Below are 288,358 nucleotides of genomic sequence, written 5' to 3' on the forward strand. Positions count from 1 at the left end.
TAAATGGCATTTTTCATGTGAAGGTGCCCACAAGTTAGATGATGATGTATGGGCAGACTGACCAAGAGACAGATCTCTCTTTGATCGAATCTGATCCAAGATAGATCTGTGGCTGCCCATACACCACAGACTGATTCCTGAGAGAGATTTTAGTATGAAATCTATTGGGAATCAGCCTTGTGATGCCGCCTCCATTGCTGCCCCAATAATGTGAATGTGCCCCCCCATGCAATTAATACTGTACCTGTCCGCTGTGTCCCGCTAGTGGTCCCCATTCATCTTCTGCATTGCGGACGGGCTTCCGGCGTTCAGCACGTGGGGTGTGTGACGTCACGCTGCATAATCTACAGAAGCCAGCGGCAATGCGGACGATGCACAGAGACCAAGGCAGGAGTGTGTGCCACGCATTCCCAATATCCCACATTGCTACTGCCGTGCACCCCAGCAACTGTGTCATCTAGTGTCTTGCAGCATGTCCGATTGATACATTTGACTAATTTCGGGCTGAAATTGGTCAAATCGGGCATGCTTGTGGTGGCTCCAATTTGCATCTGATTCGATAATTATCAAAGCGGATGCTTGATCGCTCACCAAGTCGAGTGATTCCCTGAGTCTCCCCCTGAAATGCCTATATGTTGTTTAATGTACAGATGTTTGCTTTATGTGCATGATTAGTGAATGTGTTTATTAGTAGGCTAGCTTTTACACTTATACAATATTCCATTAAAAAATATTTTTTTCCAAACCTGGCATGCTTTTGAATTGTACCTGAGACTACTGGTACACAAGCATTTAAAATTCAATAAAATGTAAACTTATTTGGGGCTTCCTCCAGCCCCCCGATAGTCCATGGGTTTCCTCTGTGTCTGGTCCCATCCATACTCCCCCTGTCCACCCAGCACATGCGCAGCCCCTCCTGCACACATGCTTGGTTGTACTCCCGTAGCTGGGAGTGTGCTGCGCATGCGCAGTTAGGAGCCCGAACACTGATGGTCATAGGAAGGCGACCAAGCACATACGTGAGCATGCGCAGTAGACCCCAATTACTGGGCTGGAAAGCAGGGGAACAGATGGGACTGGGCACACATTGAGGGAGCCCATGGTCTACAGGGGGCTGGAGGAAGCCCCAGGTCAGTAGAAATGTTTGTGTACTACTTGCTTTATGTATCAGTGCATGATTGACTATTGTATATCGAGAACAGGGTAAGGGGTTTTGCTGGGATTGTGAATTAGTTTGTCTGTCTCACACCTTGTGGAAATAGGTAGTGCAGTTTTTTTTAATTATCTGCATTTGTCTATTGGGGCACGCAAGGCCTGCATTTGTCTATTGGGGACAAATGTTGGATGCATTTATCTATTAAAAGCACATGGTGGCTGCATTTGTTGATTGGCACACACAGTGGCTCACAGTGGCTGCATTTGTTGATTGGTGGCATACAGTGTGTGTGGGGAGGGCCCAAATCTGGTACTTTGCTTAGGGCCCCATTTGGACTTAATCCGGCAGACTATTTTCTTAGGCCGCGGGACTCTAACATGCCCTCCCAAGATGGCTGCGCCTCTCCTACGCCATCGCAAGACTCTTTGTCTGAAGCGGGTGCAGATTGGACTACAGCTAAACCTGAGCGTCCACGCACTGTAACGAAGCAGGACCTCAAGGAGAGCTTGGAGCAGATGTATCGCAGGCAAGTTCCAGTCTGAGCTTAGACAGGTGAAGGCCTCTCTCACTCAAGAGATCGCGTCACTGGGCTCCCGGACGGATCTCCTAGAAACCAAGCCTGACGAGCTACTGGCCTCACACAAAGCTCTTCAGGTGGAGCACCGCACCTTGCACGAATCGGTGCAAGTGTTGCAAGCGCAATCGGAAGACCTGGACAACAGAAATAGGCGAAACAATCTCCGCATACGGGGCCTACCAGAATCCTATCAAGAACTCACGCCTCATGTTACCGCCATCTTCCAGAAGCTCCTTCCAGACGCCGAATCTGAGGCCTTTACCTGTGACAGGATCCACAGGGCCCTGAGAGCACAACCTCCACCTGAAAAGCCACCCAGGGACATTGTCCTATGCTTGAAGGATTTCCTTATAAAAGAACAACTACTTAAAGTGGCTAGATCTACAGAGGATCTGTAGTGAGTGAACCCATTCTTTCAGGGGAAGAGGAAAGGCGGGGGATCTGCTTCTATGTCAGCTCAACATGGTGCCCAAGCACAGGGGCGCCGCCAGGCACCAAGCAGACCAAGCGGCTGCTTGGGGCCTCATGTTTTTAGGGGCCTCGGAGTCTCCGTGACGTCGTTATGACGTCACACCGTCACCGTCCTGCCGCAGCGACTGCTTGGTACTCGGGCTCAGGGGGCGGGCAGACTCCGGCGAGGGGAAGGCTCTGTTCCTGCCCACCCACCAATAGAGCGGCTGCTTGGCCGCTTTAGTTCCGCCCCGCCCACTGCTCTGCCCACCCTCCCTGAAGCCGGGTGTATGCGCCGCATACTTCCGGTTCTGCGTTCCACATGGACTGCAGGAACCGGAAGTACAAATGGTGCATGACTCCCGGCAAAGCCACCACTCTCCTTGCCCGCCTGTCTGCATTCTACCTCTGCTCCCTGCCCGCTCGCTATCTATGGGGGGGGACCTACTTATGCCTAGCTATCTACTTATGGGGGCACCTAGCTACCTATAGGGGCACCTAGCTATGCCTAGCTACCTATGGGGCACCTACCTACACCTAGCTACCTATGGGGCACCTACCTACGCCTAGCTACCTATAGAGGCACCTAGCTACCTATACTGGGACTCCTACCTACCTATGGAGCACCTACCTACACCTAGCTACCTACTGGGGGCACCTACCTGTGCCTAGCTACCTATGGGGCACCTACCTACCTATGGGGGAATCTACCTACGCCTAGCTACCTATGGGGCACCTCCCTACGCCTAGCTACCTACAGGGGGCACCTACCGACGCCTAGCTACCTATGGGGCACCTACCTATGCCTAGCTGCCTATGGAGCACCTACTTATGGGCACCTACCTACCTATGGGGGAACCTACCTATGCCTAGCTACCTATAGGGGCACCTAGCTACACCTAGCTACCTATGGGGGCACCTAGCTACACCTAGCTACCTATGGGGGGCACCTACCTATGCCTAGCTACCTACAGGGGGCACCTACTGACGCCTAGCTACCTATGGGGGCACCTACCTACGCCTAGCTGCCTATGGGGGCACCTACCTATGCCTAGCTACCTATAGGGGCACCTAGCTATGCCTAGCTACCTATGGGGCACCTACCCACGCCTAGCTACCTATGGGGCACCTACCTACACCTAGCTACCTATGGGGCACCTACGTACGCCTAGCTACCTATGGGGCACCTACCTACACCTAGCTACCTATAGTGGCACCTAGCTACCTATACTGGGACTCCTACCTACCTATGGAGCACCTACCTACGCCTAGCTACCTACAGGGGGCACCTACCTATGCCTAGCTACCTATGGGGCACCTACCTACCTATGGGGGAACCTACCTACGCCTAGCTACCTATGGGGCACCTCCCTACGCCTAGCTACCTACAGGGGGCACCTACCGACGCCTAGCTACCTATGGGGCACCTACCTACGCCTAGCTGCCTATGGAGCACCTACCTATGGTGTACCTACCTACCTATGGGGGAACCTACCTATGCCTAGCTACCTATAGGGGCACCTAGCTACACCTAGCTTCCTATAGGGGCACCTAGCTACCTATGGGGGCACCTACCTATGCCTAGCTACCTACAGGGACCACCTACCTACGCCTAGCTACCTATGGGGCACCTACCTACGCCTAGCTACCTATAGGGGCACCTACCTACGCCTAGCTACCTACGGGGGCGCCTATTTACGCCTAGCTACCTTTACTGGGACATCTACCTATTACACTCCTCCCCACTTAGTGTCTGTCACCCTCCTCCACACCCCATTAGTATCACCCACCTCCCAACCCAGTCAGTGTCACCCTCTCCCCACCCAGTGTTATCCTCCTCCCCACCTAGTGTCATCCTCCTCCCCAACTAGTGTCATCCTCCTCCCCTTCCAGGCAATGTCACCCTCCTTCCGCCCAGTGTCGCCCTCTCAGCCGCATCCAGTTTCATTATCCCACCCTACTCAGCAGCTCCATCCCGCCAGCACCCAGTGGGCCAGAACATTTAATTAAATTATGTCTAAGGTAACATTTGCTGCATTTTTATATGTGTATTTTTCATGTGTGGGTGGATAATGCTTACTGAATTTTAACGTGTGGGAGGTAATATTTGCCTAATTTCCGATTTGATGCATTTCATATGTCAAAAGTAAAGTTTGCTGTATTCCATGTTTTAGGGAAATCATTTGCTGCATTCATTTGTCGGAAGTTGGGGTTGTTGCATATCATGTTTCAGATGTAATGGTTCTTGCATTTCATGTATTGGAGGTAATAGTTGTTGCTTATCATGTGTCGGAAGTAAGGTTTTTGCATATCATGTGTGAGAAGTAGGGGTTGTTGCCAGGGCTATGGAGTCGGAGTCGAGGAGTCGGGGCAATTGTGGGCACCTGGAGTTGGAGTCGTTGATTTCATAAACTGAGGAGTCGGAGTCAGGAGTCGGATGATTTTTGCACAAAATCCACAGCCCTGTTAAGTATTAGACTAAGGAGTCGGAGTCGAGGAGTCAGAGCCATTTTGGGTACCCGGAGTCAGAGTTGGAGTCGGGAGTCGTGGTTTCATAAACTGAGGAGTCTGAATCGGAAGATTTTTGTACCGACTCCACAGCCCTGGTTGTTGCATATCATGTGTCAGAGGTAATGGTTCTTGCATTTGATGTGTCGGAGGTAACGGTTGTTGCAGTTTATATGTCAGAGGTAATGGTTGCTGCATTTATTACTTGATGGTCATAGTTGGCTACATTTGCTGCTTTGGGATCATTGTTGCAGCATTTGACATTCTTTTGTCATCTCATGATTACTAAATGGTATGCTAATAAATAGCAGTTTCTGCTGATTTATCATCTGCGCATCCATGATGCAAATCTTCTTTCTCACCACATCATGGCAGAAACACTGCTTCCTTATAGTTTGTGGAATGTCTAATTACTCTTAGGCTCCCTGCACACTGCATGTGATTCCGATTTTTAATCGTTACTGCATGCTGTTTTTTCTGCGTTATTCTGTTGCTAGCATTCAGGGAAAATTGGAATCGCAAATCGGATTTGCAATGTGCAGGGAGCCTTATGCTGGGTACACACTATGAGATTTTCTGGTCGATTTACTGTCAGATGGATTATTTCCAACATGTCCGATTTGCTTTTCGATTGTTTTCCGAGCATTTTCCGATCGATTTCCGTGCACTTTAATATGAAATCGATCGGAAAATGCTCGGAAAACGATCGGAAAGCAAATCGAACTTGTTGGAAATAATCCATCTGACAGTAAATCGACCAGAAAATCTCAGTGTGTACCCAGCATTAGAGTAACTGTTGTGGGAGGAAACTCTGGCCTGCCGCCTCACTGTTATGCGTTACATTAGTTAGCCCCGCTCACATGATGTCATGACCATTCCCATTTTTTTGCAGTGGCGCGCTACGCGCGCCGCACTGACGTACCTTGGCACCTATACTGTTGGCTGTGATCAGGCTTGGGGCTGGTGTACCGGGCTGGCTGTGTGCTCTGTTGTGCATGCTTGGCCGTGTTTGCTCCTGCATATCACAGCGTTCTGTGCTAGTGCATTACTACCGCCGTGACCTCTTGTGCAGCACTTTACAAAGTACATAGCCATGTCACTGACTGCTCTCAGAGGAGCTCCCCATCTAATCCCTACCATAGTCTAATGTCCTACTTATGTATTTTTTGTTTATGTATTTTTTTTCTTTTTGGGGGGGGGGGTAAAGTCTACCGCTTTCTACATTGAAATGTTTGTTTTGTTTTTTTGGTCCATATTGACATGTAAGCATCATGCAGTTGGCTCCACCCACATGTCATGGCCACACCCACATGTCATGTCACGCCCACTTTCCCGCGCAATGAACACACCCATTTTTCAGCGCGGCGCGCTACGCGCGCCGCAGGTTGTGGGCCTCGGCCTGCAGTCCGCTTGGGGCCACAAAAACCTTAGCTGCACCCCTGCCCAAGCACATCGCTACAAGCCAAGAAGTACACCCCTGAACTCGAACTTCTACTCATAAACTGCAGGCCTGCATACTCGCCCAGAGAGTTCACCTCTCATGTCCTTGCAGGTGTGTACATCCCCCCTGATGCTGACGTTAAGGTTGCCCAGCGTGAACTTAGTGACACCATCGCGCAATGGGAGATGCCCTTTCCCGACTCCCTGTTCATAGTACTGAGTGACTTTAAGAAAGCAAACCTCTGCCAAGAGCTGCCACGATACCACCAGCATGTGACCTGTCCCACCAGGAATGGAAGCACACTTGACCACTGTTACACACCCTTAAAGGATGCCTACAATGCTGTCTCCTGGGCAGCACTGGGTTCCTCCGATCACTGTCTCATCCACCTGGTTCCCACCTACAGAAGGCTCTTGGAATCAGCGAAACCAGTCCTGAGGTCCACTAGGGTGTGGTCAAGCGAGGCCAAGCTCCAGCTCCAGGCATGTTTTGACTGAACAGACTGGAAAGCCCTGGAAGCATCTGACTTAGATGAGTGGGCAATTGTTGTCTCATCCTATATCAGCTTCTGCGAGGACTCATGCGTACCCACAAAGTCATTTAAGATCTATCCCAATGACAATCCGTGGTTCACCAGCAAGCTGCGTCATCTGCGAATGGGCAAGGAGACCGCGCACAAGTCTGGCTCTGTGGAGGACTTCAGGATGGCAAGAAACTCCCTCAACCGAGAGCTGCGAGTAGCAAAGCGGTCGTACGCTGAAAGGATACAGCGCAACCTCAGCTCAAATGACCCTCGGGCTGTCTGGAAGGGTCTTAAAGAGACACTGAAGCGAAAAAAAATATATGATATAATGAATTGGTTGTGTACTATGAATAATTACTAGAAGATTAACAGCAAAGAAAATATTCTCATATTTTTATTTTCAGGTATATAGTGTTGTTTTCTAACATTGTATCATTCTCTATTATGTGCAGATTACACAACACTCAGCATTCAAAATGATTCTTTCAGAGCAGTCTGTGAACTAATGACCTCTCCTCTGGCAGAGAAAAAGAAAACAGTTGAGATAATAAAAGTCAGATAACAGCCCTCTCCACGACTTTGAAAGTTGTAGAGCTTAATGGCTTTTTTGCATAGAGATAACAACTGGAGTTTCTTAACTCTTCCTGTACTAAAAACAATTAGACTGATGTGTCTGATCTTAATGTTTTATTTCTTAGCTGTACTACATGTACAATTCATAATATCATATTTTTTTTTTTTTTTGCTTCAGTGTCTCTTTAACCACTTGCCGACCGCACACTCATAACGTGCGTCGGCAAAGTGGCAGCTGCAGGACCAGCGACGCAGTACTGCGTCGCCAGCTGCAGCCTAATTAATCAGGAAGCAGCCGCTCGTACGAGCGGCTGCTTCCTGTCAAATCACGGCGGGGGGCTCCGTGAATAGCCTGCGGGCCGCCGATGGCGGCTCGCAGGCTAGATGTAAACACAAGCGGAAATAATCCGCTTTGTTTACATTTGTACGGCGCTGCTGCGCAGCAGTGCCGTAAGGCAGATCGGCGATCCCCGGCCAATCAGCGGCCGGGGATCGCCGCCATGTGACAGGGGACGTCCTGTCACTGGCTGCACAGGACGGATAGCGTCCTGTGCAGCCCGGATCTCAGGGGGGGGAGCAGGTAGGAGAGGGAGGGGGGAATTTCGCCGCGGAGGGGGGCTTTGAGGTGCCCCCCCCGCCACCCACAGCAGGCAGGAGAGATCAGACCCCCCCAGCACATCATCCCCATAGGGGGGAAAAAAGGGGGGCAATCTGATCTCCCTGCCTGCACCCTGATCTGTGCTGGGGGCTGCAGAGCCCACCCAGCACAGATCAATCAAACCAGCGCTGGTCCTTAAGGGGGGGTAAAGGGTGGGTCCTCAAGTGGTTAAGTCCACCACCAACTACAAGGCCCCCCACCCCAACATGCAACGCCAAGCTCTAAACTAGCCAAGAAACTCAGTGACTTTTACTGCAGGTTTGAGGACCTGGCAGCCTTGGGAAGGCACCCAACGTCTTCCACCCCCCCCCCCCCCCTCCACTTCCCCTGTGAGTGCTGTTGAACTTAGCCCGAGCACATGCCCCCTGGCAGTAAAGTAGGCTAATGTTCTTCACCTCCTGTCTACTCTAAATGCAAGGAAAGCCTCTGGCCCTGATGGTGTGTCACCAGGATGCTTAAAGACCTGCTCTCGTCAGCTAGCCCCCATCCTCACCTCTGTCTTTGCCAAGTCCCTGAGTGAGGGGAAGGTCCCTGCATGCTTCAAAAATCCACCATCATCCCTGTACCAAAAAAGCAAGGGGTTCCTGACCTAAACAACTTCAGGCCTGTGGCCCTAACATCTGTGGTCATGAAGACCCTCGAAAAAGTGGTCTTGTCCCACCTCAAGCACACCACACTGGGCCAACTGTATCCACTCCAGTTTGCGTACAGAGCAAACAGGTCCACAGACGATGCCATTAACATCTGCCTGGAGTTTATCACTGAGCACCTGGACAGGCCAGACTCATACGCCAAAATCCTTCTCCTGGACTTCAGTTTGGCCTTTAATACCATCTGCCCCTGCATTCTACAGGACAATCTCACGGAGCTCAATGTCCACCCAACTCTCCGCCTCTGGATCTCGAACTTTCTCTCGAACAGGTCCCAGGTTGTCAAGCTGGGGGACATCTCCTCAAGACCTAGAGTGACCAACACTGGAGCCCCTCAGGGCTGCGTCTTGTCACCATTACTGTTTTCTCTATACACGAACAATTGCACATCTGCAGCGGACTCTGTCAAAATTATCAAATTTGCAGACGATACCACAATTGTAGACCTTGTCAGTGGGAGCGACGAGCGGGCATACCGCCAGGAGGTGGACAGAGTCTGCAATTGGTTCAGAGAGAACAAGTTAGTCCTAAACACAAGAAAAACCACTGAGATGGTCATCGATTTCAGAAAGAATGCTACTAACCCACCCCCAATTTATATTGATGGCACCGAGGTCGCAAGAATACCCAGTGTCTGCCTCCTGAGAACAACCATCTCGGATGACCTGACCTGGAGGGCCAATACCATCTCAACACAGAAGAAGGCACAGCAAAGACTCTTCTTCCTTCGCCAACTAAAGAAGTTTGGTATGGCCCAGGAACTTTTTAAGTCCTTCTACTCCTCCACCATCTAGTCAGTTCTTTGCTCATCCATCCTGGTCTGGTATGCTGGCTCATCCGCCAGCGACAGATACAGAATTCAGAGGATCATCAACTCAGTGGAGAGAATTATTGGAAGACCGCTTCCCCTCAAGACCTCATCTACAACACCAGACTGCAGTCTAGAGCAATGAAAATTGCTGGCGATCACTCCCACCCAGGCCATAGCCTCTTCAGACGGCTCAAATCAGGTCGGAGGTTCCGGGCCATCCCCGCCAGGACCACAAGGCATATGAACATTTTTTTCCCTGCAGCTGCCAGACTCTTAAACTCTATCTGATCCACTTTCCTCCCTGCGGCCAAGTCACTCAACCTTAGGCCACAGCCACCTGCTGTCTGTCACCTGTCTACGAGTGCTGCTGCTCTGTTCACCGTTACTGTCTTGCTAGCGGTTGTACCACGACCACTGTCTCATCTTTTTGATACGTTGCTGTTTCTGAATATCAATGACATTTCTTCTTTCTTTCTTTTTTTTTCCAATGTTGTATTACTTTCACTGTGTCTAACCATTGTGCCAAACCCATTTCTGAGCATGGCCAGCTGTCCTTGGCGAAATAAATCGATCCTGATTCTGATTCTGATATGAAGAGCACTCAATTCAGATCTTCCAGGATCTGTCACCGATTACACTTGAGAAACGCAAAGGGATGAAACACATAACATCAGTACTCTCTAAAGCCCAGATTCGCTATCGGTGGGGTTTCCCATTTCAGTTGATCTTTATGGAAAACGGTAAAACTCATATCATTCAATCGCCTAAGGATGGTAATAAGCTGTTGCAGAAATTGAATCTCAGCGATCCCCCCCATCACCAAAGGGAACTGTTCAGAAACCACTTTCTCCTATCTGGTCTCAGCGCTCTCAAAAATCAAGCAAGTTGCCTGCATCTCCAACCTCTTCTCCAGAACCTCCATGATGGATCGGTGATATAACTTGTACGTTCATTATATTTTGCACTAGCACCCCCTGATTTCATATTTTTCTTATGTTTTCTGCTTAGTCTTCGCAGTGACTTGCTACACACTTTTGTTTAAGCATGATCAGCGGCATTCCCAAGCCAGGCTCTGTGCTTTTTGTGTCTACCCCCTCAGCCCACTCATTTTTGGGAGGCTGTTGATTCTCCTACTAATAAGTGGAGACTCAGCCTGCAGATTGGAAAATTTGTTGTGTTTATGCTTATTGATGCACCTTGTTCAAATTAATATGTTTTCTCTGTTTGAATTAGTTATGATGTTCATTTACATACGATATGCACAGTTACAGACACCTCCTTCTCGTAACTCATTATATTCTTATGCTTGGTTTTTAGGACAACCAAAGGATGACATAGCCTCTTGTATTCTGGTAATCTGCTTTTTATATCCCCTAGACTGAATTGCACTAAGAATTATAAGCCATAATGTACAAGGCTTCAACTCCCCCAACAAACGCAGAACTGCTTTTCGTCAGTATCTATCAACAATTGAAAGCAGATATAATATTTTTACAGGAGACCCATTTCTCACAATCAAACTTTTCTTCTTTTCTTGGCAAAAATTTCAGCAGAAATTACTATACTACTGTAACGATCGGTGTAACACAGAGAGGATCTGATTACCGGTGATCTGCAGTATCACCGAGAATGCAGATATATACCAGATTATTGATGATCTGCAGTATCACCGATAATCAGATATATCTCTAACCTCTGGACACCTGAGTGATAAGAGTGTTTTGGTACAACAGTAATACTTTGAGGATTGCACCTGGAAGACAGGTGCAAGAGCAGGTAGGAATTCTGCTCGGCAACTGGTTCCTTCCGTAGTCTGGACTCTCCACGAGGAGGAGTCAGACTGACAGTGGGAAGGACAGAACGTGAGTAACACCAAAGGAGAAGTGTCACTGACAGATCTGCGAGCTATCTCCTAACAGGAGAGATAGCTCTCGAGGTCGGACAAGCCAGGTCGTAAACACACGGACAGATAAGGTACAGAGACAGGAGGCAGGTGCAGAATCCAGAGACTAGCCGAGGTTTGGCAACAGAGTATCAGAATGATAAGGTACAAAATCAGAGATCAGAAGACTGGTCAGGAAAGCAGAAGGTCATAACAAATAATCAATAATGCCTAAGCTAAGGTGTGAGTTCCTTGGCCGTCAACACCTTGGAAACTGATCTAGAATATAATACAGATAATAACAGACTTCCTAGACTAAGGTGTGAGATCCTTGGCCATCAACACCTTGGAAACTGTCTAATAACACAGATACTGACAAGGTCTGAGTGCTACCACGTAGTGATCGCAACGCCAGACACCAGAGAAATGACCAGCACCCAGTATATATACACCAGCGCTCACTAGCGCCTCCCCTAAGTGCTGGACCAATGAAAGTTGCTGAAATTGTCAGCTGACCGGCTTGGTCAGCTGACTCCCTTCTGACTGTCATAAAGGCCAGGGCCTCTCTGCGCGCGCGCGCGTCCTCCTGAGCCAGTGTGGACTATCAGTCCCAGCCACACCAGATACGTGTTGTAATGTGTCAGCCTGTTCGAGCGCGGGGGCAGCCGCACCACCAACCGAGCATGCGGCGGTTTCCCTGCGCTCAGCCACTGTGTCAGTAGTAGGCCTATGCGTACCGACTGCCGCGTCGGACGCGGACTCCGCCGCCCTGACCGCTGGGCATGCGGCGGTTTCTCCACGTTCCGTCCCGCTAGTGGATGCGTGCCTAAACACTCCAGATGCCATGCTAGACGCGGAATCAGCCGCCTCACTCTGAGTATTTGCGGCGGCTCTTCCGCGTTTTCTCACAACTACATATACGAATAAGACAAGAGGTGTTGCCATCCTAATTAGAAATGGAATTCACTTTGAATCAATTAAGGTATATAGGGACCCTGGAAGTAGGTTTCTTATTATTAAATGTATTATTTAAAGAAAGGAGGTCACTTTGTGTAACGTATATGCTCCACACTCGATGCAAGCCCAATTTTTTAGAGAACTGTTTACCAAGCTGGAGTGTTTTCAGTCTAATCACTTAATCTTAGCAGGGGACTTAAACTGTGTCTCAAACCCATTTGTAGATCGTAGCTCTACCACAGAAGGCAGTAGAACATTTCCCAAATCTCTCTGATTGGCTATAAACTCATCTCAGCTTACTGACCTTTGGAGGGCATTCAATATGGGCGACAGAAGTTACACATATTATTCACACCCACAACACTCATATGCCAGATTGGACCATATATTTCTGTTGCCCATCTTGATGATTAACGCTTAGTCTGCTGACATCGTTTCGTGCGCTTGGTCAGACCATCAAATAGTGTTGGGCTCCCTGAAAATATTGGTAGTTGAAAACTGGTGGTTAAATGACCTTCTACTGCAAGACCCGAAGGTGGTGAGTGAGGCTCAGTCCATCTTGGAGGAGAATTTTGTCTTAAATAATAATGGAGAGGTGTCAACATCCGCCCTATGGTCAGCTCACAAAGCTATAATTAGAGGAATGTTTATATAGGTAGAAAAAACAATGTTTTGTAAAGTTTACAAATGGCTTCTAAACGCAAAAAGGAAAAACAAGCGAACATTTTTAAAAGGGAAGATCCGCGCATGTTATAAAAAACAAACTGCACTTACCTGAGGCTTCTTCCAGCTCCTGGCAGTCGATCGTTGCCCTCGCCGCATCTCCTCTCCCTCCCGGCTTCCGGGTCGGCTTCATGTGCGCTCCATGGCGCGGGTCACGTGGTGTAAGTGACGTCGTCTGGTCTCTAATGCACAGGTGAAGTAGTTCTGCGCCTGCGCAGTAGAGACCCGATGACGTCCCTGCACCACGTGACCCCCCGCCGTGGAGCGCACAGAACCCGACCTGGCGAGGTCGGCTTCTTCACCGCTGGACGCCGGGAGGGAGAGGAGATGCGGTGAGGGCACTGATCGACTGTCAGGAGCTGGAAGAAGCCCAGGTAAGTGCAGTTTGTTTTTTATAACATGCGCGAACCTTCCCTTTAAACTCACAAGGGAGCTGGATATGCTGTATAGAAAACACAATGCAGACTTGGATCATACCACTTTATCCCTTATTAACCTCCTTGCCGGTTATCCCGAGCTGAGCTCGGGGTAACTCGCGCAGAAGGATTGCTCTGGCCCTGCTGGGCCGATTTTCGCATCTTTTTTCCTACAGCTAGCACTTTGCTAGCTGCGTTTGGTACGCGCTCGCCGCCGCTACCCGCCGATTCGCAGCTACCCGCCGAGCCACCCCCCCCCCTCCCCAGACCCCTGCGCAGCCTGGCCAATCAAGAGCTGCGCTGCCCCCTTGCCGCAAGAATTGGACCGGCAAGGGGGTTAAAGATAAGAGATATGCTCTGAATCAATTACTTTCTGAATCCACAGAAAAAGCTTTAACATTTTCTAGAGCAAAATTTCTACTTTATGGAAACTCAGCAAGCACTATGTTTGCAAGAAAACTATCCTCCTATTACAAACCCCCCCCCCCCCCATTTGTATAAACTTCAAAGTGGGCATGGATCAGTGGAATCACTACCTGCTAAGGTTATGGGAATCTTTGAAAAGTATTACAGTGCTTTATTTTCACCCCGTCACTCAAGCTGATCCGGGGGTAGACGACTGGCTAAACTCTCTCCCTATACCCTCCCTCTCTACTGATAAACTGGAAGCACTTAACTCATTAACTCTACATTTACCTCTGAGGAGATTTCTATAGCTATCTCTTCTTTAAAAAACTCTAAAGCTGGCCATACACTAGGCCGATTACCCACCGATCGACAGCAGAATCGATCACTGGGATCGAATCTGCTGTCACATCGTTCATGCTACACGCTAAATTTCGATCTATTTCGTCCCAAAATAGATCGATCCCGTCGATCACTCCGTGCGGGAAATTACCGCCGATCGCCCGTGGGTAGGGAGCGCGCCGCTATCGGCTTTCGAGTGCCCGACGACCGACGCAATAGAGTGGCAATACATTACCTGCTCCACCGGCGCAACTCACCCCGGTCACCGCTGCTCCGTCTCCGCTCTGGTCTGGTATGCTTCACTTCTTCTAGCCCGGCAGGAAGTTTTAACAGTAGAGGGCGCTCTACTGTTTAAACTTCCTGCCGGGCAGGAAGAAGTGAAGCATGCCGGACCCGGAGACCAGACCAGAGCGGAGACGACAGCGGAGACCTGGGGACTGGAGTCGCGCCGGCGGAGCAGGTAATGTATGCGGGCGGGGGGTGCGGTGGCAGCACCCCCACAGATTGTGAACGTTTCAGGCTGAAATCGGTTCACAATCTGTTTGCAGTAAAGGCAGCCATACGATCCTTCTCTGATCAGATTCGATCAGAGAGGGATCTATCTGTTGGTCGAATCTGATGGCAAATCGACCAGTGTATGGCTACCTTAAGGCACCAGGCCCAGATGGCTTTACTGGCCAATACTGTAAGCAATTCAAAGATATCTTAATCCCGCAGATGAAGGCGTTATACAAAGAAACCTTACAGGGTAATACATTTACCCCAGACCTAACCCAGGCTTTTGTGACCCTTATACCTAAGCCTAATCTAGACCACACCTTGCCACAAAATTATCGTCCTATTTCCTTAATAAACAATTACACTAATATTTTTTTCCAAAATTTTGGCCAGTCATCTATCCCTGGTCATATAAGACCTTATCTCTCTCCCACAGTCAAGCTTTATACCCCAACGCCAAACTACAGACAACACTAGGCTGGCATGTAATATTCTCCAAGATGCTAAACTATTCGATCAGAGATACTTAATGTTGAGTCTGGACCTACTTAAGGCCTTTGACTCAGTATTATGGATGTATCTTCACAAAGTACTCTTTAAAATGGGAATCACTGGCCCTTTCCTTAATGGAATATATGCACTATATAATGACCCTAAAGGCCCATACACACGTCGGATTTTAGCGAACGACCCGTCGTTTGAACGTTCCGTCGTTCGGACGTTTTCGCGTCAAATCCGACGTGTGTACAGACTATCGTTCGGGTGATAAGACTGTTACCGCTGGTAACCAGTCTTATCACCCGAACGATAGTCTGTACACACGTCGGATTTGACGCGAAAACGTCCGAACGACGGAACGTTCAAACGACGGGTCGTTCGCTAAAATCCGACGTGTGTATGGGCCTTAAAGCAAGAATAAAATTGTCTGGAATACTTTCTAATCCCTTACCTATCACAAGGGGAGCCAGGAAAGGCTGCCCCTATCGCCCTTATTGTTCTCGATTGCCATCGAAACCCTCTCGTTAGCTATATATAATAACCTTGATGTGAAACAGGGGAAAGAATACAAACTCATCTTTTATGCAGATGTTGCTTTATTGTTTCTATCACAACCACTTACCTCTATGCCTATGTTGCTACCTTTACTGGAACACTTTGGCAAGCTGTCTGGTTTAAGGGTGAACACCTCGAAATCACATACGTTAGCAGTTAATCTTCCCCCTCAGGTTGTTAAACTATATAAGGCAAATTTTGATTTTAGATGGGCTGGGTCTCACTTCCCTCACAAAATTTACCTCTTCCTTTGATTTATTGGCCACAACTAATTATGTGCCTTTGCTAAAATCCATTGAGCATACCCTACATGAATGGAGTCGTTACAAGATTTCCTGGCTGGGAAAGGTGACTGCTGTAAGAATGGTAATTCCGCCTTGCATATTATACCTTATGAGAGCTCTTCCTATAAACCCTTCGAGAACTATAGTACTTAAATTTCAAAAAGCTATCAACAAATTTGTCTGGAATGGCAAACGCACTCATTTTAAAAATGTACACTTATATAGACAACAGACAGATGGCAGAGTTGGGGTCCCCAATATTTTCTACTATTTTGTGGCAACTCGCTTTTCCCAACAGGTACAATGGTCTAGAACTCCTTTTCAAACTTTATGGGCACAATTTGAAGCTGACTCTGTCTTACCATACAATATCCATAATGTTCCCTATCTTTCATTTAAGCAAGCTAGAGGGCTTAGAGATCTAAACCTAATAGTACATGCAGACTTCGAGTTGTGGCATAAATATAGGGGAACCATGAAACTATGCTCGCCCAAACCTGCTCGCCTTTCGTTTATAGGTCATCCTGGGTTTCCCTCAGCTTTTCAGAGTAGTACCCCTTTCTCTAAATGGGTTTCTCAAGGATTCACGACCTCAAACAGGTTCTGGATATCGGATAAATGTTCTGCTTTCTCATTGTTTCAATATAATTATGATCTACCCAACAGTGAATATTTCCATTATCTTCAAATTCATAGTTACATAGTTACATAGTTATTTTGGTTGAAAAAAGACATACGTCCATCAAGTTCAACCAGTACAAAGTACAACTCCAGCCCGTCTCCCACATACCCCTGTTGATCCAGAGGAAGGCGAAAAAACCCCCACAAGGCATGGTCCAATTAGCCCCAAAAGGGAAAATTTCTTCCTGACTCCAGATGGCAATCAGATAAAATCCCTGGATCAACATCATTAGGCATAACCTAGTAATTGTAGCCATGGATGTCTCTCAACGCAAGGAAAGCATCCAAGCCCCCCTTAAACGCAGGTACAGAGTCTGCCATAACGACTTCCTGTGGCAATGCATTCCACATCTTAATCACTCTTACTGTAAAGAACCCTTTCCTAAATAAATGGCTAAAACGTTTTTCCTCCATGCGCAGCTCATGTCCTCTAGTCCTTTGAGAAGGCCTAGGGACAAAAAGCTCATCCACCAAGCTATTATATTGCCCTCTGATGTATTTATACATGTTAATTAGATCTCCTCTAAGGCGTCTTTTCTCTAGACTAAATAAACCCAGTTTATCTAACCTTTCTTGGTAAGCGAGACCTTCCATCCCACGTATCAATTTTGTAGCTCGTCTCTGCACCTGCTCTAAAACTGCAATATCTTTTTTGTAATGTGGTGCCCAGAACTGAATTCCATATTCCAGATGTGGCCTTACTAGAGAGTTAAACAGGGGCAATATTATGCTAGCATCTCGAGTTTTTATTTCCCTTTTAATGCATCCCAAAATTTTGTTCGCTTTAGCTGCAGCGGCTTGGCATTGAGTATGATTATTTAACTTGTTGTCGATGAGTACTCCTAAGTCCTTCTCCAAGTTTGATGTTCCCAACTGTATCCTATTTATTTTGTATGGTGCTAGACCATTGGTACGACCAAAATGCATGACTTTTACATTTGTCAACATTGAATTTCATCTGCCATGTATGTGCCCATATAGCCATCCTATCCAGATCCTGTTGCAATATGACACTATCTTCCTGAGAGTTGATGATTCTGCACAATTTTGTATCATCTGCAAAAATAGCAACATTGCTCACTACTGCATCTACTAGGTCATTAATAAATAAATTGAAGAGCACTGGACCCAGTACAGACCCCTGTAGGACCCCACTGCTAACAGTCTCCCATTTTGAGTACGATCCATTGACCACAACTCTTTATTTTCTGACCATTAGCCAGTTCCCTATCCATGCATACAAACTCTTCCCCAGTCCTTGCATCCTCAACTTTTGCACCAGACTTCTGTGGGGAACAGTGTCGAAGGCCTTTGCAAAGTCCAAGTATATCACATCTACAGCATTCCCAATATCCATATTAGCATTCACTACCTCATAAAAGCTGAGCATGTTAGTCAAACAGGACCTGTCTTTAGTAAACCCATGTTGATGCTGAGAAATAAGATTATTTTCTACTATGAAGTCATGTATAGTATCTCTTAGTAACCCCTCAAATAGTTTGCATACAACTGATGTTAAGCTTACAGGTCTATAATTTCCTGGATCAGATTTTTTGCCCTTCTTAAATAATGGGAAAACGTGGGCTGTACGCCAATCCACTGGGACTCTGCTAGTTGCAAGAGAGTCACAAAAGATAAGATAAAGGGGCTTAGCTATAACTGAACTTAATTCTCTTAGGACCCGAGGATGCATGCCATCCGGGCCAGGTGCCTTGTCTATTTTTAATTTATTTAGTCTTGCCTTTATTTAGTCTTCTTCCTGCGTTAAGTATTTAATATTACAGTTAGAAGATTGAGACTCTTCTGCCTCTGTAATTTGCAACAGTGCTGTTTCCTTTGTGAAGACAGAAGCAAAGAAAGCATTTAATAACTCTGCCTTACCTTGGTCATCCACCATTGAGTTCCCACCCTCATCCTTTAGGATTCCTATACAGTCAACCTTTCTTTTTTTAGAGTTAATGTACTTGTAAAACTTTTTTGGGTTAGATTTGATATCCCTAGCGATTTGATTTTCAGCTTCGATCTTTGCCAGCCTAATTTCTTTTTTACAATTTTTATTGCACTCCTTATAATTGCTTAGTGCAGCCTCAGTCCCCTCCTGTTTTAGGACCTTATAGGCATTCTTTTTCCTCTTCATTTTATCCCTAACCTTTCTATTCATCCATAGAGGCCTTTTTTTATTCCTAGACATTTTGTTTCCATATGGGATATACATACTACAATATTGATTGAGAATACGTTTAAAAGCTTGCCATTTCCCTTCAGTGTCCTTCCCTTGTAGTACATTATCCCAGTTCACCAAACTTAGTGCCTGCCTAATTTGATTGAACTTTGCTTTTCTAAAATTCATAGTTTTAGTGGTCCCGCTGCCCCGTGGCCTATCAGTCACCAGATCAAACGTTATCATGTTGTGATCACTATTTCCCAAATGTTCTTGAACCTGCACATTTGATACATTATCTGGTCTATTAGAAATGATCAGATCCAGTAACGCATTCCCCCTAGTTGGTTCCGTTACCATTTGAGTCAAGTAATTGTCCTGTAGTGCTGCCAGAAATCTGCTGCTTTTACCAGAATGGGTAGCCTCAATACCCCAGTCAATGTCGCCCATAATTATGACCTCATTTTTACTTGCAGCTTTTTCAATCTGCTGTAGTAATCGCAGTTCTGCAGCTTCATTAATAAGAGGTGGTCTGTAGCATACCCCAATAAGCAATTGGCAACTTTTATTTCCACCATGAATATTTACCGAAACGGACTCCACATCTTCGCAATCTTCCTCCATCTTATCGTTGAGGACAGCTGTAAAAGAATTCTTAACAAAGAGACAAACCCCTCCACCTTTTTTCCCTGTTCTATCCCTCTTAAACACATTGTATCCTTTCAAATTAGCTATCCAGTCATGGCTTTCATCCATCCATGTCTCGGTTATTCCCACAATGTCATAGCCTTTGTCATTCAGAATGAACTTTTATTTGCAAGGCTCCGAGCATTGGTTACCATGCACTTTATATTTTTACCAACACATTTACCAATTTTGTTTACACGAAATGGGCTACTTGAAGTTTAACCAACCTCCTTAATCTTTACACTGTCCCCACCCCCCTCTCCACCCCCATAATGTTAGGCTCCCACTGTCTTTTCACCTTATCTTGTCTACATATTGAGACTTTATCCTCCCGCCTCCCCCCAGATCCTAGTTTAAAATCTCCTCCAACCGTTTAGCCATCTTCTCCCCCAATGCAGCTGCACCCTCCCCATTAAGGTGCAGCCCATCCCTGCTGTAGAACCTGTAGCCGACTGCAAAGTCTGCCCAGTTCTCCAGGAACCCAAACCCTTCCTTCCTACACCAATTTCTCAGCCACTTATTTAACTCCCTAAGCTCCCTCTGTCTCTCAGATGTAGCGCGTGGCACTGGCAGTATTTCAGAGAACACCACCTTGGAGGTCCTTGCTTTAAGTTTATCTCCAAGTACCTGAAAATCATTTTTGAGGACCTTCCATCTCCCACTAACTTTGTCATTGGTGCCAATGTGTACCATGACAGCTGGGTCTTCCCCAGCCCCACCCAATAATCTGTCAATTCTTTCCGCTACATGCCGAACCCGAGCACCCGGGAGGCAACAGACTGTACAGCATTCACAGTTTCTTTGACAGATTACCCTATCTGTGCGCCTAATAATTGAATCCCCTACCACCAGTACCTGTCTAGCCTTAGCTGCACTCCTATTCCCTTTCTCGTTACAGCAGTCTGCCGCTTGGTTGCTAAGGAGCACATCCTGCTGCAGCATTGCTACTCCTGAATCATCCTCCCCAATATTACGCAAACAAGCATACTTATTAGTGAGGGACAACTCGGGACTAGCCTCCCTGTCACTTTTTCCCCTACCCCTTCTAACTGTGACCCAACTAGCGGCTACCTCTGCTTCTTGCTCCGGCTTTACTCCACCCACCTCATCTTCACCGATTCCATCCAGTGTCTGGATCGTGAGATCCAAGCTCATCTCCATGTTGTGTATGCGTCTCAGTGTTGCGAGATGCTTATTTAGCTCTGCGACTTCCGCCTCTAACTGAGCAACACGCACACACCCAGGGCAACAGTAAACACCCTCAATCCGCTGATCAAGGCATGCATACATGTCACAGGATGTACACTGTACAGCATAGTCCAACATGATGACTATTGTGTGGGGAAATTTTATTTAAAGTAAACTGTGGCGGTAAAAGTTGAAACGGGAGAGGGAGTGAAGTTCGGGAGTGAGTGCAGCTGGGGTGGAAGAGGGGGAGGGGTGGAGGGGGAGTGAGTGAAGTTGGAGTGGAGGAGGGGAAGTGAGTAAGGTTGGGGTGGAGGAGGGGGAGTGAGTAAAGTTGGGGTGGAGGAGGGGTAGTGGAGGAGGGGTAGTGAGTGAAGTTGGAGTGGAGGAGGGGGAGTGAGTAAGGTTGGGGTGGAGGAGGGGGAGTGAGTGAAGCTGGGGTGGAGTCCTCAAAACTTAAAGACTACACCACAACGTGTTAGCACATCCTAACCGATGCAAAGAACCGCAATATTGCTTAATTTTTTATTTTTTTTTTATTAACCGGCTTCCTCTCACCTCTCTGTTTGTGCCTGTGTTGTAACGCCTCTTTTTAACGCCTATGCCACTTGTGTCGAAGCCACTTAGTGAGCAAGCCACAGACTGAGCAAGCTCAGTACTGAGTCCTGAAGCTGACCAAATACCTCCTGTTACAGCTAATCCCTCCCCCTAGCTAATTACCTGCCTGTTCCAAGCACACTAGAGGAAAAAAAATGTACTTTTAAAAACTTTTAAAACTAACACTTGCGGCTAGATATCTGATGAACTGCAATGCACAAGCCTACCAGATATCAAAGCAGCAAAACACAAATTTACAAACAACAGCAATATAATATAATCAGATAATTCGAGAATTCATTCTTAAATCCACAGCCCCACTAGGCAGGTTTAACTGCACCTTTTATGAGAACTGGTATTTTAGCAATGAGCCATTATCAGGTTCCATTTCCAGACTATATCTACATCTGATTGGTTTGCAACAAGAGCAAAAAATTAACTAATGACAGACTGGGAAGAAAAGTTGCAGATTAATCTAGACCTCAATCAATGGCGTACTTTAGCACAAAATAAGATAGCAGCAACGCGAACACCAATGATAAAAGACACAACATTAAAATTGTTTACCAGGTGGTACAGGTCTCCCGTGAAAATACACAAGCGCTTCCCTACAGCTTCTCCACTATGCTTCAGGGGCTGACAGGAAGACGGCTCTTTTTCTCATATTTTCTGGTACTGCAATAAGATCCGTCCTATCTGGGATACTTGACAACTTAACTTGTCAACTGTTACTTCTACCCAGGTTAATTTGGAAGCTAAGAATGCCTTATTATTTACTCCCAACCCAACAGTCCCTAGAAAATTCAGGAGAATTTACTATGCTCTAATCTGTGCTGTTCTCTGGTCAGTTTAGTGATGTCAAGAATAGAGGAAATAAGGTTAATGGATTACTTGTATAACATGGTAAATTATACCAAAATCAAGTTTCAGACAGATTGGGAGGAGGGAAGTAGAATTATCATGGGCTTTAATGCATAATGGCTCATGATTTACATATACAGTAGTTGTCCTATGTTCCACTGTCTGATGATATTTTTTGAAGAGAAGGGTCTCGATTCAGTAAACGGTGCTAACCCAGTTAGCACGCCTAAAGGCTTTGGACGTGCTAACTAGGGTGCTAAGTAGTTAGCACATACAAACTACTTAGCACCATAGTTAGCACATGCAAACTTAGCACCGTAGTTAGGACATGCATACTACTACTTAGCACCGTGCTAACTAGGGTGCTAAGCTCCATGGTTAGATACCCCTGGTCTTGCTAATTATGATCTTGTAAAAGATAGAATATTTGGAAATTTAAATTCAATCTGAGCACTATATATTATGTGACGATCATTATATTATTGTTAACAATACCTCTCATCTTCCACAGTGATAATTGATGCTGAAGCTACTGTTGGAAAAGTTAGGAGTCGCACTGCTAAACTGCATATTCTGTCATATGTTCCTTTTCTTTGTTGAATAAACACTGATTTTTTTTAAAAAAACTAGGGTGCTAAGTAGTTTACATGTGCTAACTACGGTGCTAAGTAGTTTACATGTGCTAACTACAGTGCTAAGTAGTTTGCATGTGCTAACTACTTAGCACGTGCAAAGCATGTTAGCACATGCAAAGGGGCTTTTCACTGGCGTGCTAACACTTAGCACCCTTTTCTGAATCAAGCCCAAGGTATCGTAACTTTGTTCTATATCTTAGTCTGATGTTAATGTGTAGTTTATAGTTAAACTTTCATTGAATCTGAAGAATTTTTATCTTTATTCATTTATGCTTCTAATGTATGATTATCATCATCATATTGTATACGATGATTGCACTGTTTTTCTTCTGTACAATATCTTTTGCAATAAAAACTTAGTGAAAGAAATTAAGCAGAATTATTACATGGCATAATACAGGGTGGGCCATTTATATGGATACACCATAATAAAATGGTCTCCCGATCTGACCCCCTTAGACTTTTATCCTTGGGTGTTATCTGAAGGCAGTTGTCTATGCTGTGAAGATACGAGATGTGCAGCACCAGAAACTACGGATCCTGGAAGCTTGTGCTAGCATTTCTCCTGCGGTGTTGCTATCAGTGTGTGAAGAGTGGGAGAAGAGGGTTGCATTGACAATCCAACACAATGGGCAGCACATTGAACACATTTTATAATTGGTCAGAAAGTTGTGAACACATGACCCTTGTAACAGTTGGGTGTCGCAACTCAGATGTCTGATTATTTGGTGATCTGCAGAATCACCAATAATGCAGACGCTATACCTGATATTATGTGTGATCTGCAGAATCACCAATAATACCAGTATAGCAACACAAAGAGCTGAGTGTGTAGTGTTTGGTGCAACCGTAACTTTAATAGTTTTATGAGACCTCACCAGAGGGGCTGGTGAGGTACTATCGGTACACTGACCGTGTAATAGGGTTCAAGCTCCAGCAAGCTGGAGATACAATACTGAAGAGACCGAATCTCCCGAGGAGCGGGTGATTCAGAGTGTACTGCAGCCGAGTGATCACCCGAGAAGCGGGTGACTCAGACTGCACTGCAGCCTAATAGAAGGGGATACAAACAGTACTGCACTAATGATCACCTGAAAAGCAGGTGATTCAGACTGTACTGCAGCCTAGGAGCAGAAAACGCAAACAGTACTGCACTAAAGAATAACTTCACCAGAGGAGCTGGTGAAGCTAGCACTTCACCAGTGGCGAGGGCCCACTGGTGAGTAGAATGGTTTGACAGGCAAGGTTCGGCAACAGAGAGGTAAGTATTGGTACAGAATCGTGAGGCAAGAGAGTAATCGGTAATCAGGCAGAGGTTCAGCAACAGAGAGGTAAGTATCGGTACAGAATCGTGAGGCAAGAGAGTAATCGGTAATCAGGCAGAGGTTCAGCAACTAATAAGGCAGATAGGCAGAAGTACAGAATCAGAAAGGGAGATCAGAGTCAGAGATTAGCCAAGAGTCATACACAGGTAATCAGTACAATATAACAATATCCTATTCTAGGTGTGAAGTCCTTGATATCAACACCTGGGATCTAGTCTAAGGTCTGAGCGCTAACACGTGAGGTATTCACGACAACAGACAACCTCTGAATGAAGCCCGGAGGCTTAAGAAGCAGAGGAGACCTCACTAGCACGCCCCCCTGGGCACAGCCAATCCTGGGCGCCGTGGGTCTCCTCTGCGATCAGCTGACCGGCTTCCTTCCAGCATAAAGGTCCCGTCTGTGCGCGCCCGCGCGAGACGGTGACCCCCCTACAAAATGTACGTTCCGTCCTCGGCGTCCTAGACGCCGGGAGGACGGATGGCGGCATGGAGGCAGCTGCGGCGGCGCTGTTTGCCGCAGCTGCCCCATTCGTGACAGTACCCCCCCTCTAGGCGTGGACCCCGAACACGCACCACCCGGCCTATCTGGATGCAACCTATGAAACTCCTCCCTGAGTTCCTCCGCGTGCATGCGAGAGAGTGGTACCCAAGACCTCTCCTCTGGACCATACCCTCGCCAGTGGACCAGATACTGCAAAGAGTTACGCACTTGCCAGGAATCTAAGATCTTTTCTATCTCGTACTTGGGCTCTCCATTAACTACCACAGGGGGGGGGGGGGAGTGGAATCCACACACACGGCAGGTTTCAAAAGTGACACGTGAAATCTCCTACCACCCCTGAAACTGGGAGGAAGCGACACCATGTAGGTAACATTATTCACTTTATTAGAAACAGGATAGGGCCCTATAAATTTGGGACCCAATTTGACAGAGGGCTGTCTTAAGGACAGGTGCCGAGTGGAAATCCACACCAAATCTCCCGGTGTGAATCTCCATTCCACGGAACGTCTCTTGTCAGCTTGCCTTTTCTGGACCGAAAAAGCCTTTTTTAAATTTCCCTTCACCTTTTCCCAGATGTTTCTCATGGTCTGTGACCAGTGTTCCAGAGCTGGAAATGGTGACGTCACCACTGGCAGTGGTGAAAATTTAGGTGATCTCCCCGTAACAATCTGGAACGGAGAGAATCCTGATGACACAGACCTCAAGTCATTGTGGGCAAACTCAGCATAGGGTAAAAACTTAACCCAATCGTTCTGGGTATCAGCCACGTAACACCTGAGGAACTGCTCAAGGGCCTGATTTACCCTCTCGGTCTGACCGTTGGTCTGTGGGTGGTAGCCGGAGGAAACCGATAACTTCATCCCCAATTGACGACAGAAGGCTTTCCAGAAGCGGGAAGTGAACTGGACTCCCCTATCTGACACCACATCCTGGGGAATCCCATGCAGCCTGAAGATGTGGAGTACGAACAGCTCTGCCAATTCCTGTGCAGAGGGGAGTCCGTTCAAGGGGATAGAGTGTGCCATCTTACTAAACCTGTCGACCACCACCCATATGGCCGATTTACCCTCAGAGAGAGGCAGTTCGCCCACGAAATCCATGGACACATGGGTCCAAGGTTCCCTGGGCACTGGAAGAGCCTGTAAGGTGCCTGCAGGAGCTCGCCTAGAAGCCTTGCTCCTGGCACAAACGGCGCAGCTTCCCACAAATTCTTTACAATCAGAACTGATTGAGGGCCACCATACACTCCGACTTAATAATTCCTGGGTACGAGCCACCCTAGGGTGACCAGAACTTTTGTAGGCATGAAATGTCTGCAAGACCTTGAATCTAAGCTGAAGGGGAACAAAAAGAACCCCCTCTGGTTTGCCTTCAGGGATATCCTGTTGAAAAGGGGCCAACTCTGATGCCCAATTCAACTCAACCTCTTCCCCAGAGGATTCCACATCCTGTTCAACGGCTTCAACTACTTGGGCTTCAGTAGCTGCAAGGGGAATCTGTTCTAGACAGTGGACATGGCAGTATGGAGACCAGCTTATTAACTGTCTGGTACTCCAATCAATGTCCGGGGAGTGCTTCTTTAACCACGGCATCCCCAGGATGACCGTGGATGTGGACATCTCTAACACCAAAAACTGCATTTGTTCCCTGTGCAGGGCCCCAATCTGGCATAACAATACAGGAGTCTGAGTGATGGTGAGTGGCAGTAGAGAATCGTCCACAGCTGTAATCTTAATCTGATCCCCCACAGGAATCAAAGGAAATCCAAATTGATTAGCGAATTTTGTAGACATGACATTTACAGCAGAACCTGAATCTATAAAAGCCTGAGTAGTGTGAACCTGACCCTCCCAGGTGATAGTACATGGAAGCAACACACGTTTATTATTCAGAGGTAAATCTGGATCGCCTAGGGTAGTACCTCCCGCTACTCCTAGGCGATAGAGTTCTGCCTTCTTGGGACAGACGGAAACTATATGCCCTTTGTCAGCACAATACAAAATTAGTTTCTCTATGCGCCTTTTATTTTTATCGACCTCTGAGAGCTTGGCATGTCCAATCTGCATTGGCTCGTCAGCGGGTGGAGAGGAAGTCGTAGGAGCCGAGAAGGTACAAGAAGCGAACCTTCCTGGGGCTTTAGCCCGAGTTTGCTTTTGATGGCGAATTCGCCTATCAATTTTGATGGCCAAGGATATGGCCTCATCCAGGGTCTTGGGCTCTGGATGACCCAACATGAGATCAGCTATGGTATCAGACAATCCTGATAAAAAGCAGTCTAAGAGTGCATACTGCCCCCACCTAACTGACACTGCCCATCTCCTGAACTCTGTAGCATAAACCTCAACTGAATTGTGTCCCTGCCTGAGGGTCTTTAACTTCCTTTCAGAAGTTACTGCCAAATCGGGATCGTCGTAGATCACGGCCAGAGCCTTAAAAAACTCTTCTACTGAAACCAAGGCCTCATGCCCAATAGGGAGACTATAGGCCCAGGACTGCGAATCTCCAGACAACAATGTTTTAACAAAAGTGACCCTCTGACCTTCTGTACCAGAAGAGACGAATCGTAATTCAAAATACTCTCTGTACATTAAGGCAGACCGGGCACTGTCACTTGTGTGCTTTATTTCCATTAAAGCCATGCACATAGATTGTCTTCATATAGCAAGTACAATACATCTGTCATGCAAATTGGGTCAATCAAACCTGATGGATCTGGGAGGAAGATTACGTGAGGACCCTGGGTAATCCCTTTAGGGACAAGATTAAGACCTGGGCCCGTTATGTGGATGACGTTTTGGTGGTGTGGCGGGGAGGCACGGACGAATTTGGTGCCTTCGTGGATTTGCTCAACAGTAATCGGATAAATATGCGATTCACGTTCAAGATAAGCGATAAGTCTATCAGCTTTTTAGACCTGAGGATTAAACCCGAGGGTGCCAAATTGATATGTGAGGGCTTCAGGAAGGCCACGGCCGTGAACTCCCTGCTGCACCGAAACAGCTTCCACCCGGAACATGTCAAGACCTCGCTCCCGTACGGTCAGTATCTGCTAGTGTTGGGCGAACATCTAGATGTTCGGGTTCGGGCCGAACAGGCCGAACATGGCCGCGATGTTCGGGTGTTCGACCCGAACTCCGAACATAATGGAAGTCAATGGGGACCCGAACTTTCGTGCTTTGTAAAGCCTCCTTACATGCTACATACCCCAAATTTACAGGGTATGTGCACCTTGGGAGTGGGTACAAGAGGAAAAAAAATTTAGCAAAAAGAGCTTATAGTTTTTGAGAAAATTGATTTTAAAGTTTCAAAGGGAAAACTGTCTTTTAAATGCGGGAAATGTCTGTTTTCTTTGCACAGGTAACATGCTTTTTGTCGGCATGCAGTCATAAATGTAATACATATAAGAGGTTCCAGGAAAAGGGACCGGTAACGCTAACCCAGCAGCAGCACACGTGATGGAACAGGAGGAGGGTGGCGCAGGAGGAGAAGGCCACGCTTTGAGACACAACAACCCAGGCCTTGCATGAGGACAAGAAGCGTGCGGATAGCAATTTGCATTTTGTCGCCATGCAGTCATAAATGTAATACAGATGAGAGGTTCAATAAACAGGGACCGGAAACGCTAACCCATCACAGATGTTCATTGTTCATGTTACTTGGTTGGGGTCCGGGAGTGTTGCGTAGTCGTTTCCAATCCAGGATTGATTCATTTTAATTTGAGTCAGACGGTCTGCATTTTCTGTGGAGAGGCGGATACGCCGCCGATCTGTGACGATGCCTCCGGCAGCACTGAAACAGCGTTCCGACATAACGCTGGCTGCCGGGCAAGCCAGCACCTCTATTGCGTACATTGCCAGTTTGTGCCAGGTGTCTAGCTTCGATACCCAATAGTTGAAGGGTGCAGATGGATTGTTCAACACAGCTACGCCATCTGACATGTAGTCCTTGACCATCTTCTCCAGGCGATCGGTGTTGGAGGTGGATCTGCACGCTTGCTGTTCTGTGTGCTGCTGCATGGGTGTCAGAAAATTTTCCCACTCCAAGGACACTGCCGATACCATTCCCTTTTGGGCACTAGCTGCGGCTTGTGTTGTTTGCTGCCCTCCTGGTCGTCCTGGGTTTGCGGAAGTCAGTCTGTCGGCGTACAACTGGCTAGAGGAGGGGGAGGATGTCAATCTCCTCTCTAAAGTCTCCACAAGGGCCTGCTGGTATTCTTCCATTTTGACCTGTCTGGCTCTTTCTTCAAGCAGTTTTGGAACATTGTGTTTGTACCGTGGATCCAGAAGGGTATAAACCCAGTAATTGGTGTTGTCCAGAATGCGCACAATGCGTGGGTCGCGTTCAATGCAGTCCTAGGCCGAAGAGGTCATAGCCTAGGGTCACAAAACCTGTTTATTTGGGCAATTTCAATGGTGGCGAGTCTGACGTACATAAATCGCAGCAATGGCCGTTAGCAACGTCTGAATCTCACGAAATGTCTCATGCAGGTAGAAGACATATTGTTAGACTTGGGCTCCAAAGATGGGTTCCCTACATCTCTGCAAACCAGAGTTACAGGGCTCCAAATTTGGTAAAATCCCCCATAGGCTTTCATTGGGCCTCCTATTTACAGTTCCAAAATCTCACATCTTTTCAAAGGGCAATTACTCAGCAGTGGCAAATTTTCTAGCATTGTAGGGACCCTTAGGGGGAACATGACTGGTGAGTTTCGGGCTCCTAGGCCAAAGAGGTCATAGCCTAGGGTCACAAAAACCTGTTTATTTGGGCTATTTCAATGGTAGTGATGGTGACGTACATAAATCGCAGCAATGGCCGTTAGCAAAGTCTGAATCTCACGAAATGTCTCATGCAGGTAGAAGACATATTGTTAGACTTGGATTCCAAAGATGGGGTCCCTACATCTCTGCAAACCAGAGTTACAGGGGTCCAAAATTGGTAAAATCCCCCATAGGATTTCATTGCCTCCCTATTTCACTTTCCAAAATCTCACATCTTTTCAAAGGGCAATGGCTCAGCAGTACCAAATTTTCTAGCATTGTAGGGACCCTTAGGGGGATCATGACTGGTGAGTTTTGCCACTGCTGAGCCATTGCCCTTTGAAATGGTGTGAGATTTTGGAACGGTAAATAGGAGGCCCAATGAAAGCCTATGGGGGATTTTACCAATTTTGGACCCCTGTAACTCTGGTTTGCAGAGATGTAGGGACCCCATCTTTGGAATCCAAGTCTAACAATATGTCTTCTACCTGCATGAGACATTACGTGAGATTCAGACTTTGCTAACGGCCATTGCTGCGATTTATGTACGCCACCATCACTACCATTGAAATAGCCCAAATAAACAGGTTTTTGTGACCCTAGGCTATGACCTCTTTGGCCTAGAGGCCCGAAACTCACCAGTCATGTTCCCCCTAAGGGTCCCTACAATGCTAGAAAATTTGGTACTGCTGAGCCATTGCCCTTTGAAAAGATGTGAGATTTTGGAAAGTGAAATAGGGAGGCAATGAAATCCTATGGGGGATTTTACCAATTTTGGACCCCTGTAACTCTGGTTTGCAGAGATGTAGGGACCCCATCTTTGGAATCCAAGTCTAACAATATGTCTTCTATCTGCATGAGACATTTCGTGAGATTCAGACTTTGCTAACGGCCATTGCTGCGATTTATGTACGTCACCATCACTACCATTGAAATAGCCCAAATAAACAGGTTTTTGTGACCCTAGGCTATGACCTCTTTGGCCTAGGGGCCCGAAACTCACCAGTCATGTTCCCCCTAAGGGTCCCTACAATGCTAGAAAATTTGCTACTGCTGAGTAATTGCCCTTTGAAAAGATGTGAGATTTTGGAACTGTAAATAGGAGGCCCAATGAAAGCCTATGGGGGATTTTACCAAATTTGGAGCCCTGTAACTCTGGTTTGCAGAGATGTAGGGAACCCATCTTTGGAGCCCAAGTCTAACAATATGTCTTCTACCTGCATGAGACATTTCGTGAGATTCAGACGTTGCTAACGGCCATTGCTGCGATTTATGTACGTCAGACTCGCCACCATTGAAATTGCCCAAATAAACAGGTTTTGTGACCCTAGGCTATGACCTCTTCGGCCTAGGACTGCATTGAACGCGACCCACGCATTGTGCGCATTCTGGACAACACCAATTACTGGGTTTATACCCTTCTGGATCCACGGTACAAACACAATGTTCCAAAACTGCTTGAAGAAAGAGCCAGACAGGTCAAAATGGAAGAATACCAGCAGGCCCTTGTGGAGACTTTAGAGAGGAGATTGACATCCTCCCCCTCCTCTAGCCAGTTGTACGCCGACAGACTGACTTCCGCAAACCCAGGACGACCAGGAGGGCAGCAAACAACACAAGCCGCAGCTAGTGCCCAAAAGGGAATGGTATCGGCAGTGTCCTTGGAGTGGGAAAATTTTCTGACACCCATGCAGCAGCACACAGAACAGCAAGCGTGCAGATCCACCTCCAACACCGATCGCCTGGAGAAGATGGTCAAGGACTACATGTCAGATGGCGTAGCTGTGTTGAACAATCCATCTGCACCCTTCAACTATTGGGTATCGAAGCTAGACACCTGGCACAAACTGGCAATGTACGCAATAGAGGTGCTGGCTTGCCTGGCAGCCAGCGTTATGTCGGAACGCTGTTTCAGTGCTGCCGGAGGCATCGTCACAGATCGGCGGCGTATCCGCCTCTCCACAGAAAATGCAGACCGTCTGACTCAAATTAAAATGAATCAATCCTGGATTGGAAACGACTACGCAACACTCCCGGACCCCAACCAAGTAACATGAACAATGAACATCTGTGATGGGTTAGCGTTTCCGGTCCCTGTTTATTGAACCTCTCATCTGTATTACATTTATGACTGCATGGCGACAAAATGCAAATTGCTATCCGCACGCTTCTTGTCCTCATGCAAGGCCTGGGTTGTTGTGTCTCAAAGCGTGGCCTTCTCCTCCTGCGCCACCCTCCTCCTGTTCCATCACGTGTGCTGCTGCTGGGTTAGCGTTACCGGTCCCTTTTCCTGGAACCTCTTATATGTATTACATTTATGACTGCATGCCGACAAAAAGCATGTTACCTGTGCAAAGAAAACAGACATTTCCCGCATTTAAAAGACAGTTTTCCCTTTGAAACTTTAAAATCGATTTTCTCAAAAACTATAAGCTCTTTTTGCTAAATTTTTTTTCCTCTTGTACCCACTCCCAAGGTGCACATACCCTGTAAATTTGGGGTATGTAGCATATAAGGAGGCTTTACAAAGCACGAAAGTTCGGGTCCCCATTGACTTCCATTATGTTCGGAGTTCGGCCATGTTCGGCCCGAACCCGAACATCTAGATGTTCGCCCAACACTACACGTGACCCGTTCGGCCAATCACAGCGCTAGCCGAACGTTCGGGTAACGTTCGGCCATGCGCTCTTAGTTCGGCCATATGGCCGAACAGTTTGGCCGAACACCATCAGGTGTTCGGCCGAACCCGAACATCACCCGAACAGGGTGATGTTCTGCAGAACCCGAACAGTGGCGAACACTGTTCGCCCAACACTAGTATCTGCGCCTGAGACGGAACAATTCCTGTTTGGATTCATTGGAGGTACAGTCTCAGGAACTGACTGCACGTTTGGAGGCGCGAAGTTATGACAGACCCCTTTTGGAAAGATCCCGAGAAAGAGCTAGAAGTAAAGACAGGGCCTTATTGCTTGCTCTCCAGGAGTGCAAGGAGCAAGAATCAGAAAAATAACCCCTTCACTTTCACATTTGATTTTACCCCAATGTCCAAAAAATTGACAGAGATCATCAAAAGGAATTGGGTGGTGATCACGAGGGACCCCGGCCTCCAGAAAGTTTTCCCAGACCCCCCCAGAGTGGCGTTCAGAAGGGCCCCCACCTTGGGGGACACCCTAATTCGGAGCGAATATCGCTCACCTATGGCGCAGAATTGGCTTACACTTGCGTGCCCGAAAGGCAATCACAAATGCGGAAATTGCAAATACTGTCCCCGTATTCAGGAAGGTGTAAATTACCGATTAGGTGGCGTGCAGTGGGAGGTTGGAGCCTTCATCACATGTCAAACAAAGTTTGTCTCCTACGTGATTTTTTGCCCATGTGATTTCTTTTACGTAGGCAAAACCACTCGACCTTTGAAAGAGAGGGTAAAGGAGCACTTTAAGTCCATTAAGTCAGGCAAGGGATGTACTAGGCTCATCGAACACGTGAGGGAGTCTCATGATGGAAGCGCTCAATGTTTGAGATTTGTGGGTCTCTTGCATGTCTCTCCATCACGTAGGGGAGGTGACCGTGATCGCGAGTTGACCCGACGGGAGTCACGATTGATTTTACAAACCGAAGCTATGGGGCCGGTGGGCCTCAATGACAGGCTGGATTTGTCCTGTTTTTTGGACCCTTAGTCCAGTCCTCTCCGCTCCCCACAATACATTGAGGCTTCCCCACTTATCGATGAGCCTGGATTGATAATGTAGTTTTTCCCCCTTCTTCGGTTGTTTAGATCTATTGCAGTTTTGTTCCTTGATTCTCCTCCTTCCCTTTCTCAATTTCTCTTCCTCTCTTCCCTGTATCTGCGAGGGACTCCACTGAGTAATGTGTCCTTCTTTCCCTTCCTGTAGTCTAGAACCCCAATGGTATATCATAGTAAGATCACTGGGTTCCCTTTTCTATGGGCATCAACTTTTCTGCATCTTCAGGCTGGGTTGCTGAGGGACACAAGAATAGCTTTTTTATCTCCTTCATAGGAAGGTGTAATATACACCTGGGTTCACCAATAGGTGACCCATATAGGATACCTTTGTGGCCCACCTAGTGGGGAAATTAGGGCTCTGCACATACATATGGACAAGTATTTGTTCCTGAGAGTCCAAGCCCCTTTTATATGTCCCCTGGTGCTACAGGGACAGAGCAGGACTAACTTACTGTGCAATTCTCCCCTCCCACTTCTTCAACCATGGTGCCCATGACTTACATCTGGACTACCGTGTAGGAGGTAGCCATAATGGTCTAGACTAGAATAGGGCATAAAAAGGCCTGACCAATTAGCCAAATATGTATTAATTCGAACAAAAATTGTTCCCTCCCCCAGCACCCAGCTTGACTAAACACCTTTAGGTTCTTCCGTTCCCACTATCCTTATACACATCAAGGTCTATCGGGTGTGCCTTCTTCCCTTGCGCCGCATGGTCCTCTTTGTGACCATGTGGCCCTCCACGAGGCCCCCAGGCCCCTGTGGGGTTCTTATTCCTGCTGGCCCCTGCCTCCTTTTATTCCAATATGGATTCCTCTTCCACAATTAACGATGTGGGAGGGGTAGAGGGAAGTGATCGGTCCTCTGTGTCAGTATTTGGGGGAATATTCCCCCGCATGTCTCTTTAAGTACGCAGTCTAACTCCCAGTCTTTTTTAATGGGGTCATCATTGTTGAGGTTATACAGGGGCTTTCTCTCCCCCTGTTTTTAAATGAGGTATATTTATAAAGTTTAGATAAATAAATAAACGAACAATTTAGGTAACTAGCTTTCTATGTGCTCCCTGCAGGAGAGGGCACAAGATGGGAAAGAAATATGGTGTCTTCTATTAGTAAGTGCTTAGACAGGCCCATGCATACCCTTGCCCCTTTTTAAATGTTGAAACAATAATTATAGTTCCACTGTTGGTTTACCAAATAGCTTTTGCACGAATATATTCACATTAAGTTTGCACAAGGCAGTAAAAATGTATTGCAATATAATATGTTTATTAGAATAACACAATTGTATGTTGTATAATGCACAGAGAGAGGCACGTTTCAGCAGCACGATTTGCACTTACAAGGTTTCTGCAATTTAGCAGTCAGATTCACATAGGAGCCAATGCTCTTCTTTGTTTATAACTTTACGTGGCGAGGCCCCGCCCCTCCACCCCTGACCTCACTGATCCTATCTCCACCACCAATGACGCGCGCCGGAGGCGCGGCTTGCGTACATATATACGGAAGCCGCGCGGCGCCGCGTCACACAGGACACACACGTGAACAAGCGCCAGCCCGGCATGAAACGGCTGTTGTGCCGTCTATCTTTCTTCCCCGTGGTCACCACCATCCCCAGCACTCCAGCACCAGATCCATCAGGTTTGATTGACCCAATTTGCATGACAGATGTATTGTACTTGCTATATGAAGACAATCTATGTGCATGGCTTTAATGGAAATAAAGCACACGAATGACAGTGCCCGGTCTGCCTTAATGTACAGAGACTATTGCTGACTGCTTTTTCGTTTTCAGGTCCCGGCTGCACGTCACTTGGTTTATCCCGCTGAGCTTCCATGCAAGTGCTTTTTGGAGTGCAATCTACAGAACCACTACAGGTGTTGTCTGATTTCCCCTCTCCCTCTGAAGACACCTCCTGAGTGCCGAGTGTATTGCAACTCTCACTGTACAGACGTAATTCAAAATACGATAAGCATCTATGCTTAAAATTACGAAAATCCGAGCGATGCCCTGAGAACTTCTGAGGTGGGGGCACCCTCGGTTCGATCACAGGAGGGGGTGTGTTAGGGTCCAGTAAGCGGTTAACTGACTCAGTTAGTTGTTCAATCTGAGTCTTTTGCGCGTTAACTGTTTTAATAAGTTCATTAACAGTGGTGACTAATACATCGACCCGTGTGCAGAGTGTCTCCATACTTTTTCTGGTCTGTTGTTCTGTAACGGTTGGGTGTCGCAACTCAGATGTCTGATTATTTGGTGATCTGCAGAATCACCAATAATGCAGACGCTATCCCTGATTATGTGTGATCTGCAGAATCACCAATAATACCAGTATAGCAACACAAAGAGCTGAGTGTGTAGTATTTGGTACAACCGTAACTTTAATAGTTTTATGAGACCTCACCAGAGGGGCTGGTGAGGTACTATCGGTACACTGACCGTGTAATAGGGTTCAAGCTCCAGCAAGCTGGAGATACAATACTGAAGAGACCGAATCTCCCGAGGAGCGGGTGATTCAGAGTGTACTGCAGCCGAGTGATCACCCGAGGAGCGGGTGACTCAGACTGCACTGCAGCCTAGGAGCAGGGGATACAAACAGTAGTGCACTAATGATCGCCTGAGAAGCAGGTGATTCAGACTGTACTGCAGCCTAGGAGCAGAAAACGCAAACAGTACTGCACTAAAGAATAACTTCACCAGAGGAGCTGGTGAAGCTAGCACCTCACCAGTGGCGAGGGCCCACTGGTGAGTAGAATGGTCTGACAGGCAAGGTTCGGCAACAGAGAGGTAAGTATCGGTACAGAATCGTGAGGCAAGAGAGTAATCGGTAATCAGGCAGAGGTTTAGCAACAGAGAGGTAAGTATCGGTACAGAATCGTGAGGCAAGAGAGTAATCGGTAATCAGGCAGAGGTTCAGCAACTAATTAGGCAGATAGGCAGAAGTACAGAATCAGAAAGCGAGATCAGAGTCAGAGTTTAGCCAAGAGTCATACACAGGTAATCAGTACAATATAACAATATCCTAGTCTAGGTGTGAAGTCCTTGATATAACACCTGGGATCTAGTCTAAGGTCTGAGCGCTAACACGCGAGGTATTCATGACAACAGACAACCTCTGAATGAAGCCCGGAGGCTTAACCACTTGAGGACCTAGGGCTTTCTACCCCTTAAAGGACTTACGAGGCCAAAATGTCTAAAAAAGCAAACTACCTGTAAGCTGTTTAAATGCACGGAGGACGCCGTCCGCGCCCTTCGTGCAGTTCCGCCGGGTCCCCTTCCTGAGATCGCCCCCCGCGCCGACCCCGACCCCCCAGGCCGGGTCGGGCTCTCGTGCCGCTCTCAATATGGCCGCTTCCATTGGCCGCGGCTGCGCAGTCCGCCTGGCCGCGAGTGCGGCTGCGCAGCTCTAAGGCCAACCCCTCCGATCCACGCTACAGTGCGTGGTTCGGGGGGTTGGCCGTAGAGCTGCGCAGCCGCACTCGCGGCCAGGCGGACTGCGCAGCCGCGGCCAATGGAAGCGGCCATATTGAGAGCGGCACGAGAGCCCGACCCGGCCTGGGGGGTCGGGGTCGGCGCGGGGGGCGATCTCAGGAAGGGGACCCGGCGGAACTGCACGGAGGGCGCGGACGGAGTCCTCCGTGCATTTAAACAGCTTACAGGTACTTTGCTTTTTTTAGACATTTTGGCCTCGTAAGTCCTTTACGGACCGGCCACTTTTTTTCCATTCAGACCACTGCAGCTTTCACGGTTTATTGCTCGCTCATACAATCTACCACCTAAATGAATTTTGGCTCCTTTTCTTGTCACTAATAAAGCTTTCTTTTGGTGCTATTTGATTGCTCCTGCGATTTTTACTTTTTATTATATTCATCAAAAAAGACATGAATTTTGGCCCAAAAATGATTTTTTTTTAACTTTCTGTGCTGACATTTTTCAAATAAAGTAAAATTTCTGTATACATGCAGCGCGAAAAATGTGGACAAACCTGTTTTTGATTAAAAAAAAACCCATTCAGTGTATATGTATTGGTTTGGGTAAAAGTTATAGCGTTTACAAACTATGGTGCAAAAAGTGAATTTTCCCATTTTCAAGCATCTATGACTTTTCTGACCCCCTGTCATGTTTCATGAGGGGCTAGAATTCCAGGATAGTATAAATACCCCCCAAATGACCCCATTTTGGAAAGAAGACATCCCAAAGTATTCACTGAGAGGCATAGTGAGTTCATAGAAGATATTATTTTTTTGTCACAAGTAAGCGGAAAATGACACTTTGTGAAAAAAAAAAGTTTCCATTTCTTCTAACTTGCGACAAAAAAAAATGAAATCTGCCACGGACTCACCATGCCCCTCTCTGAATACCTTGAAGGGTCTACTTTCCAAAATGGGGTCATTTGTGGGGTGTGTTTACTGTCCTGACATTTTGGGGGGTGCAAAATTGTAAGCACCCCTGTAAAGCCTAAAGGTGCTCATTGGACTTTGGACCCCTTAGCGCAGTTAGGCTGCAAAAAAGTGCCACACATGTGGTATTGCCGTACTCAGGAGAAGTAGTATAATGTGTTTTGGGGTGTATTTTTACACATACCCATGCTGGGTGGGAGAAATATCTCTGTAAATGACAATTTGTTAATTTTTTTTACACACAATTGTCATTTACAGAGATCTTTCTCCCACTCAGCATGGGTATGTGTAAAAATACACCCCAAAACACATTATACTACTTCTCCTGAATACGGCGATACCACATGTGTGGCACTTTTTTGCACCCTAACTGCGCTAAAGGGCCCAAAGTCCAATGAGTACCTTTAGGATTTCACAGGTCATTTTGAGAAATTTCGTTTCAAGACTACTCCTCACGGTTTAGGGCCCCTAAAATGCCAGGGCAGTATAGTAACCCCACAAATGACCCCATTTTAGAAAGAAGACACCCCAAGGTATTCCGTTAGGAGTATGGTGAGTTCATAGAAGATTTTATTTTTTGTCACAAGTTAGCGGAAAATGACACTTTGTGAAAAAACACAATTAAAATCAATTTCCGCTAACTTGTGACAAAAAATAAAATCTTCTATGAACTCGCCATACTACTAACGGAATACCTTGGGGTGTCTTCTTTCTAAAATGGGGTCATTTGTGGGGTTCCTATACTGCCCTGGCATTTTAGGGGCCCTAAACCGTGAGGAGTAGTCTTGAAACGAAATTTCTCAAAATGACCTGTGAAATCCTAAAGGTACTCTTTGGACTTTGGGCCCTTTAGTGCAGTTAGGGTGCAAAAAAGTGCCACACATGTGGTATCGCCGTACTTGGGAGAAGTAGTACAATGTGTTTTGGGGTGTATTTTTACACATACCCATGCTGGGTGGGAGAAACACCTCTGTAAATGACAATCTTTTGATTTTTTTACACACAATTGTCCATTTACAGCGGTATTTCTCCCACCCAGCATGGGTATGTGTAAAAATACACCCCAAAACACATTGTACTACTTCTCCCGAGTACGGCGATACCACATGTGTGGCACTTTTTTGCACCCTAACTGCGCTAAGGGGCCCAAAGTCCAATGAGTACCTTTAGGATTTCACAGGTCATTTTTGTTTCAAGACTACTCCTCACGGTTTAGGGCCCCTAAAATGCCAGGGCAGTATAGGAACCCCACTAATGACCCCATTTTAGAAAGAAGACACCCCAAGGTATTCCGTTAGGAGTATGGTGAGTTCATAGAAGTTTTTATTTTTTTGTCACAAGTTAGCGGAAATTGATTTTAATTGTTTTTTTTCACAAAGTGTCATTTTCCACTAACTTGTGACAAAAAATAAAATCTTCTATGAACTCACCATACTCCTAACGGAATACATTTGGGTGTCTTCTTTCTAGAATGGGGTCATTTGTGGGGTTCCTATACTGCCCTGGCATTTTAGGGGCCCTAAACCGTGAGGAGTAGTCTTGAAACAAAAATGACCTGTGAAATCCTAAAGGTACTCATTGGACTTTGGGCCCCTTAGCGCAGTTAGGCTGCAAAAAAAGTGCCAATCATGTGGTATCGCCGTACTCGGGAGATGTAGTATAATGTGTTTTGGGGTGTATTTTTACACATACCCATGCTGGGTGGGAGAAATACCTCTGTAAATGACAATTGTTTGATTTTTTTTACACACAATTGTCCATTTACAGAGAGATTTCTCCCACCCAGCATGGGTATGTGTAAAAATACACCCCAAAACACATTATACTACTTCTCCTGAGTACGGCGATACCACATGTGTGACACTTTTTTGCAGCCTAGGTGCGCTAAGGGGCCCAACGTCCTAATCACAGGTCATTTTGAGGCATTTGTTTTCTAGACTACTCCTCACGGTTTAGGGCCCCTAAAATGCCAGGGCAGTATAGGAACCCCACAAGTGACCCCATTTTAGAAAGAAGACACCCCAAGGTATTCCGTTAGGTGTATGGTGAGTTCATAGAAGATTTTATTTTTTGTCACAAGTTAGTGAAAAATGACACTTTGTGAAAAAAAAAAAATCAATTTCCGCTAACTTTTGATAAAAAATAAAATCTTCTATGAACTCGTCATACACCTAACAGAATACATTGGGGTGTCTTTTTTCTAAAATGGGGTCCGTTTCTAGGGTTCCTATACCGCCCTGGCATTTTACGGGCCCAAAACCGTGAGTAGTCTGGAAACCAAATGTCTCAAAATGACTGTTCAGGGGTATAAGCATCTGCAAATTTTGATGACAGGTGGTCTATGAGGGGGCGAATTTTGTGGAACCGGTCATATGCAGGGTGGCCTTTTAGATGACAGGTTGTATTGGGCCTGATCTGATGGATAGGAGTGCTAGGGGGGTGACAGGAGGTGATTGATGGGTGTCTCAGGGGGTGGTTAGAGGGGAAAATAGATGCAATCAATGCACTGGGGAGGTGATCGGAAGGGGATCTGAGGGGGATCTGAGGGTTTGGCCGAGTGATCAGGAGCCCACACGGGGCAAATTAGGGCCTGATCTGATGGGTAGGTGTGCTAGGGGGTGAGAGGAGGTGATTGATGGGTGTCTCAAGGTGTGATTAGAGGGGGGAATAGATGCAAGCAATGCACTGGTGAGGTGATCAGGGCTGGGGCCTGAGGGCATTCTGAGGGTGTGGGCGGGTGATTGAGTGCCCTAGGGGCAGATAGGGGTCTAATCTGATAGGTAGCAGTGACAGGGGGTGATTGATGGGTAATTAGTGGGTGTTTAGGGTAGAGAACAGATATAAACACTGCCCTTGGGAGGTGATCTGACGTCGGATCTGCGGGCGAACTATTGGTGTGGGTGGGTGATCAGATTGCCCGCAAGGGGCAGGTTAGGGGCTGATTGATGGGTGGCAGTGACAGGGGGTGATTGATGGGTGGCAGTGCCAGGGGGTGATTGATGGGTGGCAGTGACGGGGTGATTGATGGGTGATTGACAGGTGATTGACAGGTGATCAGTGGGTTATTACAGGGAAGAACAGATGTAACTAATGCACTGGCGAATTGATAAGGGGGGGTCTGAGGGCAATCTGAGCGTGTAGGCGGGTGATTGGGTGCCCGTAAGGGGCAGATTAGGGTCTGATCTGATGGGTAACAGTGACAGGTGGTGATAGGGGGTGATTGATGGGTGATTGATGGGTAATTAGTGGGTGTTTAGAGGAGAGAATAGATGTAAACACTGCGTTTGGGTGGTGATCTGATGTCGGATCTGCGGGCGATCTATTGGTGTGGGTGGGTGATCAGATTGCCCGCAAGGGGCAGGTTAGGGGCTGATTGATGGGTGGCAGTGACAGGGGGTGATTGATGGGTGGCAGTGACAGGGGGTGATTGATGGGTGATTGACAGGTGATCAGTGGGTTATTACAGGGAAGGACAGATGTAAATATTGCACTGGCAAATTGATAAGGGGGGGGGGGTCTGAGGGCAATCTGAGCGTGTAGGCGGGTGATTGGGTGCCCGCAAGGGGCAGATTAGGGTCTGATCTGATGGGTAACAGTGACAGGTGGTGATAGGGGGTCATTGATGGGTGATTGATGGGTAATTAGTGGGTGTTTAGAGGAGAGAATAGATGTAAACACTGCGTTTGGGTGGTGATCTGATGTCGGATCTGCGGGCGATCTATTGGTGTGGGTGGGTGATCAGATTGCCCGCAAGGGGCAGATTAGGGGCTGATTGATGGGTGGCAGTGACAGGGGGTGATTGATGGGTGGCAGTGACAGGGGGTGATTGACGGGTGATTGACAGGTGATTGACAGGTGATCAGTGGGTTATTACAGGGAAGAACAGATGTAAATATTGCACTGGCGAATTGATAAGGGGGGGTCTGAGGGCAATCTGAGCGTGTAGGCGGGTGATTGGGTGCCCGCAAGGGGCAGATTAGGGTCTGATCTGATGGGTAACAGTGACAGGTGGTGATAGGGGGTGATTGATGGATGATTGATGGGTAATTAGTGGGTGTTTAGAGGAGAGAATAGATGTAAACACTGCGTTTGGGTGGTGATCTGATGTCGGATCTGCGGGCGATCTATTGGTGTGGGTGGGTGATCAGATTGCCCGCAAGGGGCAGGTTAGGGGCTGATTGATAGGTGGCAGTGACAGGGGGTGATTGATGGGTGATTGACAGGTGATTGACAGGTGATCAGGGGGGATAGATGCATACAGTACACAGGGGGGGGGGCCTGGGGGGGGGGGGTCTGGGGAGAATCTGAGGGGTGGGGGTGATCAGGAGGGGGCAGTGGGCAGGGGGGAGATAAAAAAAAAAATAGCGTTGACAGATAGTGACAGGGAGTGATTGATGGGTGATTAGGGGGGTGATTGGGTGCAAACAGGGGTCTGGGGGGTGGGCAGGGGGGGTCTGAGGGGTGCTGTGGGCGATCTGGGGCAGGGGGGGGGGAGAAATCAGTGTGCTTGGGTGCAGACTAGGGTGGCTGCAGCGTGCCCTGGTGGTCCCTCGGACACTGGGACCACCAGGGCAGGAGGCAGCCTGTATAATACACTTTGTAAACATTACAAAGTGTATTATACACTTTGTATGCGGCGATCGCGGGGTTAACATCCCGCCAGCGCTTCCGTATAGCCGGCGGGATGTTGCGGCGGGCGAGCGGTGACAGGCGCCGGCGGAGGATCGCGTCACGGATGACGCGATCGCTCCGCCCATGCCCTTAAATGGACCGCCGCCTCTGTGGGTGAGCCGGTCCTTAAGGGCTCCACTTCCCGGCCGCCTCTGTGCGTTAGGCGGTCGGGAAGTGGTTAAGAAGCAGAGGAGACCTCACTGGCACGCCCCCCCCTGCGCACAGCCAATCCTGAGCGCTGTGGGTCTCCTCTGCACTTAGCTGACCAGCAGGTCAGCTGACCGGCTTCCTCCCAGCATAAAGGTCCCGTCTGTGCGCGCCCGCGCGAGACGGTGACCCCCCTACAAAATGTACGTTCCGTCCTCTGAGTCCTAGACGCCGGGAGGACGGATGGCGGCGTGGAGGCAGCTGCGGCGGCGCTGTTCTCCACAGCTGCCCCATTCGTGACAACCCTATTGAGAAAACAAAAGTTGGATTCAAAATGGCCGACTTCAAAATGGCCACCATGGTCACCACCCATCTTCAAAAGTTTCCCCCCCCCCACATATACTAATGTGCCACAAACAGGAAGTTAATATCACCAACCATTCCCATTTTATTAAGGTGTATCCATATAAATGGTCGGGTGGACCAATTATATGGCAGCCGCCAGAGCCCCGAAATACCGCTACACACCCACACAGCATAGCATTGCTGCTATGGGGCACCCAGTTTCGGCGCTCGGCTCTCAGAGCCACACGCCGAAATCAGCTGATCCGCAAAAGTCGCACCTTAGCTACTGTATAACGTGCCATGCAAATTGTTGTCAGGTGCCGTGTGATCATTCTAAATTGGGAAGGGGCGCATCCTCACAAGCAGTGCTGCTCGGATACCCCTTTTCAAAATCCGGATCCGATTCGGATCCGGATACCCCGCTATCCGATCCGGGTCGGATATCCGAATTCAAATTTTTCCTATCCGAATCCGATTCGGATATCCGACCCTAGTATCCGACCGGATTCGGATATCCGGGTTTAATCCCGGAAGTGGCCTTTAAATTGCTTTAAAAAGGTTTTTTAGGGTATATGAGGCATGTAGCATCATAATTTTGAAAAGGGAAACACTGATGATGTGGGGACTTAAAATCCCCCCCCCCCCCCAAAAAAAAATGGCTGTCAATCAACATCAGAGTGGTATCAGGAAGCAGTCGTACTGCCGCAGTTGGGGCCTCCCCACAACTTGGACAGCAGACACGTAAAAAAAAAATTACACAGCTATTGTGTTTAGATAGTTGATCATGGTACTGTTGTAGGTACCACGGCACAGTAAAAAATTAGGAGAGGTTCCAGGAAGCGGTCGTACTGACGCAGTTGGGGCCTCCCCACAACTCGGACAGCAGACACCTCCAAAAAAAATTACACAGCTATTGTGTTTAGATAGTTGATCATGGCACTGTTGTAGGTACCACGGCACAGTAAAAAATTAGGAGAGGTTCCAGGAAGCGGTCATACTGACGCAGTTGGGGCCTCCCCACAACTCGGACAGCACAGACACCTCCAAAAAAATTACACAGCTATTGTGTTTAGATAGTTGATCATGGTACTGTTGTAGGTACCACGGCACAGTAAAAAATTAGGAGAGGTTCCAGGAAGCGGTCGTACTGACGCAGTTGGGGCCTCCCCACAACTCGGACAGCAGACACCTCCAAAAAAAATTACACAGCTATTGTGTTTAGATAGTTGATCATGGCACTGTTGTAGGTACCACGGCACAGTAAAAAATTAGGAGAGGTTCCAGGAAGCGGCCGTACTGACGCAGTTGGGGCCTCCCCACAACTCGGACAGCACAGACACCTCCAAAAAAATTACACAGCTATTGTGTTTAGATAGTTGATCATGGCACTGTTGTAGGTACCACGGCACAGTAAAAAATTAGGAGAGGTTCCAGGAAGCGGTCGTACTGACGCAGTTGGGGCCTCCCCCCACAACTTGGACAGCAGACACCTCCCAAAAAAATTACACAGCTATTGTGTTTAGATAGTTGATCATGGCAGTCCACAGACTGGCCTGACAGACAAGAGCGCTTCTCAGTGACCACGCCACCGGCCGCACTGAAGCACCTTTCTGACATAACGCTGGAAGGCTGGCAGGACAGCACTTCCAGGGCGTATTGCGCCAGCTCGCCCCAGATATCCAGGTGCTTCACCCAGTACTCCAAGGGGTCCACAGGGGTGTCGGTGTCAAGCCCGCTATAGGACCCCATATAGTCGGCCACCATCCGGGTCAGGTGCTGGTTCTGGCTTTGAGAGCCGGATGCTGCTGCAGGCACCTCCTCTGTAGGCAGCGGTACTGGTGTGGCATAGAGCGCCTTTGTCAGAGACAGCAGGTTTGTTGGGCGCCTGCTGATGCTGGATGCAGGCAACTCACTACCTAACCTGGGGGTCCCTGTCAATCACTACCTAACCTGGGGGTCCCTGTCACTCACTACCTAACCTGGGAGGCACCTTTCACTCACTACCTAACCTGGGGTCCCTGTCACTCACTACCTAACCTGGGGTCCCTGTCACTCACTACCTAACCTGGGGGGCGCCTGTCACTCACTACCTAACCTGGGGGGTCCCTGTCACTCACTACCTAACCTGGGGGTTCCTTTCACTTACTACCTAACCTGGGGGTCCTTGTCACTCACTACCTAACCTGGGGGGTGCCTGTAACTCACTACCTAACCTGGGGGTCCCTGTCACTCACTACCTAATCTGGGGGTCCCTGTCACTCACTACCTAACCTGGAGGGCACCTGTCACTCACTACCTAACCTGGGGGGTGCCTGTCACTCGCTAACTAACCTGGGGGTCCCTGTCTCTCACTACCTAACCTGGGGGTCCCTGTCACTCACTACCTAATCTGGAAGGTGCCTGTCACTCACTACCTAACCTGGGGGGCGCCTGTCACTTGCTACGTAACCTGGGGGTCCCTGTCACTCACTACCTAACCTGGGGGTCCCTGTCACTCACTACCTAACCTGGGTGGCACCTGTCACTACCTAAACTGTGGGACTCCTGTCTCTACCTAAACTGGGGGCTCCTGTCACTAAATACACTGGGGGGTCCCTGTCACTCACTACCTAACCTGGGGGTCCTTGTCACTCACTACCTAATCTGGAAGGTGCCTGTCACTCACTACCTAACCTGGGGGGCGCCTGTCACTTGCTACCTAACCTGGGGGTCCCTGTCACTCACTACCTAACCTGGGGGTTCCTGTCACTCACTACCTAACCTGGGGGGCACCTGTCACTACCTAAACTGGGGGCTCCTGTCACTACATACACTGGGGGGTCCCTGTCACTCACTACCTAACCTGGGGGGTGCCTGTCACTCACTACCTAACCTGGGGGTCCCTGTCACTCACTACCTAACCTGGGGGTCCCTGTCACTCACTACCTAATCTGGAAGGTGCCTGTCACTCACTACCTAACCTGGGGGGAGACTGTCACTTGCTACCTAACCTGGGGGTTCCTGTCACTCACTACCTTACCTGGGGGTCCCTGTCACTCACTACCTAACCTGGGGGGCGCCTGTCACTCACTACCTAACCTGGAGTCCCTGTTACTCACTACATAACCTGGGGTCCCTGTCACTCACTACCTAACCTGAGGGTCCCTGTCACTCACTACCTAAACTGGGAGGCACCTGTAACTCACTACCTAACCTGGGGGTCCCTGTCACTCACTACCTAACCTCACTGCATCTAACTACCTGTTGCATTGAGTGAACCCACCTCACTGCATCTAAGTACCTTTACTGTTCAGTGAACCCACCTCACTGCATCTAACTACTTGTGGTGTTGAGTGAACCCACCTCACTGCATCTAAGTACCTTAACTGTTCAGTGAACCCACCTCACCGCATCTAACTACCTGTTGTGTTGAGTCAACCCACCTCACTGCATCTAAGTACCTTTACTGTTCAGTGAATCCACCTCACTGGCTGCATCTAACTACCTGTTGTGTTTAGTGAACCCACCTCACTGCATCTAAGTACCTTTACTGTTCAGTGAACCCAGCTCACTGCATCTAACTACCTGTTGTGTTGAGTGAACCCACCTCTCTGCATCTAAGTACCTTTACTGTTCAGTGAACCCAGCTCACTGCATCTAACTACCTGTTATGTTGAGTGAACCCACCTCACTGCATCTAAAAACCTTTACTGTTCAGTGAACCCAGCTCACTGCATCTAACCACCTGTTGTGTTGAGTGAACCCACCTCACTGCATCTAAGTACCTTTACTGTTCAGTGAACCCAGCTCACTGCATCTAACTACCTGTTGTGTTCAGTGAACTCACCTCACTGCATCTAAGTACCTTTACTGTTCAGTGAACCCAGCTCACTGCATCTAACTACTTGTTGTGTTGCGTGAACCCACCTCACTGCATCTAAGTACCTTCACTGTTCAGTGAACCCAACTCACTGCATCTAACTACCTGTTGTGTTGAGTGAACCCACCTCACTGCATCTAACCTGGGGGGCGCCTGTAACTCACTACCTAACCTGGGGGTCCCTTTCACTCACTACCTAACCTGGGGGTCCCTGTCACTCACTACTTAACCTGGGGGGCACCTGTCACTCACTTCCTAACCTGGGGTCCCTGTCACTCACTACCTAACCTGGAGGGTGCCTGTCACTCACTACCTAATCTGGGGGGTGCCTGTCACTCACTACCTAACCTGGGGGTCCCTGTCACTCACTACCTAACCTGGGGGTCCCTGTCACTCACTACCTAATCTGGAAGGTGCCTGTCACTCACTACCTAACCTGGGGGGTGCCTGTCACTCGCTACCTAACCTGGGGGTCCCTGTCACTCACTACCTAACCTGGGGGTCCCTGTCACTCACTACCTAACCTGGGGGTCCCTGTCACTCACTACCTAACTTGGGGGCACCTGTCACTCACTACTTAACCTGGGGTCCCTGTCACTCACTACCTAACCTGGGGGGCACCTGTCACTTACTACCTAACCTGGGGGGTGCCTGTCACTCACTACCTAACCTGGGGGTTCCTGTCACTCACTACCTAACCTGGGGGTCCTTGTCACTCACTACCTAACCTGGGGGGCGCCTGTAACTCACTACCTAAGCTGGGGGTCCCTGTCACTCACTACCTAACCTGGGGGTCCCTGTCACTCACTACCTAACCTGGGGGGCACCTTTCACTCACTACCTAACCTGGGGTCCCTGTCACTCACTACCTAACCTGGAGGGTGCCTGTCACTCACTACCTAACCTGGGGGTGCCTGTCACTCACTACCTAACCTGGGGGTCCCTGTCACTCACTACCTAACCTGAGGGTCCCTGTCACTAACTACCTAATCTGGAAGGTGCCTGTCACTCACTACCTAACCTGGGGGGTGCCTGTCACTCGCTACCTAACCTGGGGGTCCCTGTCACTCACTACCTAACCTGGGGGTCCCTGTCACTCACTACCTAACCTGGGGGGCGCCTGTCACTCACTACCTAACCTGGAGTCCCTGTCACTCACTACATAACCTGGGGTCCCTGTCACTCACTACCTAACCTGGGGGTCCCTGTCACTCACTACCTAACCTGGGGGGGCACCTGTAACTCACTACCTAACCTGGGGGTCCCTGTCACTCACTACCTAACCTGGGGGTCCCTGTCACTCACTACCTAACCTGGGGGGCACCTTTCACTCACTACTTAACCTGGGGTCCCTGTCACACACTACCTAACCTGGGGTCCCTGTCACTCACTACCTAACCTGGGGGGCGCCTGTCACTCACTACCTAACCTGGGGGGTTCCTGTCACTCACTACCTAACCTGGGGGTTCCTTTCACTCACTACCTAACCTGGGGGTCCTTGTCACTCACTACCTAACCTGGGGGGTGCCTGTAACTCACTAACTAACCTGGGGGTCCCTGTCACTCACTACCTAATCTGGGGGTCCCTGTCACTCACTACCTAACCTGGGGGGCACCTGTAACTCACTACCTAACCTGGGGGTCCCTGTCACTCACTACCTAATCTGGGGGTCCCTGTCACTCACTACCTAACCTGGGGGGCGCCTGTCACTCACTACCTAACCTGGAGTCCCTGTCACTCACTACATAACCTGGGGTCCCTGTCACTCACTACCTAACCTGGGGGTCCCTGTCACTCACTACCTAACCTGGGGGGGCACCTGTAACTCACTACCTAACCTGGGGGTCCCTGTCACTCACTACCTAACCTGGGGGTCCCTGTCACTCACTACCTAACCTGGGGGGCACCTTTCACTCACTACTTAACCTGGGGTCCCTGTCACTCACTACCTAACCTGGGGTCCCTGTCACTCACTACCTAACCTGGGGGGCGCCTGTCACTCACTACCTAACCTGGGGGGTTCCTGTCACTCACTACCTAACCTGGGGGTTCCTTTCACTCACTACCTAACCTGGGGGTCCTTGTCACTCACTACCTAACCTGGGGGGTGCCTGTAACTCACTACCTAACCTGGGGGTCCCTGTCACTCACTACCTAATCTGGGGGTCCCTGTCACTCACTACCTAACCTGGGGGGCACCTGTCACTCACTACCTAACCTGGGGTCCTTGTCACTCACTACCTAACCTGGAGGGCACCTGTCACTCACTACCTAACCTGGGGGGTGCCTGTCACTCGCTAACTAACCTGGGGGTCCCTGTCACTCACTACCTAACCTGGGGGTCCCTGTCACTCACTACCTAATCTGGAAGGTGCCTGTCACTCACTACCTAACCTGGGGGGCGCCTGTCACTTGCTACCTAACCTGGGGGTCCCTGTCACTCACTACCTAACCTGGGGGTCCCTGTCACTCACTACCTAACCTGGGTGGCATCTGTCACTACCTAAACTGTGGTACTCCTGTCTCTACCTAAACTGGGGGCTCCTGTCACTACATACACTGGGAAGTCCCTGTCACTCACTACCTAACCTGGGGGGTGCCTGTCACTCACTACCTAACCTAGGGGTCCCTGTCACTCACTACCTAACCTGGGGGTCCCTGTCACTCACTACCTAATCTGGAAGGTGCCTGTCACTCACTACCAAACCTGGGGGGCGCCTGTCACTTGCTACCTAACCTGGGGGTTTCTGTCACTCACTACCTTACCTGGGGGTCCCTGTCACTCACTACCTAACCTGGGGGGCGCCTGTCACTCACTACCTAACCTGGAGTCCCTGTCACTCACTACATAACCTGCGGTCCCTGTCACTCACTACCTAACCTGAGGGTCCCTGTCACTCACTACCTAAACTGGGAGGCACCTGTAACTCACTACCTAACCTGGGGGTCCCTGTCACTCACTACCTAACCTGGGGGTCCCTGTCACTCACTACCTAACCTGGGGGGCACCTGTCACTCACTACCTAACCTGGGGTCCCTGTCACTCACTACCTAACCTGGGGGGCGCCTGTCACTCACTACCTAACCTGGGGGGTCCCTGTCACTCACTACCTAACCTGGGGGTTCCTGTCACTTACTACCTAACCTGGGGGTCCTTGTCACTCACTACCTAACCTGGGGGGTGCCTGTAACTCACTACCTAACCTGGGGGTCCCTGTCACTCACTACCTAATCTGGGGGCACCTGTCACTCACTACCTAATCTGGGGGCACCTGTCACTCACTACCTAACCTGGGGTCTCTGTCACTTACTACCTAACCTGGAGGGCACCTGTCACTCACTACCTAACCTGGGGGGTGCCTGTCACTCGCTACCTAACCTGGGGGTCCCTGTCACTCACTACCTAACCTGGGGGTCCCTGTCACTCACTACCTAATCTGGAAGGTGCCTGTCACTCACTACCTAACCTGGGGGGTGCCTGTCACTTGCTACCTAACCTGGGGGTCCCTGACACTCACTACCTAACCTGGGGGTCCCTGTCACTCACTACTTAACCTGGGCGGCACCTGTCACTACCTAAACTGGGGACTCCTGTCTCTACCTAAACTGGGGGCTCCTGTCACTAAATACACTGGGGGGTCCCTGTCACTCACTACCTAACCTGGGGGTCCCTGTCACTCACTACCTAATCTGGAAGGTGCCTGTCACTCACTACCTAACCTAGGGGCGCCTGTAACTCACTACCTAACCTGGGGGTCCGTGTCACTCACTACCTAATCTGGGGGTCCCTGTCACTCACTACCTAACCTGGGGGGCACCTGTCACTCACTACCTAACCTGGGGTCCCTGTCACTTACTACCTAACCTGGAGGGCACCTGTCACTCACTACCTAACCTGGGGGGTGCCTGTCACTCGCTAACTAACCTGGGGGTCCCTGTCACTCACTACCTAACCTGGGGGTCCCTGTCACTCACTACCTAATCTGGAAGGTGCCTGTCACTCACTACCTAACCTGGGGGGCGCCTGTCACTTGCTACCTAACCTGGGGGTCCCTGTCACTCACTACCTAACCTGGGGGTCCCAGTCACTCACTACCTAACCTGGGCGGCAACTGTCACTACCTAAACTGGGGGACTCCTGTCTCTACCTAAACTGGGGGCTCCTGTCAATAAATACACTGGGGAGTCCCTGTCACTCACTACCTAACCTGGGGGTCCCTGTCACTCACTACCTAATCTGGAAGGTGCCTGTCACTCACTACCTAACCTGGGGGGCGCCTGTCACTTGCTACCTAACCTGGGGGTCCCTGTCACTCACTACCTAACCTGGGGGTCCCCGTCACTCACTACCTAACCTGGGGGGCACCTGTCACTACCTAAACTGGGGGCTCCTGTCACTACATACACTGGGGGGTCCCTGTCACTCACTACCTAACCTGAGGGTCCCTTTCACTCACTACCTAACCTGGGGGGCACCTATCACTACCTAAACTGGGGGACTCCTGTCTCTACCTAAACTGGGGGCTCCTGTCACTACATACACTGGGGGGTCCCTGTCACTCACTACCTAACCTGGGGGTCCCTGTCACTCACTACCTAAACTGGGGGGCGCCTGTCACTACCTAAACTGGGGGGCTCCTGTCTCTACCTAAACTGGGGGCTCCTGTCACTACATACACTGGGGGTCTCTGTCACTACCTGAACCAGGGGGCACCTGTCACTACATAAACTGAGGGGCTCCTGGCACTAAATGAGCTGGGGGGCTCCTGTCACTACATACACTGGGGGGCACCTGTCACTAAATGAGCTGGGGAGCCCCTGTCACTACCTGAACTGGGGGGCTCCTGTCACTACCTAAACTGGGGGACTCCTGGCGCTACCTTAACTAGGGGGCACCTGTCACTAACTAAACTATCCAGGCTAGCCAGCCCAGCATCACCACCAGCCAACCAGCCCAGAATCACTGTCAAAAAGGCCACAGCATCACCACCAGTCAGGCCAGCATTTACTTCAACCAGCCAAGCACAGCCCAGCATTACCGCCAGCCAGGTCACAGCATCACCGCCAGCCAACCCAGCCACAGCATCGGCCACAGCATCACTGCCAGCCAACCCGGCCACAGAATCCCCGCCAGCCAGGCCACAGCATCACTGCCAGGCCTTTCAGCCCGCACATCATCCCCAATCCAGCCAAAAATAGTGTTGCCAGGCACAGCAGCCAGTAGAGGAGAATTCAGAAGCCAGGTGAGAGGTGTATACCATATTAAGGGGGCATTCTGCCTATTTATGTGAAATGCTGTCTATTTATGTGCCTCATGACTGCTAAATTTGTCTTGTTGGGGGCCTCATGATTGCTGAATTTGTCTTGTTGGGGGCCTCATGATTTGTTGGGGGCCTCATGATTGCTGAATTTGTCTTGTTGGGGGCCTCACGTTTGCTGAATAATTTGTCATGTTGGGGGCCTCATGATTGCTGAATTTGTCTTGTTGGGGGCCTCATGATTGCCGAATTTGTCTTGTTGGGGGTCACGTGATTGCTAACTGCGAGACTATGGGAAAAGCTGAATCATCATTATATGAGACAATAGCATTATACCTACTTTTTTAGCTTTTTAAAACAGAAAATAAAACTGGGAGGTTGTAAAAAAAAAGATTACATTTTTTCAGGAGTAGGATGGATGAAATTGTTTATCTTCACAGTTTATTTTCAACTTGGATTTTCCATAATGTTCATGTATGAGTTAAAACGTACAGTATTTAGTTTAAATTGCTGTTGCCACTTTGCGATAGATAAGTGACTTTTGGGTTGCAGTTTGGGCACTCGGCCTCCAAAAGGTTCGCCACCACCGTCCTAATCTAATGTCCCACCATTACTAAGTTCATGTAAATTTGTCTCTACCCGTGACCACACCCACATTCTGGTCCATGGCCACACCCATTTTTTGGCACGGCGCGTACAATGTAACCCTCATATTTTTCGGCGCGCTCAGTGGCGTAGCTAGGGTGTTTGACACCCGGTGCGGATAATTTACCGACACCCCCCCAAAAAAAAGCGACGCGTCACGGCAAAAAATGGGCATGGTTATGCAGCGAGTGGGCATGGCCATTGGTGGGGCCAAACGTACATGAACTTAGCAGCGGTGTAAGCTACAGATAGCGGGCCTGCCCATTGAAATACTGGATGGAGCCCCCTGTCCTTTATTTAGATAATTTACAATCAGTATAGGCATAGATCAATTTTGATTGGTCAATAACTGACCAATTTTACCACCCCCGTGCAGTAAGTGAGCCAACAGACAATGAATTTGATGAACAGAGGTAAAATTGGCTAATCAACATTGTATGTGTGTACCAGGCTTTACAGCTAATACTGTACATACTGAAAGTAGCAGGGATCAGCATACAATACAGCCGGTTTACAATCAGTAAAGGCACAGAGTAACACTTTATACATACTGTACACACTGGAGGTAGATCAGCACACACTGCATGCACTAGAGAACAGCTCATACTGTACATACTGTAGGCAGCAGAGATCAGCACACTGCAGCTAGCTTGCCAAAAAATATGAGGGATACGTTGTGTGGCGTGCGTAGCCGAAAAATAGGTGTGGCCACGGGTGGAGACAAATTTACATGAACCTAGCAATGGTGGGACATTAGACTAGGACAGTGGTGGCGAACTTTTTGGAGGCCGAGTGCCCAAACTGCAAACCACAAGTCACTTATCTATCACAAAGTGGCAACAGCAATTTAAACTAAATACAAATGTTTTAACTCATACATGAACATTATGGAAAATCCAAGTTGACAATAAACTGTGAAGATAAACAATTTCATCCATCCTACTCCTGAATAAATGAATTCATTTTTTTAGAACCTCTCAGTTTTATTTTCTGTTTTAAAAAGCTAAAAAAGTAGGTTTAATGCTATTGTCTCATACGATGATTCAGCTTTTCCCATAGTCTCGCAGTTAGCAATCATGTGACCCCCAACAAGACAAATTAAGCAATCATGAGGCCCCTATCAAGATAAATTCAGAAATCATGAGGCCCCCAACAAGACAAATTCAGCAATCATGAGGCCCCCAACATGACAAAGTCAGCAATCGTGAGGCCCCCAAAAAGACAAATTCAGCAATCATGAGGCCCCCAACAAATTATGAGGCCCCCAACAAAACAAATTCAGCAATCTTGAGGCCCCCAACAAGACAAATTCAGCAATCATGAGGCCCCCAACAAGACAAATTCAGCAGTCATTTTTTTTTTTTAATTATTATTTCGTATTTATATAGCGCCGACATATTACGCAGCGCTGTACAGAGTATATATATATCTTGTCTCTAACTGTCCCTCAAAGGAGCTCACAATCTAATCCCTACCATAGTCATATGTCTATATCGTGCAGTGTAAGTACTGTAGTCTAGGGTCAATTTTTTAGGGGGAGCCAATTAACTTATCCGTATGTTTTTGGAATGTGGGAGGAAACCAGAGTGCCCGGAGGAAACCCACGCAGACACGGAGAGAACATACAAACTCTTTGCAGATAGTGCCCTGGCTGGGATTCGAACCAGGGACCCAGCGCTGCAAGGCAAGTGAGCTAACCACTACACCACCGTGCTGCCCTATTCATGAGGCACATATATAGACAGCATTTCACATAAATAGGCAGAATGCCCCCTTAATATGGTAGACACCTCTCACCTGGCTTCTGAATTCTCCTCTACTGGCTGCTGTGCCTGGCAATACTCTTTTTGGCTGGAATGGTGGATGATGTGGCCTGGCAGTGATGCTGTGGCCTGGCTGGCGGTGATGCTGTGGCCGGGTTGGCTGGCAGTGATGCTGTGGCCGGTGCTGTGGCTGGGTTGGCTGGTGGTGATGCTGTGACCTGGCTGGCAGTAATGCTTGGCTGTGCTTGGCTGGTTAAAGTAAATGCTGGCCTGACTGGTGGTGATGCTGTGGCCTTTTTGACAGTGATTCTGAGCTGGTTGGCTGGTGGTGATGCTGGGCTGGCTAGCCTGCATAGTTTGGGTAATGACAGGTGCCCCCTAGTTAAGGTAGCGCCAGGAGTCCCCCAGTTTAGGTAGTGACAGGAGCCCCCCAGTTTAGATAGTGACAGGAGCCCCCCGGTGTATGTAGTGACAGGTGCCCCCCAGTTCAGGTAGGGACAGGGACCCCCCAGTGTATGTAGTGACAGGAGCCCCCAGTTTAGGTAGAGACAGGAGCCCCCAGTTTAGGTAGTGAGTGACTGGGACCCCTGTTTAGGTAGTGTACAATGAACAGAGGCGCCAAAAGTATAAGATTAGATTAAATGAGCTTAAAAACCAACTTAAATGGCAAAATTGAAGGAGGAAGTGGTGGTCTTACCTCCCTCAAGCAGACACGACAACGACTGCGATTCAGACAGTCGAACACATTTATTAGGAACTCCAAAAAGAAATGCAACGTGTTTCGCAGGTTCAACCCCGCTTCATCAGGCAATATAGGGAGGAGTATCAAACAATCTGCACAAGGATTCAAATTAAGCGCCTCTGACAGAGGCGCTTAATTTGAATCCTTGTGCAGATTGCGCCTCTGACAGAGGCGCTTAATTTGAATCCTTGTGCAGATTGTTTGATACTCCTCCCTATATTGCCTGATGAAGCGGGGTTGAACCTGCGAAACGCGTTGCATTTCTTTTTGGAGTTCCTAATAAATGTGTTTGACTGTCTGAATCGCAGTCGTTGTCGTGTCTGCTTGAGGGAGGTAAGACCACCACTTCCTCCTTCAATTTTGCCATTTAAGTTGGTTTTTAAGCTCATTTAATCTAATCTTATACTTTTGGCGCCTCTGTTCATTGTATACAATTTTGAGTCCACCCTTGGTGGAGGGTTGCTACCCTTTCTTCCTGTCTACTGAGAGCGACTTCTTAATCCTGAGTGGGGTCAGGACAATCTCCCCACCTGCCTTTACAGTGGTTGCCTGCTGGTGACCCTGACTTGTGAGTATTTAGCAATACAAACTTATTGCCACCTTGTCCAGTACGAATTACACTATTGGGGCTCTTGGTGTTCCCTGTTTTTACCTGTTTAGGTAGTGAGTGACTGGGACCCCCGTTTAGGTAGTGAGTGACAGGGACCCAGTTTAGGTAGTGAGTGACAGGGACTCCCGTTTAGGTAGTGAGAGACAGGGACCCCCGTTTAGGTAGTGAGAGACAGGGACCCCCGTTTAGGTATTGAGTGACAGGGACCCCCGTTTAGGTAGTGAGTGACAGGGACCCCCATTTAGGTAGTGAGAGACAGGGACCTCCGTTTAGGTAGTGACAGGGACCCCCGTTTAGGTAGTGATTGACAGGGACCCCCGTTTAGGTAGTGAGAGACAGGGACCCCCATTTAGGTAGTGAGCGACAGGGACCCCCGTTTAAGTAGTGAGAGACAGGGACCCCTGTTTTTAAGTAGTGAGAGACAGGGACCCCAGTTCAGGTAGTGAGAGACAGGGACCCCCGTTTTTAAGTAGTGAGAGACACGGACCCCTGTTTAGGTAGTGAGAGACAGGGACCCCCATTTAGGTAGTGAGAGACAGGGACCCCCATTTAGGTAGTGAGCGACAGGGACCCCCGTTTAGGTAGTGAGAGACAGGGACCCCCGTTTAGGTAGTGAGAAACAGGGACCCCTGTTTTTAAGTAGTGAGAGACAGGGACCCCCGTTTAGGTAGTGAGAGACAGGGACCCCCATTTTTAAGTAGTGAGAGACATGGACCCCCGTTTAGGTAGTGAGAGACAGGGACCCCAATTTAGGTAGTGAGAGACAGGGACCCCCGTTTAGGTAGTGAGAGACAGGGACCCCCGTTTAGGTAGTGAGTGACAGGGACCCCTGTTTTTAAGTAGTGAGAGACAGGGACCCCCGTTTAGGTAGTGAGAGACAGGGACCCCCATTTTTAAGTAGTGAGAGACACGGACCCCCGTTTAGGTAGTGAGAGACAGGGACCCCCATTTAGGTAGTGAGAGACAGGGACCACCATTTAGGTAGTGAGCGACAGGGACCCCCGTTTAGGTAGTGAGAGACAGGGACCCCAATTTAGATAGTGAGAGACCGGGACCCCCATTTTTAAGTAGTGAGAGACAGGGACCCCCGTTTAGGTAGTGAGAGACAGGGACCCCCATTTTTAAGTAGTGAGAGACAGGGACCCCCATTTAGGTAGTGAGTGACAGGGACCCCCGTTTAGGTAGTACCAGGTGATGCTGGGCTGGCTAGCCTGCATAGTTTGGGTAATGACAGGTGCCCCCTAGTTAAGGTAGCGCCAGGAGTCCCCCAGTTTAGGTAGTGACAGGAGCCCCCCAGTTTAGATAGTGACAGGAGCCCCCCAGTGTATGTAGTGACAGGTGCCCCCCAGTTCAGGTAGGGACAGGGACCCCCCAGTGTATGTAGTGACAGGAGCCCCCAGTTTAGGTAGAGACAGGAGCCCCCAGTTTAGGTAGTGAGTGACTGGGACCCCTGTTTAGGTAGTGAGTGACTGGGACCCCCGTTTAGGTAGTGAGTGACAGGGACCCAGTTTAGGTAGTGAGTGACAGGGACTCCCGTTTAGGTAGTGAGAGACAGGGACCCCCGTTTAGGTAGTGAGAGACAGGGACCCCCGTTTAGGTAGTGAGTGACAGGGACCCCCGTTTAGGTAGTGAGTGACAGGGACCCCCATTTAGGTAGTGAGAGACAGGGACCTCCGTTTAGGTAGTGACAGGGACTCCCGTTTAGGTAGTGATTGACAGGGACCCCCGTTTAGGTAGTGAGAGACAGGGACCCCCATTTAGGTAGTGAGCGACAGGGACCCCCGTTTAGGTAGTGAGTGACAGGGACCCCTGTTTTTAAGTAGTGAGAGACAGGGACCCCCGTTCAGGTAGTGAGAGACAGGGACCCCCGTTTTTAAGTAGTGAGAGACACGGACCCCTGTTTAGGTAGTGAGAGACAGGGACCCCTATTTAGGTAGTGAGAGACAGGGACCCCCATTTAGGTAGTGAGCGACAGGGACCCCCGTTTAGGTAGTGAGAGACAGGGACCCCCGTTTAGGTAGTGAGAAACAGGGACCCCTGTTTTTAAGTAGTGAGAGACAGGGACCCCCGTTTAGGTAGTGAGAGACAGGGACCCCCATTTTTAAGTAGTGAGAGACATGGACCCCCGTTTAGGTAGTGAGAGACAGGGACCCCAATTTAGGTAGTGAAAGACAGGGACCCCCGTTTAGGTAGAGAGAGACAGGGACCCCCGTTTAGGTAGTGAGTGACAGGGACCCCTGTTTTTAAGTAGTGAGAGACAGGGACCCCCGTTTAGGTAGTGAGAGACAGGGACCCCCGTTTTTAAGTAGTGAGAGACACGGACCCCCGTTTAGGTAGTGAGAGACAGGGACCCCCATTTAGGTAGTGAGAGACAGGGACCCCTGTTTTTAAGTAGTGAGAGACAGGGACCCCCGTTTAGGTAGTGAGAGACAGGGACCCCCATTATTAAGTAGTGAGAGACATGGACCCCCGTTTAGGTAGTGAGAGACAGGGACCCCAATTTAGGTAGTGAGAGACAGGGACCCCCGTTTAGGTAGTGAGAGACAGGGACCCCAATTTAGATAGTGAGAGACCGGGACCCCTGTTTTTAAGTAGTGAGAGACAGGGACCCCCGTTTAGGTAGTGAGAGACAGGGACCCCCATTTTTAAGTAGTGAGAGACAGGGACCCCCGTTTAGGTAGTGAGTGACAGGGACCCCCGTTTAGGTAGTACCAGGAGCCCCCCCTTTAGCCGTTGCCGCTCCCCCCTCACCTTGCAGCGTCACAGACCTCAATCAGCGGGCGACTTGACCAGTAAGAGCGGGCGCCGGGCGTACCACGCTCTATATGCGGAAGTGACGTCACTTCCGCATATCAGTGCGGTGTGCTGGGTCCTAGCGCCCGCACTATTGGTCACCGCCTGATCGAGGTCTGACGTGGCTAGAGGGGGGGGTGGCGGCTAGAGGGGGTGAGCAGCGGCCAGAGGGGGTGAGCGGCGGCCAGGGGGGGCAGCGGGGGGCCAGGGGGAGGCACATGCGGACGGCCATGCCCTGAGCGCACCCCCTCTAGGGCGGCTGGGGTCACCCCCGTCACGATGCTACTGGGCGCGCTAGCTGCAGTGTGCTGATCTCTGCTGCCTACAGTATGTACAGTATAAGCTGTTCTCTAGTGCCTGCACTGTGTGCTGATCTACCTCCAGTGTGTACTGTGCCTTTACTGATTGTAAACCAGCTGTATTGTATGCTGATCCCTGCTACTGTCAGTATGTACAGTATTAGCTGTAAAGCCTGGTGCACACATACAATTTTGATTAGCCAATTTTAGCTCTGTTCATCGAATTCATTGTCTGTTGGCCCACTTATTGCATGGGGGTGGTAAAATTGGTCAGTGATTGACCAATCAAAATTGTATGTGCGTATACATCTTTGATCTATGCCTATACTGAATAAAAGTAGCTAAATAAAGGACAGGGGGCTCCATTCAATATTTCGATGGGCAAGCCTGTTATATGTAGCTTACACCTCTGCTAAGTTCATGTACATTTGGACCCACCCATGGCCACGCCCACTCACTGTATGGCCACGTTCATTTTTTTTTATTTTTTTTGACACGGTGCATATACCCCCCACCTAGTGCTCACAGGTGCCCCCGATCTCCAAGGACCCTAGGAACGCGCCTGAAGAAAGGGGAAGGATGGATTGGGGTAGGGGTAGTAGAGACAGACAGCACAGAATGGAGAATATAGACCAACACTGAGAATGAGGGAGAAACAAGGAGGGCAGTTAGAGAGAATATAATGTAAGGAGAAAAAATGAGGAAAAGGTGAAAAGGGGAGAGTTGCTGATCCAACAGAACTTGAAAAGTTAACTAAAAAAAAGGCGAGGCATGGATAGAGAAATAGAAAAAGGATTAATAAGAGATAGAGATAAATAAAAATATGGAATAGAAGAATAAGTTGGTGACAGAAGTTGAATAATAGAGATCGAGATAATGCAGAAGATAAAACAAAGACGATATGAGAGGTGGATGGTTATGGATGGAGAGATGTGAATAGGAAGAGAAGAACTTGGCAGCGAAAAACACCAAGGGGAAATAAAGGTACTAAGAAAGAAAGCAAGATAATTAAAGAAGAGCATGAAATGAGGAACAAATAAAGCAAAAACAAGGTGTGGATGAGCGCAGCATTAAAATAAAGGAGAAATAATGGGTGTGGTTGATTAAGCTAAGTATTAATATGCAGCTCAATGACAGTGTAACAAAAATAAAGAAGTATAGCCCCTCTCTTGCAACAGGTCACCTCCACCAGTTGCTAGTAACCCTTCCCGTTCCCCCTACCTTTGAATTCGTGTAATGTAACTAGCCTGGCCAGGTAAGGGTTACTGGCAGCCTTTGCTGTGTGTCACTAAAACCGGGTAATTCTCTCTACTCAGCCAGGGACCCATTCACACACTTATCCTAAAAAAGCCATCTCCTGGCAACAGCAGCCAATCAGAGCTGCGGAGGTAGCAGGCCCCCCAGACCAGGCTGAGGGATGAGTGGGCAGGATGAGGGACCTCTCTGGGGCGTCACCATTTTCAAGCTGGTTGAGATAAATTGCGGATGTTCGGCGAAAGGGTTGCCATAGGGACAAGTTGGTGCTAACAACCAGAGCAACATCAGCATCCTCTGGGAAAAGAAGGAAAATGCGAGGTCTGGCTGCTGCGCCGGAGATCCAGATGGAGAAGCGAATCAGAAGACACCAGAGGAGAGCCCGGGAGAACCAGCAGTGATTGCTACAAGCCTACGGGCATGGGAATGTTCAAGATCTCCATCAACAGGTAAGTAGGACGCTGGGGTATAGCGCGGCTGCGTTCCCTGCGGTCTGCCAGGGATTACTGTCATTACTGACATGCAAGGGGCTTGTTAGTTACCAAGGCTGGCAATAAGCTAGCGGCATGGGAAGGAAACTCGCTGCATCTCAGTGCATTGATCACAGAAGCTGACTGAGAAGGAAGAGGGCTAAAAGAGCATGTAGGTTATTTTGCCATGAAATAGTTCGTTCCTTGCTTTCCTTTATTTTTCTTTTCTCTTTTTCCTTTCTTTCAAATTTTGCTGATGGTATTTAGGATTATGTTTTAGTGTCAAATGACGGTTTATATTGCTGCAGATCAGCTATTGACAGTTTTATGTTTATTTTTTTTATTTATGACAGCTAGATATAAGCAAAAGTGAGAGAGAGAAAGAGAGGGAGAGAGAGAGAGATTTTTTTGTTGTTGCACTTTTTGGATTGAAATATATTTCTCTAGTTGCAGTAGCTTATACCTAATGAAGAACTGCAAGGCCCAGCCAGCCTTTTAATATAGCTATTGGCTGTGTGCTAGTGCATTTGCATTAGCTTTGCTTTGTGCTGTGTGGCTGCATCTGAATGTGTGGGCATGTTCACATCTGTTTTGTAACAGAGCATATTATCCTAAAAAGCACTTTTTCCTGCAAATTTTTGGAGAACATTAAAAAAAATAACCTGCACGTAATGCATGTATGGGCATTACACACCTCACTTAGGCCCATATGCAATTCACTTTATCTCCTGAGTATTCTCCTGGATGATATTTTCAAACCTTGGGCTATATGCAGTTCACTTTTTCACCTAGGCTATCATTCATAAAGCAGTCCCGCATGCGGAAATGCTGAAAACAGCTCACTTTACCGACCACTTTGCAAAATGTGTATTCATAAAGGCTATTTGCGCATGAAAAGCTGGCAGAGCGATAAATTACCACCTTGTGCGGTGATTATCTAGAAAAAGTAACTAAATGTTAATTCATAAACATTAGATCAAGTGGTATGCGGACGGGGGATTACCGCTCCCTAGGAAGTAGCGAAAAGCATGCGAAATACATACAAGTGAATGGAGATAGACCTCCCATGCAGCAGCAGAGAGAGCAGCGCACGGAGGGACTCAGGCAGCTTCTCTGTTACCGACAGCCTTTTTCTGGAAATCTCCACACTTGTATCGCAACTGGCAACATTTTTATGAATAACCACCCAGAAGTCTAAACTACCGAAAGCGGTATTCTCCCACACGGATTTTTGTTACTGACCACACTTTTATGAATGATAGCCCTAATGTTTCTCCTAGGAGATAATTTTTCATTTTTGATTTAAAATAACTTTCCAGCACTAAAACAAAATACCAAAAAGTAGGTGAGCAAGTACTAACAAAATTATTTTGAGTATTTTCTTGATTTCTGCCGGCTTAACGAGTCTGAGGCTTAAAAAAATACCTCTTTCTACTAAGCAGTCCTGTTCAGCAATAAGGCCATAGCTGAAAAGCCGCATCCCCGCGGCAGAATGATCAATTAATACCCCCAAAATCTAAGAGCAAAATTCCATGACTTTCCAGGTCATGGATTTTGCTGCCCGGGTGAGGCAGAGCTTTGCGCTGTAGCTCTGCCTACAGTCGCGTCAATCTCCACCTCTCCCCGCCCCTCTAAGTGCAAGAAGACTGAGAGGGGCGGGAGGAGGCGGAGTGTCCGCAGAGATTGACGCGACAGAGGCAGAGCTACTGCACAAAGCTCTGCCTCTACCCAGAAGAAGCCCCAAATTTTCCCCCGGGGATTTCAGGGGTATTAATTGATTGTTCTGCAGCGGGAATGCGGCGTTTCAGCTATTGCCTTGTTGCTGAACAGGACTGCATAGTAAAAAGAGTTTTTTTTTAGGCTTCAGACTTTCTTTAACCACCTTAGCGGTATGGACGAGCTCAGCTCGTCCATTACCGCCAGAGGGTGCCGCTCAGGCCCTGCTGGGCCGATTTACATGAAATAAAGAGCAGCACACGCAGCCGGCACTTTGCCAGCCGCGTGTGCTGCCCGATCGCCGCCGCTCTGCGGCGATCCGCCGCGAGCAGCGGCGAAAGAGGGTCCCCCCAGCCGCCTGAGCCCTGCGCAGCCGGAACAAATAGTTCCGGCCAGCGCTAAGGGCTGGATCGGAGGCGGCAGACGTCAGGACGTCGGCTGACGTCCATGACGTCACTCCGCTCGTCGCTATGGCGACGATCTAAGCAAAACAAGGAAGGCCGCTCATTGCGGCCTTCCTTGTTTATTCTGGGCGCCGGAGGCGATCAGAAGAACGCCTCCGGAGCGCCATCTAGTGGGCTTTCATGCAGCCAACTTTCAGTTGGCTGCATGAAATATTTTTTTTTTTATTTAAAAAAAACCCTCATGCAGCTGCCCTGGCGATCTTAATAGAACGCCAGGGTGGTTAAAAGGCATTTTGTGTTGACAAGTAGAGATATTGAGAACATCAGATTTTGGGTTCGCGAACGTCCGTTAGAAGTTCGGCTTCGCGCGAACCGGCCGAACCTCCATAGACTTCAATGGGCAGGCGAATTTCACAAGCTACAAAGACTGTTTCTGGCCACAAAAGTGATTGAAAAATAGTTTCAAAGGCTCTAACACCTGGACAAAGGCATGGCGGAGAGGGATCCATGCCAAAAGTCCCACCAAAAATTATGGAGTTGACGCAGAGTCTGGTTTTAATCCCTAAGGTGAAGAAATCACATTCCCACATTTGAGGAAAAGGGCTGTTTTAAAATGTCCAGAGTGGTAATGTAAGGGTTATGTCCGCTTCACACTGAGACCAAATGCCACGTTTACCAAGATTGAGCGCTAATAGGTCTGTAAGGTCCTTAGGTGTGTGGGAGCTGCATACGCGCTCAACTGAGGCAGACTGGCTCAGTGTACAGCTGAATTTTTATTTTTTTGCAGAATTTTAATTTTTTTATTGGGCCTATTTGTAAAAGTTTTTGATAAAAAAAATTATTTTGAAAGCTATTTATGTATAGACAAGTTATTTATAACAAATTAAAAAATACTAATTTATTTATAAAAAATACAACATTTCAAAAAATGTTAAGTGAGCAGGTGTCAGGACGGGAGTCATTTGTGGTGGGGGTGATGTAGTGGTGTCACCAAAATCAATGCAGAGTCACACAGTGGAGGCTTGCCGCCAGTTGCCATCGGTGTTCAGTGGGTGGCAGGCTGGCAGCAGGTCTGCCTGCCATTCATGGTGGTGGTGACTCCAATTCCACTGCAGTACAGAGCCATGCAGTGGAGGCTTGCAAGCAATGAAATGCAGGCTACCTGAAACTCCATCATGGTGTCTGAAGAACAACAAATGAGAAGGGAGGGTGGTGGGTGGTATGCATGAACTGGTACCCCTTTTTTTTTATTTTATTTTTTTTTTAGTTTACCTTGTTTGACAAAATAATTTTTAAAAATGTAAAAATACATACATATATAACTTATTTGTGTTTGTGACATATTGAAAATTGAAAAAACTGACTTCTTATAATATTCTACAATGTTTTTTTTTTCCTGAAATGTTAAGACAGCCAATGTCAGCCAGGCTGGCAGCATTCCTTTTTTTCAAAAATTGAAAAATACATATAACATATTTGTGGTTTTGACATATTGAAAATTGAAAAAACCTGACTTCTACGGGGTTTTTTGTTTTGTTTGTTTTTTAAGACAGGAGGTGTCAGCCAGGCTGTCTGCAGGCCTGCCTGCCATTCCTGGTGGTGGTGCCATCAATTCCACTGCAGTGCAGAACCACGCAGTGGAGGCTTGCAAGCAATGAAATGCAGGCTACCTGAAACTCCATCATGGTGCCTGCAGAACGAAGAATGAGAAGGGAGGGTGGTGGTGGTGTGCGTGAACTGGCACTCTCCTTTTTTTTTTTTGTACCTTGTTTGTCAAAGTTAATTTTTAAAAATTTAAAAATACATACATATATAACTTATTTGTGTTTGTGACATGTTGAAAATTGAAAAAACTGACTTCTTATAATATTCTACAATGGTTTTTTTCTGAAATGTTAAGACAGCCAATGTCAGCCAGGCTGGCAGCAGACCTGCCTGCCATTCCTGGTGGTGGTGCCACCAATTCCAATGCAGAGCCACACAGTGGAGGCTTGCAAGCAATGGAATCGCTCAGGCCTTTATTTACATCACAGGAGCCTATAGGCACAGATGTCCCGACACATTAGACCTCGCCCTCCATGAACCTACAAAACCTCACTGAACCGCACTGCAAGTGTGCTTGCTGTCCAGCTGTCACTTCTCCCTTACTTCCCTTGCCTGTCATAGGTAGCTACAGGTGCCCCTTAGTATTAGGTAGCCATAGGTACCCTCAGTATTACGGTAAGTAGCTAGTGGTGCCCCCTGAAGGGAGATCTCGTTAGTGGAATTTAGAGAGAAGGGTGGGTAACGCTGATTTACGCTGTGCTCGGGACTCTGCATAAGTAAGTAGAGAGGGAGGCACTCGAGGAGGGGAGTGAGCCACCTTTCCAGCATCAGGCGCCTGTAGGCATGTGCCTACAGTGCCTTATGGTAAATCTGGCCTTGGAATCGCTTCTCGGCCTTTTGGCTAAGACCAAGTGTAGTATCTCTTTTTAGCAGTTTCAGGGGAAGTAAGTGATGAACCAGGGGGGGGGGGGGGGCACCTTAAATGAGTGATCGGGGAAGGGTCGCCCCAGATCCTCTAGTAGAGATGCCTGCACTGAAGACAAAGGGGGAGGAAAACCGGAAAGGGCTGCGCCATGTGGCATTCCCAATCAATACATATGTGTAATGAAAGCTGCAAATCCTGACCATCTACAAAGGTTGGCTTTCAAATTGTGCCACATGTACTGGAACTGGCCTGGGACCATCCAAGTGCCAGCACACTGCAAATATGCCCACAAGCTGGCTTTCCTCTCCGGACAGTTCCTTCACCATGAGCTTTCCATTCAGCTGTGTGATAAGCTCATTTTTCTTTAAGTGTTAGGAACAACAGGCATCGTTTTTTGCTCATTGTCCACAAAATTACCTTGCTTTAAATAGCCTTCCCTTTTGTTTTTATTGTCCTGCCCAGGGATCATGCTCTAGATCTCTTTCAAAATTAATTTAGCTTCAAATAATCTTTTATTTTAGATTTTTTTTCTTGGGGGTGTAAAACAAAATAAACCAAACAACAGTTAATGTGTTGAGTGGGAGTATCCCTCTCAACCGGCTTGGGCATTACAGTATGCTTACTAAGAGGGGCATACAAACATCAAGAGGAGCTAAGGGTTTACAGGTGATGAGACCTCCGTAACAGTTCTGCCACTTTGTGCTTATAGCGAGGGTCCAGTAGCATTGCTACTGTAACGATTGTGGAACTTTCTCCGTGATCAGCGCACAACGCGTGCGCTGATACGGCGGAAATCCTCCACAAGCGTATAATTGCAGGAACCCAGCAAAAGGTGCTACGCACTCGTAGAGGGAAATTCCTGTCGGCAGATGGCGCTGAGGAGTGCAGAGGAACCAATCCTCTGTACCTCCACAGATGCCAGACAGGAATTGTACGAAGCGCAGAACGCAATCGCAAGAGAAGCGATTGCGAATGAGAACGAGCAAAGGGACAGGTTGTATGTGTGTGCACCAATCCAGTCGCCACCCCGCGACAGTGCACACACAACAGCAGATACGAAACAGAAACGCAACCGCAAGAAAGGCGATTGCCAAAAGTGACACAAGGCAGATCAGAACAGAATACGAGGATAGCAAAGGCACAGCAAATCATACAATGAGGAGATACGGAAAATAACAAATGCTAACTGAACGCGAACACCGCACTCATTCGCAACAGTGCACGCGTTCATGCGCGGTCTCCACGTGATAAGCACAATAGAGACAAGCACGCCTAACTAACCATTGACAGACAAACATGTAACAGAGGACGCGAGCGCTTGCTTAACGGTTACCTCACCGAGCCTCCAGCAAGCGTTCGTAGCAGACAAGACAGACACACGAAAACAGGGACAAGCGAGAGATAGGATCCACAGCACTAGCGAAAGTGGCTAGTGCGATGCAGGAAGACAGAACAGAAGGATCCACAGTACTAGCATAGGATGCTAGTGCGATCCAGGTACAGAGTAGCAGAACAGAAGGATCCACAGCACTAGCGCTAGGCGAGTGTGATCCAAGGGGACAGAACAGAGTAGCAGAACAGAAGGATCCACAGCACTAGCGCAGGATGCTAGTGCGATCCAGGAAGGCAGAACAGAAGGATCCACAGCACTAGCGGAAAGTGGCTAGCACGATCCAAGGAGACAGAACAGAAGAATCCACAGCGCTAGCGCAAGATGCTAGTGCGATCCAAGTGAGACAGATCAGAAGAGATAGCTGGTAGCAACCGCTGCACCAGCTATACTCCAAGAACAGAGATCAGAACGATTTCCTGTCGACCACTGCTGGGACAGGACAATCGCAACAGAACAAACAAAACAGATAAGCAATCCTAACTGCACTAGGGGAACCTGCCTAGCGCAGTTTCAGAAATTACTCTAAGCTGAACTTCAAACAAAGAGTAAGGCTGACACTCCTCCAGTAGTGTTTCACAGGAAGGAATCCTTATGACCAGCCAAGCATTGTGGGAAACACATAGTACACGCCTCCAATGAATGTGGCCAGGCAATTTGCATGACAACGTCATGCAAATTCCTCAGCAAGCACAAGCTGCAAAACTGACAGAAGCTCTCCTTTCCAGAGTCCTGCAACATGCAAATCTAAACAATGGTCAAAAAGCTGCCTGCCTGCACAGGCAGCTGAGCAGATCATTACAGCTACCCAGTAAAGGTCGTTCTCCTTTAACCATTTTTATATGGGGGTCCCTTCCTCAACAGGCAGGACAGCATGAAAGTCCCCATTTGAACAAAGGTGGATGCTGAGATAGTCAGCTCCTCTTTCTCACTGAGGTTACAAAAGGTCTCCTTCTCCCCCAGCCCCTCATTGACAGTGTTCTGTCTGTGGAGTATCACACAGACACAGAGCTATGCAATAGTGCAAACACAACACAGTGGTAACAGAGGCCCTGCTGCAGTGGTAGTAGCCTGCTGCTTGTGTAATGTGGGCTGTGGCACACAATTATATTACACTAGAAAGGGTCACACTTGTGCGTCAGTGATAGTGTTCTGTCTGTGGAGTATCACACAGACACAGAGCTGTGCAATAGTGCAAACACAATACAGTGATGACAGAGGCCCTGAAGCTCCACCATGCTTACTAGTTATGCGACCATGCAGCCATGTGAGATTGGGCGGTAACAGGTCTGTAAGGCCCTTAGGTGTGCCGGTGCTGCATGCACGCTTAACTGAATGGACCAGCTTGGGTGTTGTTATTTATTAAAAAAAGTATTTGGTTTTTTGAAAAGATGTCAATGTCATTTATAAAAAAAAAATTCATTAAGGTAGTGTGGTATGCTCAGGTTAATGGACCAGCATGGCATCACGTTATGTCACATGTACCAGAGGCCTGGATGTGATGGGAAGTTATTATAGAACTTTATGATGGTAGCAAGCAGGCTGGCTCACTGTACAACCTATTATTTTCTTTTGTTTTTCTTAAAGCATGTTTGTCAAATTTATCAAAAATTATTTCTAACTTTATTATATTTGTGTGCTGCTTTTATTCATGTGTGCCTACCATTGGTGTTTGTGTTTTGTGATCAGGTGCCTTCACAAAACAGTTGTCCCTGGTTGGGTTTCCCACGACTTTCTTTTGGCAGAGGTTGCAGATGGCATTGCTGGTATCAGAGGCACACAAACAAAAAAAATGCCACACCATGTCATTTCGGCATTCGTGTGGTAGCAACAGCAGGTATTGAAGGGCATGTTGGTTGGCTGATCCCAAATGTATCACTAAATGCATCATGTGTGAATAACTCCTCTGACATATCAAGTGGAGCAGCTGTGTTGCTAGTGGTGGTGTTAAGTTTTTGTGTGATACCAGAAGCTGAGCAGGAGGGGGACGTTGCATCAAGGAGGTTCCATGCGGAAGCTGTAGAAGGTGTGGTGCGCTGTGTAAGCCAGTCAACCATGTCTGGCATTATTCCAGGGCTGGAGGAAATCACAGTAGCACGACCTCGAGGACACTTGCGGGGTGGCCTGCCTCTGACTGGCATTTTTTTTTATTCGGGTACTGTGCCTGCAACAAGTGAAAAGTAATGCAGTGAAGGTGCATGCAACTGAATATGGCAGCAACAATATCACAATACAATACAATAACATTTCTATAGTGCTTTTCTCCCATAGGACTCAAAGCGCTTAGGCTCTCTCAGATTCAGTAATTAGTAGGATGAAGTATTCACACAACAAAAGTTATATTTCTGCAAATGCCAAACTGAACAGGTGGGTTTTCAGTCTGGATTTAAACACGTCCAGGGATGGAGCTGTCCTGATCTGTTGAGGTAAGGAGTTCCAAAACATAGGGGCAGCATGACAGAAGTTCCAAAACATAGGGGCAGCATGACAGAAGGCTCTGGGACCAAACGTTTCCAAGTGGACTCTGGGTATGACTAGATTATTAGAACCTGTTGATCTGAGAATGCGGGGATTGCTACGTAGCTGCAACATATCTTTCATGTATCCAGGGCCTAGATTATTCAGGGATTTAAATGTCAGTAGGCCGATCTTGAATAGGACCCTCCATTCTATAGGTAGCCAGTGAAGGGAGTGCAGGACTGGCGTTATGTGGCAGTGACGGGGTTGGTTGGTTAGCAGTCTGGCAGCAGTATTCTGTATCAGCTGTAGACAGTACAAGGCCTTTTTTGGAAGGCCAGTGTAGAGAGCATTGCAGTAGTCCAGTCGGGATGTGATGAAGGCATGGACTAAGGTTGGCAGATCTTCTGGGGGTATGAGGTGCTTGATTTTTGCAATGTTCTTCAGGTGAAAATAGGATGATTTCACCACAGCAGAGATTTGAGTTCTGAAGTTTAAATCCCAATCAATTAGAACTCCCAGGCTATGCACATGATCAGAGCTGCGTAGATCCGTGCCTCCTATTCCCAGTGGTGAAGACTGCAAGTTAAGTTGTTTTGTTATCATGCTCTGCCCTCCAATCAGAAGGACTTCAGTTGTGTCTGCATTTAGTTTCAGCCAGTTGTCATTCATCCATTTCTGTAGTTCACGTAAACAGGCGTTTATAATTAGAGTTGGGTCTGTCACACCAGGCTTGAAGGAAAGATATAGTTGGATGTCGTCTGCATAGCAGTGGTATGTCAGGCCATGTTTTTGGATTAGTTTTCCCAGCGGTAACATGTAAATAGTGAAAAGCAGGGGAGAGAGGATTGAGCCCTGGGGCACCCCACACTTAAGTGATACAGGGGTGGACAGGAAGGGCCCAATAGACACTTTGTTGGTTCTGCCACTCAAGAAGGATTGGAACCACTGAAGAACTATGCCATCAATGCCGCAGTATTCCTGTAGCCTGTTTATCAAGATGTCATGGTCAACTGTATCAAAGGCTGCAGAAAGGTCTAGCAGTATGAGGATCGAGCACTCTCCTCTGTCTCTTGCCATGAGCAGGTGGTTGCATATTTGGATGAGGGCAGTTTCAGTGCTGTGGTGTTTCCTGAAGCCAGACTGGAATGGGTCATAAATGTTGTTTTGTAGGATTTTGGCTTCTAGCAGGAGGTAGACAGCTTTTTCAATTAGCTTGCCCAGAAAGGGGAGGTTAGAGACAGGTCTGTAGCTGGTCATTGCATCTGGGTCCAGGGAGGGTTTTTTGAGGAGAGGCCTGATGATTGCTTCCTTCAGTAAAGCAGGAAATATCCCTGATTTTAAGGAACAGTTAACAATTTTTAGGAATACCGGTACGAACAGGTTGGGGCAGTTCAACATGAACTGTGTTGGGCCAGGATCCAGGTCACAGGTAGTTAGGCGGACGTGAAGGAGGATGCTTGATGTGACTTCTTCATCAATTTCTTTGAAGTTTGACCAAGGTGTTACATTGTCTCTGCTAATGGTCTTCGGCGCTATATTAGGCTCAGATGCTGTTAAGTTTTTGTGTGGTACCAGAAGCTGAGCAGGAGGGGGACTAGAGTAAACGGCTCTGGTTGTCAGTGGGCTGTGTAGTGTCACACACCGAGATACGCAACAGTTCAAGCACAATACAGTCATAATAACAAAGGGCCCTTGAGCACTAGTGGTAAAACTTCAAACACAATTTAGCGGTAATAACAGAGGCCCTGCAGCAGTTGTGGAAAAAAAGGTGCTTTTATATGGCACACAATTTGATATCACTGTAAGTGGGAACATGTGTGGCTCTGTGCCAGTGTGCTCTGTCTGTGCACTATCAGACAGACACAGAGAATGTTGCAACACTTCAAACACAATACAGTGATAATAACAGAGGCCCTGGAGCACTATTGTGCTGGTAGTGGGGACTGGGCACAATGGTGGGTGCCTGTGGGCTGTGGAGTATTGCACACACAAAAATAAAAACAGCAGAAGGTTGAAGTAGCCCTCAGAAGGGCTGTTTGGGATGATCAAACAGCAATCAGCCAGGGAGTATCAAAATAAACACGGCTAGCTAACACTTTCCTTATCTCCAGCAAGCTCTGTCCCTTTATCTCTCTGTTCCAGCCGAAGACAGACTGGAACATGGCGGGCGCTGCAGCATTTTTATAGGGGTGGGTGGGTGTCTGTGAGGGAGTTCAGGCTGATTGGCTGCCATGTGCCTGCTGACTGCGATGTAAGGGGTCAAAGTTTAGCCCAATGGTAATGTATGGGGGCAGGTTGAATAGCGGCAAGTGCTCGCCGCTCGTGGTGTGCACGAAAACCTAATCTTCGTCGAATAATGCTGGCAAACTATTCCGGCCTTCTCTATAGACAAGTTTAACACTAGAATTACCGAGTTTTCTATTTTCTGTTGCAAGGCTAGAGGTGTTATTCACTCCTGCTGAGATGTTCACAGGTCTTCAGGGTTGATTATCTTCAATCTATTGTTGTGCAAACCACCCATTACCTAATGCTGGGAATTCACGTTTCGTTTTTGCCTTCGTTTTAGCCTTCATTTCGATTGTGCCTTTTGTCCTTTTCGTTCCCGAAATAATCGAACGTACGGTTAATATCACCACCCACGGTTTCGTTTTTTTTTTTCGATTCTGATGGTTTCGTTTTTCCAATAATCGAAGGCTGCAAAGAAACGAAACGAAAATCCCTTTTTACAGGGATGGAGTAACATAAACGAACATATAATCGATCTGAACAGCCATCAAGCCTACCAATGGCTCGATTAGATGGATAAAGAGAGAATATCAAACATGTTCGATCACTAGTCGTTCGTTTTTGGGGTCTATTAATCGAAACTATAATGAGATTATGACTATTTTCACATACGTTTTCAACACTCGATTCGTTTACTGAAGGAATCGAAGGCTAAAACGAAGGCAAAAACGAAACGTGTATTCCCAGCATAAGGCCTTGCCTTATTCCAAATTTCCATTTGTTTACACAAAGTAGCTGTGTGAGACTTGGATGGAAACCTTCAGACATGCCTGCCGTATCATATTACGTAGCACTGTACAGAGTATATTGTCTCATCACTAACTGTCCCTCAGAGTGGCTCAAAATCTAGTCCCTGTCATAATCATACAGTATGTCTATGTATGTATCATGTAGTGTATGTATCGTCATCTAGGGCCAATTTTATGGGGAAGCCAATTAACTTATCTGTATGTTTTTGGGATGTGGGAGGAAACCGGAGTGCCCGGAGGAAACCCACGCAGACACAGAACTCTGTTGCCGATTCATGCAGCAAAATGCAATCAGAGGGCAATTGTCACTTTTAGCAGTGTTCCATTGACATGACAAATGATGACAGACTGAGGCATTCCATTGCCATGGCATTGATGGCAGTATGGCAGATACTGTAATGCAATTAGGCTGGCTTTTCACAACATATGAATGCTGTAGAGGTGGCCAAAAGGTGTGATGCTGTCCTGTCGGAGGGAGAGAGGCTGGCAGAGAACGTAGTCATGAATCTGATGGAGCCATTTTTGGATGATGGGAGAACGTGAACTTCCTCAGCTTGCACCCACAGGTGCCCCGATCTCCAAGGACCCAAGGAACGCCCCTGCCAGTGCTACAATGTTTTCTGATGTGTACTATACAGGCCTATAGAAAAAAAGCACATATACTCATGTCTCTCTCTCTCTCTCTCTCTCTCTCTCTCTCTCTCTCTCTCTCTCTGCTGTTACAGTGTGGTGTAGACGTGTTGGACCAAATGGCACGGATGTATTCCGTAAGAGCAGCAACACGCAGGTGGCCAGTAGCAGTTTTTTACAATATGCTGGACCTGGCGGTGGTGAATGCCTACATTTTGTACAAGGCATGTACAGGGTGAGTCTTCTAGCTAAGGAACTCCGTTGCCGATTCATGCAGCACAAGGAAATATTGGCACAAAGGCGGGCTGCTGAAGCTGTTGCAGCTGCTGTGCCAGGGACTGTACAGACAACACAGTGCCAGGTGCAAGAGAGCTGCAACAGGAATCGCAGCAGGTTTACCTGTGCAACATGTAAAAAATTCACCTGTGCCAAATGCAGGGACGATGGACACTGGGTCTGCAAACGCTGTAAACTCTGTAAAGTTTGAAACACTGAAAAATAAAACAGAATTTTTGGTTTTGCGCGATCGTGAATTTTCACGTGAAACAATACCGTTTTTGCGCGGAAACGAGAATTTTCGCGCGAAACCAATATCTATAAACGTTATCGATACACACCAAGCCGCTCACTCCGCTCCTCCAATGAACTTTGCCTGACCGTCCCCCGCATCACCCAGTCCCATGCACACCTCCAGGACTTCTCAAGAGCCGCTCCAACACTATGGAACTCCCTACCTCCACCCATTAGGGCAGCCCCCTCCTTCAACACCTTCAGGAAGGCCCTCAAAACTCACCTTTTCACTCTGGCCTAGCACCACTCACAATTGCTCTAAACCCACAGCTGAACTCTGGTCCCCTACCTTTCGTGTCCCTACCTCTCCCTCTAGATTGTAAGCCTTTGGGCAGGGTCATCCTCCTTCTGTGTCCTACCTGATCATGCACTTCCATTACTGTGAACCCATGCTATGCATTTGAGTGAACCTAACTTGCCTAATCTCCATGCTCCCATCCAGTAAGGGCTGGTGCACACCAAAAACCGCAAGCAGATCCGCAAAATGCTAGCAGATTTTTAAACGCTTTTTTTTATTTTTATGAGGCGTTTTGCTAGCGTTTTGCGGATTGCTGCTGCGGTTTTCAGTATAGTAGATTTCATATATTGTTACAGTAAAGCTGTTACTGAACAGCTTCTGTAACAAAAACGCCTGCAAAACCGCTCTGAAGTGCCGTTTTTCAGAGCGGTTTGCGTTTTTCCTATACTTAACATTGAGGCAGAAACGCACCCGCAATCCAAAAAATGCCTCACCCAGGCATTTTTCGTTTCTGCAAAACGCCCCCCGCTCTGGTGTGCACCACCCCATTGAGATACATTGACCAAGCAGATCCGCAGCCGCAAGCGGATCTGAAAACGCCCAAAAAGCCGCTCGGTGTGCACCAGCCCTGACTAAGCATTACCTTGTACTCATACTGTGCTGCGTGATCTGGTTTGCATGTATTCCTGTATTGTCTTATTGCTGTATGTCACCCCTAAATATTGTCTGTAACCTAAATTAGTGTCCAGCGCTGCGTAATATGTTGGCGCTTTATAAATACAATAAATAATAATAATACCTCTCGCTGTGCAGTGTCTTTTGCAAGCGGAGGAAGTTCACACCGGACTTTATTCACCGTGCCCAATAGCATTGTTTTGCGCTGCAGCAGTCTGTGCGACAGTGACAGTGAAGTAAAGAAATTGTCCGTCGTGGGTTTATATAAATATCATATGTATTATGGCAATGACAAACCTTAGCAGACTCCCATCCAGTGACTGACTATGCATTACCTTGTACTCATAGGCCTGGTGCACACCAGAGGAGTTTTTCTGAGCGTTTTAAGTTTTTAAATCTGCTGCTAATGTTATCCTATGTGTCTGTGCACTGTGTCTGAGCAGTTACCAGACAGCAGCGAGCAGTTACCAGGCAGCAGCGAGCAGTTACCAGGCAGCAGCGAGCAGTTACCAGGCAGCAGTGAGCAGTTACCAGGCAGCAGTGAGCAGTTACCAGGCAGCAGTGAGCAGTTACCAGGCAGCAGAGAGCAGTTACCAGGCAGCAGAGAGCAGTTACCAGGCAGCAGAGAGCAGTTACCAGACAGCAGCGAGCAGTTACCAGGCAGCAGCGAGCAGTAACCAGGCAGCAGTGAGCAGTTACCAGGCAGCAGCGAGCAGTTACCAGGCAGCAGCGAGCAGTTACCAGGCAGCAGCGAGCAGTTACCAGGCAGCAGCGAGCAGATACCAGGCAGCAGCGAGCAGATACAAGGCAGCAGCGAGCAGATACCAGGCAGCAGCGAGCAGATACCAGGCAGCAGCGAGCAGATACCAGGCAGCAGCGAACAGATACCAGGCAGCAGTAAACAGATACCAGGCAGCAGTAAACAGATACCAGGCAGCAGCGAGCAGTTACCAGGCTGTAGAGAGCAGTCACCAGGCAGCAGCAAGCTGTTACCAGGCAGCAGCGAGCTGTTACCAGGCAGCAGCGAGCAGTTACCAGGCAGCAGCGAGCAGTTACCAGGCAGCAGCGAGCAGATACCAGGCAGCAGCGAGCAGATACCAGGCAGCAGCGAGCAGATACCAGGCAGCAGCGAGCAGATACCAGGCAGCAGCGAGCAGATACCAGGCAGCAGTAAACAGATACCAGGCAGCAGTAAACAGATACCAGGCAGCAGTAAACAGATACCAGGCAGCAGCGAGCAGTTACCAGGCTGTAGAGAGCAGTCACCAGGCAGCAGCAAGCTGTTACCAGGCAGCAGCGAGCTGTTACCAGGCAGCAGCGAGCAGTTACCAGGCAGCAGCGAGCAGTTACCAGACAGCAGCGAGCAGTTACCAGGCAGCAGCGAGCAGATACCAGGCAGCAGCGAGCAGATACCAGGCAGCAGCGAGCAGTTACCAGGCAGCAGCGAGCAGTTACCAGGCAGCAGTGAGCAGTTACCAGGCAGCAGTGAGCAGTTACCAGGCAGCAGTGAGCAGTTACCAGGCAGCAGTGAGCAGATACCAGGCAGCAGCGAGCAGATACCAGGCAGCAGCGAGCAGATACCAGGCAGCAGTGAGCAGATACCAGGCAGCAGTAAACAGATACCAGGCAGCAGCGAGCAGTTACCAGGCTGTAGAGAGCAGTCACCAGGCAGCAGCGAGCTGTTACCAGGCAGCAGCGAGCAGTTACCAGGCAGCAGCTAGCAGTTACCAGGCAGCAGCGAGCAGTTACCAGGCAGCAGCGAGCAGTTACCAGGCAGCAGCGAGCAGTTACCAGGCAGCAGCGAGCAGTTACCAGGCAGCAGTGAGCAGTTACCAGACAGCAGTTACCAGGCAGCAGTGAGCAGTTACCAGGCAGCAGTGATCAGTTATTAGGCAGCAACAAGCAGTTACCAGGCAGCAGTGATCAGTTATTAGGCAGCAACAAGCATTTACCAGGCTGCAGTGATCAGTTACCAGGCAGCAGCGAGCAGTTGCCAGGCATCAGCAAGCAGATACCAGGCAGCAGTGATCAGTTATTAGGCAGCAACAAGCATTTACCAGACAGCAGTGAGTGTCTGTGCACATTGGAGCAATGTGGTTTTGTAAAAAAAAAAAACCCATAGCATTACATTGGGAAGAGCTTTTAGAGGTTTCAAAAGCTCTTCCCAATGTAATGCTATGGGTTTTTTTACAAAACCTCATTGCTCCAGTGTGCACAGACACATAGGATAACATTAGCAGCAGATTTAAAAACTCAAAACGCTCACACAAAGGACAGAATTCTCTGGTTGTGGGGGATGGGAGGTGGGCAAATAGAGTAACTTAGACCCAAGGTGATTTAGTTCAAGCAAACAAATGGAAATGTGCTTGTTTTCAGAACAAAAGAAAGAGAACAATGGAGCTGATGGCATGTTAAAAAAAAACTCAGCAGGGGTGCTACTAGGTGTGAGCTCAAGGGAATTTACGCAGATCTGCGCAAGAATGGTAAATCTAGTGTTAAAAATATCATCTAGGAGGAAACTCAAGAGAAAAAGTGAATTGCATATGGGCCCTTGTCATAAAATGCTTTTTTTTAAACCACTAGCAAGCAAAAAAATACTCAAAATAATTTTGAAGTTCTTTTTCATCAACTTCTGGGTATTTTTCAATTGTAAAATGCTTAAAAGTTATTTTAAAGAGAATATGAAAATTATCTCCCAGAAAATAACTCAGGAGAAAAAGTTGATAGCATATGCAATTCACTTTTTTCATCTTGCATTTAAAATAACTTTACGGCATTTAGCAACTGAAAAAGTACCACAAAATAGTTGAAAACTACTATAAAAATTATTTTGACTATTTTCTTGCTTGCTGGTGATTTAAAATGCATTTATGTTATGAAAATATCACCTAGGAGAAAACGCAGGTTAAAACGTGAATTGCATATGGGCCATAGTGTGAAGTGAGGGATGGTGCAATGGATTTCAAAACTAGCATCTTCAGGTAAAATGCACATTGCAATTCATGGTTCTTCATCATCATTCACTTGTTGCTGACAGGGCCGGGCCGAGGCATAGGCTGGAGAGGCTCCAGCCTCAGGGCGCAGTGTAGGAGGGGGCGCAGAATTCATTCAGCTGTCATTCCTAATTGTGTTTGAAGCAGAAATAAAACGGAAAATTGACTGCAAGCCAGATAACTAGAGATTAAGGTGTTGGGGAGGTTGTGGGCCCTGTGGCGCCTCTTAGTCTAATAGCAATCAGTGTGTGATGGCTGGGGTGGCAGGGATGGAGGGGCGCACTTTGGTGTCTCAGCCTTGGGTGCTGGAGGACCTTGTCCCGGCTCTGGTTGCTGAGCTTACCGCATAAAGTGTGCAGTAATGCACAGCTTGGCTTATGTGCTTATGATGAAATGTGTCACCCCATGGCGGAAAAGTAAATGTGTGAATGCATCCACTGTCCGATCACTGCAGTACATTACATTGAGGAGATATAATAAGTTATACCGTATTGCATAGTATGAACACATCCTAAGGGTGCATTCACATTATGCAAGTTGTAGGGGTTGATTCACTTGACAGCCCTATTTCATAAACGCGCATATGGCGTAACGCTGTGTGCGATATCGGCATAACGCTACAAGCAATCACGCTATCAGCACGTACAGTATAGCGCACGCTCATTAGATAGTGGTTGGTAGTGAAACTTATAGAGCATTGATGTTTTTAATGTGCGTAATACTTTTTGCCGTTAAAGAATAACACGCATACAAAATTATGTGTTATTAATTAAAGTAGTGTGTAGTTTAATTGTGCATGCTTTAAAAACATAGCAAATTTAGCATTCATTACCTAACCTGGGCCCATATGCAATTAACTTTTTCTCCTGATTTTTCTCTATGGTGATATTTTTTAAATTTGTCAATAAAATAGATTTTAAGCCATCAGAAAGCAAGAAAATGCTCAAAATAATTTTGAAGGTCCTTTTTTATTTACTTTTTGGTACTTTTTTAGTTGAAAAGTGCTGGAAAGTTATTTTAATTTGAAGATAAAAAATTATCTCCTAGGAGAAATCTCAGTTGAAAAAGTGAATTGCATATGGCCCATGCACTCATCCAGCCAAACCTCAAAGGGTTCCATCACTGAAGGAAAATGTAAACAATATATATATATATATATATATATATATATATATATATATATATATATATACATTTGTCCAGGACTATTCATACGTTTTAAATGTCTTAAATACTAATTTATGTGATCAAGCACATTTGAGCAACTGTAAGGGGCCAACAACACCATGTAAATACATGTTCCCTATGGGGTAAACCTGGGGTGCAGTGTGTGTGTGTGTGGGGGGGGGGGGGCAACTTGCAGTCCAGCAGTGCAGGTGCCCCTGCAGAGCTCAAGGGCCCTGGGCCAATTGTCCTCTTTACCTCTATCTCCTTCTCCAACACACACTGTGTCCCAGCTTCACAGTGTCCCCAGCATTGTGCTGCAGCTTCACAGTGTCCCCAGCAGTGTGCTGCAGCTTCACAGTGTCCCCAGCAGTGTGCTGCAGCTTCTCAGTGTCCCCAGCAGTGTGCTGCAGCTTCACAGTGTCTTACATTAAACATTTACGTCAGTAATAACATTTGATTAACTATACCATCAATATTCACAGTATGCATTCATACCACACACATTACACAACACAAGTCACAATACACAGTATCCACATGCTACATTGCCTAAAGTGATATACAATCAATAAAAGTTATGGCTGCTTGGCATTGTACAAATGACCAACACAATTGCATTACTAAAAAAAACCAATGAAAAAATACACATATGCCAAAAACAGCTGAAAAATGTAAAGGACACATACAAACAAATAACACTAAGGGCCGGTTTCCACTGCAAAGTGATGTGAATGCGGCTACTTAGCCGCATCGCATCACTTCCGCCGCTGCCACCCGCATCACCTCCGCATCTCAAGATGGGGAAGTGTATTGAAGAGATGGGACGCGGCTGCGGGCGGATGCAGCCGTGCGAGAATCTGCAGCATGCTGCAGATTCTCGGATCGCTCCGCATAACATGCATGCAGTGGAAACTCTTCCATTGCTGTGCATGTGTTTCAGGACACCTGCGGTGCGATGCGGCTATGTAGCTGCATCGCACTGCTCCTAGTGGAAACGGGCCCTTTCTTGCCCAGTCTCAAACTATTCTGAAGCAGGTGCTGTTGAGTAAAGCTTATATAGGCAAACAACTGACAAATGTTAACATTACGCGCGTAAACTTCTATGCGTTTAATGAGCGCTATCTAGTTGTAGTGCACTGTGCATTTGTAATGCGCGCTGTGTATTCCTACCACGCTTTGTGTAGTTATACCGCGTGCTGTGTGATTTTACCTTGCGTAAAGTTTTACGCGCTCAATAACACATCTAATTCATGTAGTGCTATAGCGTTATTCACTAGCGCTGTTTAGTGTATCAGCCCCGTAGTGTGCTATAAAGTGAGTTATAATCATACAGCAGCATGCTGCAATGTACCCACAATGGTCCCATTCACACAGTTGCGTTGGCTCCATTATTTGTCAGGTTCCATCCTAGTAATGTGAGCCGAGCTGTGCATTGCCAGATAATGTGCATGTCAATGTTACAAATGACCGCAGACAAGGTACTGTGCATTGCATCAGGAGGCACCCATTTAGAAACCATAGTTACGTTTTGTCAGTGTGAAAGCACCTGTTGTGTTGCAGCACAGCCTGTTTAACCTCCTTAGCGGTTTGCCCGACACTGTGTCAGGCATACCGCTCTCTGGCCCCAGGAGTCCTCCATAATGAAATAATTTGCTCACATTGCTATAAAACCTATAGCTAGCACTAGGCTAGCTAGTAAAGGTGTTCGGCACCCCCCGATCGCCCCCGATCTCCCTGATTATACATTACCCAGCCTGGATCCAGCAATCGCGCAGCCTCCCTGCACAGCTCCAGTCTCCCTATGGGGAGGATCGGGTTTGCGCATGATGTCATAACGTCGGCGACGTCATGACGTCATGTGCGATCCTCCCCATAGTGAAGACCGGAGCTGTCCGGGAAGGCTGCGCCGATCACTGGATCCAAGCTGGGTAATGTATAAACGGGTGAGTGGCGGGTATCGGAGGGTGCCGGACACCTTTACTAACTAACCTAGTGCTAGCTATAGGTTTACAGCGATGTGAGCAAATTATTTTATTATGTGGGCAAAAACTAACTAAAATCTCCTGAGCAGCGTAACGCTCAGGAGGTTAAGGTACTGTAATGAGGTGTGATTTAAAGTCTATATACAGTTTATAACTTATCAGTCGCAGTGATTCTGTTGTTATAACAACAACGCAGAACATGCAGTGCATTGCTAGGAACAGACCATAACTTGCATGTTAACCACCTTAGCGGTAATGACGAGCTCAGCTTGTCCATTACCGCTGCGGTGGATTGCTCAGCCCCTGCAGGGTCTTTTCTGTGGGGTTGTAACGATTGGTGTCAGCACACAGAGAGAATCTGATTATTGGTGATCTGCAGTATCACCAAGAATACAGATGTATACCTGATTATTGATGATCTGCAGAATCACCAATTATACAAGTATGACTAACCTCTGGACACCTAATAATGTGTAAGTGTTTGGGTGCAACAGTAGAAGGCTATCTCCCGTGGAGCGGGAGATACAGACACTACTGCAGCCAGTGGACACCTGAGGAGCAGGTGACCTATGGCCGAGCAGGAGCTATCTCTAGAGATGAGATAGAGCAGCAGCCAGTGATTCCCTGATGGAATGGAATCAGACTGTACTGCAGCCAATGGACTCCTAATGGGAAGAGACCACTGACTGCACTGCAGGAAGGCCTCTCTGAGGTACAGGAGGTCCTCACAGCTAACTGACACCTGGTGGATTAGTGCCAAGGAAGTACAGACAGACTAATCACTCGGGGAACGAGTGACAGCCAGGAAGGTCAGACAGGCCAGGTCGGCAACACACGAGCATATGAGGTACAAAGACAGAAGACTGATTCGGTAACCGGATACAAGCAGGGTCAGTAACTGGTAGACAGATGGGCAGAGGTACCGAATCAGAAAGCAAGAGAGAGGTCAGCAAAGCAGCAGGTCATAACAGATATACATAAACACAATTCTAATCTGAGGTGTGAGGTCCTTGGTCTCGACACCCGGGAACTGGTCTAAAGTATAACAGAATAATGACAGAGCAATCCTAAGCTTGGGTGTGAGGTCCTTGGTCTCAACACCCTGGAACTGGTCTAGAGTATACCAGAGTAATGACACAGCAATCCTAACTTGGGTGTGAAGTCCTTGGTCTCAACACCCTGGAACTGGTCTAGAGTATAACAGAGTAATGATACAGCAATCCTAAGCTTGGGTGTGAGGTCCTTGGTCTCAACACCCTGGAACTGGTCTAGAGTATAACAGAGTAATGATACAGCAATCCTAAGCTTGGATGTGAGGCCCTTGGTCTCAACACCCTGGAACTGGTCTAGAGTATAACAGAGGATAAACAAAGGTAATCTGGATAAGTGTGAATTCCCAGCTCCTGCTGGTTCTAACACACTGTAAGATCTGACTGAGGTCTGAGTGCTCACACGTAAGTATTCGCAACGGCAGACAACCAGCAACTGAAAGGCAAGATCTATATATACTCCAGCGCTGCTCAGCGCCGCCCCCAGCCGCTCAGCCAATCAGGAGTTCCGCTGGGATCAGCTGATCATCCGGATCAGCTGATCCCTCTCCTGTTGGCATAAAGGTCCTGTCCTCTAGCACGCGCGCGCGCGTAACTCTCCCTCCGTGTGCACTAGAAGGCCCAGACAAACCAGACACATGTCGCTGTGCGGAAACCGCCGGTCTGAACGCGGAGACAGACCGCGGATTCCGGACACTTCCCCCCGGCTTCCCAGGATGTGAGTCATGAAATTCTTTCTTTAATTCTTCCGCATGCATGCGACAATCTGGCACCCAAGTTCCTTCCTCCACACCATATCCTTTCCAGTGGACCAGATACTGCACAGAATTTTCACTAAGCGAGAGTCCAGAATTTTTTCAATCTCATATTCAGGTTGGTCATCAACCATCACAGGGGGGGGGGGGGAGGAATCCACGTGTACTGCCGGCTTCAACAGAGACACATGGAATGATCTCACACCTCTCATGCTGGCTGGGAGATCAATCGCATAAGTGACATTATTCATCTTTCTGGTCACTGGAAATGGTCCTATGAATCTAGGACCCAACTTGGGTGACAGTTGCTTCAGGACCAAATGCCGAGTGGATACCCGCACCATGTCTCCTGGAGAAAACTTCCATTCTACAGACCGCCTTTTGTCTGCCTGTCTTTTCTGGGCCTGAAAAGCTTTCCCCAAATTCCTCTTAACCACTTGCCGACCGCACGCTTATACCGTGCGTCGGCAAAGTGGCAGCTGCAGGACCAGCGACGCAGTACTGCATCGCCAGCTGCGGCTGCTTCCTGTCAATTCATGGCGGGGGGCTCCGTGAATATTACATTGTACGGCGCTGCTGCGCAGCAGCGCCGTTAGGCAGATCGGCGATCCCCGGCCAATAAGCGGCCGGGGATCGCCGCCATGTGACAGGGGACGTCCTGTCACTGGCTGCACAGGACGGATAGCGTCCTGTGCAGCCCCGATCACCGGGGATGAGCAGGTAGGAGAGGGAGGGGGGAATTTCGCCGCGGAGGGGGGCTTTGAGGTGCCCCCCCCCCCGCAATTAGCCTGCCCACCAGAGCGATCAGACCCCCCTTGCACACCATCCCCATAGGGGGGAAAAAAGGGGGGCGATCTGATCGCTCTGCATGAAACCTGATCTGTGCTGGGGGCTGCAGAGCCCACCCAGCACAGATCACAAAAAATAACGCTGGTCCTTAAGGGGGGGTAAAGGGTGGGTCCTCAAGTGGTTAACCATTCCCAAATCTCCCTCAAAGCTCTCTGCCAATCCTCCAAGGCTGGGAATGGAGTAGACACCACAGGTAATGGGGCAAACTTGGGTGATCTTCCCGACACCACCTGAAACGGGGAAAATCCAGAAGAGGAACTCTTCAGGTTGTTGTGCGCAAATTCCGCAAAAGGCAAAAATTTTACCCAGTCTGACTGAGCATCTGCAACATAACATCTAAGAAATTGCTCCAGGGATTGGTTAACTCTCTCGGTCTGGCCATTGGTCTGTGGGTGGTAGCCTGATGAGAATGCAAGTTCCATATCCAAGTGATGGCAAAAGGCTTTCCAAAACTTTGATACAAATTGGACTCCCCGATCTGACACTACATTTTCCGGAATGCCATGCAGCCGGAAAACGTGCTGGATGAAGAGATCAGCCAATTCCTGGGCCGGGGGGAGTCCTTCTAATGGAACAAAATGAGCTATCTTACTGAATCTGTCCACTACCACCCAAATGACTGTCTTGCCCTCAGACTGAGGGAGTTCTCCTACAAAGTCCATGGACAGATGAGTCCATGGTTCACTCGGCACTGGTAAGGACTGCAAGGTACCCACAGGTGCCTGGCGAGAAGGTTTACTCCTAGCACAACTGCACATTCCCTTACGAACTCTTTACAATCTGTTGCCAATGTAGGCCACCAAGCACATCTGGCCAGTAAATCCTGAGTTCTGGTGGCCCCGGGACGACCTGCATTCTTGTGGGAATGAAACAGATGTAGGAGTTGTAGACGGAAAGGCAGTGGTACAAACATCACCCCATCGGGCTTCCCCTCGGGAACATCCTGTTGGTAGGGACTCAGAGTGACTGACCAATTCCTCCAGGTCTCAGTGGCTGCCAGGACTACCCTCTGGGGTAGAATGGTCTCAGGGGCTGAGGGCTGTACTGTCTCGGGCTCGAAACACCTGGACAACGCGTCAGCCTTGATGTTTTTACTACCGGGAGTATACGTTATTACAAATCTGAATCTTGAAAAGAACAAAGACCACCGAGCCTGACGAGGACTGAGTCTCTTAGCACCCTCTATGTATTCCAGGTTTTTATAGTCTGTATAAACTGTGATAGTATGTTCTGCACCTTCTAGCCAATGTCGCCACTCTTCAAAGGCTAATTTAATGGCCAAGAGCTCCCGATTACCTATATCGTAGTTTTTCTCAGCGGGAGAAAACCTACGGGAAAAATAGGCACATGGGTGAAGTTTACCCTGCAAACCGGAGCGTTGAAACAATACAGCCCCCACCCCAACCTCAGAGGCATCGACCTCTACGATAAAAGGGAAGGTGACATCCACATGTCTTAAAATAGGTGCCGAACAGAACAGTTTTTTCAGCGTAGAGAAAGCTGAATGTGCCTCTGCTGACCAGTGGTAAGTATCAGCACCCTTCTTGGTGAGACTGGTGAGAGGGGAGACCACTGTGGAGTACCCCTTGATAAATCTCCTGTAGTAGTTGGCAAAGCCCAGAAATCTTTGGAGTGCCTTCAATCCCACAGGCTGAGGCCACTCCAAAACAGCAGAGACTTTTCCTGGGTCCATGGAGAGACCAGATGTAGAAATAATGTACCCCAGGAAAGCAACAGAGGTTACCTCGAAGAGGCATTTTTCCAGTTTAGCATAAAGTGAATTTTGTCTTAATTTCCTTAAAACAAACTTGACATGCTTTCGATGTTCCAACAGATTGGAAGAAAAGATCAGTATGTCGTCCAGATAAACTAAAACAAACCTCCCCAACACTTCCCTGAACACCTCATTAATTAACTCCTGGAAGACGGCCGGAGCATTACACAACCCGAAGGGCATCACCAGGTACTCGTAGTGCCCGTCGGGTGTGTTGAAGGCCATCTTCCATTCGTCACCATCTCAAATCCGCACCAAGTTGTATGCACCTCTTAAATCTAGTTTAGAAAAGATTTTGCCGTTGGTAACCTGAGTGAACAAATCATCAATCAGAGGTAATGGATAACGATTTTTGACTGTAATCTTGTTCAACCCTCGATAATCAATGCAGGGACGAAGGCTTCCATCTTTTTTTTTAACAAAAAAGAACCCTGCCCCTGCTGGTGAACGAGAGGGACGAATGAAGCCCTTGGTCAAGTTCTCTTTGATGTATTCCTGCACAGCTACCTTCTCTGGCCCAGAAAGATTATAGAGGTGACCCCTTGGAGGCATACAACCAGATCTTAAGTCTATGGGACAGTCAAAGGTACAGTGAGGAGGAAGTTTATCTGCTGATTTAGGACAAAAAACATCCGCAAATTTTGCGTACTGAGTAGGCACTCCTTTAACCTCAATCTTGGTGTTTCCTACGGTTACTTTCACTAAACAGTGATGATGACAATGGGTAGACCAGCTCTTTAGCTGACCTGAAGCCCAGTCAATCTGAGGTGAGTGAAGTTGTAACCAAGGCATGCCAAGAATGATGGTGGAGGTTGTCATATGCAGGACCAGAAATTGTAAACTCTCTCTATGTAGCACCCCAACATGACATACCAACTCAGGGGTCTGGGAAAGGGGTTGTCTACTCTGCAGAGGAGAGTCATCAACAGCAGTGACCAAAAGCTGTTGGTCTAACGGAAGTAAGGGAATCCCCAATTTTTTCGCAAACTCATAATCTATAAAATTGTCTAGAAAAGCTTCAGTGGGTACTGTCTGACCCTCCCAAGTGATGGAACAGGGAAGGAGCAGACGGTTATCGCTTAGAGGTAATGACTGCGCGCCTAGGGTATTACCTCTGACTACACCTAGGCGGCAGCGTTTCCCGACTTTTTAGGACAATTCTGTACCTTATGACCTTCCTCTGCACAGTACAAACACAGTTGTTCTTTCTTCCTGCTATTCTTTTCCACCTGAGTTAATCTAGAGTGTCCAATTTGCATTGGCTCTGGTGGAGGTGACGCAGGTGGAGGAGAGGCGTAGGAGACATATCTGATCGTATTCTTACCCCGGGTCTGCTTTTGATAACGTAAAAGACGATTAACCCGTACTGCTAGAGAGATAGCCTCATCAATGGACTTAGGTTCAGGATGTCCCAACATCAAGTCAGAAACTGCATCTGATAAACCTTACAAAAAACAGTCTAACAATGCGAATGTCCCCCACCTAGCTGACACTGCCCATCTCCTGAATTCAGCTGCGTAGACTTCTACCGGCTCCTTACCCTGACGTAAAGTCTTAAGCTTCCATTCAGCAGTGGAGGCAATGTCCGGATCATCATATATTATGGCCATAGCCTTAAAAAATTCCTCCACTGATGATAAAGCTTCATGCCCGGCCTGAAGGCTATACGCCCATGTTTGTTAATCCCCTGACAAAAGGGTCTTTATATAAGCAACTCTCTGTGCCTCGGTTCCTGATAAAGTAGGTCTCAACTCAAAATAAGACAATACTCGATTTCTAAAGTTCTGAAGGTCAGATCTATGCCCTGAAAACCTTTCAGGGACAGACATTCGCAAGTCTGTAACAAGAGGAGATCGCACTGCATTTACAGCCGTTTGAAGGACTTGTATGGACTCAGACAAAGCGGAGATCTGGGTCTGTTGACCATCCAACGCTCTGATGAAATTCTCCACCGAGGTGGTTAGTCCATCATTACGGCTGTTGACTGCGTTCATTTTGTTTGGGTCTGCCGTTCTGTAACGATTGGTGTCAGCACACAGAGAGAATCTGATTATTGGTAATCTGCAGTATCACCAAGAATACAGATGTATACCTGATTATTGATGATCTGCAGAATCACCAATAATACAAGTATGACTAACCTCTGGACACCTAATAATGTGTAAGTGTTTGGGTGCAACAGTAGAAGGCTATCTCCCGTGGAGCGGGAGATACAGACACTACTGCAGCCAGTGGACACCTGAGGAGCAGGTGACCTATGGCCAAGCAGGAGCTATCTCTAGAGATGAGATAGAGCAGCAGCCAGTGATTCCCTGATGGAATGGAATCAGACTGTACTGCAGCCAATGGACTCCTAATGGGAAGAGACCACTGACTGCACTGCAGGAAGGCCTCTCTGAGGTACAGGAGGTCCTCGCAGCTAACTGACACCTGGTGGATTAGTGCCAAGGAAGTACAGACAGACTAACCACTCGGGGAACGAGTCACAGCCAGGAAGGTCAGACAGGCCAGGTCGGTAACACACGAGCATATGAGGTACAAAGACAGAAGACTGATTCGGTAACCGGATACAAGCAGGGTCAGTAACTGGTAGACAGATGGGCAGAGGTACCAAATCAGAAAGCAAGAGAGAGGTCAGCAAAGCAGAAGGTCATAACAGATATACATAAGCACAATTCTAATCTGAGGTGTGAGGTCCTTGGTCTCGACACCCGGGAACTGGTCTAAAGTATAACAGAATAATGACAGAGCAATTCTAAGCTTGGGTGTGAGGTCCTTGGTCTCAACACCCTGGAACTGGTCTAGAGTATAACAGAGTAATGACACAGCAATCCTAAGCTTGGGTGTGAGGTCCTTGGTCTTAACACCCTGGAACTGGTCTAGAGTATAACAGAGTAATGACACAGCAATCCTAAGCTTGGGTGTGAAGTCCTTGGTCTCAACACCCTGGAACTGGTCTAGAGTATAACAGAGTAATGATACAGAAATCCTAAGCTTGGGTGTGAGGTCCTTGGTCTCAACACTCTGGAACTGGTCTAGAGTATAACAGAGTAATGATACAGCAATCCTAAGCTTGGGTGTGAGGTCCTTGGTCTCAACACCCTGGAACTGGTCTAGAGTATAACAGAGCATAAACAAAGGTAATCTGGCTAAGTGTGAATTCCCAGCTCCTGCTGTTTCTAACACACTGTAAGATCTGACTGAGGTCTGAGTGCTCACACGTAAGTATTCACAACGGCAGACAACTAGCAACTGAAAGGCAAGATCTATGTATACTCCAGCGCTGCTCAGCGCCGCCCCCAGCCGCTCAGCCAATCAGGAGTTCCGCTGGGATCAGCTGATCGTCCGGATCAGCTGATCCCTCTCCTGTTGGCATAAAGGTCCTGTCCTCTAGCGCGCGCGCATAACTCTCCCTCCGTGTGCACTAGAAGGCCCAGACAAACCAGACACATGTCGCTGTGCGGAAACCGCCGGTCTGAACGCGGAGACAGACCGCGGATTCCGGACACTTCCCCCCGGCTTCCCAGGATGTGAGTCATGAAATTCTTTCTTTAATTCTTCCGCATGCATGCGACAATCTGGCACCCAAGTTCCTTCCTCCACACCATATCCTTTCCAGTGGACCAGATACTGCACAGAAATTTCACTAAGCGAGAGTCCAGAATTTTTTCAATCTCATATTCAGGTTGGTCATCAACCATCACAGGGGGGGGGGGGGAGGAATCCACGTGTACTGCCGGCTTCAACAGAGACACATGGAATGATCTCACACCTCTCATGCTGGCTGGGAGATCAATCGCATAAGTGACATTATTCATCTTTCTGGTCACTGGAAATGGTCCTATGAATCTAGGACCCAACTTGGGTGACAGTTGCTTCAGGGCCAAATGCCGAGTGGATACCCGCACCATGTCTCCTGGAGAAAACTTCCATTCTACAGACCGCCTTTTGTCTGCCTGTCTTTTCTGGGCCTGAAAAGCTTTCCCCAAATTCCTCTTAACCACTTGCCGACCGCACGCTTATACCGTGCGTCGGCAAAGTGGCAGCTGCAGGACCAGCGACGCAGTACTGCATCGCCAGCTGCAGGCTGATTAATCAGGAAGCAGCCGCTCGCGCGAGCGGCTGCTTCCTGTCAATTCACGGCGGGGGGCTCCGTGAATAGCCTGCGGGCCGCCGATGGCGGCTCGCAGGCTAAATGTAAACACAAGCGGAAATAATCCGCTTTGTTTACATTGTACGGCGCTGCTGCGCAGCAGCGCCGTTAGGCAGATTGGCGATCCCCGGCCAATCAGCGGCCGGGGATCGCCGCCATGTGACAGGGGACGTCCTGTCACTGGCTGCACAGGACGGATAGCTGGGATCAGCTGATCGTCCGGATCAGCTGATCCCTCTCCTGTTGGCATAAAGGGCCTGTCCTCTAGCGCGCGCGCATAACTCTCCCTCCGTGTGCACTAGAAGGCCCAGACAAACCAGACACATGTCGCTGTGCGAAAACTGCCGGTCTAAACGCTGAGACAGCCGCCCCGCCGCCAGACCACACGGAGGCATCTCCGCCATTCATTACAGGGGTGTAGCACTTGGCTAGCTACATCACACCCCCACCCCCCAATCGCCGCCGGCCTGCTCTGATACCCCCCGATCGATGCGGAATACCCATGCCGTGCAGGCACAGCCTCTCCATGACCTCCAGGGGTCGCTATGGCGGCGATCTGAACTGCGCATGATATCATGATGTCATGCCCGATCGTCGCCATAGCAACACCTGAAGCTATGGCGGAAGTCTCAGCCATCGCAGGATCGCGGCCAGGTAAATATTGCCGGCGGCGAACGGGGGGGGGGGGGGGGGGTTGGGGTGTTAACAGTGCCGGGGGACTCCACCCGCGGCCACATGGCCGCAATCAATAGAACGCCAGGGTGGTTAATGAAGCAATAATTTGATAAACGATATGGGAGTTTTAGGGTTAGGCACTACTAGGGGGGTCTTAGGGTCAGGCGTCACCTGGGGGGTCTTAGGGTTAGGCACCACCAGGGGGGTCTTAGGGGTAGGCACCACCAGGGGATCTTAGGGTTAGGCACCACCAGGGGGTATTTAGGGTTAGGCACCACCAGGAGGGATTTAGGGTTAGGCACCAACAGGGGGGTCTTAGGGTTAGGCACCACCAGGGGGTTCTTAGGGTTAAGCACCACCAGGGAGGTCTAAGGGTTAGGGTTAGGCACCACCTAGGGGGGTCTGAGGCTTAGGGATAGGTAGAGGGAGGGTTTTTGTGTGAGAGTAGGGTTAGGATATGTTATAGTAAAATATCAGTAACATTTATTGTTTTACTACAGTTATAACAGTTATAACAAGCATACTTATATTTTTTTTTCATTGTTATAAACGATCTTTCAAGATTTTATTACATGAAGAAACGATAAATGAAGGTTATACACAATATTATACAATTATAACGTTTATAACAATTATACAATTATAACGATTATAACAATTATAATGATTATACATATATTATCGTTTTCAGTGTTATAAACAATATTTTCAGATTTAATACATGAAGAAACGATAAAAGAAGGTTATACACAATATACAATTATTCACCTTATCTATGTTACATTTTGAAGCTTCCAAAGAGCAAACATCTAATATAATTAAGGTAAGAAAAGTAATATTGAAATTAAGTTAATCAGGAACAACTTACTTTGAGTGATTATTTTGCTTGATAATGTGCTGAAAGGTTATTTTTATCAATTAGGTGATAAATAAGTCATTTATGAGAAGTTTTGTGAATAGAGCCCAATGTGTAGGCAAGTTTGCATACGTGTAGTATGCAAACTTGCCTACACATTGGGCTTTATTCACGAAACGAAAGGAAAAATGGTAAAATTGACAAATCATTGGCCAATCAAAATTGGATGTGTGTATGCACCCTTATAGATGAAGGAGGACTATAAGTCCTAGCAAGTATTTACTCACCATCCCCCCCTTCTCCTGTTTGTGGTGTGTGTTTCTACAACTTACTCAAAAGTATTGTGGTCTACGCAGCACCCAAGTTCCCTAGCGATTTCCGGAAAACTTGGGTGCCCCATTGACCACGATACTAACTGTGGCTATAGCAGCAACCAGTGGACAATTTGGGCACTGGAGGCACTGGATAGAGCCGAAGTGCCAGAGTGAGTGAGCGGTGTGGTGAGTTACCAGATGTGTGTGTAGGTGCCGGAGATTAGTGTTAGGAGTAGGTAGGGGTAGGTTAGCATTGGGTTTAGATAGCTGTAGGTTAACATTGATGATGATGATCATAAATACCATCGTTACATAGTTACATAGTTATTATGGTTGAAAAAAGACATACGTCCATCGAGTTCAACCAGTACAAAGTACAACTCCAGCCTGCTCCCTCACATATCCCTGTTGATCCAGAGGAAGGCGAAAAAACCCTTACAAGGCATGGTCCAATTAGCCCCAAAAGGGAGAAATTCCTTCCCGACTCCAGATGGCAATCAGATAAAAATCCCTGGATCAACATCATTAGGCATTACCTAGTAATTGTAGCCATGGATGTCTTTCAACGCAAGGAAAGTATCTAAGCCCCCTTTAAATGCAGGTATAGAGTTTGCCATAACGACTTCCTGTGGCAATGCATTCCACATCTTAATCACTCTTACTGTAAAGAACCCTTCCTAAATAAATGGCTAAAACGTTTTTCCTCCATGCGCAGATCATGTCCTCTAGTCCTTTGAGAAGGCCTAGGGACAAAAAGCTCATCCACCAAGCTATTATATTGCCCTCTGATGTATTTATACATGTTAATTAGATCTCCTCTAAGGCGTCTTTTCTCTAGACTAAATTTACCCAGTTTATCTAACCTTTCTTGGTAAGCGAGACCTTCCATCCCACGTATCAATTTTGTTGCTCGTCTCTCCACCTGCTCTAAAACTGCAATATCTTTTTTGTAATGTGGTGCCCAGAACTGAATTCCATATTCCAGATGTGGCCTTACTAGAGAGTTAAAGAGAATCTGTATTGTTAAAATCGCTCAAAAGTAAATATACCAGTGCGTTAGGGGACATCTCCTATTACCCTCTGTCACAATTTCGCCGCTCCTCGCCGCATTAAAAGTGGTTAAAAACAGTTTTTAAAAGTTTGTTTGTAAACAAACAAAATGGCCACCAAAACAGGAAGTAGGTTGATGTACAGTATGTCCACACATAGAAAATACATCCATACACAAGCAGACTGTATACATCCTTCCTTTTGAATCTCAAGAGATCATTTGTGTGTTTATTTCCCCCATGCACTGAAGTTTCAGGCTGCTCTTTTCTTCCTGCAAACAGCATTGCCCTTGTTTGTAATTCCTCAGTATTTGAAAGCCCAGCCAGCTCAGAGGATGATTTATCCAGCTTGTAAAAAATAAGAGAGAAGAGAGAAGCTGCTCTAATCCTAAATAACACACAGGCAGTGTGCATAAAGGGGAGTTCATAGCAGAACCACAACACTGAAGAACTTGGCAGCCTTCCAGACACAGGCCGACAAGTCTGACAGGGGAAAGATACATTGATTTATTACAGAGACAGTGATGGTATCAAGTGCTGCAGTAAGCCAGAACACATTAGAATAGCTTTTGGAACTTGTAGGATGATAAAAAACAGGATGTGATTTTTGTTACGGAGCCTCTTTAAACGGGCAATATTATGCTAGCATTTCGAGTTTTTATTTCCCTTTTCTAGTGTTGGGCGAACACCTGGATGTTCGGGTTCGCGAACGTTCGCTGAACATGGCCGCGATGTTCGGGTGTTCGCGCCGAACTCCGAACATAATGGAAGTCAATGGGGACCCGAACTTTCGTGCTTTGTAAAGCCTCCTTACATGCTACATACCCCAAATTTACAGGGTATGTGCACCTTGGGAGTGGGTACAAGAGGGGAAAAAAATTAGCAAAAAGAGCTTATAGTTTTTGAGAAAATCGATTTTAAAGTTTCAAAGGGAAAACTGTCTTTAAAATGCGGGAAATTTCTGTTTTCTTTGCACAGGTAGCATGCATTTTGCTGCCATGCAGTCATAAATGTAATAAAGATTAGAGGTTCCATAAACAGGGACCGGCAACGCTAACCCAGCAGCAGCACACGTGATGGAACAGGAGGAGGCGCAGGAGGAGAAGGCCACGCTTTGAGACACAACAACCCAGGCCTTGCATGAGGACAAGAAGTGTGCGGATAGTATGCTTTTTGCCGCCATGCAGTCATAAATGTAATAAAGATAAGAGGTTCCATAAACAGGGACCAGAAATGCTAACCCAGCAGCAGCACACGTGATGGAACAGGAGGAGGCGCAGGAGGAGAAGGCCACGCTTTCAGACACAACAACCCAGGCCTTGCATGAGGACAAGAAGCGTGCAGATAGCATGCATTTTGCCGCCATGCAGTCATAAATGTAATAAAGATAAGAGGTTCCATAAACAGGGACCGGCAACGCTAACCCAGCAGCAGCACACGTGGTGGAACAGGAGGAGGCGCAGGAGGAGAAGGCCACGCTTTGATACACAACAACCCAGGCCTTGCATGAGGACAAGAAGCGTGCGGATAGCATGCTTTTTGCCGCCATGCAGTCATAAATGTAATAAAGATAAGAGGTTCCATAAACAGGGACCGGAAACGCTAACTCAGCAGCAGCACACGTGATGGAACAGGAGGAGGCGCAGGAGGAGAAGGCCACGCCTTCAGACACAACAACCCAGGCCTTTCATGAGGACAAGAAGCGTGCGGATAGCATGCATTTTGCCGCCATGCAGTCATAAATGTAATAAAGATAAGAGGTTCCATAAACAGGGACCGGCAACGCTAACCCAGCAGCAGCACACGTGGTGGAACAGGAGGAGGCGCAGGAGGAGAAGGCCACGCTTTGATACACAACAACCCAGGCCTTGCATGAGGACAAGAAGCGTGCGGATAGCATGCTTTTTGCCGCCATGCAGTCATAAATGTAATAAAGATAAGAGGTTCCATAAACAGGGACCGGCAACGCTAACCCAGCAGCAGCACACGTGATGGAACAGGAGGAGGCGCAAGGCCACGCTTTGAGACACAACAACCCAGGCCTTGCATGAGGACAAGAAGCGTGTGGATAGCATGCTTTTTGCCGCCATGCAGTCATAAATGTAATAAAGATAAGAGGTTCCATAAACAGGGATCGGAAACGCTAACCCAGCAGCAGCACACGTGATGGAACAGGAGGAGGCGCAGGAGGAGAAGGCCACGCTTTCAGACACAACAACCCAGGCCTTGCATGAGGACAAGAAGCGTGCGGATAGCATGCATTTTGCCGCCATGCAGTCATAAATGTAATAAAGATAAGAGGTTCCATAAACAGGGACCGGCAACGCTAACCCAGCAGCAGCACACGTGATGGAACAGGAGGAGGCGCAGGAGGAGAAGGCCACGCTTTCAGACACAACAACCCAGGCCTTGCATGAGGACAAAAAGCGTGCGGATAGCATGCTTTTTGCCGCCATGGAGTCATAAATGTAATAAAGATAAGAGGTTCCATAAACAGGGACCGGAAACGCTAACCGAGAAGCAGCACACGTGATGGAACAGGAGGAGGCGCAAGGCCACGCTTTGAGACACAACAACCCAGGCCTTGCATGAGGACAAGAAGCGTGCGGATAGCATGCTTTTTGCCGCCATGCAGTCATAAATGTAATAAAGATAAGAGGTTCCATAAACAGGGACCGGCAACGCTAACCCAGCAGCAGCACACGTGATGGAACAGAAGGAGGCGCAGGAGGAGAAGGCCACGCTTTCAGACACAACAACCCAAGCCTTGCATGAGGACAAGAAGCGTGCGGATAGCATGCTTTTTGCCGCCATGCAGTCATAAATGTAATAAAGATAAGAGGTTCCATAAACAGGGACCGGCAACGCTAACCCATCACAGATGGTCATTGTTCATGTTACTTGGTTGGGGTCCAGGAGTGTTGCATAGTCGTTTCCAATCCAGGATTGATTCATTTTAATTTGAGTCAGACGGTCTGCATTTTCTGTGGAGAGGCGGACACGCCGATCTGTGACGATGCCTCCGGCAGCACTGAAACAGCGTTCCGACATAACACTGGCTTCCGGGCAAGCCAGCACCTCTATTGCGTACATTGCCAGTTCGTGCCAGGTGTCTAGCTTCGATACCCAATAGTTGAAGGGTGCAGATGGATTGTTCAACACAGCTACGCCATCTGACATGTAGTCCTTGACCATCTTCTCCAGGCGATCGGTGTTGGAGGTGGATCTGCACGCTTGCTGTTCTGTGGGCTGCTGCATGGGTGTCAGAAAATTTTCCCACTCCAAGGACACTGCCGATACCATTCCCTTTTGAGCACTAGCTGCGGCTTGTGTTGTTTGCTGCCCTCCTGGTCGTCCTGGGTTTGCGGAAGTCAGTCTGTCGGCGTACAACTGGCTAGAGGAGGGGGAGGAGGTCAATCTCCTCTCTAAAGTCTCCACAAGGGCCTGCTGGTATTCTTCCATTTTGACCTGTCTGACTCTTTCTTCAAGCAGTTTTAGAACATTGTGTTTGTACCGTGGATCCAGAAGGGTATAAACCCAGTAATTGGTGTTGTCCAGAATGCGCACAATGCGTGGGTCACGTTCAATGCAGTCTAGCATGAATTGAGCCATGTGTGCCAGAGTCCTGACAGAATCCTCATCATCCTCTTGTGAGCGTTGTGATAGTTGTTGTGATGCATCATAGTCGTCACCTTCTTCCTGGTCTGCTTCTGCTGACCATTCGCGCTGAATTGTGGAAGTCCAACGTGCACCGCTCTGGCCCTCGTCAGTGGTGGCATGAAATTCCTGCTCCAACTCCAGCTGTTCCTCCTCCTCTTCTTCGTCATAGCTGCTGGGGCCAGCGTTTCCTGAGGCAGATGGCCTGATGTTGGTATCATCACGCTGATCGTTTTCTCCTTCAGATTCCCCCAGTTGCATCATGACAGCTGTTTCCTTGATTTTCAACATTGACTTCTTCAGTAAACACAGCAGTGGTATGGTAATGGTGACTGAAGAGTTGTCACTGCTCACAAGCAACGTGGAATGCTCAAAATTTTGGAGGACTTGGCAGAGGTCCAACATGTTGGCCCAATCGGATCCACAGAAGCTTGGCAGCTGTCCGGATGCGCCTCAGTACTGCGCCGTCATGTACTGGACCACTGCACTCTTCTGCTCGCAAAAGCGGGCTAGCATGTGCAGCGTAGAATTCCAGTGCGTAGGGACATCACACAGCAAGCGATGGTGGGGGAGATTGAAGCGCTCCTGCATCTTGGCGAGTGCCCCCAAGCAGTACTGGAATTTCTACAATGTTTGGCCACTCGTCGCACCTTCAACAGAAGATCGGCCACGCCTGGGTATGTCCTCAGGAACCGCTGAACTACTAGGTTCATCACGTGCGCCAGGCAAGGGATGTGTGTCAGCTTAGCCAACCTTAAAGCGCGAATGAGATTACTCCCATTATCACACACAACCATGCCCGGTTTCAGGTCCAGCGGTGCCAGCCACAAATCCGTCTGTTCCATTATTCCCCTCCAAATTTCCTCCCCTGTGTGCTGCTTATCCCCAAGGCAGATCAGCTTCAGCAACGCTTGCTGACGCATGCCAACAGCTGTGCTGCACTGCTTCCACGATCCTACTGCTGCTGGGTTAGCGTTTCCGGATGAGGTACAGCTTTGAGATGTGTTGGAGCAGAAGGAGTCAGAGAGGTAGGTGCTGCTGTTGTTATCCAGTGGGAGGGACGGCGGTGCAGCTGTTTGCGGCGTGGGCAACACCCGCGCCGTAGCAGGTGAGAAATTGCTGCCAGGCTCCACAAGGTTCACCCAGTGCGCGGTAAGGGAGATGTATCGACCCTGGCCGAACGCACTCGTCCAGGTGTCAGTGGTGAGGTGAACCTTGCAGGCAACGGCATTCTTCAAGCTTCAGGTTATTTTGCTGACCACGTGCTCATGCAACTCAGGCACTGCAGAGCGCGCAAAGTGGTACTGGGAACCACGTAACGTGGGATGGCCACTGACATCATGCCCTTGAAGCTGTTTGTCTCCACCACTCGATATGGCAGCATTTCGCAGCATTTCGCAGGCCAGAAGCTTGGCTATGCTGGCTGTTACTGCCACGGCCCGGGGGTCATTTGCTGGCAATTTCCTCTTGCGCTCAAGCATCTCCGAGACAGACAACTGAACCGTAGGGCTGCACACTGAACGGCTGTTGGTTGTTGTGTTTGATGACTGGGAGACCTCAAGAGCACTATTCCGGAAAGTGACAGTGTCAGCGTCGTCTGATGTTTGCGAATGTTGTTGTGAACCACGCAATGGCTGGGCTACTGCTGCTGCTGAGGAGGGTCTGGTGGTGAGTCTGGTGACCCCAAGGGAGGCAGTGTTGCTGCTGGTACCCTGTCCTGGCGGCCACAGAGTGGGATGTTTGGATACCATGTGGCGGGTCATGCTGGTGGTGGAGAGGTTGTTAATATGTTTCCCCCTGCTCAGGCGGGTCTTGCACACCTTGCAAATCACCATGGTACCATCCTCACTGCAGTCTTCAAAGAAAGGCCAGACTTTGGAGCACCTGCCTTTGCTGGCGATTTCTGTTTGCGCCTCTTTTTTGTCTCACTTGAACTTCCACGCTTGTGGTGCCTGAAATTTCGCGCCGCCTACCTTGTGGCACAAGTCGAACTCGTGCAGCAGTGGGTTCTTCAACAGACTCATCTGTGCTGCTGCTACGACGGCGATGTTCTCCTTCACATACAAAATCTGGGTCTCTGTCAACATTGTCCATACCCTCCTCCTCCTCTTCCATCTCCTCAAACTCGTCATATGTGATTGTGGGCCGCCGCCGTGGAGTAGAGCTCCCCACAACAACCTCTGCGCAGCACACTCCAACGTCGTCTTCAAGATCTTCTCGGCCGACCTCCTGCAATTGAAACCCCTCCTGCCCAACTTGCTCTGGGATTTGGGTTTCCGAGTCCTCCTCGGACTCGCCTTGCATTTCAGTGCGCGGTGCATATCCCACAGTCAATGGTTGTGAATCCGGGCACAAAATTTCTGGCAGTTCCATTGACCTTTGAAAGGTGGAAGTTTGTTGGGCTGGGAATAGCTCCTGCGAATACCCCATTGTGTCCTGAGGAAATTCTTTGGACTGGTTATTTGGCAGTTGTGTGCGTGGTGTCGCTGCCGGTTGTGTCTGCTTTGTGCCCACTGGCTCCTTGTAACTGGCTGAGGACTCGGACCTCGTGCGTGATGTGCTGGTGCTGCTTAACCCACTGCTGGACGCTTGAGAGGTCATCCAATTAATTATCTGGTCCTGTTCTTTTGGATTTGTGAGGGTTGATTTCCTGGACAACATGGGCGGTATTGAGTGGGTTTTCTTCGGTGCTCCACTGTGGCCTGTACGTGAACCGTCAGGGGGAACACCTCTTCCCTTGCCCCTCCCTCTTTCACAGGATTTCTTCTTCATTTCACTTATCCGTAAAAGTACACGCTGACTGGCAGCAGCACAGTGGCAGTACAGAAATGCTATACAGTGGTGGGTGAGCGGTGTACTACTATTCCCAGCAGTGACACAGAGCACAATGCTATACAGTGGTGGGTGAGCGGTGTACTACTATTCCCAGCAGCGACACAGAGCACAATGCTATACAGTGGTGGGTGAGCGGTGTACTACTATTCCCAGCAGCGACACAGAGCACAATGCTATACAGTGGTGGGTGAGCGGTGTACTACTATTCCCAGCAGCGACACAGAGCACAATGCTATACAGTGGTGGGTGAGCGATGTACTACTGTTCCCAGCAGAGACACAGAGTGGCAGTAAACACAATGCTATATAGTGTGGCTGAGCGGTGTACTACCATTCCCAGCAGCGACACAGAGCACAATGCTATACAGTGGTGGGTGAGCGGTGTACTACTGTTCCCAGCAGAGACACAGAGTGGCAGTAAACACAATGCTATACAGTGGTGGGTAAGCGATGTACTACTGTTTCCAGCAGCGACACAGAGTGGCAGTAAACACAATGCTATATAGTGTGGCTGAGCGGTGTACTACCATTCCCAGCAGCGACACAGAGCACAATGCTATACAGGGTGAGCGGTGTACTACTGTTCCCAGCAGAGACACAGAGTGGCAGTAAACACAATGCTATACAGTGGTGGGTGAGCGGTGTACTACTGTTCCCAGCAGCGACACAGAGTGGCAGTAAACACAATGTTATATAGTGTGGGTGAGCGGTATACTACTATTCCCAGCAGCGACACAGAGCACAATGCTATACAGGGTGAACGGTGTACTACTGTTCCCAGCAGAGACACAGAGTGGCAGTAAACACAATGCTATATAGTTTGGGTGAGTGGTGTACTACTATTCCCAGCAGCGACACAGAGCACAATGCTATACAGGGTGAGCGGTGTACTACTGTTCCCAGCAGAGACACAGAGTGGCAGTAAACACAATGCTATATAGTGTGGCTGAGCGGTGTACTACTATTCCCAGCAGCGACACAGAGCACAATGCTATACAGGGTGAGCGGTGTACTACTGTTCCCAGCAGACACACAGAGTGGCAGTAAACACAATGCTATATAGTGTGGCTGAGCGGTGTACTACTATTCCCAGCAGCGACACAGAGCACAATGCTATACAGGGTGAGCGGTGTACTACTGTTGCCAGCAGACACACAGAGTGGCAGTAAACACAATGCTATATAGTGTGGCTGAGCGGTGTACTACTATTCCCAGCAGCGACACAGAGCACAATGCTATACAGGGTGAGCGGTGTACTACTGTTCCCAGCAGACACACAGAGTGGCAGTAAACACAATGCTATATAGTGTGGCTGAGCGGTGTACTACTATTCCCAGCAGCGACACAATGACCGGGGGACCCTGGCTAGCCTGGCTGGAGAGAGAACTACCCTGCCTGCCTACCCAAAGCTAAACCCACAGACAAATGGCGGAGAAATGACGTGGATCGGGTATTTATTTACCCGAACCACGTGACCCGTTCGGCCAATCAGAGCGCATTCAGGTCCGAACCACGTGACCCGTTCGGCCAATCACAGCGCTAGCCGAACGTTCGGGTAACGTTCGGCCATGCGCTCTTAGTTCGGCCATATGGCCGAACAGTTTGGCCGAACACCATCAGGTGTTCGGCCGAACTCGAGCATCACCCGAACAGGGTGATGTTCTGCAGAACCCGAACAGTGGCGAACACTGTTCGCCCAACACTACCCTTTTCATGCATCCCAAAATTTTGTTAGCTTTAGCTGCAGCGGCTTGGCATTGAGTACGATTATTTAACTTGTTGTCGATGCATCGTACTCAATGCCAAGCAGCTGCAGCTAAAGCTAACAAAATTTTGGGATGCATTAAACGGGAAATAAAAACTCGAGATGCGAGCATAATATTGCCCCTGTTTAACTCTCTAGTAAGGCCACATCTGGAATATGGAATTCAGTTCTGGGCACCACATTACAAAAAAGATATTGCAGTTTTAGAGCAGGTGCAGAGACGAGCAACAAAATTGATACGTGGGATGGAAGGTCTCACTTATCAAGAAAGGTTAGATAAACTGGGTTTATTTAGTCTAGAGAAAAGACGCCTTAGAGGGGATCTAATTAACATGTATAAATACATCAGAGGGCAATATAATAGCTTGGCGGATGAGCTTTTTGTCCCTAGGCCTTCTCAAAGGACTAGAGGACATGATCTGCGCATGGAGGAAAAACGTTTTAGCCATTTATTTAGGAAAGGGTTCTTTGCAGTAAGAGTGATTAAGATGTGGAATGCATTGCCACAGGAAGTCGTTATGGCAAACTCTATACCTGCATTTAAAGGGGGCTTAGATGCTTTCCTTGCATTGAAAGACATCCATGGCTACAATTACTAGGTAATGCCTAATGATGTTGATCCAGGGATTTTATCTGATTGCCATCTGGAGTCGGGAAGGAATTTTTCCCTTTTGGGGCTAATTGGACCATGCCTTGTAAGGGTTTTTTCGCCTTCCTCTGGATCAACAGGGATATGTGAGGGAGCAGGCTGGTGTTGTACTTTATACTGGTTGAACTCGATGGACGTATGTCGTTTTTCAACCAAAATAACTATGTAACTATGATGAGTACTCCTAAGCCCTTCTCCAAGTTTGATGTCCCCAACTGTATCCCATTTATTTTGTATGGTGCTAAACCATTGGTACGACCAAAATGCATGATTTTACATTTTTCAACATTGAATTTCATCTGCCATTTATGTGCCCATATAGCCATCCTATCCAAATCCTGTTGCAATATGACACTATCTTCCTGAGAGTTGATCATTCTGCACAATTTTGTATCATCTGCAAAAATAGCAACATTGCTCACTACTGCATCTACTAGGTCATTAATAAATAAATTGAAGAGCACTGGACCCAGTACAGACCCCTGTGGGACCCCACTGCTAACAGTCTCCCATTTTGAGTATGATCCATTGACCACAACTCTTTGTTTTCTGTCCATTAGCCAGTTCCCTATCCATGCACACAGACTCTTCCCCAGTCCTTGCATCCTCATCTTTTGCACCAGACTTTTGTGGGAAACAGTGTCGAAGGCCTTTGCAAAGTCCAAGTATATCACATCTACAGCATTCCCAATATCCATATTAGCATTCACTACCTCATAAAAGCTGAGCATGTTAGTCAAACAGGACCTGTCTTTAGTAAACCCATGTTGATGCTGAGAAATAAGATTATTTTCCACTATGAAGTCATACCAAGGAAATCCCGCTACACCAGATAGTAGGGTGAAATGGCAAGTCTTTTATTCTTGATCCAACATCAGTGTTGCAATAAAAAGCTCACGCGTATCGGAGCAAGGAATGGCTCCTTAATCATAGCTTACAAAAGCATGTGTTACACAGATTAAATAGTGTGAGGCCACACCCAAGAGGGTGTGTACATTGGCCTTAAAGGTACATACATAGTATTTTAAAAATGGTGTAAACCACTATAATGCAAATACATAGAATCACTAAATAATTAGTTAGTTAAAAACATAAACATAGCATCAGATTGCAAACTACCCATAGATCATTACACATTTGGAAACAGACAGCATAAATCCTAAAGAGACCCACAAGTCAAATAACTAGCAAATGCTTGTAGAACCAAAGGGGGAGAGAAAGGAGAGGGGGAAGGAACAGGGGAAGGAAAAAGACCAATTGGATACAAAATTATTTCTCATCATAAAAAGTATTGAGATCCAATCTCGAATTGAGCCCCAAAGGGGCACGGGTTCCTAATTTCCATATCCAAAACGCTTCTCGTCTTAATAATCTGTTATGTAAATCCCCTCCTCTAAGTGGGTATGATAATCTTTCTATGCCCTGGAATTTAAATCCAGACATATTGCCTGAATGAACATAGAAAAAATGCTTGGAAACGCTAGAGGCATGACTGATATAAGCAGCGTTCCTGAGACACCTTCCGGCGCCATTATAGTGTTCTGAAATCCTTTGACGGAGGGGACGGGTAGTACACCCCACGTACTGTATCCCACATTTCATGCAAGCAACCAAATAGACAACATTTTGAGTCTGGCAATGAATATACTGTTTGATGTCATAGTTGCTATGTCTGGAAAGGGAAACAATTTCACGCGGTTGATTATGAACACTACAATAGCGACAGGTGCTATAGCCGCACCTATATGAGCCTTTGTGTGTTAGCCAGGTCGTTTTGGGCTTGTCCTCGCTCTGAAACAAACTGGGGGACAAGCTGGTGCCCAAAGTAGGGGCCCGACGTGAGGAAAAACCACAGCCTCCAGCTAGAACCGCATACAGCTTAGGGTCAGAGTGAAGAACAAGCAGGTATTTTTTAATAATACTAACAATTTGGTTATACTCCAGGCTATATGAGGTGACAAAATTAATGCCTCTATTAGGTTGACTGTCCCTACGTCCTGGCCTCGGAGTAAGTAAAGCTGTTCTGGTCTTTTGTAACACTCGATTTTTTGCTTCTATTATTTGGTTTTCCCGATACCCACGGCAGAGAAGTCTAGATTGTACCAAGTTAAGTTCTATTTGTAATTTGGCTTGTATAGAGCAGTTCCTAGCCGCTCTGATCATTTCTCCATATGGAATGGACTTCAATGTATGCTTAGGGTGGCAGCTCGTAGCTAAAAGCAACGAGTTGCCCGCACACTCTTTTCTATATGTTCTGGTCTGTATCCTCCGCGATGCTACATGGCCATTCAAAGAATGATCCAGATAGTTAATTTCTGTGGCACTGTGCAACATCGTGAAGGACAAGTTCAGATTGTTATCATTACAGTATGTTAAAAAATCTGGGGAGATCAGTCTCAGGACCTCTCCACACTAGCAGCAGATCATCTATGTATCTAGCGTACCAAAACATAGAATCAGAAAAGGGGTTTCACTCTCCAAAGATGCGGAGCTCCTCCCACCACCCCATGTACAAGTTTGCTAGGGATGGGGAAAACTTGGCTCCCATCGAAGCTCCGCACCTTTGGAGATAGTACACCCCATCAAACATAAAATAGTTTCGGCTAAGTAGATGATCTACCGCTAGGAGGAGAAAATCACAAACTGTCGGCAAAAAATGACCCATACTTTCTAATGTGAAAATCTACAGCCTCGAGAGCTAACCTATGGGGAATAGAGGAAGAGGTCACATCCATTGTGACCCAAATAAAGGATGACTCCCATTGTAAGGATTCCAAACTAGACAGCAAATGCGTAGTGTCCCGTAAGAACCCTGGGAGACGGCACACCAACGGTTGGAGGCACCCGTCCACCCACCGTCCAAGACGCTCACCCAAGGAGCCTATACCAGCCACAATCGGGCGGCCTTCAGGTGGAATGTTGGGGTTATGGACCTTGGGCAAGTGATGGAACATCACTTGCCCAAGGTCCATAAACCCGACATTCCACCTAAAGGCGCCTCCACCAAGAGATAATCTCTCTCTTTTACACTAAAGATCCCCAAGGAACCTCCCAGATCGAGTAGTTGTTGAAGTTCAGTTTTAAAGCGACCAGTGGGATCTCCAGGTAAAACCTCATAGGTGGTGGTATCTCGTAACTGGCGTAATGCTTCCTCTTTATAGGCTGCTACATCTAGGACCACTACAACCCCACCTTTGTCAGCATTGCGAATGACTATCGCTTTGTTGTTTTGGAGGGACTGCAGTGCTTCCCGTTCCTGCCATGTCAGATCTGAGGCTGCGCTGCCAGCCTTTTTTATCCGCATAAGGTCTTTTTCCACCAAATCCTGGAAGGTATCTACCGCTGGGGTTCGGGCCTGGAAGGGATAGAAGTGGGGATTAGAGGTGGCCACGGGGCCCAGAGCTGCCCCGGGGGCTGGGCCATCACTCAGGCTGGACATTTGTTCCAACATGAGGAGGTGATTCTATGTATTTGCATTATAGTGGTTTACACCATTTTTAAAATACTATGTATGAACCTTTAAGGCTAATGTACACACCGGTGGTGGGTGTGGCCTCACACTATTGGGTGTGGCCTCACACTATTTAATCTGTGTAACACATGATTTTGTAAGCTATGATTAAGGAGCCATTCCTTGCTCCGATACGCGTGAGCTTTTTATTGTAACACTGATGTTGGATCAAGAATAAAAGACTTTCCATTTCACCCTACTATCTGGTGTAGCGGGATTTCCTTGGTATTTATGGACTTCTGGCATTCTGACTCCCATGCTCCCAGTTAAGTATACACGTGTGTGTAGCAGTCCCTTTTCCTTTCTGAGTTTCGATGATGATGATGATGTTATCCATTAGAGATGGCCTGAATGGTTAAAATGCGAACTTGTTCACACGAACAACGCAGGTTCGCGTTCGTGCCGAAGCGCGAACTTTATGCGAGTTAAACTCGAAAGCTTAGTTAGGCTCTTGCTGATATTTATTGCTGAAAGCACCCTAAAACAGCTCTTTCGAGAGCTAATGTTCTTGTGATGTGTTTTTTTTTGTGTGTGCCCCACTGACACTGCATATACAGCCCTGTCTGTCGCAGCTGGCCTTTGCTAATTGCTATACTGTGCCAGGCCCAGCACATTCAGTGCCTACCTTTTCACTGCACCCGTGTGACTGCTGCACATTATATCATAATACCAGCCACTGCATACCTTTCACTGCATCTGTGTGACAGCACGCTGTTTTATATACCAGTCACTGCATATCTTTCACTACACCTGTGTGACTGCTGCACATTGTATTATAATACCAGTCACTGCATACCTTTCACTGCATCTGTGTGACCGCACGCTGTTTTATATACCAGCAGTCAAAACAAGACAAATAACATTTATATCGCGCTTTTCTCCTGGCGCACTCAAAGCGCCAGAACTGCAGCCACTAGGACGCGCTCTATAGGCAGTAGCAGTGTTAGGGAGGCTTGCCTAAGGTCTCCTACTGAATAGGTGCTGGCTTACTGAACAGGCAGAGCCGAGATTCGAACCCAGGTCTCCTGTGTCAGAGGCAGAGCCCTTAACCATTACACCATCCAGCCACAGTCAGTGCATCCATTTTCACTGCACCTGTGTGACTGCACGTTGTTCTACCAGCAGTCACTGGATATCTTTCACTGCATCTGTGTGACTGCAAACTGTTTTATATACCAGTCAGTGCATATCTTTCACTGCATCTGTGACTGCACATTGTATTATACCAGCAGTCAGTGTATACCTTTCACTGCATCTGTGTGACTGCACATTGCATTATTCAAGTCAGTGCATACCTTTCACTTTATCCCCCCAATATGGATAAAACAACAGGCAGAGGCAGGCCACCCAGCAGGTCTGTTCAAGGTCATGCTGACGTGATTTCGTGTGGCCCTGGACCCAAGAGTGTCAGGATGTAGTTGACTATTTAACACAGAACACTTCATCTTCCGCAGCCACCAGCGCTACTACTAGTACCACACTAGTACTACTAGCACATTTGACACTTCGCAGGAGTTGTTAGGTGGCGAATTAATTGATTCACAGACATTATTGTTACAACAAAATGAAGGCGCCAAGCAAGTTACACCACCTCATACAGTGGGATGCGAAAGTTTGGGCAACGTTCTTAATCCTCATGATTTTCCTGTATAAATTATTGGTTGTTACGATAAAAAATGTCAGTTAAATATATCATATAGGAGACACACACAGTGATATTTGAGAAGTGAAATTAAGTTTATTGCATTTACAGGAAGTATGCAATAATTGTTTAAATAAAATTAGGCAGGTGCATAAATGTAGGCACTGTGGCCATTTTATTGATTCCAAAACCTTTAGAACTAATTATTGGAACCCAAATTGGCTTGGTAAGCTCAGTGACCCCTGACCTACATACACAGGTGAATCCAATTATAAGAAAGAGTAGTTAAAGAGGAACTCCAGTGAATATAATGTAATAAAAAAGTGCTTCATTTTTACAATAATTATGTATAAATGATTTAGTCAGTGTTTGCCCATTGTAAACAATTTTAAATCCCTGATTTACATTCTGACATTTATCACATGGTGACATTTTTACTTCTGGCAAGTGATGTAGCTGCTGCTTGCTGTTTTGGCAGTTGGAAACAGCTGTAAACAGCTATTTCCCACAATGCAACAGGGTTCACAGACAGGAAACTGCCAAGAGTACATACTCAGAATTTCTTTGTGGGAGGGGTTTCACCACAATATCAGCCATACCGAACCCCTGATGGTCTGTTTGTGAAAAGGAATTGATTTCTCATGTAAAAGGGGGTATCAGCTACTGATTGGGATAAAGTTCAATTCTTGGTCGTAGTTTCTCTTTAAGGGGGTCAATTGTAAGTTTCCCTCCTCTTTTAAATTTCTCTGAATAGTAGCAACATGGGGGTCTCAAAACAACTCTCAAATGACCTGAAGACAAAGATTGTACACCATCATGGTTTAGGCGATGGATACAGAATGTTGTCTCAGAGATTTCAGCGGTCTGTTTTTACAGTTGGGAACATATTGAGGAAATGGAAGACCACAGGCTCACTTCAAGTTAAGGCTCGAAGTGGCAGACCAAGAAAAATCTCGGATAGACAGAAGCGACGAATGGTGAAAACAGTCAGAGTCAAGCCACAGACCAGCATCAAAGACCTAAAACATCATTTTGCTGCAGATGGAGTCACTGTGCATCGTTCAACCATTCATTGCGCACTTTACACAAGGAGATGCTGTTTGCAAAGGAAGCCTTTTCTCCGTCCACAGCACAAACAGAGCCGCTTGAGGTAAGCTAAAGCACATTTGGACAAGCCAGATTCATTTTAGAATAAGGTGCTGTGAAATGCTGAAACTAAAATTTGGTCATAACAAGGGGAATTATTTGGTCATAACAAGGGGCATTATGCATGGAGGAAAAACAACACAGCATTTCAAGAACAACACCTGCTACCTACAGTCAAATATAGTGGTGGTTCCTTCATGCTGTGGGTCTGTGTGGACAGTGCAGGGACTGGAAATCTTGTCAAAGTTGAGGGACACATGGATTCCACTCAGTATCAGCAGATTCTGGAGACCAATGTCCAGGAATCAGTGACAAAGCTGAAGCTGCGCCGGGGCTGGATCTTTCAACAAGACAACGACTCTAAACACTGCTCAAAATCCACTAATGTATTCATGCAGAGGAACAAGTACAATGTTTTGGAATTGCCATCTCAGTCCCCAGACCTGAATATAATTGAAAATCTGTGGTGTGAGTTAAAGAGTCCATGAGTCCAGAGTCCATGCTCGGAAGCCATCAAACCTGAATGAACTACAGATGTTTTGTAAAGAGGAATGGCCCAAAATACCTTCAACCAGAATCCAGACTCTCATTGGAACCTACAGGAAGCGTTTAGAGGCTGTAATTTCTGCAAAAGGAAGATCTACTAAATATTGATTTCATTTCTTTTTTGTGGTGCCCGAATTTATGCACCTGCTTAATTTAGTTTAAACAATTATTGCACACTTTCTGTAAATCCAATAAACTTAATTTCACTTCTGAAATATCACTGTGTGTGTCTCCTATATGATATATTTAACTGACATTTATTATCGTAATTACCAACGATTTATACAGGAAAATCATGACGATTACCAACGTTGACCAAAGTTTTGCATTCCACTGTATGTCTGAATTAGGCGTCACTATGGACGTAAGTTGTGAGGATGATGAAGTACCTGTTGTTGGTGCAGTTTTGGAGGTGTCTGATACAAGCAAAAATGTGTGTCTCCTATATGATATATTTAACTGACATTTATTATCGTAACAACCAACGATTTATACAGGAAAATCATGACGATTAACAACGTTGACCAAAGTTTCGCATCCCACTGTATGTCTGAGTTAGACATCACTATGGACGTAAGTTGTGAGGATGATGAAGTACCTGTTGTTGGTGCAGTTTTGGAGGTGTCTGATACAAGCGAAGCTGTGAAGTATGAATATGACGATGATGATGATACTGCCATGGATGTCACGTGGGATCCCAATAGACATGATGACCAGGGGGACAGTTCAGAGGGGGAGTCAGAGAGGAGTAGGAGGAGACGAGTTGCTGAAAGAAGCAGGGGGAGCTCATCGTCAGAAACAGCTCGTGGCTGTGTCCGACGGCATGTATTGCCTCCTATGGACAGCCAGCCAACATGCCCTTCGAGGTCAGCTGCTGCTGCCACCACCACACTGCCATCATCCTGGGGCTCAGCGGCGTGGAAATCTTTTTGTGTGTCTGCCTCAGGTGACAGCGATGCCATCTGTACTCTCTGCCACCAAAAATTGAGCCGTGGAAAGACCAAGACCCGCGTAGGGACAACTGCCTTACGAAGGGACATGATGAAAAAGCACAAATGGCAATGGGATCACCACCTGAGGAAAAGCAGCATACAACAGCAAAGCCACCCTCCGCCTCCTCTTCCTCCTTCAGGTGCAGCATCTTCAGCCGCTTTATCCCTTGCACCTTCACAGCCACCCTCCTCCACTCGGCCTCTCACCTTGAGCGGTTCCTGCTCCTCTGCCCACAGCAGCCAGGTATCCTTAAAGGAAATCTTTGAGCGGAAGAAGCCAATGTCTGCAAGTCACCCCCTTGCCCGGCGTCTGTCAGCTGGCTTGGCGGAACTGTTAGCTCGCCAGCTGTTACCATACCAGCTGGTGGACTCTGAGGCCTTTCGCAAATTTGTGGCGATTGGGACACCACAGTAAAAGATACCAGGCCGCAATTATTTCTCAAAAAAGGAAATACTCAAACTGTACTGTGATGATGAAAGACATGTGGTGTCATCTCTGGCACACAGTGTTGGGTCAAGGGTCCATCTGACCACGGATGCCTGGTCTGCAAAGCACGCTCAGGGCACAGGTACATTACTTATAAGGCACATGGGTCAACCTGGTGCCCGCTGGCAAGCAGGGAGTACGTGACTGTGCAGTGGACCTAGTTGTGACACCTCCACGGCTTGCAGGCAGGCCTGCTGCCACCTCCTCTCCTTCTCTTCCTACTCCTCCTGCTACATCCTCTTCGCTGTCATCCTCCTCTTCCTCGGCTGAGTGGCAGTGCTACTCTACTGGTGCTGTGATCTCCTCTCCAACTACACACCCCCAGCTCCCCAGGGCTTATGCTGCGTGCCAGGTACGACGGTGTGACGCCATCTTGAACATGTCTTGCCTCAAAGCCTAGAGTCACACTGGAGCAGCTCTCCTGGCTGCTCTGAACAAACATTTGGATCAGTGGCTGACCTCGCACCAACTGGAGATCAGCAACGTGGTGTGTGACAATGGCAGCAATCTCATTTCGGCTTTGAGTTTGGGAAAGTTGACACATGTACCCTGCATGGCACATGTGCTAAATCTAATAATGCAAAGATTTGTGTGTAAGTACTCAGGCTTACAGGAGGTCCTGATGCAGTCCAGGAAGGTGTGTGGGCATTAGAGGTGTACCGAACGGTTCGCCCGCGAACGGTTCCAGGCGAACATTGGGGGTTCGCGTTCGCCTGCGCCAGGCGAACTTTTCCGGAAGTTTGATTCGCCCCCATAATGCACTATGAGAGTCAACTTTGACCCTCTGCATCACAGTCAGCAGGCACATTGTAGCCATTCAGGCTACAGTAAGCCCTGGAGCCCCACCCCCCGTTATATAAGGCAGCCTCCGGCGGCCATTACAGTCACTCGTGTGCATAATTATGGAAATAAAGGTTATAAGGCCACCATAATTCATACCAATATACAAAAGATATTTATTACAACATGATATAGAACAAGGCACAATCCCCTAAATAAGACCCTCAATTAGATAAAGAAACCCTCCCCACATTAAAAACCAAGGAACAATGCGGAGCATAAATCATGCATGAGTGGTATAATGCCTGCAGGCTGAGTGGTAATCAGTCATGGATCCAAGCCTATATGACTATATATACACACACTTTCGCCCGCGCATACATACACCTTCCAATCTGCCACAGTGTCTCAATTATCGGGGGCCCCCCTTCCTTTTTCTTCCCTTTTGCTTGTTTCTAAGGATAGAAAGATCCATGTATAGTTGACAAGTCCCAATTGAAACTTTCAAACGATTTTCCGGATTACTTATCGTATCATAACATCACGCATAATGCATTTAGACAGATATGGATGGATCTCACCCGTGAAGAGGTCCCTTCAATGTATCGCCAGTCACCGCTTACTCCTCAAGAGTGTCACCATAGATTTGGGGCCATGCGCATGGTGGTCCCGGTGTCCCTTTGGGTTGCCGGTATAGATGATACAATTCCGTATTGTGCACAGCACGCCACGCCAACCACGCCAGGCGCGCTGGTACTGAGGATGAATGGCGGGTAGACTTAGTGCGGCCTCCGGAGATGACGTCTCTGAGCACGTAACCACTCTGCCGGGTCAAGCTCCGCCCACCGACGCGTTTCACGCCCACATTGGGCGTTTCATCAGGGTGTGGCCTATACGGCCATTGCCTTCTCTTAAAAGCAGTCCCGTGGCTCCTCCTAGTGTGTAACCACAGCAACCAGCGATACTTTTCCTGCTGGCTTCCACGGAGGCTGCAATGGGTCATATATATGTGTGTATATGCAGAGCACAGTTCCAATCGTTCCATACGCAAATTTCAGGCAAGTCCCCACAATATTCCTTGTTGACATCACTCATCACTATATCAATTTTTGGAAAAACACTTCATAGAGCAGGAAATCAATGATTCCTCCAAAAACAACCACAGAGTGTACAAACAACTCAATCCAATGTATATGAATGGCTCCACTGATCAATGTCACTCGGGATCTAATATACATTGCTGCATATTTGTTTAAACAGATAATTCTCACAGGGAAATAAAGATAGTCCACATCTTCTTGTGGCAATACATATAGCACATCTCATACACTGCGGTGCCACTCACACTACGTGCATTACCCCACAGTATGAATGAAATACAAACCACAGTGGGCCCATCATAGTTGCATAGGAGCTATCTATATCTGTTGTATCTCAGAAATGGGGAGAGGTCTAATTCAGCATTAAGACCAAGGGGGGCCACTGTGCCCAACTTAAAGATCCACATAGCCTCCTTGCAATAAAGGACCTCATCAAAGTCCCCTCTTCTCCCAGAAATTTTTAAACCATATAGCCCTTTCACTAGAGTCCCTTTGAGAGAATTATTATGATACTCCCTATAGTGTTCATATATAGTTCCTGTGGCTTTACCTCCTGTTATTTTGCCAAAATGCTCCAATACTCGCTCTTTTAGACTTCTTTTTGTTTTGCCCACATATGTCAATTTACATGGACATTGAATTGAGTATATTACTTTGGTGGTCTCACAATTAATAAAAGATCTAATTGTAAATTCATTTTTCCCATCACTACTATAAAAGACATTAGTACGTTCAACATAGGGACACAATTTGCATCTGGAGCATTTATACATTCCAACTGGCCTCCTACGGTCCAGCCAGGTTGAGGGATTTCTCTGAATCTCACTATGTACTAAATAATCTCTCAGATTGGGTGCCCTTCTAGCAGTAACAAGAGGGCGCGGCCCTACAATCTTGGCAACCTCCTGGTCCACGGTCAAAATGGGCCAAAATTTGGTAAGTAGTTCCCTCAAATTATCCCAATGGGATCCAAAACCGGTTATGAGCCGTATATGTCCCTCCCCCTCTGCACTTCGCGGCACCCCCCTGGGGGCCAGTAAATCCTGCCTGTCCCTACCCCAAGCCCTTTTGAGTGCCTTACGTAATGTCGAATGTGAGTATCCTCTGTCCCGAAAACGTTGGTACATCAGACGAGACTCGTTTCTAAAGTCCTCGTCTCGACCACAGTTCCTGCGCAATCGGAGGAACTGACCGTAAGGGATACCTCTTTTAAGGGGCTCTGGATGATGGCTTGTGGCATGCAAAAGCGTGTTGCCCGCAGTGGGCTTGCGATAGGAGGTGGTCATAATCATTTCACCCTCCACTTTCAATTTGAGATCCAGGAAGGGGATTTCACCACCAAACGCGTATGTCAATTTAATATTTCTATTGTTCTGATTTAGTTTAGCCACAAACTCACCGAGCTGTGTGGCTGTTCCTGTCCATGCCACCAAGACATCATCCAGGTATCTGATCCAGAGGGCGACGTGTGCACCATATTCGGGGCTCGGAAAAACCTCCTCCCGTTCCCAGAGCCCCAAATGGAGACATGCATAGGCTGGTGCACACGACGCCCCCATGGACGTACCCCTCAATTGATGGTAATATTGGCCCTCAAAAACAAAACAATTCCGGGTCAGGATCAACTCCATGGATTCAACAACAAAGGCATTATGGGCTGGTGCAGAGGGATACCGCTCACGGAGGAAGAGGGACATTGCCCGGAGCCCCTCCTCATGCGGGATCGAAGTGTACAAAGACTCAACATCGATCCCCACAAGGAGGGACCCCGGGGGCAGCACAAAACCGTCCAGGACTCCCAAGACATCCCGTGTATCCTGTACATATGATGGTAGCGCCTGTACCAACAAACTGATCTTTTTGTCAATGAACTGGCCCAGTCTTTGGGTTGGGCTGCCCACCCCTGAGACTATTGGTCGTCCCGGTGGGTCTGTCATTGATTTATGTACCTTGGAAAGGACATATATAGTGGGAATATTATATGTAGTCACAACTAAATACTCCCATTCCTGTTTTGTCAAAATGCCCCCCGCTAATCCATCATCTAATATATCATTAACTCTGTCTTTTATCGATGGAAAAGGATTATCCCTGAGTTTGCGATAAGTATGAACATCACTCAATTGTCGCTTTATTTCTTGAATATATTTCTCCTCATCCATGAGGACAACGTTGCCCCCCTTGTCACTAGGTTTTATAATCAATTTGGGAGCCTGCTGCAGCTCTTTTAAGGCAACAATTTCTTGGGGTGACAAGTTTTTGTCCCCATGGAGAGGAGAAAGTCTTAATTTCCAAAGTTCCTGTTCCACTGTATCCAAAAATACTTTAACATTTCTATTTTGTGTGATCGGTGGCATATAAATGGATTTAAGCCGGAGATTGGTATTTTGAGGGGGTGGGGGTATGAATGAGGGGTTATCTTGTTGACCCACTTGAGAGGAAACCAACATTTCATCCATCATGATGTCACTTTGGTTTGATACATTTATAGGGAAATCAACTGGTGTCTGCTCCTGCATCAATGATTCCAAAGCTGCCAAGGTTTCTCTCTCACTTAAAGTGAGAGGGATATAGCCCTGCATCTGTTCAGCAGATTGCCCAGAAGATTGTCCATAGGATAGTTTCAATAACACTTTCCTCAAAAATAAGTATATATCCTTATAAATTTCAAAGATATCACCTGAGGTGGTTGGAGAAAAGGACAGTCCTCGTTTAAGTAGTGAAACATGTCTATCCTGAAGTCGAAAGGCGGAAAGATTTATTATATTCCTGCCGGTCTCCTCATTTTGGGACTCTATTTTCTCTGATTCCCACTCCTGGTAACTCTGGTTGGTACCTCCTCGTCTGTCTGATCGTATTGCTCCGGGCAATGTCCCTCTTCCTCCGTGAGCGGTATCCCTCTGCACCAGCCCATAATGCCTTTGTTGTTGAATCCATGGAGTTGATCCTGACCCGGAATTGTTTTGTTTTTGAGGGCCAATATTACCATCAATTGAGGGGTACGTCCATGAAAAAGCAGCAGGCTCCCAAATTGATTATAAAACCTAGTGACAAGGGGGGCAACGTTGTCCTCATGGATGAGGAGAAATATATTCAAGAAATAAAGCGACAATTGAGTGATGTTCATACTTATCGCAAACTCAGGGATAATCCTTTTCCATCGATAAAAGACAGAGTTAATGATATATTAGATGATGGATTAGCGGGGGGCATTTTGACAAAACAGGAATGGGAGTATTTAGTTGTGACTACATATAATATTCCCACTATATATGTCCTTCCCAAGGTACATAAATCAATGACAGACCCACCGGGACGACCAATAGTCTCAGGGGTGGGCAGCCCAACCCAAAGACTGGGCCAGTTCATTGACAAAAAGATCAGTTTGTTGGTACAGGCGCTACCATCATATGTACAGGATACACGGGATGTCTTGGGAGTCCTGGACGGTTTTGTGCTGCCCCCGGGGTCCCTCCTTGTGGGGATCGATGTTGAGTCTTTGTACACTTCGATCCCGCATGAGGAGGGGCTCCGGGCAATGTCCCTCTTCCTCCGTGAGCGGTATCCCTCTGCACCAGCCCATAATGCCTTTGTTGTTGAATCCATGGAGTTGATCCTGACCCGGAATTGTTTTGTTTTTGAGGGCCAATATTACCATCAATTGAGGGGTACGTCCATGGGGGCGTCGTGTGCACCAGCCTATGCATGTCTCCATTTGGGGCTCTGGGAACGGGAGGAGGTTTTTCCGAGCCCCGAATATGGTGCACACGTCGCCCTCTGGATCAGATACCTGGATGATGTCTTGGTGGCATGGACAGGAACAGCCACACAGCTCGGTGAGTTTGTGGCTAAACTAAATCAGAACAATAGAAATATTAAATTGACATACGCGTTTGGTGGTGAAATCCCCTTCCTGGATCTCAAATTGAAAGTGGAGGGTGAAATGATTATGACCACCTCCTATCGCAAGCCCACTGCGGGCAACACGCTTTTGCATGCCACAAGCCATCATCCAGAGCCCCTTAAAAGAGGTATCCCTTACGGTCAGTTCCTCCGATTGCGCAGGAACTGTGGTCGAGACGAGGACTTTAGAAACGAGTCTCGTCTGATGTACCAACGTTTTCGGGACAGAGGATACTCACATTCGACATTACGTAAGGCACTCAAAAGGGCTTGGGGTAGGGACAGGCAGGATTTACTGGCCCCCAGGGGGGTGCCGCGAAGTGCAGAGGGGGAGGGACATATACGGCTCATAACCGGTTTTGGATCCCATTGGGATAATTTGAGGGAACTACTTACCAAATTTTGGCCCATTTTGACCGTGGACCAGGAGGTTGCCAAGATTGTAGGGCCGCGCCCTCTTGTTACTGCTAGAAGGGCACCCAATCTGAGAGATTATTTAGTACATAGTGAGATTCAGAGAAATCCCTCAACCTGGCTGGACCGTAGGAGGCCAGTTGGAATGTATAAATGCTCCAGATGCAAATTGTGTCCCTATGTTGAACGTACTAATGTCTTTTATAGTAGTGATGGGAAAAATGAATTTACAATTAGATCTTTTATTAATTGTGAGACCACCAAAGTAATATACTCAATTCAATGTCCATGTAAATTGACATATGTGGGCAAAACAAAAAGAAGTCTAAAAGAGCGAGTATTGGAGCATTTTGGCAAAATAACAGGAGGTAAAGCCACAGGAACTATATATGAACACTATAGGGAGTATCATAATAATTCTCTCAAAGGGACTCTAGTGAAAGGGCTATATGGTTTAAAAATTTCTGGGAGAAGAGGGGACTTTGATGAGGTCCTTTATTGCAAGGAGGCTATGTGGATCTTTAAGTTGGGCACAGTGGCCCCCCTTGGTCTTAATGCTGAATTAGACCTCTCCCCATTTCTGAGATACAACAGATATAGATAGCTCCTATGCAACTATGATGGGCCCACTGTGGTTTGTATTTCATTCATACTGTGGGGTAATGCACGTAGTGTGAGTGGCACCGCAGTGTATGAGATGTGCTATATGTATTGCCACAAGAAGATGTGGACTATCTTTATTTCCCTGTGAGAATTATCTGTTTAAACAAATATGCAGCAATGTATATTAGATCCCGAGTGACATTGATCAGTGGAGCCATTCATATACATTGGATTGAGTTGTTTGTACACTCTGTGGTTGTTTTTGGAGGAATCATTGATTTCCTGCTCTATGAAGTGTTTTTCCAAAAATTGATATAGTGATGAGTGATGTCAACAAGGAATATTGTGGGGACTTGCCTGAAATTTGCGTATGGAACGATTGGAACTGTGCTCTGCATATACACACATATATATGACCCATTGCAGCCTCCGTGGAAGCCAGCAGGAAAAGTATCGCTGGTTGCTGTGGTTACACACTAGGAGGAGCCACGGGACTGCTTTTAAGAGAAGGCAATGGCCGTATAGGCCACACCCTGATGAAACGCCCAATGTGGGCGTGAAACGCGTCGGTGGGCGGAGCTTGACCCGGCAGAGTGGTTACGTGCTCAGAGACGTCATCTCCGGAGGCCGCACTAAGTCTACCCGCCATTCATCCTCAGTACCAGCGCGCCTGGCGTGGTTGGCGTGGCGTGCTGTGCACAATACGGAATTGTATCATCTATACCGGCAACCCAAAGGGACACCGGGACCACCATGCGCATGGCCCCAAATCTATGGTGACACTCTTGAGGAGTAAGCGGTGACTGGCGATACATTGAAGGGACCTCTTCACGGGTGAGATCCATCCATATCTGTCTAAATGCATTATGCGTGATGTTATGATACGATAAGTAATCCGGAAAATCGTTTGAAAGTTTCAATTGGGACTTGTCAACTATACATGGATCTTTCTATCCTTAGAAACAAGCAAAAGGGAAGAAAAAGGAAGGGGGGCCCCCGATAATTGAGACACTGTGGCAGATTGGAAGGTGTATGTATGCGCGGGCGAAAGTGTGTGTATATATAGTCATATAGGCTTGGATCCATGACTGATTACCACTCAGCCTGCAGGCATTATACCACTCATGCATGATTTATGCTCCGCATTGTTCCTTGGTTTTTAATGTGGGGAGGGTTTCTTTATCTAATTGAGGGTCTTATTTAGGGGATTGTGCCTTGTTCTATATCATGTTGTAATAAATATCTTTTGTATATTGGTATGAATTATGGTGGCCTTATAACCTTTATTTCCATAATTATGCACTACTAATGTTCAGGTTGGCCCCACCCTGTATTGTATGGGGTATATTTATCAGTTAGTGAGGCACCATTATGTCCTTTTATTTTTGATTACAGTCACTCGTGTGCCTGCTAGAGAGAGGAAAGGGACAGCTGCTGCAGACTTTTTCTCTTAGGGACAGATTAGTTAGGTTCTAGGCTGCTTTGCTTGTTCCTGACTGAATAATATTGCTTTTAAAGCACCCAACAACAGCTCTTTTCAGAGCTCAACCTGTACATTTTTTTTTCTGACACTTTTGTTGCATGCACAGCCTTGCTAATTGATAGTGTGTGTGCCACTGCCAGCAGCCCAGCACATTCAGTGACTGACTGCCTGTGTGTGTGACAGGGAGCTGCACATTGTACTACCCAGTACTGCATATACCCCAGTACCTGTTGTGTTTACTTAACCCACCTCATCACTGCATATACCTAGCTTTGTGTTGAGTGAACCCAGCTCACTGCATCTAACTACCCAGTACCTGTTGTGTTTACTTAACCCACCTCATCACTGCATATACCTAGCGTTGTGTTGAGTGAACCCAGCTCACTGCATCTAAGTCTAACTACCTGTTGTGTTGAGTGAGAACCCACCTCACTGCATCTTAAGTACCTTTACTGTATACTGTTCAGTGAACCCAGCTCACTGCATCTAACTACCCAGTACCTGTTGTGTTTACTTAACCCACATCATCACTGCATATACCTAGCGTTGTGTTGAGTGAACCCAGCTCACTGCATCTAACTACCTGTTGTGTTGAGTGTGAACCCACCTGGCCACCTCACTGCATCTAACTACCTGTTGTGTTGAGTGAGAACCCACCTCACTGCATCTTAAGTACCTTTACTGTTGAGTGAACCCAGCTCACTGCATCTAACTACCTGTTGTGTTGAGTGTGAACCCACCTGGCCACCTCACTGCATCTAACTACCTGTTGTGTTGAGTGAGAACCCACCTCACTGCATATAGCTAGCATACCCCCGAGATGGACAAAATGGACAAACCAGGTAGAGGAAGAGGTAGAGGCAGACCCAGAGGAAGGCCACCAGGCACCGGCAGGTCTGTGGCTGTGCGAGGTGGTGTTGCTGTGATTTCATGCGGACCTGCCCCAAAATACAGTGCTCAGAAGAAGGCACGTGCCGTCACTTCCCAAAATCGTGAGGAGGTGATTGAGTATTTAACACAGAATACCTCATCTCCCGCAGCCACCAGCGCTACAACAAGCACCACATCCGCTGCATTTGACACTTCGCAGGAGTTATTTGGTGGTGGTGGTGAAATCACTGATTCCCAGCCACTACTGCAACAACAACAAGAAGGCGCAGGTACACCACCTCATACGTCTGAGTTAGGTGGCGATAGTATGGACGTAACGTATGTGGATGGGGATGATGGTGGACCACCTGAAGTTGGTGCACTTGAGGAGGTGTCTGAGGAAAGCGCAGCTGGCAAGGAGGATTATGATGACGATTATACGGATACCACATATGTTCCCGGTAGAGGAGATGACCAGGGAGACAGTTCAGAGGAGGAGTCAGAGAGGAGTAGGAGGAGACGACTCCATGATAGAAGCAGAGGGAGCTCGTCCTCAGAAACAGCTGGGGGCAGTGTCCGGTGCCATGTATCGCCAGCTATGGCCAGGAAGCACACATGCCCTTCAACGTCAGCTGCTGCTGATGCCACCGTAGCGCCATCACTCCAGGGGGGCTCAGCGGTTTGGAAATTTTTTCACGTGTGTGTCTCAGATCGGAGCAAAGCCATCTGTTGTCTCTTCCAGCAAAAATTGCCAACTGTCACGTAGGGACAAGTGCTTTACGAAGGCACCTGGAGAGAAGGCACAAACAGCTATGGCAAGAACACCTGAGGAAAAGAAGCACCCCTCAAAAGACAAGCAGCGGAGAACAACCGTGGCAGCCGTCACAGGGGGCTTCTGCTGCTCCACGTTCCCATGGTATTGTTCGTGGCTGGGGGGAGGAAGAATGGATACACTTTTAAACAATTTAAAAATACAACCATCTAAACTTTCAAACAATTTAACCACTTGAGGACCTAGGGCTTTCTACCCCTTAAGGACCGGCCACTTTTTTTCCATTCAGACCACTGCAGCTTTCACGGTTTATTGCTCGCTCATACAACCTACCACCTAAATGAATTTTGGCTCCTTTTCTTGTCACTAATAAAGCTTTCTTTTAGTGCTATTTGATTGCTCCTGCGATTTTTACTTTTTATTATATTCAGCAAAAAAGACATGAATTTTGGCAAAAAAATGATTTTTTTAACTTTCTGTGCTGACAGTTTTCAAATAAAGTAAAATTTCTGTATACATGCAGCTAGTGTTGGGCGAACATCTAGATGTTCGGGTTCGGGCCGAACAGGCCGAACATGGCCGCGATGTTCGGGTGTTCGACCCGAACTCCGAACATAATGGAAGTCAATGGGGACCCGAACTTTTGTGGTTTGTAAAGCCTCCTTACATGCTACATACCCCAAATTTACAGGGTATGTGCACCTTGGGAGTGGGTACAAGAGGAAAAAATTTTTTAGCAAAAAGAGCTTATAGTTTTTGAGAAAATCGATTTTAAAGTTTCAAAGGGAAAACTGTCTTTTAAATGCGGGAAATGTCTGTTTTCTTTGCACAGGTAACATGTTTTTTGTCGGCATGCAGTCATAAATGTAATACATATAAGAGGTTCCAGGAAAAGGGACCGGTAACGCTAACCCAGCAGCAGCACACGTGATGGAACAGGAGGAGGGTGGCGCAGGAGGAGGAGAAGGCCACGCTTTGTGAGACACAACAACCCAGGCCTTGCATGAGGGCAAGAAGCGTGCGGATAGCATGCTTTGTACCGCCATGCAGTCATAAATGTAATAAAGATAAGTGGTTCAATAAACAGGGACCACGCGGCAACGCTAACCCAGCAGCAGCAGACGTGATGGAACAGGAGGAGGCGCAGGAGGAGAAGGCCACGCTTTGTGAGACACAACAACCCAGGCCTTGCATGAGGGCAAGAAGCGTGCGGATAGCATGCTTTGTACCGCCATGCAGTCATAAATGTAATAAAGATAAGTGGTTCAATAAACAGGGACCACGCGGCAACGCTAACCCAGCAGCAGCAGACGTGATGGAACAGGAGCAGGCGCAGGAGGAGAAGGCCACGCTTTGTGAGACACAACAACCCAGGCCTTGCATGTGGACAAAAAGCGTGCGGATATAGCAGCAATGCTTTTTGCCGCCATGCAGTCATAAATGTAATACAGATGAGAGGTTCAATAAACAGGGCCCGGAAACGCAACACCATCCCAGATGTTCATTGGTCATGTTACTTGGTTGGGGTCCTGGAGTGTTGCGTAGTCATTTCCAATCCAGGATTGATTCATTTTAATTTGAGTCAGACGGTCTGCATTTTCTGTAGAGAGGCGGATACGCCGATCTGTGACGATGCCTCCGGCAGCACTGAAACAGCGTTCCGACATAACGCTGGCTGCCGGGCAAGCCAGCACCTCTATTGCGTACATTGCCAGTTCGTGCCAGGTGTCTAGCTTCGATACCCAATAGTTGAAGGGTGCAGATGGATGGTTCGACACAGCTACGCCATCTGACATGTAGTCCTTGACCATCTTCTCCAGGCGATCGGTGTTGGAGGTGGATCTGCACGCTTGCTGTTCAGTGGGCTGCGGCTGCATGGGTGTCAGAAAATTTTCCCACTCCAAGGACACTGCCGATACCATTCCCTTTTGGGTACTAGCTGCGGCTTGCGTTGTTTGCTGCCCTCCTGGTCGTCCTGGGTTTGCGGAAGTCAGTCTGTCTGCGTACAACTGGCTAGAGGAGGGGGAGGATGTCAATCTCCTCTCTAAAGTCTCCACAAGGGCCTGCTGGTATTCTTCCATTTTGACCTGTCTGACTCTTTCTTCAAGCAGTTTTGGAACATTGTGTTTGTACCGTGGATCCAGAAGGGTATAAACCCAGTAATTGGTGTTGTCCAGAATGCGCACAATGCGTGGGTCACGTTCAATGCAGTCTAGCATGAATTGAGCCATGTGTGCCAGAGTCCTACCAGAATCCTCATCATCCTCTTGTGAGCGTTGTGATAGTTGTTGTGATGCATCATAGTCGTCACCTTCCTCCTGGTCTGCTTCTGCTGACCATTCGCGTTGAATTGTGGAAGTCCAACGTGCACCGCTCTGGCCCTCGTCAGTGGTGGCATGAAATTCCTGCTCCAACTCCAGCTGTTCCTCCTCCTCTTCTTCGTCATAGCTGCTGGGGCCAGCGTTCCCTGAGGCGGATGGCCTGATGTTGGTACCATCACGCTGATCGTTTTCTCCTTCAGATTCCCCCAGTTGCATCATGACAGCTGTTTCCTTGATTTTTAACATCGACCTCTTCAGTAAACACAGCAGTGGTATGGTAATGCTGACTGAAGAGTTGTCACTGCTCACAAGCAACGTGGATTGCTCAAAATTTTGGAGGACTTGGCAGAGGTCCAACATGTTGGCCCAATCGGATCCACAGAAGCTTGGCAGCTGGCCGGATGCGCCTCGGTACTGCGCCGTCATGTACTGGACCACTGCACTCTTCTGCTCGCAAAAGCGGGCTAGCATGTGCAGCGTAGAATTCCAGCGCGTAGGGACATCACACAGCAAGCGATGGTGGGGGAGATTGAAGCGCTCCTGCATCTTGGCGAGTGCCCCCGAAGCAGTACTGGAATTTCTACAATGTTTGGACACTCGACGCACCTTCAACAGCAGATCGGGCACGCCTGGGTATGTCCTCAGGAACCGCTGAACTACTAGGTTCATCACGTGCGCCAGGCAAGGGATGTGTGTCAGCTTAGCCAACCTTAAAGCGCGAATGAGATTACTCCCATTATCACACACAACCATGCCCGGTTTCAGGTCCAGCGGTGCCAGCCACAAATCCGTCTGTTCCTTTATTCCCCTCCAAATTTCCTCCCCTGTGTGCTGCTTATCCCCAAGGCAGATTAGCTTCAGCAACGCTTGCTGACGCATGCCAACAGCTGTGCTGCACTGCTTCCACGATCCTACTGCTGCTGGGTTAGCGTTTCCGGATGAGGTACAGCTTTGAGATGCGTTGGAGGAGAAGGAGTCAGAGAGGTAGGTGCTGCTGTTATCCAGTGGGAGGGACGGCGGTGCAGCTGTTTGTGGCGTGGGCAACACCCGTGCCGTAGCAGGTGAGGAATCGCTGCCAGGCTCCACAAGGTTCACCCAGTGCGCGGTAAGGGAGATGTATCGACCCTGGCCGAACGCACTCGTCCAGGTGTCAGTGGTGAGGTGAACCTTGCAGGCAACGGCATTCTTCAAGCTTCGGGTTATTTTGCTGACCACGTGCTCATGCAACTCAGGCACTGCAGAGCGTGCAAAGTGGTAGCGGCTGGGAACCACGTAACGTGGGATGGCCACTGACATCATGCCCTTGAAGCTGTTTGTCTCCACCAATCGATATGGCAGCATTTCGCAGGCCAGAAGCTTGGCTATGCTGGCTGTTACTGCCACGGCCCGGGGGTCATTTGCTGGCAATTTCCTCTTGCGCTCAAACATCTCCGACACAGACAACTGAACCGTAGCGCTGCACACGGAAGGGCTGTTGGTTGTTGTGTTTGATGAACACTGGGAGACCTCAAGAGCACTACTCCGGAAAGTGACAGTGTCAGCGTCGTCTGATGTTTGTGAATGTTGTGAACCACGCAATGGCTGGGCTACTGCTGCTGCTGAGGCGGGTCTGGTGGTGAGTCTGGTGAACCCAAGGGAGGCAGTGTTGTTTCTGGTACCCTGTCCTGACGCGTTTGCCCAAAGAGTGGGATGTTTGGATAGCATGTGACGGCTCATGCTGGTGGTGGAGAGGTTGTTAATATTTTTCCCCCTGCTCAGGCGGGTCTTGCACACCTTGCAAATCGCCATGGTAACATCCTCAGTGCAGTCTTCAAAGAAAGCCCAGACTTTGGAGCACCTGCCTCCTTGCTGGCGATTTCTGTTTGCTCCTCTTTTGCCTCTCACTTGAACCTCCACGCTTGTGGTGCCTGAAATTGCGCGCCGCCTACCTTGTGGCACAAGGCGAACTCGTGCAGCAGTGTGTTCTTCAACAGACTCATCTGTGCTGCTGCTACGACGGCGATGTTCTCGTTCACAAACAAAATCTGGGTCTCTGTCCACATTGTCCATACCCTCCTCTTCCATCTCCTCAAACTCGTCATATGTCATTGTGGGCCACCGCCGTGGAGTAGAGCTCCCCACAACAACCTCTGCGCAGCACACTCCAACGTCGTCTTCCAGATCTTGTCGGCCGACCTCCTGCAATTGCAACCCCTCCTGCCCAAATTGCTCTGGGATTTGGGTTTCCGAGTCATCTTCGGACTCGCCTTGTATTTCAGTGCGCGGTGCATTTCCCACAGTTAACGGTTGTGAATCCAGGCACAACATTTCTGGCTGTTCCTCCATTGACCTTTGAAAGGTGGAAGTTTGTTGGGCTGGGAATAGCTCCTGCGAATACCCCATTGTGTCCTGAGGTAATTCATCGGACTGGTTATCTGGCAGTTGTGTGCGTGGTGTCGCTGCCGGTTGTGTCAGCTTTGTGCCCACTGGCTCCTTGTAACTGGCTGAGGACTCGGACCTCGTGCGTGATGTGCTGGTGCTGCTTAACCCACTGCTGGACGCTTGAGAGGTCATCCAAGTAATTATCTGGTCCTGTTCTTTTGGATTTGTGAGGGTTGTTGTCCTGGACAACATGGGCGGTATTGAGTGGGTTTTCTTGGGTGCTCCCCTGTGGCCTGTACGTGAACCGTCAGGGGAAACACCTCTTCCCTTGCCCCTCCCTCTTTCACCGGATTTCTTCCTCATTTCACTTATCCTTACAGTACACGCTGACTGGCAGCAGTACAGTGGCAGTACAGAAATGCTATACAGTACCACTATTCCCAGCAGCGACACAGAGCACAATGCTATACAGTGACGGGTGAGCGGTGTACCACTATTCCCAGCAGACACAGAACAGTACACAGAATGCTATATAGTGTGGCTGAACGAGCGGTGTACTACTGTTCCCAGCAGACACAGAACAGTACACAGAATGCTATATAGTGTGGCTGAACGAGCGGTGTACTACTGTTCCCAGCAGACACAGAACAGTACACAGAATGCTATATAGTGTGGCTGAACGAGCGGTGTACTACTGTTCCCAGCAGACACAGAACAGTACACAGAATGCTATATAGTGTGGCTGAACGAGCGGTGTACTACTGTTCCCAGCAGACACAGAACAGCACACAGAATGCTATATAGTGTGGCTGAACGAGCGGTGTACCACTGTTCCCAGCAGACACAGAACAGTACACAGAATGCTATATAGTGTGGCTGAACGAGCGGTGTACTACTGTTCCCAGCAGACACAGAACAGTACACAGAATGCTATATAGTGTGGCTGAACGAGCGGTGTACTACTGTTCCCAGCAGACACAGAACAGTACACAGAATGCTATATAGTGTGGCTGAACAAGCGGTGTACTACTGTTCCCAGCAGACACAGAACAGTACACAGAATGCTATATAGTGTGGCTGAACGAGCGGTGTACTACTGTTCCCAGCAGACACAGAACAGTACACAGAATGCTATATAGTGTGGCTGAACGAGCGGTGTACCACTGTTCCCAGCAGACACAGAACAGTACACAGAATGCTATATAGTGTGGCTGAACGAGCGGTGTACTACTGTTCCCAGCAGACACAGAACAGTACACAGAATGCTATATAGTGTGGCTGAACGAGCGGTGTACCACTATTCCCAGCAGACACAGAACAGTACACAGAATGCTATATAGTGTGGCTGAACGAGCGGTGTACTACTGTTCCCAGCAGACACAGAACAGTACACAGAATGCTATATAGTGTGGCTGAACGAGCGGTGTACCACTGTTCCCAGCAGACACAGAACAGTACACAGAATGCTATATAGTGTGGCTGAACGAGCGGTGTACTACTGTTCCCAGCAGACACAGAACAGTACACAGAATGCTATATAGTGTGGCTGAACGAGCGGTGTACTACTGTTCCCAGCAGACACAGAACAGTACACAGAATGCTATATAGTGTGGCTGAACGAGCGGTGTACTACTGTTCCCAGCAGACACAGAACAGTACACAGAATGCTATATAGTGTGGCTGAACGAGCGGTGTAGCACTGTTCCCAGCAGACACAGAACAGTACACAGAATGCTATATAGTGTGGCTGAACGAGCGGTGTACTACTGTTCCCAGCAGACACAGAACAGTACACAGAATGCTATATAGTGTGGCTGAACGAGCGGTGTACCACTATTCCCAGCAGACACAGAACAGTACACAGAATGCTATATAGTGTGGCTGAACGAGCGGTGTACTACTGTTCCCAGCAGACACAGAACAGTACACAGAATGCTATATAGTGTGGCTGAACGAGCGGTGTACCACTGTTCCCAGCAGACACAGAACAGTACACAGAATGCTATATAGTGTGGCTGAACGAGCGGTGTACTACTGTTCCCAGCAGACACAGAACAGTACACAGAATGCTATATAGTGTGGCTGAACGAGCGGTGTACTACTGTTCCCAGCAGACACAGAACAGTACACAGAATGCTATATAGTGTGGCTGAACGAGCGGTGTACTACTGTTCCCAGCAGACACAGAACAGTACACAGAATGCTATATAGTGTGGCTGAACGAGCGGTGTACCACTGTTCCCAGCAGACACAGAACAGTACACAGAATGCTATATAGTGTGGCTGAACGAGCGGTGTACTACTGTTCCCAGCAGACACAGAACAGTACACAGAATGCTATATAGTGTGGCTGAACGAGCGGTGTACTACTGTTCCCAGCAGACACAGAACAGTACACAGAATGCTATATAGTGTGGCTGAACGAGCGGTGTACTACTGTTCCCAGCAGTGACACACAATGACTGGGGGGGACCCTGGCTAGCGTGGCTGGAGCGCGAACTACCCTGCCTGCCTACCCAAAGCTAAACCCACAGACAAATGGCGGAGATATGACGTGGTTCGGGTATTTATTTACCCGAACCACGTGACAGTTCGGCCAATCAGAGCGCGTTCGGGTCCGAACCACGTGACCCGTTCGGCCAATCACAGCGCTAGCCGAACGTTCGGGGAACGTTCGGCCATGCGCTCTTAGTTCGGCCATATGGCCGAACGATTTGGCCGAGCACCGTCAGGTGTTCGGCCGAACTCGAACATCACCCGAACAGGGTGATGTTCTGCAGAACCCGAACAGTGGCGAACACTGTTCGCCCAACACTACATGCAGCGCGAAAAATGTGGACAAACATGTTTTTGATAAAAAAAAACCCATTCAGTGTATATTTATTGGTTTGGGTAAAAGTTATAGCGTTTACAAACTATGGTGCAAAAAGTGAATTTTCCCATTTTCAAGCATCTCTGACTTTTCTGACCCTCTGTCATGTTTCATGAGGGGCTAGAATTCCAGGATAGTATAAATACCCCCCAAATGACCCCATTTTGGAAAGAAGACATCCCAAAGTATTCACTGAGAGGCATAGTGAGTTCATAGAAGATATTATTTTTTGTCACAAGTAAGCGGAAAATGACACTTTGTGAAAAAAAAAAAAAAAAAAAGTTTCCATTTCTTCTAACTTGCGACAAAAAAAAATGAAATCTGCCACGGACTCACCATGCTCCTCTCTGAATACCTTGAAGTGTCTACTTTCCAAAATGAGGTCATTTGTGGGGTGTGTTTACTGTCCTGACATTTTGGGGGGTGCTAAATTGTAAGCACCCCTGTAAAGCCTGAAGGTGCTCATTGGACTTTGGACCCCTTAGCGCAGTTAGGGTGCAAAAAAGTGCCACACATGTGGTATTGCCGTACTCAGGAGAAGTAGTATAATGTGTTTTGGGAGAAGTAGTATAATGTGTTTTGGGGTGTATTTTTACACATACCCATGCTGGGTGGGAGAAATATCTCTGTAAATGACAATTTGTTAATTTTTTTTACACACAATTGTCCATTTACAGAGATCTTTCTCCCACTCAGCATGGGTATGTGTAAAAATACACCACAAAACACATTATACTACTTCTCCTGAGTACGGCGATACCACATGTGTGGCACTTTTTTGCACCCTAACTGCGCTAAAGGGCCCAAAGTCCAATGAGTACCTTTAGAATTTCACAGGTCATTTTGAGAAATTTCGTTTCAAGACTACTCCTCACGGTTTAGGGCCCCTAAAATGCCAGGGCAGTATAGGAACCCCACAAATGACCCCATTTTAGAAAGAAGACACCCCAAGGTATTCCGTTAGGAGTATAGTGAGTTCATAGAAGATTTTATTTTTTTGTCAAAAGTTAGCGGAAATTGATTTTAATTGTGTTTTTTCACAAAGTGTCATTTTCCGCTAACTTTTGACAAAAAATAAAATCTTCTATGAACTCACCATACTCCTAACGGAATACCTTGGGGTGTCTTCTTTCTAAAATGGGGTCATTTGTGGGGTTCCTATACTGCCCTGGCATTTTAGGGGCCCTAAACCGTGAGGAGTAGTCTTGAAACGAAATTTCTCAAAATGACCTGTGAAATTCTAAAGGTACTCATTGGACTTTGGGCCCTTTAGCGCAGTTAGGGTGCAAAAAAGTGCCACACATGTGGTATCGCCGTACTCGGGAGAAGTAGTACAATGTGTTTTGGGGTGTATTTTTACACATACCCATGCTGGGTGGGAGAAATACCTCTGTAAATGGACAATTGTGTGTAAAAAAATCAAAAGATTGTCATTTACAGAGGTATTTCTCCCACCCAGCATGGGTATGTGTAAAAATACACCCCAAAACACATTATACTACTTCTCCTGAGTACGGCGATACCACATGTGTGGCACTTTTTTGCACCCTAACTGCACTAAGGGGCCCAAAGTGCAATGAGTACCTTTAGGATTTCACAGGTCATTTTTGTTTCAAGACTACTCCTCACGGTTTAGGGCCCCTAAAATGCCAGGGCAGTATAGGAACCCCACTAATGACCCCATTTTAGAAAGAAGACACCCCAAGGTATTCCGTTAGGAGTATGGTGAGTTCATAGAAGTTTTTATTTTTTTGTCACAAGTTAGCGGAAATTGATTTTAATAGTTTTTTTTCACAAAGTGTCATTTTCCGCTAACTTGTGACAAAAAATAAAATCTTCTATGAACTCACCATACTCCGTACGGAATACCTTTGGGTGTCTTCTTTCTAGAATGGGGTCATTTGTGGGGTTCCTATACTGCCGTGGCATTTTAGGGGCCCTAAACCGTGAGGAGTAGTCTTGAAACCAAATGTCGCAAAATGACCTGTGAAATCCTAAAGGTACTCATTGGACTTTGGGCCCCTTAGCGTACTTAGGGTGTAAAAAAGTGTCACACATGTGGTACCGCCGTACTCAGGAGAAGTAGTATAATGCGTTTTAGGGTGTATTTTTACACATACCCATGCTAAGTGGGAGAAATATCTCTGTAAATGACAATTGTTTGATTTTTTTACACACAATTGTCCATTTACATAGAAATTTCTCCCATCCAGCATGGGTATGTGTAAAAATACACCCCAAAACACATTATACTACTTTTCCTGAGTACAGCGGTACCACATGTGTGACAATTTTTTGCAGCCTAGGTGCGCTAAGGGGCCCAACGTCCTATTCACAGGTCATTTTGAAGCATTTGTTTTCTAGACTACTCCTCGCGGTTTAGGGCCCCTAAAATGCCAGGGCAGTATAGGAACCCCACAAGTGACCCCATTTTAGAAAGAAGACACCCCAAGGTATTCCGTTAGGTGTATGGCGAGTTCATAGAAGATTTTATTTTTTGTCACAAGTTAGTGAAAAATGACACTTTGTGAAAAAAAACCAATAAAAATTAATTTCCGCTAACTTTTGACAAAAAATAAAATCTTCTATGAACTCGTCATACACCTAACAGAATACCTTGGGGTGTCTTTTTTTCTAAAATGGGGTCACTTGTGGGGTTCCTATACCGCCCTGGCATTTTACAGGCCCAAAACCGTGAGTAGTCTGGAAACCAAATGTCTCAAAATGACTGTTCAGGGGTATAAGCATCTGCAAATTTTGATGACAGGTGGTCTATGAGGGGGCGAATTTTGTGGAACCGGTCATAAGCAGGGTGGCCTTTTAGATGACAGGTTGTATTGGGCCTGATCTGATGGATAGGAGTGCTAGGGGGGTGACAGGAGGTGATTGATGGGTGTCTCAGGTAGGTTAGAGGGGAAAATAGATGCAATCAATGCACTGGGGAGGTGATCGGAAGGGGGTCTGAGGGGGATCTGAGGGATTGGCCGAGTGATCAGGAGCCCACACGGGGCAAATTGGGGCCTGATCTGATGGGTAGGTGTGCTAGGGGGTGACAGGAGGTGATTGATGGGTGTCTCAAGGTGTGATTAGAGGGGGGAATAGATGCAAGCAATGCACTGGCGAGGTGATCAGGGCTGGGGTCTGAGGGCATTCTGAGGGTGTGGGCGGGTGATTGAGTGCCCTAGGGGCAGATAGGGGTCTAATCTGATAGGTAGCAGTGACAGGGGGTGATTGATGGGTAATTAGTGGGTGTTTAGGGTAGAGAATAGATGGAAACACTGCGCTTGGGTGGTGATCTGATGTCGGATCTGCGGGCGATCTATTGGTGTGGGTGGGTGATCAGTTTGCCCGCAAGGGGCAGGTTAGGGGCTGATTGATGGGTGGCAGTGACAGCGGGTGATTGATGGGTGGAAGTGACAGGGGGTGATTGATGGGTGGCAGTGACAGGGGGTGATTGATGGGTGATTGATAGGTGATTGACAGGTAATCAGTGGGTTATTACAGGGGAGAACAGATGTAAATATTGCACTGGCGAATTGATAAGGGGGGGTCTGAGGGCAATCTGAGCGTGTAGGCGGGCGATTGGGTGCCCGCAAGGGGCAGATTAGGGTCTGATCTGATGGGTAACAGTGACAGGTGGTGATAGGGGGTGATTGATGGGTAATTAGTGGGTGTTTAGAGGAGAGAATAGATGTAAACGCTGCGCTTTGGTGGTGATCTGATGTCGGATCTGCGGGCGATCTATTGGTGTGGGTGGGTGATCAGATTGCCCGCAAGGGGCAGGTTAGGGGCTGATTGTTGGGTGGCAGTGACGGGGTGATTGATGGGTGATAGGTGATTGGCAGGTGATTGACAGGTGGTCAGTGGGTTATTCCAGGGAAGGACAGATGTAATTAATGCACTGGCGAATTGATAAGGGGGGGGGGGGTCTGAGGGCAATCTGAGCGTGTGGGCGGGTGATTGGGTGCCCGCAAGGGGCAGATTAGGGTCTGATCTGATAGGTAACAGTGACAGGTGGTGATAGGGGGTGATTGATGGGTGATTGATGGGTAATTAGTGGGTGTTTAGAGAAGATAACAGATGTAAACAATACATTTGGGAGGTAATCTGACGGCGGGTTTGCGGGCGATCTAATGGTGTGGGTGGGTGATCAGATAGGTTAGGGGCTGATTGTTGGGTGGCAGTGACGGGGTGATTGATGGGTGATAGGTGATTGGCAGGTGATTGACAGGTGATCAGTGGGTTATTACAGGGAAGAACAGATGTAATTAATGCACTGGTGAATTGATAAGGGGGGGTCAGAGGGCAATCTGAGCGTGTGGGCGGGTGATTGGGTGCCCGCAAGGGGCAGATTAGGGTCTGATCTGATAGGTAAAAGTGACAGGTGGTGATAGGGGGTGGTTGATGGGTGATTGATGGGTAATTAGTGTGTGTTTAGAGGAGAGAATAGATGTAAACAATGGATTTGGGAGGTGATCTGATGTCGGATCTGCGGGCGATCTATTGGTGTGGGGGGGTGATCAGATTGCCCGCAAGGGGCAGGTTAGGGGCTGGCTGATGGGTGGCAGTGACAGGGGGTGATTGACGGGTGATTGATGGGTGATTGACAGGTGATTGACAGGTGATTGACAGGTGATCAGGGGGATAGATGCATACAGTAAACAGGGGGGGTGGTCTGGGGGGGGGGGGTCTGGGGAGAATCTGAGGGGTGGGGGGTGATCAGGAGGGGGCAGGGAGCAGGGTGGGGGATAAAAAAAAAAATAGCGTTGACAGATAGTGACAGGGAGTGATTGATGGGTGATTAGGGGGGTGATTGGGTGCAAACAGGGGTCTGGGGGGTGGGCAGGGGGGGGTCTGATGGGTGCTGTGGGCGATCTGGGGCAGGGGGGGGGGAAAAATCAGTGTGCTTGGTGCAGACTAGGGTGGCTGCAGCCTGCCCTGGTGGTCCCTCGGACACTGGGACCACCAGGGCAGGAGGCAGCCTGTATAATACACTTTGTAAACATTACAAAGTGTATTATACACTTTGTATGCGGCGATCGCGGGGTTAACATCCCGCCGGCGCTTCCGTATGGCCGGCGGGATGTTGCGGCGGGTGAGCGGCGCCAGGCGGAGGCGGAGGATCGCGTCACTGATGACGCGATCGCTCCGCCCATGCCCCTACAAGGACCGCCGCCAATTGTCAATACGGCGGTCCTTGCGGGGTGCACTTCCCGGCCGCCAATTGTACATACGGCGGTCGGGAAGTGGTTAAAAATACAACCATCTAAACTTTCAAACAATTTAAAAATACAACCCTCTAAACTTTCAAACAATTTAAAAATACAACCATCTATCATTTTCCAAAAATTTAAAAAAAGGGCAAAAAAACTTGCCCTCCGTAAAACATTCTTGGCAAATGCTTTCGACTTGGTTTGTCTTCTGCTGGCTCAAGGGTCCATCTGACCACAGATGCCTGGTCTGCAAAGCACGGTCAGGGCAGCTACAGCATGGGTCTCAGCAGGCTCCCACTTCGGGCCGCAATCCAACCTTCATTCCCCGCGGTGACAATGGCAGACTTTCCCTCCATAACGGATTCCCGTTAAAGGATTTAAAGTTAATTCATTTCAAATACACAGCAGGGCCTCGAAAGTCCGCCTCCTGTATTGTTATTTTTGGTCACTACCTCGGGGCGGGCGTGCATGCCTACCTGCTGCCCTCCTTGGATGTGTAGTGGTAGCCGTTTCTCAGGCTCCACACCGGATTCCATCCCTCATTCCCCGGCCATTACCCGGGATCACAAATGACAGACTTGCCCGCCTCCATAAGATTCTCGTGAAAGGAATGTGGTGTCATCTTTGCCCACCATAACTGGTTCTCGTTAAAGGATTTAAAGTACATTCATTTCAAATACACAGCAGGGCCTCGAAAGTCCGCCTCCTGTATTGTTATTTTTGGTCACTACCTCGGGGCGGGCGTGCATGCCTACCTGCTGCCCTCCTTGGATGTGTAGTGGTAGCCGTTTCTCAGGCTCCACACCGGATTCCATCTCTCATTCCCCGGCCATTACCCGGGGTCACAAATGACAGACTTGCCCGCCTCCATATGATTCTCGTGAAAGGAATGTGGTGTCATCTTTGCCCGCCATAACTGGTTCTTGTTAAAGGATTTAAAGTACATTCATTTCAAATACACAGCAGGGCCTCGAAAGTCCTCCTCCTGTATTGTTATTTTTGGTCACTACCTCGGGGCGAGCGGGCGTGCATGCCTGCCCGCTGCCCTCCTTGGATGTGTAGTGGTAGCCGTTGCTCAGGCTCCACACCGGATTCAAACCTCTCATTCCCCGGCCATTACCCGGGGTCACAATGGCAGACTTGCCCGCCTCCACAGGATTCTCATTGTAGCGGTACTGAACAAGTACACAGCAAGTAGAAAATGTAAATTAAAAACAAAACGTAAGCTTTTTAACAATGCCATGGAAAGTTGAGAAGGAAGTCACACATTACCTGACATCACTGAGTGAGGAAGAGCAATCACGCCATGTTGCGCAGTAGTCCAGCATGGCCGTCACTACACAAACAGCTGTTTGCGGTGCGTTACACAGTGAGTTTGGTGTGTCAGTGTGAAGCAGTACTCTAATTACACTCCCTGTTTGATGTATACACATGCAAGATGTTTGAAAGCACGTTAGGGCTGCAATTTAGCATTCAATGTGATTTCTGCCCTTAAAACGCTGCTTTGCGTCACATCCAGATTTTTCACCGGGACTTTTGGCATGTATCCCACTCCGCCGTGCCCCCCTCCAGGTGTTAGACCCCTTGAAACATCTTTCCCATCACTTTTGTGGCCAGCATAATTTTTTCTATTTTTCAAAGTTCGCCTCCCCATTGAAGTCTATTGCGGTTCGCGAATTTTTCCGCGAACCAAACCTTCTGCGGAAGTTCGCGAACCGAAAATCGGAGGTTCGCGACATCTCTAGTGGGCATTTCAGGCATTCCTACACGGCCATGGTGCGCTTGGCCAGTATTCAGCAGAGAAACAACTTGCTGGTGAGGCGATAGCCCGACTCACTGGAATTCAACCTGACATCACTGAGGAAGAGCAAGAGGAGATGGATAGTAGGTCGGCATCCAACTTTGTGCAGATGGGGTCTTTCATGCTGTCCAGCCTGTTGAGGGACCCCCGTATAAAAAAAAACTGGGTGGCAACGATACTAGACCCTCGGTATAAGCACAAAGTGCAGAGGTGTTACTAAATCTCCAGAAGGCAGACAGGATGCAGCACTTGCACAACAAGCTGGCAACTATGCTTTACAGTGCGTTTAAGGGTGATGTCACCGTGTGTTTAAGGGTGATGTCACAGTACAACGGAATAAAGGTGCCACTGTCAGTAATCTTCCTCCTCCTCCCATGTCCACGTAGGCAAGAACAGGATGCTCTAGCGATCTCATGGTGATGTTGGACATGCAGACATTCTTTAGTCCAACGCCTTGCCTTAGCCCTGCCGGATCCACCCTCCACCAATGACTCGACCGGCAGGTAGCCGACTACCTGGCCTTAAGTGCAGATGTAGACAGTCTGAGCAGCGATGATCCCCTGGACTACTAGGTGCGCAGGCTTGACCTGTGGCCAGAGCTGTCACAATTTCCCATCCAACTTCTGGCTTGCCCTGCCTCAAGTGTCCTGTCAGAAAGGACCTTCAGAGCAGCTGGAGGCATTGTCAGTGAAAAGAGAAGTCGCCTATGTCAAAAAAGTGTTCAGTACTTCACCTAAATGAGGCATGGATCCCGGAGGGTTACTGCCTGCCTGAAGACTAAGTCAGTCCTGTTATAATTTAAGTAGGCCTCAGTTATTTGGCCTGAGTTTTATGTAAAAGGCTTGTCCGCAGAGTATGCCTTTAAAATAAATAGAGTTTCTTGTGATTCAGGCAGAAGCATCTCGGTGTCTGCGTGTGGCAGATGATACACGCAGATACCGAGAACATGTTCCTGAAAGAAGGCCACAGGCCTACACTGACCTCAACATGTACACCACAAGAACAGTAAACATAGGCCATGTTTTCTAAATACCAAATTCCAGTAATTAAGGGAAAAGTGACAATAAATATTAATCGAGTAGGTGGGTATTATGACACCACGAGGGGTTCAGCCAATAGTCTGGTCTGTGGAAGGGCGAAGATGAGGTCACATTTAACTCTTTCCTAGTTGGTATTAAAGACCCGGGACGGGCGGACAGAGGGCATTCTGACTCTGATTCCTGCTCTGCTTCCTACTTCATGCTACCTAGGTGCTGACTGGGACCTCTAAGTATGTTCATTCTTCATGTAATCTGATCTAATGTATGCTGTACATAGGTAGTCTAGATGTAACTTAGAATAGATCTAAGAAGACCTGATTACAGTCACTAGGAAGGTAATCAAGAAGCTGTAACGCAACATGAAGAGTGGCTTGGCTAGTTACATAGTTACATAGTTACATAGTTATTTTGGTTGAAAAAAGACATACGTCCATCGAGTTCAACCAGTATATAGTAAAACACCAGCCTGCTCCCTCACATATCCCTGTTGATCCAGAGGAAGGCGAAAAAAAAACCCTTACAAGGCATGGTCCAATTAGCCCCTAAAGGGAAAAATTCCTTCCCGACTCCAGATGGCAATCAGATAAAATCCCTGGATCAACATCATTAGGCATTACCTAGTAATTGTAGCCATGGATGTCTTTCAACGCAAAGAAAGCATCTAAGCCCCCTTTAAATGCAGGTATAGAGTTTGCCATAACGACTTCCTGTGGCAATGCATTCCACATCTTAATCACTCTTACTGTAAAGAACCCTTTCCTAAATAAATGGCTAAAACGTTTTTCCTTCATGCGCAGATCATGTCCTCTAGTCCTTAGAGAAGGCCTAGGGACAAAAAGCTCATCCGCCAAGCTATTATATTGCCCTCTGATGTATTTATACATGTTAATTAGATCCCCTCTAAGGCGTCTTTTCTCTAGACTAAATAAACCCAGTTTATCTAACCTTTCTTAATAAGTGAGACCTTCCATCCCACGTATCAATTTTGTTGCTCGTCTCTGCACCTGCTCTAAAACTGCAATATCTTTTTTGTAATGTGGTGCCCAGAACTGAATTCCATATTCCAGATGTGGCCTTACTAGAGAGGATATGATGAACTGTATCTATCTGTATATCTGTTTCCTGAATAAATAACGTGAATATTGAAGAAGCCTGAGAAAAGTCTATCTCCTGCATGCTGTGTTGAGAGTCAAGTTATCTCACAGTCTGTGAGGCGCAACTCTTGCTGATGAGTTGGCTGGTGCCGGAAAAAAGGTGATTAGAACAGTTTATAACAATGGTGCCGATAAACCCTTCACTGTCTAGCAAAACAGGCAGCCAGGGGCCGAAGTTTTCAAGGTATTCCACAGTGGAGTGGAGTAGACGCGGACTGGAAAGCTTATCAAGCTGATAAGTGGTGTGCGTGAGCCAGCACACGGGCTGCAATTCGAGGAAATCAGCGGCGAAACTCTTGGACGTTAAACTTTAGCTGCAGGTGCACAGCAGTTACAAGCCTAAAACAGGATCGCAGGTTGCTGGAACGCTCCGAGGCCGGCTGGCAGCTGCCGCGGAAGAAATCCAATCCACTGAGCCGGGGTCCAGTGTGAGGACAGAGAGATTACGCTCAGGAGTTCCAGAGGTCCAATCGTGTTTCGTGGAAAAGTTGCCAAAAGCTGATGATTTGCCAAGTGTCTGGGAACAGGCAAGTATGATTTATGTTGTTATATTGCATTATCTTTTGTGTACAAGGAGTTGATAATGTGTTCTGTGTAATGTGCAGCTTCGGTGTGAAGTGTACATAGTACTGGCTTTAATGTGTCTGTGTTGCATGTTATATAGTGGGTATGTATATATGGTTGTCTGTTCACAGGCAGGATTTTTTTTTTCGCTGGACAGTTAACAGTTTATAACAACGGTGTTATTTGCTGTTTTTATTTTTTTTTTTTTTCGTTCTCATCTCACAAGAGTGGAGGAAGCATGTCAGAGGTGCGAGGGGGGTCCCCCGCAGCAGAGATATGCCAGCTGCATGCAGTTTCAGGTTGTTTTTTTTTTGCTCTCTCTCTCTCTCTTTCTCCTGTGTTTCACAGAGAGAGTATGTGAACTGTCCCCCCCCCCCCCCGCAGGAGAGATAAAGGGGGGGGGGTGGCTTTCTACGAGTAGTGGAGGGGGGAGAGAAGAGACTGTTAGAGAGGAAAGTGAGCGAGAGACAGTCCAGGTTGTAAGCTGGGAGTTTTAGAAGTGTGTAGGGTTTAAAGTATGGGTTAACTGTTGGCATATGTGTTTTTTTTCTTTTCGGTGAGCTGGGTAGACAGGAATGCACAGCCCATATCTGTGGGTCGCTTTGAAGATATGAAAAAGTTTATAGCTACAGCTGAGATGGTGGGTTAAGTGCTACTGCACTGTGGCGTTTTTCTCGATCTTAACGGGTGGTGCAGCATGAGTTCCCAATAGAGTAAAAGGGGGGACAGTGCATCAGGGGGTGCCGGAGTTGGAGAAAAGGGAGTTGACCAATCCAGGGATCCGTCGCCGCGGCTGCAGAGCGGTAACGGTTTTTTTTCCGTTTTTTGTCGTGGACAGGGCCAGAGCTTGATTAAGAGGTCAATGCTGGGCTGGTGCTGTTTGTGCGTTTTTCTCATCCACTGATTGGTCAAATATGTTTTTTCCAGCTCCTATCAAGTGTAGCACAAAGAACAAGAACTGGCAGCAGTTCATGGGGCAATTATAAAGATGAAAGAATTGCCATTTACAGAGTGACAGTGTATCAGTACAGGTTTGCCATACGACTACCTACCAAGTGGGCATTCAGGGATTTGCATACAGGCATTTGATGCTGGAATGCTTAGCCCTGCACCCTGTGTAGTTTAAGTGCAAAGTGCTCCTTCCTACAGGGAGGCAGCCATTTTTTTTTTGTAGTATGGGGGTAGTAGCACGGCAAACATTGGTCAGAGGTTACAACACACAGAACTTCTAGCAGAGCTGGTATCGCAATGAGGTTCTAGATAAGTAAATGCGATAATGAGTAAGAGCATTGCAGGCTCACTTGCAAAGCAACAACAGGTGTGTGGCATCCGTAATCTGTGCATGCGACGGCCGCGTATGTACAGATAGGGGGGGGTGTGGAGGGAGCCTGCAATGAGGTGAGAGCTTCCAAAGGGGAAGTCCGCGGGAGCATATTTTACACAGGTAAGTACTTAGGATAGTACTTAGGTAGGGGAGAGAAGTTTAACTCCAATCTACCAAAAAGAGTAAACAGAGTTCATGAGAACCATAAAGCAACGAGATCAATTACGGTATATATTGATCAATTTAAAGTGTACAGAGTACAAGCCGCAGGGCGAATCCCAAATCATTAATAAGAATTGATTTGTTTGTATTTCGATTTCAGGAGTTTGGCAATATGGACTCGAGACAGCTGCAGTGGTGGCAGCAAAGATGGAGATGTCAGTCGGATAAGCGAAAGGTTCCAGATGCCAATCTGAGTTTGGAGAGACTAAAAAACGAGATTCCTGAAATTGGAAAGAGACTAAAAAACGAGATTCCTGAGATTGGAAAGAGACTAAGAAACCGAGGTTCCTGAGATCGGAAAACGACTAAAAAAACTGACTGAGCAAAGCATAATGCAAATTGCTAATGTTTTTCTTTCCCAAGGAGGTGCTTTTATAATAAAGAGTACCGTGCCGATGGTGATCCTAGGCTGCCATTTCGTCCTAGGAGAACGAAGAGAGGACATTCTCATGTATAATAAGGGGTTAATGAGAATGCAAGGCCCAAGCATGTTAATGTTTGGTGACAAAGGTACTAATCCTTTCACACCTCCCTCCGCTTGGCACAGATGGACCAAGCAGGGATGGAGGAAAAGAGCACTTGTGTCAGGTGAAAACAAATTTCATGGTACAAGGTGGGTGACAGGTCTGAAGGGTCAGGTGTGCGGGCAGTATGAATTAAATGGCAGTGTAAATCTGCTATTGAATGTCACACTCCCAGAATCGATGCACCGATCCAAAGGTTGGTTAAAAGGTACACTGCAGTACAATGGGTACATGCAAAAGGTGGAGTGTGTGATTCAGGGGTACCTTGTCTTGGTTATCCAGAGTGAGATGGTTCCAGATTGGAGAGGAACGAGCAGGAGGCGTCAATTCTCCTACCAGAGAGACGCAGGGGACAGCATCACACTCTGGGGTTGCCAACAGAGGGTGTCTCTGAAACAACTATACACACGTAAAGGCTGGAAACCTGAGGGGTGGTGGTTCTCGAAACAAGAAGTAAAAATCGAGATCAAGCCACATTTCCAGGTGACAAAGAGGGTGGGGAGAGTGATCCCGGGGGAGGGAGAGCCAACACGGGGAACCCCATTCTCACTACACGGGTCACAACAGGGGACGATATTACACAGTCCATATGTAGCCATTTATCCTCATGCTAGTTGGATAAGTGAAGAGGTACTCTTAATTGAAAGATTGCAGAGAGTACAGTCTTCCTGACCTCAGGTACATATTGTGCCTCAGGACATAAGGGGGGAAGAGGTCCAATCAGGACAGTTGGGGACATATTTTGTCAGGGAGAGGCTAAAAGATCCTGTACAACTGAGATGGGACAAGGGGAGGTATATCGATTTTTCTGGAGAAGGATCTTTTGCATGGAAGCTTCGAGATGTTTGGGTGAACAAATGGAAACGGTGCAACATTTCTTTAGGCACCGCCACTTCCTTAGTTCCCACCTCAACACACGTCTTACACCATGACCTGAGAAGTCAACCTTTTTTGGTGCTAGATGGGGAGGTGAAACAAGTAGAGTTGTCCTCATGCGGGCAATTCTCACAGAGGTACCTGTGTTTGCCGGGGCAAGTCAAATTTAGTGAAGAAGCCTGCTGGCTCAATAACACAGAATGCGAGGCTACCATTCAAAAGATCCACCCTGAAGCCAAACCGATAGTTCCGGTGGCTGAAGGAAAGGTTTGTTTTTTTACCATAAGGTCTAAGGACACATTCAAGATACATTTTCATAATTGTTCCGATAAGGTGGATTTTTCAAGGGGAACATATTGTGTGAGCGGAGATCCCATGTGGATCGAGTCATCCAAGTTTGATGACGTTATTTCTCAAATTGTTAAGAGAACTCTAAAGTTCAAAGTTTCACGTGAAGTTCCCATCCTGAAAGAGAAAACGACATGGGACAAAGGGGAACAGGGTTTGATCCAAGACGACCACACTTTGTTACAACGGTTAAACAGACAGTACACTAAGTTAGAGGTAATATTTCACCATGATCAAGGTGATCTTAACGAGGTAGAACACAAAAATAAGCAGGTGAGTTCCAGTCTGACCTGGTGGAAAAGGTTTCCGGCGATGTTCCAGGGACACTCAGACTGGGCCTCTGCAGTTCACAAGTTCTTCCTACACCCACTGGTCGTCTGGATGGGGATGACAACTTTAGGCATCATTAACCAGGTGAGGTTGTGTGTTAAAATTGCGTAAAACAAATTAACACAGTCAAGAGATTGGTGCCTCATAAACAATCTCATGAACCAATATTTCCAAATTAAGGGATATACAGGGTTACGGGTATAGGTTGAGTAGTACCGGTGATGGAGCTGATTGTATAAAGGCGCTCTTCTAGAAGGCATCTGGCACTGCTCTGTTGTGTAACAGACAAACGAGTTTCACTTTTCTGTGGTCATGCAAGTCTGTGAGTGATACGCAAGTGATGCAAATGCTGAGCATGTGGTATAGAGGGACTTAGAAGTAGGGCATCCCCAGAGAGCCTGGTTACAGGAAGACCAAGAGGTCTTGCCCTCTCTCCCAGGGATAACCGCCTAGAGCAGAGAAGTTGTGTGAGCACGAACATCGAAAAGTGAAACATAAAGAAAAGAAACCAGGTACAGCTGGGTTCAGAAGTTGGGATCTGCGGATCAAGCCATTTTAGGGGGGATTGTTATAATTTAAGTAGGCCTCAGTTATTTGGCCTGAGTTTTATGTAAAAGGCTTGTCCGCAGAGTATGCCTTTAAAATAAATAAAGTTTCTTGTGATTCAGGCAGAAGCATCTCGGTGTCTGCGTGTGGCAGATGATACACGCAGATACCGAGAACATGTTCCTGAAAGAAGGCCACAGGCCTACACTGACCTCAACATGTACACCACAAGAACAGTAAACATAGGCCATGTTTTCTAAATACCAAATTCCAGTAATTAAGGGAAAAGTGACATTAAATATTAATCGAGTAGGTGGGTATTATGACACCACGAGGGGCTCAGCCAATAGTCTGGTCTGTGGGAGGGCGAAGATGAGGTCACATTTAACTCTTTCCTAGTCGGTATTAAAGACCCGGGACGGGCGGACAGAGGGCATTCTGACTCTGATTCCTGCTCTGCTTCCTACTTCATGCTACCTAGATGCTGACTGGGACCTCTAAGTATTTTCATTCTTCATGTAATCTGATCTAATGTATGCTGTACATAGGTAGTCTAGATGTAACTTAGAATAGATCTAAGAAGACCTGATTACAGTCACTAGGAAGGTAATCAAGAAGCTGTAACGCAACATGAAGAGTGGCTTGGCTAGGATATGATGAACTGTATCTATCTGTATATCTGTTTCCTGAATAAATAACGTGAATATTGAAGAAGCCTGAGAAAAGTCTATCTCCTGCATGCTGTGTTGAGAGTCAAGTTATCTCACAGTCTGTGAGGTGCAACTCTTGCTGATGAGTTGGCTGGTGCCGGAAAAAAGGTGATTAGAACAGTTTATAACAAGTCCCACACACAGCATCTCTGCCTGCAGGCCATGTGACTGCCTGCTCGAAGACTAAGTCAGTCCCCACACAGCATCTTTGCATGCCTACTGGCCGCTGCTGCCTGCCCCAAAACTAAGTCAGTCCCACCGCACAGAATCTCTGCCTGCAGGCCACTTGACTGCCTTCTCCGCCACCACCAACAGGGTCCAGGACGCCAGGTGGATTCCTGAATTTTAAGGCCGCTGCTAGCAGCGGCCGATAACAAAAAGAATAATTTTTCTGGTGCGTGTACATGCCTAATTTTTCTGGCTGCACTGCGGCTGCAACAAAAAAACAAAAGGCATATACATGTGTCAATTCCCCTTCGTGATCGTTACCTTGCCCCGGTGAAGGGGCTTGCGTATCACAATGAAGCAATGACCTATATGAGTGTGTTGGGGGGCACACCCAAGATAATAAGCTCGTTGCCTCATTGTGGACAGACCAAATTCGATCAGCTGGACAGTCACTGTTGTCCTGTCATTGAGCTACCTCAGCCCGACCATATGGGCTTGAAAACCGCCATTGCCTGCACTCTCGCCATCATGCACACCAGTCCAGCACGGCCATCACTACACAAACAGCTGTTTGTAGTGCGTTACACAGTGAGTTTGGTCTGTCAGTGTAAAGCAGTACACTAATTACACTACCTGATTTTTTGGTCTCAGTGTAAAGCAGTACACTAATTACACTACCTGATTGATGTGTACACACGCAAGATGTTTTAAAGCACTTTATGCCTCCAATTTAGCAATGCAATGTGATTTCTGCCCTTAAAACCCTGCTGTGCGTCAACTCCGTAATTTTCCCTGGGAATTTTGGCGTGTATCCCACTACGCCATGCCCCCCTATAGGTGTTGGACCCCTTGAAACATCTTTTCCATCACTTTTGTGGCCAGAATTAGTGTTTGTAGTTTTGAAAGTTCACCTGCCCATTGAAGTCTATTGCGGTTTGCATGGTTCACGCAAATGTGAACTTTTGTGGAAGTTCGCATTCGATGTTCATGAACCTAAAATTGTGGGTTCGAGCCATCTTTATAATCCATACAGTCGTATCTGACTCTTGGTGATTCTATGGGTTAGCTTTCTCCATGCTGTCCAATCTTGTACCATTTCTGCCAGTTGCCTTAAAGGACAACTGAAGTGAGAAGAACATGAAGGCTACCATATTTATTTCCTTTTAAACAATACCGAATACCTGGCAGCCTTGCTGATCTATTTGGCTGCAGTATGTTTGATTAACACCAGGAACAAGCATGCAGCTAATCTTGTCAGATCTGACATTAATGTCAGAAATCCCTCATATACTGCATGCTTGTTCAGGGGCTATGATTAAAAGTATTAGAGGCAGAAGATCAGCAGGACAGCCAGGCAACTGGTATTTCTTAAAAGGAAACAAATATGGCAGCCCCCATATCCCTCTCACTTCAGTTGTCCTTTAAGCTCAATCCTGTGTCAGCTTTGAGGTTAGCATTAGGAGTAAGTAAAGGGTGTTAGTGTAGTGTTAGGCTTAGATAGCAGTGGGTTAGTGTTAGGAGTAGATAGAGGTAGAATTAATGTAAGAGGAAGGTTTGGTAAAACAATAATAGAATATTGGTAAAATAACTGTACTATTGTCGAAATTATACAGTGTAGAGATGGCTCGAACCTCCAAGTTTAGGTTCAGGAACCCGGTTTGCGAACCTACCGCGAAAGTTTGGTTCGCGCGAACTTTCGCGAACCGCAATAGACTTCAATGGGGAGGCAAACTTGGAAAATTGGAAAAAATTATGCTGGCCAGAAAAGTGATGGAAAAGATGTTTCAAGGGGTCTAACACCTGGAGGGAGACATGGTTGAGTGGGATAGACGTCAAAGAACCTTCCCCATATTGGAGCATTGGATTTGGTAAAGTCTTAAGCAATGTGTTGTAAGACACAAGTAAGCTTTAGGTTAGCAGGAATGGTTGCATGGCCACCTAGCTTTTCATCCTTCCCACCCTTGCCCTGGAATCTTCCAGACTTCAAATTGCTGTCCTTTGCTATGTGTGTTACACCAGCATCATCCAGGGGGGCACATGATCTTTCTGAAGTCTTGAATTGAAGCCTGTAAGCAGTATCACCATGTGTCCCACTGCTTTCATCTAGCAAATTAGGCAAATAAGTAAGCTCATTTTTCTCTTTGGTATATCACAATGGTACATGCTGGGCTGGCTTCAGCATGTAGTGTTGGTGGTATAGTGGTGAGCATAGCTGCCATCAAAGCAGTTGACCTGGGTTCGATTCCTGGCCAATGTATGTAAGGTTGCTTTTGACATCCTACAAATTCCTAAGCAAGCTCATTTTTCTCTTGGGTATATCACAATGGTACATGCTAGGCTGGCTTCAGCATGTAGTGTTGGTGGTATAGAGGTGAGCATAGCTGCCTTCCAAGCAGTTGACCTGGGTTTGATTCCTGGCCAACGTACGTGAGGTTGCTTTTGACATCCTACAAATCCCTAAGCAAGCTCATTTTTCTCTTGGGTATATCACAATGGTACATGCTAGGCTGGCTTCAGCATGTAGTATAGTAGTATAGTAATGTAGTATAGTGGTGGTATAGGGGTGAGCATAGCTGCCTTCAAAGCAGTTGACCTGGGTTTGATTCCCGGCCAATGCATGTAAGCTGGCTTTTGACATCCTACACATCCCTGGAAGACAAGACAAGAAAGGAGGAGGAGGAGAAGGGAGGAAGGGGGAAAAAAAGCACAAGAACAAGATTAGCTCTCAAAAGAGCTGTTGTGGGGTGCTATTTTAGGAATAAGAATCAGCCAGGAGCAAGCTAACAAGCTTAAAAGAGCCTAAATAATCTTTCCCTATGAGAGTCTGCCAGCAGCTTTCCCTTCACTAATTAATACAGGGACACGAACGACAATAACCGGTTCAGCACCGCAGTGCCGAAATTCTCATGCATCCGAGCAACGTTCACCTCCCATTCATTCCCGCATAACTTTATTGCTACTTATCACAATGAATTGATCTATATCTTGTTTTTTCCGCCACTAATTAGGCTTTCTTTGGGTAGTACATTTTGCTAAGAATTATTTTTTTCTAAATGTATTTTAACAGGAAGATTAAAAAAGAAATGAAAAAAATTTATTATTTCTCAGTTTTGGCCATTATAGTTTGAAATTAATATACGCTACCGTAATTAAAACTCATGTATTTTATTTGCCCTTCTGTCCCGGTTATTACACCATTTAAACGATGTCCCTATCACAATTTATGGTGCCGATATTTCATTTAGAAATAAAGGTGCATTTTTTCAATTTGCGTCCATCACTATTTATAAGCTTATAATTTTAAATAATATAATAACATATTCTCTTGACATGCATATTTAAAAAGTTCAGACCCTTGGGTAACCATTTATGTTGTTTTTGTTTTTTTTTATTGTATTTTTTTTTTAATAAAAAAAAGTGTATGTGGGTAATTTTTGGTGTGGGAGGGAAACTGCTAATTGTAAATGGAAAATAATATTTTTTTTTATTAAAAATGTATGTGGGTGCAGTTTACTATTTGGCCACAAGATGGCCACAGTGAAAAAAGTCCTGGATGCGAAAGATCTCGCATCCAAGAACTAAAATGCTGGGGAGAAGTTTCCTGGGGGCAGAAATACCGCGCTCTCTGGAGAGAAAGCGTCGGTATTTCTGCGGGGAAGTTAGATTGGTGAAAGGGAATTATATTCCCATTCACTGATCGGGGGGCTAGCAGCGGGCAGCGGGAGTGCGCGCGGGGGCGCGCCCGATCGCGTGTACCAGCCGGCGGCAGCAGCAGTGCCTATCTGGACGAGGAAGCTCGTCCAGATAGGCCGAACTGGATAATGGCCGGCACTGCCTGCCTTGTATAAGGGGTGGGGTGGCTCCAGGAGATAGTGTAGCCTGATTGGCTACAACGGGCCTGCTGACTGTGATGTAGAGGGTCAAAATTGACCCTAATGGTGCACTATGGGGGCGAACCGAACTTCCGGGAAAGTTCGCGTTCTCATGCGATCGCAAACCACCCAAAGTTCGCAGGCGAACCGTTCGGGCCATGTCTAATCCAGTGTCCAATAGTATTGCCAATATTTTAGTGGCTTCAATCTACACCCAAATTTTACCAACCTCCTTTATTCATATATGTGTAATTACACCATCTTTGTGATTATATGAGATTACCTACAAAGCAAATTGGTGGGCTGTGAGGACAGGTTTTGCAAAAAAAAATGCAAAAAAAAAACTAGCTTAAAGTGAACCTGAAGGGAGAGGGATATATGGTAGCTGCAATATTTATCTATTTCTATTATACCAGTTGTCTCTCTTTCCTGCGTATCTCTTTGGCTGCAACAGTGTTTTAATTACACACCTGAAACGAGCATGCAGCTAATCCAGTCAGACTGAAGTCAGAGCACCTGATCTGCATGATTATTGAGGGACTATGGCTAAAAGTATAAGGTTCCTTTCACACTTCTGTGGTGTGGCACAACAAGAGAAAATAATGCATTGTTACCTGATGCAATTATAATCCTATGGTGCTTCCACACTGGTGCATGTAAACCACAGTGCAACACGTTCCAATGCTATTCGCTATTGCTATGCCTGTACATACTATTATTAGTGCACCACTTTCTCACTGCTTCTGCCCAGGCTTTCTATGCACTTGGGCAGCAGCATTCACATCAGTGGTAATATGATGTCATAAAAATATGGGGCTTGGCAACCAAATTCAGGCCAATATCCTTCCTGACCTAAAATTATTAGCAAAAATACTGGCAACACACCTAAACCAGGGGATCACAGCACTTGTCTCCAGAAATTGAATGGGATTTATGCCAATTAGACATGCAAGCTACAACATCTAATAACTTCTTGACATTGTCTTCTACGCCAAGTACAATTATAGTTTCTCTAGGTTGTTAGGGATTCGGTGAGTTTAAAATATGTGTCAAATCACTATACTTCTCCGCCAAAGCTTTCATAAAGTATTGTGGGTTGAAGACAAGTCAACCTACTCAACAGGCCCGTGTCGTCCATGATGCTAAGTGAGGTGAATTCCTCAAGCGGCAGAAGTCTGGGGGCAGCACCTGGCAGAAATAGGAAGGTGTTTTTTGGGGACTCACCGCAGCTATAACAAATTGTCTGATGCATTGCGATCATTCCAATTTTAGGGGGGGGGAGCACCCTCACAAGTTTGCCTCAGGCAGCAAAAAGTCTAGAACTGGCCCTGCTACTTAATATAAAAAGGGATAAAACAGGAGTACCCACTCTCCCAGTTGTTGCTCATTTTCGTCATAATGCCCATACAGCCCAGATAAGAATCTCCTCCAGTATTAAGGGTCTGCAATTAGAAAATAGCAATAAATATATGTATTTGCTGACAATCTGATAATGATATTGACTGGCCTATCTGTGTCCCCTCTTAGCCTGCATGAGGTTCTAGAGGTATTCAGAAGGCACTCTGGCCTAAAAATGAATGCTTCCAAATCAAAATCACATGAATTTCACAACTATTTCAGGCTTTACAGGACACAACTGAATTTCACTGAGAAAAAAATAAGCTCCCATACTTAGGAATATACCACATCAATAACTACTCTACACTACATCAACATAATTTTCAACCTTAGGCAGGGAATACACTTGTCAAAATTGCATTTCAATTAAAAACCAACGTAAGTTAATGGGATGGCTCACCCTTAAAGGTATCCTGAAGGGAGAGGTATATGGAGGCTGCCATATTTATTTCCTTTTAAGCAATTCCAGTTGCCTGGCTATCCTGCTGATACACTGCCTCTAATACTTTTAGCCATAAACCCTGAATAAGCATGCAGCAGATCAGGCTTTTCTGACATCATTGTCAGATCTGACAAGATTAGCTGCATGCTTGTTTCTGGTGTGATTCAGACACCACTGCAGCCAAATAGACTAGCAGAGCTGCCAGACAACTGGCATTGTTTAGAAGGAAATAAATAAGCCAGTCTCCACATACTTCTCAGTTCAGGTTCCCTTTAACACAGCAGCAGCTTCAAATGAAATGTTTCATTTGGAAGCTACTGAAGCATTCTAAGCCTCTGTCGGCATATCTCTTTTCACTGCCTAGTGCAGCCAAATGAGCTGGTGGCAGGAACCAGTTATATTTAGCTGTCCTGGATGGCTTCTTCTCTTCCTCCACTGGCGGCTCTGAACTTCAGACAGGTCTTCTGGGTCTCAATCATCCAATCACATGATATGACATGTGATCGGCATCCAGGAGACTGTGTCAGCATTGCAGTGACACCTGGTGGGGGAAGAGGGGTGATGGAACTTGGAAGAGATGGAAGAAACTTCCATGTGATCAGAACTGAAAAGACATGTCGGGATTACATTGCCGCCACACGAGGAAGAAGAAGCCGATCTAGCTCCCTGCCACCCACTCTGCATGCCCTGCTGAGCCTTCCAGGTTAGGGAAGTCACATTTCCCCAGTGGCAGGAAAAACTCTGCCCTGCAGCCAAATACAATTTTACTTAATTTGGATACTAAAGGATTAAATGCAATTTTTACATGCAGGAAAAAAAACGTATATCCTGCCCCATAATATTGCACAGTGTGCATTTTCTTATTAAAAATCATACTCTCATTGATAGCTACTGTGGAATAAACAGGTGCATTCAGGGACGGCCTGACAACTCATGGGGCCCCTGAGCAATAGGAGATTATGGGGCCCCGTACCAGTGTTACCAACCTTTCACGTTATTTGTTACTGACAAAGAATATTTTTACTGATAAGAACCCCTGTGCTGAAAAATGTGTGTGGTCAAACAACAGAATTAGAGATGGCCCGAACCTCCGATTTTCAGTTCGCAAACTTCTATGAACGGTTCGGTTCACGCGACCTTTCGCAACCCACCATAGACAAGGTAATGATCATGAAGGGGAATGGGCACATGTACATGCCTTTTGTTTTGTTGTTGCAGCTGTTTGCAGCTGTTGTTGTTTCAGGTTCACTTTAAGCTAGTTTTTTTGCATTTTTTTTGCAAAACCTGTCCTCACAGCCCACCAACTTGCTTTGTAGGTAACCTCATATAATCACAAAGATGGTGTAATTACACATATGTGCATAAAGGGGGTTGGTAAAATGTGGGTGCAGATTGAAGCCACTGAAATATTGGCAATACTATTGGACACTGGATTAGAGATGGCCCGAACGGTTCGCCTGCGAACTTTGGGTGGTTTGCGATCGCATGCGAACGTAAAAAAGCTCCCATGTACAAAAAATGCACCTTCAGTTCCTCCAGCGGAAGTAATGATAATGTTCCTCAATCACTATAATGGCCACAGTAGTTGTTAGTAAAGCAGCAGCAGCAGTCCAAGCAAATGCAGCAGAAGAAAAAACAGAAGAGAGGCTCCAATCGCAAGCCAATTCAATGATGCACTTCAGAATAATAGCAGCATAAGGAGCATGATGCACTCCTACAAGTTGTAAACATACTCTACCGGTTCCACGATGTCAGCGTCATGGCAAAGTTCCAGTTAAGTATCCCCATATGGACTGCGGGTAAACCGCGCAGAGCACCGGAGTAGCCACTGTGAGTGTTCCAATGGAGGCCTCCTGGCCAGTGTGTGTACGCCCAAAGATATAGTCGCCACACTGCAGCCTGAGGACTAATGTTCAATCCAAACTGCGTGATTAACGGAAGGTGCAGGATAAAAAATCCACGCTGCGAGAAGCAGCAATGAAGAGGTTGAGGTGTGAGGCGGATGTGGTAGCAGAGGACGGCTCACTCCATGCAGGCCGTGCCAGCACGCCAGAAACCCGACATGTTTCGCCGGTTCACTACCGGCTTTCTCAAGGAGGCGTGTCAGTCATTCACCTCACAGATACGCACATCCTATTCATGTGGATACCTGGCCAATCAGCGTCTAACCGGTCAAAAAAAAATGAGCGTGGCCATACAGTGAGTGGGCGTGGCCATGGGTGGGGCCAAATGTACATGAACTTAGCAGAGGTGTAAGCTACAGATAACGGGCTTGCCCATCGAAATATTGAATGGAGCCCCCTGTCCTTTATTTAGATACTTTTAAATCAGTATAGGCATAGATCAAAGATGTATACGCACATACAATTTTGATTGGTCAATCACTGACCAATTTTACCACCCCCATGCAATAAGTGGGCCAACAGACAATGAATTTGATGAACAGAGCTAAAATAGGCTAATCAAAATTGTATGTGTGCACCAGGCTTTACAGCTAATACTGTACATACTAAAAGTAGCAGGGATCAGCATACAATACAGCTGGTTTACAATCAGTAAAGGCACAGTACACACTGGAGGTAGATCAGCACACAGTGCAGGCACTAGAGAACAGCTTATACTGTACATACTGTAGGCAGCAGAGATCAGCGCACTGCAGCTAGCGCGCCCAGTAGCGTCGTGACGGGGGTGACCCCAGCCGCCCTAGAGGGGGTGCGCTCAGGGAATGGGCATCCGCATGTGCCTCCCCCTGGCCGCCGCTCACCCCCTCTGGCCGCTGCTCACCCCCTCTAGCCGCCACTCCCCCCCCCCCTCTAGCCATGTCAGACCTCGATCAGGCGGTGACCAATAGTGCGGGCGCTAGGACCTAGCACACCGCACTGATATGCGGAAGTGACGTCACTTCCGCATATAGAGCATGGTACGCCCGGCGCCCGCTCTTACTGGTCAAGTCGCCCGCTGATTGAGGTCTGTGACGCTGCAAGGTGAGGGGGGGGCGTCGGCGGCTAAAGGGGGGGCTCCTGGTACTACCTAAACAGGGGGTCCCTGTCACTCACTACCTAAACGGGGGTCCCTGTCACTCACTACCTAAACGGGGGTCCCTGTCTCTCACTACCTAAATGGGGGTCCCTGCCTCTCACTACCTAAATGGGGGTCCCTGTCTCTCACTACCTAAACGGGGGTCCGTGTCTCTCACTACTTAAAAACAGGGGTCCCTGTCTCTCACTACCTAAACGGGGGTCCCTGTCACTCACTACCTAAACGGGGGTCCCTGTCGCTCACTACCTAAATGGGGGTCCCTGTCTCTCACTACCTAAATGGGGTCCCTGTCTCTCACTACCTAAACGGGGGTCCGTGTCTCTCACTACTTAAAAACGGGGGTCCCTGTCTCTCACTACCTAAACGGGGATCCCTGTCTCTCACTACTTAAAAACAGCGGTCCCTGTCTCTCACTACCTAAACGGGGGTCCCTGTCACTCACTACCTAAACGGGGGTCCCTGTCGCTCACTACCTAAATGGGGGTCCCTGTCTCACACTACCTAAATGGGGGTCCCTGTCAATCACTACCTAAACGGGGGTCCCTGTCACTACCTAAACGGAGGTCCCTGTCTCTCACTACCTAAACGGGGTCCCTGTCACTCACTACCTAAACGGGGGTCCCTGTCTCTCACTACCTAAACGGGGGTCCCTGTCTCTCACTACCTAAACGGGAGTCCCTGTCACTCACTACCTAAACTGGGTCCCTGTCACTCACTACCTAAACGGGGGTCCCTGTCACTCACTACCTAAACGGGGGTCCCTGTCACTCACTACCTAAACTGGGGGCTCCTATCTCTACCTAAACTGGGGGCTCCTGTCACTACATACACTGGGGGGTCCCTGTCCCTACCTGAACTGGGGGGCACCTGTCACTACATACACTGGGGGGCTCCTGTCACTATCTGAACTGGGGGGCTCCTGTCACTACCTAAACTGGGGGACTCCTGTCGCTACCTTAACTAGGGGGCACCTGTCATTACCTAAACTATCCAGGCTAGCCAGCCCAGCATCACCACCAGCCAACCAGCTCAGAATCACTGTCAAAAAGGCCACAGCATCACCACCAGTCAGGCCAGCATTTACTTTAACCAGCCAAGCATTACTGCCAGCCAGGTCACAGCATCACCGCCAGCCAACCAAGCCACAACATCGGCCACAGCATCACTGCCAGCCAACCCGGCCACAGCATCACCGCCAGCCAGGCCACAGCATCACTGCCAGGCCTTTCAGCTCACACATCATCCACCATTCCAGCCAAAAAGAGTATTACCAGGCACAGCAGCCAGTAGAGGAGAATTCAGAAGCCAGGTGAGAGGTGTCTACCATATTAAGGGGGCATTCTGCCTATTTATATGAAATGCTGTCTATTTATGTGCTTCATGACCGCTGAATTTGTCTTGTTGGGGGCCTCATGATTGCTGAATATGTCTTGTTGGGGGCCTCAAGATTGCTGAATTTGTCTTGTTGGGGGCCTCATGATTTGTTGGGGGCCTCATGATTGCTGAATTTGTCTTGTTGGGGGCCTCACGATTGCTGACTTTGTCATGTTGGGGGCCTCATGATTGCTGAATTTGTCTTGTTGGGGGCCTCATGATTTCTGAATTTGTCTTGATAGGGGCCTCATGATTGCTTAATTTGTCTTGGTGGGGGTCACATGATTGCTAACTGCGAGACTATGGGAAAAGCTGAATCATCATATGAGACAATAGCATTAAACCTACTTTTTTAGCTTTTTAAAACAGAAAATAAAACTGGGAGGTTCTAAAAAAATGAATTCATTTATTCAGGAGTAGGATGGATGAAATTGTTTATCTTCCCAGTTTATTTTCAACTTGGATTTTCCATAATGTTCATGTATGAGTTAAAACATTTGTATTTAGTTTAAATTGCTGTTGCCACTTTGTGATAGATAAGTGACTTGTGGGTTGCAGTTTGGGCACTCGGCCTCCAAAAAGCTCGCCACCACTGTCCTAGTCTAATGTCCCACCATTGCTAGGTTCATGTAAATTTGTCTCCACCCGTGGCCACACCTATTTTTCGGCTACGCACGCCACACAACGTATCCCTCATATTTTTCGGCAAGCTAGCTGCAGTGTGCTGATCTCTGCTGCCTACAGTATGTACAGTATAAGCTGTTCTCTAGTGCATGCAGTGTGTGCTGATCTACCTCCAGTGTGTACAGTATGTATAAAGTGTTATGTGCCTTTACTGATTGTAAACCGGCTGTATTGTATGCTGATCCCTGCTACTTTCAGTATGTACAGTATTAGCTGTACATACTGATTAGCCAATTTTAGCTCTGTTCATCAAATTCATTGTGTGTTGGCTCACTTACTGCATGGGGGTGGTAAAATTGGTCAGTTATTGACCAATCAAAATTGATCTATGCCTATACTGATTGTAAATTATCTAAATAAAGGACAGGGGGCTCCATCCAGTATTGCAATGGGCAGGCCTGCTATCTGTAGCTTACACCGCTGCTAAGTTCATGTACGTTTGGCCCCACCAATGGCCATGCCCACTCGCTGCATGACAATGCCCATTTTTTTTGGGGGGGGGTGTCGGTAAATTATCCGCACCGGGTGTCAAACACCCTAGCTACGCCACTGAGCGCGCCGAAAAATATGAGGGTTACATTGTGCGCGCCGTGCCAAAAAATGGGTGTGGCCATGGACCAGAATGTGGGTGTGGTCACGGGTAAAGACAAATTTACATGAACTTAGTAATGGTGGGACATTAGATTAGGACAGTGGTGGCGAACCTTTTGGAGGCCGAGTGCCCAAACTGCAACCCAAAAGTCACTTATCTATCGCAAAGTGGCAACAGCAATTTAAACTAAACACTGTACAAACGTTTTAACTCATACATGAACATTATGGAAAATCCAAGTTGAAAATAAACTGTGAAGATAAACAATTTCATCCATCCTACTCCTGAAAAAATGTATTCTTTTTTTTTTTTTTTTTACAAACTCCCAGTTTTATTTTCTGTTTTAAAAAGCTAAAAAAGTAGGTATAATGCTATTGTCTCAAATGATGATGATTCAGCTTTTCCCATAGTCTCGCAGTTAGCAATCATGTGACCCCCAACAAGACAAATTCAGCAATCATGAGGCCCCCAACAAGACAAATTCAGCAATCATGAGGCCCCCAACATGACAAATTATTCAGCAAACGTGAGGCCCCCAACATGACAAATTCAGCAATCATGAGGCCCCTAACAAGACAAATTTAGCAGTCATGAGGCACATAAATAGACAGCATTTTACATAAATAGGCAGAATGCCCCCTTAATATGGTAGACACCTCTCACCTGGCTTCTGAATTCTCCTCTACTGGCTGCTGTGCCTGGCAACACTCTTTTTGGCTGGATTGGGGATGATGTGTGGGCTGAAAGGCCTGGCAGTGATGCTGTGGCCTGGCTGGCGAGGATTCTGTGGCCGGGTTGGCTGGCAGTGATGCTGTGGCCGGTGCTGTGGCTGGGTTGGCTGGTGGTGATGCTGTGACCTGGCTGGCGGTAATTCTGGGCTGTGCTTGGCTGGTTGAAGTAAATGCTGGCCTGACCGGTGGTGATGCTGTGGCCTTTTTGACAGGGATTCTGGGCTGGTTGGCTGGTGGTGATGCTGGGCTGGCTAGCCTGGATAGTTTAGTTAGTGACAGGTGCCCCCTAGTTAAGGTAGCGCCAGGAGTCCCCCAGTTTAGGTAGTGACAGGAGCCCCCCAGTTCAGGTAGTGACAGGAGCTCCCCAGCTCATTTAGTGACAGGTGCCCCCCAGTGTATATAGTGACAGGTGCCCCCAGTTCAGGTAGTGACAGGGACCGCCCAGTGTATGTAGTGACAGGAGCCCCCCAGCTCATTTAGTGACAGGAGCCCCTCAGTTTATGTAGTGACAGGTGCCCCCTAGTTCAGGTAGTGACAGAGACCCCCCAGTGTATGTAGTGACAGGAGCCCCCAGTTTAGGTAGAGACAGGAGCCCCCCAGTTTAGGTAGTGAGTGACAGGGACCCCCAGGTTAGGTAGTGAGTGACAGGGACCCCCCAGTGTATGTAGTGACAGGAGCCCCCAGTTTAGGTAGAGACAGGAGTCCCCCAGTTTAGGTAGTGACAGGTGCCCCCAGGTTAGGTAGTGAGTGACAGGGACCCCCAGGTTAGGTAGTGAGTGACAGGGACCCCCCAGTGTATGTAGTGACAGGAGCCCCCAGTTTAGGTAGAGACAGGAGCCCCCCAGTTTAGGTAGTGACAGGCACCCCCCAGTTTAGGTAGTGAGTGACAGGGACCCCCAGGTTAGGTAGTGAGTGACAGGGACCCCCCAGTGTATGTAGTGACAGGAGCCCCCAGTTTAGGTAGAGACAGGAGTCCCCCAGTTTAGGTAGTGACAGGTGCCCCCAGGTTAGGTAGTGAGTGACATGGACCCCCAGGTTAGGTAGTGAGTGACAGGGACCCCCAGGTTAGGTAGTGAGTGACAGGGACCCCCCAGTGTATTTAGTGACAGGAGCCCCCAGTTTAGGTAGAGACAGGAGTCCCCCAGTTTAGGTAGTGACAGATGCCGCCCAGGTTAGGTAGTGAGTGACAGGGACCCCCAGGTTAGGTAGTGAGTGACAGGGACCCCCAGGTTAGGTAGCAAGTGACAGGCGCCCCCCAGGTTAGGTAGTGAGTGACAGGCACCTTCCAGATTAGGTAGTGAGTGACAGGGACCCCCAGGTTAGGTAGTGAGTGACAGGGACCCCCAGGTTAGGTAGCGAGTGACAGGCACCCCCCAGGTTAGGTAGTGAGTGACAGGTGCCCTCCAGGTTAGGTAGTGAGTGACAGGGACCCCAGGTTAGGTAGTGAGTGACAGGTGCCCCCCAGGTTAGGTAGTGAGTGACAGGGACCCCCAGGTTAGGTAGTGAGTTACAGGCGCCCCCCAGGTAAGGTAGTGAGTGACAAGGACCCCCAGGTTAGGTAGTGAGTGACAGGAACCCCCAGGTTAGGTAGTGAGTGACAGAGACCCCCCAGGTTAGGTAGTGAGTGACAGGCGCCCCCCAGGTTAGGTAGTGAGTGACAGGGACCCCAGGTTAGGTAGTGAGTGACAAGTGCCCCCCAGGTTAGGTAGTGAGTGACAGGGACCCCTAGGTTAGGTAGTGAGTGACAGGGACCCCCAGGTTTGGTAGTGAGTTACAGGTGCCCCCCAGGTTATGTAGTGAGTGACAGGGACCCCCAGGTTAGGTAGTGAGTGACAGGGACCCCAGGTTAGGTAGTGAGTGACAGGGACCCCCAGGTTAGGTAGTGAGTGACAGCGACCCCCAGGTTAGGTAGTGAGTGACAGGGACCCCCAGGTTAGGTAGCAAGTGACAGGCGCCCCCCAGGTTACGTATTGAGTGACAGGCACCTTCCAGATTAGGTAGTGAGTGACAGGGACCCCCAGGTTAGGTAGTGAGTGACAGGGACCCCCAGGTTAGGTAGTGAGTGACAGGCACCCCCCAGGTTAGGTAGTGAGTGACAGGCACCCTCCAGGTTAGGTAGTGAATGACAGGGACCCCAGGTTAGGTAGTGAGTGACAGGTGCCCCCCAGGTTAGGTAGTGAGTGACAGGGACCCCCAGGTTAAGTAGTGAGTGACAGGGACCCCCAGGTTAGGTAGTGAGTTACAGGCGCCCCAGAGGTTAGGTAGTGAGTGACAAGGACCCCCAGGTTAGGTAGTGAGTGACAGGAACCCCCAGGTTAGGTAGTAAGTGACAGGCACCCCCCAGGTTAGGTAGTGAGTGACAGGTGCCCCCCAGGTTAGGTAGTGAGTGACAGGGACCCCAGGTTAAGTAGTGAGTGACAGGTGCCCCCAGGTTAGGTAGTGAGGGACAGGGACCCCCAGGTTAGGTAGTGAGTGACAGGTGCCCCCTAGGTTAGGTAGTGAGTGACAGGGACCCCAGGTTAAGTAGTGAGTGACAGGTGCCCCCAGGTTAGGTAGTGAGTGACAGGTGCCCCCAGGTTAGGTAGTGAGTGACAGGGACCCCCAGGTTAGGTAGTGAGTTACAGTTGCCCCCCAGGTTAGGTAGTGAGTGACAGGGACCCCCAGGTTAGGTAGTGAGTGACAGGGACCCCAGGTTAGGTAGTGAGTGACAGGGACCCCAGGTTAGGTAGTGAGTGACAGGTGCCCCCCAGGTTAGGTAGTGAGTGATACGGACCCCCAGGTCAGGTAGTGAGTGACAGGGACCCCCAGGTTAGGTAGTGAGTGACGGGCGACCCCCAGGTTAGGTAGTGAGTGATACGGACCCCCAGGTTTGGTAGTGAGTGGCAGGTGCCCCCCAGGTTAGGTAGTGAGTGACATGGACCCCCAGGTTAGGTAGTGAGTGACAGGCGCCCCCTAGATTAGGTAGTGAGTGACAGGGACCCCCAGGTTAGGTAGTGAGTGACAGGAAACCCCAGGTTAGGTTGTGAGTGACAGGCGCCCCCCAGGTTAGGTAGTGACAGGTGCCCCCCAGGTTAGGTAGTGAGTGAAAGGGACCCCCAGGTTAGGTAGTGAGTGACAGGAACCCCCAGGTTAGGTAGTGAGTGACAGGGACCCCCAGGTTAGGTAGTGAGTAACAGGCACACCCCAGGTTAGGTAGTGACAGGGACCGCCAGTTAGGAAGTGAGTGACAGGTGCCCCCTCACCTGACAGCCAGCAGCAGCTTCAGACCTCGATCAGCGGGCGACCCGACCAGTTAGAGCAGGCACCAGGCGCACTACGATATATATGCGGAAGTGATGTCATTACCGCATATCAGTGCGGTGTCCGCTACGTCCTAGCGCCCGCACTAGTGGTCCCCCGATGATCGAGGTCTGACACTGCTGGCTGTCTGGCAGCGGGCGGCCAGGGGGGGACAGTGGGCACTGGGGAACCCCTAGAAATAGATTGGGGACACCCCAGGACATGTTGGGGGCAAGGGCCCCCCTAAAATAGGGCTAGCGACGCCCCTGTCCAGGACCTACCATCGGGTAGTTTGACCACTCTCCCAACCTGCATAAACTGGCAAATCATGCATCCTCCGCATCTGTAGGTTCCAGTGACCTTACAGTGTCTGGCAGTGTCTGTAGTACCAGGAAAATGGCTACTAACGAGTAAATCTCTCAGAGAGGGAGCCCACCTAAAGGAAACCAGCGGGGAATCTGAAACCAAAGAACCCAATTTGGGATCATTTTTTAAGATGTACCAGTGACGCTTCAAGGCATCCCGATTCAGGTGCGCTGCACGTTGGTATGCGCGTCTCAGGTTATCATCGCGATATCCCCTTTCCCTGAATCTGTGACGTAGATCCTTGGCCTCTGTTTCAAACGTAATTCTCTCTGAGCAGTTCCTTCGTATCCTCAGATACTGCCCGGTAGGAACCCCCCTGACAGTATGTGAGGGATGGAAGCTATCCGCTCTTAACAATGAATTTGTGGCCGTCTCCTTACTGTAAAGGGAGGTGGAGACGTAGCCATCAGTGTCAATAGATATCCTCAGATCAAGAAAGAGGACAGTCATAGCGTCATCCTGAAAAGTGAACCGTAAATTGTGCTCATTAATGTTTAAGCGGCGCACAAATTCAGTGAGAAGATCACGCCCACCCGTCCAGAAAAGCAAGATGTCGTCGATGTACCTGTGCCACGAGACAATGTGGGACAGGTACCTCAACATGGACTCATCGGAGAAGATCCCACGTTACCACTCCCCCAGGTACAGGTTAGCGTACGATGGGGCACAAGTAGTCCCCATCGTCGTGCCCTGCACCTGGAGGTAGTGGGTCCCCTCAAAGACAAAGATGTTATTGGAAAGTAAGAATTCCAGCAAGGACAACAAGAAACCATTGTGTGCCGCACATGAAATACTTAATTCGCTGAGAAAGACACCAACGGCGTCAATACCCCGATCATGGGGGATGCTCGAATAGAGGGCCTCCACGTCAAGGGCCACCAGTAGTGTGTCAGCAGGGACCTGCAAACCGTTCACAATCTGAAGCAAATGCAAAGTTTCTCTAACATATGATGGCAAAGTTTGCACATGCGGTTGCAAGTGTCTATCTAAATAAATACTAATTTTTTCAGTGAGTTCCTGCCCGATACAATTGGGCATCCGGGGGGTTTAACTAGCCGTTTATGTACTTTGGGTAAGGCGTAGAATGTAGGTGTAATTGGTTTTGATACCTTTAAAAATTGGCTAGTCTCCTCATTAATTACATTGCGATGAACTGCATCATCAATGAGGGCTGCAAGGTCACCCTGGCACCTGGCGGCCCTCGACATGGGTACCCTCCTATAGCACCGTTTGTCCCCCAAGAGATCTATGCACATATCTCTGTAGTCAGAATTAGTCATGATTACCACATTCCCCCCTTTGTCAGACGGTTTAATTATCCATTCCTTCTGCTCTCTGAGCATGTTAAGTGCCATGACCTCCTGTTTATCTAAATTTGTCTCGGGGGGTGTCTCTATTCTTATCCTCAGTAAGTCGTCCTCGACAACTTGCATGAAAGTCTTTAAACTTGAGTTTAGTGAGAAAGGAGCGAACTTGGCAGATCTGTTCCTCAGACCAACATCTGCCAATTGTGGTTGGTAAACAGGTGGGGCAAATCCTGCTCCTGCCACTATTCCCACTTCAGGTAATGTACAACTTTCAGGGTTCATTTCCAATTCCTCAAGGATAGCAAGGGCTCGTAAATCATCATCTGTCCAGACCTCACCCGGGGGAACCGCTGTACGGTCCACATCCTTCTTAGCAAACAAAGACTGCAAGAGAATCTTTCTGCCAAAGATATGAAAATCGGTGATAACGTCAAATCTGTCCATGTTATGGGTCGGGCAAAAGCCCAACCCCTTGGACAGGAGTGCGATCACCGGTGCAGGCAATTGAGTGCCTGTCAGGTTGCTAATCTGTAGATGATTCATTTCCTGGACAGAAATATCATCCGAGTCATAATTAATTTTCATATCCCCGGGTGGGTCTGTCCTAAAAAAGGAATGGCAGAGGATGATGCAGAGTCCCCACAACCAGCACCTATTCTCGAGGGCCCCCCGAGCCACTTGGCTCCTCTTCCTCTGGTGAGGTACATGACTGGCTATGCCTCCTCCTATTCCCTTGTTGACCAAACTTCTTCTTTTTCTCTTTCCTTTCTTTAGATCTAAATCTGGTGTTATATCGACCTGCGCTATTTCTAGCAGAGCCTGAGCTTTGCGACTCTGCCCTGCTTGACCCACCCACAGAGGAATCAGATTCCTTTGCCGCTGGTGGTTGCGCTGGTTCTTTGGCACCCGGTGGCCTAGGCTTACCCGGTAAAGGGCGTTTGATCCCCCACTTATAAGCAGTACCAATTCTATACGCCGTCCTATCCTTCAAAACTTTTTGATCATGGGCAAAGACTAGATCCTTATTAAATTTGCTTATATGACTCTCCAAATCGGAGCTGCGTTTTTTATACAGCGGGTCCGTACTAAGATCCTTAAGGGACTCAGTAATATGCACAATTTCACTTTCCGTAGCTTCTAAGTCTATTCCGTCAAGCTCATTCATGAGCGTTAGGCAAGTTTCCGCGCAGGTCTCAAAATTTTTCTCCCAACCTTTTTTTGAAATCGTCGTTTATATTTTTTCTATGGGGGAATACCTGAAACCTAAGCCACAAGGGTGCAAAATGATCGTTTAGATAAAGTTTATTGTATCGGATATTCCACCAAATTCTTGATTTCTTTTCATAGAGTTTAGTCAGTTTACGAAAACCACTATTTATTAATTGCTGTCCATCCCTGGCACTCTGCGTCTTCAGACAGTCCCTCTCCACCTGTGAAACCAAGGCATCCCAACGTAGCATAATAGCCACACAAAGTATGCAATACTCCACTTAGATGACAAGCAGCTAGTCCCCCGGACTGTGTGTCCAATTTAACCCTAATCAACTGGGTATATACCCTAACGGGGACAAAGCGCTGGTCACAAATAATCACCACTTGGGGTGTCTCCTCCACAAATTAAGAATCAAAAAATTATTAAGGGTAAACTGAATGAGGAGTACACTCCAAACAAAACAAAAAAACTAATCGAATTATAAACATATAAAGTTTATTATTATATTCCAAAGTTAAAAAGGAACTAAATTCCATTAAAAGGCACTATGCCTGTACTGAGGTCGGCCGACCCTCTAACACACCACACCCACCAAACACTCGTTCATGCAGACGGGGAAAAAAATTGTTCAGTTATAGTGATCACTAGGTTCAAAAAAAGCTCCCATGTACAAAAAATGCACCTTCAGTTCCTCCAGTGGAAGTAATGATAATGTTCCTCAATCACTATAATGGCCACAGTAGTTGTTGGTAAAGCAGCTCCAATCGCAAGCCAATTCAATGATGCAATTCAGAATAATAGCAGCATAAGCAGCATGATGCACTCCTACATGTGACAGCTTTCCCAAATTCAAAGCGGAAAGGAGATTGCTGCGGTTGCCACACACCACGTTGCCGATCTCCAGCTGGTGCGCGGTCAGCCACTGATCCACCTGTTTGTTAAGAGCAGCCAAGAGAGCTGGTTCAGTGTGACTCTCTGCTTTGAGGCAAGACATGTCTAAGATGTCATTAATTTTTATTAATGATCTAGTAGATGCAGTAGAAAGCAATGTTGCCATTTTTGCAGATGATACAAAATTGTGCAGAATCATCAGCTCACAGGAAGATAGTGACATATTGCAACAGGATCTGGATAGGATGGCTATATGGGCACATAAATTGCAGATAAAATTCAATGTTAAAAAAATGTAGTCATGCATTTTGGACATACCAATGGTCTAGCACCATACAAAATAAACGGGAAACAGATGGGGACATCAAACTTGGAGACGGATTATATATATATATATATATATATATATATATATATATATATATATATATATATATATATATATATATATTTACATAAAAAATAAAAAAGTAGTTGCCTTAGGGACTGAACTTTTTTTAATATTTATGTCAACGGGGTGTATAACTGTTATTTTTTAATTGTGGGCTTATAAATAGTGATGGACGTAAAACTTAAAAAAATGCACCTTTATCTCCAAATAAAATATTGGCACCATACAATGTACTAGGGAAAAATTTTAAACTTTGCAATAACCGGGACAAATAGGCAAATAAAATGTGTGGGTTTTATCCACAGTACAACATTTTAATTTAACACTATAATGACAGAAAGCTGAGAAATAATAATTTTTTTCCATTTTTTTCTTATTATTCCAATTAAAATGTGTTTAGAATAAAATAATTCTTAGCATAATGTACCTCCCAAAGAAAGCCTAATTGGTGGTGAAAAAAACAAGATATATTGTTGTGATTAGTTGTGATTAAGTTATTGGCGAAAGAATGGGAGTAGCGCTGCTGACAGGTGAAAATTGCTCTGTTCCTAAAGGGGAAAAACCCCTCAGTGGTCAAGTGGTTAACTGTGGCTATTTTGAAGCCAACCCTGTAATGTAATTTCCTCCCTTACTCTGCTCTGCCTAATTTGCCCGCCCTTCACTAAAGAAAGTGCATTGTCTCAGCATGAGAAATATTGGCCAATCAGAGAGGAACAGAGGTGTGGGAAGGGAAAACCGGAGGGAAAGAGGCTTCAGCCAATCAGGCTGCATTAGCTAAGTCTAAGGGGAAGTAGAGCAGCAAAAAAGACAACCCAGCATGCCCTGCAACTTCTCTTTTGTGTACCAAATTTTGTGTGTACCAAATAAGAGTCAGGTAAATTGGGGAATGATCATTTATCAACAAGAAAAGTAACAGTGATTTTAACTTTTGGATTGCATGGTTAGCATCCCTATTACTTGTTTACCAGATAAAAATAAAGAATTGATTTTTGAACTTCCCTCCCACACTCTCCCATAGTACCCAAATAAATTATACTTTTTTTTTTTTTGCATAAAAAAGACAATTAAAACAATACTTAAATAGTTATCTTAGGGAGTGAACTTATTTTATTATCTATGTCAAGAGGATATATTACTGTTAATTTTGAAAATGTGGGCTTGTAAATAGTGGTGTATGAAAAAATGCACCTGTATTTCCAAATAATATTCTAAAATATTGTCGCCATACTTTGTGTTAGGGAAATATTTGAAATATTGCAATAACCGGGACAAATAAAATGTGTTGGTTTTATTTATAGTAGCATGCATTATAAAACTATAATTCCCAAAAACTGAAAAATAATGATTTTTATCATTTTTTTTTTTTTTCCTGTTAAAATGCATTTGGAGTAAAGTAATTCTTAACAAAATGTACCACCCAAAGAAAGCCTAATTGGTGAAAAAAACAAGATATAGATCATTTTGCTGTGATAAGTTGAAATTACAGGTGCTCCTGTTCTCCCCCACATGGCATGTTCCACCTGCCCCCTATACATTATAATGGAGCCAAACTTTGACCCCTCACCACAGAGTCAGCAGACACATGGCAGCCAATCACTCATCTATCCAACCTGAACCGCCCCAGTAACAGAAAACCAGCACAGCAGCCATTTTGCAGACTGTGTTTGGCTTCTGTGCTAGTAGTAAGAAAGGTAGACCAGCACCAAGTGGGGAGAGGATGTGTGCTAAGCAGAATAGATCCCATGATCCTCCGGGTCAGAAGTTTGCAATGAAGCAGTCTGCAACACCAAGTCTGTATTAAAGCTCAGAGCCTATAGAGCCTATACAGCTTGAGAAAGGACAAGTCTGTCCGAAACATTGTCTGTCGCTGTCTGATGGCTATCTTTTTACTTTGATAACATTAAAAGAGCTTTAATACAGATGTGGTGCTGCAGACTGCTTCATTGGTAGCTTCTGTGCTAGGCAGATCAGGGAGAGTGTGCTGCAGAAAGGGAAAGCATTAGTTAGGCCTGTATTCTGTGTCCCCAGTGGAGTTTCTTGCTATTACTATACCAATTCACCATCTACATAAACCCAGACCCCTTCTAAAGGTACTGTTTTGATCTTGTGATATTGATGTTCAATGTGTCCACACAGTGCAATTCAGCTGTTGCAGACAGGTGCAGTCAGTGCTTAGTGCTACAGTAGTTCACCCTTCTGATGGTTCTTTTTCTTGCTATTATTATATTGCAATCCTGTGTGTCCAGTGCACATGTTAGCTGTTGGAGACAGGTCTGCTGGTCCTAGTAGTGCACCGAACATAACCCAATAATCCTTCACTACCACTACTGGCATCTAGTATCCACTACTGCCCCTGTATAAGGCCTCAGTGCAGAATTAGTGTTTTTTTTTTTTTTTGTCACTTAACTGTTATTGAACTACCTCAGCCCGACCGCACAAGCACACCGGCCACTACAAAATGACTGTCGCTGAGAGGACTACCATTTATGTCCTGGAGGTGTCATCTAGTAAAAACAAGGATTTGCTCACCTGACTTTAATCACTAAAGCTCTTTGCGGTTGTTTGTAGTGCGTACAACGTGGCATTTGGTCTGTCAGTGTGAACCAGGCAAAACCCTTACACTACCTTTTCACCGTGTATGCACACCAGACATTTTAAAGCATTTAATTCCACAAATGTAGGAATGTACTGTAATTTCTGCTGTTTAGAGATTAAAACATTCTGCATCAACTATGTACTTTTTGGTGGGACTTTTGCCATGGATCCCTATTCCGGCATGCCACGGTCCAGGTGTCAGGCCCCTTGAAACAACTTTTCCATCAATTTTGTGACCAGATACAGTCCCTATAGGTTTTAAAATTTGACTGCCCATTGAAGTCTATGGCGGTTCGCCAGATTCGCCTGATCGTGTACTTTTGCGGAAATTTGCGTTTGCGGTTCGGGAACCAAAAATGTAATGTTCACTTCATTAGTAGTGAAGTGGTTAAAGGAACTCCGAGCTCATCTAAAAAATAAAAGTTGTACTCACCCGGGGCTTTTTCCAGCCCAGTGCTGGTCGGGAAGTCCCACGACAGCGACCTGGCTCCTCTCCTACTCCCCGCTCCGGAATGGCTGGCCGGCCGCAAGCCCGGGCGACACTCGGCCGAGTGTCGGGCTGCTCCTTCCGCGTATGACGTGGCTGATGTCACACGCCGGTCGCCTCACGTCATCACGGCGGCCGACGTGGCAGTACCGCGCAGTACTTTCACGCTGGCCGCCGTGATGACGCGAGTGACGTCAGCCGCGTCATACGCGGAAGGAGCAGCAGTGAGTACAATTTTTATTTTTTAGATGAGCTCGGAGTCCCTTTTAGAGTTGGGCCGAACCTCCGATTTTAGGTTCGCGAACCGGGTTCGCGAACTTTCGCGTAACGTTCGGTTCGCGTTAAAGTTCGCGAACCGCAATAGACTTCAATGGGGATGCGAACTTTGAAAAAAAAAATAATTATGCTGGCCACAAAAGTGATGGAAAAGATGTTTCAAGGGGTCTAACACCTGGAGGGCGGCATGGCGGAGTGGGATACACGCCAAAAGTCCCCGGGAAAAATCTGGATTTGACGCAAAGCAGCGTTTTAAGGGCAGAAATCACATTGAATGCTAAATGACAGGCCTAAAGTGCTTTAAAACATCTTGCATGTGTATACATCAATCAGGTAGTGTAATTAAGGTACTGCTTCACACTGACACACCAAACTCACCGTGTAACGCACCGCAAACAGCTGTTTGTACTAGTGACGGCCGTGCTGGACTGGTGCGCACCATGGCGAGAGTGCAGGTTTTGGTGGCTTTACAGCCCATATGGTCGGCCTGGCTGATGTAGCTGAATGACAGAACAGTGACTGTCCAGCTGATCAAATTTGGTCTGACCACAATGAAGCAACGACCTTATTATCTTTTGTGTGCCCCCCGAGACACTCATCTAGGCGCCGGTCATTGCTTCATTGTGATACGCAAGCCCCTTCACCACGGCAAGGTAATGATCACGAAGGGGAATGGGCGCATGTACATGCCTTTTCTTTTGTTGTTGCAGCTGCCCTCAGTGCAGCCAGAAAAATTAGGCAGTCATGTACACGCACCATAAAAATTATTAGCAGCGGCCTAAAAAATTCAGCAATCCGCCTGGAGTCCCGGACCCTGTTGGTGGTGGCGGAGAAGGTAGTGAAGCGGCCTGCAGGCAGACATGCTGTGTGGAGGGACTGGGAGCGACTTAGTCTTTTTGGGGCAGGCCAGGCAGCCAGTCACACGGCGTGCAGGCAGAGATGCTGTGTGTGCGGGGACTGACTTAGTCTTGGGGCGGGCAGCAGCCCTCCGGGATCCATGCCTCATTCATTTTGATAAAGGTGAGGTACTTAACACTTTTGTGACTTAGGCGACTTCTCTTCTCTGTGACAATGCCTCCAGCTGCGCTGAAGGTCCTTTCTGAGAGGACGCTTGCGGCAGGGCAGGAGAGAAGTTGGATGGCAAATTGGGACAGCTCTGGCCACAGGTCAAGCCTGCGCACCCAGTAGTTCAAGGGTTCCTCATCGCTGTTCACAGCCTCATCGCTGTTCACAGCAGTGTCTACATCCACACTTAAGGCCAGGTAGTCGGCTACCTGCCGGTCGAGGCGTTGGTGGAGGGTGGATCCGGAAGGGCTACGGCGAGGCGTTGGACTAAAGAACGTCCGCATGTCCGACATCACCATGAGATCGCTGGAGCGTCCTGTCTTTGACTGCGTGGACACGGGAGGAGGATTAGGAGGAGGCACGGACACGGGAGGAGGCGGGTTCACAGAACAGGTATACAGTGGCGGGTCCACTGAACAGAACAGGTATACAGTGGCGGGTCCACTGAACAGAACAGGTATACAGTGGCGGGTCCACTGAACAGAACAGGTATACAGTGGCGGGTCCACTGAACAGAACAGGTATACAGTGGCGGGTTCACTGAACAGGTATACAGTGGCGGGTCCACTGAACAGAACAGGTATACAGTGGCGGGTTCACAGAACAGGTATACAGTGGCGGGTCCACTGAACAGAACAGGTATACAGTGGCGGGTTCACAGAACAGGTATGCAGTGGCAGGATCACTGAACACAATAGGTATGCAGTGGCGTGTTCACTAAACAGGTATACAGTGGCGGGTCCACTGAACAGAACAGGTATACAGTGGCGGGTCCACTGAACAGAACAGGTATACAGTGGCGGGTCCACTGAACAGAACAGGTATACAGTGGTGGGTTCACAGAACAGGTATACAGTGGCGGGTCCACTGAACAGAACAGGTATACAGTGGCGGGTTCACAGAACAGGTATGCAGTGGCAGGATCACTGAACAGGTATGCAGTGGCAGGATCACTGAACAGGTATGGAGTGGCAGGATCACAGTACAGGTATGCAGTGGGCTGAGGGCTCACTGAACAGAACAGGTATGCAGTGGCAGGATCACTGAACAGGTATGGAGTGGCAGGATCACAGTACAGGTATGCAGTGGGCTGAGGGCTCACTGAACAGAACAGGTATGCAGTGGCAGGATCACTGAACAGGTATGCAGTGGCAGGATCACTGAACAGGTATGCAGTGGCAGGATCACAGTACAGGTATGCAGTGGGCTGAGGGCTCACTGAACAGAACAGGTATGCAGCCAGGAAGAAGTTAAGCCTAACTAATCTTTCCCTATATGAGAGACTGCAGCAGCTCGCCCTACTCTCACTAATGCAGGCACACGAGTGGCCGTAATGGCCGCCGCTGCCTGCCTTATATAAGGGGGGGTGGGGCTCCAGGGGCTAGTGTAGCCTAAATGGCTACACTGGGCCTGCTGACTGTGATGTAGAGGGTCAAAGTTGACCCTCAGTGCATTATGGGGCGAACCGAACTTCTTCCGCAAAAGGTTCGCGTGCGGTACCCGCACGCGAACCACCTACGTTCGCGCGAACCACGTTTGCCGGCGAACCGTTCGGCCCAACTCTAGTCCCTTTAAAGACTGGGTTCACAGCCCCCCAAAGCTATTATACTTATATATGTGTAAGAGGCACTACTCCTATGTGATACACAGAACTGCAGGAACCTGCAGGAGCAATCATAACAAATGAACGCAGCGTGACCAAGCGTCCAGAAGGTTGCAAAACGGCCGTCGTCAGCTCCACTTTATTGCCCCCTACCCCACCTCCACTCCCACGGCTGCCCTAGATGTCTAGATGAGAGACCACACCTAGGAGCGATTTCAATGTGATGACTTGAAGATGACACAGATGATGTAATAAACCATGCTTGGTACAGGATGGTGTGGTGCACGTACTTTATTCCTTTACATAAAAATTACGACATACCTTTCTTCTGCAATCATTTAAATGGAGCACACGTCCACCAGCATCTATATCAAATCGCTGCAGCTGTGGTGAGATATCCATTTTTTGCTTTAGCAATATCCTTGTTTGCTGAAATAAATTTTCATATTAAGGGGAGTGCCACACTTTTCTTTCTCTTACGAATGCATAACAAATCTTGATACATGATGTGGTTTGACAGAAAATCTCTGTAGTTGATTAATATAAATGTGATAATTGCTGTAAACCTCTTAAATTTATTCTGCCGAACATCATGCCTGTTTGTAAGTTTATATCAAAATTAATAAATTATGTAAAAAAAAATTGGAGAACATACATTGCTGAACTATTAAAAGTAAGATACTTTATTTACTAACAAAGAACCAGAGCTATTCTAAAAACAAAGAGCCCCATACCTTAAAATTATGAATTGTGGGAACCAAGTAACCCTAGTGACTAAGCCATGCAGATTGAACCGGTCCCAACCAATTCACACACCGCCAAACACACAAGCCAGCATCACATATGTAAATGCGCTACAAGGTATAGACAATTTGCAGTATGCGTATAACTGTGAGATGTAACGGTGGATCTCACTACTCCTTCAACACTGATAGCAAGACTAATGCTTCATACACACTTGAGATAAAAGTCTTTGGAAAAGGCAAGATCACAGACCAATTTTACCCCATTCCATGTAGTATGAGAGCCATACTCTACACAGTCTATTCTATGGAGCTGCACTCCCCATCAGATAAAATCTTTGCAAGATGCTGGACACAAAGATGCCCGTACACACTGCAAAGATCATTATCTGCAAAAGATCTGTTCCTGCAAAATATCCATTCCTGAAAAATGCATTCATAGTCTATGAGATCTGCAGATCATCATACACACTTTGTTTAACAGACTTCATCTGCATATCTGGCAATCATCTGCAGATCTGAAAATCCATCCTGGTGGATCTGATCTGCAGATGATCTGCAGATGATTGTCTGTTAAACCAAGTGTGTATGAGGATCTGCAGATATCATAGACTATGAATGCATTTTGCAGGAATGGATCTTTTGCAGGAACAGATCTTTTGCAGATAATGATCTTTTGAGTGTGTACGGGCATCTTTGTGTGCAGCATCTTGCAAAGATTTTATTTGATGGGGAGTTAAGCTCCATAGAATAGATTGTGTAGAGTATGGCTCTCATACTACATGGAAGGGGTGAAATTGGTCTGATCTTGCCTTTTCCAAAGATTTTTATCTCAAGTGTGTATGAAGCATAATCCTCCAAGCAGGCAGAGTGTTGTCCACCACTTGGATAGCGGTCTCACTGGAAATGCAGGGTACGTAGGCTGAGAAGCCTTACAGACACGCCAAACTCACGGAGCTCAATGTTCCAAACACGTGGGTTGCGAAGTTGGTGAGGATTTGGAACCAGCTGGACCTCGCTATTCACATGGTTGGAATGTCTATAAATGTAGTCCAGCGCACATCCTTGCATATATCACATGTGACACAAAGAAAATCCCAATCTAAATGTCCATTTGTCCGTGCTGTGGCTTCTTTTAGTCCACCACCAGATAACACCAATATGAAGCGCACTCACCAACTCCAATGTGACCACTGTCAGACTGGTCAAAAACAGTGCAAGCCTCAAGGTCACCCCAGCACCTCAGGTCCTGGTCCCATTAGTACCAACACACTCCAGATTCACTTGTCCAGGTCGTTTTCCATATACCTCAAACAAGAGACTCTCATAGCGTAATACAGTTTAAAATTCTAAAAACTTTATTAAAGATTGCACTCACATGTCACTGATGGTTTTAAGGGCATAGAGTTTTGATTACGGGCTCTCCCCCGTTTGCCAAGCCGGGCTGGATAGTAGTCCTCTGTTTCAACGCGTCCTGGCTGCCGCTGAGTAGTTCCTGGTACGTCCAACTCCCCGCTCGCTCGACTAGTTTTGTCACTCCCTCGTGACTCATCAGGAGCATAGGGATTGGACGCTGTACCAGGTATTTAAATGAGCCGGTCTCCTATAGGGCACCGCTCTGCGGGTTTTTGATTGGCTCCCTCCCGCTTACCTCACTCGCGTTTCGCCTCTTGTGGGCTTAACCTACATCGCTGTTTTCTATTCCCAGCCTACCCACCGTTATGCTCAGCATTCCTAATTGCCAATAGGCCTCCTATAACTTATATCTCCCATCCGTTATGTCTATATAAACGGAGGAAAGCCCGTTTCCATACATAGCTTCCATAAATGCACATTACATTAAAGGTTAAAAACAAAGCCATTACATCATTACCAAAAGGTCTTTACATCATGTGTTGTCTCAATTACCAATACATCATTTAATCTACATATGTATATCTGTACACCCTTTCTCCAATACAGCAGTGCTTCACATAGACTGGTAGAAACCTTTGCCCTATCCAACCCGCACATATGTTCGTCACCTCCTCCTCATATTACTCACATTGCAGGTGACTCCCATACCTGCAGGCACCCCCCCCCTCTCCCCCCCCCCCCCCCCCCCCCCCAAACCAAAAAACACCAGACATGTGCTGCATCACTATCCACTAATTATCTGCAATGAAGCAGTTGAAATCCAGTTCTATATTATGACCCCCTGGTTTCATACACCCCATACCATAAATCCATTTGGTTTCTCTCATGGAGATCTGCCTAACTTTATGACAGCCTCTCCAACTATACTTCATTTTTTCCAATCCACAGAAAAAAAGATATTTGGGGTCACAGTTATGATATTTATTAAAGTGCTCAGAAATACTGTGTCCATTGAAACCTCTCTTTATATTTCTTATATGCTCTTGTACTCTAGCCTTCACTGTCCTGGTGGTCCTACCGATATATTGCTTTCCACAACTACACCATAGCATATACACCACCCCTACACTGTTACACGTAATGTTCTGCATGATCTTAAACTTCCGTCCATTACTGAATGACGTTACTTCCATCTTTCTGGTGCCATTGGCTTCCTCACAGGCCTGGCATCCTCTACATGGAAAGAAACCATTCTGATTCCAGAATGGCAAGTTCCCCCTCGGGGGGCCCTCCACGAGACTAGGGGCCAAAATTTGTTTTAAATTCGGGGCCTTCCTGTTTATAAATCTGGGGCATTCAGACAAAATTCCCCTAAGTGTCCTATCTTGCTGCAGCACATCCCAGTGTTTCTTGAAAATGTGCTCAATTTGTCTATACTGACCGGAGAATTCAGTGATAAATGGGACCTCCTCCCCCCTCCCTCTATAAACCCTTTCCCCCTTAATTAAGGAATCTCTATCTTTTTTTCCTATTTCTATAACATCCTTATATAATTCTACCTCAGTGTAACCTTTTTCTGTGAATCTATCTACCAATATCTGTGTTTGTTCCATATAATCCTCCAATCGTGTACTACAATTCCTTCGTATCCGAGTGAACTGTCCCCTCGGTATTGCTTTTAACCACTGGGGATGGTGACAATTCTTAAGTGAGAGATATCCATTCCTGTCTGTGCTCTTAAAAAACGTTCTAGTGATCAATCTTTCTCCCTCCTTCTCAATCTCTATATCCAAAAAGTGTATTTTTGTTCTATCACTCTCCACTGTCAGTGTGATATTTAAATTATTGTGATTCAAAAATGCTATAAATCTATTTAGTTCTCCATCATCCCCATCCCAAATTATAAATAAATCATCGATAAACCTTTTCCATATGTGAATTTTGTTCCCTACCATTGAATTGTCCAAAATGCCCTCCTCCCACCTCCCCATAAAGATGTTTGCTAAGGATGGTGCAAACCCCGCCCCCATGGCACACCCCCTAATCTGTACAAAGAACCCCCCCCCCCCCCCCCCCGATACCAAAAGTAATTTCTCCTCAAAGCAAAAATCAGCAGCTCCAATAAGAATTCAATCTGCCTTTGGTCCATAGATCCCCCCTCCTCCATGTAGTACCGTACTGCCTCCACCGCTGGCTGGTGCGGTATATTGGTTTAAAGGCTAGCTACATCTGCTGTAACCAATATACTGTTTGCATTAACTTACTTCATCCAACACCTGCAGCATATGTCTGGTGTCCCTAATAACCTGTGGCAGCCTCTGCACCAGGGGCTGTAAGAAATAATCAAGGTACCTCCCCAACCTATGTGTGATAGACCCAATCCCACTTATTATGGGTCTTCCTGGAGGGGCGGTGGTGCTCTTGTGGATTTTGGGCACCTGATAAATAATGGGTATCCTGGGTGCTGATGGTATGAGATATTCAAATTCTTTGTCATCCAGGATCCCCAAATCAAGCCCCTTCCTCAGGATTTTCCTGAGTTCCTCTTTGTATTGTTTCGTTGGATCCCCTTTCAGTTTATCATATGTTTCCCTGTCCCCCACCAACCTATCCAATTCCAATCTATACTGATCCACGCTGAGCATTCAGTAATGGACGGAAGTTTAAGATCATGCAGAACATTACGTGTAACAGTGTGGGGGTGGTGTATATGCTATGGTGTAGTTGTGGAAAGCAATATATCGGTAGGACCACCAGGACAGTGAAGGCTAGAGTACAAGAGCATATAAGAAATATAAAGAGAGGTTTCAATGGACACAGTATTTCTGAGCACTTTAATAAATATCATAACTGTGACCCCAAATATCTTTTTTTTCTGTGGATTGGAAAAAATGAAGTATAGTTGGAGAGGCTGTCATAAAGTTAGGCAGATCTCCATGAGAGAAACCAAATGGATTTATGGTATGGGGTGTATGAAACCAGGGGGTCATAATATAGAACTGGATTTTAACTGCTTCATTGCAGATAATTAGTGGATAGTGATGCAGCATATGTCTGGTGTTTTTTGGTTTGGGGGGGGGGGGGGGTGCCTGCAGGTGTGGGAGTCACCTGCAATGTGAGTAATATGAGGAGGAGGTGACGAACATATGTGCGGGTTGGATAGGGCAAAGGTTTCTACCAGTCTATGTGAAGCACTGCTGTATTGGAGAAAGGGTGTACAGATATACATATGTAGATTAAATGATGTATTGGTAATTGAGACAACACATGATGTAAAGACCTTTTGGTAATGATGTAATGGCTTTGTTTTTAACCTTTAATGTAATGTGCATTTATGGAAGCTTTGTATGGAAACGGGCTTTCCTCCGTTTATATAGACATAACAGATGGGAGATATAAGTTATAGGAGGCCTATTGGCCAATAGGAATGCTGAGCATAACGGTGGGTAGGCTGGGAATAGAAAACAGCGATGCAGGTTAAGCCCACAAGAGGCGGAACGCGAGTGAGGTAAGCGGGAGGGAGCCAATCAAAAACCCGCAGAGCGGTGCCCTATAGGAGACCGGCTCATTTAAATACCTGGTACAGCGTCCAATCCCTATGCTCCTGATGAGTCACGAGGGAGTGACGAAACTAGTCGAGCGAGCGGGGAGTTGGACGTACCAGGAACTACTCAGCGGCGGCCAGGACGCGTTGAAACCGAGGACTACTATCCAGCCCGGCTTGGCAAACGGGGGAGAGCCCGTAATCAAAACTCTATGCCCTTAAAACCATCAGTGACATGTGAGTGCAATCTTTAATAAAGTTTTTAGAATTTTAAACTGTATTACGCTATGAGAGGCTCTTGTTTGAGGTATATGGAAAACGACCTGGACAAGTGAATCTGGAGTGTGTTGGTACTAATGGGACCAGGACCTGAGGTGCTGGGGTGACCTGGAGGCTTGCGCTGTTTTTGACCAGTCTGACAGTGGTCACATTGGAGTTGGTGAGTGCGCTTCATATTGGTGTTATCTGGTGGTGGACTAAAAGAAGCCTACAGCACGGACAAATGGACATTTAGATTGGGATTTTCTTTGTGTCACATGTGATATATGCAAGGATGTGCGCTGGACTACATTTATAGACATTGTATTGAGTATTGCTGTACTTTAGGCATAGCGCACTCTGCTCTCATTGCATCTATTCAGTGGTTATAAGCTAGTGCGCTTTGAATATATGAACATCTGAAGTTTTAGCACATGAAAAGCAGCCTGGCTATTCCTATTTAACCGGAGTGAAATATTTTAATGCAGTTTGTATTTTTTGTATTTTTAGCAATTTTAATATTTGTAAAAAGCCAATATTCATCATTTAAGATAGGATGGACGTGTTTGAGTATAGGGACAACAGAAAGGTTGATCTTGATGAGGTATTTAGGGTAAAAGATGGGGGCCATGATGAAACAGATATCAATTTGGACCAGCAGTTCAAAAAGTTGGAACAAGTCCTTATCAAAGAACAAAACACATGGTGGGATATAGCCACGTTAAACAAATACATAGCAAAAGGGATAGTGCGCAGTAAATATAGATGGGACATATTATCAGATGATGGTGAGGATAATGAAGTAAATAATAAAGAGTGGGGCGAGTATTTGGAGAAGTGTGGGGAGGGGCTAATTAAAATACAGATTAAGAGGAAAACAGCCAGATTAGAAAGGCTAGGAATAGAAATAGAGGCCATTAAAACATCAATGGACGCCCTGAAGGAAAAGGAGGAATATATACAGCTATCCCAGAGGACTTGTAACGCTCTGATTCACCACCAAAAGGGGGTAATACAAGACAGGCAGAAACAATTCAACAGAGACTGGGAGTTATACAAATCCAAGTTGGCCTATAGATGGCAAAAACTAACATCAAACATAGGGGCAGAACCCACAGAACAAAATCACCAAATACCATCAGAGAACCCAACAGATCCTAATCCACCAAATACATCGGTGGTCCCTGTTGACCTGACCCATCCATCCTTCAATTCTAGACAGGAGATTCAAAATAGGTATAATCTAAGGCCCCTACCAAAAAGGAATTCTAGGGATAATATAGACTCCCATAGAAATAGGGGGAACCCGGATAGGGGTCAGGGGAGGAATCAGCATTATGGGGTGGATGGGGGAAATGGGCGGGGAGGTCACCAACCACAGTACTATAATGTACCCACTTATAATGGGTATGATCCAATACAGCAAGAAGATAGATATCAGCCTTTTTTAGAGGGGGGTCACAGGCCGCACAGACCGGGGGATCACAAGAACAGGAGGGAGTATTACGAGGAATACCCGTCCCCAAGGAGCAACAACAAAAGAGGCCCAGAAGGGGGGTACGAGCAGGATATAGGGTACAAGAGAAGAAGAAACCTATAGGGGAGGGGATATTTAATCTAAGTGGGACTGACCTAACTAGACAGGAACTGAAACTCCTGGACAGAGGATTAAAACATGCCCCCAGTAAGTCCATTATTAAATTTCAAACATATATTGACCTTCAGAAGTATAGCAGGACCCTAAACATAAAAAAATATTTTCTGAATAAGGAAGGACCTACGAACAGGATAAACCCAGTGACAGAATTTCAACACACTGGCATGAGAAACAAATCAATATTCAACCCGCAGGATAACAGTAATGGAAATTGTGTTGAGGTTTTCAAAAAATTAGTAGAGAGGGATTTAGAGAAACTGGAGGTTAAGAAGACAGAAAATGTGACTAAAATAGCTAAGGAAATGCTGGAACATAAGAAACTAGTAGTGAGACCAGCTGACAAGGGAGGAGGGGTGGTGGTGCTCAGCGTGGATCAGTATAGATTGAAATTGGATAGGTTGGTGGGGGACAGGGAAACATATGATAAACTGAAAGGGGACCCAACGAAACAATACAAAGAGGAACTCAGAAAAATCCTGAGGAAGGGGCTTGATTTGGGGATCCTGGATGACAAAGAATTTTAATATCTCATACCATCAGCACCCAGGATACCCATTATTTATCAGGTGCCCAAAATCCACAAGAGCACCACCGCCCCTCCAGGAAGACCCATAATAAGTGGGATTGGGTCTATCACACATAGGTTGGGGAGGTACCTTAATTATTTCTTACAGCCCCTGGTGCAGGGGCTGCCACAGGTTATTAGGGACTCCAGACATATGCTGCAGGTGTTGGATGAAGTAAGAGTTAATGCAAACAGTATATTGGTTACAGCAGATGTAGCTAGCCTTTACACCAATATACCGCACCAGCCAGCGGTGGAGGCAGTACGGTACTACATGGAGGAGGGGGGATCTGTGGACCAAAGGCAGATTGAATCCTTATTAGAGCTGCTGATTTTTGCTTTGAGGAGAAATTACTTTTGGTATCGGGGGGGTTCTTTGTACAGATTAGGGGGTGTGCCATGGGGGCGGGGTTTGCACCATCCTTAGCAAACATCTTTATGGGGAGGTGGGAGGAGGGCATTTTGGACAATTCAATGGTAGGGAACAAAATTCACATATGGAAAAGGTTTATCGATGATTTATTTATAATTTGGGATGGGGATGATGGAGAACTAAATAGATTTATAGCATTTTTGAATCACAATAATTTAAATATCACACTGACAGTGGAGAGTGATAGAACAAAAATACACTTTTTGGATATAGAGATTGAGAAGGAGGGAGAAAGATTGATCACTAGAATGTTTTTTAAGAGCACAGACAGGAATGGATATCTCTCACTTAAGAGTTGTCACCATCCCCAGTGGTTAAAAGCAATACCGAGGAGACAGTTCACTCGGATACGAAGGAATTGTACACGATTGGAGGATTATATGGAACAAACACAGGGATTGGTAGATAGATTCACAGAAAAAGGTTACACTGAGGTAGAATTATATAAGGATGTTATAGAAATAGGAAAAAAAGATAGAGATTCCTTAATTAAGGGGGAAAGGGTTTGTAGAGGGAGGGGGGAGGAGGTCCCATTTATCACTGAATTCTCCGGTCAGTATAGACAAATTGAGCACATTTTCAAGAAACACTGGGGTGTGCTGCAGCAAGATAGGACACTTAGGGGAATTTTGTCTGAACGCCCCAGATTTATATACAGGAAGGCCCCGAATTTAAAACAAATTTTGGCCCCTAGTCTCGTGGAGGACCCCCCCGAGGGGGAACTTGCCATTCTGGAATCAGAATGGTTTCTTTCCATGTAGAGGATGCCAGGCCTGTGAGGAAGCCAATGGCACCAGAAAGATGGAAGTAACGTCATTCAGTAATGGACGGAAGTTTAAGATCATGCAGAACATTACGTGTAACAGTGTAGGGGTGGTGTATATGCTATGGTGTAGTTGTGGAAAGCAATATATCGGTAGGACCACCAGGACAGTGAAGGCTAGAGTACAAGAGCATATAAGAAATATAAAGAGAGGTTTCAATGGACACAGTATTTCTGAGCACTTTAATAAATATCATAACTGTGACCCCAAATATCTTTTTTTTCTGTGGATTGGAAAAAATGAAGTATAGTTGGAGAGGCTGTCATAAAGTTAGGCAGATCTCCATGAGAAAAACCAAATGGATTTATGGTATGGGGTGTATGAAACCAGGGGGTCATACTATAGAACTGGATTTGAACTGCTTCATTGCAGATAATTAGTGGATAGTGATGCAGCATATGTCTGGTGTTTTTTGGTTTTGGGGGGGGGGGGAGAGGGGGGGTGCCTGCAGGTATGGGAGTCACCTGCAATGTGAGTAATATGAGGAGGAGGTGACGAACATATGTGCGGGTTGGATAGGGCAAAGGTTTCTACCAGTCTATGTGAAGTACTGCTGTATTGGAGAAAGGGTGTACAGATATACATACGGTATGTAGATTAAATGATGTATTGGTAATTGAGACAACACATGATGTAAAGACCTTTTGGTAATGATGTAATGGCTTTGTTTTTAACCTTTAATGTAATGTGCATTTATGGAAGCTTTGTATGGAAACGGGCTTTCCTCCGTTTATATAGACATAACGGATGGGAGATATAAGTTATAGGAGGCCTATTGGCCAATAGGAATGCTGAGCATAACGGTGGGTAGGCTGGGAATAGAAAACAGCGATGTAGGTTGAGCCCACAAGAGGCGGAACGCAAGTGAGGTAAGCGGGAGGGAGCCAATCAAAAACCCGCAGAGCGGTGCCCTATAGGAGACCGGCTCATTTAAATACCTGGTACAGCGTCCAATCCCTATGCTCCTGATGAGTCACGAGGGAGTGACGAAACTAGTCGAGCGAGCGGGGAGTTGGACGTACCAGGAACTAGTCAGCGGCGGCCAGGACGCGTTGAAACCGAGGACTACTATCCAGCCCGGCTTGGCAAACGGGGGAGAGCCCGTAATCAAAACTCTATGCCCTTAAAACCATCAGTGACATGTGAGTGCAATCTTTAATAAAGTTTTTAGAATTTTAAACTGTATTACGCTATGAGAGGCTCTTGTTTGAGGTATATGGAAAACGACCTGGACAAGTGAATCTGGAGTGTGTTGGTACTAATGGGACCAGGACCTGAGGTGCTGGGGTGACCTGGAGGCTTGCGCTGTTTTTGACCAGTCTGACAGTGGTCACATTGGAGTTGGTTAGTGCGCTTCATATTGGTGTTATCTGGTGGTGGACTAAAAGAAGCCTACAGCACGGTCAAATGGACATTTAGATTGGGATTTTCTTTGTGTCACATGTGATATATGCAAGGATGTGCGCTGGACTACATTTATAGACATTGTATTGAGTATTGCTGTACTTTAGGCATAGCGCACTCTGCTCTCATTGCATCTATTCAGTGGTTATAAGCTAGTGCGCTTTGAATATATGAACACATGGTTGGAATGTGCCTGCATTTTTTATGTTTTTCATAAATACTGTAGGCCCTTTTGTGCCATGTGCCCTTCTATGCAGTATTATGTTGTTTAATAGGGTTCAAGGGGAAGCAGGGAAGAAATAATGTCTACAGTCCGTTAAACATTTAGGAAAATTCATAAATTATTTCTGAAAATTTTCATTCATCTCATTGTTGCAGACAAGTGCACATTTAGCAATGCATAATGTTTGAGGTGCAGATTACTGCCAGAAAAATAATTTATTGAGTAATTTAATTGTTGCAAACAAATGCACATTTAGCATTGCATAGTGTTTGATTGATGCTTACTTGCTCATCTGTTCTGCCATCACTCACTTTCTTCCCAGGGAAACACCATCAGCTCGATTTAGAGCCTTTGGGTCACAGGTAAAACAAATGAGTTTTTCTTCCCAAAAGGGAATGTAGTTGACAGTAACAAACAACCCCTACCTTGTACTATACAAAATGAAAAGGTGAATAATATGCTTGTTTTTATAAGTCATTGCAGGAGATCAGTTTAGATTTAGGTGATAAGCAGTCAGTTTTGTTGTATGTACGAATGCGTCATTAGCCTCTAGCGGTGAATGATGAAGGAGCTTACTGCAGGGTGAGTGGGAGAATAATATAATCGTTGGTGACTTAGGCATTAGGGATAGTTAAATATCTGGCATGCTGGATCTTTAGGAGACGATGGGTGGGTTCTGTACACATTCTGGATTGCCTCTAGAATCTCTTTATCGGCCACTACAGCCAAGTTGAATCCAGCGTGTGTACCGCACGGCCAAAAATGTGCTTTGTAGGTAAGCGCGGTGCTGTGTGTTTAATTATATGCATGGCGGGAAAAAGCCCTATAAAACAGCCTCTCCAGCACTCACTTCCTGTGGCTGGAATACATACTGCAATCAAACTAGCAGTATGTTTCACTATTGTGCTAGGTATGGGGGCTTAGCAATACTTGTTTTGTGGCGCATGCTGCGTTGAAGATATAGGTATGTTAGGAGGTGGTGGGTCCATCCTCTTCTCAAGGAAAGGCCTGGCAAGGGGCATTTTGCCACCTTATTTCCAGATTTGCAGCGCAGACAAGTTCCTGGAATACACCCGAGTGTCTATTCCTAGGCAGGTAATCTCAACTATAACAACAAACAAGCTGTATAAGTGTTTGTTTTTATCTATCATTTACTAACATACGCTTGCTAAATATACACTGTTACAGCTACACACCTAGACACAGCATAAACATTTCATCAAATTTTATTGGCCTTAGACAAGGTAGATACATCTCAAATACGGCATATACAGTGGTTTGCAAAAGTATTCGGCCCCCTTGAAGTTTTCTACATTTTGTCATATTATATTACTGCCACAAACATGAATCAATTTTATTGGAATTCCACGTGAAAGACCAATACAAAGTGGTGTACAAGTGAGAAGTGGAACGAAATTCATACATGATTCCAAACATTTTTTGCAAATAAATAACTGCAAAGTAAGGTTTGCGTAATTATTCAGCCCCCTTTGGTCTGAGTGCAGTCAGTTGTCCATAGACATTGCCTGATGAGTGCTAATGACTAAATAGAGTGCACCTGTGTGTAATCTAATGTCAGTACAAATACAGCTGCTCTGTGATTGCCTCAGAGGTTGTATAAGAGAATATTGGGAGCAACAACACCATAGAACACACCAGACAGGTCAGGGGTAAAGTTATTGAGAAATTTAAGGCAGGCTTAGGATACAAAATATTTCCAAAGCCTTGAACATCCAACGAAGCACTGTTCAAGCGATCATTCAGAAATGGAAGGAGTATGGCACAACTGTAAACCTACCAAGACAAGGCCGTCCACCTAAATTCACAGGCCGAACAAGGAGAGCACTGATCAGAAATGCAGTCAAGAGGCCCATGGTGACTCTGGACGAGCTGCAGAGATCTACAGCTCAGGTGGGGGAATCTGTCCATAGGACAACTATTAGTCGTGCACTGCACAAAGTTGGCCTTTATGGAAGAGTGGCAAGAAGAAAGCCATTGTTAACAGAAAAGCATAAGAAGTTCCATTTGCAGTTTGCCACAAGACATGTGGGGGATAGTGAAGGCCAGAACGGTTCACCTGCGAACGGTTCCAAGCGAACTTCTGGTGGTTCGCGTTCGCCAGCGAAGGCGAACTTTTGCGGAAGTTCAGTTCGCCCTTATAGTGCGCCATTAGGGTCAACATTGACCCTCTACATCACAGTCAGCAGGCAAATTGTAGCCAATTAGGCTACACTCTCTCCTGGAGCCACTCCCCACCTTATAAAAGGCAGGCAGCCCCGGGCTTTACACTCACTCGTGTGCCTGCATTACTTAGTAAAGGGACAGCTGCTGGCAGACTCTCATAGGGAAAGATTAGTTAGGCTCTTGTAGGCTTGTTAGCTTGCTCCTGGCTGATTGTTATTGCTAAAATAGCACCCCTCAACAGCTCTTTTGAGAGCTAATGTTCTCCTGATGTGTTTTTTTTTGTGTATTGCCCACTCCATTATACAGCCCTATCTGTTGCAGCTGGACCTTGGTAATTGCTATTACTGTGCCAGCCAGGCCCTGCCTAACTATCTATACTGGGACACCTACCTATGCCTACCTAACTACTGGGGCACCTACTTACCTATATGGGGACACCTACCTATGCCTGCCTACCTACCTACCTATACTAGGGCACCTACCTATGCCTACCTACCTATGCCTAGCTAACTACTGGGGCACCTACCTATGCCTATCTACCTATACTGGGACACCTGCCCAGTGCAGTTTCTAGGCTAAAATGCACCCAGGGCGAGGGTGTAAAAATTGCGCCCCCCCCCCCCCCCCCGGAGCAAGGTATGGGTGCCCGCAGTATAGGTTAGCCAGGTCTAGTTTCACTTAGTATAGGTCCCCCCAGTATAGGTAGCCAAGAATAGGTACCCCAGTATAGGTAGCCAGGCATAGGTGAGCCAGTATAGTTGCCCCCGCTATAGGTTAGCCAGGTAGGTGCCTCCAGTATAGGTAGCCAGTATAGTTGCCCCCAGTATAGGTTAGATAGGCAGGCGCCCCCGGTATAAGTTAGATAGGTAGGTGCCCCAGTACAGGTTAGCTAGGTGGGTGCCTCTAATCTAGGTAGCCAGAATAGTTGCCCCCAGCATAGGTTAGATAGGTAGGTGCCCCCAGTATAGGTCATTTAGGTAGGTGTCTCCAATATAGGTAGCCAGTATAGTTGTCACCTGTATAGGCTAGCTAGGTAGGTAGGTGCCCCCAATACAGGTTAGATAAGTGCCCCCAGTATAGGTTAGATAAGTAGCTGCCCCCCCAGTATAGGTTAGATAGGTAGCTGCCCCCCAGTATAGGTTAGATAGGTAGGTTCCCCTCAGTATACGTTAGATAGGTAGGTGCCCCCCAGTATAGGTTAGATTAGGTAGCTGCCCCCCCCCCCCCTTCCAGTAGGCTAGATTAGACAGGTGCCCCCCAGTATAGGTTAGATAGGTAGCTTCCCCCCAGCATAGGTTAGATTAGGTAGGTGCCCCCCAGTATAGGTTAGATAGGTAGCTGCCCCCCAGTGTAGGTTAGATAGGTAGCTGCCCCCCAGTGTAGGTTAGATTAGGTAGGTGCCCTCCAGTATAGGTTAGATAGGTAGTTGCCCCCCAGTGTAGGTTAGATTAGGTAAGTGCCCCCCAGTATAGGTTAGATTAGGTAGCTGCCCCCCAGCGTAGGTTAGATTAGGTAGGTGCCCCCCAGGATAGGTTAGATAGGTAGCTGCCCCCCAGTGTAGGTTAGATAGGTAGCTGCCCCCCAGTGTAGGTTAGATTAGGTAGGTGCCCTCCAGTATAGGTTAGATAGGTAGTTGCCCCCCAGTGTAGGTTAGATTAGGTAAGTGCCCCCCAGTATAGGTTAGATTAGGTAGCTGCCCCCCAGCGTAGGTTAGATTAGGTAGGTGCCCCCCAGGATAGGTTAGATAGGTAGTTGCCCCCCAGCGTAGGTTAGATTAGGTAGGTGCCCCCCAGGATAGGTAGCTGCCCCCCAGTGTTGGTTAGATAGCTGCCCCCCAGCGTAGGTTAGATTAGGTAGGTGCCCCCCAGGATAGGTTAGATAGGTAGCTGCCCCCCAGTGTAGGTTAGATTAGGTAGGTGCCCCCCAGGATAGGTTAGATAGGTAGCTGTCCCCCATAATGGATGGGGGAAGCACCGTAGCCGCGGGGAGGGCAACCCTCCCTCTCCCGGGCCGCCCTCAGTGCTCCCCCCTCAGATGTATAGTGAGCAGCAGCCAGGGAGGGAGCGCTGTATACAACATACCTCCCTGGCTCCAAGCACTGCTCTCTCGTCGCCGGTCTTCTCCCATCTGCCTACACGCGTATACATACGCTGCTTCTGGCTAAACAGGAAGCAGCGTGTGTATAAGCATGTATGCAGAGAGAAGAAGACCGGCGGCGAGAGAGCAGCGCTTGGAGCCAGGGAGGTATGTTGTATACAGCGCTCCCTCCCTGGCTGCTGCTCACTATACATCTGAGGGGGGAGCACGGAGGGCGGCCCGGGAGAGGGAGGGAGAGGTCGGGTTGCCCTCCCCGCGGCTACGGTGCTCCCCCCCCTCCATTACAGCGCCCCCCTCCCAACAGCGCCCCGGGCTGTGGCACGTCCCGCACGGGGCTAGAAACGGGCATGCACCTGCCTATGCCTACCTACCTATACTGGGTCTCCTACCTATGCCTAGCTAACTACTGGGGCACCTACCTATGCCTATCTACCTATACTGGGACACCTACCTATGCCTACCTATATATACTGGGACTCTTACCTCTGCCTAGCTAACTACTGGGGCACCTACCTATGCCTATCTACCTATACTGGGACACCTACCTATGCCTATCTACCTATACTGGGACACCTACCTATGCCTAGATAACTACTGGGGCACCTACCTATGCCTATCTACCTATACTGGGACATCTACCTATGCCTACCTACCTATACTGGGACTCCTACCTATGCCTAGCTAACTACTGGGGCACCTACCTATGCCTACCTACCTATACTGGGTCTCCTACCTATGCCTAGCTAACTACTGGGGCACCTACCTATGCCTATCTACCTATACTGGGACACCTACCTATGCCTACCTACCTATACTGGGACTCCTACCTATGCCTAGCTAACTACTGGGGCACCTACCTATGCCTATCTACCTATACTGGGGCACCTACCTATGCCTACCTACCTATACTGGGACACCTACCTATGCCTACCTACCTATACTGGGACTCCTACCTATGCCGAGCTAACTACTGGGGCACCTACCTATGCCTACCTACCTATACTGGGGCACCTACCTATGCCTACCTACATACAAGAAGATAATAAGGTCGTTGCTTCATTGTGGACAGACCAAATTTGATCAGCTGAACCGTCACTGTTGTTCTATCATTGAGCTACCACAGCCCGGCGACCATATGGGCTTGAAAACCGCTATCGCCACGGTGCGCACCAGTCCAGCACGGCCGTCACTACGCAAACAGTTGTTTGCGGTGCGTTACACAGTTTGGTGCGTCAGTGTGAAGCAGTACTCTAATTACACTCCATGATTGATGTATACACATGCAAGATGTTTTAAAGCCCTTTAGTCCTGCAATTTAACATTCAATGTGATTTCTGCCCTTAAAACGCTACTTTGCGTCAAATCCAGATTTTTCACCGGTACTTTTGGTGTCTATCCCACTCATCCATGCCCCCCTCCAGGTGTTAGACCCCTTGAAACATTTTTTTCATCACTTTTGTGGGCAGCATAAATGTTTCTAGTTTTCAAAGTTCGTATCCCCATTGAAGTCTATTGCGGTTCGCAAAAGTTTGCGCGACCCGAACCTTTTGCAGAAGTTCGCGAACCGAAAATCGGAGGTTCGGGCCATCTCTAGTGGGGGACACAGCAAACATGTGGAAGAAGGTGCTCTGGTCAGATGAGACCAAAATGGAACTTTTTGACCAAAATGCAAAACGCTATGTGTGGCGGAAAACTAACACTGAACATCACTCTGAACACACCACCCCCACCGTCAAATATGGTGGTCAGCATCATGCTCTGGGGGTGCTTCTCTTCAGCAGGGACAGGAAAGCTGGTCAGAGTTGATAGGAAGATGGATGGAGCCAAATACAGGGCAAACTTGGAAGAAAACTTCTTGGAGTCTGCAAAAAGTCTGCGGAGGTTCACCTTCCAGCAGGACAACGACCAGTGGCCTAGCAATAGGGGGTGCAGAGGTAGCGACCGCATTGGGGCCCTTGGGCCAGAGGGGCCCCAAAGGGTCCACCCTCTATCATAGTACTAGCTCTCTATTGGTCCTGTGCTGGTAATAATCACTTATATAGATGCTTTGAATAGTAGTAATCCCTAGTACACTGCTCCCCATCCCCTTCTTGCACCTCTGGCACTGTGGTTGTCTTTGGCAGGTTTTGGTGCGCCGTATAAATAGTTATGTATAGAGTGCTTGGGGGGGCCCCATGTAAAACTTGCACCAGGGCCAGTGGTGCTCACCGCCAGGTCGTGATCTCGCTTACGCGTGGATTCACGACCATTTTGACGCATTCCGCCTCGGACACGCTAAGCCGTGAATAGATTTTCAACCACGAAAATCTGCTTCGGCTTCGCGTGAATGCGGACAGAAATCCGCATTCACGCTCGTGAAACCCGGCGCTGAAGTCGTGGTTAGCGGAAATGTGTCAAACTATGCGGAAGTGACACATTGCAGGCCAATCAGAGGGCCTCAGCCAGGCCCTAGCAACCAATCACAGGAGGGGAGCTATGCCCTCCCCTCCTGAATATAAAGCGGCGGCCATGATGGAAAAGCTCTGTCCTTGCTAGACTGTGGTGCTGAGAGGATTATCTCCAGGCTATTGTTGTTTGAGCAAGTGCATTTATTGTGTTAAAAACAAAGCGTTTTTTTTGCTAACACTGCTCTTATACTGTACACAGTTAGCTAGTCAGTGAGTGATTGCTGTAGTTAGTTGTAGTCAGTGTAGTGTAGTGGGAGTGTGGGAGTCTAGTGATTATTTAACTGTGTGTAGTGCAGGCAGGTTCAGTGCTGCAGTGTAGTCAGTGTAGTGGGAGTGGGGATTATCTGTGTGTAGTGCAGGCAGGCAGGTTAGTGCAGCTGCAGTGTTCACTTGTATATTCCAGTGACAGTTATACACTTGTACTATTTGCAGGCAGCCAGTCACACCGCCGGCGCCGCCACTCTCTGCCAGCGCTGTTCATTCATTCTGTCAGTGACCTTGTGCCGTGCCCAGTGCCCACTACTCGCTCGCTGGCATATAAGCATCTCATTACACACTTGTATATTATTTCAGTGACAGTTATACACTTCACTTGTACTATTTGCAGGCAGCCAGTCACACCGCCGGCACCGCCACTCTCTGCCAGCGCTGTTCATTCATTCTGTCAGTGACCTTGTGCCGTGCCCAGTGCCCACTGCTCGCTCGCTGGCATATAAGCATCTCGCTACACAGTGTGACATCCTTGTGTGCCCACTGCATCCTTCAGTGACCTAGTTGTATATCCAGTGCCCACTGCTGTGCCCACTGCATCCTTCAGTGACCTTGTACTGTGCCCACTGCATCCTTCAGTGACCTAGTTGTATATCCAGTGCCCACTGCTGTGCCCACTGCATCCTTCAGTGACCTTGTACTGTGCCCACTGCATCCTTCAGTGACCTAGTTGTATATCCAGCGCCCACTGCTGTGCCCACTGCATCCTTCAGTGACCTTGTACTGTGCCCACTGCATCCTTCAGTGACCTAGTTGTATATCCAGTGCCAACTGCTGTGCCCACAGCATCCTCCAGTGACCTTGTACTGTGCCCACTGCATCCTTCAGTGACCTAGTTGTAAATCCAGTGCCCACTGCTGTGCCCACTGCATCCTTCAGTGACCTTGTACTGTGCCCACTGCATCCTTCAGTGACCTAGTTGTATATCCAGTGCCCACTGCTGTGCCCACTGCATCCTTCAGTGACCTTGTACTGTGCCCACTGCATCCTTCAGTGACCTAGTTGTATATCCAGTGCCCACTGCTGTGCCCACTGCATCCTTCAGTGACCTTGTACTGTGCCCACTGCATCCTTCAGTGACCTAGTTGTATATCCAGTGCCCACTGCATCCTTCAGTGACCTTGTACTGTGCCCACTGCATCCTTCAGTGACCTAGTTGTATATCCAGTGCCCACTGCTGTGCCCACTGCATCCTTCAGTGACCTTGTACTGTGCCCACTGCATCCTTCAGTGACCTAGTTGTATATCCAGTGCCCACTGCTGTGCTCACTGCATCCTTCAGTAACCTTGTACTGTGCCCACTGCATCCTTCAGTGGCCTAGTTGTATATCCAGTGCCCACTGCTGTGCCCACTGCATCCTTCAGTGACCTTGTACTGTGTCCACTGCATCCTTCAGTGACCTAGTTGTATATCCAGTGCCCACTGCTGTGCCCACTGCATCCTTCAGTGACCTTGTACTGTGGTGCTCTTGTGGTGCAGCTCTTCTTGCGCACCTACCAGGGGATGAGCGAGCTGCTGCAGGATGCCCGGGCGGTGGTACGCTTTTTCCGCCTGTCAGCCACTGCCTCTGCACTCTTGTCCACCTTACAGCAGCAGTATGGAGGGCCACAACACCGGCTGATCATCGACATGCCAGTTCGCTGGAATTCGACTCTGGCCATGTTGAAGCGGCTGTGTCAGCACAGGCTGGCTCTTAGGGCCTACATGCTAGACCCAAGTGTCCCCAGCAACCAGCAAGTCCCCATGATTACTGCCACTCAGTGGACACTGATGCAGCAAGTATGCCTGGTGCTGAGTCCCTTCCTGGAGGCAACCAAGATGGTCAGTGAGGAGCGGGCCTCTGTGTGCCAGTGGGTGCCCTTGGTTTGTCTACTGGAGCAGGCAATGGGCAATTTAATTGAGCGTGGGGATGAAGCCCTGAGGCAGTTGGAAGAACAGGAGCAGATGGCAGCACAGTCCAGCTCAGAGGAGGGCTCACAGCAGGTAGTGGAAGAGTTGGAGGTCCCTAACCTGAATGAGTAGGAGGAGGAGGAGCAGAGTGCAGCAGGCGTTGTACGTGGATGGCGGTTTGAGGAGGACAACGACATGGCACAGGAAGAGGACAGGCATGCGTTATGGGACAATGGCGAGGACGAGGAAGATCTTGCTGGCAGGGCCCACTTGTTTCCCATGGCTGTGCACATGTTGCGCTGCCTTCGCAGGGACCCCCGGGTGATCCAGATGCGTTCAAGGGAGGACATCTGGATTACCTTGATGCTTGATCCCCGTCTGAAGGGGAAGCTGGGAGACTTCATGACGCCATCCACCACCGAGCAACGCACAAGGGAGTTGAAGGAGGCCCTTGTGCGCAGACTACTGGAAGCATTCCCCCAGCCTTCCACCCCCACTGTAACTGCTCTGCCAAGCCAGCAAGAGGTGCCTGCCATTGCCACTAGCAGCACAACAACAACCACCAGCAGCAGCAGCAGCAACTGGCGCCCCGGAGACCTGAAGAGCCTAAGCAAGAGCCTGTATGCAGTGCAGCAGCCCAGAACAGAGGTGCCCGCCACATAGGGTTGCCACCTTTAGGGTAAAAAAATACCGGCTTGTGGGTGTGGCCTGAGGGTGTGGTCTAAAAGTGGGAGTGGTTTGTCACAGACTTTTTACAGGACAACTGACCTGAGAGGGATATGGAGGCTGCCATAATTTATTTACAAATGCAAATTTCCTGGCTGTCCTGCTGATCCTCTGCCTCTAGCCATAGCCCCTGAAAAAGCATGCAGATCAGATTTTTCTGACTTAAAATCTGACAAGATTAGCTGCCTGATTTTTTCGGGTGTTTGATGCAGACATACTAATGCCAGAAAGCTCAGCTGGAGAGCCAGGCAACTGGCTTTGTTTAAAAGGAAATCAATATGGCAGCCTCCTTATCCCTCTCTCAGGTCAGTTGACCTTTATTGCTAGGTACACACTATACAATTTTCTGACTATTTCCAACAGGTCCAATCTGATTTCTGATCGATTTTCTGATTGACTTTCTGTTCACTTCTATGGAAAATCTATCGGAAATCAGATCGGAAATAGTCAATCTGACAGTAAAAATGTCAGAAAATTGTATAGTATGTACCTAGCATTAGGCTCGCTCTGGGTCTTAGAGGCAGCATTAAAGGGAACCTAAAGTGAGAATGATATGGCTTTTTCCTTTTAAAACAATACCAGTTGGCTGACTCTCCTGCTGATCCTGTGTCTCTAATGCTTTTAGCCACAGCCCCTGAACAAGCATGCAGATCAGATGCTCTGACTGAAGTCAGACTGGATTAGCTGCATGCTTGTTTCAGGTGTGTGATTCAGCCACTACTGCAGCCAGAGACATCAGCGAGGCTGCCAGGCAACTGGTATTGTTTAAAATGAAACATCTATATCCCTCTCAGTTTATGTTCCCTTTAATAGATGTATTTATACTTACCTGGGGAGCTTCCTTCAGTCCTATGAGGTGCCTGGGTTCCCTCGCCAGCTGCTTCATTCACTTGATATGCTCCCCCAGTAATATCTGGCTGGCCGCGTTCTTCTATGTCATGCGTCTACCCCTGTAGTGCTCCCGTAGCGGAGAGCATTCCGCACCTGTGCAGTAGCGGCCGGGCCACATATATGCTGAAGCACATGGCTGGCCGCGCTCTTCTGTGTCATGCGTCTACCCCTGTAGTGCTCCCGTAGCGGAGAGCATTCCGCACCTGTTCAGTAGCAGCCGGGCCACATATATGCAGAAGCGCATGGCTGGCCGTGATTGTTCAGATTACCGGGGGGGGGGGGGGGGAGAATATCAAGTGAACAGAAAGGCTGCAAGGAAGTCCACACACCTCATGGGGCTGGAAAGTGCCCCAGGTAAATATAAATACACCCAATAATAACATTTCAGGTACACTTTAACCTCCTTGCGACCGCCTAACGCCGATGGGCGGTTGCAAGGTGGCTCCCCCAGGACCGCCTAATGCCAATTGGCATCAAGCCCTGGGGGAGGAGATTACGCTGAATGATGGAGCGGAGTTCCGAGACCAGCCTGCTTGCGTACGATCGTGGGCGGCAGGCTGTTACACATAAAAAAAAATAGTTTTTTTACATGTACAGCCCTGCGATCTACTGCAGCGCTGTATGGGGGACAGCTCTGTCACTGAGCTGTCCCCTCGAGCGTGCCACAAGAAGATCCCTCTCATAGGCTGATGCCTATGAGAGGTGATCAGCTCTGATTGGCTCTCCGGGGGTAGGGAGGGTAGCAGAATTATTTAAATAAAATACGTGATTTTATTAAAAAATAAAAAAAATAAAACGAATTACAAAAAATAAATCTCAGTAACAATCAGATGCCACCAACAGAACGCTCTGTTGGTGGCAACAAAAGGGGGGCAAGATTCAATTGTGTGCTAAGTTGTATGGCCCTGCAGCAAGCTGCGGTGGCCTGAGTTGTAAAAAAAAATAGCCTGGTCAATATCGGGGTGTAAGCCTGTGATTACTTTAGGGAGCAAAGGGGAAAAAAGAGTTGAACTTACCCGGGGCTTTTAACGGTCCCCCACAGATGTCCTGTGCACGCGTAGCCACTCACCGATGCTCCGGTACCCGTCGGTTCACTTCCGGAACTTTCAAGTCGGAAAACCACTGCGCCTGCGAGGCCTTCTCTTCACTCCCACTGATGTCTCCGGAGTGTACTGCGTAGGCACAGGCCATACTGTGCTTGCGCAGTACGCTCCCATGATGTCAGCGTGGAGAAGGTCGTGCAGGCGCAGTGGTAAATTCCGGGAAGTAACCGGTGGCAGGGACTGGAGCATCGGTGAGTGGCTGTGTGGGCACAGGACGTCTGCGGGGGACCATTAGACGCTCCAGGTAAGTCTAACTCTATTCCCCCTTTGCCCCCTACAGTACTCCTTTAAGCGATTAAGAGAAGGGGGGTCAGGTCTGTCAGGGACAGGTGGGGGGGGGGGGGGTATGGCAGGACAATGAACCTAGAGGGAGCGTGGAGGTGTATTGCCCATGCTTGCTATGGGGGTAAGGGAGGGGTGTTACACTGAAGGGGGGGGGGGGATGCAGTTATTCATAAGGGAAACATTCTCTCAATACATACACATGCACTATATACATACACCCACATGCTCTATGTACATACATACATACACACACTATATAAATACACACATGCTCTATATACATACACACATTCTCTACATATACACACACATGCGCAGATCACATCACACACACGGTCTGTGTATATATACATACATACATACACACATACATACACATGCTCTATATACATACATACTCTACATATACACACACACACACACACACACACACAAACTCTTCATACATACATACATACATACATACATACATACACAATACACACTACATATATATATATATATACACACACACACACACACACACACACACACACACACACACACACACACACACGCTTTATACACACACAGATCCCAGAGACACACACACTATATGCATACACATCACGTCACACACATGCCATACATGTACACACATTGCATCCATCCATACACACAGCAGTGACAGCACCTCTCCAAGTAGCAGCATCTCCTGTCCTAGCTGCAGCTGCACGTGTGTCTCTCCGTCTCGGGGAGGGGGAGGAGCAGGACATTCCTCTCCTCCACACTATGTATCAGTGTACTCAGCTCCGCAGTCGGCTGTCACAGGGAGCTGCACATTAAACAGGAGGGAGGGGGAGAACAGCCTGTAGCCTCCTCTCAGTTAGAAGTATTATTGTAACAGACCAGGCGTCTCCCCCTCTGCTCTCCTGGAACAGTCCAAATTACCGGCTGGATACATTGCCGGTAAAAACATTTTTCCGGCAGAGGCTTTTTGATTAATTTTACGGCTGTACCGGGGGAATACCGGCCGGGTGGCAACCCTACCGCCACAGCATCCACCACCAACCAGCACAAGCAACGACTGACCACCATGGTGACTGACTATATGGGGTCATCCAGCGGGCTCAATGACACCGACAGCCCCGTGGACCCCTTGAAGTACTGGGTCAAGAGACTAGACATCTGGAGCGAGCTTTCCCAGTACGCCCTGGAACTCCTATCCTGCCCTCCTTCCAGTGTCCTCTCAGAGAGATGCTTTAGTGCGGCCGGTGGCGTGGTCACAGAGAAGCGCTCTCGGCTCTCCCACGCCTCTGTGGACAAACTCACCTTCCTGAAAATCAACCAGGCTTGGGTGGAAGGTGAGTTCCTGGCCCCTATTGTCGGACACAGGGGGACATGAAGTGGCATGTGCTGTTGTTAACTATGCCTGCCTTTATAAAGACAGTTACTACCTGCCTAGTGCCTACCTTGGTTAATTTTTTGGTGTTATGGTACTACTACCAGTAAGTTGCCATGGACCTCCTTCTGAGCTGCTGAACTGACCGCCCGCTTTGTCCTCCTGACTCAGTCGCTACTACACTCTGCGTTCACACTGCCCGGGTCACCGGGTGCATTTAATTTTTTGGCCAGCACTATGACGCTGTGCTGCTACTACTACCACCAGTATGTTGCCGTGGTCCTTCTGTGCTGCTGAACTGACCGCCCGCATAGTCCTTCTCCTGACTCAGTCGCTACCACCACTGCACTCTCCGTTCACACTGCCCGTGTCCACTGACAACTCTGCTGCGATGTCATTGCTAATTGCTGCAAAAAAAAAAAAATTACAAAAACCTCTCTGGGGCCTTTTTGGCGTCAGCCACTCATCCTCCTCCAGCGGTACCTTCGCCGCCAAATGCCATTGGAACTCGCCTTCACCCCTTTGATTGCTTAACGCGTATATCCCTTTTTAAAACCATGTATTACCAATTAATAGCCCCATTTACAGTGGTGATTTGTCTTTAAAAGCCATTAAAAAAAAATAATAATTTTGGGAAATTTTATGTTGAAGTTATGTTGCCTCTTATCACCTCGATAATCCATGCAATTTGGGGGATTGTAGCATGTATGAGGGCTTTGTTATTAACGTTAAAAGAAATTCCGCCTCCGGGCGGGAATCCACGCGTGATTACGCCATTCACGGCAGAAAATCTGCGTGGTTGCGTGGACGCGGACGAAAATCCGCATACGGCGGGGCCGAATGCGGATTTTTTTTGCAACCACGCGGATTGCCGAATTCGTGGATGAGGCACATCCGAGCATCCCTGACCAGGGCCCATAGCTCCATAGTTACGCCACTGACAACGACCCTAAACATAAAGCCAGGGCAACAATGGAATGGTTTAAAACAAAACATATCCATGTGTTAGAATGGCCCTGTCAAAGTCCAGATCTAAATCCAATCGAGAATCTGTGGCAAGATCTGAAAACTTATGTTCACAAACGCTGTCCATCTAATCTGACATGTGACTACTTGATGAAGATGGCGCCTCGTCGGGCTGCCTCGGCACAAGGCTCTACATTCTACTCTCTTTTTCTCCTCTCAAGCGTCTGTTTTAGCAAGTTTTAATAAGTTCTCTAGGTTAGTTTTAGTTTAGTTTTAGGTATAGCTGTGTTTTAGTGTTACTATAAGTTACTTATTGAAGTCTAGCTTAGCTAGCAGTGTTCACAGTACTCATTTACCTCCCGACGCTGACGGCACAACCACTGGTCACGTGGTGTCTGCATCATCCACGGGGACATAGGACTCTAAAGACCCAAAGAGGGGCCTGCCTCTGCCCAGACCGTTGGGATACATCCCCTGGGGATACAACCTCCTGTGCCTATCTGCAAGGGTACAGCTGTCGGACATCCAGTCCCTGGTCCTCCGCTGACGCATTACTCCAAGTGAGGCCTCACTAGCCCGGATACTGCTAGCTGGGTCTGGGCTTGCTGCGCTGCACCCCATCCACCAGCTGTGAGCCGCTGCCTTCCCTGCCACCTGGACACCTCCTTGGAGCGAGTGCTCTTAGCTCCAGTGAGCCGCTCCGTCACTGCCGCTGGATTCAACGCGGCCACTCGTGCCCACCACTCCTCACTCCTGCGCGACATCTCACCAGGTGGAAGGCCTCTCCTGTCTCCAGCGCGACCCGCCGATCAGCCCCTGCCAGCACGGTACATCAGTACCAGGAATCTTCCCCGGCAAGGCTCAGTTGGCAAAAAGCTCCACCCGCCGCCAGTTACTCACGACTCCTCCTCGCCCAACAAGTCCCTCCACCACATCATCGGCCGCCCACACAGGGATCATCACCGCTGCCTTCCAGCCGCTTCAGGTTGGTCACCGCTGCCTGCCAGCTGCTCCAGCAATTAGGGAAGACCTGTTGCCCATCAGCTACCACTGTCCATTGAAGTGGCCTACAGCTCCGGGAGAAGGGACCACTGGCACACCTCCATGAGGGCATGGTAGCATCCTCTGCAAAGCTGAGCTGCAGCGGCCTCTACGTGCTCCATCCTCCTCCACTGCACCAAGCACCGGCCAGCTGTGTGGGTAAGTCTGCACTCAGTGTGCCACTAGGAAACTAACAGGCAGTCTGCTTCTTACATTCAGCTTGGAACTGTGCACATTTGAACTGTGTGTTATAGTACTTTTGCTCTTTGGCTGAATGATGGACTGTGTATTGGGGATCTTTGTTCCTGGCTGTATATAGTCTGCTTATTGCCCATGCTGTCGGGCTGCATACTGTCTGTGTACTGGGTACTATAACTGCTATATCGTGTGCCCCTGCTCTGGTGAGCCTGGTCTGTCCTGCTTATAGTAAGGCACCATGAGACTGCTATTGAATGGACTTTCAGTGTCCTTGAGTATGCACTGTTGGTGGCTAACTAATGGACTGTTACGAGCTGCCCCCAGGCGTACTACTAGGCTAAAACACCCCGCGGATACGCTTTATAGACTGTTAGGGTACGGTAGTTTGCTCCTGACCCGCCCTGTGGCCCACGTGCATTTCTGCTATCACCTCTACTCCCCCCCTCACCAGTCACATGCAGCTGTTCTCTAATGCCACCCCAGCGCATCACCTACACCAGATCGCAGCTTCTGGGATGGGAAGCACGCAGCACGCTCCCAGTGGGCAGGCTTCTATACAACACTGTCTGGAGCCATGCACAAGAGCTCGCAGGCCCTGCCCATACATCCCCTGCGGATCAGCAGATGAGGGGCTGACGGGCAGGTGCCAAGGTGAGGCTCAAGAGGAAAGGTCTCAGGTCAGGCATCCCCTCGGTCCTGCTGGTTACTGGTTGAACTCGATGGACGTATGTCTTTTTTCAACCAAAATAACTATGTAACTATGTAACTATGAATTTTTGCTCCCTCCCTAACAAACTAGATGAACTCTGTTTCCTCAGTGAAAAGAAGGAGCTCAGCAGCAGTACCCAGGGCCGGCCCGCCCATGAGGCGGGGTGAAACTTTTGCCTCAGGCGGCACTTCTGGAGGGGCGGCAGCCGCCCGTCTGTGTGTGTGGGGGGCCGCCCGAGCTGGAGGGGATAGCGGGCAGGAAGGGGGTATTGGGCCTAGCGGCGGGGAGGGGGGTCGGACCCCCCCCTCCCTCGCCTGGGTCCCCCGTCCTCCGCTCCCCTCCAGCTTTAGAAGTGAGGTCGCTGGCTGCAGCTATATTGTAAGAGGCAACGGGCGGGGAGGACTCACCTCTTCCTCGTTCCAGCCCGAGCCTGCGCTCCACTGACGTCACTTCCTGCTACGCCGCAGGAAGTGACGTCAGTGGAGCGCAGGCTCGGGCTGGAACGAGGAAGAGGTGAGTCCTCCCCGCCCGTTGCCTCTTACAATATAGCTGCAGCCAGCGACCTCACTTCTAAAGCTGGAGGGGAGCGGAGGACGGGGGACCCAGGCGAGGGAGGGGGGGGTCCGACCCCCCCCCTGCCGCTAGGCCCAATACCCCCTTCCTGCCCGCTATCCCCTCCAGCTCGGGCGGCCCCCCACACACACATGGCTTGGGGGGGGGGAGGGGCGGCGATTTTTTTGAATTTTGCCTCAGGCGGCAAAAAGTCTAGGGCCGGGCCTGGCAGTACCCCAATCTTCTGCTTCACAGAAACGTGGCTGCATGATGACATCACAGACAATGCCCTTCACCTTCCGGACTTCAGCCTCATCCGGGCCGACCGTGACCCACCCTCTCGGGTAAAAAGAAGGGTGGTGGCATCTGCTTTCACATCGGCCAGTCATGGTGCCTCAACTCATCAGTACTAGCCAGGAAGTGCTCCCCTAAGCTTGAACTTCTAATTGTCAACTGCAGGCAAAAATATTTGCCCAGGAAGTTCTCCTCCTACGTTCTTGTTGACATGTACATACCACCTGATGCTGAAGTTAGACTTGCCCTGCACGACCTCAGCGACACCATAACAAAATGGGAGTCAACCCTTCCTGACTCGCTGTTCATTGTATTGGGTGACTTCAATAAATCTAACCTCCGCCAGGAGCTTCCTCGCTTTCACCAGCATGTGGCCTGCCCCACCAGAAATCAAAACACTCTTGATCACTGCTACACAGGGCTGAAAGATGCCTACAAAGCCATACCAAGGACAGTGCTGGGCTCTTTGGACCACTCTCTCGTTCACCTGATCCCCACCAACAGGAGGTGCCTGGAGTCAGCTAAACCTGTTCTCAAGTCCACCAAAGTATGGTCAAGCGAGGCCAAGCTCCAACTTCAGGCATGCTTCGACTGCACTGACTGGAAGGCCATGGATGCTCCAAACCTTGACGAGTGGGCGGATAACATCTCCACATAACATGTCCTTCTGTGAGGACTCTTGCGTACTAACCAAGACCTTCAAAGTCTATCCGACCAATAAAACGTTGTTCTCCAACAAACTACAGCAACTGCGGAGGAGCAAGGAGGTGGCACACAAGTCCGGCAACCAAGAGGACTACAAGACAGCAAGGAACAACCTGAAGCGAGAACTGAGAGCCACAAAGAGGGAGTACGCAGAAAGGATAAGATGCAACCTGCAATCAAACGATACACGAGCTGTCTGGAAGGGGCTTAAAGCCACCACAAACTATAAGCCTCCCCCACAACATGCAACACCCAGTACTGAGCTAGCAAAGGACCTCAGCAACTTTTACTGCAGATTTGAGGACCAGGAGGGACTGGGGGAGCCAGCAACAGCACTGGCACACCCCACAGCTAGTGCAGATTATCTTTCAGTCTCAAGCCCTCCACCTCCAGCTGTGAGTGAGGCCGATGTCCTCTTCCACCTGTCCTCGCTAAACCCAAGGAAAGCCTCTGGCCCTGATGGCGTGTCACCAGCCTGTCTGAAAACCTGCTCACACCAGCTGGCACCCATATTCTTCAAATCCCTCCAGGTCAGCAAAGTCCCTGCATATTTCAAAAAGTCTACCATTATCCCTGTCCCCAAAAAGCAAGGAAACGCTGACCTCAATAACTACAGACCAGTGGCCCTGACATACAACATCATGAAAACCTTCGAGAGAGTTGTCTTGTAACACATCAAGCTTGTTACCTCCCCCCAAACGGATCCGTACCAGTTTGCATACAGAGTGAACAGATCCACTGCTGATGCTGTCAACATCTGCCTTGAGCTCGCATACGACCACCCAGACAAACCTAACACATACGCCAGGATTCTTCTACTGGACTTCAGCTCAGCCTTCAACACCATCTGCCGCCGCATACTGCAGGACAAAATCACAGAGCTGAATGTCCATCCCACACTCCGTGGGTGGATCACAGACTTCCTGACTAACAGAACTCAAGTTGTTAAGCTTGGAGAGATCGCCTCTAAACCGAGGACAACGAACACGGGGCCCCACAAGGCTGCCTCCTGTCACCGATCCTGTTCTCCCTCTACACGAACAACCTCAGATCCAAGGAAAACTCTGTCAAGGTCATCATATTTGCAGATGACACCACCATCATTGGTCTAGTAACAAACAATGATGAGCAGGCCTACCGCCAGGAGGTTGACAGAGTTTGCCAGTGGTGTAGGGAGAACAGGCTGGTCCTCAACTCATCCAAAACTGGATTTCAGGAAGCATGCCCCCTCCTCCCCACCAATCTTTATCAACGGCACCGAGGTCGAAAGAGTAGCCAGTGTTCGCCTTCTGGGAACCACCATCTCCAAAGACCTGAGCTAGAAGGCAAACACAGCATTGACCCAGAAGAAAGCCCAGCACTAGCAGAGGCTTTTCTTCCTCCGCCAACTGAAGAAGTTTGTCATGGCTCAAGAGCTACTGACGTGTTTTTACACCGCCACCATAGAGTCCGTCCTCTGCTCCTCCATCCTAGTCTGGTACACTGGCTCCTCCACAGAGACAGATACAAACTCCAGAGGGTCATTAGGTCGGCAGAGAGAATCATCGGCAGACCTCTCCCTTCACTTGACCTCCTCCACAACTCCAGGCTACGCTCAAGAGCACTGAGGATTGCCAGCGACCACTCTTACCCTGGCCAGCGGTTCTCCAGCAGACTTCCGTTAGGCCGTAGGTTTCGGACCTTCGCCACCAAAACCTCAAGGCACAGGAACTCTTTCTTCCCCTCAGCTGTCACCCTCCTGAACACCCTTTAGGTCATTCCACCCCCTCCACCACTGAAATCTGAACTGCACCATGCCACTCTTTTGTTTTTAAACTGCACTCCTGTTACAATCATTAACCTGTATTCCTAAATCGCTCTGAGCCACGCACCAGAGCAACATTGTGTTCTAGAATTGCACCCTGTTCATGAACTTCAAAATTTCACATATCATAATCAATCAATTAATTATCAATCTGCACTCCTGTCAAATTGAAATTTGCACTCCTGTTCATGCCTTCCAGTTATCCTTCCTGTTGCCTATACTACTCTAATTAACAACCTGGACTCCTGTTTATGCCATTTTTGTTTTGTTTTATTTATGCCTTTCTGTTTATTTTATGCCCCTCTGTTAGCTATACTTCATATACCTACTCTGTTAAATTGTTTGTGCCAAACCCAATTCCGAGCACGACCTTGTCGTGCCTGGCGAATAAAATGATTCTGATTCTGATTCTGGAGCTGTTTTGCAAAGAAGAATGGGCAAGGATTTCAGTCTCTAGATGTGCAAAGCTGGTAGAGACATACCCTAAAAGACTGGCAGCTGTAATTGCAGCAAAAGGTGGTTCTACAAAGTATTGACTCAAGGGGTTGAAGGCACACCCCACTTTGCAGTCATTTTTTTTTTAAATGATTGGAATCATGTATGATTTTTGTTCCACTTCTCACGTGTACACCACTTTGTATTGGTCTTTCACGTAGAATTCTAATAAAATTGATTCATGTTTGTGGCAGTAATATGACAAAATGTGGAATACTTTTGCAAACCACTGTAATTAACATTCATATTAACATTCATTACATAGTATAATAGTTTAGACTCAATAAAGTTACATAACTCCTTTTTGCAAACAAATAAGTGCTTCATACATGGTAATATGTCATGTTACTAACAGGGATGCTCATCCGGATTCCGGACATCCGGGTAACCCGATATCCAAACTTTTTTACGCTATCCGATTCGGATTCATAACATTGTTTTATTGTTGTTTAGCTAGTAGTTTGTTAAGTGCATGTGTCAGTATTATTATAGTGCCAGGGGAGCAGCGGCTCGGTCAGAGTGACCATCACCCCCATAAGTCAGGTCCAGGAAAAGCAGGCAATGTACACATCCCATAAAATGACAGTGGTGAGGGGAGCAGCAGCTCGATCAAAGTGTCCATCACCCCCATAAGTCAGGAGAAGCAGGCAGTGTACATATCCCATAAATTGACAGTGGCGGGGGGGCTCAGCAGCTTGGTCTGTGTGACCATCACCCCCATAAGTCAGGAGAAGCTAGCAGTGTACAAATAAAAAAAACATTGGCTTGGACACAGCAACCATGCTTGAGGCCCCATTCACACTAGAACGTTTGCCGGTGATTTCGGCAAAATGCTCAAACGCTAGCGCTTTTGAAAGCACTAGTGTATTCAAACCCTATGGGCCCGTTCTTACATGGGCGATTTGCGCTATTCGCTGAAAATCACCAAAATCGGGAAACACAAATGCGTCGCCTGCACCATTTTCAGGTGATTTCCTGGCGATCGCGATTCAGTGCTATAGAAGCGCTAAATGTTATCGCGGAAAAATCGCTGCAGTGTTCAGTGATTTTTCTGCTGAAAAATCACTCACGCAGGTTTTGCGCTTTCAAGTGTGAATGGGGCCTGAAGGACAGCTGTGCCCCCCCTGGCAACAACAGCCCCCCTCCCTCGGCAACACCCGACGCACACACATATCCGAATCCCTATAGCCAGCTATAGGTCCCCCCAGTATAGGTAGCCAGGCATAGGTAAGCCAGTATAGTTGCCCCCAGTATAGGTGAGATAGGCAGGCGCCGCCGGTATAAGTTAGATAAGTTAGATAGATAGGTGCCCCCAGTACAGGTTAGCTAGGTGGGTGCCTCTAATATAGGTAGCCAGAATAATTGCCCCCAGCATAGGTTAGATAGGTAGGTGCCCCCAGTATAGGTTAGTTAGGTAGGTGCCTCCAATATAGGTAGCCAGTATAGTTGCCACCTGTATAGGCTAGCTAGGTGCCCCCAATACAGGTTAGATAAGTAAGTGCCCCCAGTATAGGTTAGATAGGTAGGTGCCCCCCAGTATAGGTTAGATTAGGTAGCTGCCCCCCAGTATAGGTTAGATGAGGTAGGTGCCCCCCAGTATAAGGTTAGATGAGGTCGGTGCCCCGCAGTATAAGGTTAGATGAGGTAGGTGCCCCCCAGTATAGGTTAGATTAGGTAGCTGCCCCCAGTATAGGTTAGATAGGTAGGTGCCCCCAGTATAGGTTAGATTAGGTAGGTGCCCCCAGTATAGGTTAGATTAGGTAGGTGCCCCCCATTATAGGTTAGATTAGTTAGGTGCCCACCAGTATAGGTTAGATTAGGTAGCTGCCCCCCAGGATAGATTAGGTAGCTGCCCCCCAGGATAGATTAGGTAGCTGCCCCCAGGATAGATTTGGTAGGTGCCCCCCAGTATAGGTTAGATTAGGTAGGTGCCCCCCAGTATAAGGTTAGATTAGGTAGGTGTCCCCCAGTATAGGTTAGATTAGGTAGGTGCCCCCCAGTATAGGTTAGATTAGGTAGGTGCCCCCATTATAGGTTAGATTAGGTAGGTGCCCCCCAGTATAGGTTAGATTAGGTAGCTGCCCTCCAGGATAGATTAGGAAACTGCCCCCCAGGATAGGTTAGATTAGGTAGCTGCCCCCCAGGATAGATTAGGTAGCTGCCCCCCAGGATAGATTAGGTAGCTGCCCCCCAGGATAGGTTAGATTCGGTAGCTGCCCCCCAGGATAGATTAGGTAGCTGCCCCCCAGGATAAATTAGGTAGCTGCCCCCCAGGATAAATTAGGTAGCTGCCCCCCAGGATAGGTTAGAGTAGGTAGCTGCCCCCCAGGATAGGTTAGAGTAGGTAGCTGCCCCCCAGGATAGGTTAGGTAGCTGCCCTCCAGGATAGATTAGGTAGCTGCCCCCCAGGATAGATTAGGTAGCTGCCCCCCAGGATAGGTTAGATTAGGTAGCTGCCCCCCAGGATAGGTTAGATTAGGTAGCTGCCCCCCCCCAGGATAGGTTAGATTAGGTAGCTGCCCCCCCCAGGATAGATTAGGTAGGTAGCTGCCCCCAGGATAGGTTAGGTAGGTTGCTGCCTCCCAGGATAGATTAGGTAGCTGCCCCCCAGGATAGGATAGGGTAGGTAGGTAGGTGCCCCCCCCCCATAATGGAGGGCGGAGCCGCAGCCGCGGAGAGGGCAGCCCGACCTCTCCCCTCCCTCCCTTCCTCTCCCCGCCCCCCCCCCCCCCCCTCAGATGCAGAGTGAGCGCGCACGGACGCGCTGTAGGCAGAACTCACCTCCGTCCCTGGTTCCAATCGCCGCTGATCTCCTCCCGCTCTGTATAGATGCTGATACACACACTGCTTCCTGTTTAGCCGGAAGCAGTGTGTGTATCAGCTTCTATTCAGAGAGGAGATCAGCGACGATTGGAACGCAGGGAGGTGAGTTCTGCCTACAGCGCTTCCGTGCGCGCTCACTCTGCATCTGAGGGGGAGCCCCGGGGAGAGGAAGGGAGGGTGAGGTTGGGCTGCCCTCCCCGCGGCTGCGGCTCCCCCCTCCTAATAGCGCGCATGGGCCCCGCCTCCTCAGGAGCCGGGCCCGGTCGCCAAGGCAACCGTTGCGACCGCGGGCCCTACGCCATTGGTGGGGGAAATGGAGGCTGCCAAATGTAATTCTTTTAAAACAAAACCAGTTGCTTGGCAGCCCTGCTGGTCTATTTGGCTACAGTAGTATTTGAATCAAACCAGAAACAAGCATGCAGCTAATCTTGTCAGACATCTGACACAAATATCAGAAAAAGGAAGATCACTGGGTCTCAACCTGGATTTTGCAATTATAGCTTTGGCTTTATTAGCACCATAGTAGCAGACATAGTTACATAGTTACATAGTTATTTTGGTTGAAAAAAGACATACGTCCATCGAGTTCAACCAGTATAAAGTACAACACCAGCCTGCTCCCTCACATATCCCTGTTGATCCAGAGGAAGGCGAAAAAACCCTTACAAGGCATGGTCCAATTAGCCCCTAAAGGGAAAAATTCCTTCCCAATCAGATAAAATCCCTGGATCAACATCATTAGGCATTACCTAGTAATTGTAGCCATGGATGTCTTTCAACGCAAGGAAAGCATCTAAGCCCCCTTTAAATGCAGGTATAGAGTTTGCCATAACGACTTCCTGTGGCAATGCATTCCACATCTTAATCACTTCACCACTGAGAGGTTTTACCCCCTGACCACCAGAGCAATTTTCACCTTTCAGCGCTCGTTCCATTCATTCGTCTATAACTTTATTATTACTTATCCCAATGAAATGAACTATATCTTGTTTTTTTCGCCACCAATTAGGCTTTCTTTAGGTGGGACATTATGCCAAGAATTATTTAACTTGTTGTCAATGAGTACTCCTAAGTCCTTCTCCAAGTTTGATGTCCCCAACTGTATCCCATTTATTTTGTATGGTGCTAGACCATTAGTACGTCCAAAATGCATGACCTTACATTTGTCAACATTAAATTTCATCTGCCATGTATGTGCCCATATAGCCATCCTATCCAGATCCTGTTGCAATATGACACTATCTTCCTGAGAGTTGATGATTCTGCACAATTTTGTATCATCTGCAAAAATAGCAACATTGCTCACTACTGCATCTACTAGGTCATTAATAAATAAATTGAAGAGCACTGGACCCAGAACAGACCCCTGTGGGACCCCACTGCTAACAGTCTCCCATTTTGAGTACGATCCATTGACCACAACTCTTTGTTTTCTGTCCATTAGCCAGTTCCCTATCCATAAACACAGACTCTTCCCCAGTCCTTGCATACTCAACTTTTGAACACCACGTTTCGGCCCAACGGCCTTTATCAAGTGTTACCAAACACAAAAACATTCACATATATAAAGGTTAAAACACACCCCTAAAGGGCGGGCACACAGTTAGTAAATCCATTAGACAAAGAGAGACATTAGCAATTAAAGGTACAGTCCTACAAAAAGCATTTAAGGCTAAAATCCTCATTAAGTCCATTCGGTGTAAGCGTACTTAGCTTGTCTATCCACCTACTTTCCCTTCTGAGTAGCGTGATTTCACCGTTTCCACCTTCATTCGTGTAAACCTTTTCCAAGACACACCAGCGCAGATCACTGACAATATGTTCACACTCGTAGTAATGTTTTCCTACAGGAGAATCAATTTTCTTTTCAGGATTATTAGCATATTTCTTATAAAGCCTGATATTACTACGGTGTTCATTAATTCTTACACGAACTGCTCTAGAAGTCTGTCCTACATATCCAACCCCGCAGGGGCATTTCAAAAAGTATATCACATTTTCAGTTACGCATGAAAAATTCCCTTTAAAGAGACTCTGAAGCGAGAATAAATCTCGCTTCAGAACTCATAGTTAGCAGGGGCACGTGTGCCCCTGCTAAACCGCCGCAATAGCGCCGCTAAACGGGGGTACCTTGACCCCCAAACCCCCCACTGCGACACTTGGTCGCAGACTTGGTCGCTCCTGGAGGCCGGGCTAACGGCTGCAGCCCTGCCTCCAGTCGCGTCTATCAGCCGCGCATCGCCGCATCTCCCCCGCCCCTCTCAGTGAAGGAAGACTGAGAGGGGCGGGGGAGAGGCGGAGATACGCGCTGACAGACGCGCGTGGGGCAGGGCTGCGGCGGTTAGCCCTGCCCCAACCAGGAAGCACTCCCCCGCATTACAGAGGGGGATTTGGGGGTGAAGGGACCCCCCTTAAGCCGCGCTATAGCGGCGTTTTAGCAGGGGCACACATGCCCCTGCTAACTCTGAGGTCTGAAGCGAGATTTATTCTCGCTTCAGTCTCTCTTTAACCACTTGAGGACCTAGGGCTTTCTACCCCTTAAGGACCGGCCACTTTTTTTCCATTCAGACCACTGCAGCTTTCACGGTTTATTGCTCGCTCATACAACCTACCACCTAAATGAATTTTAGCTCCTTTTCTTGTCACTAATAAAGCTTTCTTTTGGTGCTATTTGATTGCTCCTGCGATTTTTACTTTTTGTTATATTCATCAAAAAAGACATGAATTTTGGCAAAAAAATGATTTTTTTTTACTTTCTGTGCTGACATTTTTCAAATAAAGTAAAATTTCTGTATACATGCAGCGCGAAAAATGTGGACAAACATGTTTTGGATAAAAAAAAAAACATTCAGTGTATATTTATTGGTTTGGGTAAAAGTTATAGCGTTTACAAACTATGGTTCAAAAAGTGAATTTTCCCATTTTCAAGCATCTATGACTTTTCTGACCCCCTGTCATGTTTCATGAGGGGCTAGAATTCCAGGATAGTATAAATACCCCCCAAATGAACCCATTTTGGAAAGAAGACATCCCAAAGTATTCACTGAGAGGCATAGTGAGTTCATAGAAGATATTATTTTTTGTCACAAGTAAGCGGAAAATGACACTTTGTGACAAAAAAAAAAAAAAAAGTTTCCATTTCTTCTAACTTGCGACAAAAAAAAATGAAATCTGCCACGGACTCACCATGCCCCTCTCTGAATACCTTGAAGGGTCTACTTTCCAAAATGGGGTCATTTGTGGGGTGTGTTTACTGTCCTGACATTTTGGGGGGTGCTAAATTGTAAGCACCCCTGTAAAGCCTAAAGGTGCTCATTGGACTTTGGACCCCTTAGCGCAGTTAGGCTGCAAAAAAGTGCCACACATGTGGTATTGCCGTACTCAGGAGAAGTAGTATAATGTGTTTTGGGGTGTATTTTTACACATACCCATGCTGGGTGGGAGAAATATCTCTGTAAATGACAATTTGTTAATTTTTTTTACACACAATTGTCCATTTACAGAGAGATTTCTCCCACTCAGCATGGGTATGTGTAAAAATACACCCCAAAACACATTATACTACTTCTCCTGAGTACGCGATACCACATGTGTGGCCCTTTTTTGCACCCTAACCGCGCTAAGGGGCCCAAAGTCCAATGAGTACTTTTAGGATTTCACAGGTCATTTTGCGACATTTGCTTTCAAGACGACTCCTCACGGTTTAGGGCCCCTAAAATGCCAGGGCAGTATAGTAACCCCACAAATGACCCCATTTTAGAAAGAAGACACCCCAAGGTATTCCGTTAGGAGTATGGTGAGTTCATAGAAGATTTTATTTTTTTGTCACAAGTTAGCGGAAATTGATTTGTATTGTTTTTTTTCACAAAGTGTCATTTTCCGCTAACTTGTGACAAAAAATAAAATCTTCTATGAACTCACCATAGTCCTAACAGAATACCTTGGGGTGTCTTCTTTCTAAAATGGGGTCATTTGTGGGGTTCCTATACTGCCCTGGCATTTTAGGGGCCCTAAACCGTGAGGAGTAGTCTTGAAAGCAAATGTCGCAAAATGACCTGTGAAATCCTAAAGGTACTCATTGGACTTTGGGCCCCTTAGCGCACTTAGGGTGTAAAAAAGTGCCACACATGTGGTACCGCCGTACTCAGGAGAAGTAGTATAATGTGTTTTGGGGTGTATTTTTACACATACCCATGCTGGGTGGAAGAAATATCTCTGTAAATGACAATATTTTGATTTTTTTTACACACAATTGTCCATTTACAGAGAGATTTCTCCCACCCAGCATGGGTATGTGTAAAAATACACCCCAAAACACATTATACTACTTCTCCTGAGTACGGCGATACCACATGTGTGACACTTTTTTGCAGCCTAGGTGCGCTAAGGGGCCCAACGTCCTATTCACAGGTCATTTTGAGGCATTTGTTTTCTAGACTACTCCTCGCGGTTTAGGGCCCCTAAAATGCCAGGGCAGTATAGGAACCCCACAAGTGACCCCATTTTAGAAAGAAGACACCCCAAGGTATTCTGTTAGGTGTATGACGAGTTCATAGAAGATTTTATTTTTTGTCAAAAGTTAGCGGAAAGTGACACTTTGTGGAAAAAAACCAATAAAAATCAATTTCCGCTAACTTTTGACAAAAAATAAAATCTTCTATGAACTCGTCATACACCTAACAGAATACCTTGGGGTGTCTTTTTTTCTAAAATGGGGACACTTGTGGGGTTCCTATACCGCCCTGGCATTTTACGGGCCCAAAACCGTGAGTAGTCTGGAAACCAAATGTCTCAAAATGACTGTTCAGGGGTATAAGCATCTGCAAATTTTGATGACAGGTGGTCTATGAGGGGGCGAATTTTGTGGAACCGGTCATAAGCAGGGTGGCCTTTTAGATGACAGGTTGTATTGGGCCTGATCTGATGGATAGGAGTGCTAGGGGGGTGACAGGAGGTGATTGATGGGTGTCTCAGGGGGTGGTTAGAGGGGAAAATAGATGCAATCAATGCACTGGGGAGGTGATCGGAAGGGGGTCTGAGGGGGATCTGAGGGTTTGGCCGAGTGATCAGGAGCCCACACGGGGCAAATTAGGGCCTGATCTGATGGGTAGATGTGCTAGGGGTTGACAGGAGGTGATTGATGGGTGTCTCAAGGTGTGATTAGAGGGGGGAATAGATGCAAGCAATGCACTGGCGAGGTGATCAGGGCTGGGGTCTGAGGGCATTCTGAGGGTGTGGGCGGGTGATTGAGTGCCCTAGGGGCAGATAGGGGTCTAATCTGATAGGTAGCAGTGACAGGGGGTGATTGATGGGTAATTAGTGGGTGTTTAGGGTAGAGAACAGATGTAAACACTGCACTTGGGAGGTGATCGGAAGTCGGATCTGCGGGCGATCTATTGGTGTGGGTGGGTGATCAGATTGCCCGCAAGGGGCAGGTTAGGGGCTGATTGATGGGTGGCAGTGACAGCGGGTGATTGATGGGTGGCAGTGACAGGGGGTGATTGATGGGTGGCAGTGACAGGGGGTGATTGATGGGTGATTGATAGGTGATTGACAGGTGATTGACAGGTAATCAGTGGGTTATTACAGGGGAAAACAGATGTAAATATTGCACTGGCGAATTGATAAGGGGGGGTCTGAGGGCAATCTGAGCGTGTAGGCGGGTGATCGGGTGCCTGCAAGGGGCAGATTAGGGTCTGATCTGATGGGTAACAGTGACAGGTGGTGATAGGGGGTGATTGATGGGTGATTGATGGGTAATTAGTGGGTGTTTAGAGGAGAGAATAGATGTAAACGCTGCGCTTAGGTGGTGATCTGATGTCGGATCTGCGGGCGATCTATTGGTGTGGGTGGGTAATCAGATTGCCCGCAAGGGGCAGGTTAGGGGCTGATTGTTGGGTGGCAGTGACAGGGGGTGACAGGGGGTGATTGATGGGTGATAGGTGATTGGCAGGTGATTGACAGGTGATCAGTGGGTTATTACAGGGAAGGATAGATGTAAATAATGCCCTGGCGAATTGATAAGGGGGGGGTCTGAGGGTAATCTGAGCGTGTAGGCGGGTGATTGGGTGCCCGCAAGGGGCAGATTAGGGTCTGATCTGATAGGTAACAGTGATAGGGGGTGATTGATGGGTGATTGATGGGTAATTAGTGGGTGTTTAGAGAAGATAACAGATGTAAACAATACATTTGGGAGGTAATCTGACGGCGGGTTTGCGGGCGATCTAATGGTGTGGGTGGGTGATCAGATTGCCCGCAAGGGGCAGGTTAGGGGCTGATTGATGGGTGGCAGTGACAGGGGGTGACAGGGGGTGATTGATGGGTGATAGGTGATTGGCAGGTGATTGACAGGTGATCAGTGGGTTATTACAGGGAAGAACAGATGTAATGAATGCACTGGTGAATTGATAAGGGGGGGGTCTGAGGGCAATCTGAGCGTGTGGGCGGGTGATTGGGTGCCCGCAAGGGGCAGATTAGGGTTTGATCTGATAGGTAAAAGTGACAGGTGGTGATAGGGGGTGATTGATGGGTGATTGATGGGTAATTAGTGGGTGTTTAGAGGAGAGAATAGATGTAAACAATGGATTTGGGAGGTGATCTGATGTCGGATCTGCGGGCGATCTATTGGTGTGGGGGGGGGGGGGGGTGATCAGATTGCCCGCAAGGGGCAGGTTAGGGGCTGATTGATGGGTGGCAGTGACAGGGGGTGATTGACGGGTGATTGACAGGTGATTGACAGGTGATTGACAGGTGATTGACAGGTGATCAGGGGGGATAGATGCATACAGTACATGGGGGGGGGGGGTCTGGGGAGAATCTGAGGGGTGGGGGGGTGATCAGGAGGGAGCAGGGGGAAGGGGGGGTATAAAAAAAATAGCATTGACAGATAGTGACAGGGAGTGATTGATGGGTGATTAGGGGGGTGATTGGGTGCAAACAGGGGTCTGGGGGGTGGGCAGGGGGGGGTCTGATGGGTGCTGTGGGCGATCTGGGGCGGGGGGGGGAGAAAATCAGTGTGCTTGGTGCAGACTAGGGTGGCTGCAGCCTGCCCTGGTGGTCCCTCGGACACTGGGACCACCAGGGCAGGAGGCAGCCTGTATAATACACTTTGTAAACATTACAAAGTGTATTATACACTTTGTATGTGGCGATCGTCGGGTTAACATCCCGCCGGCGCTTCCGTATGGCCGGCGGGATGTTGCGGCGAGTGAGCGGCGACAGGCGGAGGCGGAGGATCGCGTCACGGATGACGCGATCGCTCCGCCCATGCCCAAACAAGGACCGCCGCATTTTGTCAATACGGCGGTCCTTGCGGCGTCTACTTCCCGGCCGCCATTTGTCTATACGGCGGTCGGGAAGTAGTTAATATCTATCTTAGTACCCTTAAGAGGATGTCTGATATGGTCACCTTTGATAATACTAGAACAGTTCTGACAGTTCATACACGGGAAGGTTCCCATTTTTTTAGGCAAAAAAATTCTCTTCTGTATGGTATTTTTCCTAACATCTGCCCGCACTAGCATGTCCCGAACATTTTTACCTCTCCGATAGACAAAAGATGGCGGTGTAGGGAAGATTTTTGACAGCACAGGATCAGCTTTTATCAATGTCCAATTGTCCAGGATGCTCCTCCTGACCAATTGTGCATGGTTATCAAACGTGGAAATAAACTGGACATCCCTAGTGTGTTGATTTTTAATCACTTTTCTCCTAAGTTCCCTTCTGTCGAGCAAACCAACCTCTTGTGCAGTTTGTAACAGTATTGTGAGAAAACGCGGAAAAGCCGCCGCGTGTGCTCAGAACAAGGCGGCTGATTCCGCATCCAATGCGGCGGTTGGCACGCGTAGGCCTACATCTGCCAGTATGGCTGAACGCGGAGAAACCGCCGCATGCCCTGATAGCGGTGCGGCTGGTTCCGCGTCCAGCGAGGCGGGTGGTATGCAGACCAAGCCGGTCAGCTGACGATTCAACCAGTTCCCATTGGTCCAGCACTTAGGGGAGGCGCTGGAGAGCGCTGGACTATATATACTGGCTGCTGGTCATTCACTGGTTGTCTGCCGTTGCGATCACTACGTGGAAGCACTCAGACCTTATTGTCAGAATCTGTGTTATCATTCTGTTATACTTCAGACTAGTTCCAGGGTGTTGATGATCAAGGACCTCACACCCAAGACTAGGGATTTGTGTTATCATTCTGTTATACTTCAGACTAGTTCCAGGGTGTTAATGATCAAGGACCTCACACCCAAGATTAGGGACTTGTATTATCATTCTGTTATACTTCAGGCTAGTTCCAGGGTGTTGATGAACAAGGACCTCACACCCAAGATTAGGAACTTGTGTTACCATTCTGTTATTCTTCAGACTAGTTCCAGGGTGTTGATGATCACGGAGCTCACACCCAAGACTAGGCATTGTTTATTATCTGTTGTGACTTTCTGCTTTCCTGACCACTCTTCTGTTCACTGATTCGGTACTTCGCTATATCTGATACTCTGTTGCCAAACCCTGCTTGCCTTAGGATTACCGAATCAGCCTCCTGTCTTTGTACTTTGTATGTCCGTGTGTTGCCGACCTGGCTTGTCCAACCTTGAGAGCTATCTCCTCAGTTAAGAGATAGTTCACAGATCAGTCAGTGACATCCATCTATTGGTGTTACTCTCGCTCTGGTCCTTCTTCTCCCAGTCTGACTCCTCCCTGCGGGAGATTCTCAGGCTGCTGAAAGGTACTCATACCCTAGCAGTATTTCTGACTGCTTGGTACCTGTTCTCCTGATATTGTTCTCAAAGTATTACTGTTGCACCAAACACTCCTATCTCTCAGGTGTCCAGAGGTTAGTAATATATCTGATTATCGGTGATACTGCAGATCATCAATATTCAGGTATATATATCTGTATTTTTGGTGATACTGCAGATCACCAATGGTCAGACCCTCTCTGTGTTACACCGATCGTTACAAGTATCTCCCGACTATAACCTCTCGCAACATAATTTTCTATCAGCATATTAGCTTGTCTATGATACGCTGCATCATTTGATGTAATTCTCCTTGCACGTATGAATTGGCTTTTTGGGAGTCCGCGTATCATAGATGGAGGATGACAGCTTGTGGCAAGTAACGCATTGTTTCTGTCAGTCTCCTTCTTGTATACATCCGTTTTAAAAACCATCCCATCAAACTGGATATTCACGTCCAGAAAATGCAGTACTTGTGAATTAAACTCAAGGGAAAACTTGATGCTTGCATGACATTGATTAAGTTCATTAAAAAAAACTCCCTCAATGAGGTTTCAGAACCTTCCCAGCAAAAAAATAGGTCATCAATAAAACGACAATATCCTGTGCCAAAATCTTTAAACTTTGCATTGCCCAAGATGTATTTAGATTCAAACTCGGCCATAAAAATATTAGCTAGTGTTGGTGCATACGGGGCCCCCATTAGCACTCCCCTGATCTGCAGAAAAAAATCCTGTTTCACTCGGAAGTAATTGGATTGCAAACACAAACTGAGCAGTCCCTTCACAAAAGAGACATTCAGATCTGGACGAGACAGATCACGCTACTCAGAAGGGAAAGTAGGTGGATAGACAAGCTAAGTACGCTTACACCAAATGGACTTAATGAGGATTTTAGCCTTAAATGCTTTTTGTAGGACTGTACCTTTAATTGCTAATGTCTCTCTTTGTCTAATGGATTTACTAAGTGTGTGCCCGCCCTTTAGGGGTGTGTTTTAACCTTTATATATGTGAATGTTTTTGTGTTTGGTAACACTTGATAAAGGCCGTTGGGCCGAAACGTCGTGTTGTCTGCTACTATGGTGCTAATAAAGCCAAAGCTATAATTGCAAAATCCAGGTTGAGACCCAGTGATCTTCCTTTTTCTGTGTGTTGTCTACATGCACCTCTGGTGAATCGGGGTGCTACTGGTCGACTCCCTGGTACATAAAGTTTGTGGTTGAGCCCGGGGACGCTGCTTTTTCTTCAGGATTGCGATTGAATCCATTGTCCAATAGGCTCCCACCTTTTATATCACTACGTTCGCCATGTCACATGACACAGGCAACAGTGAGAATGGCTGGACACGACAGTCAGCCTTCATATCTTCCTTACTTCAGGTGCCGTTTAAGAAATATTTTTTCCTGCTGCCTGCAGAAATACATGAGTAAGTGGCTCGGCTCTGCCTGCAGATAGAGCCTGAACCCCTTAAAGAGACAACAAGAGTCAGCAGTAACTGGCAGGAACTGGAACATTGTAGGAGGTGGGGAGGGGAATATGGGACAAGGGGCCAAGATCCAAGACAGTCCCACCCAAATTAGGATGGTTGGACAATATGCACATGTACATCCATGGTCCTATATATCGATCCTATACAACACAGCCTGTGCAGGACAATTTGATACTCACCAACACAGTTAATTGGTAAACATTTTTTTGTGCATTGATTGGCAGAAGAATGAATTCCTGATCACTGGACAGTCATTCAGGAGGGAGTATTGAAGGGTGCTTACAGGCCCTTAGGGCTTGTTCATACTATCAGCAGTCATCAGTTTGATGATTTTTTTTAAGCACTGGAAAATCATCCTAAAAGCGCTTGTGTAATGATTTTCTATGACATGTAAGCATTTCGATTTTATTAAAATCGCAAACGCACTACATGTACCATTTTCTGAGCACTTTGGTTCAATGGAAGGTATAGGGAAATCGCAAAGCACTTGAAAAAGCGCTTTGTATAGGGATTTCCCAAGTGGTTTTATGAATAAATACATTGGGCTTTATTCACTAAACCGTGCTAACACAGTTAGCACGCCTAAAAGCTTTGCACGTGCACGTGCACGGGCAAAGCCGTTACTGATCGCGTGCTATTTGGTGTGCGCAAAACATCGCACTGGTGCACGCGAACCTTCGAACCGTCCGCGTGCAAAGTACGCTTATCAGGCTATTTTGCACGCAGATGGTGTGACGTTTCGCGCACACCGGTGCGATGTTTCGCGTGCAACGCTAAACTTTGCACACGCAAACTTTTGCATGCATATTAGTGCATGCAAAGGCACTTTGCACATGCTAAGGGGCTTTTCACTGGCGTGCTAACACTTAGCACGTGTTAGTGAATCAAGCCCATTGTATTTATTCATTTCCAGGCTAAAGAGTTCCTTTCCTGACTAAAGTCAGGAAGTAAAAAAAAATCATCATTGAGCAAAAGCGCTTAGAAAAGCAATGGGAAAAGCACTGTAAAGATCACAGTGTAAATCGCTCAGCGCTTGCAATAGCACTGGCGATTTATAATGCGAACAAGACCTTACTCTGCTCTACAGAACAGAGTTGCTTGTGCATAGCAGAACTCACGGAGAAGCATGTGGTCAGGTTAATCGAGTGATAGATTTGCTGACCATAACCATGTGTCACTTTTATTTCCTATGTAGACTAAAGCAGGAAGTGATCACAGCAAATCAGGGCCTTTCAAATCTTTCATCTGACCATGTGCTTCTCTATGAGTCCTGCTTCACACAAGCAATTCTACTGTGTGCTGCTGGAAGACTCCAGTTCTCTCTTCTAAAGTACAGGATCTTCTCAAAAAATTAGCATATTGTGATAAAGTTCATTATTTTGTGTAATGTACTGATAAACATTAGACTTTCAAATATTTTAGATTCAAATACACACAACTGAAGTAGTTCAAGCCTTTTATTGTTTTAATATTGATGATTTTGGCATACAGCTCATGAAAACCCAAAATTCTTATCTCAAAAAATTAGCATATTTCATCCGACCAATAAAAGAAAAGTGTTTTTAAAACAAAAAAAGTCAACCTTCAAATAATTATGTTCAGTTATGCACTCAATACTTGGTCGGGAATCCTTTCGCAGAAATGACTGCTTCAATGCGGCGTGGCATGGAGGCAATCAGCCTGTGGCACTGCTCAGGTGTTATGGAGGCCCAGGATGCTTCGATAGCGGCCTTAAGCTCATCCAGAGTGTTGGGTCTTGCGTCTCTCAACTTTCTCTTCACAATATCCCACAGACTCTCTATGGGGTTCCGGTCAGGAGAGTTGGCAGGCCAATTGAGCACACTAATACCATGGTCAGTAAACCATTTACCAGTGGTTTTGTCACTGTGAGCAGGTGCCAGGTCGTGCTGAAAAATGAAATCTTCATCTCCATAAAGCTTTTCAGCAGATGGAAGCATGAAGTGCTCCAAAATCTCCTGATAGCTAGCTGCATTGACCCTGCCTTTGATAAAACACAGTGGACCAACACCAGCAGCTGACATGGCACCTCAGACCATCACTGACTGTGGGTACTTGACACTGGACTTCAGGCATTTTGTCATTTCCCTCTCCCCAGTCTTCCTCCAGACTCTGGCACCTTGATTTCCGAATGACATGTAAAAGTTGCTTTCATGCGAAAAATGTACTTTGGACCACTGGACAATAGTCCAGTGCTGCTTCTCTGTAGCCCAGGTCAGGAGCTTCTGCCGCTGTTTCTGGTTCAAAAGTGGGTTCATATTTCCATCTGCTGAAAAGCTTTATGGAGATGAAGATTTCAATTTTCAGCATGACCTGGCACCTGCTCACAGTGCCAAAACCACTGGTAAATGGTTTACTGACCATGGTATTACTGTGCTCAATTGGCCTGCCAACTCTCCTGACCTGAACCCCATAGAGAATCTGTGGGATATTGTGAAGAGAAAGTTGAGAGACGCAAGACCCACCACTCTGGATGAGCTTAAGGCCGCTATCAAAGCATCCTGGGCCTCCATAACACCTGAGCAGTGCCACAGGCTGATTGCCTCCATGCCACACCGCATTGAAGCAGCAATTATTTGAAGGTTGACTTTTTTTGTTTTAAAAACACTTTTCTTTTATTGGTCGGATGAAATATGCTAATTTTTTGAGATAAGAATTTTGGGTCTCCATGAGCTGTATGCCAAAATCATCAATATTAAAACAATAAAAGGCTTGAACTACTTCAGTTGTGTGTATTTGAATCTAAAATATTTGAAAGTCTAATGTTTATCAGTAGATTACAAAAAATAATGAACTTTATCACAATATGCTAATTTTTTTAGAAGATCCTGTAGTCTATTGGAAGAATACAAAAAATGACAATCCGGCAGGTCTCTCATTCACTTCCCAACACCATCCCAATTCGATAGAGTTTCTCGACTTGGTCCTTTACTCCACTAACAATACAATAAAAAACAAAAACACACTTCAAGAAAGTAGATGCTACTAATTGTATACACTTTGATAGCTTCCACCATCCACCTTGGACAACCAATACCCCTTATTGCCAATACAAGGGAATATTTCGTAATTGCACAGAACTTTCAGACTTCCATATACAATCGCAGATCCTCACTAGAAAATTCACTGAACGAGGCTATCCGAAAAAACTTATAAAAGATGCCACACATAAAGCGACTAAGACCCCAGCAACCACTCTCACTACTGACTATCCAGCTACCGCAATTTCTTTTCCAAGATTTATTACTGGCTATAGTAGCCAACACAGACAAATTCGCACCATCCTACAAAACAGATGGGAACTACTGGTCCAAGATCCTTACCTCAAACCATCAATACCTAAAACACTACTACTCACCTTCAAAAGGGCCCCCAACCTGCGGGGGTTACTGGCACCCAGTAAATTTAAACATATCAAACCTCATACAGTTCATACCGCCATTCTGGCCAACCCAGGTTCTTTCCCATGCCATCATTCACGTTGTCAAGCCTGTCAATTTGTTACAACCACTCAGACGTTTAATTCCAACGCTACCAAGACTGAATTCAGTATTAAACAACACATTGACTGCACTTCAAGGAATGTAATTTATGTCATCACCTGCCCGTGCAATTTACAATATGTCGGTCGCACCACTCAACTAGTCCGTAGTTGAATAGGACAACATAAGAGGAACATACTGAAACATTATCCCCTACACAGCGTCTCCAAAAACTTCAACACTTATCACAAGGGAGACCCCCAATCACTTACCATCACTCTAATAGATTCTATACAGTCACCTAACAACACTTTTGAGGCCTTGAAGAACAAAGAGATGTTCTGGATACAAACACTCAGGACCCTGGCTCCTGAGGGCCTGAATGAAGTACTAGAAAAACTATTCTAATTTGGTCAACTTCATAAAACTTTTTTTTATCAACTATCAGTCCTCTCTTTTATCATTTCCCCTCAATTAATTGTTATAAAAATAGTTATGACAATTGATAACTCAACTGACAATAACTCAACTGACATTTTTTTACAATGTTGGTTTGCTGCAATCATCTAATAATATGGCTGTGGATTTTATATATTTTGTGTATTTTATGTGACATAAGATATTAACATGATTGTCCCCTCCCCCCCCCCCCCTGTCTCCCTTTTTTTCCTTTTTTCTCTTTTGTCCCTGGTCCAAATCCTTTCTCCCCCCTCCCCCAATTTTCCCCAACCCCCCCCCCCCTTTATTCTTCCCACCCTCTCCCTCCCTTCTTTCCCCAGGCCCCCCTCCTTCTTCCATCCCTTTCTTTCCCCTCTCCTCTCTCCCTCGCTTTTCAAAAAGACAGCATTACATGCATAAACCTATTTCAGTTTAGTGTGTTTTAATATCAACAACCACTGGATGGCAGCATTTTAACAAATAAGAACTATTGACGTTTTAAGCTTTATACAATTATGCAGTACAACTCTTTTTGTATGTATTCTTATATTTATATTTAATCACTTACTTATTTATATAGTTATTCTTTCGTCTAATACGAGGGACAGGAGCCAAATTTCACGGGGCACTCTGCCGCCCATAAACACATGGCGGCGACAGTGCAAACTATCAAGTGCGCATGCACCGCCCTCTCTTCATGCCACCACTAGGAGGTAAGCGACTTGACAGCCGCATCCTCTCCCGTCACGCGTAACTTGCGGCGTGACGTCAGCGTCACATCGCGCTGCCTGCATGTCAGCCTTAGCTTCCGGAAGTAGTTGGAGACGGCTCTTCCGGGTCGGACACCCACTCACGCTGGTGCACAATGGCCATATAACCATCAAATTAGCTGCAGCAGCCCCTTACAGCAGGCGCTGGGCCCTCAGAGTGACACAGCCGTGGGGAGTACTCACAACCCTTCCTCTGTCAGTATCTTTGAACACAGCTCAGCCATCCGTCCATTATTGGTATACCAAGTCTCTGGCACTAACGTTGATTTGGAAGTGCCAGATATTTGCATTATGTACTTCAGATCAGGGCACATAGGTTTCTTTATATACCCTTTATTATGCATCTAGTAGGGGTGTTCACTCACCCATATAATTGTATATACACCTTGGCAGACTTAATTTTTACTTGTGATTCTGAGGTAATAGTTTTGACTTTTTATTTAACCATTTATCTGTCAGCTCATGTTATTACCCTGCTCTCAGATTCTATATTTATGTTTATACTAGTCTGTTTGTCTGCTGCTGGTATATATGGTGTAATACTGTTTTATGCGATCCAGTGGCAGAATGGTCCTTTGAATGCGGCATATTGGCTTTTTGATTGTTGCCTACTGTTTAAGACCTATGCACTTCCTTAAATCATTTATGTATGTTTCAGATATATACAATCTCCACTATTTATGTACCCAGCGCCCTTTGGTATATCGTGTGTTATTTTATTTCTGTTTTTGTTTCTTAGTGTATCTCCAACACTGATTGCCTGATGAAGCGGGCTCTTGACCTGTGAAATGCGTTGCATGCCTGCAGAGTTCATAATAAATTTTATTGTCTATATATAATGACTCATTGGCTGGTCATTATATACCTGACCCCCCTCCTTTTAAATTGATTTTAATTATTCTATTCTAATTTGGCGCCTCTGTCACTACCGGTTATCTACTAAAGTAGTCTATGATCATAATAATAATAACAACAATAATTTGTCTTTTATTAGCAAAAACCTTGATCATTATGGGACTCTAGCTGTGCAGAAAAGTATGTAATTGTAACTAGATGGTGTCACTTCTGAAGAAACCACATGGTGTTGGCTTGAAATGCTACAGCCATCATGCCCAGTTGTTTTAAGCTCTGCCCAGTGTTCTGAATTTTAATCTCAGTCACCTGGTCATGGTTAGTGCCAAGTTTGGGGCCTCTGGCTTTAAAGCTGTGAGAATGGCATCATTTGTGTCACGATCGGTGTAGCAGAGAGGGTCTGATTCTCGGTGATCTGCAGTATCACTGGAAATACAGATATATATCTGATTATTGATGATCTGCAGTATCACCGATAATCCGATATAACGCTAACCTCTAAACACCTGAGTAGTGTTAGTGCTTGGTGCAACAGTAATACCGTGAGGACTACGCCTCAGAAACAAGTTCCGTACAGTATGAAGTACTGCAGCAATACAGATTCCTTCCGAAGGCCTGGACTCTCCCGGAGGAGGAGTCAGGCGGAGCGTAGGAAGGACAGAACGTGAGTGACACCTAGGAGAGAGTGTCACTAACAGATCTGGGAACTGCCTCTAACAGTAAGGTCAGTTCTCGAAGTCGGGCAAGCCAGGTCGTAACACACGGACAGATACAGTACAGATTCAGAAAGCAGAGGCGGAGTCTAATAAACAAGCAGGGTTCGGCAACAGGGTATCAGAAATATCGGGGTACAGAATCAGGAATCAGATGCAGAGTCTAAGAGCGAGCCGAGGTTCGGCAACAGGGTATCAGAATGACAAGGTACAAGATCAGAATACAGAAGAATAGTAACAAGCTTGGGGAAGCGAGTTCCCAATGAATACAGGATGGGCCCTGAGGCAGCAAATACAGAGCTGGCCCTGTGGAGCAGGTGCCCAACAAATACAGAGCTGGCCCTATGGGGCAGGTGCCCAGCAAATACAGAGCTGGCCCTGGGGAGCAGGTGCCCAGCAAATACAGAGCTGGCCCTGTGGAGCAGGTGCCCAGCACATACAGAGCTGGCCCTGTGGAGCAGGTGCCCAGTACATACAAGGCATGAACTATCTCCTAGTGATAGAGATAGTTCTCAGGGTCGGGAAGGCCCTGGGGAGCAGGTGCCCAGCGAATACAGAGCTGGCCCTGTGGAGCAGGTGCCCAGCACATACAGAGCTGGCCCTGTGAAGCAGGTGCCCAGCACATACAGAGCTGGCCCTGTGAAGCAGGTGCCCAGCAGATACAAGGCATGAACTATCTCCTAGTGATAGAGATAGTTCTCAGGGTCGGGAAGGCCAGGTCGGCAACTCACAGGCAAACAAAGTACAGGATCAGAAGACAGAGGCAGAGTCAGGGGCTAGCGGAGGTTGGCAACGGAGAATCAGAAAGGCAAGGTACAGAGTCAGATATCAGGAGAGTAGTCAGACAAGCAGGAAGTCATAACAGATAATCACAATCAAACTAGTACTTTAAGCTATCAACAGAATCTAGCTAAGTGTAGGATTACAGCTCCAGCTGGTCCCGGCACACTTAAGGATCTGACTACAGGTCTGAGTGCTCCCACGTATGTGTTTGCAACGACAGGCAACCAGCAACTGACCAAGCAGCAGAATATATAGTTGCTGGACACTGCCGCCCCGCCCGAACCATTCAGCCAATCATGAGTCCTGCAGGAATCAGCTGACCTTCCTGATCAGCTGACACTTCCCCTGCTGGTATAAAGGTCCTGAATTCAGGCCCGCACGCGCATAGCTCTCCATCTGCCTAGGTGCACAAACAGACCCAGCCACACCAAGCACACGCTGCTGCATGCAAACAGCCGCTTTGCTGTCAGGACATGCGGCGGCTTTTCCGCGATCCAGCACACAACCAGAAGCGTGCAAACCGCCGCGTAGGACGCGGAGTCAGCCGCCTAGATCTTGGCACACGCGGCGGCTTTCCGCGTTTCCTCACAATCTGAAAGTTTTACATTGAAGTCAATAAGTGAAATCTTTCCCAAAATTTTGAGCACAGTCACCCAGTGAGTAATTGTGCTAAGTTTGGCACACTTGGCATTTAAACTGTTATAATAACAGCAGTTTATCTTTTTTTCATTAAGGTCATTGGCTGAAATCTGATCGGCTGGTGTTGCCGCACCCCTTTTTGCCAATACATCAAACACATTCACCCAGTGTCCAACACTTTAAGGTTTGAGAATCCTGGCATTCAAACTGTAAAAACGGCAGCATTTTTAATTTCTCTATTAAAATCAACAAGTAAAATTTGATTGGTTGGAGGTGGAACCAAAATTTGAACTGTAAACACCCAATGACCACATTTGTGAGCATTGAAGTCTTCGATAATGTGAAAATGGTAGAATTTTAAATTGTTCTCATTTAAGTCAATTAAAGAAATCTGATTGGCCATTTGTGGCTTAAAGGGAACCTGAAACGAGTAAAATTATTTAAAATAAACACACGATGTAGCTGCAAATGAATATTACATACTAACCAAAAAAGTTTTACAAGTACATTAACTCTAAAAAAAGAAAGGTTGACTGTATAGGACTCCTAAAGGATGAGGGTGGGAACTCAATGGTGGATGACCAAGGTAAGGCAGAGTTATTAAATGCTTTCTTGCTTCTGTCTTCACAAAAGAAACAGCACTGTTGCAAACTACAGAGGCGGAAGAGTCTCAATCTTCTAACTGTAATATTAAATACTTAACGCAGGAAGAAGTGAAGGCAAGACTAAATAAATTAAAAATAGACAAGGCACCTGGCCCGGATGGCATGCATCCTCGGGTCCTAAGGGAATTAAGTTCAGTTATAGATAAACCCCTTTATCTTATCTTTTGTGACTCTCTTGCAACTGGCAGAGTCCCAGTGGATTGGCGTACAGCCCACGTTTTCCCATTATTTAAGAAGGGCAAAAAATCTGATCCAGGAAATTATAGACCTGTAAGTTTAACATCAGTTGTATGCAAACTATTTGAGGGGTTACTAAGAGATACTATACATGACTTCATAGTAGAAAATAATCTTATTTCTCAGCATCAACATGGGTTTACTAAAGACAGGTCCTGTTTGACTAACATGCTCAGCTTTTATGAGGTAGTGAATGCTAATATGGATATTGGGAATGCTGTAGATGTGATATACTTGGACTTTGCAAAGGCCTTCGACACTGTTCCCCACAAAAGTCTGGTGCAAAAGTTGAGGATGCAAGGACTGGGGAAGAGTCTGTGTTCATGGATAGGGAACTGGCTAATGGACAGAAAACAAAGAGTTGTGGTCAATGGATCGTACTCAAAATGGGAGACTGTTAGCAGTGGGGTCCCACAGGGGTCTGTTCTGGGTCCAGTGCTCTTCAATTTATTTATTAATAACCTAGTAGATGCAGTAGTGAGCAATGATGCTATTTTTGCAGATGATACAAAATTGTGCAGAATCATCAACTCTCAGGAAGATAGTGTCATATTGCAACAGGATCTGGATAGGATGGCTATATGGGCACATACATGGCAGACGAAATTCAAAGTTGACAAATGTAAGGTCATGCATTTTGGACGTACTAATGGTCTAGCACCATACAAAATAAATGGGATACAGTTGGGGACATCAAACTTGGAGAAGGACTTAGGAGTACTCATTGACAACAAGTTAAATAATCGTACTCAATGCCAAGCAGCTGCAGCTGCAGCTAAAGCTAACAAAATTTTGGGATGCATTAAAAGGGAAATAAAAACTCGAGATGCTAGCATAATATTGCCCCTGTTTAACTCTCTAGTAAGGCCACATCTGGAATATGGAATTCAGTTCTGGGCACCACATTACAAAAAAGATATTGCAGTTTTAGAGCAGGTGCAGAGACGAGCAACAAAATTGATGCGTGGACTGGAAGGTCTCACTTATCGAGAAAGGTTAGATAAACTGGGTTTATTTAGTCTAGAGAAAAGCCGCCTTAGAGGGGACCTAATTAACATGTATAAATACATCAGAGGGCAATATAATAGCTTGGCGGATGAGCTTTTTGTCCCTAGGCCTTCTCAAAGGACTAGAGGACATGATCTGCGCATGGAGGAAAAACGTTTTAGCCATTTATTTAGGAAAGGGTTCTTTACAGTTAGAGTGATTAAGATGTGGAATGCATTGCCACAGGAAGTCGTTATGGCAAACTCTATATCTGCAGTTAAAGGGGGCTTAGATGCTTTCCTTGCGTCGAAAGACACCCATGGCTACAATTACTAGGTAATGCCTAATGATGTTGATCCAGGGATTTTATCTGATTGCCATCTGGAGTCGGGAAGGAATTTTTCCCTTTAGGGGCTAATTGGACCATGCCTTGTAAGGGTTTTTTCGCCTTCCTCTGGATCAACAGGGATATGTGAGGGAGAAGGCTGGTGTTGTACTTTATACTGGTTGAACTCGATGGACGTATGTCTTTTTTCAACCAAAATAACTATGTAACTATGTAACTATGTAACCTCACTATCATTTCCTCTCAGAAGCTCACCATTTTCTTCTTACAGTGATCCCTTCCAGTTCTGACAATATTTTGTCAGAACTGAAATATACCAGTTGCTGTCAGTTATAACTGAATGTGCAAGGTAATGTCCATGTTTCCCTATGGCTCAAGTGGGTGATATTAAGTTTAACAGTGTGCTGACCAGAAAGCTGTTAGGGGGTAATGGCCATTTTTAAAATGGAGGACTGAGAAATCCATTGATCACAGTGGACAAATGGGACACAGGAGAGGAGAAAGAGATTGAGAAGTAGACTACACTGGAGGTAAGTATGACCTGTGTATGGTTATTTTTACTGTTTATTGTTCAGGTTCTCTTTAAATTTGAGTAGCTGTTCTAGGCTTTGCCCACTTCTTCTGAATTCTAACCACATTCACCCAATTTGCCAAATTTGGGAACTCTGGCTTTAATTGTGTGAGAATGATAGCTTTTTAAATTTTCTCATTGAAGTCAACTGGGGAAATCTAATTGGTTGTTTGCTCTGACTACTTTTTCAGTACCCAAACTGTGACAGAATGTTTCAGGTTGACCTCATAACTAAGTGACCCAAGTTTGGTGTGTTTAAAGCAAACCTGAAGCGAAAATAAAACATATGATATAATGAATTGTTTGTGTAGTACGGATAACAAATAGAACATTAGTAGCAAAGAAAAGAGTCTCATGTTTTTATTTTGAGTTATTATATACAGTGCTGCCCATAATTATTCATACCCCTGGCAAATTTTGACTTAAAGTTACTTTTATTCAACCAGCAAGTAATTCTGTGACGGGAAATGGCATAGGTGTCTTCCAAAAGACCATAAGACCATGTACAAGAGGCATTATTGTGGGAAATAAACATTTCTCAGATTTTATTTACATTTGAGCAAAAAGTGTCCAGTCCAAAATTAACCATACCCTTCACAAACTGTCACAGTCTGTGGGAAAATCCAAAGTTCTGTACCATTTCAAATAGTCCAAGCTGTTCTAAAGCTTAATATTAATTACCATAATTAATTGGGAACAGCTGTTTAATCAACTCAACAGGTGAAAAACAGCAGCTCTCTTCAGTTGGTGTGTTGGTGTGTGGACAGTCATGGCTAAGACCAAGGATCTCAGTGAGGACCTGTGGCTGCGCATTGTGGCTGCTCACAAGTCAAGAAAGGGCTACAAGGCCATTTCTAAATTTTTCAAGTTTCTGTGGCTACTGTGCAAAGTATTATTAAAAAAATATGAGATGTTCCGCACTGTGGAAAATCTCAGAGGACATGGTCGGAAGCCAAAAGTGACACCTGTGCTGACCAGGAGGATAGTGAGAGAAGTGAAAAAGAATCCAAGGATCATCCCCACTGTAAAACATGGTGGTGGGAACATAATGCTTTGGGGGTGTTTTTCAGCCAATGGACCAAGGAACCTAATCACAGTAAACGGCACCATGAAAAAAAGAGAAGCACATGAGGATTCTCAAGGAAAACATCAGGCAGTAGCAGAGAAACTTGGCCTTGGGCACCAGTGGACATTTTCAGCATGACAATGACCCAAAATACATAGCAAAAGTGGTGAGGAAATGGTTAGCAATAGCAGGCAACAACATTAACATTTTGGAGTGGCCCAGCCAAAGTCCTGACTTGAATCCAATTGAGATTCTGTGGAAGGAGCTGAAGATCAGGGTGATGGCAAGTAGACCCTCCAACCTGAAAGATTTGGAGCTCATTGCTGAAGACGAATGGATAAAAATACCTGTGGATACATGGTCTGCAATTGTAGGAAGCATTTGATTGCTGCAATAGCCAGTAAAGGCTTTTCTACTGATTATTGAGAGAGGTATGAATGATTTTGAACTGGACACTTTTTGCTCAAATGTAAAAAAAACAAAACTGAGAAATGTTTTTTTCCACAATAATGCCTTTTGGACATCACCTTATTATCTTTTGGGTGACACCTATGTCAATTCCAATCAAAAAATTACTTTCTGGTTGAATATAAGTAACTTTAAATACAATTTGCCAGGGGTATGAATAATTATGGGCAGCACTGTAGCTGTTTTTAGATAACATTGCATCCTTCTGTCATATTTGCAGTTTAGAATCTATTCTCTGTCTTTTAAGCTATAAAACAAAGCAGAAATAATGACCCTTTGAACATTATCTAAAGCTGTCTCTCACTGTTTTTTTTAGCTGTTTAAGTGCTTCAGAAAACAAGACTTTTTGCTTCAGGTTTGCTTTAACTTCAGAGCTGTAGGAGTGGCAAAATTTTCCAAATTAAAGTTGATCGGAAAAAAATGGGGTTTTTCGTGGGAGCCGTTGTAAGGGCATGGAGGGTGGAATCGCATAACAAAGCACAATCAACCTGCATGGCTATAGGCCGAAGAAGAGTTCAAAGCATAATTGTACTCCTAAAACTGTGGAAGGAGTAGCGTATAGAAAATAGCTACATTTCCATTGGCTCCTCCCACTTTTGGGTGTCCCAAAATTCACATTTTTATTCAGTCACCAGCAATATGTGGTCAGAGCTTGGGGAGTTTAGCTTCAAAACTGTACACGTGGCAGTAATGCGAAAATTTTCCCTGTAAAAGTTCATGGTGAAAAAGGGGTCTTCGGTGGTCTGCTGAAGGGGCGCAGAGGGTAGGTATTAAAGCAGAAGCAACTTAGTCTGCTTTCAGGCAAAGAAGTATAAAAAGTTTGGTTCTTCTACCCCTAAAACTGTAGGAGGAGTAGCGTATAAGCAAAATTATAACAAATAAAGGTTTGAAATATCTTGATTTGCATGTAATGTCATTTCAAATATTAGTTTCACCTTTTAACCACTATGCTACTGCCTAACGCCAACTGGCGGCTGCAGAGTGGCTCCCTAGGACCGCCTAACACTGATTGGCATCAAGTCCTGGGGGCAGAGATTAGCAGGGGCTACGTGCGCGCGCGTGCGCGATTGTTCCCTGCCGTCTGCCGAGACACGGAGCTGAGCTCTGTGATAAGCCTGCCAGCCCACGATCATGGAAGAAAGAAACGGTGTTTACTTTGTACAGCACTGTGATCTAGCACATCGCTGTACTGGGGACAGCTCTGTCACTGAGCTGTCCGCTTGAGTGGCTCACAAACTTATCACTCTCATAGGCTGATTCCTATCAGAGGCAATCTTAGTGATTGGGTCTCGGGGGGAGGGAGGGAAGGGTACATAAAAATAATAGATGTTTTTATTAAAAGAAAAATGACAATAAAATTAATAAAAAAAAAATCACAGCAGCAATCATATCCCACCAACAAAAAGCTCTTTTGGTGGGCAGAAAAGGAAGCAAGATTCATTTGGCTACTAAGTTGTATGGACGATCACTAAAATGTTAAAGCTGCAGTGTGCTGAATTGTAAAAAATAGCCTGGTCACTAGGGGGGTGTAAGCCTATGGTCAGTGTTGGACTGGGAGGTGTGAAAACTGAAGAAATCCACCTGCTGGCCAAGCAGCAGAAACCCTGGCTTACCACTCCCAATAGATACCAGAAAGTTGATTTCCTCAGTTTTCCCACCTGCCAGTGCAACACTGTCTGTGGTCCTCAAGGAGTTACAGTAAGTTGAATTGATGACATAAATGAACTATCGTACGATATTATAATTTTTCAAACTTCACCTGAATAATGTCAATAAGGATAAGAATAAGCAGGGCTTCATTGGTCTGATTGGCTGTATGTGGCTCCACCAACTTTTCAAAATGCTAACCCCAGTCGCCCATTGACTGACTGTACCAAGTTTGGGGTCTCTGGCTTTTAAAGAAACCAGCCAGCAAGTTGATTTCCTCAGTTTTCCCACCTGTCAGTGCAACACTGTCTGTGGTCCTCAAGGAGTTAAGTTGAATTGATGACATAAATGAACTTTCGCACGATATTCTAATTTTTCAAACTTCACCTGAATAATGCCATAAGGATAAGAATAAGAAGGGCTTCATTGGTCTGATTAGCTGTATGTGGCTCCACCAACTTTTCAAAATGCTAACCCCAGTCACCCAGTGACTGACTGTAACAAGTTTGGGGTCTCTGGTTTTTAAAGACAACTATAACGAGAGGTACATGGAGGCTGCCATATGTATTTCCTTTTAAGCAATACCAGTTTCCTGGCTCGCCTGCTGATCCTCTGCCTCTAATGCTTTTGGTTATGGACCCTGAACAAGGATATGCAGATCAGGTGTTTCTGACATTATTGTCGGATCTGAAAAGAGCAGCCACATGCTTGTTTCTGGTGTTATTCAAAGGCAGCCAAATAGATCAGCAGCCACTAATGCAGTTAAATATTATTATTATTATTTGATTTATATAGTGCCAACATATTATGCAGCGCTGTACAATAAATAGGATTACAGACAATGATAACGGATGACAGAACAATACAGGTAATAGACAATGGGCTTGATTCACAAAGCCGTGCAAACTGTTTAGCACGGGTGTGCTAAACAGTTAGCACGTGAAGTGCCCTTGGCGTACTTTTGCGTGCGCAAAGTGCTGCGATTTGCGCGATCGCGGACTTTTGCGCACGCAATTTTTCACGATTTGCGCGCATCACGGCAAATTGCGCACGCAAAAGTCCGCGATCGCGCAAATCGCAGCACTTTGCGTGCGCAAAAGTACGCGAACGGCACTTCACGTGCTAACTGTTTAGCACACCCGTGCTAAACAGTTTGCACGGCTTTGTGAATCAAGCCCAATAGATACAACAATACAGGTAATAGCAATAAGATACACAACACAATGCAGTCAGTAGTACAATGCCAGATCATAAACCGGAGTGGTAGTGGTAAAAATTACCAGTTCCAAATTCTGGGTAAAGTGCACACAGTCAAGTATGATACACAAGGGGAGAGGGCCCTGCCAAAGGCTTACAATCTCGAGGGAGGGGTTGGTGACACGAAAGGAGGGGGTGCAACAAGAAGTTATTGGCAGAAAGGATTAGGGCAGTGTTGAGTTCATGTAGGCCTCCTTGAAGAAGTGAGTTTTGAGTGCTTTTTTGAAGGTGTTGAAGGTAAGAGCAAGCCTGATGTGCAGTGGGAGAGAGTTCCACAGGATGGGGGCAGCTCTACTGAAGTCCTGCAGTCGTGCATGGGAGTGCGAGATGCGTGGGGTGGTTAAGAGGAGGTTGTTGAAGGAGTGAAGTGGATGGCCAGGTGTATATCTACTGACCAGGTCAGAGATGTAGGTTGGGCAGGACTTGTGTATGGATTTGTTTGCCAAACATAGGATCTTGAAGCTTATTTTGAAGTGAATTGGAAGCCAATGAAGGGATTTGCGTAGGGGAGTCGTGGAGACAGAGCAGTGGGAGGAGTAGATGAGTCTGGCTGCTGCATTCATGATGGATTGTAGGGGGGCGATGTGGTTTTGAGGAAGGCCTGACAAGAGGGAGTTGCAGTAGTCCAGGCGGGAGATGATGAGGGCATGGACAAGGAGTTTGGCAGTGTCTGGGGTCAGGAAAGGCCGGATCTTGGAGATGTTGCGTAAGTGGAAATAGCAGGCCCTAGCTACGGTTTTGATGTGGGAGGTGAAGGAGAGGGCTGAGTCCAGGGTGACACCCGGGCAGCTGGCTTGAGTGGTTGGACGAATGATTGTGCTATTGACAGTGACGTAGAGGTCAGTGGGGGGTGAAGCAGCACGGGGCGGGAAGATTAGGAGTTCAGTCTTATCCAGGTTTAATTTTAGGAACCTGGCAGACATCCAGGATGAAATAGTCGAGAGGCCAGAGGATACCTTCTCCATGGTGGTGGTGGAGAAGTCAGTGGTATGGAGATAAATCTGGGTGTCATCTGCATATAGGTGATAGTTGAAACCCAGAAAGGAGATGAGTTTTCCGGTGGAGGCGGTGTAAATGGAGAACAGCAGGGGACCAAGAACAGAGCCTTGGGGGACCCCAACTGAGAGTGGGATGGAGGTTGAGGAGGAACCATTGAAGGAGGTCTTGAAGGAGTGATTTGAGAGGTAGGAGGAGAACCAGGGGCGTAGCAATAGGGGGTGCAGAGGTAGCGACCGCATCGGGGCCCTTGGGCCAGAGGGGCCCCGAAGGGCCCTCCCTCAACTACAGTATTAGCTCTCTATTGGTCCTGTGCTCATAATAATCACTTCTATAGATACTTTGAATAGTGGTAATCATTAACAAGCTGTTCCCCATCCCCTTCTTGCACCTCTGACACTGTAGTTGCTATTGGCAGGTTTTAGTGTGCCACATCAATTGTTATGTATAGAGTGCTTGGGGGGGCCCCATTGTAAAACTTGCATCGGGGCCCACAGCTCCTTAGCTACGCCACTGAGGAGAACCATGCTAGGGCAAGATCTTGGATACCCACAGATTGCAGGGACTGGAGAAGCAGGGAGTGATCAACAGTGTTGAATGCTGATGAGAGGTCTAGGAGGAGAAGGATAGTGTATTTTCCTTTGGCCTTGGCAAGCGTGGGGTCATTGACGACCTTGGTGAGTGAGCTGGCCGAAATTCTGATTGTAGGGGGTCAAACAGGGAGTTGGAGTTAAGGTAATGGGTCATGCATTGGTGGACTAGACGCTCCAGGAGTTTATGGATGGAAGTGAGGGGTCTAGTGAGGCTTTTTTAAGTAGGGGAAGTACAGTGGCCTGTTTGAAGTCAGAGGGGAAGGTGCCCGTGGAGAGGGAGAGGTTAAACAGAGAGGTGAGGACAGGAGCCAGAATAGGGAAGTGAGGACAGAGGCAGTTGGATGGCACAGAGTCTAGGGGGCTGGAGGTGTCAGGAGAAGTGGCTAGGAGACAGCTGACTTCATCCTCTGTGATAGGAGTAAAAGCAGTGAGTGGTGGGTGGGGTGGGGGATAGGTATTGGTGGAGTGGAGGCATGAGATTTCCCGTCGGATGCTGGCTATTTTGTTGGTAAAGTGGGTGGACAGATCAGTGGCTGAGAGGGCGGAGGTGGGGTTAAGGAGGGAGTTGAAGGTGGCGAAGAGGCGCAGAGGGTTGAAGGCTTGGAATCCGATCAGGGCAGCAAAGTATTTTTGTTTGCATCAGTTAATGCAGAGTAGAACAGCTGCAGGTTGGCCTTGTACTCAAGCAGTCGGAGTTGAGGCGGGATTTCCTCCATATGCGTTCACAGGCGCGTGTCTGTTTTTGGAGGTTGCGAGTGTGTGCATTGTGCCAGGGCTGGGGGTTGATGGGATGGCTGGGGTGGAATGTGGGGGGTGCAGCAATGTCTAGGGCTGCTGAAAGGGCCTGGTTGTATTGGGCCACAGCTTGGTTTGGGCAAGTAAAGTTTTGGAGGGTGGATGTGAGGGAGTGGAGGGGGTTGGCTAGTGCAGTTGGGTCTAGGTTACGCAGATCTCTCTGCCAATGACCTAAGGGTGGTGGAGGGTGGGGGGAGCATGATGGGGAGATCGAGAAAGTGAGGTGATGGTCGGAGAGGGGGAAGGGTGTGATGTCCAGGTTGGGGAGGGTGGCGGATTTTGAGAGAATCAGGTCGAGAGTGTGGCCAGCGCGGTGGGTGGGGGAATTGGTGTGTTGGGAGAAGCCAAGGAAAGTAGTGAGGGAGAGCAGTTGAGAGGCTTCAGGAGAGTAAAGACTGTCTATGGGGATGTTGAGGTCCCCAAGTAAGATGGTGGGGAGGTCAGAGGAGAGGATGTGTGGGAGCCAAGAGGCCAGGTTGTCCAGGAATTGTTTAGTGGAGGTGGATGGGGGCGGCAAAGGACTGCGATGACTGCCGGATGGGGATGGTAGAGGCGGATAACATATGTCTCAAAGGAGGTAAATATATCAGCAGGGCTGACAGGCAACTGGTATTTTTAAAAAGGATATAAATATGGCAGCCTCCATATCACTCTCATTATAGTTGTCCTTTAAAACTGCTAGAATTACCACTTTTTACATTTTCTCATTGAAGTCGATAGGGAAAATCTAATTGGTTATTTGTGGCTCCTCTCATTTTTTTTAGTCCCCAAAATGTGACAGATTGTTTCAGGTTGACCCTATGACTTAGTGACCCAAGTTTGGTGAGTTTAAATTCAAAGTTGTACAAGTGGCCAAAGTTTTTAAACTTGCCAATGAAAGGATTAAAAATATAGGGAAAAAATGGAGTCTGTGGGGGGCTGCCGCAGGGCCATGGAGGCTGGGATCGCTTAACAAAGCAATAGCATTCTACACAGCTATGGTCTGACGAAGTGTGCAAAATTTCACAATTGTACTCATGTGAAAGTAGTAGCATATAAAAAATAGCTAAATTTTCATTGGCTTTGCCCTCTTTTGGGTCCCGAGTTTGGGGAGTGTAGCTTCAAAACTGTAAAAGCGTCAAGCGGCAGTGATTCGAAAAGGGGTCTTCAGCAGTCCACCGCAGGGGTGCGGAGAGTGGGATCGCTTATTAAAGCACAAGCAACTTATTTTGCTATAGATTGAAGAAGAATGGAAAGTTTTGTGCTTGTATCACTAAATGTTAGAGGAGTAGCATATGGAAAATGGGGGGCTGAGAAGAATAATAACCCGGCAGAATAATAATATCAGCTGAAATTATTGAAGAACATTATATGAAGCCAACCTAATTATATGGGTCTCTTTTTCTTCAGAGCTCACAAACAGTTTAAATTTTACTTAAAAGGAGACAGGACCAGAGCTGTTATAGTCATGGGCGGCGCCAGGGGGTGCTTTGGGGTGCTGAAGCACCACCTAAAATTCTCCAAGCACCCCCAGCTGCTCGCCGCCTCGCTCTCTCTCCCTTCTGTATTGCTACAAGAAAATGGCCGACGATGTCCACAAATGCGGACATCGGTGGACATTTTCTTGTAGCACTACAGAGGGAGAGGAGGCGGGGAGATGCCTGACGTAGGAGAGGAGATGGTGGGTGGGGACAGGCACAGAGGTAGCAGCCACCAGCTCACAAGGATGCACGAGCGGCGGGCGTGGGAGGAGCTGGGGGAGTGGGCTGGGGCAGCATACTACCTACGCTGGGGCAGCATACTACCTACTCTGGGGCAGCATACTACCTACGCTGGGGCAGCATACTACCTACACTGGGGCAGCATACTACCTACCCTGGGGCAGCCATACTACCCACACACTGGGGCAGCATTCTACCTATGCTGGGGCAGTATACTACCTACCCTGGGGCAGCATACTACCTACGTTGAGTCAGCATACTACCTAACCTACCCTGGGGCAGCATACTACCTATGCTGGGGCAGCTATACTACCTATGCTGGGGCAGCTGTGCTACCTACCCTGGAACTACATACACTGGGACAGCTGTACTACCTACACTGGGGCAGCTGTACTACCTACGCTGGGGCAGCTGTACTACCTATGCTGGGGCAGCTGTACTACCTACACTGGGGCAGCTATACTACCTACACTTGGACTACCTACACTAGGGCAGCTGTACTACCTACACTGGGACTACCTACACTGGGGCAGCTGTACTACCTACACTGGGACTACCTACACTGGGGCAGCTGTACTAACTACACTGGGGCAGCTGTACCACCTAAGCTGGGACAGCTGTACTACCTACACTGGGGCAGCTATACTACCTACGCTGGGGCAGCTATACTACCTACGCTGGGGCAGCTGTACTACCTACACTGGGGCAACCTACACTGGGGCAGCTGTACTACCAATGCTGGGGCAGTTGTACTACCTATGCTGGGGCAGCTGTACTACTACCTACACTAGGACTACCTACACTGGGGTAGCTGGACTACCTACACTGGGACTACCTACGCTGGGGCAACTGTACTACCCATGCTGAGGCAGCTATATTACCTACACTGGGGCAGCTATACTATTTATACTGGGGAACTATACTACCTATACTGGGGCAACTTTATTACCTATACACGCTTACTTTCCAGTGAATAGACACGCCCCTTTTGACCACACCCCTGGTTTGACCACGACCCCTGAATTTTTCGGCCAAAGCTACCCCTAGAGAAGATCTAGCACCTGCATAGCACCCCCTAAAAAATTTCCTGGAGCCACCACTGGTTATAGTCATCTGAATAATTAATTAAATGATAATAATTCCAGCTTGCATGCAAATGCAGCCTGGAATTGGGCTACTCAGACATGAATTTTATTGGCCCAACCCCAGTTCCAAGCTGCATACAATTTAAATGAAAGCTAACATTATTAGCATCTCATTGACCATCTCTAGTCATCTGTACAATAACTGCTAGAAGGCACTGTGGCCAGAGATGTACACAATGGCCCTAAGCTATAGCCAACTTTGTTACTTTTTCTGTTTATTTTTACAGGTTGAGAAATGAAGGACTACAGGTAGCAAAATGCTTCTAACAATGACTGGAGAGCTTCTGAGTACTACAATGTCATCTTCCAGCTCTGCGCATCCCGTCAGCTCTCTTACCCTGGAGCAGAAGGCGGCTTTCGTGTTGGTGTTCCTGCTCTTCATCTTCTTGGGCCTTCTGATTATTCGATGTTTTAGGATCCTTCTTGATCCTTACCGGAGCATGCCCTCTTCAACATGGACAGACTACATGGAAAAAGACACCTTCGATTACCGCTGGGCCTGACTTTGGGACCTTTTTATCCCCATTGTGGGATGCAGATATTGTAACTCAAAATTCACTGGTGGCCTTCAGGAGGATTCAACTGGGGAACAAGTTAGGGGGAGGGTTGGTATTTTGTATCCTTGAAGCCTACTTGTGCGTGATGTTTACAGCTTTGTATCTGATGCTATTCTCCAATCAAGGTAACATAAATATAACATTAGTTTTACCAATACAAATATTAAAATAGAAAGGCAAAGCCTCACAATCGCACACTTGTACAAGCCTAACCCAGGGCTTTGTGGGCTGAGCCTTTTTCTGTAACGAATTATCTTGTGTATGTGGGTCTTGTAGATGTGCATTGAAAGACCAAACACTGGGAAGCAGTTTGATTCTTCAATACAAAAAATCTGTTCTGTTCTGTGCTTCACGTTAGAATTATATAGTACTTTATAGAATCCAAAAAATACCTCAGTCTTAATTAAAAAAAAAAAAATAAAAAAAAAAAAATAGTGTTAAAGTAAGGAACACTATAAAGTTTTGACAAAAAGTTCAGAAAACAGATAAATGGCCAAAAAGTTGCCTTGATTAAAAACAGTTATGTACTTTACAAAGGTTGAAAAAGATTTTATCAGAACACCATAGGATATAAGATTTCCTATTGAAATCAATTAACCAAAAGATCCACAATTGCTAGTTTTGACATTTTTTTATGTTTCTGAAGCGTTGAGCTCTGTTAACATTGAATATTCTTGTATACTGTTGGTAGTTTTGAGCACATAAGTGAAGTGTATTGCCTAACCAAAAATACTTCATGTTAATACCATTAGAACAATGTAAAAAGGGCCCAGGTGGCATTTTTAAATCATGGCTGGTATATTCCAAAGGAGACACCTTTGTAGGTTCTGCAACTGAACAAACAAATGTGTCTTTTATAAAAAGCACAGGTTGTAGATAAAAACTTGTCTCATTTTAAAAAGCTGGATTTTATCCATAGATGTTTTTAAGTTTTTATGTAGCAAGGAAGAGCACATATCTACAGATGTTGTACTGTCTGTGGTAAATGTTATCTAGAAGGCTGAAGAGGACCAGTTCATCACTGCCAGCACTGATGGAGGTGCGTCTTGAAAACAAAGAAAGGACAAAATCTCTAGTCACCATGGAAACTGTACAGCAAAGTTTTGAAAATTATTTTGCTAAAGTCTGTGAGCGAGACTTGGGAGTGAGTGGTATAGGCACAGTATGTGTCACCACAGTTATGGATTATTTTAGGAAGTAGAGTATCAATGTTAGTTTTGTTTGTGTGTACAGAACTCATGGAGAAGCTTGTAATCAGTTTGATGAAGCAAATCAGAACCTTACAATTATATTTTAAATAATAATCACAAATGATCATTTGTGTAACAATTTGCAATAATTTATTTCTGTGTCAATCACTGAAACAATACAGGACTGCCCCCTCTAATAAATTTATAAAACAGACCCCTTTCCAATCACAAGACACAGATACAGTATGGGAAATTAAGCTCCATATATCAACCAATGTGATTGTATGACAACTGCAATCGGACTGTCACCCAGTTCACCGAGTCTCTTTACCAAGGCCTTGGGTTTAACGTTTCTTTAAGAACATAGGAAGGAATTGCTTATGCTTTTCCGCAGTTCAATTTTTGCAAATCTTTATATGGTGTGCAAAAGTATTTCCATGTGATTTTACAACAGATCGATTGTACAGTTAGTAGTGTGGGGCATATTCATCGTGAGCCCATATCATGAGCAGCATCACATGTGGTATGGTTATATGCACAAACGCTATGCTGCAAGATATGTGTGTCAAAGTCTTTTCAAGTAACTCACCTTCGTGTCCCGGATGCAATAAGGGAAGTACAGGCTGTGTCACTAACCCTACCTAAATTCCATCCATGGGTCTGCTCTGTTCATAAAGAAATGTTGCAAAATTAGGCAAAAGATAATGCTTGTACAACATCTATCTAGATAGAAGTGAAGCGGGTTGGTGCTGTAGGTTTGATACAGCCAACCAGAGTGAAGGAGGTGTGGCAAGGGTTGGGGGCCAATGGCAATCCACGGCAATGGAACAGTGAGAGACGGAGCAGCGGACGTAAGCATGTGGCGGCCAGAGGGCTGCGTCTAGAGGCCAATAGAGTTGGTGAATGCAAGTTAAATATCCTGGTATGACGTCCAATCCCGCTGCTCCTGATGAGTCACGAGGGAGTGACTAAACTAGTTGGGCGGGGATTGGACGTACCAGAAAGTTCCTGACGGCGGAACACGTGGATCGTGACAGTACACGGCATAGCCCGGCTTGGCTAATGGGGGAGAGCCCATGGATAAAAGTCTATACATAGTTACATAGTGATTTTGGTTGAAAAAAGACATACGTCCATTGAGTTCAACCAGAGAACAAAGTACAACACCAGCCTACTCCCTCACATATCCCTGTTGATCCAGAGGAAGGCGAAAAAAACCTTACAAGGCTTGGTCCAATTAGCCCCAAAAGGTAAAAAAATTCCTTCCCGACTCCAGATGGCAATCAAATAACATCCCTGGATCAACATCATTGGGCATTACCTAGTAATTGTAGCCATGGATGTCTTTCAATGCAAGGAAAGCATCTAAGCCCCCTTTAAATGCAGGTATAGAGTTTGCCATAACGACTTCCTGTGGCAATGCATTCCACATCTTAATCACTCTTACTGTAAAGAACCCTTTCCTAAATAAATGGCTAAAACGTTTTTTCCTCCATGCGCAGATCATGTCCTTTAGTCCTCTGAGAAGGCCTAGGGACAAAAAGCTCATCCGCCAAGCTATTATATTGCCCTCTGATGTATTTATACATGTTAATTAGATCCCCTCTAAGGCGTCTTTTCTCTAGACTAAATAAACCCAGTTTATCTAACCTTTCTTTGTAAGTGAGACCATCCATCCCACGTATCAATTTTGTTGCTAGTCTCTGCACTTGCTCTAGAACTGCAATATCTTTTTTGTAATGTGGTGTCCAGAACTGAATTCCATATTCCAGATGTGGCCTTACTAGAGAGTTAAACAGGGGCAATATTATGCTAGCATCTCGAGTTTTTATTTCCCTTTTAATGCATCCCAAAATTTTGTTAGCTTTAGCTGCAGCGGCTTGGCATTGAGTACGATTATTTAACTTGTTGTCGATGAGTACTCCTAAGTCCTTCTCCAAGTTTGATGTCCCTAACTGTATCCCATTTATTTTGTATGGTGCTAGACCATTGGTACGACCAAAGTGCATGACTTTACATTTTTCAATGTGCCCATATAGCTATTCTATCCAGATCCTGTTGCAATATGACACTATCTTCCTGACAGTTGATGATTCTGCCCAATTTTGTATCATCTGCAAAAATAGCAACATTGCTCACTACTGCATCTACTAGGTCATTAATAAATAAATTGAACAGCACTGGACCCAGTACAGACCCCTGTGGGACCCCACTGCTAACAGTCTCCCATTTTGAGTATGATCCATTGACCACAACTCTTTGTTTTCTGTCCATTAGCCAGTTCCCTATCCATGCACACAGACTCTTCCCCAGTCCTTGCATCCTCAACTTTTGCACCAGCCTTTTGTGTGGAACAGTGTCGAAGGCCTTTGCAAAGTCCAAGTATATCACATCTACAGCATTCCCAATATCCGCATTAACGTTCTCACTACCTCATAAAAGCTGAGCATGTTAGTCAAACAGGACCTGTCTTTAGTAAACCCATGTTGGTGCTGAGAAATAAGATTATTTTCTACTATGAAGTCATGTATAGTATCTCTTAGTAACCACTCAAATAGTTTGCATACAACTGATGTTAAAGGGATACTGTAGGGGGGATGGGGGAAAATTAGTTGAAGTTACCCGGGGCTTTTAATTGTCCCCCGCAGGCATCCTGTGCCCGTGCAGCCACTCACCGATGCTCTGGCCCCGCCTCCGGTTCACTTCTAGAATTTCAGACTTTAAAGTCTGAAAACCAGTGCGCCTGCATTGCCGTGTCCTCGCTTCCCCTGATGTCACCAGGAGCACACGGCACAGGTACAGACCTTACTGGGCTTGTGCTATACACTCCTGGTGACGTCAGTGGGAGCGAGGACACGGCAACGCAGGCGCAGTGGTTTTCAGACTTTAAAGTCTGAAATTCCAGAAGTGAACCAGAGATGGAGCCGGAGCATTGGGGTACCATTAGAAGCCCTGGGTAACGTCAACTCATTTTCCCCTGACCCCCCTACAGTGTCCCTTTAAGCTTACAGGTCTATAATTTCCTGGATCTGATTTTTTGCCCATCTTAAATAATGGGAAAATGTGGGATGTACACCAATCCACTGGGACTCTGCCAGTTGAAAGAGAGTCACAAAAGATAAGATAAAGGGGTTTCTCTATAACTGAACTTAATTCCCTTAGGACCCGAGGATGCATGCCATCCGGGCAAGGTGTCTTGTCTATTTTTAATTTATTTAGTCTTGCCTTCACTTCTTCCTGCGTTAAGTATTTAATATTACAGTTAGAAGATTGAGACTCTTCTGCCTCTGTAATTTGCAACACTGCTGTTTCCTTTGTGAAGACAGAAGCAAAGAAAGCATTTAATAACTCTGCCTTACCTTGGTCATCCACCGTTGATTTCCCACCCTCATCCTCTAGGAGTCCTATACAGTCAACCTTTCTTTTTTTAGAGTTGATGTACTTGTAAAACTTTTTTGGGTTAGATTTGATATCCCTAGCGATTTGATTTTCAGTTTTGATCTTTACCAGCCTAAATATTTTTTTATTTTTATTGCACTCCTTATAATTGCTTAGTGCAGCCTCGGTCCCCTCCTGTTTTAGAACCTTATAGGCATTCTTTTTCCTCTTCATTTTATCTCTAACCTTTCTATTCATCCATAGAGGCCTTTTTTTATTCCTAGACATTTTGTTTCCATATGGGATATACATACTACAATATTGATTGACAATAAGTTTAAAAGCTTGCCGTTTCCCTTCAGTGTCCTCCCCTTGTAGTACATTATCTCAGTTCACCAAACTTAGTGCCTGCCTGAGTTGATTGAACTTTGCTTTTCTAAAATTCATAGTTTTAGTGGTCCCGCTTAGTGATGGGCGAACACCTGGATGTTCGGGTTCGGGAAAGTTCGCCGAACATGGCCGAGATGTTCGGCATGTTCGGGCCGAACCCCGAACTTCCCGAACATACCTATTTTGGGGGCCCTATGGGGTCGCAGGCATAAGGGGGGAGCATGCCCCGATCGCGGGGGGGGTCGGAAATTCCCCCCACCCCCTCCGCTAGCGCTCCCCCCTCTGCCCGCTTCCCCATTCAAAAGTTTCAAGAAGTACCTGTATAGCGGATGGCCTGGCAGTGGCACTGTGGAGTGAGGAGGAGGAGGAGTCCGGAGAGTGACAAGTTGAGGGAGGCCGGGCAGCGGGCGTGAGGTCAGAGAAAGGGCGGAACTCGCCCTTTCTCTGACCTCACGCCCGCTGCCCGGCCTCCCTCAACTCGTCACTCTCCGGACTCCTCCTCACTCCACAGTGCCACTGCCAGGCCATCCGCTATACAGGTACTTCTTGAAACTTTTGAATGGGGAAGCGGGCAGAGGGGGGAGCGCTAGCGGAGGGGGTGGGGGGAATTTCCGACCCCCCCCGCGATCGGGGCATGCTCCCCCCTTATGCCTGCGACCCCATAGGGGGGCCGTATTGCGGCCTGTTCGGCCGAACAGGGCCCTGTTCGCCCGAACAGGGGCCCTGTTCGGCCCTGTTCGGGGGCATACAGAAGTTCGGGGCGAACCCGAACTTAAAAGGCCGAACACCATGAGGTGTTCGGCCGAACTCGAACATCACCCGAACAGGGTGATGTTCTGCAGAACCCGAACAGTGGCGAACACTGTTCGCCCAACACTAGTCCCGCTGCCCCGTGGCCTATCAGTCACCAGATCAAACGTTATCATGTTGTGATCACTATTTCCCAAATGTTCTTGAACCTGCACATTTGATACATTATCCGGTCTATTAGAAATGATCAGATCCAGTAACGCATTCCCCCTAGTTGGTTCCGTTACCATTTGAGTCAAGTAATTGTCCTGTAGTGCTGCCAGAAATCTGCTGCTTTTACCAGAATGGGTAGCCTTAATACTCCAGTCAATGTCTGGAAAGTTGAAGTCGCCCATAACTATGACCTCATTTTTACTTGCAGCTTTTTCAATCTGCTGTAGTAATTGCAGTTCTGCAGCTTCATTAATAAGAGGTGGCCTGTAGTATGCCCCAATAAGCAATTGGCAACTTTTATTTCCACCATGAATATTTACCCAAACGGACTCCACATCTTCGCAATCTTCCTCCATCTCATCGTTGAGGACAGCTGTAAAAGAATTCTTAACAAAGAGACAAACCCCTCCACCTTTTTTCCCTGTTCTATCCTTCCTAAACACATTGTATCCCTCTAAATTAGCTATCCAGTCATGGCTTTCATCCATCTATGTTTCGGTTATTCCCACAATGTCATGGCCTTTGTCTATGCTTGTTGAATCTGGTGACATGTGAGTGTAAAATTTTAATAAAGTCTAAGTGTTTTTAAACTGATTTACGCTCTGGGAGGCTTTTTATTTGAGGTACATGGGCAAGTGGAATATGTACAGTGGCAGTGAAACCAGGACCTGAAGTGCTGGGGCATCCTGGAATAGAGCGCTATCTGACCAATCTCACAGTGGTCACATTGCATTCGGTGAGTGTGTTTCCTGTTGGGTGTTTGGTGGTGGAACACTGAGGCGAAACGGCATCAGAGTATCTGCAATCTTGGATTGTATTTGTGCAATAATGGACTATAGAGTGAACTGTGTGTAGGGATGTGCGCTGGACTGTAGATATATGTTCATGTAAAGTATTTGCTATACTAAGTTGAGAGCGCACCCCATCTATGTTTGTATAAGAAACCAGAGCGCTTTGAACTACCATTGATAAAAGATAATGCTTACCAACCATAGCAGCAAATGAATCTATGCTGCATGTGGGGACTGGGGAGTCTCCTCTCCACTCCAATCTCCGCAGCAGCTTGCTCCATGTAACATAAACGCCAGCCAAACCAGCAGCATGGACAAGAGCCTGTTGTAATCGAGGATTAATGCATTCAACTGTTTACCAGTTTTCATCAGGGTCTTCAAGGTGTTGTCTGCTGCCACCTGGTGGCTTTTATACTTATGCAGTATCAAGGTCATTCATTTGTCTATTAGGACCTCTGGCCAAAAAAAAAGGTTTGAATGGCAATACATATATGTAGTCTATGCACTGTGTACAGTTTACATATAAAGTTTACATCTTGTACATCGTAGTGGATAGAATTGTCTCACATCTATATCTGTAGTAGCACTTCTTTTTTCTAAAGTACATCCACAGCATGGTGTGCTTTCCTCCAGCCTGGTTCCCTCCCTCCCCTGCTCTCTGCCTGTCTGGATCAAATTACTTATCTTTTCACAGTGTGTAGAGAAAGGAGAGACAGGAGAACTGCTACAGCCTGTCTTACACTGTCTGTTTGCCTGCCTGCCTGGATTAGATCACATGGACATGGGGTGGAGTAGTGACATCAATCCCCCTGCATCCTTTGCACCTATGGGTTGGAAAGAAAAAAAAATCACCCTGGCTCAATTTCACAAGGGGGTGGGGATTTCAAGACCATATGTGGAATATGGACTCTAGGGGTGAGAAAATCACACTTTAATATGCGTGATTTTATATATTTTGGCAACTTAGGTCTAAAGCAAACTGTAATTTATAATTTAGGTACTCTTTAACGTGTTCCTATTGCCCAACTGCATAGCATTGCAATTAAAACTAATTCAGCAACATTACTTATATTTTCCCAGTTTTAATCACTTCCCGACCACCGTATTGACAATTGGCGGCCGGGAAGTGGACCCCGCAAGTACCGCCGTATTGACAAATGGCGGCGGTCCTTGTAGGGGCATGGGCAGAGTGATCGCGTCATCCGTGACGCGATCCTCCGCAGGCGCCTGTCTCCGATCACCCGCCGCAACATCCTGCCGGCCATACGGAAGCGCCGGCGGGATGTTAACCCGACGATCGCCGCATACAAAGTGTATAATACACTTTGTAATGTTTACAAAGTGTATTATACAGGCTGCCTCCTGCCCTGGTGGTCCCAGTGTCCGAGGGACCACCAGGGCAGGCTGCAGCCACCCTATGTCGCACCCAAGCACACTGATTTCTCCCCCCCTTGCCCCAGATCGCCCACAGCACCCCTCAGACCCCCCCTGCCCACCCCCCAGACCCCTGTTTGCACCCAATCACCCCCCTAATCACCCATCAATCACTCCCTGTCACTATCTGTCGACACTATTTCAGTTTCAGTTCACAAGTTAGCGGAAATTGATTTTTATTGTTTTTTTTCACAAAGTGTCATTTTCCGCTAACTTGTGACAAAAAATAAAATCTTCTATGAACTCACCGTACTACTAACGGAATACCTTGGGGTGTCTTCTTTCTAAAATGGGGTTATTTGTGGGGTTCCTATACTGTCCTGGCATTTTAGGGGCCCTAAACCGTGAGGAGTAGTCTTGAAACGAAATTTCTCAAAATGACCTGTGAAATCCTAAAGGTACTCATTGGACTTTGGGCCCCTTAGCGCAGTTAGGGTGCAAAAAAGTGCCACACATGTGGTATCGCCGTACTCAGGAGAAGTAGTATAATGTGTTTTGGGGTGTATATTTACACATACACATGTTGAGTGGGAGAAAGATCTCTGTAAATGGACAATTGTGTGTAAAAAAAATTAAAAACTTGTCATTTACAGAGATATTTCTACCACCCAGCATCGGTATGTGTAAAAATACACCCCAAAACACATTATACTACTTCTCCTGAGTATGGCAATACCACATGTGTAGCACTTTTTTGCAGCCTAACTGCGCTAAGGGGCCCAAAGTCCAATGAGCACCTTTAGGCTTTACAGGGGTGCTTACAAATTAGCACCCCCCAAAATGCGAGGACAGTAAACACACCCCACAAATGACCCCATTTTGGAAAGTAGACACTTCAAGGTATTCAGAGAGGGGCATGGTGAGTCCGTGGCAGATTTCATTTTTTTTTGTCGCAAGTTAGAAGAAATGGAAACTTTTTTTTTTTTTGTCACAAAGTGTCATTTTCCGCTTACTTGTGACAAAAATTAATATCTTCTATGAACTCACTATGCCTCTCAGTGAATACTTTGGGATGTTTTCTTTCCAAAATGGGGTCATTTGGGGGGTATTTATACTATCCTGGAATTCTAGCCCCTCATGAAACATGTCAGGTGGTCAGAAAAGTCATAGATGCTTGAAAATGGGAAAATTCACTTTTTGCACCATAGTTTGTAAACGCTATAACTTTTACCCAAACCAATAAATATACACTAAATGGGTTTTTTTTTATCAAAAACATGTTTGTCCACATTTTTCGTGCTGCATGTATACAGAAATGTTACTTTATTTGAAAAATGTCAGCACAGAAAGTTAAAAAAAATCATTTTTTTGCCAAAATTCAGGTCTTTTTTGATGAATACAATAAAAAGTAAAAATCGCAGGAGCAATCAAATAGCACCAAAAGAAAGCTTTATTAGTGACAAGAAAAGGAGCCAAAATTCATTTAGGTGGGAGGTTGTATGAGCGAGCAATAAACCGTGAAAGCTGCAGTGGTCTGAATGGAAAAAAAGTGGCCGGTCCTTAAAGGGAAGGTTCAGGGTGGCTGTTAAAAAAATAAAAATGCCCATCCACTTACCTGGGGCTTCCTCCAGCCCGTGGCAGCCAGGACGTGCCCTCGGCGCCGCTCCGCAGGCTCCCGGTGGCCGACCCGACCTGGCCAGGCCGGCTGCCAGGTCGGGCTCTTCTGCGTTTCAAAATGCGCCTCACGGGGGCGCGCTGACGTCATCGGACGTCCTCCGGGCTGTATTGCGCAGGCGCAGAACTACTGCGCCTGCGCAGTACAGCCCGGAGGACGTCCGATGACGTCAGCGTGCCCCCGTGAGGCGCATTTTGAAACGCAGAAGAGCCCGACCTGGCAGCCGGCCTGGCCAGGTCGGGTCGGCCACCGGAGGGGATCGGGAGCCTGCGGAGCGGCGCCGAGGGCACGTCCTGGCTGCCACGGGATGGAGGAAGCCCCAGGTAAGTGGATGGGCATTTTTATTTTTTTAACAGCCACCCTGAACCTTCCCTTTAAGGGGGGTAAAGCCCACGGTCCTCAAGTGGTTAATCTGGGGTCTATATAGATCAAGCCAACCTGATGTATACAATGCATAATACTCTCCATTTGACAGTGGCAACATATTCCGTAGTGCTGTACAAAGTAAGAATCAAACATGGGGTAAAAAATAATACAGACAATGGTATACTCCAATATACAAAATACAGAGTTGGTACAAAATACAGAATCGGCACAAAGTACAGAATTGGTAATAACAGTGGCAAAATTAATATGAGTAAATGTGTAACAAAATCCAAGACACAAAATGGTGAGAGAGACCTACCCTTGTGTGCTTACAATCTAAATTTAGACTTGCATGCATTTTTTTAATCAGATTAATTAATGGATTCCACTACTTCATAAGAGCACAAATCTATCCTCTGACCAAATTGACCACATGCTTCTCCATGAGTTCTAGCACACATGAGCAACACTAATTATTATCGATACTCGCATCCAAAAATATCTGCTCAACTGCTCATGTGTTTCAGACATTTCTGTGTGCAAAACTTGAGTAATAAAAGTGGAGTTTTTGCAGTGTGATATGTTTTGTGATCCTTGAAAATAATTAAATAAAGCTAGAGAGAAAATAAAGCGGTAAAGACAATGCAAGGTACAATACTGCCCTAAATACTTGCCTAAGTTGTGGTAGAATTTGCACACTGCACTGCACACTCCAACTACAAATGACTCACCAACTGTAATGGAAGTTACAAAAACAAAATTAAAGGGACTGGGGCTGAAAACGTACAGATCACCAACGGCCAATGGAACATCCCAAAATATAGGAGGTGGGTTAAGTCCCTTTGTCGTCATCAAGGCCAGTCTCCTTAGAGGTGTCCCATCCCTAACGGTGGATGCATCCGCATCCTACACATACACGGCACATATGCACAATTGGACACATGTGTAACGATCGGTGTCAGCACACAGAGAGAATCTGATTATTGGTGATCTGCAGAATCACCAAGAATACAGATGTATACCTGATTATTGATGATCTGCAGAATCACCAATAATACAGATATGACTAACCTCTGGACACCTATATAGTGTGAGTGTTTGGTGCAACAGTAATGACTTTAAGTAGGACCACCCGAGGAGCAGGCGGCCCTTGGCAGTATGAGGAATACCTCCCTCTGGGAAGTATGAAGACCTTCCAGCAGCCTGAGACTTCCAAGGGGATGGAGCCCCAGGCGGAATAGCAGGAAGGCCTTGTGGCTAACTGACCCCTGGAAGGTGGGCGTCACAGGTAGCACTGAAGGCTAATCTCTCTAGAGAGAGTGATAGCTCGCGAGGTCGGGCAGGCTAGATCGGCAACACACGGGCAGATAAAGTACAGAGACAGTAGACTGATTCAGTAACCGGGGACAGGCAGAGTTTGGCAACAGGAAGGCAGATATGCTGAGGTACCGAATCAGAAAGCAAGAGCGAGGTCAACAGAGCAAATGTTCATAACAGGTAACAAATAGATTCCTAGTCTGGGGTGTGAGGTCCATGGTCTCAACACCCAGGAACTAGTCTAAGGTATAACACAGTATTGACACAGAGTTCCTAAGCTGGGGTGTGAGGTCCGTGGTCTCAACACCCTGGAACTGATCTAAAGTATAACACAGTAATGACACAGTAATCCTAAACTGGGGTGTGAGGTCCGTGGTCTCAACACCCTGGGACTAGTCTAAAGTATAACATAGCAAATAACAGTAGTAATCTGGCTCAGTGTGAATCCCCAGGTCCTCCTGATTCTAACAAACTGTGGGATCTGACTATGGTCTGAGTGCTTTCACGTAAGTGTTCGCAATGGCAGACAACTTGAGATTGACCAGCAATAACTATATATAGAGCGGCACTCCCTGGCGCCACCCAGCGCTGATCAACCAATAGCCGTCCGCTCTGAGATCAGCTGACCAACCTGGTCACCTGATCCCTCTCCGTTTGTCATAAAGGTTCCGCCTCTCAGCGCGCGATCGTATTCCTCAATCTGTGTGCACTAGAAGGCCCAGCCACCTCAGACGCATGCCGTCACGTGTAAACCGCTGAGCTGGATGCGGAACCAGCCGCCTCGCTGCCAGTCCGTGCGGCGGCTTTTCCGCAATCTATTACAGTACCCGCCCCCCCCCCCCCCGAGGAGTGGACTCCGGACACTTCCCACCAGGCTTCCCAGGATGTGAGGCATGAAACTTCTTCCTTAATTCCTCTGCATGCATGCGACAATCTGGCACCCAAGTTCTCTCCTCTACACCATATCCCTTCCAGTGAACCAGATACTGCACGGAGTTCTGCACTAGCCGGGAGTACAGAATCTTTTCTATCTCATACTCAGGTTGGTTATCAATCAACACGGGGGGGGGGGGGGGGGGGTTGCGGAATCCACGTGTACTGCCGGCTTAAGCAAAGACACATGGAATGATCTTACACCTCGCATGCTGGTAGGGAGATCAATAGCATAAGTGACATTATTAATTTTTTTGGTCACTGGAAAAGGACCTATGAATCTAGGGCCCAGTTTGGGTGACAGTTGTTTCAGAGCCAAATGTCGTGTGGACACCCAGACCAAATCCCCTGGAGAGAATTCCCACTCTATGGAACGTCTCTTGTCAGCCTGTTTCTTCTGATTCTGAAAAGCCTTCCCCAAATTTCTCTTAACCATTCCCCAAATTTGTTTAAAGGCCCTCTGCCAATCCTCCAAAGCTGGAAATGGAGTAGACGCTACTGGCAATGGGGCAAACTTGGGTGACCTTCCCGACACCACCTGAAATGGGGACAATCCTGAAGAGGAACTTTTCAGATTGTTGTGTGCAAATTCTACGGCAAAAACTTTACCCAGTCGGTTTGTGCATCTGCAACATAACATCTAAGAAACTGTTCCAGGGACTGGTTGACTCTTTCGGTCTGGCCATTGGTCTGTGGGTGGTAGCTTGATGAAAAAGAAAGATCCATGTCCAACTGATGGCAAAATGCCCTCCAAAACTTAGATACGAATTGGACCCCCCGATCTGACACTACATTTTCCGGAATGCCATGCAGCCGGAAAATGTGCTGGATGAAGAGATCAGCCAATTCCTGGGCCGAGGGGAGTCCTTTCAGGGGGACAAAATGAGCCATCTTACTGAATCTATCTACTACCACCCAAATGACCGTCATGTTCCAGTCAAAATAGCAGCGCCAGCAGGGTCCACTTATAGCCTTCACAGAACCTTTAAAGATAAGCAGAGACAAAGAGGGGAGCCCTCATAGCAAGTAACGCCTTATCACAACAGAAAGATCCATGTCCAACTGATGGCAAAATGCCCTCCAAAACTTAGATACGAATTGGACCCCCCGATCTGACACTACATTTTCCGGAATGCCATGCAGCCGGAAAATGTGCTGGATGAAGAGATCAGCCAATTCCTGGGCCGAGGGGAGTCCTTTCAGGGGGACAAAATGAGCCATCTTACTGAATCTATCTACTACCACCCAAATGACTGTCATGTTCTAGTCAAAATAGCAGCGCCAGCAGGGTCCACTTATAGCCTTCACAGAACCTTTAAAGATAAGCAGAGACAAAGAGGGGAGCCCTCATAGCAAGTAACGCCTTATCACAACACCCTTGTGCTCAAAAGGTTAACTGAAGTTATCAAGGCTATCACCAATAGATCAGGAGGAAAGCACACTCCCCCCCCCCCTCCCCCCCGTTTCACCCTGCTCACCAGATAACTGCTTGGGTATGTGGCATATCAAATCCCAGACGGTTTCTAAAAAAGTATATACAAAACAACCTTGCATAGTGTAAAACAGTTTAATAAGGCACCCAAGGCCCCCGAGGTCGGACACCATTCCAGCATCAAGCCCCTCCAGTAATAACGTGATGAGCTCCTTTTTATATGTCTGTGTTGGACTACCAGGTAGTTTGGCATACGTGGCCGGATCATGAACAATCTTATCCAGTTCGCTAAAGTACTGATCCTTGCTGAGCACCACTACCGCACCCCCCTTATCCGCTGGCCTAATCACCAAATTATTTTCCCCAACTAGGTTCCTTGCCTGTTGTTGGAAGCCTGGTACACTTCTATTTGGAATAGCCTCTATATCCTTTAGGACCACCTTCTTAAATACTTCAATTGCATTTTGACTCCCATTATTATGTGGGTTAAATGTGGAATTATTCCTAAGATTAGTAAATTGGTACTGGGGAATGGTAGCCGCCCTTTGGTTTGGTCCTTCCTTATCCAGGAAGTACCGTTTCAAATTAATCTTTCTGACAAATTTATTTACATCTATGTATGCATTGAATTTATTCAGGTTCTTAGGGGGGGGCATATTTTAGTCCCTTGTCCAGGGTCCTCAGTTCACCCTTTGTTAGTACAGTGCCACTTAGGTTGAATATTCCTTCCCCTACTACCTCCTTCCTCTTTTGTTTTCTGTGTCCTCCCCTACATCCCCTTCTGCTCGTCTTTTTCTGGCTAGTCCTGGTGTATATGGAGGTTCCTCGTCTCCCCCCTCCCCATACCCCATATTGTGACCCCTCCCCAAAAAATTCCCATTATTACTCATGTAGTTCTCATGTTCCAATCCTTGGAATCGGTTATATGTAGGCACCCCATATTCTCCACCGTACTGCGGGGTTCTCACACCCCTTCCTCTTCCACCCATACCTCCCCGTGGTGGGGTATAACCCCCATACGCTCCTTGTGGTTGAGGATCCCCATTTCTGGGTCCCCTTGGTGTATATGTGTTTTGGGATGCGGAGCCTAGGAGACGCACGCACGCTGTATACAGGATACTGGCCGGGGACGTGGAGGAGGCGACCGGAGCTGTTCCTGGATGTGTAACTATGATATGTTTTGATACAAGAATTTTATGTACATGGATTTTAAAAGGGGGCCTTGGGTGCCTTATTAAACTGTTTTACACTATGCAAGGTTGTTTTGTATATACTCTCTAGAAACCGTCTGGGATTTGATATGCCACATACCCAAGCAGTTATCTGGTGAGCAGGGTGAAACGGGGGGGGGGGGGGGGGGGAGTGTGCTTTCCTCCTGATCTATTGGTGATAGCCTTGATCACTTCAGTTAACCTTTTGAGCACAAGGGTGTTGTGATAAGACGTTACTTGCTATGAGGGCTCCCCTCTTTGTCTCTGCTTATGTTTAAAGGTTCTGTGAAGGCTATAAGTGGACCCTGCTGGCGCTGCTATTTTGACTGGAACATTGCGGGAATTATCTTTCTCTTTTATAGTGTGCCGCCTGGAGCAGCGGTGATTACAGGACACTGAGCGCAGTCTCACCTGATAAGTACCAAATGACCGTCATGCCCTCAGACCTGGGGAGTTCTCCCACAAAATCCATGGACAAATGGGTCCAAGGTTCACTCGGGACTGGTAAAGGCTGCAACGTTCCAACAGGTGCCTGACGGGAGGGTTTGCTCCTAGCACACACTGCACACTCTCTCACAAACTCCTTACAGTCTGTTGCCAAAGACGGCCACCAAGCACATCTAGCAAGCAGGTCCTGAGTTCTGGTGGCCCCAGGATGACCAGAATTCTTGTGGGAATGAAACAGCTGCAACAGTTGCAGGCGAAAAGGCAATGGCATAAACAGAACCCCCTCAGGCTTCCCCTCTGGAACATCCTGTTGGTATGGGCTCAGAGTGACAGTCCAGTTTTTCCAGGTCTCAGTGGCTGCCAAGACCACCTTCTGAGGTAGAATGGTCTCAGGGGCTTAGGGCTGTGCTGTCTCGGGCTCAAAACACCTGGATAAGGCATCGGCCTTGATGTTCTTACTACCAGGGGTATACGTAATTACAAATCTGAATCTCGAAAAGAACAACGACCACCGGGCCTGTCGAGGGCTAAGTCTTTTAGCGCCCTCTATGTACTCTAAATTTTTGTGGTCCGTGTAAACTGTGATGGTATGTTCTGCCCCCTCTAGCCAATGTCGCCATTCCTCAAAGGCCAACTTGATGGCTAAGAGTTCCCAGTTGCTGATATCATAGTTTTTCTCTGCGGGTGAAAACCTATGGGAGAAATAGGCACATGGGTGGAGTTTTCCCTGCAACCCAGACCGCTGAGACAATACAGCCCCCACCCCCACCTCTGAGGCATCAACCTCCACGATAAAGGGGAATGTGACATCTACATGTCTCAATATGGGTGCAGAACAGAACAGTTTTTTTAGAGTGGAAAAAGCAGCATGGGCTTCTGCGGACCAGTGGTGAGTATCTGCCCCTTTCTTGGTGAGACTGGTGAGAGGCGAGAGCACTGTAGAATAACCCTTTATGAACCTTCTGTAGTAGTTGGCGAACTCCAGAAATCTCTGGAGTGCCTTCAGTCCCACAGGCTGAGGCCACTCCAAGACAGCGGAAACCTTTCCAGGGTCCATAGAGAGGCCAGAGGTCGAGATAATGTACCCCAAAAAGGCAACAGAGGTCACTTCGAAAATGCATTTTTCCAATTTGGCATACAGCAGATTCTGTCTCAATTTTCGCAGCAAACTTAACATGTTTCCTATGCTCTGAGAGGTTGGATGAAAAAATCAGTATATCGTCTAGATACACTAAGACGAATTTGCCCAACATCTCCCTGAACACCTCATTAATCAGCTCCTGGAAGACGGCCAGGGCGTTACACAACCCAAAGGGCATCACCAGGTACTCGTAATGCCCGTCGGGTGTGTTAAAGGCCGTCTTCCATTCATCACCGTCCCTGATACGTACAAGGTTGTATGCACCCCTCAAATCCAGTTTCGAGAAAATTTTTGCGTTGGTGACCTGAGTGAACAAATCGTCAATTAAAGGCAAAGGATATCGATTTTTCACTGTAATCTTATTTAAGCCCCGATAATCAATGCAGGGACGGAGGCCTCCATCCTTCTTTTTCACGAAAAAGAATCCTGCCCCTGCTGGTGACCGAGAGGGACGAATGAAATCTTTAGCCAAATTTTCTCTGATGTACTCCTGCATAGCCAATTTCTCTGGCCCAGACAAATTATAGAGATGACCTCTAGAGGGCATACAACCAGACCTGAGATCGATGGGACAATCAAAGGGACGGTGGGGAGGAAGTTTATCCGCTGATTTGGGACAAAACACGTCAGCAAATTCTGAGTACTGGCTCGGCAAACCTTCCACCTGAATCTTGGTGTTACCCATGGTTACCTTCGCTAAACAATGATGATGGCAATGGGTAGACCAGCTCGTTAGCTGACCTGAAGCCCAATCGATCTGAGGGGAGTGAAGTTGTAACCATGGCATGCCAAGAATGATCGTGGAAGTTGTCATCCGCAAAAACAGAAATTGTAGACTCTCTCTATGTAACACCCCCACCGTGACCCTTAAAGGGACACTTAAGTCAAACAAAAAAAATGAGTTTTACTCACCTAGGGCTTCCAATAGCCCCCTGCAGCTGTCCGGTGCCCTCGCCGTCTTCCTCCGATCCTCCTGGCCCCGCCGGCAGCCACTTCCTGTTTCGATGACAGGAGCTGACAGGCTGGGGACGCGAGTGATTCTTCGCGTTCCCAGACACATTAGCACCCTCTATGCTGCTATATGGTATATGATATATGCTATAGCAGCATAGATGGCGCTATTGTGGCCAGGAACACGAAGAATCACTCGCGTCCCCAGCCTGTCAGCTCCTGTCACCGAAACAGGAAGTGGCTGCCGGCGGGGCCAGGAGGATCGGAGGGAGACGGCGAGGGCACCGGACAGCTGCAGCGGGCTATTGGAAGCCCCGGGTGAGTAAAACTCATTTTTTTTTTTTTACTTAAGTGTCCCTTTAACTCTGGGGTCTGAGACAGAGGGTATTTACTCTGCAGAGGAGAGTCATCTACTGCAGTGACCAGAATCTGTTGTTTCAACTGGAAAATAGGAATCCCAAATTTTTTTGCAAATTCGTAATCCATAAAGTTGGCTGCTGAGCCAGAGTCTAAGAAAGCTTCAGTAGCAACTGTTTGATCCTCCCATGAAATACCCATGTGACCCTCCTCTGCACAGAGCTGTTCTGTCTTTCTGCGATTCTGCTCCACCCGGGACAATGCTGACCGACCAATCTGCATTGGCTCAGGCGGAGGTGAAGCGGGTGGAGGAGAGGCGTAGGAGACATATCTCACATTGTTCCTACTCCGAGTCTGCTTCTGGTAGCGTATACGACAATCAACCCTGACTGCTAATGAAATGGCCTCATCAATAGACTTCGGCTCAGGATGTCCCAACATTAAATCAGAGACCACGTCTGACAACCCTGACAAAAAACAGTCCAGAAGTGCAAATGACGACCATCTAGCTGATACTGCCCATTTCCTAAACTCAGCTGCATAAATTTCAACCGGATCCTTGCCTTGCCGCAAAGTCTTGAGCTTCCGCTCAGCGGTAGAAGCAATGTCCGGATCATCATAAATTATAGCCATAGCTTTAAAAAAATTCCTCAACTGATGTTAGGGCCTCATGCCCTGTCTGGAGACTATATGCCCAAGTCTGGGAATCCCCTGACAACAGAGTCTTAAAGCGGAATATAACCCTGCATTTCAACTTTGCTCTAAAACATTATTTACAGCATATTATATGCAACCAGCATTTTTTTTTTACTAGACCAGCATTGGAACACAGAGCTTTAAAGTTCCTGGAGAGAACTGCAGACACATCCGAAGCTTAAATAGATACATTTTGTTTACATAAATGTATCTAAGTGTGTAATGTGACTCACTCTTTCTGACTGAGAAGGAGCTGGAGGACAGCCAAAGAGTGTGTAACATTTATCACTTGTTACATTCTATTTAGTTAAATGTATCTACATGGTGCCGGACACTGCCCCCAGCTGTTTCTGAGGACGAGCTCCCTTTGCTTCTATAATGGAGTCATCTCCTCCTACTCCTCTCTGGCTCCCCCTCTGAACTGTCCCCCTGGTCATCTCCTCTATTGGGAACATACGTGGCATCCGTATAATGGTCATCATAATCCTCCTGCCCAGCTTCGCTTTCCTCAGACAACTCCACAACTGCACCAATTCAGGTGGTTCATCATGCCCCTCCTCACACGTTACGTCCATACTATCGCCACCTAACTCAGACGTATGAGGTGGTGTACCTGCGCCTTCTTCTTGTTGTTGTAGTAGTGGCTGTGAATCAGTGATTTTACCACCACCACCAAATAACTCCTGCGAAGTGTCAAATGCAGCGGATGTGGTGCTTGTTGTAGCGCTGGTGGCTGCGGGAGATGAGGTGTTCTGTGTTAAATACTCAAGCACGTCCTCACAATTTTGGGAAGTGATGGCACGTGCCTTCTTCTGAGCACTATACTTTGGGCCAGGTCCGCACAAAATCACAGCAACACCACCTCGCACAAACCTGCCAGTGCCAGGTGGCCTTCCTCTGGGTCTGCCACTACCTCTTCCTCTACCTGGTTTTTCCATTTTGTCCATCTCGGGGGGAAGCTAGGTATATGCAGTGAGGTGAGTTCACTCAACAGAAAAAGTAGATATGCAGTGAGGTGAGTTCACTCAACCCAAAGGTAGTTATATATGCAGTGAGGTGAGTTCACTGAACACTAAAGGTAGCTATATGTAGTGAGGTGAGTTCACTCAACCCAAAGGTAGTTATATATGCAGTGAGGTGAGTTCACTGAACACAACAGGTAGTTAGATGCGGTCAGCTGAGTTCACTCAACACAAAAGTAGTTATATGCAGTGAGGTGAGTTCACTCAACAGAAAAGGTAGATATGCAGTGAGGTGAGTTCACTCAACCCAAAGGTAGTTATATATGCAGTGAGGTGAGTTCACTGAACACAAAAGGTAGCTATATGCAGTGAGGTGAGTTCACTCAACCCAAAGGTAGTTATATATGCAGTGAGGTGAGTTCACTGAACACAACAGGTAGTTAGATGCAGTCAGCTGAGTTCACTCAACACAAAGGTAGTTATATATGCAGTGAGGTGAGTTCACTGAACACAAAAGGTAGCTATATGCAGTGAGGTGAGTTCACTCAACAGAAAAGGTAGATATGCAGTGAGGTGAGTTCACTCAACCCAAAGGTAGTTATATATGCAGTGAGGTGAGTTCACTGAACACAAAAGGTAGCTATGTGCAGTGAGGTGAGTTCACTCAACACAAAGGTAGTTATATATGCAGTGAGGTGAGTTCACTGAACACAACAGGTAGTTAGATGCAGTCAGCTGAGTTCACTAAACACAAAGGTAGTTATATGCAGTGAGGTGAGTTCACTCAACAGAAAAGGTAGATATGCAGTGAGGTGAGTTCACTCAACCCAAAGGTAATTATATATGCAGTGAGGTGAGTTCACTGAACACAGAAGGTAGCTATGTGCAGTGAGGTGAGTTCACTCCACCCAAAGGTAGTTATATATGCAGTGAGGTGAGTTCACCGAACACAACAGGTAGTTATATGCAGTGAGCTGAGTTCACTCAACACAAAGGTAGTTATATGCAGTGAGCTGAGTTCACTCAACACAAAGGTAGTTATATGCAGTGAGGTGAGTTCACTCAACAGAAAAGGTAGATATGCAGTGAGGTGAGTTCACTCAACCCAAAGGTAGTTATATATGCAGTGAGGTGAGTTCACTGAACACAACAGGTAGTTAGATGCAGTCAGCTGAGTTCACTCAACACAAAGGTAGTTATATGCAGTGAGGTGAGTTCACTCAACAGAAAAGGTAGCTATGCAGTGAGGTGAGTTCATTCAACCCAAAGGTAGTTATATATGCAGTGAGGTGAGTTCACTCAACCCAAAGGTAGTTATATATGCAGTGAGGTGGGTTCACTCAACAGTAAAGGTAGTTATATGCAGTGAGGTGAGTTCACTCAACCCAAAGGTAGTTATATATGCAGTGAGGTGAGTTCACTGAACACAAAAGGTAGCTATGTGCAGTGAGGTGAGTTCACTCAACCCAAAGGTAGTTATATATGCAGTGAGGTGAGTTCACTGAACACAACAGGTAGTTAGATGCAGTCAGCTGAGTTCACTCAACACAAAGGTAGTTATATATGCAGTGAGGTGAGTTCACTGAACACAAAAGGTAGCTATATGCAGTGAGGTGAGTTCACTCAACAGAAAAGGTAGATATGCAGTGAGGTGAGTTCACTCAACCCAAAGGTAGTTATATATGCAGTGAGGTGAGTTCACTGAACACAAAAGGTAGCTATGTGCAGTGAGGTGAGTTCACTCAACACAAAGGTAGTTATATATGCAGTGAGGTGAGTTCACTGAACACAACAGGTAGTTAGATGCAGTCAGCTGAGTTCACTAAACACAAAGGTAGTTATATGCAGTGAGGTGAGTTCACTCAACAGAAAAGGTAGATATGCAGTGAGGTGAGTTCACTCAACCCAAAGGTAATTATATATGCAGTGAGGTGAGTTCACTGAACACAGAAGGTAGCTATGTGCAGTGAGGTGAGTTCACTCCACCCAAAGGTAGTTATATATGCAGTGAGGTGAGTTCACCGAACACAACAGGTAGTTATATGCAGTGAGCTGAGTTCACTCAACACAAAGGTAGTTATATGCAGTGAGCTGAGTTCACTCAACACAAAGGTAGTTATATGCAGTGAGGTGAGTTCACTCAACAGAAAAGGTAGATATGCAGTGAGGTGAGTTCACTCAACCCAAAGGTAGTTATATATGCAGTGAGGTGAGTTCACTGAACACAACAGGTAGTTAGATGCAGTCAGCTGAGTTCACTCAACACAAAGGTAGTTATATGCAGTGAGGTGAGTTCACTCAACAGAAAAGGTAGCTATGCAGTGAGGTGAGTTCATTCAACCCAAAGGTAGTTATATATGCAGTGAGGTGAGTTCACTCAACCCACAGGTAGTTATATATGCAGTGAGGTGGGTTCACTCAACAGTAAAGGTAGTTATATGCAGTGAGGTGAGTTCACTCAACCCAAAGGTAGTTATATATGCAGTGAGGTGAGTTCACTGAACACAAAAGGTAGCTATGTGCAGTGAGGTGAGTTCACTCAACCCAAAGGTAGTTATATATGCAGTGAGGTGAGTTCACTGAACACAACAGGTAGTTAGATGCAGTCAGCTGAGTTCACTCAACACAAAGGTAGTTATATATGCAGTGAGGTGAGTTCACTGAACACAAAAGGTAGCTATATGCAGCGAGGCGAGTTCACTCAACCCAAAGGTAGTTATATATGCAGTGAGGTGAGTTCACTGAACACAAAAGGTAGCTATATGCAGTGAGGTGAGTTCACTCAACATAGAAGCGCATGTAGAGGGCAGGAAAACAGACATAGGAAAGAAATTGTAAGGGGAGAGGGAAGAGGAAGAGGAAAGGGGAAGGGGGACAGGGAGGGGGGAGGGGGGAAGGAGGGGAGGGGGGGGGAGGGGGGGAGAAAGGGGGAGGGGGGTGAAAAAGGGGGGGGTGGGGGGGGGGGGAGGGGGAGGAGGGGAAGGAAAACAAGGGGAGGGGGGTGGGGGTTGGGGGGGGGGTTAAAGGGGAAGCAAGGAGAGCACTCCATTCACAGGGAATAGGATATATTGTACAACTTTTAATTTTTAGAAATAGTACATTTAAATTCACACATCACAACTGTGCTCATCACACTATCACATTTACTGCTCCAGGGAACCCAACAACCTCACCTATAGAGAGCAAACAATATCAAAGGACGCAGATATGGAGGGCCATAAGAGTGGGGGGGGGAAAAGCCCCCCTCATGGAGCTATAAATAGCTCCTAAGGGAAAAATCCACATTCAGGCCTTGTGGGTGCCTCGATCGTAATCGGTACATCCACATTGCCTCCCGCTGCAAAAGCATTGCCTCTGTTCGCTCTCTCTGCGTCGAAACCTCCAGAGTATCTATGCACATTGCCCTTAAACCGGCAATTGAACTATTATGTACTTCCTGGAAATGTTCAGCGATAGGTGACTTTTTCTCCCCACTGGTGATATTGCTAAGATGCTCAAGCAGTCTAGCCTTAAAGGCTCGTGTTGTCATTCCCACGTAATACTTGTCACATGGACAAATGATTAAGTATATAATCCAGGTTGAGTTACAATTGAGGAATTTCTTCAGTTTATATTCTTTTAATCGGTCTTGGGATCTGAACGTATTGGTCCTCATAACAAAGGGGCAGGCCCTACATGATCCGCACCTGAACATCCCAGCAGGGGGAGGGGCCCGATTGAGCCACGTTCCTACCTCTTTCCTTGGTAGTTCTGATTGAACCAGAATATCCCGTAGGTTTCTGGCCCGCCGTGCAGTAATCAGAGGTCTTGGACCTACAATCTCCCTTATCTTAGGATCTAGCTGTAGCACCCTCCAGCAACTCCTAAGGGCTTCACCCAAGTTACCCCAATGTGAATTAAACTGAGTAACCACTCTAGTGTACCCTTTACTAGTACCACCAGATATGGGACGAGCACGAGGGCGGAGAAGGGACTCACGGTCTGTGTGGAGCGCACGGTTGTAACTCCGTCGCAGAGTTCTCTCTGAATAACCTCTTTCACGGAATCGTTTATGCATTTCCCTTGCCTCACTCTTGAATTCTTCTATATCCGAGCAGTTGCGCCGAATTCTTAAGAACTGTCCCGTGGGGATCCCCCCGATCACAGACACCGGATGATGGCTCGCCGCGTGGAGTACTGTATTACCCGCCGTAGGCTTCCGAAATGTTTTCGTCGTCAGCCTATTACCTACCCTTATTATTTCAAGATCCAAGAAAGTAATCCTCTCTGGGTCTGTTACAAAGGTCAGGCGTATATTTCGCCTATTGCAATTTAGGGCTGCCACGAAATTCACGAAATCATCCGCGGTACCCCTCCACACGACGAGCACATCATCGATGTAACGCAACCAGAGGGACACGCCCCCACGGAACAGCTCACTCGGATATACATCTTGCTCCTCCCATACGCCCAGATGTAAGCAGGCGTATGCTGGGGCACATGCCGCCCCCATGCTCGTTCCTCTCACCTGGTGGTAGTATCTACCTTCAAACATAAAGAAATTATTATGCAGGACAAATGACATGAGGTCCACCAGGTACGAATTATGTTCATCGTGGAGTGGGAAAGTCTCAAACAGCATATACTCAAGAGCCTCCAGTCCAATGTTATGGGGGATGGAAGTATATAGTTCCTCTACATCTATTGATGCTAGGATGCAGTTATCCTCCATTTCGAAGCCATTGATTCTATTTAATACCTCCATTGAATCTCGCACGTAAGAGGGTAGCCTCCTTACAAGCGGTTGTAATTTTTGATCCAGGTATCTGCCCACGGCTTCACAGGGCCCTGCCACAGCTGAAATGATCGGTCGACCCGGTGGAGGAATGACACCCTTATGAATTTTTGGGAGAACGTACATGGTAGGCTTCGTGAATTCCTCCACAAACATGTACCCATATTCCTCCCTATCCAGGATGCCATTCCTCAAACCCAGAAGCAACCGAAAATTCAGCTCATCAGCTACATGTTGAAAGGGGTTACATTCAATTTTGGAATACGTGGCTTTGTCTCCCAACTGCCTATATATTTCTCCGGCATACATCTCTCTGTCCATCAGAACAATGTTGCCCCCTTTGTCGCTTGGTTTAATTATCAGGTCCTCACGACCTTTCAAATCCTCTAACGCCCACTCCTCGCCCGGGGTGAGGTTGCCCTGCCCGCCTGGGGCATCCCACCTATATTTCAAAAGCTCCTGTTCAAAAAGTTCCAGAAAGGTGCTCAGATGGCGGTTCGAGGTCAGGGTAGGCATATACTTAGATCTTGGACGTACTTTTATGTGTCCTGGGGATTCCACCACGGACAACCAGTCGTTATCAAGATCTTGAGGCTGCTCAAGAAGGGCAGCATCATCGCCTTGATTGTTGTTTTGACCTGCAAACTCCAACCTGAGCTGTACCCTTCTCAGGAACATTGAGACATCCTTAAAAATGGTGAATTCGTCTGCACTTCCTGTTGGCGAAAAGGACAACCCCTTTTCCAAAAGCGAGAGGTGGGCGTCAGTGAGGGCAACACTAGACAGATTGATTACCGATTGGGATTGGGCACCCCGTCCACGCCTCCCATTTTTCCACTCCTCAGTTCCATCTTGGACTGGCTTTCTGTTTGTTTCCCTGTTCTTCTTTCCTCCTCCCCAATTCTCCCAACCGACCCCATGCCTTTGCCTGCTCTCTGCCTCTCCACCAGCTCCTCCTCCTGAGTCCCCCCCCCCCGGCATCTCCCCCCCCCCCTCAGGATACCTTTGGGTGCCACAGGTGCCTCTAAAAAAGAGACTGACTTTCCCAAATCATCCCCCTCTGAGACCTCACCATCTGATCCTGATGTCTCACCTGGGCGATGGGGTGGGTTTTTTCCCTTTCGCCGTCGTTTGCGGCTCAGTTTGGTAGTTAGTGGGAACCTCTCCTTGCTAGACCAGTCTATTTTATCCTGTTCAAACTTCTTCTGTTTTGTCCTTTTTAAATAAACATTGTACTTTTCTACCTCCTTTTTCACCTGTTCATTGAATTTACTCAACCCAAAGGTAATTATATATGCAGTGAGGTGAGTTCACTGAACACAGAAGGTAGCTATGTGCAGTGAGGTGAGTTCACTCCACCCAAAGGTAGTTATATATGCAGTGAGGTGAGTTCACCGAACACAACAGGTAGTTATATGCAGTGAACTGAGTTCACTCAACACAAAGGTAGTTATATGCAGTGAGCTGAGTTCACTCAACACAAAGGTAGTTATATGCAGTGAGGTGAGTTCACTCAACAGAAAAGGTAGATATGCAGTGAGGTGAGTTCACTCAACCCAAAGGTAGTTATATATGCAGTGAGGTGAGTTCACTGAACACAACAGGTAGTTAGATGCAGTCAGCTGAGTTCACTCAACACAAAGGTAGTTATATGCAGTGAGGTGAGTTCACTCAACAGAAAAGGTAGCTATGCAATGAGGTGAGTTCATTCAACCCAAAGGTAGTTATATATGCAGTGAGGTGAGTTCACTCAACCCAAAGGTAGTTATATATGCAGTGAGGTGAGTTCACTGAACACAACAGGTAGTTAGATGCAGTCAGCTGAGTTCACTCAACACAAAAGGTAGCTATATGCAGTGAGGTGAGTTCACTCTACAGAAAAAGTAGATATGCAGTGAGGTGAGTTTACTCAACTTAAAAGGTAGTTATGTGCAGCGAGGTGGGTTCACTCAACACAAACGTAGGTGTATGCAGTGATGAGGTGGGTTAACTAAACACAACAGTTACTAGTAATAGGTAAATGCAGGTGGGTAGTACAATGTGCAGCTCCCTGTCACACACACAGGTAGTTACTGAATGTGCTGCTGAATGCTGGTGGGCTGCTGGCAGTGGGACACACACATTATGAATTAGCAATGCTGTCTAAGCAACACAAGTGTCTCACACATACAGGTAGTCACTGAATGTGCTGCTGCTGCTGCTGGCAGTGGGACACGCAGTATGAATTAGCAATGCTGTCTAAACAACACAAGTGTCAGTTTCAAACACAGAAGAAAAAAAATGATCACACGAGCAGGATGAGCTCTGAAAAGAGCTGTTCTGGGGCGCTATTATAGCAATAAGATTCATCTAGGAGCAAGCTAAGAAGGCAAGAGCTTGCCTAATCTGTCCCTAGGAGAACAAGTCTGCAGCAGCTGTCCCTAGTCTGTCTCTAGCAGGCACACGAGTGAGGCTAATGGCCGCCGGACCCTGCCTTATATAAGGGGGGGGGGGGCTCCAGGGCTTAGTATAGCCAGATTGGCTACAATGCGCCTGCTGACTGTGATGCAGAGGGTCAAAGTTGACCCTCATAGAGCATTATGGGGCGAATCGAACTTCTGGAAAAGTTCGCCTTCGCTGGCGAACCACCTGAGGTTCGCCGGCAAACCGTTCGGCCCACCTCTAATCCACATAGCCTCTTTTTGTAGAAGCACTTTTTCTGTACGCATGTTACGAAACGAAGGAGAGAGATTATCAATTACCAATCCATGTAGACCTGCCGTTGGAGGCGGAATTCTATCCAGCCATGTTCCATGCTGTAATCGTGGCAATTCTGATCTCACCAGATGGTCACGTAAATTTCTTGCTCTTCGAGTAGTGAGCAGAGGGCTTGGACCTACAATTTTTCTGATATTTTCATCTATTTGAAGAACATGCCAGCATCTGCCAAGAGCCTCCTTTATTTTAGACCACTGACCATTGTACATAGTAATAATACGGGCACCACCACCAGAAGTGGGAACTCGAGTGCGGGGGTGGAGCAGCTGGTTCCTATCTTCACGTAATGCACGATTATATGCTCGACGCAGGGTTCTATGCCCATATCCTCTTGCTCTAAATCGGCCGTAAAGGTGGGACAATTCGATTTTGAATTGCTCTAAATTCGAGCAATTACGCCGCAACCTCAGAAACTGACCGACGGGGATTCCCCTGACCAAGGACATCGGGTGATGGCTGGCAGCATGGAGGAGGGTATTCCCAGCAGTGGGCTTTCGGGATGTCTTTGTCTCCAAATGATCCCCACACTTAAAGAGACATTGAAGCGAAAAAAAAAATTATGATATTATGATTTGTATGTGTAGTACAGCTAAGAAATAAAACATTAAGATCAGATACATCAGTCTAATTGTTTCCAGTACAGTAAGAGTTCAGAAACTCCAGTTGTTATCTCTATACAAAAAAGCCATTAAGCTCTACGACTTTCAAAGTCGTGGAGAGGGCTGTTTTCTGACTTTTATTATCTCAACTGTTATTTAACTATTTACTTTTTCTCTGGCAGAGGAGAGGTCATTAGTTCACAGACTGTTCTGAAAGAATCATTTTGAATGCTGAGTGTTGTGTACTCTGCACATATTATAGAACAGGAATCTCAAACTCAATTTACCTGGGGGGCCACAGGAGGCAAAGTCAGGATGAGGCTGGGCCACATAAGGAATTTCACAATCATGGCGCATCGCCGCCTCTGCCCGCCCCTCTCACTCTTCCTTCACAGAGAGGGGCGGGGAAAGGCGGCGATCCGTGCAGCGATTGACGTCAGGAGGGGCAGAGCTGAAGCTGAAAGCTCTGCCCCTTCCAGGAAATGCCGGCGGTTTGCCCCCGGGGCGATTTGGGGGCTCTGCAGCCCTCGTTTAGTGGTGGGGATGCGGCGGATTACTTGGGAGCACTGAAGCAAACTATAAGGAAGCTTTTGCCGGTGAGGGCCACAAAATATTGTATCGAGGGCCGCAAATGGCCCGCGGGCCGCGAGTTTGAGACCCCTGTTATAGAATGATGCAATGTTAGAAAAAAAACACTACATACCTGAAAATAAAAATATCAGAATATTTTCTTTGCTGCTAATCTTCTAGTAATTATTTATAGTACAGAATCAATTCATTATATCATTTTTTTTTTCCGCTTCAGTGTCTCTTTAAAGATCAACAGATCTAGAAATGAAATACTGGTTGGATCAATGGAGAAAGTCAGGCGGACATTCCGTGTATTACAATTTAATTCTGTAACGAATCATTCAAAATCATCTCTTGACCTCCTCCACACTATCAGCACATTATCGATGTACCTCAGCCAGAGGACCGCCCCCGATCGGAACAGTAAAACATACCCTATTGTCTTTTCTGTCTGTACTATTGGTAAAAATAACTCACATGTTCACTCCAGTTCAATCTGGTTTTCCCCATCATTCGTGTATATAAGATTCATTTGTAAATAAAGACTTCAGATGCTGTTCCATCAACTTCAGTGTTGAGTGGTTCTGTATCTCCCAGCTGGAGAGAGAGTACTCACTTAGAAAGGGGGGGGGGGGGAATTTAACCTGGGTTGCAGATGTGGGATCTGCTAAAATCATCTTGTAGCTACCTCCGATAAAATCGAGCTATCAGTTTGATGTCAAGAAGAGGGATCCGCCATATACAGTATCGGGTGAGAAATTCTATTTGGATTACCACCCTATACTGACAGAGCGGATTAATCGAACCTGGAAAGCGCTTCTGTAGCACCTCTCCCAGGAATCTGATATTCCTAAAGTAAATAGCGGGTCTGAAGAAAGCAGTACTGTGTGTCTAAGTGAATATTCTCTCTAAACATTGTATATTGCTGTATAGTCGCTTAAGTGTATTTTAGTTGTTATATAAGATTGCATGTTACTGTATAGATTTGTGTGAGTTTAAGCTGAGAGTGAAGGTATAAACTTGTCCACAGAGAATAGTTAAAATTCAAACCATACATCGGTGTAGAATAAACCTGATTAGAAAACATAGAAGAATCACATAAGCTGGAGACCAGGTTTGACAGTAAAGTCCAATACTGACGTCACCATCCCTAGATAAACCTTCAAACTCAGCTAATCTCACTCTATTTTTTCTTTATTTTAGCTTAGCATAATGGGAAATTCTCAAAGTACGGAGAAACCCAAGAGTTCTTTTTGATTTATGATTTATCATATTCTGTGCTGCTGTTTAATGCGGATATAAAGATTTGTAAGTTTTAGAAAGAATCATGTTCCAAAATATGCTTTGAATCTTATATCTGTATAACTCTATTTAGGGGTTTTCATTTTTTTTCTGAAACACCCAGCAGTTGCAGGTGTCTCTCTGGACCAGGACATTTTGAATGGGAATTGCGGCCGCAGGATAACATTTTTTATCAGTCCCCCCAAAAAATGTTCTGGTCCTGACTACAATACATTTCTGAACCTTTTCTTCTGATTACTGTAAATGTGTTTGTCTATCTCCTCTCACTGTAGTTTCTGTGGAACTGTGATATAAATTGCTTGTATATGCAGAGACGGATTTACAGCTCAGGAACCTATAGGCACAGACGTTCTGGCGTCCTAAACCCCGCCCCTTAGCACAGGCCACACCCCCAGGCCATGCCCCCTTTTGCCATGCAGATTTTACCAAATATAGAAGCACATTGTCCCTTTAAAGAGCAGAGTAGTGCACAAAAGACTAGCCAAGCTGCCAGTCACAAGCGCATGTACACAAGCAAACGCTGGCCGGCCTGTCCCCATGCGCCTCTTGCTCTACTGTGTGTGTCCTCTCTGGCTGACAAGGAGATGGAGAGAGGACTGGGAAGTCTCCAGATCAGGGGTGTCAAACTCAAATGCAAAGTGAGTTGAAAAGGTGAAGCTGGCACTCAATGTAGGCAAATATAGCGTGACCCCAGCTTATAGATTCCAATTGTTTAGAGAAGAAAATGCTGTGCACCAGTGCATAAGCTTGCAGGTTTATTAAAACGGATCACATACAGACAGCCAAGACAAAGGGGGAAACTGATGGCCTAGGGCCTCTTTCACACCAAGAAGTTGCGTTGTAGGGGACGTTAAGGTCGCATAACGTGCCCCTAACGCAACGCATGGTGGTGTTGAAGTTGGAGGTCAGATTGAGCGGCGTTATGAGGCTCTTGGTGCTATCCTGGGAATTCCGGATCTTTTTAATGATTCAGATGATTCAAATCGGATCATTGAAAAGATCCGGATCTTTGAACCAAATCTTTGAATCATTTTACTAGGGAAGCAGGGGTGCAGCAGAGTGAAGGCACATTGAGAATGAAGGCACATTGAGGGTGCTAATGGGGAAAGGGAGAGATGCAGCAGGAAGATTGTGCTTGTGCACAGAAGCTGCAGTTCCTGTTTCTTCCAGACATCCACTGTGATCCGAATCCTTCATTGTGATGATCCGGATGACTCACAAAAAAGATCCAAAGATCCGAATTGTTCATGACCTGGACAACACTACAGTGCAGTGAATAATAATTAGCCATGTGGCTAGGAACAATAGCGACTCTCCCCTTACTGAGCATGTGCAAACAGTCTAACACAGCTAAAAATACCTATAATGCACAGCATGCTGCACTTTCTTTGAACGTCCAGCGTTACACTGTAACGCAATGTGGACACTGTGAACAGCCCATTGATTTTTCATTACTGTGAGTTGGGCTGCGTTACAGGCTGCTCCAGGGGAGGACTGGGACCTTTTGGCCTGGGGGGACAACACAAACTAGAGGCCCGTTTCACGGCATCCCCAGCCCAAAGCTATATCTTTCTTGTGTGCAAATCTTCAAATTGTGATGACTAACAGCCCCAGCCACACACACACACACTATGTACCTGATGCCTAACCCCATTTCTCCGCACAATCTACCTGTCTGTGTCTGATGCCTAACCTTAAAGGAGTTATCAGGCTTTTTTTTTTAATGAAAATAAGTGCTACTTACCCAGGGCTCGTCCAGCCCCAAGCTCCCAGCATGTCCCTTGCCGCAGCTCTGCAGTCAGCTGTTCGCTGCCTCTGCCTCCCAGCCCCCAGCGATGACGTCAGGCCGACTGCGCCTGTGCGAGCGGCGCTGTCAATCACGCCATATGGACCAGAGCGTACTGTGCAGATGCAAAACTACTGCGCCTGCGCAGTACACTCTGGTCCACGTGGCGGTGATTGACAGTGCTGCTCGCACAGGCGCAGTACAGGCAGGCAGCAAAGTGTGAGTAACTCAGTGACAAGAAGGGAGAAGAAGTACAGAAACAACATTTATAAAAACCACCTTCTCCTCTGGCAACCTGGACCCGACCTCCTCTATCCTCCTGTCTCCTCAGTCCTACACCTCCTCCTCCTCCACAGCAGCAAGCAGCTATAGGTGGCATCTCCGACTCCCAGCCCCCAGAGTGTCCGACCCCTCCAGCCAGGACAGCCAGCCACTCGTAGCCGCAGCTCCAGGCCCCCAGCCCCCCCAGCACAGAAAGCTGAAGAGTGAGACAGCTCACTCCGACGACACCTCAGGCACAGCAGCACAGGGGAGGACTGTGTCCGACTCCTCCAGCCAGGCCAGCCAGCCACTCGTAGCCACAGCTCCAGGCCCCCAGCACCCCCAGCACAGAAAGCTGAAGAGTGAGACAGCTCACTCCGATGACACCACAGGCACAGCAGCCGTTGCGGGCGGCAATGGCTCCAGGCGGGGGCGGAGTCAAGCAGGGTCAACCCACCGGGCCGGAGAGGACCTAAGCTATTTGTGTCCTTGTGCCGCTCACATCCACCGCAGGCGCAGTCACGCACAAGGGCACACCACGGCCGGCCGCCTCAGCCCCTTCTCTGATTGGATACTTCAACTTGCCGGGAAATATCGTGCGAGGTTGTGATTCCCACTGCGAACCTGTCACCTGTGGTATGTCTGCGGCCCTAATTACTTAAGATTTGGGCGGCCCTAATTACTTAAGATTTGGGCGGCCCCGGGGGCAATTGCCCCCCGTCCCCCTGGGCCAGTCCTCCCCTGGGCTGCTCTAACGTGCGCCTGTAACGTCCCACTGTGAAAGCAGCCTAAAAGCGGTTTAGCGGGAAAACTGCACCTGCTTCCTCTGAGGAAGTGGGCGCACTTTTCCTGTGAAAAGGCTGTTAGGCCATCAGTTGCCCTTTGTCTTGGCTGTCTGTATGTGACCTGTTTGAACAAACCTGCAAGCTTATGCACTGGTGCACAGCACCTTATTCTCTACCTTAACAAAGTGAGTTGAAATGGCACACTGGGACCAAGTTGTGGGTCAACCTCAATGTCTAGAGGCAGGGCCAGATTTACAGTTCAGGAGACTATAGGTGTGTGTCCTCTCTGACTTTATTAAAGCCTGTATTGCCTGCATTTATATATGAGAGCGTTACCCATACAGCAGCAAATACAGGCGACACAGGCTTTAATAAAGCCAGAGAGGGCACACACAGCAGAATGAACAAGAGGTGCATGGGGGAAGGAGGCCAGCATACGCATGTAAACTTTTGTGTCTGATAGGTAGCAGGGATGGTCTTTCACGCCAATCAAGGAAAACCAGTTCTGGAGATTTCAGCGCAGTCATAGGCCGTAATAACAATTGCGGCTAAAGTGGCTTTCAAACAGTAATTTAGGCGGCGTAAAAAGACAGTGCCCAAATTACTATAAAACAGCGTAATTCGTCCACCAGCAATAGCTGGAAGCCGAATTACGTATTTCCCCCACTATCCATGGTAGCCTGGAGGGACACGTAGTGATTAAAGCTGCCAGCATTTTACAGGAACAGGATGAGCAGTTTTTTTTGTTTTACCCTGCACCCAGATTTACCCACAAACACTGCGATACACACTGTACATACAGACTAATACTCTGACACATATAAACACTCTGCCATATGCATTGTGGACTCACACAGATACACACTCTGACACACAGACACAATCTGATACACACAGACACATGCTCTGACACACGCTCTGGCACACACAGACACACGTACTGAAACACACAGGCACATGCTCTGACACACACAGGCACACGCTCTGACACACACAGGCACACGCTCTGGCACACACAGACTCACGCTCTGCCACACACAGACACAGGCTCTGCCACACACAGACACACGCTCTGGCACACACAGACACACGCTCTGGCACACACAGACACACGCTCTGACACACACAGACACGCTCTGACACACACAGACACACGCTCTGACACACACAGACACACGCTCTGACACACACAGACACGCTCTGACACACACAGACACGCTCTGACACACACAGACTCACGCCCTGACACACACAGACACAGGCTCTTGACACAGGCTCTGGCACACACAGACACGCTCTGACACACACAGACACGCTCTGACACACACAGACACACACTCTGACACACACAGACACACGCTCTGACACACACAGACACACGCTCTGACACAGACACACGCTCTGGCACACACAGACACACGCTCTGGCACACACAGACACATGCACTGACACACACAGACACACACACTCTGACACACTCAAGCACACAGATACACACTCTGACACACTCAGGCACACACTGTACACTCATCTCCCCACCCCCACCTCCGTGCAATCAAACAGCTGAAAAAAGTAACTTCACCGGGGCAGCCTTTGAAGTTTCCTGGAGGAAGGAGGGGGGAGAACATCCCACACTCTCTCGGCTGGAGCTGCCTGTTCTCTGTAAAGCTGTTCCCTGTCATGCTTGTCCAGGGAGGGAGAAAGCAGCCGATGCAGCATAAGCAGCTCTGCTTGAGCTGTCTCTGGGTGGCGCAGTGCAGAGTGGGGCGGCATAGAAGCCAGGGATTAGTGGCGGCCGGCGGGAGGTAGCAGAGCGGGGCGGCAGCACTGTCATGGCGAGAGGGGACAGTTGCTGAGGATTTCAGTGTGTTGGTCAAATCTGCCCCAGTAGAACATAGGCGCCTGTAGGCATGTGCCTACAGTGCCTAGTGGTAAATCCGGCCCTGTGTATAGGATTGGTTGCACTTTTTCAGTTAGGGTGTACCTAAAATATGCATCTCTGGACATCTGCTCAGAGTTGCTGCAGGTTCTTTTCCCCTCCCTCCATGTATTGGGAGATACTTGTTTTAATGCTTTTGCTCGTTTCTCTTCCCTGAAAAGACTGGGGGCAATGAGGAGTGTGGCAGGAAACCGAGAAACAAAAGAAGATCCCAACCATTTGTTGTTTGCCTGTTTGTATATGTGCCTGTGCATAGAGAGTATCCAAACGTATTTTTTTTTTTAGAGTTAGGAATAAACCTCTTAATTTAATTGATCGTTTTTTTCTACAGTCGAAAAAGTCAAAAGCTAAATTATAGTTGTAGTCTAAGGTATTCTGACTGTGGTTATGTAAATTTGCATGTGTTGCCTTTCTTTGTTTACTATAGGAGGTTTGTGAATGGCTTGAGGCATGGCAGGTGAGATTGAATTTGTAATTGGTTTTCACCTCATATAATTAATTTACCAGGCACAAAGTTGCTGGCCATTACAATGTTTTTTTTTTATATTTTAATTTTTGAAAAAGCAACAATTTATTTAAGGGAAACCAGGTTTAAAATGCCTTAACATTTGTAATGTAAGGTCAGTAATGTCAAATTAACGGATGATCAGACATGTTCAATCTGGAGTTTGTTTTTTTGGTTGTCGGGTATTTTGCATATACCTGAGAATTCAAAGAACACAACAGTTTTGCTTTCAATGGGTTAATTAGGTTTGTAAATATTCAAGTAGGAATTAAGTTGCTTTGAATGAAATGTAATAATTTTAGCTTGAGCTTGCACTCATGCCCGTATGAATGTAGAGAGATTGTGTCCAGAATCATCTTGCTCAAATTACTAGAAGTTATGCTCATTCAAGGTTTTCTGTTCATATTGTCAAGAATGATGCAAACAATTGTGTGAATGTTTGGGTATTTGTATGAAATTAGTGGTGATGAGTCCCTTAAGCAAAGTGACATACTTAGAATTTTACTCAATTACAAGTGAAAAAATATAACAACCGCTTTTAAAGAGACTCTGTAACATCAAAAAGATCCCCTGGGGGGTACTCATCTCGGGTGGGGGAGGCTTCCAGATCCTAATGAGGCTTCCCACGCCGTCCTCTGTCCCACGGGGGTCTCGCTGCAGCCCTCCGAACAGCCGGCGACAGACCCGACTGTCAGTTCAATATGTACCTTTGCAGGCTCCAGCGGGGGCGCTGTGGCTGCTCTCGGCTCCGAACTACACGGAAATACCTGATCTCAGTCGGGTCCGCTCTACTGCGCAGGCGCCAGAAACTTGCGCCTGCGCAGTAGAGCAGACCCGACGGCGATCGGGTATTTCCGCCTACTTCGGAGCCGACAGCCGTCAGAGCGCCTGCGCAGGAGCCAGGAAGGTAAATATTGACGTCATCTTTCTCGGAGGGCTGCAGCGAGACCCCTGAGGGACGGAGGACGGCGGGGAAGCCTCATTAGGATCCGGAGGCTTCCCCCACCCGAGGTGAGTACCCCCCAGGGGATATTTTGACGTTACAGATCCTCTTTAAAGTAATTTCTTTGTTAGTTTCTGGTCTGTATCTGGGTACAATCTGGAGGGGTGTGGGAAACAAACCCTGGTGTTGGTGCATTTGGGGAGGTTTTTTGAACCGCAGAAGTTGACCCCTTGTACCACCTACTGTGCAAAGGGTGAGATCGGGGGCCAGCTAAACCTGCAAGTGGCTGAATCACACAGCCTCAAAACCTGGCCCACATCAGTCTCCTAACATGTGTAATGCCTGGAGAGGGTGGAGACGGGTCACAAATATGTCATGTTAAATGCTTATTGGTTGATTTGATTGTAATTGTCTTTATAGTTCTGTTTGTATTAATAGTGTGCTGTATAAAGCAAGGTCAGAGTCACATGCAGAGAAATGTGTTTAAGTGTAAGAACTCTATATTATTAGTATTTAGAGAAAGTATGATGTTAGTAAAAGAAATTTAAATAGAGTCGAGAATAGAAAGAGTAATCTTTGTCCAAAATATTGTTACAGAGCTACACATGTGGTAAATAGGTTGCACACACCCACTAAGCTGTTTAACTTCTTATTACCATTGAGGGCCTCTACATAACTGCTTTGATTGAGGCTGAGCTATCAATTACTTGGCTCATGCAGTTTGACGAACCTTGAACTCTTGTCTGATTCATCTTTACTAATGTGCCTGCACAATCAGAATCAGAATCAGAATAGTTTATTTCGCCAAGCATGACTGGATCATGCCCGGAATAGGTTTTAGCATCACAGGGCAGCTCACAAAGACAAGTTACAGTAGAGACATAACGTAAGAACAGTGCACAACATTAAGTTACAGCAGAAATATACAATGCAAGGAAAACCGAGGCAGTATCACAGCAAGAAGCAGCACAACGTACTCAGAAGAATCCCAGTACCGTAAACACTCATGGGCCATGGGTGGTGACAGCTAAGTACAAGTGTGAGGGGGGCACTATGGGATTTATAGGGAGTTCAATAGCCTCACCGCTGCGGGGAAGAAAGTGTCTCTGTGCCTAGATGTCTTGGTGGGGATGGCCCGGAACCTCCAACCCGATGGGAGCCGTCAGAAGAAGCAATGACCTGGGTGTGATGGGTGTTCTTTATTACCTGTCCACTTGGAGACCTACCTGTGATATCACCTGACTATGGAGGACTGGCGATCATCTGATCTCCAGTCTCCTGCACTGATGCAGCCCTAGAAGGATGACCCTCTGCTGTAAGGATGCGCCCTTCCTGCACCTGCCCTCCTCCTGTGGTGGTAATGGCTGCTTCCTGCCTTCCTTTTGTGTCATCCTTTGGGAAGAACTCCGCCTCTGCTGTTGCAACTGTGAGATGAGGTTTCTCCCAAACTATCGTCTGGGATCAGAAGTTGAGTCTGCCCTTCCCTGCCTTCTACAACCTGGCTGCAAGTGCTACATCCTTGTTATAAATCTGTTTTCATTTATTTTGTGGGTGCCCAATGCCATACAATGAAACTGCCCCCAAAAAAGCACTGGGTGTAGCCACGGTGGTTGCACGGCCAGCTCTCGACCCCCACTGTCTGTTTGCCTCAAGACAGCGAGATCTTGGCAGGAAAACATTTGCATTCATCATGCGGGCTTGTGGTGATGAATTCACCGTCCTCCATCACCCTTCAGATGAACAATATTCTACTCTGCAATAATGAACTGACATTTCCTGGACCCACTAGAGGATCTTTTTTTTTTTTCTTTCAAAATGCATTAAGAAGTTCTAACCTTATGGGTAAGGTGTGGCTTTAGGCAAGCTGTTTAAGTTTACCACATTCAGTTTTCCATTAACTTATGCAGGGCTAGATTAGGATGATATACTAACAAAGCTAACTACTGTTAACTCATCTTGTAGTTGTGTAAAGGCCCATACACACGTCTGATTTTTGTGAACGACGGGTCGTTTGAACGTCCCGTCGTTCAGTCGTTCGCCCGCCAAATCGGGCGTGTGTACAGACTGTCGTTCGCGTGATAAGACTGAGTTTGAGCGATCCGCACTTTAGAAGAAAACAATTCTACATCTGCCAGTGTTTACAGTAAAACATACCCTATTGTCTTTTCTGTCTGTATTATTGTTAAAAATAACTCACATGTTCACTCCAGTTCAATCTGGTTTTCCCCATCATCAGTGTATATAAGATTAATTTGTAAATAAAGACATCAGATACTCTTCCATCAGCTTCAGTGTTGAGTGGTTCTGTATCTCCCAGCTGGAGAGAGAGTATTCACTTAGAAGGGGGGAGGGAATTTAACCTGGGTTGCAGATGTGGGATCTGCTAAAATCATCTTGTAGCTACCTCTGATAAAATCGAGCTATCAGTGTGATCCCACTGGACGGATGTGATTTTATAAAAATGACCCATAGCACTGCATTAGCAAGAGTTTTTCAAATCACCAGGGCTTAGAAAAGGCTGCTAGTGGGTTTGAGCTTTAAAAGCCAAGCTATTCACAAGATGAAGTCAAACAATCATCAGTTGCCTCTTAAAGCGGAATATAACCCTGCATTTCAACTTTGCTCTAAAACATTATTTACAGTATATTATATGCAACCAGCATTTTTTTTTTTTACTAGACCAGCATTGGAAGGGTTACACAGGGCTTTAAAGTTCCTGGAGATTTCTGCAGACGCATCAGAAGCTGAAATAGATACATTTTGTTTACATAAATGTATCTAAGTGTTGAATGTGACTCATCTCTCTGACTGAGGAGCTTGGAGGACAGCCAGAGTGTGTAACATTTATCAATAGATACATCTAACTAGATAGAATGTAACAATCTGAACTTCTGCATATCTCTCCACGAACTTTAAACCTCTGCGTTTAACCCTTCCAATGCTGGTCTAGTAAAAAAAAAATGCTTTTTGCATATAATATGCTGTAAATAATATTTTAGAGCAAAGTTGAAATGCAGGGTTATATTCCGCTTTAAGGTGGCCACACACGATACAATAAAATGATCCGGATTTTACGGCAATTCGATAAAAACGATCAGATCTCCCCCCCAAAAAAATCGAAAGCTTTTGTTTCATGTGACTGAAATCGGATTTCCCATTTTCTTCGATTTTTATCGATCCGGAATGCCAGATATTTTTCTTCAATCTTTCTAAAGATTGTATGGTGTGTGTTAGATTGTCAATTTATTAATATACACACCCTAGCAATTTTTATCATAATTGGGGAAAAATTTTACATACGTGTGTGGTACATTGGTCATATTTTTGAAGTGTCACAATCAGTCAGAAAAGTTGATTGCAATTCTGAAATTGAACAGATATTTAAAAAAAAATTGTATGGTGTGTGGCCACCTTTAGTAATGGAATTGTCATGTTAGATACAGTCAACATAAATTGTATTCTTAACCGGTTCAGCACCGCAGTCCGAAAATCTCATGCATCCGAGCAACGTTCACCTCCCATTCATTCGCCTATAACTTTATTGCTACTCATCACAATGAATTGATCTATATCTTGTTTTTTTCGCCACTAATTAGGCTTTCTTTGGGTGCTACATTTTGCTAAGAATTATTTTTTTCTAAATCTATTTTAACAGGAAGATTAAGAAAGAAATGAAAAAAAATCATTATTTCTCAGTTTTTGGCCATTATAGTTTGAAATTAATATACGCTAGCGTAATTAAAACTCATGTATTTTATTTGCCCATCTGTCCCGCTTATTACACCATTTAAACGATGTCCCTATCACAATTTATGGTGCCAATATTTCATTTAGAAATAAAGGTGCATTTTTTCAATTTGCGTCCATCACTGTTTATAAGCTTATAATTTTAAATAATATAATAACATATTCTCTTGACATGCATATTTAAAAAGTTCAGACCCTTGGGTAACTATTTATGTTGTTTTTGTTTTTTTTTAATTGTATTTTTTATTTTTATTTTTAATAAAAAAAGTGTATGTGGGTAATTTTTGGTGTGGGAGGGAAACTGTTAATTTTAAATGTAAAATATATATTTTTTTTAATTAAAAATGAATTGTGGTGCAGTTTACTATTCGGCCACAAGATGGCCACAGTGAAAAAAGTCCTAGATGCGAACGATTTCGCATCTAGGAACTTAAAAGTAGGGGAAATGTTTCCTGGGGGCAGAAATACCACGCTCTCTGGAGAGAAAGCGTCGGTATTTCTGCGGGGAAGATAGATCGGTGAATGGGAATTATATTCCCATTCACTGATCGGGGGGCTAGCGGCGGGCAGCGGGAGCACGCGCGGGGGCGCGCCCGATCGCGCGCACGAGGCGGCGGCAGCAGCAGTGCCTATCTGGACGAGGAAGCTCGTCCAGATAGGCCGAACTGGTTAAAGTGACACTGAAGCGGAAAAAAAAATTATGATATAATGAATTGTATGTGTAATACGAATACTTAATAGAACATTAGTTGCAAAGAAAATAGTCTATATTTTTTTATAACATTGCATCATTCTCTACAATTTACACACTACACGCTGCAGAAAAAACAAACAAACACAGTGGCAGACACTTGATATAATAAGCTTCAGAAGACAGAGCTCTCTGCAACTTTGAAAGTAGTGGAGCTCAGATAAGCTCTTTTGCTTAGATGATAACTGTTCCTGTACTGGAAACAATATTAGACTCATATCTCTGCTGCTAATGTTTTATTTCTAATGCTAGGTACACGATGCATTTTTTCAGTAAATTTTCTAATTCATTTTTCTGCTGGATTCTCTTATCTTTTCTTATCAATTTCCATTCACTTCTATGAGAAATTGGCCAGAAAAACAATCGAAAATAAGATCGGACATGACAAATTATTGAATCATCTGACACAAAATTGTATGGTGTGTTCCTAGCATTAGATGTACTACACATACAAATCATATACGTTTATTTTCACTTCAGATTCCCTTTAAGGCAAACTCAGCATGCCCATTTTGTGAAAGACACAAAAAGAAAACAAGTGCTGTATCTCAAAATATAAAAGATTTATTCAAATAAAAAATCTTTACAAATTAGTAGAAAAAGTACAGAATATACATTGATCTTAATGTATCATAAAAACAAAATACTTAGTTTAAACGTTATTTACCACAATTTTTTTGTTTTTGATAGAATAAAATGTACTGTACATAAAGCTTTAATACCATACTATACAAAGTGGGTGTCTGAAAAGGCAGACATTTTTCTGTACTTGAAGGGCTCTATAGAAAGCAACAAAGTACTTCTACATATACAAAGGAAGACATGATATACAAACACTTAGAGGCCTTAAAGTGGACCCATATTAAAAATACAAAATTTCAGAAATAAAATCTATTTTCTAAATTATAATGATAAATAGCAGCCTTTTTTCAGCTGCATGATGACAAATATAAAATATTTTACATTTATTGGAGGAACCCCTCCCATCCTTTCATATTGCCGGGATTTTTCCGGCAAACTGGTGGAGGAGATAAAAAACAAAAACAAAACACAGGCTGCTACTGATGATGCCCCTGTGAGGGAGGGTAGCTGATGACAAACACACCCATGATCTAAAACCTCCTACTAAGCTCAGAAGTAATGGCTGCCACCTGTATAACCCTGGTTATGAAAAGAGAAGGGTGAAAATCATACACTGAAATGCTCGTAGGCTTAAAGGAGTGTTTATTTATCTTTGTATATATCATAGTGGTGCAACTAAATATTTTGAATTAAAAAAATATTTGGTTTGGGTCTGCTTTAAAGATAAACTCCAACCAAGAATTGAACTTTATCCCAATCAGTAGCGGATACCCCCTTTTACGTGAGAAATAGAATGCTTTTCACAAACAGACCATCAGGGGGTGCTGTGTGACTGATTTTGTGCTGAAACCCCTCCCACAAGAAGCTCTGAATACCGCGGTACTCTGGGCAAACTGCCACAATGTAACAATGTTCACAGACAGGAAATGGCTGTTTACAGCTGTCTTTAACAGCCAGAAACAGCTACATAACCTGCCCATAGTAACAATGTCACCATGTAATAAATGTCAGAATGTGAATCTGGGAGAGGAAAGATTTTACAATGAGCAAACACTGACTAAATCATTTATACATAATAATTGAAAAAATGAAGCACTTTTTTTATTACATTATTTTCACTGGAGTTCCTCTTTAAGTGAGACACTTTCGAAAACTGTTGCCTCAAACAATTGTTCCTAATAATTTTGGGTGGAAATTTAGGAATTAGCGCTGCACATTGCACATTGTTCAGTTCTATGCAGATCAATGGATTTTGTTCTATAGACAGGAGAGGAGAGGGGAAGAATGGACATGCAGTACCTCAGTGAGATCTTCAAAATAATTTCATGGAGCAATAGTGGCACAGCAAGTGCCACCCATCCTGTTGGATGGCAGGCACAGGAGATCAGGGGCATCTGAACACAAGGATTCTGGCTAGGACATTTATGAATGTTCCAGCTCATGAAAATCTCAAGTGTGTGCCAAGCTTAAGAAGCAAGCATGTGATTTAAAGAGTCATTGTAATGACATGCACCTATTTTATCAGAAGTCCAGAAGTTCTGCTACCTTTCCTCTATACTTTCCCTCAGAGATCAATTTACCTTTTATACTGTTCAGCTGACAACTGTAGCATACAATAGAATGTCAAATACAAAAGTCTGAATACTTGTTATTAAAAAGCTTCATCTACTCCTGCCTCTGATGTGAATGGTTTATGCCTTTTTTTCCTCCTGTGGCTGAATAGAGCAGCAGAATAAACTGCTCTGTACCCTAATGGTGAACATTAATGATACCATCTTGATTTTACAATCTTACCACTTTTATATAGCGCACTGTTCAAACCAGACTCTCCGCCGCTGCTACACTGGCTCCATGTGGTCTCGTAACTCCTCCTCAGCACACGCGTCCCCTCCCTATGCGTTTCATACATACTCATCAGGGGCGCCCCCTGATGAGTACTGACGTACGAAACACGTAGGGCGGGGACGTGTGTTCTGAAGAGGAGTTACGAGACCACCTGGAGCCAGTGTAGCAGCGGCGGAGAGTCTGGTTTGAACAGAGCGCTAATCCGGAGTGGCGCACGGGGAAGAGCCCGATCAAACTCTAAGCTGTGTACCTGTGTTATCCATATGAGTGCATTGGGAGTTTTACGTTCATTTTAATAAACAGTATTATGCTATGGAGCTTGTTTATGTTTAATCCGAGGAAAACGTTGTGCAGCACTATGTTCTGGTGGAGCTGATTGTGTCTTGCACTTTTCTGGGAAGCCTTGCTAATACCTCTGTAGTGGGGGACAGTGACAGATCCTGCTAACTTGGATGCTGGAGAGGAAGCCACAGAGCTAGGAAGGGGGCTGAGACCCTTCACTGTGTTTACTGACTCCTGTGATAAGAGTCAGTAGCTCTGGTGAGTGTGATTAAAGGCCCATACACACGTTGGACTTTTGCGGACGGGTCGTTTGAACGTCCCGTCGTTCAGTCGTCCGCACGCAAAATCAGGCGTGTGTACAGACTGTCGTTCGGGTGATAAGACTGAGTTTGAGCGATCCGCCAGGCGGATCGCTCAAACTCAGTCTTATCACCCAAACGACAGTCTGTACACACGCCCGATTTTGCGTGCGGGTGACTGAACGACGGGACGTTCAAACGACCCGTCGTTTGCAAAAGTCCGACGTGTGTATGGGCCTTTAGACCATCTTTTTACGATCTGGATTGGGAGTTTGAGGAAGATAAGAGAGAGCATATAGGACTGTTGTCTTATCTTGCATGTACTGGACAGTGAAAGACTTTTGGGGGTAGCGCTGTTTAACTTTGTACTTGGATAGGGGAATACAGTGATCTCTACAATAGCGCACCTCACAGCAAGATTAGGCAAACAGCCAGTGGTGGCAATTAAGCTGGTTGATTTGTGCTAAGCGCAGTGTTTAACCTTGTACAGACGAGTCACTAGCCTAGAGGCTAGCAATGTGCCTGTTGCTATGGAATGGAGAGCAGAGACGACACATGGGGAGAGGATCCTGTATACAAAATATATTTTCGCCAAAGGCAGTCCATAACAGCTGCCTCGGACGAATTTAATCCAGTCTATGTACATAGCTTTAGGTGCAAATATTCATTCTTTACAGTAAATAGAGCCATGTAGCTAAAATCCTATCTCTTTAGAACAGATCTTGATTGGCCCCACACCATACAATTTTTTATTTTATTTTCAATTGGAGAATTAATACATTTTTTGATTGATTGTAATATTTGAAAACATTGACCAATGTAACACTAACACTAACACACACACACACACACACACACAATTTTTACCCAATTAAATAAAAAAAAAACGATTAAATACACCCCCAAAAAAGGACAACCCAACACCATTCAGTTTAAATAAAAATTGATCAGAAAAATCAGCCACTTTCACTCAAATATATTGATTGGCCAATTTTACCACTTCTATGTATAGTGAGAGCCAACAGAATTTGAATACTATGAACAGATTGTGCAGGTAAGCTCATATACTACTGTACATAGAAGCGGTAATATTGGCTTATCATTGGCCAATTAAAATTGGATGTGTGTACCCTCTGGCAAGATGAGCATTACTGAATACAAACAAAACTTGCAGGGCAAAGTGTCTGTATAAGACAAAAGGAAGCATTCACGATAAACCTGTATTTAGAAGTTAACTTAATTTATCTTGGAAAAAGTAATTTTACGCATGTCACACCAGTTACACCTTATACAAAACTGTAGCCAAAACAATTTTTAAGGTCTACACATTTATAAAGTTTCAGGAGAGTTTAAACTTGCTGGGTCAGAATACTTAATTTTTTTTTTTTTGTAAAGCGCCAGGGAGTTGAACAGTCTGTCACGTTTTTATTGGTCTGTGCTTTAAGGGAGATTACTGTTCTTTTCAAGTGGAGTAAATGGAATACCCGCAAGAGGGATCCAGCCAGCAATAAATCTGAAGTGCTTCAAAGGTGGCGAAAAACAAAACTTGTATTAGGTTCAAACTTCCACTTGTGTCAAGGTTTGAAATGTGAAAATGCAATCTGCAATTTGTCAAGCCCTGCACAAAAAACAATATCTGTATCCTTAAAGTAAACCAGAGCTGAGAAAATAGGAAGAATCGATACTTACCCGTGGCTTCCTCCAGCCCCATAAGCATGTCCAAGTCCCTCGCTGTCCTCCTGGGGTCTGCCGTTCAGCCCAGTAACAGGTTCAGTGGTGTCAATCGGTGCCTTCTGCGCATGCCCGGGAGAGTCCACGCATGCGCAGAAGGCACCGATTGACGCCACTGAGCCTGTTACCAGGCTGATTGTGGCTGAACAGCAGACTGCTGGTAGGACAGCGAGGGACTCAGACATGCTTATGAGGCTGGAGGAAGCCCTGGGTATGGATTCTTCCCATTTTCTCAGCTCTGGTACACTTTAGTGTAAACAAATCTAATGATTTCTTCACCCTCTTTTTAATACTAATTTTATTTGAAAAGTTTGCATTATGGAGAAGAGATTATATTTTATACTATCTTACTGATGTTATTCTAATAGCAGGATAAGTGAATAAAAGCTGTGTGTAGTAGCAAAGTGATTAATAGTGTATTTTTTTATGGGCCAAAACATGCTTGGAACTGCAGTGTAACTAGATCGCTGTCCCTGCTGGCTGCAGCCGCTAGGTGAGTGACTCATATGTAACCATGTGATGCAAAATTGAAACAATAGAGCTTGATTACATTTTCCAGAGTCCCACTATTAAAGGTAAAATTGTGTGCCTACATGAGGAGGTGGTATTTTGTAGTTCACAAGAAGCAGGAGGTGAGCAAGTTCAAGATTCTGCTAATGGTAGGCAACAGCCTCTACAGGGCCTGAGCCTGTACTAACAGCTGCAGTTAACAGCTACACCAGCTTAGTCCACTTGGAGGAGGTAGTTCATTTTGTAGGGGAGCGGGAGAGAGCGAAGACAAAAAATCCTAGAACTGGTAAATAAAACAAGCAGCTTCTCTACTATTTAATCTGATTCTAGCCTATAGAATGTCCATACTATGGTCCTTTTACAAGTATGGCCACTGCAGCCTCTACTTCAAGTCAAGAATTGATCTTTGTGCAGCTAGAATTTTGGGATGTGCATATACAGTAGCTTCCCGGTTATCCAGACCTCCACTAATCAGCAGTCACAGTGGTGAAGGGCAACGGGCTTGCTGTTCCTAAACACTGGGTCCCATGGATCCCCCAAATTTAATATACTTTTAATTACTGTATTTTAACATTTAATACAGAGTTCCCTGTATGTTTATAGAGTAAGGTATTACCCTATTAGCTAAGCCTATTTTTTACATCGGGTCTCAAGCAACCAGAAAACACACTTATCCGGTATCAGCTGATCCCCATCTGTGCAGGATAACGGATACATGTACATACTATATATACAGTGCAGCTTTATTCTAAAATGGATTCAATTGCTTTTTTCCAAGAATTCTACACACAACACCCCAAAATGACAACGTAAAAGAAGTTTACTGGAGGTTTTGGCAAATATGTACATGTGCTTTGTTATTTTTAATGTAAGTATTCATAGCCTATGCCATAAAGCTCTTAATTGAGTGCAGATGCAAAGGGTGTGGGGGGGGGACCAGGAGAAGGTTACAGAAAAATTCCTGCTGCTTTGAAGGTTCCAACGATCACAGTGACTTCCATCTTCCATAAGTGGAGGAAGCTTGAAACCACCAGGACTCTTCCTAGAGCTGGCCAGCCATCTACACTGAGCGATCAGGGGAGAAGGGTGTTAAGGTGCGTACACACGTCAGATAAAAATGAAAGATCACAGACCAATTTTACCTCCTTTCATGTAGTATGAGAGCCATACTCTACACAGTCTATTCTATGGAGCTGAACTCCCCATCAGATAGAAATCTTTGCAAGATGCTGCACACAAAGATGCTGTACACATGCAACAGATCAGTATCTGCAAAAGATCTGTTCCTGAAAAAGATTCATTCCTGCAAAATGCATTCATAGTCTATGACATCTGCAGATCTCATACACACCTTGTTTAATGGACATTCATCTGCAGATCAGACAATTATCTGCCGATCTGAAGATCCAACCTGGTGGATCTGATCTACAGATAATTGTCTGTTAAACAAGGTCTGCAGATATCATAGACTATGAATGCGTTTTGCAGGAACGGATCTTTTGCAGGAACAGATCTTTTGCAGATACTGATCTGTTGCATGTGTACAGCATCTTTGTGTGCAGCATCTTGCAAAGATTTCTATCTGATGGGGAGTTCAGCTCCATAGAATAGACTGTGTAGAGTATGGCTCTCATACTACATGAAAGGAGGTAAAATTGGTCTGTGATCTTTCATTTTTATCTGACGTGTGTACGCACCTTTAGTCAGGGAAGTGACTAAGAACCCGAGGGTTACTCTGTCAAAGCTCCAGATGTCTTCTATGGAGAGAGGAAACCTTCCAGAAGGACAACCATCTCTGCAGCAATCCACCAATCAAGCCTGTATAGTAGAGGGGTCAGATGAAAGCCACTCCTTATTAAAAGGTACATGTCAACCTGCCTGGAGTTTGCCAAAAGGCAACTGAAGGACTCTCAGACCATGAGAAACAAAATTCTCTAGTCTGATGAGACAAAGATTGAATTTCTTTGGTGTGAATGTGAGGAGGAAACCAGGCACCGCTCATCACCAGGCAAATCCCATCCCTATAGTGAAGCATGGAGTGGGGGCATTTTTCACCCGCAGGAACTGGGAGGCTAGTCAGGATAAAAGGGAAAGATGATTGCAGCAATGTACAAAGACATCCTGGATGAAAACCTGATCCAGAGCGCCCTTGAACTTAGACTGGTGCAACGGTTCATCCTTCAGCAGGACAATGACTAAGCACACAGCCAAGATATCAGAGTCGCTTCAGGACAACTCTGTGAATGTCTGAGTGGCCTAGCCAGAGCCCAGATTTGAATCCGATTGAACATCTCTGGAGAGATGTTAAAATGGCTGTACACCGATGCTTCCCATCCAACCTGCTGGTGTTTGAGGGGAGCTGCAAAGAGGAATGGGCAAAACTGGCCAAGGATAGGTGTGCCGAGCGTGTGGCATCATATTCAAAAAGACTTGAGGTTGTAATTGATGCCAGGTACATTGACAAAGTATTGAGCAAATGCTCTTATGTACATGTGATTTCTCGTTTTTTTTTTCTTTTTAACAAATTTGGCAAATCCTCAAGTAAAATGTTATGGGGTGCTGTGTGTAGAATTCTGAGGAATTTTTCTTTTAATCCATTATGGAGTAAGGCTGTAGCATAAAATGTGAAAAAATTAATGCGCTGTGAATACCATACTTTCTAGTTGCACTGTATATACTGTAGCTTCTCCCTAAATATACAGTTGTGCTCAAGTTTACATACCCCAGCAGAATTTATGATTTCTTAACCATTTTTCATAGAATATGAATGATAAACTTCTTTCACTCATGGTTAGTGGTTGCCTGAAGCCATTTACTGTCAAACTGTGTTTACTTTATTTAAACCATAACCACTACACAAACTACCCAAATTACCATAATCAAAAGTTTACATACCCCAGTTCTTAATACCATGTTTTGCACACTTTAACCAGTTCACCCCCAAGGGTTTTTATCCTAACGGACCAGAGCAATTTTCAGTTGTCAGTGCTCCTCCCTTTTATTCCCTAATAACTTTATTACTACTTATCACAAGAAAATGATCTATACCTCGTTTTTTTCGCCACCAATTAGGCTTTCTGTGGATAGTACATTTTGCTAAGAATTTTTTTATTCTAAATGCGTTTTAATGAGAAAAACGGAAAAAAAATCATTATTTCTCAGTTTTCAACCATTATAGTTTTAAAATTAAACATTCTCCTGTGGATAAAACAAACACGTTTTATTTGCCAAGTTGTCCCGATTATTAAACAGTTTAAATGATGTCCCTATCACAATGTATGGCGACAGTATATTATTTTGAAATATAAGTGTTATTTTTCTGTTGTGTTTTTTTTTATTCTGGCCATAATTACAAGCCCCTATGTAATAACTTAAAATTAATTTCCCCCCATAAAATATAAATTAACAAAGCTGAGTCCCTAAGGCAACTATTTATTTATTTTTTTTAGCTGATTTTTTTTTTTTTACAAGTGTTTTTTTTTTTTTGGGGGGGGGGGGGGGGGGTGGTTGGAAGTGTAATTTTATTAAGATCTGTATGTACTTGAAAATGAATGTATTTTGTAGGTGTAATATACTTTTTGGCCACAAGATGGCGCTAATGAACACTCATAGGAAATGTTCACTTTTTTTTTCTTCACTTTATTTAATTGTTACATTTCCTGTTATTGTGAATGGACGTAGCTGCTGTTCGCGGTCACGTCCATTCACTCCAGGCACTGCGATTGGGTAGAGGACCGTTCGGTCCTCTTCCCCAATCACCCAGCACGGAAGCCCGACGGAAACAGCGGCGGTAGCTGCGCACACACGGCGGTAGCATCGGCGGGAACGCGGGACGTATTAAAACGTCATGTTGCTGTTAATAGCGGTAAGCATGACGTTTTAATACGTTAGGATGTCAGTAAATGGTTAACATCAAAGTCCGCTTTAAGTCTTTTGTGGTAATTGTGGACGAGGCTCTTTATCTTCTTAGACAGTAAAGCTGCCCGTTCTTCCTGGCAAAAACCTTTTAGTTCCAGTAAATTCTTTGGCTGTTTTGTGTGCAGTGATTGGCTTTTGAGTAGTAAACTACTTGAATTTGAAATTCAAATGAAGTCAAATGACTTCATGTGTGACCGCAGAATAGGGGGGTAAACTTACCCAGAAGTCTTCGGGACTTCTGCTTCCATGACCCGTGATAGACGTAATGAAAGCCGCATTGCATGACTCACTATCACACTTCCTCTTTTAAGCCGGAAGGAAGTGTGAAAGTGAGTGGTGGAACGCGTATCACACGTAATGGAATGCAGATGTCCTGAAGACTTCTGGGTAAGTTAAACTCCTCCCCCCCCGATCAATCGGTCACCCGTGAAGTCATTTGGCTTCATTTGAATTTTGAATTAGAGTAGTTTACTACTCGAAAGCCCATGCCTGCTTGCGTGAACTGCATGTATGAGGTCTCCCCAGAGTTGCTCAACGATATTGGGGTCAGGAGGCTAAGATGGCTTCTCCAGAACCTTAATTTTATTTTGTTGTAGCCAATGAGAGGCTGACTTGGCCTTTTGTTAGAATGTCCAAGTACGCCTTATGTTCAGCTTCATGGCTGATGAGTGCACATTTTCCTCCAGTATTTCTTTTTTTGATAACTTACTGCATACATAATGCCATAAATTCTGACCACATTTCCTGAGCCTTTGTAGCTCACACATCACCAAAACATCAATGATCCACCACGTTTCACAATAGGACTGGTGTACATTTCATCATATGCCTTGTTAACTTCTCTCCAAATTTAGCATTACTGGTTATGGCCAAAAAAGATAAATTTTAAACTCGTCACTACAAATTACTTTGTGTCAGTCGGTTTGAGGCTTGTCTCTGTGCTGTTTAGCATCCTGTACGCAGGATACTTTGTGGCATTTGCGTAGTAATGGCTTTCTTCTGGCACCTCAACCATGCAGCCCATCTTTCTTGAAGTGCCTCCCTATTGTGCATCTTGAAACTGCTCCAACACTTTTTTTTACAGAGTGCACTGTATTTCATCTGAAGTTTTTTGTAGGTTTTTCCTTGCATCTCGAAAACATTTTTTCTAGCAGTTGTGTCTGAAATTTCAGTTGGTCTACCTGAACATGGTTTAGTTTTAACAGAAACCATAATTTTTTTTCACTTCTTAAGAGTTTAAACACTGCTGCATATTTTCTTATATTGCCTTCCTGTTTTATAGCGTTCAACTACCTTTTGCCACAGATCCTTTGACATTTACTTTCCCCATGACTTAGAATCCAAGAAAACATCAGTGCAGCGCAGGATGAAAGATGCAAGGATCTGTTAGGAGCCCAGAAACACACTGATCTTTTATACAAACCCACTAATTACAAGCAAACAGCCCACAGGTGAAGATGGTTACCTTAAATAGACATTAAAACCTGTTTGTGTCAAGTTGTGTGTATGCTATCAGTCCAATTCACCAGGCTACCATTCGTGTCCTTACCTCTCCCTCTAGATTGTAAGCCTTTGGGCAGGGTCCTCCTCCTTTTGTGTCCTACCTGATCTGGCACCTCCATTACTGTGAACCCATGCCATGCATTTGAGTGAACCTAACTTGCCTAATCTCCATGCTTCATCCAGTGACTGACTAAGCATTACCTTGTACTAATACTGTGCTGTGTGATCTGGTTTTCTTGTATTCCTGTATTGTCATATTGCTGTATGTCACCCCTAAATATTGTTTGTAACCTAAATTAATGTTCAGCGCTGCGTAATATGTTGGCGCTTTATAAATACAATAAATAATAATAGGTTATATAAACCTTTGATCAGGATCATCTAGGTAGTTTGTGTAGTAATTATGATTTAAAAAGAGTTAAGGTAGCCATACACTGGTCGATTTGCCATCAGATTCGACCAACAGATAGATCCCCCTCTGATCGAATCTGATCAGAGAGGGATCGTATGGCTACCTTTACTGCAAACAGATTGTGAACCGATTTCAGCCTGAAACCGTTCACAATCTGTTGTGGTGGTGGTGATGGTGCTGCCACTCCCCCCGCCCGCCCGCATACATTACCTGCTCTGCCGGCACGACTCACCCCGGTCACCCCTGCTCCGTTTCCGCTCTCCGGCCCCGGCATGCTTCACTTCTTCCTGCCCGGCAGGAAGTTTAAACAGTAGAGCGCCCTCTACTGTTTAAACTTCCTCTCGGGCAGGAGGAACTGAAGCATGTCGGAGACCTGCGCGGACACGGAGCAGCGATGACCGGGGACAGTCGCGCCGGCGGAGCAGGTAATGTATTGCCGCTCTATTGCGTCGGGCACTCGACCGCTGCTAGCGACGCGCTCCCTACCCGCGGGCGATCGACGGTAATTTTCCGCACGGATCGATCGACGGGATCGGACGAAATGGAGCGAAATTCGGCGTGTAGCGCGAACGATTGGCAGCAGATTCGATCCCAGTGATCGAATCTGCTGTCGAAACGGCGGCAAATCGGGCCAGTGTATGGCCAGCTTAAATACAGTTTGACAATAAATGGCTTCAGCCAACAACTAACCATGAAAACAACAAAGAAGAGTTTGTGTTATTTATATTCTATGAAAAATAAATAAGAAAACATTGCGTCAGGGTATGTAATCTTATGAGCACAACTGTATTGGTTATTTATACTTGACTATGTATAAATCAGCTTTTAACCTCCCTGGCGTTCAATTTTCTGTGCAAAAAGTGATTTAATTTATTTTCACAACCTTTTTTTTTTTCCTGTAACTTGCCAAAAAATTGTCAAGCAAGGGTATACTAATACAGTGCAGGAGAGTATTGATGTGTATGCACGTCAATACTGTTCACAGCATATTTTGTACTGATGTGTAAATCCATCAAAACCACCAGGGAGGTTAAATGACCACAGGAATAATTTGTTAATTTTCTCTCGAGACTTTTGTCTAGAAACCTCAGGTAGGCGTTTTACATCAACAGCCGATTTTACAATATCCAGTCTCTTGTCAGAAAAAAAAAATGTCTTTAAAGAACACCATCATCTCTGGAGCTGTTAACCAAGCAATATGTTTAACTATTCATCTCTCAGACTCCTACAAAGTCTTTGTGGTTAGCTGTCTAATTCTAACGTTGGCCAGACACATGAATTGCCACCCATTGTGAAAAAATGATTGCTTCCTCTCTTATAGGATTCAAAAAAGTAATATGTTCCAACCACACACGGGACATCAATTTTCAATAGATTCTAGTAGAGAACAAGCTTAATCCTCTAGGTGACACTTTAGGGAATAAGCACTGTACAGACATGTCAGTCTGGTATACCAAAACAATGTGCACTCTGGGGAAAGGAGGTTGTACAGGGCACGAGTACAGGGTAAAGAGAGAAACAAAGCGTTCAACAGTAGATGTTGCTTAACCACTTAAGGACTGCAGTCTTAAAACCCCTTAAAGAGACTCCGTAACAAAAATTGCATCCTGTTTTTTATCATCCTACAAGTTCCAAAAGCTATTCTAATGTGTTCTGGCTTACTGCAACACTTTCTGCTATCACAGTCTCTGTAATAAATCAATGTATCTTTCCCCTGTCAGACTTGTCAGCCTGTGTCTGGAAGGCTGCCAAGTTCTTCAGTGTTGTGGTTCTGCTATGAACTCCCCCTTTCAGGCCCCTCTCTGCACACTGCCTGTGTGATATTTAGATTAGTGCAGCTTCTCTCTGCTCTCTTATCTTTTACAAGCTGGATAAATCGTCCTCTGAACTGGCTGGGCTTTCACATACTGAGAAAATTCAGACAAGGGCAAAGCTGTTTGCTGGAAGAAAAGAGTAGCCTGAAACTTCAGTGCATGAGAGATGCAGGGGGAAAGAAACACACAAATGATCTCGAGATTCAAAAGGAAGGGTGTATACAACCTACTTCCTGTTTTGGTGGCCATTTTGTTTGTTTATAAACAAACTTTTTAAAATACCTCAAGGTATTCCGTTAGGAGTATGGTGAGTTCATAGAAGATTTTATTTTTTGTCACAAGTTAGCGGAAATTGATTTTTATTATTTTTTTTCACAAAGTGTCATTTTTCACCAACTTGTGACAAAAAATAAAATCTTCTATGAACTCACCATATTCCTAACGGAATACCTTGGGGTGTTGTCTTTCTAAAATGGGGTCACTTGTGGGGTTCCTATACTGCCCTGGCATTTTAGGGGCCCTAAACCGTAAGGAGTAGTCTAGAAACCAAATGCTTCAAAATGACCTGTAAAATCCTATAGATACTCATGGGACGTTGGGCCCCTTAGCGCACCTAGGCTGCAAAAAAGTATCACACGTGGTATCGCTGTACTCGGGAGAAGTAGTATAATGTGTTTTGGGGCGTATTTTTACACATACCCATGCTGGGTGGGAAACATATCTCTGTAAATGACTGTGTAAAAAAAAAAAAGTCATTTACAGAGATATGTTTCCCACCCAGCATGGGTATGTGTAAAAATACGCCCCAAAACACATTATACTACTTCTCCTGAGTACGGCGATACCATATGTGACACTTTTTTGCAGCCTAGGTGCGCTAAGAGGCCTAAAATCCTATGAGCACCTTTAGGATTTCACAGGTCATTTTGAGGTATTTGATTTCCAGACTCCTCTTCAAGGTTTAGGGCCCCTAAAATGCAAGGGCAGTTTAGGAACCCCACAAGTGACCCAATTTTAGAAAGACAACACCCCAAGGTATTCCGTTAGGAGTATGGTGAGTTCAGAGAAGATTTTATTTTTTGTCACAAGTTAGCAGAAATTGATTTTTATTGTTTTTTTTCACAAAGTGTCATTTTCCACTAACTTGTGACAAAAAATAAAATCTTCTATGAACTCATCATACATCTAACGGAATACCTTGGGGTGTCTTCTTTCTAAAATGGGGTCACTTGTGGGGTTCCAATACTGCCATGGCATTTTAGGGGCCCAAAACCGTGAGGAGTAGTCTGGAGTAGTATAAGCATCTGCAAATTTTGATGACAGGTGGTCTATGAGGGGCCGAATTGTGTGGAACCGGTCAGAAGTAGAGATGGCCCAGTCTTAGGGAACTCATGGAGAAGCACATGATCAGTTTGATCAGCTGATAGATTTGTAAGCCTCTGATTTGCTGTGATGACTTCCTGGTTTAACACATGATCATGACCAGCAAATCAGAGCCTTACAAATCTATCAGCTGATCAAACTGATCATGTGCTTCTCCATGAGTTCTCCATGGCTGGGCAATCCCTAGTCATAAGCAGGGTGGCCTCTTAGATGACAGGATGTATTGGCACAGAAGTGCAGGAAGCGCAGGATGTTCTCAAATCGTGACCTGGACATGGCAGCAGAGAACATGGGCATGTGATGTATTTGGTGCGTAGACCAATAAGACCGCAACACATTCTTTTTGACTAGACCCATGTTAACCCTCCTGGCGGTTAATTTTTTCTGCCAAATAGGCAGAAATCCACTTTTAAAAAAAAAAATAAAAAATTGTTTTGTTTCATGTAAAGCTACCAGAGTGGTAGCTACATGAAACACCACTAGAGGGCGCATATGTCCCTCTAGTGCGATCCGTCGCCGGCATCAATAGCAAACAGGGGAACGCGTATATAACGCGTTCCCGTTTGGCTTCTCCTGTCGCCATGGCGACGATCGGAATGATGTCATGGATGTCAGACGCCTCCGATCCAGCCCATAGCGCTGCCTGGAACTCATTGGTCCGGGCAGTGCAGGGCTCTGGCGGGGGGGCTGGGCCTCTTCCGCCGCTGCGTGTGGGCGATCGGCGGTGATCAAGCTGTGCGCGTGGCTAGCAAAGTGCTAGCTGCACGTACAGCACTTTAAATGGTGCAAATCGCCCCACCAGGGGCTGAGATATCCTCCTGCGCGGCATAGCCCGAGCTCAGCTCGGGCTTACCGCCAGGAAGGTTAAGGAGAAGGCCCAAAAAAATGTTACATTAGGAAACGGAGTGGTTTCCACCGAAAAGGCTGGCCATGGTAGCTTCTTGGATTGGCGGTTGCGTATTGTGTGGCATAACGGTTGGTCTCAGCAAAATTAAGTCGTAGAGACCAGCAGTGATCAGAAATCTCTGAAAATTCTGTCACTGCGGTGGGGCGGGTGAGGGTTTGGCCAGGTGATCAGAAGCCCGCAGGGGGCAGATTAGGGCCTGATCTGATGGATAGGGGTGCTAGGGGGTGACAGGAGGTGATTGATGGGTGTCTCAGGGTGTGATCAGAGGGGGGAATAGATGCAAGCAATGCACTGGGGAGGTGATCGGGGGAGGGGGGGGTCTGAGGGCGATCTGAGGGTGTGGGCGGGTAATTGGGTGCCCGCAAGGGGCAGATTAGGGTCTGATCTGATGGGTATCAGTGACAGGGGGTGATCGATAAGTGATCAGTGGGTGATTAGAGATGAGAACAGATGTAAACAATGCCCTGGAGGGGTGATCTGCGGGCGGGTCTGCGGGCGATCTGAGGGTATGGGCCGGTGATCAGGTGCCCGCAAGGGACAGGTTAGGGTCTGACCTGATGGGTGGCAGAGACAGGGGGTGATTGACAGGTGATCAGTGGGTGATTACAGGTGAGAATAGATTTATACAGTACACAGGGGGGGGGGTCTGGGGAGGATCTGAGGGTGTGGGGGGTGATCAGGAGCCCCCAGGGGGCAGTTTAGGACCTAATCTAAAATATAGCGTTGACAGATAGTGACTGATGGGTGATTAGGGGGTGATTGAGTGCAAACAGTGGTCTGAGGGCGTGATCAAGAGGGATTTGAGGGGTGCTGTGGGCGATCAGGGGGGCAGGATCAATGTGTGTGTGTTTTTACATACACAGCTGCCTCCTCGCCTGGTGGTCCCTCGATCACTGGGATCACCAGGGGAGGAGGCAGCCTGTATAATACACTTTGTGTACATTACAAAGTGTATTATACACTTTTGCAGGGCGAGATCGGGCTGTTTACAACCTGCCTGCGCTGCTAAATGGCCAGCGGGTTGACGTCACGGGTTGGGCGGTGCCTAATTCCGGCTGATGCGTGCGCATCTATGCGTGTGATCCCCGGCTAATTAGTCCCCCAGGTGCCGCCGCTGATCGGCGTTACGTGATGCTGGGGGTGCCACTTTGCCGCCGCTTATTGGTAGTGGGCGGTCGGCAAGTAGCTAAAAGTGCTCTCAGGAGACACCTGTACACACTAGATATTTGGCTTAAAGAAGTAAAAAAATAAATAAATATGTAAGTGGCATTAACTACATTGGCTTCAATTCATCAAGCATTACCGCATTCGGTAATGCTGAAAACAGCTGACTTAACGAAGCACTTTAGAAAATGTTAATTCATCAAAGCTGTTACCGAATGAGAAGCTGAAATGACACAGCAATGAGATAAATTACCGACATGT

The 288,358-nt window shown here is 46.8% G+C and overlaps 1 protein-coding gene across 1 annotated transcript; it reads left to right on the forward strand.

Moving 5' to 3' along the window:
* The first annotated feature begins 60,123 nt into the window (after positions 1–60,123).
* LOC137531760 (cortexin-3-like) lies at positions 60,124–231,847 on the forward strand. Its single transcript, XM_068251724.1, has 2 exons — positions 60,124–60,276; positions 231,125–231,847. Exon 2 carries the CDS (start codon positions 231,155–231,157, stop codon positions 231,398–231,400), a length of 246 nt encoding a protein of 81 aa, XP_068107825.1. The 5' UTR covers positions 60,124–60,276; positions 231,125–231,154; the 3' UTR covers positions 231,401–231,847.
* The last annotated feature ends 56,511 nt before the right edge of the window (positions 231,848–288,358 follow it).

Source organism: Hyperolius riggenbachi, chromosome 9 (genome assembly GCF_040937935.1).
Source record: "Hyperolius riggenbachi isolate aHypRig1 chromosome 9, aHypRig1.pri, whole genome shotgun sequence".
Taxonomy (NCBI): domain Eukaryota; kingdom Metazoa; phylum Chordata; class Amphibia; order Anura; family Hyperoliidae; genus Hyperolius; species Hyperolius riggenbachi.

Coding starts and splice junctions, on each gene's coding strand:
- LOC137531760 (XM_068251724.1), top strand. CDS start 231,155: ATGCTTCTAACAATGACTGGAGAGCTTCTGAGTACTACAATGTCATCT.